Source organism: Dermacentor andersoni, chromosome 2 (genome assembly GCF_023375885.2).
Source record: "Dermacentor andersoni chromosome 2, qqDerAnde1_hic_scaffold, whole genome shotgun sequence".
Taxonomy (NCBI): Eukaryota; Metazoa; Arthropoda; class Arachnida; order Ixodida; family Ixodidae; genus Dermacentor; species Dermacentor andersoni.
This window is the reverse complement of record NC_092815.1, coordinates 21593956-21882313: the sequence shown is the minus strand read 5'-3', so window position 1 is coordinate 21882313 and position 288358 is coordinate 21593956. Positions and strand designations below refer to the sequence as shown.

Here is a 288358-nt window from a genome sequence, read left to right as displayed (position 1 = left end):
ACCGCCGAATTAGTGGAGCCGCATGATGTTCCATATAAAGTCGAAATGCGACAAGATCCTATCGCGCCCCGAGGCTTTAGGTGCGAGTGAAAGTGTGCGAGGGTAAGAAAAGAAAGACGGTGGCTTAACGAGTGCCACTAGCTTTCCTGCGCGAGCAAAGAGAGAGGGGAGTGAACTCGCTGTAACGCGATCAAGCGCGCGCGAAGGGGCGGGCGGCTGTTGGCACGCGCCTCGGCTGTGGTTGCACATAGCTGTAAGCGCGGCTGAGCACATACACAGCCGCGCACCCTGTTTTAGAGGTAATTTGCCGCGTATGCAAAGAGTGAGTGTGCCGAGACGGCATGACGCCATGTAAGTTGTCTTATCGCACGTTTAATTTGCATAAATGCATAATGTGCAGTTTCGGTAACCCGCTGGAGCGAGAGGCAGACGAAGCATGCGCTCCCCGCTATCGGTGCTTTTCCTGATAGCGTCGTAGTACGGGCGACGTACGCTATCAACCGCGGGGGTGGAGTGCACGTGAAAGCGTGGCTGGCTTTGCTTAGTTCGTACCGCCGAGACGATATCGTCCACTTACGTGGCATGAAACCATATTATTCGTCGCCAACTCCTAAATTTATTAAGCTATTTTCTCATTCAAATTTGCTTTTTTCGAGTGACCGATAACGCGGAAAATACTGCGGCCCCTTCCCGTGTGAGAAAAATCGATCGGTGACTGTACTTATCTACATAAAATGTCGAATTTCAATACAATGAAATTTCGATGTAACAAAGCAAATTGCCAATTTTACCGCTTCTTTATATCGAGGTTTAACTGCATTTGCTTAATTTTAGGCTGTCTTAATTAAGGGATCAGGATCTTATTCAGGAACTGTGAACTCAGATTTCATCGCCCGCCACCACTGTGGAACACAGAAAACTTTATGCGATTTGAAGGATTGCTTTTTTAAATAATATAATAATATATTGCACAGTAGCACACATTTGGCCTTCCTGAGGCATAAATCTCACATGTCATATTTTTTTATCTTAATATCATCATCATCATCATCAGCCTGGTTAAGCCCACTGCAGGGCAAAGGCCTCTCCCATACTTCTCCAACTACCCCGGCCATGTACAAATTGTGACCATGTCGTCCCTGCAAACTTCTTAATCTCATCCGCCCACCTAACTTTCTGTCGCCCCCTGCTACGCTTCCCTTCCCTTGGAATCCAGTCCGTAACCCTTAATGACCATCAGTTATCTTCCCTCCTCATTACATGTCCTTCCCATGCCCATTTCTTTTTCTTGATTTCAACTAAGATGTCATTTCTCCGCGTTTGTTCCCTCACCCAATCTGCTCTTTTCTTATCCCTTAACGTTACACCCATCATTCATCTTTCCATAGTTCGTTGCGTCGTCCTCAATTTAAGTAGAACCCTTTTCGTAAGCCTCCAGGTTTCTGCCCCGTACGTGTGTACCGGTAGGACACAGCTGTTATACACTTTTCTCTTGAGGGATAATGGCAACCTGCTGTTCATGATCTGAGAATGCCTGCCAAACACACCCCAGCCCATTTTTATTCTTCTGATTATTTCAATCTCATGATCCGGATCCGCAGTCACTACCTGTCCTAAGTAGATGTATTCCCTTACCACTTCCAGTGCCTCGCTACCTATCGTAAACTGCTGTTCTCTTCTGAGACTGTTAAACATTACTTTAGTTTTCTGCAGATTAATCTTTTGACCCACCCTTCTGCTTTGCCTCTCCAGGTCAGTGAGCATGTATTGCAATTGGTCCCCTTAGTTGTTAAGCAAGGCAGTATCATCAGCGAATCGCAAGTTACTAAGGTATTCTCCATTAACTCTTATCCCCAATTCTTCCCAATCCAGGTCTCTGAATACCTGCTGTAAACATGCTGTGAATAGCATTGGAGAGATCGTATCTCCCTGCCTGACGCCTTTCTTTATTGGGATTTCGTTGCTTTCGTTATGGAGGACTACGGTCGCTGTGGAGCCGCTATAGATATCTTTCAGTATTTTTACATACGGCTCATGTACACCCCGATTCCGTAATGTCTCCATGACTGCTGAGGTTTTGATTGAATCAAACGCTTTCTTGTAATCAATGAAAGCTATATTGGTTATATTCTGCACATTTCTCTATCACCTGATTGATAGTGTGAATATGGTCTATTGTTGAGTAGCCTTTACGGAATCCTGCCTGGTCCTGTGGTTAACAGAAGTCTACCGTGTTCCTGATTCTATTTGCGATTACCTTAGTAAATACTTTGTAGGCAACGGACAGTAAGCTGATCGGTCTATAATTTTTCATGTCTTTAGCATCTCCTTTCTTATGGATTAGGATTATGTTAGCGTTCTTTCAAGATTCCGGTACGCTCGAGGTCATGAGGCATTGTGTATACAGGGTGACCAGTTTTTCTAGAACAATCTGCCCACCATCCTTCAACAAATCTGCTGTTACCTGATCCTCCCCAGCTGCCTTCCCCCTTTGCATAGCTCCCAAAGCTTTCTTTACTTCCGGCGTTACTTGTGGGATTTCAAATTCCTCTAGACTATTCTCTCTGCCATTATCGTCGTGGGTGCCACTGGTACCGTGTAAATCTCTATAGAAGTTCTCAGCCACTTGAACTATCTCATCCATATTAGTAATGATATTGCCGGCTTTGTTTCTTAACGCATACATCCGATTCTTGCCAATTCCAAGTGTCTTCTTCACTGCTTTTAGGCTTCCTCCGTTCCTGAGAGCATGTTTAATTCTATCCATATTATAGTTGCTTATGTCAGCTGTCTTACGCTTGATTAACTTCGAAAGTTCTGCCAGTTCTATTCTAGCTGTAGGGTCAGAGGCTTTCAAACATTGGCGTTTCTTGATCAGATCTTTTGTCTCCTGCGATAGCTAACTGGTGTCCGGTCTAACGGAGCTACCACAGACTTCTATAGCACACTCCTTAATGATTCCCATAAGATTGTGGTTCATTGTTTTAACGCTAAGGTCCTCTTCCTGAGTTAAAGCTGAATACCTGTTCTGTAGCTTGAGCCGGAATTCCTCTATTTTCCCTCTTACCGCTAACTCATTCATCGGCTTCTTATGCACCAGTTTCTTCCGTTCCCTCCTCATGTCTAGGCTAATTCGAGTTCTTACCATCCTATGGTCACTGCAGCGCACCTTGCCGAGCACGTCCACATCTTGTAGATGCCAGGGTTAACGCAGAGTATAAAGTCTATTTAATTTCTAGTTTCGTCATTCGGGCTCCTCCACGTCCACTTTCGGCTATCCCGCTTGCGGAAGAAGGTATTCATTATCCGCATATTATTCTGTTCTGCAAACTCTACTAATAGCTCTCCCCTGCTATTCCTAGAGCCTATGCCATAATCCCCCACTGACTTGTCTCCTGCCTGCTTCTTGCCTACCCTGGCATTGAAGTCGCCCTCAGTATAGTGTATTTTGTTTTGACTTTACCCATCGTCGATTCCAGTGCGTCTTCATAGAAGCTTTCGACTTCCTGGTCATCATGACTGTACGACCTTCAAATTGTACCTCTTATTAAGTTTCACAACAAGACCTGCCACCCTCTCGTCAATGCTATAGAATTCCTGTATGTTACCAGCTATATTCTTATTAATCAGGAGTCCTACTCCTAGTTCTCGTCCCTCCGCTAAGCCCCGTTAGCACAGGACGTGCTCGCTCTTTAGCACTGTATATGCTTCATTTGTCCTCCTAACTTCACTGAGCCCTATTATATCCCATTTACTGCCCTCTAATTCCTCCAATAGCACTGCTAGACTCGCCTCACTAGATAACGTTCTAGCGTTAAACGTTGCCAGGTTCAGATTCCAATGGTGGCCTGTCCGGATCCAGGGATTCTTAGCACCCTCTGCTGTGTCACAGGTCTGGCCTCCGCCGTGGTCAGTTGCTTCGCAGCTGCTGGGGACTGAGGGCCGGGATTTGATTGTTGTATTCATATGGGAGGTTGTGTTTAAGTACTGCACCAGGGTGGCCAATCCTGCTCTGGTGAGAGAGTGCGTTACCGGTTCTGGTCACCAGGATCAGGCCGCACTCCAGGCCTGTTTGTGCAATTTTATCAACACGCGGATTTCTTTTTTTTTTTTTAATCCGGTGGAAAATTGCGTGGCACCGGGATTCGAACCACGGTCCTCTTGCATGCGAGGTGGATGCTCTACTTCTACGTCACCACTGTACCCCTTATTTTAACATAGCATAGTTAAAATAGCATAGTGAGCAAGCGTAGTTCCTAAATGCTTGTAACTTCATAAATTGGTCCTCGTGCCTAAATCATCAATTAAAAAAATTGACCCAACACAAAACAAAACAAATTGACTGACAGGCTTATGTAGTGGTATAAACATACGCTTAAAATTTCATTGAACTGTAACTAGCACTTATCTCGCACCATGTCATTTATAGAGGAGGGTTCAGTGTGGCCTAATTTCCGACAAACCCCCTCACCGTCCCCTTTTGTAAAGTTACATGATGCCGACAAGACGTATATGTGCTACTGAAGGCACCAGAAGGTTATTTTTTCCATTTCCCTGTATTAGGTCGAAGATCCATCCCTAGATAATCAATAAATCAAGCTTCAATCATTAAAAAGTTATAAGCTAAGTGTTTCATTATGCAAAAAATAGGTGAGGCATGCAGACAGTACACAAGAGTAGAGAAGTGGACGACATGAATGCTGACTATCAACTGAAGGGAGCACTAAGGTGAAAAAAGATAGAAGGCACAAAACTCATCTGCACAGGCTCTGGAATGGTATCACCACGTGTCAGTCGGGTGCATGTGCCAGTCTACTTCAGAGAAAACTGTTAAGGCACTTCATCTCTTCCTTATGTAAAGTAATCGAAGGCTGACTCACGCACGCACTTCCACTAATTGATATGCCATGCCTCTACCATAAGATGCATATCTTCATTCTTATGCCTGTACAATATCGCGCATTCATCAAACTCTGGCATGCAGTTACAATCTTGGCACTGTAGGGAAAGATTAGAAGGCGATCCACTGGTTAACGACCATTAGCCCCTGATTAATACACCGCCCGTTTGCCCTACGTAGAACTGGCCACAGCTAAGGAGAATTTTATAAACCACATCCGTACGACAGTCAGTAAAACTGTTGTTCTTATTGTGCTTCACTGGACAAATATCTGTTCTTTTTTTGCCTTTTACCTGCTCCTTTTTCCTCTGCACGGCAGTGCATATCTTACCTAGCTTATTGGGAGCAGTGAAGGCAACATTAACATCATATCTACTTGCAACTTTTTTAAGCCTGTGTGACACTGAATGAATATACGGAATAGCCACTACTCTTTTTTTGCTATTACTGCTTTCTGTAATCACGTCCATCCTCCTCGAAGCCGACTTCTTTAGGCGTTCAGCCACAGCGGCCACTGCTACACTAGGATAACCTGCTTCTAATAGGCGCCGTACCTGCGCATTAAAACTGGCGCTCATTTTGTGCATGCAGGATTTGGTGAGAGCAGACTTGAGGCATGACATGGCAATTCCGTTTTTTACTACATTGGAATGCTTGGACTGAAAGTTTAACAATGGCTTCGAAGATCTTGGGGAGTACTGCCAACAAACGTGATTTTCTTCGAAGACCAAGGAAATGTCTAGAAACTGAATTACGTGTCGCTGAGGAAATTCCTTGGTAAACTTTAATCCTCCTCCATAAAGTTTAAGTTGCTCACTTACTGAGGTAGCAGCAGAATCGAATTCTTCCCTATTGCTGAAGGCAGTAATAGCAAAAGAAGAGTAGTGGCTATTCCTAACATTCATTCAGTGTCGCACAGGCCTAAAAAAGTTGCAAGTAGATATGATGTTAATGTTGCTTTCACTACTCCCAATAAGCTAGGTAAGATATGCACTGCCATCCAGAGGAAAAAGGAGCAGGTGAAAGCCAAAAAAAGAACAGATATTTGTCCAGTGAAGCACAATAAGAACAACAGTTTTACTGACTGTCGTATGGGTGTGGTTTACAAAATTCCCCTTAGCTGTGGCCAGTTCTACGTGGGGCAAACGGGGTGGTGTAATAATCAGAGGCTAATGGAACATAAAAGGTCGTTAACCGGTGGATCGCCTTCTAATCTTTCCCTACATTGCCAAGATTGTAACTGCACACCAGAGTTAGATGAATGCGTGATATTGTACAGGCATAAGAATAAAGATATGCGTCTTATGGTAGAGGCATGGCATATCTATAATAGTGGAAGTGCGTGCGTGAGTCAGCCTTCGATTACTTTACATAAGGAAGAGATTAAGTGCCTTAACAGTTATCTCTCAAGTGGACCGGCACACGTACCCGACTGACACGTGGTGATACAATTCCAGAGCTTGTGCAGGTGAGTTTTGCGTCCTTTCTTTTTTCGCCTCAGTGCTCCCTTCAGTTGATAGTCGGCGTTCATGTTGTCCACTTCTTTACTCTTGTGTCCTGTCTGCACGCCTCACCTCTTTTTTGCATAATGAATCCTTACCAACTAGCTCAGCTGTCTGTCATTCTAAGCGTTTCCTCACTGCCAACACGTATAACAACTCGCTGCATCTAAAGAAGACCCCAGCTATGAGTATTGCAAACTTTATCTAGTTGGTAATTTAAAAAATTTCACTTACTAGGCAAAGCATGAGAAAAAGATAGGGATGGGAGGACAGACACCAGATGAGCACTAACTTCCAATATTAAGTAAAGATAGTTTGATTATAAAAGTTGCAGTTTCGCCCAAAAGGCGGAGTGATTGCGATAGCTAATTAGTAGACAGCTATACTAAGTAAGGGTAGTAGTTTTATTGGTTGTATAGACTTGTAAACATTCGCTTACTAACTAAATTAACAAGCATGGTGTCACACACACACAAGCAAACATGAACACATCTCAGTTGATGACCGCGTACACTCACTGTCAAAACGCTGGAGTGAGTAAGCGTGGCAGCAGCAATGAGCGAACTGACCTTCAAGCTGCCCCTTGCTTCAACGTGAACTAAGCTGTGAGAACACAGTGCACACGAAGCTATCGGCTCTCAGTGCACTCTGCTCCCATTGCAGATCACCTTCAAGATAGGGCCCGTGTGGCCGTGCCATATGCAGCCTGCGGCAAAGTATAACCCCCCTTGGCCCCACCAGGAGCCTTGCATGCAATGGAAGAAGATGGTGCACCACCTCCCTCTTTCCTCCCTTGCGCGTGCAAGGTTGAGCCACCACCGTTGGCTCACCTTTGCACGCTTTCACTCGCACATACAGCAATGGTGTGCAGCGACAATGTTATCGCATTTGGACTTTGCAAGGAACATCACGGCAACAGTGCAAATGCGCCTGGAGTGTCCATATAGTTGCTGTCGCAATAATATACAGAAAATAGAACAACAAACAAGATAGCAGCCACCACAGTGCACATAACTGAGCTACATCTGTAGCATTCAGACCTAGAAGTCAGCGCTCGTATGTGTCTGTCCTCCTTTCCATCTTGCTCTAGCGCTTCAAGCAAATTATGGAATTACGTATTATGGAATGTCAAATAGGCCACACCCAAGCCCCCTTAAAAAGTGCATGCCCGTTTTATTTACTTCAAAACTTAACTTTGTGTGTGTGTAACTCTTAAATGAATATCTTCAAAGGAAACTATGTGTTCATTATTTGCAAGCACAGTTGTGCAAATGAATGAGAACGACATGGCCTCATTTCAAAAGTGACCATTTGACACCCTCCCTACCCCCCCCCCCCCCCCCACCACCCCTCTTTTCACAGTCACTGTTAATACGTTTTTCAAAGATAACTTGCCTGGCATTCATAACATGTCAAATGTCCTGGTTCGCTGCAGTCTCTATAGTGTTACATCAGTGCTATACCACCTCCCATTATAGTGCTCCAATGGTGATTTATTGCTGCTTGTAACAGGTGATTTGCTGATTTGAAACAATTGTTTGCTGTACTTCTAGTATATATGGGTATTATTCATTGTTAAAGATGTAGTCTGAATTTTTTTCTTGTTGTTTCTGTTAAACACTTGAAGGACCTTAAACCTCTACAGTGCCTTTTAGAAGACTGACATAAAACATTTATTTTCAGACCAATATGCGATAACATCGTGGATGACAACTTTTAACTTTACAATTATGGATCAATGACCACTTCATGGATTTCCACAGAACTCACTTGATCAAAGAATTTGTAAATTTATGTAATTCTTACTGCACATGTGCTATTTCAGCTTCGAGTTATGGAGTCTGCAAAAAGCTAAGTGGAAATGACAGGAAACCATGTACATTGCAAAAAAACAAAAAGCAGCAAATGGTCAGTGTGTACCTTCAACAACACATGGAGTCTGTCAGCTAATAGCACAGTAAGGAAAGGGAAGGCATTAATGGCATGTTTGGAGAAAGAAAGCATTTGACTGTATATCAGCTGGCCACTTGACAGGCTACATGTACAGCAGATTCAATGTTTTGGAGCACACAAGCATCTACATATTCCATACTTTGTTCTGTGTTGCCTTATCAATGGCTTGTTCACAGCTCTCAAAAAGGAATAGCAGCCAAGCATCAAATGGCTTGCTCTACATTTCTGTGGTGGCTGTCAGTGACGAATGTGTTGGTGACCTTGTCAAGTGGTGAAAGACAAGGTGGAGTCTTGGACAGAGATTGGCTGTTGAAGATATAATGATGTAGAAAAGATGGACTCCACAAATGAGTGGTATAAATTGGCATTATTAATAGACACAGAAAAGACATGCACAATGGCTTAAAAATCACTTTATTGGGGCAGCACATCAATGCACGCTGTAGTCACTGTGCATTACTAGGATTTTAAATAATAGTGCTTGAAACTTGCAAGTCAGAAAACTGTACAGTCAGTTCAAGCATACACTGGACATAAACGCACAAGTGCAAGTTCATCTGACCTTGTAAAAGTTAGGAAAGGAGATGGGGGGGGGGGGGGGGGGGAGTGGACTATAAAGCAATGGCTTTCACCAAAAAATGAGGTTGTTGTAGAGCCTAAAAATCTATTTTCATGCCAGATGTATACAGTCACAGACTTGAAACAGCACCGGTGAAGTGTCGATGATTCATTGCAGTTGCAAGTTAATAAACCAGCGCTTTCTAGAAAGTAGATGCAAATTCACAGAAAGGAAGTTCAAGATATGAAATCTGCTGTCTTGAATGTAATCGTAAACACTTTCTTGAAATCATAAGAGATAGACAGCCCTCAAGAAACAGAAATTATGCTGAGAGAAATGAAGAGAGGTGCACGCATTATAGCCAGGAACCAGTTGAAAGATGGCTTCCTTGGTGTGTGTATAAACACACTGTCAAGCACCTCACTGTGATACAGTGCAAAAGCAGTGCTACTTTTCTTTGCAACACTGACAAAAATAATGTGCATTATTTCCGGAAAAAGCGTTAAAAGTAACAGCCGATAACTGTATTTCAGAGTGCCACTACACAACTTTTATGCAGCGGAATCGTGCAAAAATACATGAAGTACAAAGCTGTAAGCATTGTCAGTGTAACAAGCTTCTTTTTGTATAAGCAGTTTGGCTCACCCAAATCCTAACATCAGTTTCATCAAATTTAAGAAATTGATGGTGAATTAAGGAATGTTGGTCCAAATTGAAACATACAGTGACTGTCAATGGATTTGAAAATTGAAACACATATTGAACTGAGAATTAAAATAAAGGAGTGCTATAACAAAATTGTAAACTGCTCAGCTGAGTTACTGACAAGGAAATATGACACATAAGAAAAAGCCACTGAAAAACAACCTGTCATACCTTTTCAGTAGGCCATAGCACAGTATTTCACAGTATATATACACAGACTTCTGTTGATGATGATGATTTATTGGCATCCCCTTTGAAACAGGGTGGTGAAAAATAGTCACCTAACCTGCTTGAGTTCCTCAGGTATGCTATACATGCTTTTCATTCTAGCATATTTGTATACATCTCTTTAATGTTTTTCTCTTTTTTAAAACTTGTACCGCTACCTATGCTTCTAACGGATCCGGTCGTATCAATCTCTTCCATGCTTTTTTTCCCACCAATACTCTAAATGTCTTGCTTATCTCGACTGCTAGTCGGTTGATGCTTCCATCTGCTCTACATACAAGCGCTTTTGGAAGGTTTATGTTACCTATGAATCTTTCTTGGTGAATTCCTTCACATTTAATTAGGATTCACTGAGTGGTCTCTGCATTTTTGCTGCAGCATACATATACCTCATCTAGTTGTGAATATTTGCTCTGGTATGTTTTTTCCTTAGGCAACCAACTTGAGCCTCAACTAGCAAGGCACTTCTTTTCGTGTTATCGTACAGATTTTCCCTTCTAATTTCTTTCTTCTCATTCTTGTACTTGTAAATTCTTTGCATACAATTCACTGGTTCTGTCTCTCTCACTTTCTTTCTGACAATTCCTGGTTGTTCACTTACACTTTTCATTAACTTGGTTGCCAATTTTCTTGACCTCTTCCTCCATTCTGTGCCCATGCAGTTCAGGGGCAAATACTTGTGCGCTTTAGCCGCCCACTTATTTTGATCTATGTTCCTAAGTATTTCTTCAAAACTAATTTTGCTCTCTGCTTCTCTGACTTAAAACGAGCCCAACCCATGTCAACGTGCAATGCCTCATTTGTATTTTTGCTATGGGCTCCTTAAGCCAACAGGCCTACCGATCCAGCCCCAACAAGATATACGATTTTAAACCTTAGCGCTGGCACCATTACTCCTTTCCAGATACAACGCACCACCTCATATTTATTGTGACCCCAAACAAAGTGCTCTATATTTCATTATTGCTGCCATTTCGCTTCCCCTTTACTTTCAAATTTTCTTGATGGGTGTTTGAGTAAGTCTTTCCTTTGTATATGTATACACCGAGATATTTATATTGCTTGACTATTATGGGTATGACTTGCTGTTGAACTGACACCATGTAGTTACTCATCTCTTCCTTAAAGATCATAATTCCTGATTTCTCTGTGCTAAGGCCCAGATTTGTCGCTGCGTTACATATTCGCAAATGTCTGTAAATCTCTTGCATTGTCCACTAGCAGCCCTATGTTGTCCGCATACATCAGTCCAGGAACCTTCTGTTGCACCATTTGTCCTGCAGTGGTGTATGATAAACCAAACCCGGATTCACTGCATTCTATGCCCTTAACATAAAGTATGAACAATGAAGACAGTTAGGATGGATAGTTGGGCGTGCTGGTTAAGCATGATCTGAAGTGAAGGCGCTAAAACGACGGTGGACGAAGAAAGAACACACACAGGTGCCCTGTGTGTGTGTTCTTTCTTTGTCAACCGTTGTTTTAGCGCCTTCACTTCAGATCAATGAAGACAGAGTACATCCCTGCTTCAGTCCTTGGTGAATTTCCACCACTTCATTACATTTACGGCCTTCCCATACAATTTGTACTCGCTTGTCTCTAATCTTCCTCAACAGCTCCACAAAAGCATCATCTATGCCTGCATGCTTGAGAATATCCCATAACAATTCCCTGTCTACGCTGTCGCAGGCTCCCCTAATATCTAGAAATGCCATCCATAAAGGTCTATTCTGAGCTACTGAAATCTCTATGCAATGAGTTAATACAAACATATTATCCTCTAAGCGTCTGCCCAGTCTGAACCCATTCTGTAGTTCTCCCAGTACACAATTTTTTTCCTAGCCACTTCAACAGTTCTAATTTTATGGCTTGCATTGCCATTCTATATATCACCAACGTGACTGTAACTGTCCTGTACAAGCTTGTCCTATCCTTATCACCTTTGTCTTTTTGAATGAGGTTCCACCTTGCTTTCATGCCATCCAACCAGAATTTTCTTGGCTTTAATTGCTTGCTCAATGGCATTAGTCAGCAGTGCCTTGCTCTTTGGACAAAGCTTTTTAATTAGCTGTATTGGGATCAGGTCCTGCAGTGGTGTTATTATAGGGACATTTTCTTCTGCTTTTATCCAGTAAAAGTTTTCTATGCTAAATTCTGATCTCTCAGGCTTCTCTGTTGTTGCTGGATCTGTTTGGGTCTGAACCATGCTTCCTTTTGTGCCCAAGTTATCCCTAATAACGTCTCGGATGTACCGCAGTACATTGTCTCCTTCGAAGATGTTACTGTTAATAAATTATATTATGGGGTTTTACATGCAAAAACCACTTTCCGATTATGAGGCACGCCGTAGTGGAGGGACTCCGGGAATTCCGACCACCGGGGGTTCTTTAACGTGCACCTAAATCTAAGTACACGGGTGTTTTCGCATTCTCCCCCTCATCGAAATGCGGCCGCCTTGGCCGGGATTCAATCCTGCGACCTCGTGATCAGCAGCCCAACACCATAGCCACTGAGCAACCACAGCGGGTGAAGATGTTACCGTCTTCACCCCTTATAGCTGTTTGCGAATTTTGAGTTAGATGTTCCTAACCTGCCCCCTTGCGGCACTTTTTGGCCTGCAGATTTTCTGTGCAAGATGCAGTAAACAACCACTGGCACTGCCATTATAGAATGGCCAACACTAAGTTGGCATGCCATGAACATTCATGCGATGCTCACGAACATAGTCCTTTCTTGTAAACTCTTTGGAGCAGACACCACATGGAAATCGCTGGCGGTTATTTGCCAAGTGGCGCTGCATATGCCGTCTCAGGCTGCTGCTGTTGTAGAACGTTCGCTGACACAGCCTGCAGCGTGGAGTCTTCCTTTCAAGGTCAAATGTCGTACCACTTTCATCCAGGTTGTCTGAAAAGAATTTGCAAAGTTGTTGGCACAAAAGATGAGTGACATACCTGTGTATCTGTCTGCCAAGGATCAGCATTTCCTTTCACAGAATTCACCTCCCAAAATAGAAAGACCTAATGCATCTCAAGGAAAGCGAACACAATCTCTCACTTATATATTTTGCTAACACTGCTTTTTAAACTGTCCAACTCTCATACTTGCTTTGTACAATATGTGGCCACCAGTGCCCTAAAGCAGCCAACATATTGATAACCTAACATCCTAGAAATAAGGTACACCAAGTAGTGACAGCATGACTGAGTAAAGCAAAAGGACTCCTGCAGGTCTGTCACACTAGACAGCTGTATATGGATGGTGCACAAGCTTTTAGTAGAACAAACTTATTGCAAACAAAAGCTTTCTAGTGTTCCATTCCTGGCCCAACAGTAACAAATAGTGCCGAGGATTTAGGTAGCACTTCTCAATTTCTAGTATGTGAACATCGTTGAGAGTGCCCAGAGGTCCACTTGGGCCACTTAATGAGGAGCATCACTAACGAGTAGTGTTTAGCAAGAAAGCAAGCTAGACATCTGGTGAGGTATTTGTGAAAGTTTATCCAAGTGCACATTTCCCACAATCCAGTCTAAACAAAAAACAGGAAAGATCACTGATAATAAGTTGGACTTCGCACTTTGGTCAAGTCCGAAATTTGGCTGCAAGTCCTCCTGAGCAGCTAAAACTGAATGAAAGCAGATTCGAAGGTTACATCTTATTATCATAATGTATTACTAGTTATTGCTGTTATAAAACACATGTGGGCTATTCAGCAAGCTTTTCCCTAAAATACAAGAAACAATTAAGGTGCCTGTAAACAAACGAAGGGTATATGCGTTCACCCATGGCACTTCAAGTTTCAGTCCCAGTTGCACCTCATAATACAATGAATACTGGAAGTAACAGAAGCTGGCTAGCTGTGTATTTAAACAAAACGCTGCACATATGGCAAATGAACCATATTGTAACAAAAGGCAACATAACCGTTCCAAACTTACAACAGCAATAAGGTTACGCATTCAGCAGCATCAAAAATAGCTCACAAAAATTCTTACCAAGCTAAAAAAAAACAAGACTAAAGCCAAACAAACGTTGACAAGTTAAATAAGACTGAATGTTGGACAGCATCTTTGAAAAGCACTAGTCTAAAGTCTGCAGCTTGAAAAAATGATCTGTACCTGATCTGTTATGTATGCTGCTTGAATATGACATTACGCCAATGCAGAGCAGCAGATAAAAGGAAGATCAAAGATGTTCATTCACACCACACTTGGTCAGCATTGCACAGAGATTTCACTTTCACGCTCCATACTAACACGGTTCTTCTTTTTTGTCTATCATTAGGCAGGAATCAGAACTACTGGAAGTGCTTTCAATTGTCACGCTTGAGAACTAGCAACAGGTTGTCATTACACTTAACCCAAAAATAAATCTTGTCTCTTCAATGGCATGGAAGTGTCTTCAAATATGTTGCGAAGTCTAATCAAAGACATGAATGAAAGGTGTATTCAAATTATGAGTTTATATCTAGACCCTTGAAATTTTTGTCATTAACATATACCATAACATGAACAGCAGCCCTCAAGTTCACAGAGCCTTCCTTGTTCAAGTTTGCCAGTACTATCCATGACAGCGGTCTATGACCAAATGCAAGGTGTTGCTGCAACCTTGAGTTACATAACTGCTGATTCAAAAGCACGGAAGCAGAGTCCAAGCTAGAGCTACACAGTGCTGTCCTGATAGGAAGATATCACATTACTAAGTACTGAGCAGGCCATGTACATTGAGGCGGTGGATTTTGGCATAGTGCTTTCTTGAGAAACTCTTCTGGCAGATGTCGCAATGATACTTTGGTGCATCATGAGGAAAATGCAGAGTCATGTGCCTCTTCATGGTAGTTGGCCTGGCGAACACCATTAAACAAACAGGACAACGGCGTTGTGCTTCCAACAACTGTTCACCGTCTGCAATGAAATGGGACAGAGAGAAGGCTTGGTGCAGTACATAGTTATGCCGATGATAGCACTCCCTAATATGATGAAATGTTAAATTTTTTAGCCAAGGCGAACAAAGTGGATATCTTCCAGTCCCATGTGCTACAGTGCTCACTTTATGACGATGACATAATCTGAGAACACACGAGAAAAAAAAGAACACTACCAAAAACATGACGCAAAGGCTGCAGCCAACAAGCCACTTTCAAATGTGCAGTACTTGTTAAAAGATAGGTTCAGTGCTTGTAAAATATGCACAGTGTGGAAGCTAAAGATGCAGAGACCACCACAAATCAAATGCTGTCCTGTGATAAAAAGAAGGTTCCCATAATTGGCATGCCTGCATAAATGCCTAGAGCAGTTCATTCAAGTCACCACTTCCAAGTCTCTTTCGCTGCTAGTAAATCACAGAGCAAGAAGTACATGGTCATTTTGATTCACAAACCCTGAATTCTCATGCTGTACCTAGGTCACAAAGTGAGCACAACTGTTTAAGATATTAAAATAATTTAACTGCATATTCAAGCACTATATGTAAGCATAGTAAAACTGCCTAAAGTCAACAGAAAAAAATATATATTTCCTGGCTATGCCTGTAGATCACTATTTTGCTGATGCAGAGAAAGGCTCAATTTTTTTAAACTATTAATACTGCTTTGATATGAGGAATCACATAAGCATTCCATAATAGTCTCCCGATTATGGAACTGTGCATAATTTTATTATAAAATATACAATATAAAAAACCTACGAATAGCACAAAACAGTCTTTTGTGACAGCAAATGGCCAATGCACATAGATGTCATTAGGTGAAGTGCACCTATTACTCTAGTAATATACTGATGAAGGCTACTTTGTTCACCGTTAGAACTATGCTCAAAGCGCATGACTGAAGCAACGACAAACAGAGAAACAAATACCACAGAACAAGTGCTGACTGCCAAATGAATTTTTACTTGAAGAATGCCGGCCTTTATATATCAATCCCAGAATAGGCGTGCATACAGAGATACATTTGCATGATACAATTATAGTCCATTAGGCAAAAGGCTATTTCTTTTTCTGATAAGGCAACAGAGGACACACTTACACAGCTATCTCCAACCTTTCTAATATAAAATGCCTCTATTATTTCTCTTTCCTTCTTAGTGTTTCCTTTCCCTAGGAACTTCATCTTCTCAAACATGATTTGGAATGGTGTTCTTCAAATAAAAATTCAGTTGGCAGTCAGTGTTTGTTGTGCGATATTTGTTTCCCTGTATGACCTTGTTTCGGTCATGCTGTTTGAGCATAGTTCTACTGGTCTGCTCTAGGTAGGACAGCAAAGTACGCAATTCTGAACAGGTGCATTGCGTATGACAGCACATTGAGAATCCTAAGCGACACATGGCATATCATACCATGTGAATGGGTCAGGTTCTACTGCTAGTATCACCAGACTGCTTCTGCAGTCCTTTACTAAAGAAGTAAATTAGCACAGCTGAACCATGATTATGTTTTGATGCACTGCAACCACAGCGCACTGTTTCTTTGTCAATTATGCTTTTGTCCTCACATTCAAGATCCAGTGTAAATCATTGCTCTTTTCTTTTTGTCCATCATGCTTTTGTTTACACTTTGCTGCTGCCCAACATATCATGTTACAGTTTTTTTCCTAGTATTCAGCACCATAAAACATTTTTCTTCCTTTACTTTGTTCCTACAAGCTTTCTGAAATGAATCGATAATAATATATTTTGCTTACTGAAACTGTCTAGAAAACACTGTCAGAAAATGTTATCCACACAAAATCCATTGTCTTTAAAAAATTTATTTACATTGATTTGTGAGTTGAAGAAGGAACAACTCTCTAGTGACATGCAATACTTTCTGCCAGTGCCGAATAATATCCAAATCAGCAGCACATTCACTTAACCAATGTCCTTTGTGTGTGCCTCTGGGTCAAGATTACACAATGTCAATCTCCACATTATAAACATATTGAGAGCCGGTAGTGTGGAAGCACACACAATGAACCAGGTCATCGACACAAATGGCAAAGGCCAGAGGTCACTTCAACAAGGTCAATTTTGCAACACACATTTTATAACATAGTCCAATCTTCACTTTAAAAGGCTTTAAAGTGGCACAGAACATAATTATTCCAAGCCTTTTAGGATATAAAATCTCTCAGTATGCTCAAGCACATGCACTTCCGTTGACAGGTTTTTTCACCCTCTTGTTCTGCACTTACTCCCACCCACGTGTGGGCCTAGCAGAATAAACCTTGAGTAGAAAGAGAGCAATGGTGTCATCCCTGCTTTTTTCCTTGTCTCTTTCTTTTTTTGCTGTAAATCAGGATTCTTACAGCCACTGGCACAAGCTATGATGTTATGAGCCTATGACACAGGAGAAGACTGGGTGGACAGGACTGAAAACAAAAGGTTGTTCTGAAAGCACAAGCAGAAATTTAAATCTATCCAGCCAGTTCGGAATTCTTTCAGGTCCAGAACAATATGTTTTCTGACATACGACTTGCTTTAAATTCAGGATTAGCATCACAGTATTCTTGTCAGTTACACAGCAAAACACGACGCACAAACAGTAAGGGCACATCATGGCAATTAACTTGTTACTTAAACAACAAAGTCATTTTTTCCCCTCAGTTCTACCATGGTATTAGAAATGCTAAAGACCTGAAAAGTCCATCACAATGACAATGTTCTTATTTCAAAATTAGAAAAGGAAAAATGTGTCTTAAGAGAGTTATTTTTATCTCATCCTACTTGTGTTGTCTACTTAATGGATCCTGTTTATTTGTCTAAACAGATAAGTTTTGCGAAAGCCATTTCAAAAATGCTTAGTTTCAGCATTATCAGAACACCATGAGCACAGCACCCAAAGAGAGTCACTACCTACCCAAGTCGATAAAAACCAATGATGAATGCTCTGTCTTGATAAATTCTATAGAGGGGCCCTAAAACACCTTTTCCTGACACCTTACAAACACATGCAGACAAGTGTGATGTCTTTCAAGAAATATACACCTGAACAAATTTTTGAAAACCTAATATAAATGGTAAAACTAGGAGTGCAATGTTTGCTTGGTGGTGGTGCCAGTGGACGATGCCCTGCCTAGTGCATTTTTTTCTTCTCTTTCTTTACTTTCTGTAGCATGTTCTGTTGCCAACATCAGTGTGTAAAAAATATATGCCTTTAACAAAAATATTGAATGTAATGGAAGCTTCTTTATGTCAGATGCAACTTCAATATAGTGAGGTTTGACTGTAATAAAATAAAATGGACAAGCCACATTTTTATTGAGACTGTATGCTGAGCAGAGGTGCTGTTTTTCATTTGGGTGCTGATATGAGACGGTAATAAAAAGGTTGGTGTACTGTACTATACTTAAAGAAAGAAAGAAAGAAAGAAAGAAAGAAAGAAAGAAAGAAAGAAAGAACAATCAAAAAGCAAAGCAGAACCTGAATAAACTGCATACACCTGCAAAGAAATTTATATATGTTGTAATGGAACTGTCATGGAACGCTCCCTGCTGGCTTGCTAACAGCACTGCCCACATGCACATACTTCATCTCAGCATTGAGTCATCAAAAAGAGAAAAAAAAAAGGGGGGGGGGGGGGGTGTGCTAACAAGGCTGCACTTAATTGTCACTGGTGGAATGTGTAAGCGCGACTGAACGAGGACGTCGAAAGAAACACATACACAGAGACAGAGCTGTGTCTGTGTATCTGCTTTTTATGTGTCATCGGTCAGTCTCGTTGCTTACGCATTCTATCATGGATTCAAACCAACTAGCCTGCCAACGTTCCTTAACTACACTGGCGCATGACAGTCTGAACAAAGCACTTATCTTGTCATGTTAATGGTTATAACAAATATACAAGAACATTAGTGATAGGTAAAATGTTTGGGGGGGGGGGGGAGAGAGAGAGAGAGAATTACATCCTAAATAAATGGCATTCTATAAATTTGTACTTGGAGTTCCTTTATGGTGAGTAACACTAAACCATGTGTACCAGCTAGCCCAAGTCAAAACTTTACCATAGTACAGCTTCTTTTCTCGTTATTCTTTTTTTTCCACTAGAGTGGTACCAGATCAGCAAGAAGCAGTTCAGACTTTAAGATGTGTTTCAGTATGGTTTTCAGGCCAGTATAATGTAAGGATTCCTCTTGCTCAAGTATATTTCGTTATTATTTACCATTCATGGCAGGCTGATAAGTGCCATTTAGACAACCGACTGTGAAAACAAATAGCACTGGTATAGAATCGTCACATTAGCCCTGTTCTCGAGGGTGCGATGTGTTTCTGTCTTAAATCCTAACCACAAACCCACCATTCTAGAAGACAGGAATGACCATGAAGTTGGCACAATAAAGAACTATGGAAGAACTGCTCTCCTCAATATGCCACTGTCATCATTCACCCCACGGTGTGTTGCACACACTAGAAATGGTTGCTGCAACAGGCTTTTAGTTTGCCTCATCTTGACTCAACCTTCATCCCACAAAGCCAGGTATATCATTTTTTGTAGTTTGACAATTACAAATGCTGATCTAAGCATAGGAAACTTCAAACAAAACCCTCAGTAGCCTTTTTGATATGTTAGAGCGGAGTTTGAGTTGTGAATACTCTAGCAAACCAATTACTAATTAATATACTAATTATATTTTAGGTCAAATAACATTTAATTGTTTCTGGTATGAATGTCTCTACATGGTCAGAAATAAATGCCATCAAGTTGTTTTCATTTTCTTCAATGTGGAACGGTGTTTGGGTTCAGTGGGGTCAAGATTAAGTGAAAAAATGTAGCTGATTTTGAGACTGCAACTGGACTTCAACTGTTCCTAGGCTTAGTAGGAATATGGCACGATCAAAAGAAGTGCGGAGTAATATGTGAAATTCCATGATTAAAACCCACCATAAGAGAATCAGCTTATTGTGATAAGTTGCCTATCATTAATTACAGTACTTGCTTGCATTTAACGAATTGCTGTCAGTGGCAATGCAATCTTTCTTTTTACAAGTGCAGATGGGTACTACAAGAAGACACCAAACAGGAGAAAGTAGAGGATGAGACATAAATCAATGCAATGCAGTGCCCATTTGCATTACGTTTTCAATGCCAACAGCTGTGGCTTGCACAATGTAAAAACGAACTACCAAGATGGAGCATAAATGTGCTAAGTCAATCAGTAGAGGCACAGAGCAGCAGTTGCATTGAAGTGCTGCATTATGTTACAAAATCCTCTCATCAGTTTCACTCGTAAGTAATAAAAAAAATGATGCAGGCACCATTGAAGCTGATTATCAAAGTAAGCTAACATATTTTTGACCCTGCTAAATTATCCATGCAAGGTTGTGGATCACTGAAATGCATCAGACAAGCCAGCAAGGCTATGAAGATGGCATGCTAAGGAACTAATGGTGGCTTAATGATTAATGCATGATGTAGTGGTGTGTAATGCTTTTGGACGAGTAAAAGCAAATATTTCTAGTGTTCTAGTGGATCAATCAGATTTCTTATTTTTATCGAGAAACTTTTCTTTGAATGTGCTTTATATGTTACAACATGCACAAACTTCTATTGCACTGCTTGTGTTTGTTTCTTTCACTACTGTGGAAACCACACACTGCCTCTCTCTGTAACCAATGTAAGGCAAACATTCATAACATTGCAGACAGGACGCAAGAAGGAGCACTACCATTAATGTTAGCTAGCAATAAACCATCCGATAGGCATGCACCAATAGGAGAGGCCCCCATAAGCAAACAATGCCTACCCACAGCCCATCGTTCAGCTACGCCACCAGCCCACCACATACAAATGGCAATTACCATGCACTCACACATTTAGCCAGATACAGAGAAAGATGGCTGGCTTCTAAAGAAAGCTGTCCACTTTAAAATTTCCTCCTGCGGTACAGCACAGTGGCACAAAGCAATTAAGTTAGTACACCCTTTTCAAGTAAGACAGCTAGGCAGTGCCTTATTTTATAGAACCTTCAGAAGCCAGAATATATGAAACCGGAAAAAATGCCATATAAACTTTGGCTTTATTACAAGGACAAATTTGTTTTGATCACTGCCTGGCAATTACAATTACACCTTGAAGTTTCCTTACCACTTGCCTACTCCATAAATCCACATTATTTTGAGGAACTGGGTGCTCTCCTGTGAAAGCAGCTGATCAATTAAATTTAAAATCTGTCATTGCTAGGCTGAGTTCCTTGCTATTTGTATCAGGCACAGCTGGCAGTTTTTGGTTATTACAACATGAACTCTTTATAAAAACAAATGAAATGCTAGAACTCACAGTGCTGAACTCACTCACTTGCAAGATTATGAATGGAATGAGACAGGAAACTTACAACACAAGTATTTACTATTTTATAATGGCATTCTACATAAATGTGTTTTTAAACATAACACTCCTGTGTGATGCAAAACTAGGTATATGTAAAAAAAAATGCCAGTATTCTTGAATATGTAAATTTTACAACTAAGTGCATCCTAGCAATAATAATTTGCCAAATCTGCAACTGATGAAACTTATGATTGTGCATGCACATGCATGCACAAATATGATGAAAACAATAGGTGCACGCAGGACTGCCAAGCACTAAAAGACTTAAAGTTTGCAGTATTCATAACTACAAAAGTGATGGCTAAACAGTGAATTAAACTTTGCTTTCTTTTTTTCTGAATAAGAACAACAGTACAATACATGTGCCAGTTCAATTGACATTAAAGGTTACTATGAGGCTTCAAAGAAGAAAAACACACACAAATGGAGGAATTGCTCACAAACTCACAGCACCCCAATATATAGCACTGTTTTTAGCACCTTCACAACACCAAGCAGCAAAATGGACACTGTTTCGCACCAGAATCAGGTTACTGTGGATTATGTAGCACTTTTTAACATCTGTCACAGACAGGATAACTGTTTGCTAGTGTCAACAACTGTGCCCCTTAATCCAAGCACATAACTACGGTTCTTGAAAAATTGGGGAGCTCATCACAAGATGAAATAAGAACACACGAGGTCACATGACGTCACCAACGTGTCAACACTCCATGAGCCTGCTTCATGTGGCCCTTGAGGGTGTCCTTGCGGCCATACTTGCGTTGGCACAGAGTGCATGGAAAGTACTCCTGCACTGGGTCATGCAGCTTGACATGTCGCTTGAGATTGCTGTAGTTCTGGAAGGCCTTGTTGCACAGCTTGCACGTGTAGACACTCTTTCCCTGGCTGCTCATCACAGAGTCGTAAGCAGCATCGAGAGCAACCACTTCCAACATCCCGGATTCTGACAAAGAAACAAATAATGCAGCCAGGTCTGAGTAAGCACGACCAAAGTGCAATCACAAAGAACTTTTGTACAGCAGAATCTACCAAAACCTTTCTTGTAGAAATATAGAAACCTTCATGACTGATTAAAGAGAATGCCAACTGTGATTTGCACATAAAGTTGTGGTTAAGATTGGCATGACCAGCAAGGGTCAGGGCTGATCTGCAGCGAACCTATGAACATAAGACAAATTTTGTAAAGCTACAATTGCAAAACACACCAATTTATTCCACTGACTCTTAAAGGGGCCTTGAAATACTTTTATATTTAACCATAGAATGAAATCACTATTAGATTACGTCGCCTCACAAATCTCCTAGCGAAAAAATTTTTAGAATTCTTCAAGCACAAGCGAAGTTATACTTAGTTACCGGATCAATCAGCAGCTTTTTGTCTCCTCTAATTTTCACTAGCGCACTGGAAGCTGCATAGGGAAGACGGCAGGGGGCACAAGGGAATGATGCCCCGCTGACACTGGCGAAAGGTTGAACGTGAAATGGCTCATGGCGGCAGCCCATGGTGTCCATGGTATATAGACTACACTTTTTATATCAGAGGCCACACACAGCAGATGTAGTAATGCTCAACTGTTGTGTTGGGACCAGACTTGCAAAGATTAAATGCTTTTCTGTCTTTCTGAGATGGCAGGCATATACATTTTTCATTGATTGTATCCAATGTGCAATAATTGTGTTACTGAGAACGTTCTTGCGATCACGAAATCAGCCAATAGCTGTTGCGGGTCAGCTACTTGTCATGACACTGCATCATGACATTACAAAAGCAAGAGCAAGCAATTTTTTTCTGCTTTTGGCATGAGAGTGTATATTCCCGGCTGTATGCAGTGCAATAATAATTGCCTCACATGTTCACTAGAGCCTCGTTAACAGATTGGCAACATTTTCTTACTGTATTCAAAAAAAGTTTCAGGGCCTCTTCAAGAACACTGATGCTGAAAATTGCACCCACATTTTTAAATGCTGAGACAGGAAGCACCAAGCTTTATTAGTTGCCAGAAGCCTTAGCTACTAACAACCTTCAAATTATTGTGAAAGTGATTACTGCCTTCCCATACATTGTTTTGTTTTAAGTGTTCTTCATGGACATGTCATAAGGACATGCCAGTAAGGTATTAAAAGATGATTATTAAATGTTTTCATACCACTACACTAACAGCTGTAGAACACATCACTGATTTCATACACAAAATTTCAAGTCTGTAAGTCCAATCAAGTAAACCATAGCTAAAGGCTCCACAAGGCTGTGCCATGAGCATCAAGTCAAAGCTAGCACAGTGAAGCCCTTTCAAGTTTACAGTAATGTGTAAGCATTTATTCGTATCACACAATGTGGTTGTATACATACAGCACAACAGTTGAAATCTTGCTGAAGAAGTTGCACACTTGGCACTCACTACACACAAGCTTAGGCAAAGAAATCACCAAGAATCCTCGACACTAAGAACATAGTGAAGTAACTGACAGTGAAGTGCTCCTTACTAGACAATAATAAGATGATGCACAGAAAAGGCATGACATATCAATATGAGTGCACTATGTTTAAAAAAGACGAGAATGAGAAAACAAACAACAGGTAAAGTGACAATTCGACAAAAAATTGACAAAAAACAGCTTCCTTTCTTTTTTTTATAAAATGGTGAAGAATGTGATGTCGCAAACATGCAGTGACACTGTTATCATATTCCATGCAGGTAATACAATTTTTACAAATTCTATAGGTATGAATTTTCTCTGAGGGCAAGATTAACATATGTGGCCAAGCTTTCAATAGTTAGCTAATTTTTTCAATAGTTAGCAATAATTTTTGTTTGAAGAGGAATACAGACGAAGACCAAGAAAAGCAAGTTTAGTCATTTGTTTCTTGCCTGGATGCCTGATTTGTTTATAAAATGCAGCTTACCTATAGTTGCAGCCACAATTAGAACATAATAATTATATGAAAATAATCGGGCATAGTGTGAGACCGCTGAGCAGTCTATCATGTGCCAACAAAAACAATCTAGCAGAAAAATTACTTTGTCACACACTAAGAGCAAGGGCATGCTGACACAAGACTGATCTATTAATTTGTTAGCATATGTTAGCCTTCCCTCACTATTACTGCGTAATAGAGAAATCTCTTTTTTATGTCATTTCCATTTCTGCTTCATGCCTCAAGCAGCTACTTAATGCTACATATTATTCACACTTTTCTTGTTTTTACTGTAACTATAGAAAGTAATTTAAGGCTGCATGTTGTAAAGATCCATTATAGTTTTAATGATGGCAATAATAGAGGCACAACAGCACTGAGGCCAATGACAAGAGCAATAACGAATTGTCACAAAATACAATCCGTTTTCCACAATAAGCTTCGGTGATAGTTGACGCATGCCTCAGCATGTTTTCTTCATTTTTCCTGATCTTCTTGCACTGCAGCTCAATCACATCAATTTACAGAATCAATGAGCCAGAGCTATTCTAGCACCACAAACTTTAAAAAATAAAGACATTGCTTTGATTACTACAATACATTGAATCTTCAAGTCTTCAGTTTATGTAATCATAAAAAAAAAGAAACGGTTGGTTGGGCATTTGTGTTACAATAGCTTACACCTCATATTTTAAGTTTCAGAGAAGCAAAAGAGACACTACCAGTGCACATTGATGCGTAATATAACGTAAATTATGGAAATAAAAGATAAATATCTACATGCAGTTAGCTCCTTTAACAAAATATTAGCTTTGGACACTGCCATACCTGTGCAAAACACTGCAGTTTAGCCCTATTTGGTTTATATAGCACACAATAGTTGCCCTCTCTTAAAAATTGAGAATCTTTCACACGAACTAGTACAGTTGAACTTTGATACAAAGGACATAGATATAACGAAGCAATAAAATTTTTTAATGCAATCAGCATTCTTTGGGCACTTCACCCAGTTTTCAGTTTGTCTTGTCAGTTGGTTTGTCTGCATCGAACCCACAGAGCAAGAAACATTTAGGAGTGGAAACTCCACTGTTTACGGCGACCAGAAAAGGTCACAAGCCCGCGGAGCCATTATCATGCTGGCGGCGCCTGGCGGCCTGGAAAGAAATTACCGCCGTTGAGAGCGCGCCGGAGCCGCCTGCCTGGGCACTGCATTTTTTTTTTTCGCTGCGGCTTCTACGACGCGCCGCATGGCGCCGCCACTGTATACGGCCCCGTCGGCGCATACAACAATTGTGACCTTATCTGGTCGCCCGCGCTCGCTCGCGCTGACGGGAGTTTCACCTCCTAAATGTCTTACTCCATGATCGAACCTATTTCACTGCTACTTGTCTCACTGGTTAGTCCATGGTCTAACTCTAATGAGTACAGATGGCCTGCTGTGCTGAGGGGAACCAGGTTTGAAACCAACTGCTGGACCAAGATGAGTCGCTGGGTATGTGTGGCTCTTCAATGAACCTCTATGACGCCAACTTGGGTCACTGGCTCTGTGCCACTTTTCAATTAAAAAAATGATATCCTTTAAAATTTATTCTGTGCTGGGCAGAATCGAACCTGGTTCACAGATATCAGCTGAATAAATATTCAAACACATGCCATACGCAGACTTTGTGGTAGCAATGCTAGATAGCACAGCATATCCAGAGAGAAGCATGGTAGAGGAGCCTGGCTGGAGTACCTCCCTCAAACATGATGCATTTCAGAGGTGGCAATAAGGTGTGTAGCTGCATTGCTTAGCTGCTAATCGCACTAACGCTGACAGTCATTCTGAGATGGTTTCAGGTGGAATTTTTTCTCAACTACATTAGCACGTAACCACTATGTGCTTATAACAAGCATTGGATATAATGAAGATATTCTTGTGTCCGATGCAACTCGATTATGATGAGGTCCAAATGTATAGACAGAACATTGGCTTTGAGCTGCATGTTGTTCACAAACCACAACAGACATTTACAAAACGTGCCAGCACAAACATTTCCTTCTTAGAGGAGAAGATGAACAAATTTGACCAGCAAACAAATGTGAAATGGTTACAATAGCCATGATTGCAGAGCACACAGCTAAGTAATCAAGATTGCAAGATGAGATAGTTAGATCTGATTTATAATAGCAGAGATAGGACAGCGCAAAGCATATGGAACGCAGTTACAGAAGGAAAAATGCAAGTGCTTCTGTGTTCTGCCATTCTGCCACCATGAACACAGCCAGAGACATGCATACCACGTATAGATCAGACATGCACACATTTAAAAAGCCAGTAAGTTTTAGTGAAGTACCTATATTCTAAATCTAGCTCATTACTCTACATAGCTGGAAAAAGAAAGGAAGAGAAAAAAAAACCCTCATATTATGTTAAATGTACTGATATGGTGAGCAGTCACTAATTTCCTAGAAAGCTTTGCCATTGGCAAGAGAAAGAAACACTGAGCATGTTTGTGCAAACAGTGAGAAGTGGACAGTTTACATACAAAGTAACAACTACCTCTTCTGCTAGGTGGGAAAAGTCTTGTGTAAAAAACATCCACATCACAATCGCCATTGAGTAGTTCAGAAAATAGATTATTACAAACTGGAGCTGCATACACAGCAGCTCTGGCACAAAGAGTGGTGCATTTTGCATTTTTGCCGTTGCATCATTCAAAGCATGCAGTTGAGTGGACACAATGCTTCCATCCAAGGTCTGTAGCCTGTGAACCTGACAAGGCAGAAAAATTATGATCAGACAACAAAGAAAGCAAATGTGTTCTTGTGAAAGATAAGCAACCCGAGTGTGCAGAGCTATACTGCTAAAATTTCTCATAAGCATGGTTAGCTTCCAGTCAACAGTATATTTCTAGTAGCTATGAAGTACAAAGTGTGTTTTGCAGCTTTACATAAAACAAACGCTAAAAGTACAGGCAGTGTGGTATTCTGTATCTCTTGGCATAATCTTATGTTTTATAACTGAAAGCAGCACTGTAGAGGATATTAGATTAAGCTGTTGAAGTAAATTACACTTCTGCAACAGTAAAACGGCCACTCTTCCTCTCAGGGGAAAGGGGGGGGGGCTTGGTGAGCCAGAAAAGACCTAACACAAAGGCCAGTTGTGGGCACTGCCATAAATTTTCACCAACTCATCATTTTGTTATTGATTTTGACAGTGCCTAGTCAGGTCTAGTTAAGTGTTTATCAGTAAAGAAGGAACACATCGCATTATACAGAAACCTGTATTCAATCTCACAGCTCCCACTTTTCCTGTACCAAAACAGCTTGTTTGCAAGAATATATTTTGACATCTCATCAAGGTGCCAGCATACATTTGTTTTTTGGTTGTGCCACCAGATGAATGAAAATATAGGTTAAAAAACATAATTCTTCAATCTAATTTAATTCAATCTTGCTAACTAGTATCCCTTTTGCAGACTTCCAACACTCACTTTTGTTTTCCGCAAGGTCAGGCATGCAATTATGTGCAATGCTGTGTGTGCTGAAATAGTTGAATCTTGATATTAAAAAGTAAATCTAAAATGTTTCTCACCAATATTAGTAGGCAATGAATAAATGCGTATAATGAATACTGAATATCACGAAGGTATGTTTGTGTCAGATGTGAATTCGTTATAACGAGGCTTGGCTGTAAAAGTTAATATGACAGCTACTGCAAAGCTCCAAATTCGTTGGCCATGTGTTATTTGAATATGTATTCTACTGCTACAACGAAACTGAAAGTGCTGGTCCTCACAATCTCAGTTGTAGCAAAATATATTTTCGTGTGTATTTTCATGTTTGCATCGCTGAAAATACATCTCATGTGAAGACCAAAAGTCCAAACAATTGCAAAACCTATACTGCATTTTCCCACAAACTTGAGCCATCTGATATAGAAAAATGTGTATTGGAAGCGTGTGCTTTCAATGAACAAATTGAGCTCACTTATTTTAAAATGGTCCAATAGGATAAGGAGGCAATTGACAAATTCAGGCACCAACTAGCCCACACTTTATCAAACAGAACTCATCTTGAGCTTGCTAAGCATTGTTTTTAGAATGTTTTCAGCAGTGTTTTTTTAATTTCAAGTCGGAGAATAATATATGGATACACATTTCTATGCTAAGGCACAACTTTTGCAATTGCACATCTATACGCTTTAGCTTTGTTTATGCTTATTTCATGCAGGCCCAGCTATGTTTGTCTATAGTAATTTTACAGGTCCTTTTATAACAAATATCAAAGGAATAACACTTTGTTCCAAATGTGACTTCATTATATCAAGATTCAATTGCCTTCTCACACAAAGTAGATACCTGCATCTTTCTTCAAAAAAGAAGTGTGACAGCCATTGTCAAACACTACAAGACCAAGGTAATTAGTAGACTGCCTTCTGACACTAACGTAAAAAATTACTTTAAAAAAAGTAATTTGATGTTAGTTCCGAAAACAATGGTAGCACATGCCCACAACTGTCTCACAGTAATAGATGGTCCAATAGCATGTGACCAATTGCAAGCCTTTAAAAAAATTAAGCCTTTTGAAATTGTTCAATCAGGCTTGCCAATTGATTTCTTGCGAGGTAGAATGAGTGCCATGCATTGTAATAGACCACAGTGCCTATTTGTTCATTAGCACTGCTCTGTACTAGAAATCAGGTGTCCTGCAGAAAAACCAGTGAGGAAAAAAACCACAATCGTAAGTATGTGGACAGTACTACAAATCCCATTCAAGAAAGATACAAACAACAATGACTTCCTTCTCATTATTTATTGCAACCTCAAATCATTTTATATGTGCACTTCACCTCATGCCCACAAACTATGACAGATGCCCATGCAAAGGCTCAGCTTCCCTGTCCAGCGGTACCACTGGTGCAGTATTCACACGTACTTCTGCTAGACGTGTGTGCATGTACCATGACTAGCCATGTGCGATCATTGGTAAAGGCATATATCCAGCCCTATATATGTGCAAGCAGCTATGTGGGCTATAGAAGGCTTCTACGAAGTCTTATGGCAAAATCAACTTTTCCAAAGGAGGGCTCGGTAAGTAAGGATGGCCAAATTGGTGCCACCAGTGTCACCACTTTTTACTGGTGCTGCACTGCAAAAAAAGTGTTTAAGATACTCTTGAAAAATGGAACCAAGGTCCAGCTACAAACCAGATGTGACAAAGACCGTGTCAACTGCTGTGGTACTACCTGTGTCAAAATATTAACAACCATCCTGGGATGCATACAGTGACTGCTGTTTCAGGTCAGTCTAGTTGCATACTGCTGCTAGCCCTATTACAGTATAGAAATGGAGAGGGAAAAATGTTTTAAATTTTTGGAGCCCCAGTGGTGTTAAAAGGGACACTAAAGAGAAATGCTAGGTCAGTTTAAATGAATAAAGTATTGTTTCAAAACTTTATTTTAATTAATTTTGTGGTAAGAGTTTCATTACCAGAAGAAAATATGATCGCCACTCTATGTGACTCTGCTAAATACAAAGGCGTGGATTAAGCGGAGCGTATCCGCCTCTCCAAAGCCTTTGCGATGGTAAGTTAGTTGCTTTCTTTTGACACTAACACCCCTGTGCAGATACGTCAGTGCGATGTAATAAATGTTGGTCCTTTTTCGTATCTATGCTATTGTGGCAAATAAAAGTTGCAAAATATTGTGAAGTTCAGCCTTTGGCACCTTTAGCATAAACAAACTGTAGTTCATTTTTACTAATAAAAAAATTAACTTGGCCCAAGCAGATGCTGTCAAAATCTATGATGTCATGGCAAGCTGGTAGAGGGACCTCAAGGCAGCATCACCACCTATGCATTTTTGCATCTTTTCTGTCTTATCAAATGTCAGATTGTTTCATATTCTAGAAGAGAAATTTAAGGATAAAGCTCAAGTTATGTTTTTCTTTAAACATCCGCTAGATGGTTCACAAATTAGACCATTTCCGTGTAGAGTGGCCTTCAAACTTTTGACATGGACAGTGCATCACAATTCAGGAAATACTAATGAATAAAAATGAGAGGGAGTAGCAGGGTGTGTTCATTGTGCTACAGGACGAGTAACACAGGGGTGGTTAGTCTTTTTGGTGGCCATTCACGCTGATAAAACTGTTTGCTTTGTGGTCCTCACAAAAACATGATGGGGAAGAATGCCTTAAGAGCTTTAGAATGGAATTTAAACATGTCACAGTGACATCGGAGCACTAGATGCTTGCCGCTCCTGACATATTCAGGAATTTAAACCACAGAAAGTGAAAAACAAAATGTAAGCAAGCCCGACAGAGGACTTTTGGAAGTGCTTCTGACACGAAAGACACATAATAAGCATGTGTCTGTTTCATATGATCAGGTTTGGGCAAGTTCCTGGCATGTTCAACATTCAGCAGCAGTTCAACTAGACACCAAGTAGCCAGTTCTTTGTAAAGAGGTCTGATAACACGGTTAGGCCATTGAAAAAAGGGCTTGGGGATGACATGTCTACCTCAGTAGATCTCTACTACTTGGCACTGCATCAGGGGCATGGGGTCCAAGGTGAGGTGCAAATAGCAAATGATGGCGGTTGCAATTAATGACCAGTCCACAGTAAAAGCCAATGTGTGTGTATTTCTTCTGCATTGCTACCTTTATAGCAGTGCTCAGATGTTGGCTGGTTACAATCGTCAAGATTTTCCCCATTACTGACTGCTATAGAACAACAAGAACAGCAAAGAAAAGAACAGAGTGAAAGGTGCTTTACACAACAACACTGTAGCATGAACATATTTCCTTCACTCCCATCTTTAAGCTACTTCGCTGCTCCATATGTATAAATCAGACTCTAAACTAAAAATCTATGCAGTAAGACTTGATTGCTGCTCTGGCTCAAGTACAAATACATGCTTTGCATAATAAAATGGACACACACAGCAGTAAAATAACATTGCATAGAAAATGTAAGGTGCATGTATCCAAGGCACCTTCGACTGCTATCACAAAATTAAAAAAAAAAAAAAATTCTCATGTACACTTTGCTTGAACATTGTAAACTAAGAAAAAAAAATAAAGCAAGACAATGCTGGCTTTGTCAGGATGTGCTGAACACCTTGACATATTAGCAAGGATGATAATATCACAGAAAGATTTCTCGCAAACCACACATCTTGGCAAACGGCCTCCCCTCAAATTTTTTACACAGTGCCCTTGAATTGTTTCTAACCCCCAAGTTCTAAAAGCCATCACTAAACATGCAGCCATAATGGTAACATGTTCTCACACACCACTGCATAGAACCTATTGACTCTTGGGAGTACGAGTACAGAGAGTAATTCATGACACTAATAAGCCCGTTAATACCAGATTTACAAAGTTCATTACCTGGCCTGCTCATGTTTTTAATTACATCAAAGACCTGCCTAACTCACTTTTTCCAACGAATGCTTATTATAGCAGATGACAACACTGCAATTGCTTATGGACATCAATGTGCTGACAAATGGGCTTTGTGAAAAGTGCTAAACTTAGTTCATGTAAAAGAAATAGGGCAAAGGTAATGTCACTGAAGCAAAGTACATGTTTTCTTCAAGCAACAATAACAGAATTTTCCTCCAAAACATACCAAAGAGACAAAAGAGAAAATTGAGCTGTATTATTAGATTACCCTTTTACAATATCAAAAATGACATTCTTACCGTGACAAGGGGATTGGCAAATCAGAAAATATGGCAAAATGAAATACAAGTGGCAAAACCACCAAGAAGTTTCTGTACCAGCTTGCCATGTTGTCATGGATTTTGATGAAGCCTGCTTGAGCACAGTTAACTTTCTACTGGTAAAGATTAATTTAATTGTATTTTAAAGGAGCCAAAGACTGGAGTTAGCAAGCTTCCAGAACTTACTCTGTACCATGAAGGCCCAAATACGAGAATGTGCTTTGGAATGCACAATGTCATACTGACATACCAGTGCTTGGATTTCAGAGCAACATTAATAAGAAGGCAAGTTGGACCTTTATTTTCTATTTAATAGTCAACCTCCTAAGCGAAATTTAACGAAAATAGTTTAGTCAAAATACCTTAATAGCCTAACTTAATTTGGTGTTTCTCTTTAGTGTCCATTTAACTAATTTGCTATTATGCTTAATGACTACTGTATGCTTTCTTGGTGTCATGTTAGGCAGAAATTTCAAAGCTATATTCACGTTAAAGGGGACTGCTTATGTTGTTAGTATTGGAACAAAAGCACCTTGTTACTTCAATCCACTCACCATTACGCTTTACTAGGTTATCTCACATAGCCACATAAGTTACTACATGGACCCCATTCGCCGTTGTGTCATGGGGTCTTGCTTACTATTGTCATTTAGCTCCACTAGAACGTATAGAAAATCACTTCATATGATTACATTTTTGTGTTATAATGTGCACTAGTCCTAATTTTTCAGCTTAATACACCCATGAAGGATTGCATTGCATATAATCTTGCCAATATAGTTAGTCGTATACACCAATATATTTTTTGGAGATTTGGTGGACAGCTATTTTGAATGAAGCACTAGTTAGGATTTCTGCTAAGCACACCCGACTTCACTGCTGCTCAGCTTGTACTTGGGAATTGCAACATGTGCCTCAAAGGCAAATAAGAAAGTTAATTAGTGAATATTTTGGATTAGATATCTGGACATTGCAAGCAATATGCAACTCTTCAGGCAATTCACCTGAACAAGCTGAATTGTGCTATATGCTCTATAATTTTTGTAACAAATCCATTCTGACTAAACGGATATATTTAAAATAAACACCTTTTGCGCTCTATGCAAAATACACTTGTGCAATCTATATGGTTCATTCTGCATGTGGCTAAAACTGCTCCTGAATGTACTGAACGTCCCAAGACAGTGCAGTGAGCCAATCTCGAAGCTAGAAATATGGAGCAACAAGGAACAGACAGCTTTAGCAGGGATAGAGGTATTCACATGTATTCAACATGAAGGAACATGAAGGACACATGATGACTAACTCAATGTTTATGTTTATTGTAAGAACATTGACTATGCAGCACAAGAAACAGCCCTGTTGCCGATACTAAAACAGAAGGCTCCATTTTTGTTTCTTGAACAGAGTTCTTATTACCTTTTGCATGAACACATGCACTGTTTCTGGTGCCACATCTGTCAATGTTTTTATAATAAAACCAGCTGCTGTTAAGTCACCATTGTCCTGTGTTGTATGTGAATTTACCTTACACAGTATCAAGCACATTCCATAACTGAATGCAGAGGTCAATGTGAAAAAGAGGTTGCAAATGCTACATCGCACACTTGGCCTTTCTGCAAACAGCATGGGATGCCTGCTCAGGTTGCACCACTAAATGCATGATAAGGCCCTCTTTAACTCAACCAATTACACAGACTAGTCGGCAGATGATACCTAGCTGCTGTTACCATGCTGGCTAGGTAGCATAACTCAGCCAATTACATAGACTAGTTCGCATTTGATACATAGCTGCTGTTACCCCACTAACTTGGCAATATGACGCAATGGGCTCGATAGCTGCAGCAAGAGTGCTAGAGTTTTCCTTTTTTACTGAGTGCACTAAGTGCTTTGTGGGCAGCTGCCCAACTCTTTCTTCTCAATACACCCAAGTGGCGACCCATGTTCAGGTGTTCGCCTATGTTACACAGTTATAAAGTGGGACCAGCAGGCTTTACACTTACTTTCAACCGTTTCTCTCCTTCACAAATCAACAAATATAAACTAATATGTGAATGCAAGCTAGGCCAGTTTCTTTCAAACGTCATCAGTAAGAATGAGCTAATATAATATACATATGTTTAGCAGATGGCTGAATATTTAACGGGCAAAAGCGCAAACCTGTCTTCATCAAGTGATGTATTTGCCAACCTATTACCTAATTATGTTCATTAATTAACTCTTCCTGATGTTCTTTTTGTATTGTTTGTTTTCTTTTTGCCACACTAATGTATTTTTCAATTGATTGACATATGTAACTCGCTCCTGCAATATCTTGCTATGCAAGATGGCAGTATATGTAAATAAAAAAAATATAAAAAATGTTTCGCAAAACACAGAAAGCATTTAAAAGCCCACTTCATGAAGGGTTGAACAAGCGTAAAGTCTCAAAAGGTTAGTCGGCCACTCAAGTCCATATAAGTATGCTGCTTTAAAAAAATTTTACGATTCACTGTTTTGAGACATTTGTAAACTTGAAAAGGAGTCGGGCTCCAGTGCGGCGCTAACTATTCGCCCCTCAGAAAACGATAAGAAAGCGCATACTTAACTGTAGGGTTTGGCAGTCAGTTTTCTCGAAAGTACGAAAAAAAAAGCAAGAAGCATCTGTAGCTTGCAATTAATACTGAGCCAATCGAACAGCGACAAACACTACTACGAAAATCATTCGCGCAACGCCACTACACTGCGGCACACGCCCGATACTGCAAGTTCATTCACAACATTCGCTGTTCAAAGCGTAGTGCCAGCAGGATCCATAATTGCAGGTGATAGCAATCGTTCATGGCAACGCCAAAGTGTAAAAGGCCACAGTGATTTCCTTCGTATACATACACGCACACACAGACGGCGGTTTCGCGAACACCTGCGGATGTCGAACACACGAAAGGAACCAAGTCCGTGAAGCCGCGCTGTCGCAAGAGAGTACGCATGTACTGGAGACCACGTGAAGGCGGCAAAAAAGTAGCGTTTCAACAAGAGGTATTGATGAAGAAAGCGCGAGTAACGGAACAGCAGTCTTGAAGAAATCAAAAGCCGTCACACATAGCCACAAGGAACATAGCGCAACGGCCGCAGCCGCCATGCTATGCTGCTGAGCACTCTTGCGTAGTTTCGTAGAGCACGAACATGAAATCCGTCAGATTATAGCATAAATTTTGTTTGTAAAGCAAAAAGGCCAATTTTATAAAACTAACAGTAAGCTTTAGGTGAAGAAACTCTAGCTTTTATTTAATGCCGTCTCATCCCAGATTGTCAATAGTTGTCAAGGTGGTCAAGGTACCCGTGCAGAAGACGGTCATTTAAGGAATCGCCCAACGTTTGTGCGCAGGCGCGAGTAGGAGCGGGTGCAAGCGAGAAAATTTGGGCACTAGCGCCTCCTAGCGCTCCGCAAGATAGAGAGACCACAAGACAAAACAAGACACGCGCCAGACAACTAGACAACGCGCGGCGCGAAGTTTGCAAGATGGCGGACGCCGGCTTCGTTCAGCGCGTTCAAGATGTCAAAAAGGCGAACGTTTTAGTTGTTGGTGCTGGCGGTATTGGTTGCGAGTTACTCAAAGACTTAGTACTTTCTGGCTTTGCCAACATTGAGATCATTGACCTGGATACGATAGACGTGAGTAACCTGAACCGGCAATTTCTGTTCCGGAAGGAGCACGTCGGAAAGCCAAAAGCGTTCATTGCCAAGGAAAGCGCCGAGAGGCTTGACCCGCATGTGAAGATCGTAGCTCACCATGACAGTATTGTGAAGCCAGAGTATGGACTCGACTTTTTCAAACGTTTCGACATTGTCATGAACGCTCTCGACAACAGGAGTGCGCGGAGCCATGTGAATCGGATGTGTTTGGCCGCCAAAGTGCCGCTGATCGAGAGCGGCAGCGCCGGATACTTGGGACAAGTGACACCGATATTCAAAGGGCTCACTGAATGCTACGAGTGCCAGCCGCAGCCTGCTGAAAAGACTTATCCGGGATGCACCATACGCAACACGCCTTCGGAGCCGATACATTGTATTGTATGGGCGAAGCATCTTTTCAACCAGCTTTTTGGCGAGGCAGATCCCGACGAAGACGTATCGCCGGACTCTACGGACCCCGAGCTCAGAGGCGAAGTGAGCTTAGACCAAATGCTCAAACAACGCACAGACGCCACGGGCAACGTTTGCCGCGTCTCGACGCGGCTTTGGGCCACGCAGTGCGGTTACGACCCGGAGAAGCTCTTCAACAAGCTTTTCGGCGACGACATACGATACCTGCTCCATATGGAGAAGCTATGGTCGCGCAGAAAGCCCCCAATGCCTTTGCAGTGGGACAACTTGCCGGACACAACGGCTTGCAGCAGTGCTGACGCGACTGACTCTGGCACGCTCGATCACCGGCGCTGGAGTTTGGACCAGTGCCGCCGAGCTTTTTGCGACTCCGTGGCAAAGCTGAAGGCGCGAGCAGTGGAGATCAGTGAAAGCGACCATTTAGTGTGGGACAAGGACAACGATGAGTGCATGGATTTTGTGACTGCTTGCGCAAACCTCCGTGCTCACTGCTTTGGAATTCCTCAGACTAGCAGATTTAATGTAAAAGCAATGGCAGGCAACATTATTCCTGCCATAGCAACAACCAACGCCATCATTGCAGGTATTATAGTGCTTCAGGCTTTCAAGCTTCTGCAAGGGAAGTTGGAAGAGTGTAGAACAAGCTGCAAACAGGTCTTCTTAAATAAGCAGCCTTCGTCAACAAAAAAGCTTATTATTCCGGCTCAGCTTGTTGAGCCAAATCCAAAGTGTTACACATGCTCATCAAAGGCAGAGCTCTATGTTAGTCTTAACACAAAACAGATGACTGTTGGCACTTTTGAGGATAAGGTGCTCAAGGAGCAAATAAGAATGGCTGCACCTGACGTAGAGCTTGATGATGGCAAAGGCACAATCCTCATTTCAAGCGAGGAAGGTGAGACCGATTCCAATCGGGCCATGCATCTGGCAAGCTTAGGCGTTATTCATGGCTCGCGGCTTCGCTGTGATGATTTTCTTCAAAATTTTCAGGTTACAGTTAACATTGTTCATGATGAAAATACAGATGGCACAGGGTTTGAAATTGCAGGCGATGTCTCCCAGCTGAAGCCTGATAGTGACATAGCAGACAGTAATAACCATAATGAAGAGGATGAAAGCAAAGGGCAACATGGCTGCGATGATACTAGCGATGACGATCTATGTGTCATTGAAGATGATGTTGAGGAAGTTGGAAATGAGAGAAAAAGTCTGAAACGCAAGATGACAGACATTGAAAACGTGGAGGTCAAAAGGTCCTGTGTTGTGATTGACTGATGAAGTCTGTTGTCAAATTATTTTGAACTGAAAGAGGTTCAATGTGGCCAATATTTTTTGAAAACATGATGCAAGTTGCACATCATTGTGTTGCACAGCAAGTTCTAAATTATAAATCTATTTACCATGCATCATATTCTCTTGTACAGCAAAAAATCAGCAGTTTGAGCCATACTGAAGTGTAACATTTCTTGAATAAATGCGACTTGTTTTAAAATCGAGTACATGTTGCAATACATTTCGGAGAGAGGAGGCTTGCGGTGTGTGTACTGCTTATGTAAAGAAAACATTTCCACATTACTGCAGGCAGCCTTCCTTACATGTCTGAAATCCCATATATGTTTTCCTTGGGTGAAATTTTTCCATTGTTGAAGTTCTTGAAGGCCAATAATGTTCAGTCTGTTGCACTGCATCTGGTATAAGAGCTGTTAAGCATGGTGCTGGGATGCCTGCTGTTTGCTGCTTCAGCTTGACAGCCCCATCAGCTTAAAAACATTTTCTCTTGCTAGTAGAATATACATTTAACGCTGTTAACAGACACTGGCAGCTTCTGTTTTCATATGATGACCATTATTTAGCATTGTGTCACTTTCAGTGCAAGATGTAGAGGGTTTTAACTTGTTCATAAACTTCTTACCAGAGGCAGATGGCCACTTTCTGTCACAACTGAGCCCAATCCAGATCAATATCGCAAGTGCTATTGACTCCCTTTGGCAGCTTGTGCGAAGAAGCTAACCAAGAAATTCAATCCCGACAGAGCTCGATCACGATCAAATGTTTGTTGTGTGACACCCGTTCAAAACTCTTCTGTCATGCATTGAAGACTTACAATTTATCAGGCCACCAAAGGCATGGACAGCACCGCAAAGCTGGTAGCAATGTCTTGACATGCTTGTTCAACTGCAATGTGTTTGGCATGTGTTGTGTATTGGTGTTCTCATTGAAGGAAAATCATAAAATGACTGTATCTAAATTTTTATAATGTCACTACCAATACTTTCCACCAGCAGTTGAGCAGACTATGATAGCTCACTGCCATATTTGCTTCGTGTGCCCACAGGTTAAAATCTGGATCACAAGATATCACTACCAGTGTTGCTGCTACTGTAAATGGCAATATGTTTACTGACAAGCTAAAACTCTGATATTTTATCTTCAGACATTAAGAATATTTTTCTCTACAAGCAGTAACTGTTAACATACTGCATACTTTAATCATATACACATATTTTTCTCTACAATCAGTAACTGTTAACATACTGCATACTTTTACACATATACACATACTTAATATTTGGGAGCTTGAGTGCAATTGTAGCAGAGGTTGAATGCAGATGTTTCTATGGCACGCGGAGTTGATGCTCATTAGCGCTTTCGTGAAACCCCTTGAATGGTTCAATGTTTCAAGCAAAATGGCTTCTTTGCCTTCAGTTCCCTTCGAGTGCAATTCCAAAAGTTTCAAGTAGCTAGAAGAAAAAGACTAACCTTGAGCAACAGCAAAACAGGCTGCTTTGGTTGTACATATGTATGGCTTCTAAATCATGTCTGTCGAGGCTGCTGAAGGAAGCAAGAACGAAATGTATATTGAGAATAAAGCTTTATTTTAAAAAGATGACGAGAGTAACGTGATGAGAGAGGAAAGTGAGGAGCAGCTTGCCTGTCACTAAATACAGTACTCCTCATGATCTTTGGCTCACTGGTTATTTGTAGACATACAACTGCACTTTGATGACATAACTAACTTCATTCCTTTATTTTTCTATTCTAAACCTGCCCAGGGAACAATAAGGCACCTAGGTAAAAAAAAAGTGCGAAGTGTATACAGGGCAGTTTTTCATTTTTTCCAGACTAACCATACAAGCAAGAATGTCAACAATGTGGACCAAAACATGATCAAAACCAAAACAAACCAAAGAAAAAGCAGTAGTAAGTGCAATTTCTTATAAAAATGTTTGAAAATCAAACATGAATCACTATTCAATACTCACCCACACATTGCTTTGCAAGCTTAGCACACCAAGGAGCAGGAAAATAAAGAGAAGGCAGGGATGTTTACCAGAAATGCATCTGGTTGGCTAACCTACTCTGGAGGATGGGAAAGAGGGAATAGAAAGAGAGGGAGAGGAGCACACCAATAGGCCTCAAAGCAAGTTAGGCTTATGTCACACAAAGCCTGATGCAGGTTTTGTGGCAGGTAAAGGCACACCAAACCTATGCTGTTTTACAGTGTTTTTCATCAAATGTTCACCATTTCACATGCTTGCTACAAATCAAAAGAAATGCAGAAGAGGTAAAAAGTGAAACGCTTTTGTTATATCCAATATTTATTAAAAGCTATAGTCATTACATGCTGGTATCAGCAAAAAAAAAATTATATTTATTTGGCAAAGTGGCTGACTAGGCTAGTTGGTAATCATAATGAGTGCATAAAGTGCAAGAAGCAGATGGTTTTCTAATGTAACAATTTTCATCTATTCTTTTTGTATACATGTATAAATACTGCATACCTACATTTTCAGTTGGATATCAGCGCTTAACCAATCTTATTTTGTCCTCGAGTTGTCTCTTGCGCTGCACACACTCGTTCATATATACATTGTAGTATCTGTGTTCATCATATGCTATGAGCCAATATGGAGGTGTGACTGTGGCGCACGGCTTATCAAAGTTTGTTCCTTCATGAACCCCTCAACATCAGAAATGTACAGGATCCTTTTTAACCCCAAGCATGCAAATGTTTCAGTTCAGTAAAAAGAAATGGATCATTCTGTGACTTATGCCCTAACTAGCATCACATCTTTTATTCCTGGATAAATTTTTGCCTGCAGATGAAGGATAATATGAAATGGCATGATGCAACTGTGCACCTGATAACCAAGAAGAAAACTAATATATTAATGCTGTACAAGAAAGAATGAAGAACTGAATTTTTTTAGGGTTTGTTTTGGGTTAGAGCTTTGCAGATTCATTCAGGTTTGGCTCCAGAGTAATATAATGTTTTAGACTTTCAGACCAATTTAAACAGGAATCAAATAACAAAAATCATGTGCCACCAGCTTCCCTCAGCATTTGCAATGACATTAACGGGAACGCACAAGTGTTCGGTTCAGTTTAACCTCACGAGAGCTTCGTGTTGATTTATTTGTTTATTTATTTGGCTTCCTTTTTTATCGTTCCTTTTTTCCCTTTCGTTCCTTCTTTTTCTTTCTTTTTTTTGTACACACACCTGCATATTCATCGCAAATAAATTTGATGCAACATTCTGCTGTAATTACGTGCGTCTTTATCTGCCTTTCTAGCCCTTATATTATTGCAGTAGAGTCCCTATGTTTTGTGGCACACAGTGAAACAATGCAACCTATCCTTACCATCTTGCACAACCCCCAGCATCAAGTATCATGCCTTTTGCTCACAGTGACTAAAATGTCCTACTTGATGTCTATTTAATACACGTACAAGGTATTTACTTTTTGTAAACTGTAAAGAAGGAACCTGCACAAATATAATTTTTTGTTATTACTATATGGCTACAGACTCCATGACGATGGCATGAGGCTTCTATTCCTTAAATGCACAACAAATAACAAATGATTCTATCTTTTCAAGCAATAAATTTAACATGCACACTGCAATGGAGCGGGGTTGCAGGTTTGTTGAACAGGGCTTCTCACATGTCACGAAAGTCGGAGATGGTAGTGTCATGTGATATCAGTAATATGGATCATGACAGTAGTCAAGGTCACACTATGATCATCTTGCTGATAGCTTTACAGAACAACATAATAAGGGAGAGAAAGTGAGAAGGACACTGCATGTTCGGAGGAAAGCCACAGCAGAGGACCAAGCTTATTTCATGTCAAATATGGAGAGAAGTGCTGAGTGAAAGAGACGGAATGGTGGATGTTGCATGCCCAGCATTTCACGATACATTCTGTGGCTTGCAACCCCTGCACCAGGTTGACTGAGTTGTTCTTGAGTAGTTTGTGTTAGTGATACTATGTGACTATCACCTTCGATTTGAGTGACATATTGGGACACCCTTGTCAACACACCCTTGCATTGAGTGCCAATGGGTCCTAAAAGCAGTCATGCTGTTTTTAGCACACATTTTGAACAGGTCACATTAAAAGAGGTGATAGTTAATTATTTGTTGTGAATTCAAGGAGTTCAGTCAGCATACTGTTGTTAAGGAGTTGACAGCTACCTAATTAAAAAAAAGAAAGAAAAAGCTAGATAGAAAATTTTTGTGTCAGTACCCATTTAAGAAATTTTTTACAGGAGAAATACTCACTGTGCAGCACTGACTGGCAGAAAATAGATAAGTATTCAATATGAGCTCTATAGGCAGGTATTTGGAACACCTCCCATAAAATTTTTTACATTCAGAAGGCACAAAGATCTTCAATAGAATTTACTTTCTGACTTTTAGATAACATGCACACCTGGCTAGCTTTATTTGACGTACAAACATAAAAAGAAGCGAAAAAACAAAAAAAGAAGTTTTCAACCCTTGCGATTCCTGCAGAGAATTTCTGTGAAGCTCCAACTGCTCTACTAAAACAACAGCAGTCATTCACAGAAACAGCCACATGCACACAGCATGACTAGTGTACTACTGTGCCTTCTGCTGCTCGTTCTATAGTACTAGACATATTAAACATGAAAACGTCACAGTGTTGCATCTTGACTGATGTATGTATTGTCCAGGCTAGAATAAGGGGCATAGTGGTTCTTCCAGCGGAACAAGAGGCATAGTGGGGAGGGAGGATAGCACACTCCATTGGCAAGACAGAGGATTGAAAAGCTTGCACCAATCTTGCATTTTCAGCATTACAGGCATCATATAGGCTTGTGCTAGCGGTGAGGCCTAAAGAAAGCTTGAAAAAAAAAAAAAAGGAAAGGACCCCTCAGAAACATGCTACTGTATGTCAAATTTAAATTATAGGGTTTTATGTGCCAAAAACCACAGTTTGATTATGAAGCATTCCCGATTGGAGGGCTCTGGAATAATATGGGCACCCAGGGGTTCTTTAACATGCACCTAAATATAAGTATGTGCTGTCCTTCAAGCTCATGAGCTTCTGTGGACAGCAGATGCTGAAAGAACATGGGAATGATGAAGTGTGATGTGCATGTCTGGGGGCTAGATTACGAGGGTTGCAATGTGGGCTTGTTGCTAACGCATCTTGAATAGGTTTACGGTAGTGCAATTAAAAGACAGGACAAAAGAAGACACACAGGGACACACAGCGCTGTCCCTGTCCCTGTGTGTCTTCTTTTGTCCTGTCTTTTATTTGCACTACTGTAAACCTGTTCCAAGATGGGGGATAGAGGCATAACATGCATAGAGCAGTGATGACCTGACAGTGCCATAGCAATGTCATGCAATCAGGTCACCACCATTTCAGCCTTTATGAAAATGTGTTCAGATGGTGACTGTGGCTGCTATTGTCCCACTGTCGCAGCACAACACCCTGAATGGTTCACTTCCCACCAAAGTGCACCAGAGGCTACACTAAACTACTGAGGGGTGGATAAATCTGTCATGTTTATATGTCTTTGATGTGCTCATCTGACAGCTCACAAAAGCAACAAATGTTGGTCTGAACAGTCTTTAATCATTGGTAATGTGGTTTTGAACGATTCCTTCAAAAAGTTTTGGCCTGAATTTGACTTTGGCACGGAAAAACAAAGGAAAGAAGCAAAAACTCATCACCCTATTTCTCTTTTGGCTCAGTTCTCATTTAGTTCGATAACTTGATACAAAACCTTTGACATTTGCATAATGCGAATAAAATTTCCTGCAAGGGAACTTACAGGCCCCTGTGAGGTTCTCTAGGTTTCAACCCAAGCTATCTTGTGTTACCAACATTACAATGCTTTACAAACTAACTGAGCACTCATCTCTATCCATATAAGCTCATGTTCACCTGTCACAAAACTTGTGTGGCAGCTGCATTTTTGGCCCTAGTCACTTCCCTAGTATAACAACATTCTGAAACTTCCCAAGGGATTTGCAGGAAAAAATGTCAATATGCATTTTTGGCACTTAAATGCAAGATAAAAGGGCACAACAAGATACTATGCTGCAACTATGATGCCTTTTGCTCTGCAGGAACAAGTTGATGCTACATACACTTATCATTCATGCTGCACATTTCTCACATAATGTAGTGTATAATGCCCAATTCCCAGAACTGCAGCCAGAACTGCGGGCCAAGATGAATCATGCAATCCCGATGTACCTGTTATAGTTCACCTCAATTTCTTACCGAGGCTGAACTGTGACTAGTTTCATGATGCTAGCTATAATAATATGGTGCCACTTTCATGCTGCACTTTGCGAACATTATATATGTGTGGGTAAGGTTGAAAAATGAATAAACAGTTGGCACAGATTATTCTGCTCATTGTCAATTTACAAATATCCACAACTTTATAAAATCTCAACAAATATTGATGCACTTCTGGGCCCAGCTTGCTGGCTGAACATTATAATCTCGAGCTTTTTAATGGTTTAAGAATTGGCTGTATAATTTTTACCAGGTGCTTAGAGCAACACCGTCCAGGTCTGACCTGGGCTGTGTGAACATCGATGAGCATAGTGATGCTGCATACCATTAAGTAAAATGCAAAACGAAACCAGCAACGATGCTACCACACGACACAAGCCTTTTGAATCTGGAATAACGGCATCAAAGACGTTTTGTTATTTCTATGCTTTTTTAAAAGCTGCGCATAGCAACACTACTAAACATGCAAAATTAAAGCTATAGCTCAAGACAACCATGCTGGTAGAAGTCACTGTTAAAACAACTTAAAATGTGACTGGCACAAAATAAGGCATTGTCTATGCAAAATCAGTGACATCTGCATCACACTATATTTCTAGTATACTGTAATATATTAACATGAACCTATGATTTGTTCAACACTACAAAGAGGGAACAAAGCGAATAAAATGATCAAGGTGCAAAGGAATATTATGCTTTGGCTTCTATCATCTCATGTTCTCAATGCAAGGAGCTAAATACATCGAAAATTTGTCTATATAGAATATTTCACAATTAGAAAAACTTGTGTCAAGCTTGGCCATGTGGCATTGTCTTCAAGGAACAATACCACTTCATGAAGAGAGTCACCAGCAAATTTCATGAAGGCCAACAATTTTGCCTTGGAAACCTCTTGCACTTTTAGAATTCAGCACAAAAACCAAATCTAGCATACTGAAGTTAATTTTCTTCATCGACACACTAACAGAGGCAGAGAAACATGTTTTTGACAAGCAAGTGAAGTTTCACAGACATGAACTAACTACTCCGTGAAAGAAGTTCTGCTATTTCAGCACATATAACAATCAGATGGGCAGCACGAGGCTTCAGACATACATAAACATGCAAAACATTAGCAAAATAGAAAAATGACTAATGTTGGCCCAACATACATTACTTGTAACAGCATGGTAGTCTCCAATTGACATAAATTTGTGATACTAATCTAAGAAAATTCAGCTTTGAATTAGGCAAAACTTCAAGAGAAGGTAATTGTTTTTCGCCATACATGATAGCAATATAAAAATAAGGAACTTTGCTTCAGAGGCAAAACATAGTAACTGTGCTCACAGTTATACTGTGTTGCACACAGACTCGAAACCTTCGAACAGTTATAAAATTCAGCATTCACGCATGTTTAGCACACTGCACACACAGACAGTTTTTCCCTTGACAGAACTACAACTATGAGCAGGCTGTAGCAAAAAATGAAGATATCTCAATACAACTAGAATTTATTAGATATGTTGTCTGATGTGATATATCAGCATGTACATTTAAAAACAGCACAGCTTTTATAGATGACTTAATCAAAATCAGAATTAAAATAATTATTAAAAATATCTGAATTCACCACAAATGCTAAACCTTGATTATTTAATGTCTTCAAGGCTCATTAGTGGTCATAGGCACCCTGCACCAGCCAAACAGTGCTGCAACTCTTTTATTCATCATCACAGTATTGCCAATGCCAGGTTAAGCATTCTGAACGACAACAGAAGCTTTCTTTAGTTCTTGCCTAAGCATGATGTGCCAAGCCTTTTGCAGCTTATTGCAGGGTTAGGATATGGGAATGATTGTTGCTCTGTACTTAACTGTGGTTGTGCCCCATCATGCAGAGTGGGTGCGGTACTTCTACAGGTCATGGCCAGTCTTAACTTGAGACAAGTCATGGCAAGTGGTGTCACAAGTGCTTCTTGTCTCTTTGCACTGCATGTCTCTTTACCATTTTGCATTGTAAGAATGAACATACCGCAGCAACTCATGAGCTATAAGAAATGCTGCAGTGGAGGAGCGTGGAGTTCTTTAACATGCACCCAATGCATGGCACACAAGAAGTTTTGCATTATGCACCCCCGCCAGCATGCATAGTCGACCAATTCTTTAACAGTACTGCGTGAACATCGACTGACCGACCAGTGAATGCCTTCTAATGGCACAAAGCGACTAATTTAGCAAGGGCAAGAGAGACCAGCAAGAGATCAACAAGTGCTTGCTGATATTCATTGTTTCGCGCCATTAGGAGGCATTCACCGGCCGGCCAGTCGACACTCGTGCAGTCCTGTTAAAGAATCGGTAGGCTGCACCTGTTGTGACAAGGAATAAAACGTACGATGTAGTGCTCTGCAGCAAAACACTATAACCACCAAACCACTGCACTGATTATTTTGATTTATTTGATCACTAGGCTGTGTGTTCTGGCACAGCAGTCCTGATAAAGGGCTTTGATGCAAGGTGCCTTCACTAATGTTCACTCTTTCCCCAACCCCTTGTTTTTCGTTCCTCTGTCCTGCCAATCCTAGTGCCTTAGCTTTTCAGGTAATTGTGCTTAGTATACTAATTTGTAGCCACGAGAGTGCTTCCATGTGCAATGCAGTCCCCTAAACCTTTTGTGTCTGCAAAATATGTGCAAATGAGGAGCGACCCCCTATCTTCACATGCTTGCCCAGTGTCACAATGTCGGGAAGGCCACCAGTGGAAGACATTTATAATGGCAATATTGATTCGTCCATCACTTTTGTGTCCTGAAGACGTACTTGGAGTGGTATTCAGTGAAGCAGTCACGCTCTTTGTTTAAGCACAGAACTGCCTTGCACTGGTGACACTGGTGCATGGACCGCCGCTGGAGCTTCATCATGCTGCACATAACACAGCGCCGCTTGGTGCAAGGCTCGGGGAAGTGGTCCGAATCCCAAGGCCACCACTCTCTGCCACTAACTCGCTGGTCTCGAATCCCTGAAATAGAATGGTCACAATTTCATCTAAACCATCAACCTCATAATTTTAAAAAAGTATGCTGTAAGGAGCAGATTACGATATGAATGCTCTTATGGCAATAACAAGAAAACGAGAGGTTAGTTGTGCTGAGCAGCACATCTGCACGCCATCAGTACCCACCATACTGCTGAACAAGACAGGCATCAATAAAGAAGCTGGTTATCTTTGTTGGTTTTTGTTTTGTGTGTGCTTTAGTATATTATTAACATGTAGATATATGAATAAACATAACTGGAAGCCAGCACTTCGTGTGCGTTGCGACGACTAATTATGTTTTATGAATACAGGTGTCAGAATATGTATACAATAGTAGAGAAGTCAACTAATTACTTTCTGTGAGTGTAGTTTATATAAGAATTGCAATTAAGGATTGCAGAAAGCATCAAGACACTACAGCCAAGGGCATGCCATGAGTCAACCGACTCTTGAGAACATATGTAGTGGTCACGGGCTTATATCATGTCGGCAGTATGCAATCCTTTTGTAACTTAGCTTTCTCGTTTACATATTCCAATTTGCACTTGCAGATCCAAAAGATCTGCAAGTGCAAATAATGGGTAAATACATTAAATATATTTACCCAAGCTGAAGAATGCCAAAGATTTCTCTCAAACTACTATCAACAGTGTGAAACCCAGCACTACAATAAAAGAGAGAGGGAGAAGTTATAAAAAGGCCTGCAACAAAAAGGAATCCCAGTGGTTAGGAGCCATTGCAAATATACATCTACAACATACAGGCTAAGGGCTACTACAATGTTGAACAATGTGATAACAAAATATCGAAGAAATCGCAGCCTACTGGAGCATAAACGGAGCGAAAAAAGAAATAGAAAAACAATAAAAGAAAGAAGTTCTCGAGTTAATATTCTACATGGCGTGCGTGTTGAAAGCATTCAGTCAGATGTACCAGACATACAACTCAATCTTCTGTCAATTTGCATCTGATGATGGTTAACAGATTGGATGGAAGAAGCTTTCAAAAAATAAGGTTTGAGAGCTAGGGTGCTCCTATCTAAATACATGTAAAAGGAGAATCCATTCTTCTAGGCAACCCCTGCAAAAAACTTGATAAGGTATGTTGCATTTTAAAAAAAAGAAGACTTAAAACCTAGTGACTGTTGGTTTCAAATTTTTTATATAGGTCGTCATTTCTTTAAAAAATGGGCAAAAATTGAAAATGTTCAGAAAACGAAACTATCAAGTTAACAACTCCGTAACTCATAAATGAAAATGATATCACAATTCTGTGAATTGCATCTCATAGTACATCTAAAACGGACAAAATTGATATGGTACACATGAATCTCAAAAAATTTAGTAATGTGGAAATACAGCCTTTGCACAACCCTTCTACATGACGTAACAAATTCAAGTAAGATATAATTTGACCTAATTAATTTGTACGCTTTGAATCATCTAATGGATGCTGTTTACAGAACTGTGATATCTGTTCTTCACGGAGAGCTATTAATTTGTAAACTTCGTGCTTCTATATTTCTAAATCTTTCGAATTTTTGAAAATCTTTTTAACAACACTTAGGCCTTAAATCGAAATCTCGCTTCAAACAGTCACTAGAATTTAACTTTCTCTCTCAAATGCAACAAATTTCTTTAAAATCGGTCCAGGGGTTATCTCACAAAAGTGTTCTTGAATGTTACATGTTTTTGAATAGGCCTAAGAGCTAAAGCTTGATCTTAAGGTAAGATTTTAAAAAAAGGTGAATGTATTACACTTGACAGCAGGTAGTCAGGGCATTTCAAAGCAAATATGAAGTCAGTAAGTTCATCCTATTCACTCACCAACAGCTTAAAACCCCTGTGTAATGCTTTTTCATAATTTAATAAAACTAGCATAAAACTTGGCGCATCTCTTCAGAAAACAATGAATCTATCAATGACTGGAAGTGCTCTGCTAAATATGTTAGTTTTATTAGAACAATTTTATGTGAATTATATTTGTAAATATCAGACAAAGAAAGGCAACAAACGGCTAAATATTAAATGCTTACCATGACATATTTACACTGACTGAATTTTGGTGAAAAATTACTAAGATTATGTAATGTAATGAATTGGTGTTTTCGCATAGTACATTGTGACTGCTGAAGTAAAGTATTTTAATGTGCTTAACTGCTGGCACAACAGAGCAACATTACAGTGCACATCATAAATAAATTTAACAGATTTCTCCTTAAATTTGTTAATGATAGTGCTGCCCATATTTGCAGCTTAAGGAAGGCTCAGAAGTTGAGAATATGAAACAGTACATTTTCATCAACAATGTTTTATATATTCTTGACCACAATCAAAACTTATTTCACCACAGTCTATGTTGATGCACACAACAAATATGTATAAAGAATGCATGGAACAAAACTGATGCTTAAATGAAATTCATATAAGCGTCAGAAACAAACAGTGAGAAATGTGGCTTACTTGCATTTATTTCTTATGTAAATATATTAAATATCCATTTCACTCCACACTTACACAGATACATATAGCATTGCACGCAAAACGCAAACAAACCCTAAAAAGGCGATTTCATTGCAATCATGTTGCAAAAAGTACGGAAGACAATTGTTAGACACATCCTTGAAGTGTTATGCGATATGGCAGAGCGCTTTCAAATTCACAAGCATAAAGAAAAAGAACTACTTTATCTCATATTATTATTTATCTCATTCTCAATCATGAGAATGGACAGCCATAAGAATAGCAGTTTCATTACATAATAGCTGTCCATGAGGAGCAAGCTGTCCAAGCTGTCTGGCTTGTACAGAAAGGAAAGTAAGATAGAAACCCATGCTGAGTAATTCGCAATAAGGACCTTCCAATCAATAATGTGAACTTCAAACTACAAATATATTAAGCTAGTCAAAATACAGACACGGAAAAAAGAATGACTATGTAACAAAGAATTTGCTTCAAATTTCTGCAAGACAAGCACAGCCAATGATAAGCACAAAATATGTTTATATGCTCAAATTAAGTACAGAATGGGCAGGTCACACTTCAGCACAAGAAAAAATTTAGCAGATCACTTGCAACATGGAAGGTTTGTACAGGTGGGAAGAGGTTACAAAGCAAATACACATGATAAGTTTTTTATATTACTTTCAGGACCTTTGTGAAAGCCATGAAAGAAAGCAACTATGCACCACTTTAGCTAATGTAGCAGCAAAATTGTGCAAAGATCAGGTGCAGCTCCACCATTTCATTGTGTGTTCTATCCCAGACACATGGTAATCCAAAGCCTACTGAAGTGAAGGTTCACAAAAGCTCATGGGAAAGCACATAATCCCACTTGTACTGCTGTGCAACCACTTCATGGGTAAAGCTTTAAGCCAAAGACATCACACTTGGTTCTTTTAATTTAATGAAGAACTTCTGTTTCCAGTGAACGCCAAGTTCAAAATGAAATATTTCTTATATTTTAAGGCATTCAGCTTTTATACATTCTGCTTGCATGCCGTGGTAACCAGCTATTTCATCACTGCAGTAAGACATGTTGGTCACAGTTAATTTGCAAGAAAGAGGAACCTACTGAATCATTTTGTTTACAAATGTTCTTACAGGCTAAATCATGCCATGGAAGAAATGAATGAATGAATGTAGAATGCTACAAGCCATGTGTGAAGTTTTGAAATATTGTGGTTGATCATAACAACAGCTTCTGTTCTAATTTGCAATAAATATACCTGTGTATGGCACAGGTGATGAAATGACAGGGTTCTAAGTAGTGACTGATGATTCTGAAGATGGACTTCCTTTCAAAGAATCTATCAGTGTTAATAAAGTCGCTAAACAATACATTATATTTGCTGGCCTAAAGCCCACTTCTCAGATAGTACTCAAACTGAACATGAACATTGACTTTTAATAGTAACAATAGGACAAAAAACAAAATATGACTAGAAATAACAGACTAGCTTTACTTGACTATAAAAATAGCACTAACATATCAAACAGACTAGCATTTCTGGACTGCACCACTAAGAAACCAAAGACCAGGCATGTTGTCTTTTGGTCCTCCTTTCTTGCTTAATAATAATTCCTCATTTGCTCAATACTCAGCACTAATAGTTCAGTAACCAGAATGAAGTTTCCCATTCAAAGCCACTTCATAAACTCAACACAACATGTTATGTGGAAGAAAATAAAGAATACTTGAAAATGGTGGAAGGGTTCATATAACCATTCACATGAAGAAACTGAGAGTAACACAAAAGACAAAAATCCAGGTAAAAGTGCAAAACATAAACATGTGACTGTGCACTGAGCCACTGTCAAAGTTTCCAAGCTGGCACTGCGTGATTCCTGCATGTAACTGCACAGCAGGGCCACGGACATGAATCAAGTAAAATGTAACAGCTTAGTATACAGGCTAAAATTTATCAAATTTCTAATTAAAGTGCAATTATTAAATACAAGAAACCCATGTCTGATAAAATAGCCTGTTTTTCACTACAGATGAGCCACTAGTCAGGCCCAAAATAGCGATTTTCAAAGCAAACATGTTTTCTTCATGTCAAATGTACATTTATACAATGGTAAGCATTTGCCAATCACTTTGGGACTGAAATGAAGGCTCACTTTAGCACTGTGCACCAATGAACATGAATGAAAAACAAGAAGTTCACGAGAACCAGGGCACACGCTTACACCAAATTCTAAATCGAGTCGTGTAAGCCAACTGGCCCAATTCCTGTTTCAACCGCTGAGACTGCACTTAATGCATGCTCAACGGCTAGTAATATGTTAAGTGCTTTACCATGGACTCTTAGTACTGACACACCGTGTGCGACCATTTCAATGTGACACAACAGCACACTACGCATGCTGACCTATGCAAGCTGAACGAAGTAGTTGGATGAAGGAAAAAACGAAATAATAATTCCTGGGCATGAAATTAAGCCAGTATTATTGGCAGCTGTTTCACATAACTGCACTCATATTGTCTGTGCTTAATAAAGAGCATGAATTAAGATTAATACAACACCCCCTTCTTAATTACAAAAAGTGAAACTACAAAGGCATACAAGGCTACCTGAAATATCTAATGATGCCATTCTTCTAAAAGATAATATCAATAAATAATTATTCATTATGTACGAATTAAACAGATCCTTACATGCACGAGGCAGCCTCCAATGACACTGCACCTGTTTTAATTTTTGAAGAATGCACTATTATTTTAAGCATTGTGCACTTCTTCATCCAAATGCATGTTCTTTACAAAATACGGATACCACTTTGCTGAATATTTTGAACCTGCAGAAAGACTTGCAATAAAATTTATCTATTCTTTTACATAGAAACACATAAATATAACAGTGACATAAACATAGTAACAATGGCTGCCTGTAAGATGTGCTTTGGAGTACTATAATATGCTTCACTATTTCAAAATCAGGTAGTTTGACTGAGTTCAATAGTCCAAAAGGTTGCCCATTATTCTTGGACAGTACATTTAACTCAAACTTATGATGGTCCAAATTAACTTCACACCAACTGCTGGCAATGAATTAGCCACACTCACAACTGTTTAATGCATAATGATGCAAAAGGACTGAAGAATGAAACAATGTACACAGACAACGTACAATGTGGCTGGTTATGATGGATCACCAACTCGCTTCAGTATTCACTTTATTTAGCAGAGTTCAATATTATTTATATTCTGCATGCACTTGTCTCCACAAGACATTGTTCTGGGAAGTACACATTGATGACCTGATCACCAGAACCTATGATAACGTACTCATATATGATAAGTCAAACAACATGCAAGAAATATTACCCTAACCTGTATTTTTGCATCACTAGGGATTTGCCCTAAGTCATAAGACAGGCGACATGAAGTCACTGTGCTGTCCATTGTACAGCTGTTGATGTCAACATAGCCATAGCTCTCAGCAATTCAGCTTAATTATACTGTTTCTGGGAGATCATTTTTGCTAATAAAGACATCAGCTTATTGTTCAAGTCATCTACGATAAAGGGGCCTCTGCTTACATTTCTTCGATCAACACTGTTCCCATCAGCAAGAGTAGCAGTGGTGGTGCTGGTCAGAATTACAAACCTGATTGTTTAAATGGCCCTTCACCAGGTCTGGACATTTTGAGCTGACAAGCGCAGTGTACACAATGTGCACTAACAACTGTGTCTGCTAAGTATTATATCCCTATGCACTGCAGAAAGCACTTCAACTTCAAACCAAATGCCGTTTGCCCTTCTCCTCATGGGCGCTGCGCTCCCAGCTGGAGAGTCAACGTATATCGCACAAGTGCACCTACATACACGGCAGTGCTGTGACGTCGCTCATAGTGGCACATGACTTTGAGAGTTATTCAAGGCAACAGCAATAATCTTATGGATCTGTTGCTTCAATAGACAAATTAAAGTTTTAAGAAATAATAAAACCTCCAAACCAAGAGTCTGCGTGTCTTTTTTTTACTTCGTACCATAGCAAGGAAGATGTAATTCTGTTTCATCTGCTTGTTTCTATGTCGTGCAGTAGAGAACAAAACTATGCCATTTTCTACATGTTCCAGCACGTGATCTTGCTCTGTGATCCGTTTGCATCTGCCTCAGTGTTCGCATGGCATTGACATATACCGCTAGTCAGGTGTTTCTCATGCACAGCTCAAAACGAGACAAACACAACAGTTCACATGAGAGACCATCTATGGAAGTGCGCCACGCAGCAAAAAAGCGTGAGGAAGAAAAAAAGGATCCCCGCCCCTTCCAGTCCGTGAAGATGGTTGAACATCAAAGCTGTGTTAGTTACACCGAGTGTTACGCCATGCAAGCCAAACTTCGCAAGCACTTCATATTGTAAATCTTTTGTTTCACCATTCTTTCACCTCATTCTTGCTTTTGTGTGCTTTGCGTGGGGAGAATGCTTTCAGAGTGCATTTTTCTGAGGTTCTCCCATTGTGTGTGCACTATTATATTTTTTTTTGCACGTGAGATTGGATTGGTTTGACGATTGATGTCTTTGTGTTTCTTAATGAGCTTGTACACATGTTTGGCTGCGATGGAGAGAATGACGTCAATGACGGTATGCCCGCAGTCCACTGTTGTCGCTTGCATTTGATGTCTCTCAGTGGCGTGGCTAGCAGCATCTGCCCGGCATTGCCACTTGCCATTCTTCAAAATTAGATTGCTTCAAAATTAAATCTGTCCGTCAAGTTAAGACAATGAATGGCTCATGCCCCCTTAAGCAATGGCTCATACCCCCGTAAATGCGGCCTCCCCGTTACGACGACAGAAGTGAAATTCTACACTGGAATGATGAGCGGCAACGGAGCCAGCTGTGGAAGAAGACATCGATGACGAACATGGGAGCAGTGGCACGAGCGCGTTCGCGGGGTAGCGCCAAGGGGCGCCAACGAACCAGCTGTGGAAGATGACGATGACGCTCAAGCCATTGCTGATGATAGCTTTAGCCAAGTCCAACAAGGACGGCACAGAGTCCACATAAACAGCTTCGCTGTAAAAAGGGCAGGGCCCACGTATGCGTCAAGTGATCCTCCAGCTGTGGTATGGGTGAAATCAGGGAAGGAATTTCGCTTGTGGAGGCTAGATGGGGGCAAGTGGAGAGAGAGTTATGTTGACGGTGACGCTCACCTCCTGAAATCATGGGTTCACGGCACTGAAACATTTCTGTCTCGGCTATTATTGAACCAATTTGAAAAATTCTTGTGGTAGAATGCTCCCTAGAGGGCACGTGACAACTTCCAGTGCATAACCAAAATTTGCTATGTGGCCTGGTGAGGGGCTCTTTAAAGACGAACAATGAATGTTCAGCAATTTCACCATATCTTCATACCACCACTGGTCATCATCTACTAGCAGTGATTTGTGTACATGGCTGCCAATTCACGTGCAGTGGAAAGTGTGCGTTGCAACCATTCAGAAAGTAGAAATTCGTGCCCTATTTACCAAGCTTCAATGCACAAGGATTCATCTGGCAATGAGCAGTCATTCACACAGCAAGGCTGGTAACTAAATTCACAAAACAAGTCACTGTCAGATGTTTCAGACTTGTGCATCATTTGATGGCCACAGAGCCTATTCTGCTCAGTCATTCCCATTGGCATAAGGGTGGCATGAGTCAACATGCTGTTCCAAGTCAGCCATGTTGGGCATGGTCTTCAGGCAGAAGGGGCAGGTGAGTGCGAGTTGCAATGGGCTGGGCTGGCTCACACCATGCACACGTCGCATGTGACGCCACAGATGGTCCTTGCGACTGATGATCATGTTGCAGATCTGCAGTGCACCATGTGCAAGAAAGATATTGTGCATCACGCATCACACCACACTTGCTACTTGTAAAGAATGTCTCAACTTCATGACACTGAAACCAATAATTTAAGCCATTGTTTACAATGAACAGGTTTCCAACAGCCTGCCTGCATGTTATACGTATAGCCTAAAAAATAATTAATTTGTAATTAAAGAATTTATTATATTTAGCCACTTGCATCAACTTTCCACGCTTTTTCTTTTTTTCATGCAATTTACAAAGGCACACCAAAATACAATTGAATGAAAGCTCAAGAAACTGGGCACAACAGCACTGTTTACTAGAATCTGCATTTAGCTAAAGAGTGCCCCAACAGTTAACAAGATCAATATAAGAAGGTATGACAAAAAGTAAAACGCCATTTTTATATACTAACAATCTTTCCAGCTTTAGAATGAAATGGTACTTATGCAGCTGCTATAAGACGATTCTTTCTCTGCTTCGCCTCTGGCAGTTAGATGGTTGACTACATGTTTTTTTAGTGTTATTTTAGTGCAGCAGCCATTCTAAAAAATGCCAATGGCCTCACAGTTATTGTATCACTGATGGCTGTGCTGTGCCACAATAAAATAAGTTAATGAGCATAGCTAGACTACACTCAACTAAAACAAAGCTTGCTTACATCAGCCTGAAGTCAAACTATAAAAAAGAAAAGAAAAAACTGAAAAGAGAAATAGGAAACGGGAATGATAAGTGCAAACATCTGCATGAATTACAATGGTACTAATATCCTGTCCCTTTTCGCACACCATGTAGTAGTTAATCCATTGTTTAGAAATTTAGTTCAAATTAGTCAACATTTTTAAGCTCGAATGATACAGAAACCAACTACCTCCAAGCACGTTGTCTCATTTGAGCAGCAATTACATTTAAGCAATTTCTATCTAGTGAGAGCCAACTGTGCGTGTTAATAAGCTACTAACAAGAAACAAACTGCCAATTTAATGACAGATCAAATCAGCACTTTTATTTCTATGTGGTCAATACTAAATGGTAACCTAGAATCCTCTACCACTGTGCTTCACACTGCCCAAGTGTAGCTTCGAAAAACAACACCTCAAAAAGTACCATTACTATTACCATCAATATGAATTCAACGTTAATGTAATCAATCATTAGACACATGAGAGAAGTTGATGCTGCACCCACAGAGATTTCTAGTCCACACTAACAGATGCCATAAGGCTAACAGCTGCATAGTTGGCTTTCTACACAATACACTTGTTTTCATCAGATCAATTAGGCATAACTATGATTCGTACATGCCAATAATTAACCAGTCTTATGCAGTGCTCTGGCTTGCCTTTCTACTTAACTCAGCCATATGTATATTCTAGCTATTATTTTTGGTATCCAAGGCTTAGGATGAAAACTGATAAGTCTGTAATACAATAATGACATTTAGGTAAGCAATATGTATAATCTGTACGGGCTATCAGAATTTTGCACAGTATTTCTCTGCAGGTGGATCTTTGACCTTTTGTAGATTATGGACAGGTTGCTCGCTAAATCGGGCTAGTGCCAACACAAGTGATAAGCTGAGCCCATCATGCATTTAACTGCTGCTGAAAGATTGCTACTGGTAAGAATAACTGATCAGCTTGTGTCTAGTTGCATGGACACATAACAGATAACACCAGGCGCTTTAACGGAAGTGCTCTGCATGTTTGCTAATATGATCGTAGCATGCACGGAAGCTGCCACAAATCACAGCTAACCGCAGGAAGACAGAACATAACTGTTTAACTTCATCAGAAAAGGCATAATGTAGTTTCATCATGAAAAGTAGAGCAGTGTGTACTTAAAATTCCAGACTACTGCGATACTACCAATCAACAAGAACACATATGTAAAGGCTCACCTGAAGGTAATATTACTTTGTGATTTCTAGTTTTTCAAGAAAAACACTGCTTTACAAAGTGCAAGGGGAATAATTTATTGAGGGAAAACATTTCTTACCATATGATAAAAAGAAACAGCTGTTTTTATAAATTTGGCACAATTTTGAACATTTCTTTCAATGGACAAAAGGCCTGTATGAGTTCAGAATTCCAAGTGGGGAATGGGTTATCTTTAATAAGAATAAGATGCTGCTGCTGCAGCCATGCAAATATCCTGTCTACTAGTTTGAAACTCTACAAAACTCATCGTCCTGACAACTTGTTAGTCAAGAAAGACTGAAGCTCACTTGACAGGTGAAGCGCTCTCTAAAGGGCACGTGGATCAGCTCGTGGCGCCTTAGTGCGCTCCGTGACCGCAGCTCTAGCTTGCATAAAAGGCAAGACCAGTGATTGCCTTTCCTCAGTCCATACATCTTCCTCCGTGAGCGAACATCTTGAAACCAGAGGCAAGAAAGAAATGGAGGAGAATGATATGGCTCTTTGTGTAACATGAAACCAATGCAATGCACTCAAACTCAGCACTCCACTGATCCCATAGCAGGCTTTAGCTCACTCAGTGAAAAGCTTGCTGTTGAAATTGAAACTGCTTTTAAATGTTGAAAAAGAATCCTGTACACAGGCTGCATTCACTAGCCAGCAAGAAATCAATTTTCCCTGGAAGTAGGACTAAGTTTTGTAGCCCTGTTAAGTTTCCAGCAGATTAAAGCACACTACATTTGCTAATGTATCCCTGGCATACCTTGCAAATAATTTTAGTCAGCTTATCAGTTAACTAGTGAAAATTGTGCAATCAACAAACGAGCAATGAAGACTTTAATTGCCTCACATGATAAGTGCTAAAACAAATACCTTGTAATAAAGAAAGATCCTTGTACCCAAATAGTAGCATAAAGTAAGCATGCATGACACCTACATGAATAACGTGCAAATCAGCTGTGTGCAACTGCACATACTATGGCAACAATCAGCAGCACTGTACTTAAGAACATGCAATTTTCAAATGAAATGTTCACGACATGCACAGTTTGAAGATCACAACACATTTTCTATGGATCCCAAAACCTTTCCAGGATGTCTAAAGCCTTGCAAATTGTGTTATTTAGTTCTACTTCCGCTTCATGAAGCATCTCAAATTGAAATTTCCCATGAGTTACAACAAGCCAGCACACTGTTTTCTCACTTCTTTGACCAACAACGCTGCTTTCACTAACAACAGACAAGTAGAAAGAGACAAGTAAAACTACCACAATTGTATCAATAATAACTCGTAGCAACCTTTACAATTCCTAACAAAAAGTGTGAAAAAAATAGTTAACAAATAGCTCAATGAAGTACTCTGGAAAAAGCTTCGCAAACAATGCAATGAAGAAATGGATACATAAAATCACACTAAAGGAAAGCCTACTTCTGCTCTGATGATGCGGATGTTACATCATGTCTTTCATTATATTATATAAGCAAAATTAACACTACTACAACAACATATTCAGGACGAGTGAAAATATGCCTTGCCTAAATTCTCTTACCCATTTCTTGAGTTTTTATAGATCTATACCTTCAAAAGAGTTACCTTATCGACTGACGTAAATGGTAAAGACATAAATAAAGCATGTTCATTCCTCTTTTTTTGCTCACAGTAAACAATCTTCGAAATATGATGTTTTAGTGCTACATACCAAAAGGCACAAAGTAAGGGCATGAAAACAGTAAAAAAAATCTTGAGGGCTGCAGCAAAATGTCAGCAAAGTGGGAGGGTAGTGTAAAAAAACATTGCATGGTTTGTAGAGATACTAGTTGCCAGCAATATCTACTAGTCTATGAATACTGAACCTTGAAGCATATAAGAAAAGTTAAAGAGGCAACAGGCCACCTTCACTTGCTCCAAGCTTCGCTGCAGTCATGAGACAGCATTAAATATTGGAATAAGAGTTGGAACTTTTGCCAAGTGATTATTTATTAAACAGTTCATTACATACAGCTTTTCTTTTTGATTTTACTGATCATGTCAACCTTTTACAGAAATGTAAACATAAGCTTATTAACACTGGTCATAATTATAGTTTCATATAAATAAAGTGAATTCAAGAACATGTGTGCATAGCCAATGGCAAAACCACCCCATAAACAATCTAGCTTGGTGTGAAGTTACCAAATTATTAGAGGCACTTGAACTTCCATGATAACAAAGCTTTAGAGTAAGTACACAGTCTGGGAGAAATAAAACCTTGCAAAAGCACAGCACTTTCATGAAGGCTCCCAACAAGGCACGTCACATACAGAGTGAATCTTTCTAACTTCGTCTGAGAAGGTGGACAGTGTATGGAAAAGAAAACTCAGCATGGGTTTCAGAAGCACTTGTAGAAGGCACTACTATATACAAGTGAATATATGCCTGTTGAGTAAAATATTCGAGAACACATATATTCCGCGGAACAGTCATTCTTAACAAGACCTAATGTATTCACACAGATTTCATACATACTGGTGTATGTAAGTTCAGGTGTGAAAAGAAGAGAAGATGCACCCTTCACATGCAAACAGTATTACGCAAAATTGCGCCTGCATTTGCAAGCATTCATTATGGTGTAGCATCTGTGAATATGAAGTAACAACTGCAATTACACTCAAAAATAGACACTGACCACTTTTCACTTTATATTGATTCCTGAGGTAATCATTCAAAGATAACAGTGTACAAGATATGACAGGGCCTTCACTATGAACCAAGACTCACTGGGGAACTAGGAACCTCTCAAAGCTTGATCAATCAAGCCAACAAAAAATTTGATCCATCACTGTCACATTGAAATTTACCTGGCATATTAAACAGTGAAATGTGTCGGACCATGTTTAACTTGATGTTTGCCGGATAGAAAGTACCATGACCCCAACTTAAGGAGGTCTGTAACATTAACAAGGTAGTTAAGTTCCTTGCATGCTTTTTTCCAGCTGCACAGTATTTTTGCCATGAATCAAAACGTACAAGAAGCTAACATCATCAACAAACAATAACATGAACCCTCCCAGGCTATTGTCTCTACATCTAAATGGTGCAACTGGGTCAATAAGGATAGCCACAGCCACATAACTAGATGTCAGTATTTAACCTAATGGAAAATGGTCCCAAAGATAGGTGCACAAATCTGTGAAATGTAAACTGGAGGCAGAAACTTCTTGTCTTTCTGTCCTCAGCTTGCCTGCAGTAAGAGGAGAATTCACACCTGCTGCCTTGACCATCAGTGGTGCTGCTTAACACTCACAAGGCTGATCTCTTAAAGATACGCAAACACCAAATAAAGTGGGCAGAATGATGGTGCCCCAGTAGCTTAATTGGTAAAGCCCCACACACATGATGCAGAAGCTGTGGGTTCAATCCCCACCTGCGGCAAGTTATCTTTTCGTCCACTTTTATTTTACTGTATGCTGTTATTTCTACATTTTAATTAAACATTGCAATTAATTTCCTCGATGCTTTCTCCAGCTTCACTGTCTGTTACTTCGTGTGGTTATGGCTGACAAAAAAATTTGAGCCCCTCAATCCCATTCTTGCTCACGTACTGAACTTTGTAACAGAGGATGAACACCACTAGAACCATATTCTGAAAATTTGTTTTGTACACCTCACACAAACACACAATATAATTTTTTTATTCACAACAGCAACCATTGCCGACAGTGCACATTCCTGGACCAAAATATATGACTATTTAAAAGGACACTGAAGAGAAAAATGCACTCTAACTAAATTGTGCTACTACAATACCAAAGAAAGCCACTTTTCCAGAAAACATGCAAAAATGAAATACAGGTGGCACCACCCCTTTTAAGTTCCCACACCAGCTCGTTATGCACTTTGGCAGTGCCTAATTCGGCCTGGCTAATTTTTATTTATCAGTAAAGGCAGACTACATTGTATCCTAAAGGAGCCAGACACTGAACATAGCAAGTTTCAATACCATTTACTGTGCCACAATGGCCTAAATACGAGAACATACATTGAAATCCATCATGTCATGCCAGTGTACCCAGTGCTGGAATTTTGCCATGAAATTCAACCAATAAAAAGATTGGCATACAATTTTCTCTTCTAGTAATCAACTTCTTACAATGAAGTTTATGCAAATAAAGCATTTAAAAACTATTTTTCGATATGAACTGACAGTCGTTTTTTGTGTGTGTCCATTTACAAACTTAATACATGTATTAACCTTAAACCACAAACGCAAGAACAAACGGATTTGCACAATTACTAGAAGCCCAACCCCTTGAATAGTGGCAAGTGTCAATATGACATAGCTTCAGACCACTATTTGAGCACCAAAAATTTTACACAGTGACCCCCCTCCTTCCCAGCTCTTTATAATAGAATGCTTAAAATATTATTGCATATAAGATTTCATATGTCACAACCCACCTTCTCAACCTCTTAACATACACATAGATTTTGAAATACATGTTAAGCAGAAGTGAGTGTAGACTTGTCTAATTAGTAAACCTTCAGCGAAGGCTAAAATATTTACACAATGAAAGGAACACATGCATTTGTAAATTCATGAGAAAGAGTCATAAGAACTTATTTCTCAACGAAATAGCATTAACCTTGCAGCATGAACAATGTGGCTCAGTTTTTGCTCTTTGCATTCACTTTCAGCATGTGGCCCAACTAGAAAGCAAGACAATACAACAATAAATTACCATTACAACCTTAAACTGAACAACATCTGGGAGCCACAATCAGGTTTAAAAAGCATGTAATTCCAAAAACATGTAGAGAAGCAGGGCACACTTCTATCAACGAGTGCTTCAGTATTTCTCACATAAATGAGGCTAATCTAAAGGCTTGCCAATTGGTGCCAAGGGTGTTAAACATAAACACTGTATTAATTTACAAACCCTAAGCTTTTTTTATATATTTGTGATGGCTAGGTTGTGGGAGAAGGTGCAATTCTGTGGCTCTTTTCATGCCATGAAGTGCACCAACATATCTTTGCCTAGACTATCAGCCAATTACCCAGGCCCCCAAGGTGAGAGAGAGTATAAATTCTGGCTTCCTATGCACCAATGAAAATCTGGAGGGCAATAGACAAGGCAGCTAGACGCAAGAGCAGCAGCCACCAGAATTGGTGACCATTAGAAAAACGAACCAACACATCCATGATGTCAGGTAAGAGAAGCACGCACGAAAATTTTATACCCCAGGTCTATTCTTGCTTGCTTTCCTTTTTCCTACCTTTCCAACAACTAATTTCTTTTAATATTACCAATTACCAATTAAAATTATATCACTTTTTCAGAAGCCAGTTTGTATCTTGAGAAAATTGAATTAGTGGTCGTGTTCTGTCTTGCTACCACTTAGTTTTACGCACTTTATCATGTTAGTAAGCCTGTGGCTGACAAGGGCAGTAGGATTTGTCATGTGTGCATGCTTGGACACTCGTGCCTGCTGTTGGAGCAAAAGAGCTAATCCAAGCAGAATACCTACAAGCTTCACACCACAGGCTAAACTTGTCAAACCAGTTGAACTGTAATATACTTGAGCAGAGAGCCTTCTGTCTGTCAGGATTTACCAAAAGTGCATAAATTGGTATTACACAACTGTAATCTGACATAACCATAAGGCAATCTTTTGCCATAATTATATATTAGGCCGTACAATTGTTCTGCAACATGGATAAGTACGCATGGCAAAAAGAACTGTATACAGAAGTTTCAATATATGATAAAGCTTTGAACAAAAGTGTTCCCTCTGTGAAAATAACATACTTTCCTGCTGCATACAATTGTGCACTTTATAGCAGCCTAATAAAGGAATAAGGATGTAGAAATTCAGCTTTCTTGACAGTGAAAAGATATTTTAAAATAAAAGAAGGGATGTGAAGGGTTGAGCAGGGCATTCAAGGCCCATTCACACCCGTGACTCGCAGAGGTCAAGTGACCAAGTTGGTCACAAGGTGGCTGCATACATAGAAAAGTGACTGTTTTAGGTCAGTTGCTTGCTGCTTGATTTTTCAGTTATGTCACTGCAGACGCAAGGCTGCTGAACCAATCAGTGATGCAGGATGGCGGTATGTTGACGCTTATTTTACGTGGCAATGGCAATGTGAGCCGACATCAATGGCACCAATCACGAGACAGTTCAATCTGGTGACTGGCAGGTCGCATTAGCCTCACTGTGAACATGTCCCCCCAAGGTGCTCCCTGGTCGACAGTCATGGTCAGTCACGTGACCTCTTTCAATCGCCGGTGTGGATGCGCCCTTTGGATTAAGTAGGTAACAAGCCGCTACAATATTGCCCTTGAAGCATAGCATCTGACATGTACTAATAAAAAAAATTTTAACAGCTAAAGCCCCATTCATGCAAATAATGCAGATCACAAATATTTATTAATCAATTTTCTGACTCCATGGGCTGCACACCTCATTAACAATTTTTTTTTTTTTTTCATTCTACTCCCCAAACCTGCCAAAAGGAAGTTCAGCTATTTATATTTTTACTGATCGCCTTCACATCTCATTTACTCAGAATCCACAAGCATTACTGACTTGCACTCTCAGAAGCGTGCCTAGCGTAGAATCTAGTAGCTCAGCACTACTCAATAATGGACTAAACACCAAACATCAGAGCCACAATTATATCTATCATACAGGCATTTTCAAAGACCACTGATACCAGAGACCACTGAAATCTACAAGTCTCCCTGGGTATTCTGCATGATTATTATAATCTGCAAGTGCCACTGATTCTCTTCAACAAGCTTGTGCAAAGGATCCATTCAGGCTCACAAATTTCAATACTCTTTGGTTTGAATGGTCTTCAGGTGTAGGGATGTCACAGTGCTGTAGCTTATTCTCAATAAGACACATAAAGAAAGCATGGAGATCAACAGTTTAAACATTTCAGTACTGTAATAACACTTTATTAGTTGTGAAAAAATCATCCGCTATCAAACCTTGCACACCATTCCTCCTTGTCATGAATAATGAGTCCGGCAATGTACAAGCATATTGTCTCGACGGTTGTACCTACGACCACACACATCGCAAGCAAAAGACTTCGGCTGGGTCAAGTGCTGGCGTCGATGTCGCTGCATGCTGTAAGCATGTGTCATAGACTGGCCACAGAGTTCACAAGTGAACAGTGGGCATCCTCCTGCTTTGGTGGCAGTGGTGGTGCTGCTGCTGCTGCTGTTGCTGCTGCCACTGCTAGGAAGAGGTTCCTTGCCAGAGAGTTGCTGAAGCAGTACAGGGTGAGAGGAACCTAGAGGGGTGAATAAAAAGACATTATTTTGTTTGTGCTCTTGAAAACCCACTTGTGCCCTGCTTGGTTTTCCAATCTCTCAAATGCTGCAATATAGAAAGCATCCAGCAGATATCTATGCTGCATTGTTGCTGTACACACACACTGACAGTTCTTTCTCAATTCTTGAAACACAATATAACAATTAAGACAGAAGTCCACAGGGAGATGGAGGCTTTTGGCGAGTAACACTTGTCGAACAAGGAATGTCACTGCAGCCAATGTTTCGATAAGGGGACTTGTCGAAACGTGGGCTTCAGTGACATTTCTTGTTCTACAATTTTTATTTAGTTATAACAAACAATATCACAATCTTATTTTAGTGCAAAGAGGGTAAGTTGTTTAATGAAATGGCTCCACTACATCTTGAGTCAATTTTGTTGTTACTGCAAAAAAAAAAAAAGTCACTAAATTCTACACAAAATATATGACATGCAACATATGAGGCAGAACTTTAGAGGAGCTTATACCATTTTAATATCTTCAACATGAATACTACAAGAAACAGAAAATGACCTATTCTGATTACATAAATGGCCGTTAAAAGGTTCCAATTTATGAATAAAACATTATATGTGTGAAAATTAAGCAGCAGCAAAGCCACAACTGCTATGCATGTGATAATACTCTTTAATTTGCCTAAACACCGAGTTTTTCTCAGGTTAAAAAAATTTGCATTCACCTCAGTACAAATAAAAATAAAATAAAGAATAAAAATAAAAATATACATCAACAGGCATCTCTCAGCTTCTCGTGCAATCGCAAACAAATCCACATCATGACGCGTACTTTATGATCATGCGGAGACCTTAAGATGTTGATTTCTCAAAATTCATGCAATACAGAATTGCAAAAATACACACCTTTGTACAAGATACTTTGCCCCCCCCCCCATGCTGGAAAAGCTTTATCACAAAAGAAGAGCTTGTCTAAAACTTGCCCATGCACTGCCATTAAATGTTTTTGTGTCATGTGAATATTGTAGAACCACTGCAACACTCAGTAATTAACATAACCTACTACTGACAATTAAGATGCATGCATGCAATGCAACTATAATGTAAGAATCAGTGTGGTAAGCATACAGAGGCAAATATATTGAAAAAGGTCAATCAATATGACTTATTCACAATAAGACCGGGAAGCAAACATTGTTACGATCATGCAACTCGATAGTAACAATGCCTGTATTGTTAATTAGCAAACTAGTAAATGAGTCAATCCAACAAATTGTGTTTCAACATGCATGAAGGACAGGAATGCTGATATAGACATAATTTAAGTACCATCACATGGCAGGTACCTTAAAATAAAAAAGAAAGTGCGAAGTAGAATGAAAGCCCACCAGAACAATAAATCAAATCAAAGCATCAGTGGTAGGCTGAAGTATAAAGCAGATTGACAAGTGCACAGACTTGAAGATGGTGAAAAAAGCACAAAATGCACAGTGCATCAAAAGACTATAAAAAAGTTTGTTAACTGAAGATAACATGTACAAGAAACTAGAATGTGTAAAAACAAAAAGTTTTTGACTAACAAGAACAAGAAACAAAAGGTGCACTTGCATGGCAAATATTTTATTGACAAGCTATGGCAAAGTATTCTGAAAGGCTTGCGTAATAGTAATGTCGCCCGTATGTCCAGTGCCTCAGCAGAAACAGTAAACTGCAGAGGTAGGTACTTGGGGCTTTGAAGTCATACAGAGCATGCTATGTAAGGGAGACAGAAGCACTGGAAAGCTCTTGTTCTCACCATAGTAGTGTAAAATGTCATACAAGCATTCATTGCAGCCATCGTACTATAGAAAGAAACATCTGGCTTGTTTATAAAGCAAGCACACCACTTAACAAAATATAATAATTTAGAAAAAAGCAAGCAAAAGCTTTCCCATGACCACTGTTCTAAAAAAATTATAAATTTGGTTTTGATTTATGCTCATAAAGGCACACTAAAGGAAGTCATGCAAAGACTTTCCACGCATATGTTCACAATAACCATGTCACTACAAGCCATGAACTGTGTGCTAGCCATGAACCAAGGTTAGCACACACAATTATTTCTGTGCATCGTGTGATGTGATGTTGGCAATGCTGTACCGATTCCGCGCAAACCCTCACAAATGCGACTGTGAACTGTGTAATGTGCCTTCCTGAAGATCAAATGGTCATGCAAAAAGAAACATGGTCCTCACAGTCGCAAAATAAATCCTCCTAAGTAAAATGAGTCGAATGTATGCCATCTGACTTAGTTCAGGAGGCCTCAAAACAATTTGACCAAGGTATATGACATTAAATCTTTGCCCAATAAGTGACTCACAAGGACAAATGAGAACTACTACTTCTGCAATATTTATTGTTTTGTTTTTATTAGACAGCATACAAAAGTTACAGCATGTGGCAACATGAGACTCAGTTCTGATTTAACAAATCTAAGGCATTATGCATAAAGGTTCACAGAGCAAACTAGAAAAAAAAGAAAATTATTACATATTATATTATTGTACACAAACAAAAATGCAGGAATGGAGCCTTGTTCTCTTATCACAGACAGTCTACGCCTTCACAAGATGGCAATGAAAACATACTGACGATCAACGAATTCATGATGAAAGAAGTGCTGCTGTGCATTGATGTGCAATGGACAAGCAGAAATGTTTAATCACTAACAAATTTCACTTTCCACGGGGCTTTCGAATCCCTCAATTATAAAATAAAGAAGGCACAAGATCATGTTGCTAAGATAAATGACTGCTTTATCAATCTTTGCTTAACATAGAAATTTCACTTCTTTTAGGTAATGTCTGCTGAGAAAACTACTGCTGAATGTTGAGCTACCCACTTGTGACAAAGTTGCAAATAATGTAATAAATTCAATACTATTTACGTTCAGGTGCACACAAAAAATACATGTTAACCCTTTTCATGCAGTAGCAAATGACCAAAACATGTGCCCAATTTCCCAGACATTTGAAGAAATGTGGCCTCATGACTGACAACTATGCTCATCGCTGGCTATATCGGTACAAATTCCAGCAATGGCTATACATGTCAGTGGTAGAGAAAGGGTTAAGTTTCAAGAGAAATCGGAGGTGATGTGACTGCGATACCACAGTTGAGAATCCAGAGCATCATAACAGAGAATAACATTCTATCGGCTCACAGAAAGCAGAATGCCAGGACAGATTATGAATATTCAAAGTATTCAAGACAATGAGTTGGTGCCAACACATGGGGAAAAAAAATCCGAGGACATCTAAACACTTCTTGTGAGTTGTGAATGCGAAAGCATTAATTAATGTCCAATTAAATCCCACTGGGTGGTCCTTCGAGTTATGAACTCCTCGCAGGCAAGCGAGTGTGTTGAGACACTTGGCGTGTTTTGATTTGGCCTTACGGAGGCGCAGTTAGAACACAGGATCTTGAGTGACAGTGAGGATGGCATGCTACTATAGCAGCAGGTCTTCCCTTTTGCCCGCTTTGCTCAGTCGAGGTGCACTTGTGCCGTGGCGTTGTAGCCAATGGGAACTCCGTCAAGGCACGCTCGTGACGTGGCGTCGCAGCCAATGGGAATTTAGGTGCCATTTCGCTGCTACAGACGCTGGCTTTTTTGCTCAATGAGCCATTTGACACCTTCGCATCAATATAAATGAAGCAATACCTGCTTTGCATAATTACTAATTCTTTTTATCATGAGATGCTAACAGTATTACTTAACACTTAATATGGTTGTCAGTGTGAATATTTCCAAGATGTATGTCATAAAAACATAACACATTAATCACCAATGTTGCTACACAAGTTGAAGACATCCTTTGATGCCTCTGTTGGAGTACAATATTTATGCACTTTCTACCAATCATTAATTATACATGTCTGCCATGAACTTAAGTTTTGACATAAACTATAATGAACATAAGATGATTAAAAAGGGCAGCACCCTTTCCACACTGTAACAACTGCAGAAAGATGCATCAGAACTAATGGAATATTATTCAAGCTCAATTTGTAGTTATTTTTTGTGCCTATGTAATTTTCCATGTAAAGAAATCAATGCAACTTATTTGAATGAACTGAAATGTTTTCTAAAATTGTAATCATGGATAATAGTGAAAAATCTTTCCAAAAAATAAATGGCCGTGTTTCACCAACTTAAAGTTAATGAAATGTACTCACATTATAGCAATATGTAAATGCAGATCCATGTTCTTAAAAGTTGCATGCTGTCTCTCAGAACTTTGTAAGCTTATTGGTGAAATCAATGCAATTAGAAAAAATTATTTCATCTATGCATGTCTTTCCACAGTGAGTACATTCTCACTTCTCTTACTTGCAGACATCTCTGTGGCCTGTGTAACTGAAGATGAACGTGGCAAACAGAAAATAAAAAAATAAGAGCAAGTAACAAAGATGTGTGTTCAAAAATATAAATTATATGCAGATTAACTCTGTATTAATTATTAAATTCTTTATCAAACAAGCAATGAAACTTATTAAAGGCTCTGAACACAAAAAAAAAAATTGGTACAAATTGGCCACAATGGGCAAGTCCTGTACACCGTATGAAGACAGACATGCTGACCAGAAATACACTAGAATATGTCTCACAGCACAGATAAAACGAAAAGCTATGATGCTAATGTTGTAGCAGGAACTCTTTTGCCACAACATGATGCTAAAAGGAGGAGCTGATGGTTCCCCAAGCTCTAACATTTCGCAACAAGGGTAAACAAAAGTGCTTTGCATACTGAGAGGAGCATGGGTCAGTGTTTCAAGTGCAACGCAATGGCCAAAATTCAACATTCAAATATATATTGCCTGCATGGAACCTCAACAAGTTATGGAGCTTAATGCAGAAACCACACTTTGAAGAGTGCAATAACAAAAGAGCACAAGAAAATTTATATGTGGGTACCATAAATAAACATGGCCAGTGGTCAGGTGCATAGAGTTTCATACAATAATTACTAGAGAGAACTCTGGCACTAGTGTCTATGGGGATTGCAATGGGAGCGGTTGTACCAGCATGGGAATTATGGGTAGCATATAGATTTGCCTAAGCTTCGTCATTCTGGCTTCAAACGGCTTTGTGACTTTGTAAGCTTGTCATTTTCAACAATGTGCTGCATAATAAATAATTAATTAAGTAAATATTATTAAAATTGTTTGACTGCAGGATTCTAGCACAGGACCTGTAGCACAGAGGCCCGATATTGAAACCATTAAGCCCCGAACACATGCATCGACAAACGACATAACACGCCCTTATGAATTTATCGCGGGTAAGCCAGTGCCTTGAGATGCTTGGCGTGTTTCGATTTGGCCACCTCGACAAGCTGAATCGTTTGCAATTAGTAGCGATTGTGCGTGTTCGCAGCATCTTCTGCACTTCGAAAAACATAGATTGCTCTGAAATTTACGACGGTGAAGGCATATAAAGCGTAATAAACAAAGCCATAAGAACGTTTGAATCCACAAGCACGAAGATCAGACAAATCTATGTACTTCCCATCATTCCCACAGTGGGTAAACGACTGCAGCGCCAGAGCTCCCTCCAGTATATTGCAGGAAACTCCATGGTCAGGTGGACACGAATAAAGCATAAGTACCATCCTGATCGGAAGAAATGAAGTTGCTACTTGCACAATAACAGCCAACTCCATCCAGCATGTCTTATCAGTGTTCTGCTGCACCCACGGTGCTCCAAAGCTTTAAAGAAAGAAGTGAATATTCATCCTTACTTTCTAGAGATCTCAAGCATCAAGAGTTTCATGGCTGTGACATAATGCAATCTGAACTCGGCTCTTAGCGGCTTCATTTCTTTATAGCACAAAGAATGAAACAACTGCTGCAAACCTCAATACGCCATTCAGAAAGGAATATACAGCACTGGGACATAGCCAAAGTCAGTCTCTGGCTGGTTTTACAGAGAAGGTTGAAGAGAGAAACTTCTGTAGCTCTGCCCTTAACGTGAACTAGCAGAAAACACTTTCTGCAATACGTTCCCTGTTCCACATCCAGCACACCAATGAAAAACTGCTCCAAGGCCTCTTGACTGTGTTCTCAAGGGAGGAAAAGCCTTAGGATGTGTGTACATGCTTGCACAACAAAGCAGCGTGGACAATGAGACTTTTTGCAGATTTATCATACAGTGATAATTACACTCATACTAACTTTACATAACTTAATTCTCAGTGCACATCTACATTACAACTTTTACGGCAAAAGAATATGATAACCTGTCTCGGTATCGCCGGCAAAAGTAAGTACAGCACAGGCTGCACAAGTTTTCATTAGCTGTAGATCTGTGTTACTATGGGCACTATGGAAAAGTGTATGTTCCAAACATGCAACATATTAGCAGACAAAGTTACTAAATCGTTCAAGCAATCAATCTGCAACATTATCAGAAGTTCTTAGGAAAGGAACTGAAAAATAAAATATGTTTTCAAAAGAAGCAAGAACGGTGCCTGTAATATACTATTTGTCCTTCACAGGTCAGCACTTTGGCATCAATAGACATGTGCTAATCTCATAAACAAACTGACAAGCAGAAAAAAGCTCATGTGTATCCAGGTCTTAAAGCTACACTGGTATACGTCAACAAAGCTGACTGAAACATGAGGTGCAGGCTGTAAACAATTATGAAGTACTTCATAAAACGTTGGTCACTTCATTCCCAGCAGCCATGTGTTGAGATCTCTTCCTCCACCTGCATTATTCTGCAAGTGACTAATGGCAACAAATGTCCAATTCTCAACATCAGGCATTACACAAATTCAGAACATTATGTGCATCCTTAATGCGGACAAATGAAAATGTTTGTGCTACAAACACAACTGTAACGATGTCTCGCTCTCGCTCATGGCCTCTAACCCCAACGAAGTATAAAAACGAAAACAAAAGATACACATTCAGAACTTACCACTACATTGCTCACATAGCACCCGCACTGGAGACAAGCATAAAAAATCCAATCAAAGCCTTCTATTCAACTCGATGTGTGATGATCAGGGCTGCCACGGTTACGACATCTCGGCCGGCCCCTCTGGCCTTGCTGCAAGACAACACCATGCACACCTTGCATGTGAGAGCGCAGGTTGTCGATCCAGTTGAACCTTCGAGGACAGAAGTCACACTGGTGCTTTAGAAAATTTGGGTTGTGAATGACACGGTGCCGTCGCATAGTGTAAGCTGTCGAAAAGTCTTTGTGGCAGATGTCACAGGGAAACCGTACTTCTTCTTTCTCTCGTGATGGAACCGGCTGCCATAGCAATGACTTTGCAAGAAGCTGCACTGCACTGGTTCTTTCATGGGCATTGGTGTCGACAGACGTGACTGTAATACCTGGAACAAAAGAAAGTAGATGTGCTGTGGTGACATGCAAAACTCATACCTCGAAACATCAGTATGGGCATTACGTACACAATAAAAGGGATGCAGTTTTGTCCAGTGACTGCCTCACATTTAACATTATAGTGTCTTTTGGATACACATGTTTAGAAGAAGTTATGTTATGGCTGTTTGTCTGCACAAACAGCCATAACATAACCATAAAAACTTATGAGAAGAGCACACTACTCAAGTATTTACACCATTGCAGCACAAGAAAGAAAAGAAATAAAAACAGAAAAAGAACATCTGTGAAGCGGTACTCCTAAATTTAAGGTGCTCAAAAAGCTAAAGCAGGAATGAAATCCCTGTAATAAAATAAAAAATAAAGTCACACACAAACGCAACAGCACAGTTTATCAACCGAAGCAAGTTATTAGACATTTGATTTTGACACTTCAAAAGCACCATCTGAAAATGCAAGTGCCAAAGGAAGCCAACGACTCATGTACACAAATAACATGAATGCTCACTGCGCCCACAATTAAAAAAAAGATTTCTCAAATATTTTCAGTTTTCCAGTTTTACAAATATTTGTATCTCAATGGTATGTTATTATGAAGGCTTTTGAACAAAGTGGAGAGCTGCATTTCACAATGTAAGGAAGGAAAGGAGGAAGCACTTATATTTGTTACAGTTAAGCTTTACTTCACACTGAAAATACTCTGATCTGATTTTCTAGTCAGTTACACAAATGTAATCCTGTTTCAGCAGCAAACATTCAAGCCATTTAATTTGGTGTCAGAAAAGATGAAAAGCACAGACTCACTTTATGCTTTCAAACTTTAAATAAACCTTTATTCCTTCGCAACAAAATATACTCCAGCTTTCAATTGCCAACTCAGCTAGACTATTCGTAAAGCACATCTACAAATGTAAACAAATCAACTATGAAGAATAACAATTATGATAAAATGAAAATTCCAAATAGCAAATGTATTATCAGTACATGCAAACAGAAGTCAGAGGAAGAGAAGTGAGCATCACAGCAAGAAAGCAAGAAGCTAAGTGCTGCAAACTGTCAACCACAAAAAAAAAGAAGAAGAAAAAGAGAAGAAAGATGGCAGTTACTGCTGTTATGCACAAACAGCAATGCGACAGTTACAGTGCACAAATGGGAAAATGGAAAAACATTTCTCGTAAGCACCAGAAAATGGGGATATTTTGGAGTAGAGATACTGCTGTCATAAAAACCAAGAAGAGTGTATGTAGTTAAATATCGTCATCCTAAGAATAGCTACACCATAGTTTTCTGCCAATGCAAGTAGAGTATTTAAGCACTATGGAATGTGACAGCTAAATTTTCCTCATTTGATGCTAAAATTTGCTTCTCTCTCCCAGAGAAGCCGGCATCATATATTTGTGCCAGAACTAGTGGGGAGAGGAAGAGGAAACAAATTGACACATAGCTTGGCAAACACAAATGAACTTTACCACAACCATAAATGACTTCTGCTCAAAATGAACAGTACTAACAAAGAGCAATTTACAAGGGTAGCAAACCCAGACAAGGATGCTGTCACAACGAATGGGTTGAATGCTAAAGTTCCAAATAATATGGTGTTACATGACGAAATGATCATATGATACTGCAATGCCCCTAAAAGTGAAAACCTAAATGTTCTGGCTCTACATTGTGCATGCCTGAACTAGATAATCTTTAAAAATACAAGCTTCTGTCTTATTTATTGAAACTTGCAGAAAATTCTAGCAATGTACTAGTTCACTTGAAGGCAACTTGGGGATTACTGCTTTATAGATGCAACATATTAGGAGTGAAACAATTAAACTTGGCAGATGTAAATGGCACTTTAACCTGGCAGCATCAACATTTGAGACTTCCTGCTCCAACAACACATAATGTAACCAGGCAGCATTTTTAAATGAAATAATGAAAAAATGAGATAACATTTAAAAACAAAACAAAATAAAGCACTAAAATAAAGCCTTAATGCAAGCTCAAGCTTTTATAGCTCAAGATCAGGCAGTTTTAGGCATACATTACTTAATGGTGCATTCAATGAGTGCTGAAGACTGGTCGTTCTCCAAGTAACAGACGTCCCTATGCCATGTAGCCTAATGCATATAAATGGATACTTGAATGCCCCAAAGCTACATATAGACAATGAATGCCACCACAGTGGGTGCAGAAATGTTTTGACCACTTAGCCTTCATTTAATGTGAACGAAACTTGTAAACCTGGACTGACCAGTGCACTAAGTTTACATTTTCACTCCTTCACTTCTATATATAAACTTTGTTTATAAATGATCCATGATCCATGACCCTATAACCATCCCTAGTACAATGAAATAAACCAAAATATGGGAGTCATAGAGCAGACATTATAAACTTTCATTAGCAAAAGGGAATTCTGCAGAAGCCTGTGAGGTGTAGGTACTACCACATTCAGTGTAACTTGCGAAGTGCAAGCTGCAGTCAGAGTACTCTCCAAGTAGAGCTGTGCCACTAACATGTGGCGTACTGAAACAAAAAGTGGAGAGCATTTTGCCATTCAAGAAACGTGCATCCTCTTTATACTTGTCAATCGCTTTTCTCTGAATGCAGTGTGTATAAGTATATTATGAAGCGATGATACACTGGCCATGGGAGGATAGAAACTTGCAGTGTTTCGTCATGGCATCACTGTTTTTTCGCCGGCTAGTACATTATTGATTTGTGGCAGAGGCACCCCGCATTGAAGATTATGAACACTATAGCACAGTGTATGATGTGCATTGCAGGAATGGCAAAACGCTCTCTGGATTTTTCTGGAGTGTGAATCATGTTAGTATCACTAGCCCGACCAGGAGAGTACTACGACCACAACTTGCACATTGCAAATTATACTGAATATGTAGCACCTTCATGCTTCATTCAAAAGGGTTGCCCATTTTGTGCCACATGCTTGTGAAGCAGCGTGCTTTTGTGCCGGCTTTAAAAGACTGGTCAATGTTACAAAAGAACATAAACGTAAATGTTCCTGCACTTCACCAAGATTGTGAAATTTCTTATTAGGCTTTTAACCACAGAAAAAAAGTTCCTGCTCAAGCATGGCAGCCCTGAGATCGTTTTCAAAAATTGGGTCTAGATTTACACAATAACACATGGATGATGCTGGCTACCACAAAAAAAGGCTCAAGAGATTCTACGTCTTCCAGATCAGGCGCAGTAAATAATTGCTACAGCATGAGTGTCTAGGGATTTAAAAAAATTATTACAGAAAAAATGCAACAGGCAGCGCAAATAACATTGACTAACTATCACAAAAATGGCCTTGTCCAATTTCATAAAAAGATTGAGTCCCAATATTAAGCTATGCTAAACATAATTCAATCTGTCTTCTGAAAGGTAATGCACAGGACAAGGGGCAGAAGTATCCAAAATAGAACCAACCTACAACCCATTACTTGTGTCAAAAAGTGCAAAAAATTACACAAAGAAATAACAATTTTGAAAAGAACAGACTGGTGGGCTATATGGTACTGCTTAACATGAGGCAAAGTGGAAGAGAGCACATAGGACAACAGAATTCTACTGTATTCTTAGTCTTCGTCCTGTTCTGTTGTCCTACACGCTCTCTTGCGCTTAACCTCACGTTGCACAAATTTTGACTTCCAGAACTCAAAAGCATCAAGCATAGATTGCTAAGCCGGCATATAGCCCAAAGAAAGATAAAACAAGTACTTAAAGTGTCCACAGCTCACACTGATACCATAAAATACAACAAAGTGCAACAAAGCGCATATGCTCCAAGTAGTAGAGTCATCAGTCAACTTCAAATGGTGTTAGGTATAAGCACAAGACTAAAGTCTGCATCAATGAAAAAATTTAACCTAGAACACCTGAAGCACTTCTTTTTGGTGTCATCCACATTACCAAAGATTAAAAAAACAAACAATTTAAAAGACAATGAAATGATAAATAGAAACATTATCACACTGTTTCATGCACTGTGCCACATGTGTAGATTTTATTCTTAGTTTATGCAGAATATTTCATTATGCTAAGCAAAGTGATCCTTTAGAACATATTGTCTTCGAATTAAGACAACTGCCTGACATTTATTCCCAGTAGCTAGTATAAACACTATCTTTATTTTCAACAATTTTCTGTTTGAAGGCATTTGATGATTGCACATATAGTACAAAGTGCAACTTATTTAAAGCAGCAACAATGCTACCTCTGCACATTGGCCAATAAAATATCTGCATTTAGAACAAGTTATTTTGAATGCTGAAATGTAAATGTACGTGTCAATGTTTAGTCATGCTCTCCACAAGTGGTACATCACAGTATGCATGAATATTGGTAAGCGCCTCTTGTACACCAGATGCCTCAGCGGCAACTACTACCGCAAGAAAAACAAACGTGTACTGTTCGTTGACTGTAAACTGGAGAACTTAAACATACACATGTAGCTCAGGTGCATAAGAGCAGTTACAGAGTCTTGGGTAATAACATGGCAATGCCACACTTGTGTAGCAAGCACCAGAAGAGGTACACACCCAGGTACAAAAACTGCACACACTCTGCCGTCACACTGGGATCCAGCTGAAAGCAGCAAAATAAATGTTCACATGCCGAAGTATACCTCAAGCATGGATGCCAGCACAGCCATTTCATAACACTGTGTTGCCAATGCAATAAGCTCACACTGTGGTCGATCACTAACACAAACAGCCTCACAGGAATACATGTGGACAGCAGCCCAGACACACAACCCTCATAGCTTGCAGCAGGTGAAGCAGTACACATGTGCACACACGCCATTAGTGGCACGTCGCACTGGACGGCACAAGTGTTGCTCAGCTTTCCATTCAAACATGGTGTCACAATGCCATGCTCGGCGGAGGCTGTTTGCGTCCCTTTGGGTCCACATTGAGTTGATGCACACTTCGAATATGCCGCTTGACATCATCAGGCCAGTTGAACTGCTTGGGGCAGAGGAAGCAGGGGAACTTCCGTCTTACCGGCCAGTGCAGAAGCTGGTGGCGCTTGAAGTTCGCTTTGTTGGCAAAGGTATGCAAGCAAATAGGACAGACAATACGCTTGAGTGGTGAGCGCATGGATGATTCCAGATCGTAGCCAAACTCATGGGAAGGGTCAGCTGTTTCAAACGAAGCCTCTGGAGAAGGCCCCACATGTGGCTGTCGCTGTTGGTGGAGAGGCACAGACAATGCAGACAGTGTCTGACTGGGAGACAGATGGGAAAGGTACGGAGAGTCACCCCCAGTAGCTGTAGCAAAGCCAAATTCTTCAAGAGGTTCTTCAAGAGGCTCTTCTTCGTCGGTATTGTCCGTGTCGATTTCCTCTTCCTCCTCCTCTTCATACAGTCCAAGCTCTGAAATTTTTTTTTCCTTCTGTCAGTGTTTTATTGTACTTCATGACGCAACAAAAACATACAATTTTAAAAAATTAATACAACAGATTTAGATCAATTGCTCGACACACATGAAGGCCAGTCTCCCTACTAACAACCTTAATCAAAATCATGATTAAGGCTGACCTGATGCTTCAACTGAGGACTTTGTATAGGTAGCACACCTTAAAGGTACCTTAATTAAATCACAGCTCTTGTCTCCCTATCTTTAATTCAATAATGCACTTGTGAAGCATACCTCAAGAACAATGGTAGAAAAATAGAAAGGTACCAATAATGAACCATTTCTTTCAATGTACTAGTTTTAAGTAAGACTCAAGGCATAGGCTGATACTTCAGACAATTTCGTGCAAGAAATGTAAGCAGAGCCTGTCTTTCTCTCTCCTGAATCAAAATGCAGACAAAGAAAGTACTTTCCATTATCCTTAATATAATGATGCAAAATGTATAATCAACTTTAGGTCAAAATTTTATTTTTAACAGAATTGTTAAGGGCAAGAACACAAGACCAGCCACTGACACATTTTTATCATTTGCACTTACCACATTTTATTACTATGTTTCACAGTCCATTATTTAAACTAATATGAAAACTGCTCAAAGGCAAGCATATACCCAAAGCAAATAAATGCAAGCCTTTAGTGCAGTTGATGTGAATGCCAAGTCAGATATTTCAGTGAACCTACTAGTCAGAACACTACACCGAGAGAAGTTGACAATATATTTTTAAATGTTGCATGCAACCTTCTGCGTTATGTGGAAACAGATACATATGGTGGTATTTCTACTATACAAGTTTTCTGCCGTGGATGAATTTGAAGGCTATTTGATCTGTATGGTATTGCTATTCACACGTTGACAAACAAAGTGCTTAGTGAGGAGTGTTTTGTCAAAAATCTTAACACCCACCAAAAAGTGCAGCACAAGCACGGAAAATGGATTCACTGGGCACTCAATAAAATTCCATGATTAGAAGAATAATTACCTTTTGAAATATTTAGGTATACAGACACTTACATGAGACTACAATGATGTTATAAGCATGCTATATTCTTCTCTTTCTGCAAAATATGATGTATTATTCGTTGCAAAAAATTCCACACCAAAGAGGTTATGACCAAACCGGACATTAAACCAGTGCTATGGTTGCCAGCTCTTTGCTGATCTTAGCAGTATAGAGGTATCTTAACTACATTTCTACACCCATAGTGCAGTGCCAGCAGTCATCATGCATTCTCATTATGAAACATTCAATTTTTCTGTAGTACTTTGGATATTTTGCAGCAGATAGTACAGAGCAAACCAAGTCTTCATTGGGAAAATCCAATACATATGAAAGAGCTGCATCAACTTTCAACCATCGTAAAAACTCAGCTCCACACACTGAAACTTTAGAGGACGTCAAAAGGTACATGCTTGTAGCAGAGCAACTGCATGCAGAAGAGACAGCCCTCTTCAACAACGTTACTAACCACAATGAATACACAAATGTGTTTCTAATTGCAGACACACTTTATCAGCTTAAACTTCAAAGGCGTATTCACTGGGTGCTGCTGCCAATTGTGCTATCATTTGGACAAAGTGCAATTCCTTTGAAGATGGCTTCTCACAGAGGCATATCTGAAATGGAATGCAGACAAAATGTCATTATGCACAAAATGTCAACTCATGCAAACATTTCTTTCTCACCTTTTAATTGATGTTTCAAACTTCAGGCACTCAGTGGGATTTAAAATGGAAAACAAGTAGTCAAGAATAACTGCTGTACACCAAGCTAGAATTATGGCAAGCTCCAAGGACATCTAGTTGGGGCTTGTGTGTCTATCCACAAAAATATTAGGATCTCACACACAGAAAGAAAGAGTACAAACGATTTTATTTGTCAAAAAGTGACAGAAAAAATATATAATTAACATGAGCATGCTTTCCCTCACACAGCTGTTATAAACTTTGAGCTTGTAAGCTCATCAACTTCATAAACAGAAGACACTGTTAGAGGAGTACCGACATCAAAATTTTGACTGTACTTTTTTCCCTGTAATCACCGATTATGCACCGCAGTCCATAATTTGGCAATGGCAATCTGTAACCAACCAAAAGCATTTTTTCACAACATGCTTTTGTGCTTCTCAAGCTCATGACATTGCAAACTGGGTGTAGAAATGCCAAAAGGAGCACAAGGATGGCCACTGTGACATGCAAGGGATGCAAGCATGCATACACTGCACTACAATATATAGCAAGAAATATGCAGTGAAATGTTCACTAGAACTGCATAAACAACACCAGATCTCTCATAACTTTCACATACATGCTAATCACAGCTGGTGATGTGTTTCAGGCATGGTTTCAAGCTTGATAAAAGAAAAATAATAAGAAGAAGCTTGATAATAAGAAACTGTGACATCTGTCAATGAACAACAAGTCTTTCTTTGTAATACATGTTAACTGTGGCATCATGTCAAGCAGAAAAAAGAAAAGCAATAATTTTGATGTCAGTGCTCCTTTAGATGCCCAAAAGGTGCAGTGTGAAAAATCTTTTTCATAGCAACAATGATAAAGCACCATGACATAAAAATAAATGTAAGAACTCATAAGAAGGAATAATAAAGAGACCTGAGACAATTAAATGCCACAATGAACAAATCTGAGAGTGCCATTAAAGCCATATACTTTCAAAAAGAAACTCATTCGTTTCCTAGTTTACTAAATAAAACTGTCAGTTTCTTCAATTCTCAGAGGTATTTTAGAGCAAACAACAATGCTTTTGTATCTTGACTGCACTTTGGCATGAAAAAGGGCACTACAGCACTTTACAAGCAACCATCATTTGCTAAGAAAAAAAAAAAGAAAAAAAGAAAAAGAAATTAAATATGGCTACAGAACAGTTTGCAAGGCAAACAATGAAACATTAAATAATTTAATTGACATCCTTCAAGGATGATTAACTTCTCCTGTCTAACTTGAGTCACCAGATCAACGTAAGTTCGGATCCTACCAGTTAAATGTGTCAGATTTTAAAATAAATGTTTAATAAACAGAAATCTGAGCTGTTCAAAAAAATGAGCTTCAAAAATGCTAAGATAGCTGTAACTGTTCATACAACTGGCTAACAGGTTGCTTGTGTTGATCTGTGTTTGCAAAGCATCATGGGGATGGCAAAATAACCCTCCAAACAAGTGTGAAGCCAAAGACATGTCACTAGTACTTGAGCTCCCACCCCATTTCCTACCTTACACTGAAGTGAGGTCGGTAATTCTTTGAATTACGAAGTTCACCATGTCATAAACACATTCCTAGGCCCATTCCTGCCAAAATGCCTAGTTATGTCACTGTTTACATAGGTCAAAATGCACGTGTTTCACATTTTGGTTGTTACTTAAGAGATTATTTTTGCAGTCATGTTACAAACAATGACTTTATAGTATTAGCAAGTAATGCTTTAGAAATCTGTGTGCTGCTTTCTCCAAGCAGAAAAAATACTGGCTTGTTATCTTAAAGGTTTTGCTGAAGCAGCAGCAGTTTTACAATCACAGGAAGGCAGTTCTCGTAATAACACCACTGTTTCTTGTCAGTGAACCAGCAAAAACAGCAAAAAATTAAACCAATTGCTGAAGAAACTGCACTGTATTTATACACAACCATTTCTAAAGGAACAGTTTCTAAAATGCACAACATGAAGAATATCCACACCAATTGCTGACCAGCATTAAAATGTACTATATTGTGTTCCTTAGCCATGGTGACAAGATGTGGCTCAAAAATTTGTGCAACACTGATTACTGAATAAACATGTTTATGTCAGTTATAAATGTCATAAGCATATCCATAGAGAAAAATAAAAGACAAGGAAACAAACTGGTGCTGCCTACATCATTAGACACAGTGCAAACCAAGCAGTGAAAAAAGGTGCAAAGTCCCTAGTCAAGAGCATGTTTACAGAAAGCATGTGCCTCTCTAGACAGACTTCCCCTGGAAAGTTAGCATCAAATGTGACTGCAGTTCACTATCTGAACTGCCCATTCAGGTCCATGACAACAAAATTAGCAGGTACCATGAAAATACCAGTCCCCAATCTGGCATTTTATTGCATGCACAACATTGTAGTAAGCCAGAAACATCCATTAGCTGAGGATGGAAGACAAACAAATTATGTAGTACCTTTTCTTGTGCATACACTTTACAGCACAGCTTGGCCCACGTAGCAGAAAGGCCAACATCCTGTTAACAGGCTGCCGTGCAAAAATATAGCCCGTCTTGTCTTATAATTCCTAGCCCAATAGCACTGACGATGGGCAATACATAGACAACATCAATAGAAGATACTGGCACCATGCCAAATCAGCTTGCTCATCACAACGAAAGCTAGTTCTTCAGACATTTGTTTAAACATTCAAAACTGTGCTAAAATGCTCAATGTAATTTTATGTTTTACCCTTTAAAGCAGTACTGACAGAAATTGTTTGCCATTTTTATTACTTTATTCAATAGCCCTCAACCCAGTAATTACGTTATGGGGTCTCAATTCCCTGAGAGTGCAGCAAATAATTAATTACGTTAAAGTTTCTTACGACCATTTCAAAATGCCCGCCAAAAGCAGCGTGGCTTCGGATATGAAAAAGGTTACCTACTTCGTCACCGAAACCTACTGTGGTGGTCTTGTGGTACCAGATACTACTGATCGATGCAGCCACACACTGTGGCCATGGCTGGACACTAGGGGAGAGAGCGTGTCCTCCTGCATTTTCAAGAGATGTGACCAATCAGAGGGGCCAGTTTGACAGCTCTGGCAGTTTGGCAGCCACCACAGTTATTGTATGCCCTTCGACCACCACACCCCACCACCTACACTTTCGGCGACAGGAGAAGCAACCTTTTTCATGCCTGACGCAAATGCTGCGCTTGACGAGTGTCTTGGGCAGGCCGTACAAAAGGTGCTGTAATGATTCATTTGTGGTGCCCTAGAGGAATTAAGGCTTCGTACCGAAACTATGGAGTCGACAGCTACCTAAAAAAGCAAGAAAAGGAGGACACCAAATTTTTGTGTCAGCACTCCTTTAAAAATTGACATTAAAGGAACATTAACTTTAAGTTGCGTTAGTAAATTATGCTTCTGCAATAATATGACAGCTAAGCTTATCATGAGAAAATGCTTGCTATGTAAGTGCTCCTGCAACAGATCACCATGATGTCACATATTTGGCAGCTTCGGCTTGAGTCTAGTTGATATTTTATAGATTATGGAAGATCATATTGGCTTTCCAAAGGAGCCAAAACCTCAACATAGCAAGTTTTAATAACTATCCCTGCACTAAAACAATCTAAATTAAAGAAAATACTTTGTAGTTCATAACATCATAAACAATCTAAATTAAAGAAAATACTTTGCAGTTCATAACATCATAGTGACGCGCCAGCATTGAGGTTCCCACACAAAACTCAAGAAAGGAAAGCTTGACCTTCATTTTCTCCATTAGCAATCAACCACTTCTCCACCAAATTAATGAAAATATATTTTTTAAAGAATACATTAAATCTGAACTGGTTTTTGTTTGCTCTTTAGTGTCCCTTTATTATGTCTAAGGCAAAATGAGAAACGTCCGTAGAACTTTCTAAATGTGCTAAATAGATTGACTTAATCATAAGATTGTGTAATGAACAAGTAAACCAAATATTACACCTCAACACACAATAAAAAATTAGCACCTTTGTTCAAATGAATGTGCATTTTTTTTCTTGCAACTAAATAACATCTTGCCAGCTGCCATGTTTTATAAACAATGCCGTAAACCCACTCATGCACAGCTGTTAAAAGGATGTTTCTGAAAAATTAGGGCTTCTTAAAAAAACAAATAACCTCACGAAAATGCTTATTTTCTTGCATTCACAGGAAATAAATCAGCAATAGCCCTCGTTCTCACTTATGGCACATGTAGCACAGATAAAAAATTTATCCTATTTTAGTGATGATCTACAGACCCTCGTAATTATATATCCTCACTGTGCTTTGACTCAATCATACCTAATTGCAGTGAATATATATATAAAGCTCGATCTAATGAAACCCGATTTTAAGAAGTTCCCGATGTAACGAAGAAAGTTCCATTCCCCGGCAGGTACCCATATGGTTGAATGTTATCATCAACCCAAATTAACTAAACAATCTTGACTGAAATCGATTTAACAAAGTTTTTCCTGAAATAAATGAGTAAAAAAAGCGGTGATTTCTATATAATTTTGACACAGACAGGTTCTTCTTAGAGCATGCACTCCAAAGCTACCACGTTAGGCCCCATGGTCAGATCCTGAGCTTTATTTTGACAAGGCTGCACACCGTGCCCATGCACGGAACAGCCAACTGAACACCGCCTCGGTAGGGGCGGCGGTAGTTGCTTTCGTTATTCCATGGTTCACGAGACAGATGGCTGGATTAGCAGCAAATAGAATGCCATGGTAGCTTTTGTGTGCCGCTACGTTACAATTTTAGATTTCGAAGGACTGAAAAATTCCTTCCTCAATTATACAGACTTCCCGATTTACTGAAATAATTACAGTGTGATCACCACTTCATTAAATCGAGTTTCAACTGCACTACCTTATATGCATATACCTAAAGCCACTTCTCAATGTTTCTTCTTGGCATTAGTTTCTGCATTGTTGCCCTTTATGGTCCGAAATTCACTACCAATGTTAGCAGTGGGGTGTATGTTTGGCCTGTGGAACCTGATGGCAAACAAGTTGTTGCTAAACCCTATCCATTGTACACACAGCGCCTTTATGAAAGGGAATGCACGGCAGTGTAGCCTGGGATCTGTGGCGACCACTTATTGTGCCACCACTAAGCGATTGCTAACGCCAACTACAAGTGGTGCTGTGAGCTTTCTTAACTTGACTGTAGCCATAGGTTGACATTCGTCGTACTTTGGAGTCGCATGCTGGCTGTGCCATAAGCAGCCACCATGAAGCACAGGCCACATGCTAATGCATTCCTTTTCATGAAGGTGGATTGTATACATATAGAGCGGCATCCACATCTCCATTTCCCGCTATGTTGACTTATCTGCATCACTGAGTACACATACGTTGCTTCAGCACTTGCCAATTTCTTCTGCATGTTGCACGTCATGAAATGCTCGTCCCTTTCAATAATCACTTGATGAGGCACAGCATCATGAGAGCTAGGCGCAGTGTGTGTTGGTTATTGTAGATTTCATAGGCAATTAGCTCATGCTTCTGTGGCATTTTCGAAACTCATAATATAAACTACTTGATTAAATGAGGGTCACTATCTACCTATGCGCAATGCAAAACTACAAGATGCGCTAGTGTAATTATTGCACAATGCATGCATATGCTGAGACCAACACACCGGTTGCTCTAAATGCTGCCATGTGCGCCCTCTCGAGGTTGAATTGATTGGATACCTTTCTGAAAGCCTTCAGTTACAAGGTTTGATACACTAAGGAACTCAAGTGTGTGTGTTCAAAAGACGAAACAGTGGGGAAAACAGACAAAGCGAGTACAGCAAGTTGCACACTTGAAAATGGCTACAGCCAGCTGAGAATTTACAAGCAGGAAAGTGATTAAAGTCAGCAAACAGACCTCTAGTACTTCTGAAATGGGTGAGAATATGCTTATACAGCTTCGCTGTCTTTGATGTACCAATTGTCAGGTCGGCAAACACCAGTGAAGGATTCTTTTACTGCGCCTTGATGCTGTACAAAAAGTCAGGAAGCATTTAGTTTAGCTTGATGACATTATGTGCCTCTGCATGAAAGAATGTACCACTTCTAAAATGAAAAACAAAACAAAACAAAAAAGAAATAGCTTGAAAAGCTGTCTTTGTCAAAATGTGTGTATTCTTTAGAACAAGACTTGGCACACAGCTGTCCAAGAACAGAACAGCAGTACATGAAGTATGGTCCTCAGCAAGTTCCAGAGTGCATGTTCCAGAGTGGCATTCCTGTGAAGACATCTGTGTACACAACAGGCAATAAAGCCAGTTTTGAGGATGTTTCAGTCGATATAGTGATCAGATATGTATGGAGAAAAAATCGTCACGTAATAATAATAATAATAATAATAATAATAATAATAATAATAATAATAATAATACACTCTACCCTCATTACAATGAACCTGCATACAACAGATTTTCAGATATAATGGACCATATTTCAGCCTTAGTTTGTTTTATCTGTTTTATTAATGCAACGAAGTTCGCTTCTAACAGACTATGCTACAGTGGACAATCGGCTACAGCGGACAAAATTAGCAGCAATTTTTTCCGAAATTGGGCGTACAAACATACTTTTGCCAGGTCAAAATGAGCTGACAACTGACTTGCGAAGGTCAGCTGACGATAGCGGCTCAATATCACACACGCGAGGAAGGAAGGCAGGGCAGTAGCTCGCCCTCTTTTTTCGCACGGAAGGCATGGGGGGGGGAGGGGGCGAAGAAGGAGGGGTTTTACTTCGGCAGCGGGTGCTGCTTACAGCGTGGTCACCGTATCTCGAAAGCGAACTGCGATGTGGACAAAGTGTGCCCAGAACCGGTAGCTTCGTATGTGCTGTGCTTTCGAAGTTTAGTTCGTTTTGAAGGGAGAGACAGCATGAAGGTCAATTAGCTCACTGATGCTGCCGCACTTATCTTGCTTAATTTGCTATCACAATCGATGCTTCGCCTTTCAGGCGAAACTGCGACTCTCTCTCTCTCTCTCTCTTTTTTATATATATATATATACTTTGAAAGTTTGTCACTCAGTCTTTGCAAAAAAGTTGTTAGGCATCACAGCAAAAGTTTTGGGAGTGAGGCGTTTTGAATATTACTGACTTTGGATACAACGAACGTTTTATTGTCGGATTATCAAAGTCCGTAGTAACGAGTCTAGTTAATAATAATAATAATAATAATAATAATAATAATAATAATAATAATAATAATAATAATTGACTGGAAGTTGTTTCTCACTGATCCAGTTCTAATATGTTGCACTTACAAAGCCCTTGATTGCAGTTGATGTTTAAAAGAACACTGAAGGTAAACGCAAAGTGAAGCTGAACCTGAGACACCTCATGTCTGAGGCTTGGCAACACAGATTGATGTCATTCTGTGTTGTCACAAACATTCCAGCATTTTCACATATTGGGGTCATTGTGTATTAAAAAAGTCCACAATTATTGCCAAGTTATCCTTTGTATATTAATGCAATATTCCTTTCTTGATTAATTAATGTTTAGGTAGTGTTGGCCATATTCTGCCACAATTTATGACATCATGGGAAACTGGTGGACAACCTTAGAGGTTGCGTCACCACCCACATTTTGCTTTCATGCCAATTTTTGGAATAACAAGCCTTTGTTGAAGCATACTCATTTGGGCTGGTTTGTTAATGACTTAAGCAAAAACAGCACAACGGAACAGGATGGAAAAGCGGGACAGACAGTGGTGCTGTGTGTGTCCCTTTCTTCGATCCTGTTACTTTGCACTGTTTCTGCTCAAGCCTCCATCCTAAGGAAATGTCCCTTAGCTGCTATTTGCAAGTATAAGCTACCAATCTAGTTCAACATAACATTATTTCTTTCTTGATGCTCCTTTAATGGTATTCCATGACACAAAGAAATTTTCATAGTTGCATGCGGTGTCAACTGCATCACATGCAAGGTTCTGTTGCACTTCAAAGCATTCCCAAGCCTCTTTTCATAACAGATGTAGCCTCACAGCATAGACTTGTGCATGAATTAACAGAGAGCACTTCTCATTGCATGTCGCTTGCACACTAAAAGAAAACAACAATTAGAAGTAGCCATGGGCAGGGTATGAAAATGAATAGGAAATGATAAAGCAAATAAATTATCAACAACACTACAATTGTCAGCCACATTGCAGCTATTTCAGTCTGCAATTGGGTACAAGCAATTAATGTGCAACAGTGTATTGCTGAAAAGCCCTCACCTCAAGAAGTACACTGCATCTATACTCAAAACCTACTCAGCAAGTTGCTGTGTATGCAAAAGTACCGAACCTATATCGAAGCTTAAACAAGTGCCAGAATGAGGTAATTAGCGCCTTTGTAATTGCTTGGTTGTCTACCTGAGAACATAAAGACCACTCTCTTTTTCCAGTCTGCAAAAGCAGGTTAAAATAAATGCATAACACAAAACTAGGACATCACATCAGATTCTTCAATAATCCCTGCACCGGGGCCATCACATGTAAGCAGACCCTTTACATGAGAACAAATTCGGGTTAAAGCTACTTGGGCAAGTGCTCACCTGATATAAAACATCACCATTTGCCAGAGCAGAACAACGAATGCTCACTGTTATTAAACTGGGTGCAAGCACACCATATAAAAGTTATTTTTATAAACACAGATTCACATATTCTTGAAATCTCGTCCGACAGAAGTTGGTGGATTGTGGTGTACAAATAGCAAGAATATTGCACATGAACCCAGCATGTACTGCTACTTGAACCATATTCAAATGTTTAGTATCACATTGAGTATTTCTGAATAGTTGTTTTTTAGTGAACATACAGAAAAATAGTACTGAATACACTGTTCCAAGCTGCATGTTGGATTGGTGCAACAGATGGCCGTCTGTCTGGGTGCTTCAAGTAGCCATCAACACTGACAGGAAAACTAAGCCAAACTAAGGTAACCCAAGTTAAAACAAGCAAAGCAAATTTACTCAACCTAACATGACCCCAACCTATCCAAGCTTCCCAAATATTTTATGCCTCCAAAAAATTAATTTCTATGCAACATTTTTGTCCAGTAAGCTTTTCATCTGGGTTAAATTTGGTGAAACTTGGTCTGATGAATTTCTGTCTAATGTGCTTTTTGGTGGTGAGCTTTAGTATAGTCACCTACAAACGCACCCTCACCTCACCACAGAAAGAAAAAGACGATAACAGCTGAGAAATACAATTGCTCCTTTTGAACGGATATTCACACTCTATAGGAGCTCATCGCATAATTGAGAACCACCCATCTGGAACAATCACTCTCATGGGCACCGCTTTCCGATGACATGGAGTGCAAACCCCCATAACACGGCACTGTGGGTTTAGCATTGAGGAAATTATCCACAGCGATGACTGTTCACGACTACAGCTCCTGCACATTTCAAATGTCTCAAGATGAGTGTGTTCTGCTAACACTAATTCTATGATGATACATTGGACAAGCATGCTATAAATAGTGAAAAGGCTACGAAGAAGAAACAATAAAAAGACAGGTGCAGGTTCTGTAGTCAAGAGCATTCAGTGACTGTGACAGAAGAGGTAACATATTTTATTTATTTCTTATTTGTGGCATTCATTATCCTTTAAAGAATTTCTTTGAAGCTAGTACAGAAATTGCTTAAAGACCAACATTTACATGCTGTAATGTTTTTAGACAACAGAGCTCTATCTCCTCTGCATGACTGACATTTCCATACAATTAACATAAAACACATCTAAGGACAGCTTCTGATTGGAGTACCAGTCTTTTAAAAAATTATGCAGTGTGAAATTTGCCCAGCTAGCGCAACACAGTTTTCTTTTTCTAAATAATACACTGTGATCCCACAGAGTCCTACCAATATCTTGCCATCATGTGATGTTACATGTTACATTGCAATTCACAAACAAAAATTACAAAAGAAACCTTGCAGAGCTGTGCAGTGCACTACACCAGCACGTAATCTTTCTCATTTGTGTGGATAGGCTTTAGAATATAAAACGACATTGTACCACACTACTACACATTATCACTGGCGTAGCTGCCAATGTACTGATCTTGAAATAATGCAATGTCCAAGCATTGGAACATGGAACACTCTCATGTGGCTGTCTTCATTCTGGAATGATATTCTACTCGACTTGGTACACAGATGTGCACACCAGCAGAAGTCTCATGAATTCCCAGGCTACCATAGCATACCAATAAACAAATATTTTTGGGCTCACACTATTATGCACTGATTACACAGTTTGGTGTAATCAGTGGTGTAATGCAGAACTTTGCAAATTTATGACAGTGGAACCAGAACCTGGAAACAGCTACATGCTCATGCTAATCACTGGTCAACACATTAAAAATTACGCACCCTTGCTAAATTTTTGCCAAGTAGTTGCTGTCCTGCCACTAGTGGCAAAAACAACAGGGCGGGGAGGCAGCATGGTTTTAGCTCCCAGTCCCTTCCTCAATACCAAAATAAAATCCTGGCTAAGCCACTGCTTTGTACGCTAAATCTGGCGGGCGGCCACTGATAGAGAAAGCAAGTTTAATCCCAGGCATATTTACAAGAAGCACTCGGGCAGTCCCACTGACACTCTCTTGGTAACAGATGATGTATTTTCCCTAATGAGGCTTTTGGGCTTTTGACGGCATTGACCCTTTATCTATGTGAATCCTTGGGGACTGCACGAAAAAAATATAACAAGGTTAGAAAACATGAAAGCAGGCTAAAAACAGATTGGCAATAACCCAGAAAGTTGTTTACACTAGTGCTGTATAAGCTTGCCTCATTTTTCAACGCTGGCCTTAGGCATTCATGCTGGCCTTAGAAGCATTGGTGCAGACATGCACCAACAAGCTCAGTCAACAACAGAATAGAGTACTACTAATGCTATTTCAAGCATTGAAAACAAACTAATAAGAAATTCAAGCTCTAGCCAACATTAAGTATCTAAATGTACCTGAAGGGTTTGTTTTCTTAGCTAACACTTATTTTTTCCTGCAATATGGTAAATATATGAATAATGAGGTTATACTGTTACAAGCATAATTAACTAATGGAATAAATAGCTTTTCTTTCTTTTAATCTAATATGGCAGCTTTGATTATTAGCTTTTGCTGCAATGAAGTGTTTCATCGCTATGCCACTTGGGGACTTGTGTCTGTCTCCAAAATTAGTCGACCTTCAACACCCCCAATCAATAAAGCAGTGCTGCACAATATTTCTGAAAAGCATGAGGCTCTCTCACATTACCATAATGATGCCACATGAGAGTATGATGCGTGGCAGCACAATACATGTTGGCATCAACTAGCTAGATCTTTCTCCCACTGTTTAATGCTGCCCAAAAACCACCTCTCCAAAAATAGAGCTTCTTTACACGAGCCATCCACATTAAATACAATGTTTGCACTAGGAAGTGACACTGCTAAACAAAAAACTTCCTGCACATGCTTTGCCTGTGCTATTTTTGCATTGGGAGCATGTTACCTGGAATAACTCCCACTGTTGACTGACCCTGTAATGGTTCTTACAGTTATAAGCAGCAGTGCATGTTAGGAAAGGCTCCCTTTTTTAACATTGTTTATTTCACATTCAGTCCTTGCAGAGAACAAAGACAAAATGCCAGAACCAGGACAAAAAGCCGCTTTACCAGCTGCTTGACTGACAACACCCCAATTCACCGACTGACTAAATTTAGAGGTACAGCATTATTCTAGCATCTAAAACAACATCTTTAGTTCTGAACACTTGACTGCTGTGATGTAATGTCATCATCTTGCATTGGGTGCAAAGCGTGAGAGGGCTCCAATAAGCTACCATTACTAAGACTTTAGGAAATGTAAAATTAAACCTCAAGAACAAGTATTTGGTCATAATAATATAAAGTTGTGATTGCTGGGAGTTGAACCCAGAACGTCCTGCACTTGACAAACAGGGCCTGCCTTCAGACAAGAAACCAATAGAAGGTCAAAAAAGGTAGGGAACTGCCAAGTAAATCTCGAAGTCAGTGAGCACAAAAGGCAGGCAAGCAATGCCATCAAATGCACGCAGAGCAAACAAACTGGGGCCTCAGCTGGGAGGTAGCTTTGCTTTGGTGTAGCTGAGGCGTCCAACACGACGCGTGTGAGGTGACCCGTGGGAGATGCGCAGATGCGTGGTCAGATCACTAGGCCAAGCAAATTCCTTGAAGCAAAGGTGGCAGGCATGCTTGACACGAAATGGCTGGTGCATCTCCATGTGTCGGTTGAGGCTGCCACGTGTTGAAAAAGTCCTGTTACAGGTTCGGCAAAAAGGGCCCGCCTTCCTGCAAAGCAACACGGCAACTTCAGCAACCGACGTAGCTCTAGGTTGTACTAGTTTTACAGTCTGAGGTAGCACAATATGTAAAGTAAAGCATGGCAATGCAGATTTGCTTATTCACAGAAGGCAAATTTTAGGGTGTACTATAACAACATTAACCATCTGCATACCGGAGCAACTGACAAAACTGGTATCAAATTTCCCAGAAATTTTTCAGAAATGCGGCGTGCAGACGGCCATGTTCATAGTTCAAGTGCTCAAGCAGCCATTACTAAAGACAAAAACTGCACACGACACTAATGTTCACAAGTGCCGCCACCTAGTGTCAAAAACTGCAGTTTGAAGAAAGCCGACACATATACAGTGCAAGATATCCTTCCTCATGGTGACTATACTCATCAGCAGTATAGAAAGGGTTAAACAGTAACACTACCAGCTCAAGTGCATAAAAGAAAAATTTTCCACCTCCTTGCAATAGCTGCCGTATGAAAAGTGAGCTTTTAACTCTTAGAAATATGTCTGTACTACAAGGCCTGCCTGAAAAGTATATGACCTTATTTATTTTAGAGAGAATTGCAGGGTGCAGGTTATCCATACTGTGTGACGTGGGAGGAGGTACGTGGTGTCTTTAGCAAAGGTGAGACAGCTGAAACAGCTCTTGGAGCAATTTTTGGAGCAGAAAAATCTTGATTTTGGAGCAAGATATTCTGAATTTGGAGCAGGTTAACAGCGGAAAAAAATTTTTGGAGCCACAGATTTAAAAATTTAGAGAAGCTTATTATGACTAGAACATTCCAAACTTAGAACTGCTGAATGAAGTAAGTGATCTCCTCTTTTCATTAATTCCTTCTGTCATAGAGTCGACTCAAGAGGGCACAAAATGCTTCTCTGTTCCGTGTTCTAGTGTTTTACCTGACATACAGTGAAGTCTTGAAGACCCGTTAATCCTAGCTCCTATAGTTTGAATAGCATTTTGGGTCTCGCTTTGGAGCGAGACATTTAAACTGAGAGAAAAGCTTGGTATTTTCATAATTTCATAATTTATTTATTGGTAAAAATACAGAAAATTACATGTGTGTAGTATACATAAGGAGGTCCCATAGTCCTGTTTAAGACTCTTATGATGGTGTACAATGTTTAAAGCAACAGTAGTACAGATGAGAGCTAAGAGTAATATCAAAACATGTTTATAGCACACGAGTAATAAGAACACTTGTTAACAGCATGACAGTATAAAAAACAGAATAAAATTGGAAAAAGAAACAGACAATATCAGTAAGTATTTATTATGAATGATTTAAGTTCTCTTTTAAATTGGCATAAATTTTTTGCATTTTTGATTATAAGGTGGTAGAGTATTCCAAAGCGATATTGAGGAAAATTCCAGTCTGTTTACCATAGTTAGTACACACTTTAGGTAGATGGAAATTATTAGTGAGTGCAAATCTAGTGTGACTATGAGCTATCAGACCACAACATAAGAAGCAGGTCGATGGTAGTTCCTTAGTCATATATTTGTAGAATAAAATCCCTAGATTACATTTGGCGAGTTCTGAAATGGTTAGGATGTTGTTTTCATGTAGTAGTGATTTTCCATTTGCAAAGCATGAACTGTTTGTAATAATTCTTATGGATTGGTTCTGGATTACCTGGAGGGATGCCAAGTGAGTGTTATAAGTGTTACCCCAGCATATTATGCTGTAGTTAATATGAGAGTAAATGAATGAGTGGTATAGAGAGATTATTGTACCATGTGTAAAGCAGGGATGAGTTTTAATTATAATGCAAATATCGTATGCTATTTTCTTTTTTTATGTGAGAAATGTGATCTTTACATTTCAAGTTGCAGTCAAGAGAAATCCCAAGGAAACACGAGGATGGACTGGGAGAGAGAGAGAGTGTGAGCCAAAAGTTAAATAATGTATAAAGATGCCGAATGTTGTTGATGTGAGGAAAATGCAACAAATTTAGTCTTAGCGGCATTAATAGATAATAGGTAAGCATTACACCAACTTATAACATTTTCTAGATCAGTATTTAGCTTGTTAATAAGAAGTGCTATGTTTTTATCAGAGGCAAATATGGTAGTATCATCAGCGTACAGAATGCACTTAGTAGACAACAAACAGTTAGGTAGATCATTAATATAAATAAAAAACAGTAGTGGTCCTAAGATGGATCCTTGAGGGATGCCAATGTTAGTGGTTTGTTGTCTCGAATAGACATTAGACAAAGCCACAACTTGAACTCTGTTTGATAAGTAACTTTTAACAGTGAGAGCGCAGGATTACGAACACCGATAGCCTCAAGCTTAGCAAAAGGATACTATGGTTTAAGCAGTCGAATGCCTTTGTTAGATCGATGAAAACTGAACCTGCAAATAGACCTTCATCAATTACTTTCTTTAATTGGTCAGTTAAATGTATGAGCGCCAAATCTCTGGAGTATCCATTACGGAAGCCAAATTGGCATGAAGAGAGAATATTAAATTTAGTGAGGTATTTGGTTAGGCACAATTCGATTAATTTCATCAGAACTTTGACGAATAAAGGTAAAATACAAATGGGGCGGTAGTTATGTATTAGTGTGCTGTCATCTGTTTTTTTTTTAAAGCTGGAATGACTTTACCACGCTTAAGCTCGTTAGGAAATACACCAGTCTTGAGTATCAAATTAGTAATATAAGACAAGATCTCAGAAATTAGGCGCACAATCATTTTAATGGTAGCAGGTAGAACTTCATCAATTCCCGCACTGGTGGGTTTTAGGTGACATATAACCTTATATGTTTCTTCTAGTGTTGTGGGGAAGAGAAAAAATGAGTGAGGGAGACAATCGATTAAGTTGAGTGACTTGTAAAGGAGAGGATGTGTCATTATGAAAAAAATAGGAGCTGAAGTCATTGGCTACTAGGATAGGGGAGTTATACTCTGAGTTATTGTAAAGAATTTTTTACGCCTGTTCTGGTCGAGAATTGCTGTTTAGAAAGAAGTTAATGATGTTTTATTTCAATTTGGTATTATTGCCTGCTTGTAAGATTTCTTAAGATATAATCATTTTGCCACTTTTAACTGGCTTACATAAATAAATTTACATTACATTACATAAATAAATAAGTTATATTACATACATTTTATATTGGGCAATTAATTTGGTATTAAAAGGCTGGTTTTTAGTTTTTTTGTACAGGTTATCGTGTTCGCACAAAGCTAATAACTTTTTAGACATCCATGGATTGAGAGAGAATGCAATGGTTTTTTTACATTTCCTTTTACAAGTGAATTTATGAATATGTGATATCATTACAGTAAGAAATTTAGAAAATGCTTTCTGGGGATCATTAAAAGTTTTGATTTCAGACCAGTCTATATTAGCAATGGCAGTTATGAAGCTCTTTTTGTCAAGAACATATTTAGAGTGTGGAAGAGGGCAAGGACTCGAGTTATATTTAAAATGTAGAAGCAATAGGTAACGATCAATAATGTCAACATCAAGAACTTTCCCCTCTGGTGAAGTTAGTAAGTTAGAGAGGGCGTGATCAATAAGTGTCCCTGTGCCATTAGGAACCTGTCGTGTAGGAACATCGATTAAGCATTCATATATGTAGCTTTGTAGTAGACTGGTGTAAGAAATAACTAATGGCGATGTGTCATGAGTCATTCAAACATATATAAGCACAAGATGGTTATTTCAAGCAAAATTCATGTTTCCACCTGCCGGATATCACAGAATTATAATGACTGAACACATTGTTCTGGTCAAAAGCTACGGTGCATTCCTAGTTTTCTTACTATGCTGTTTTGGAACACATAAATGGATAGGCAAGAGTGCAATGTTCTGTTCCGTGTTTTGCATTCCAAATCAGCGCAGTAAGCACTTTTAGTTACGGAGAACACAGTTGCCTTTTTTTTCCCCTACGCCAGCAGGCTTTTTAGCGCAGCTCCATTGTATTAAAGAGCAATTTCTGTGTACCGCATATCAGCGGCAACCACAAGACGCTGGCCACGTTGGTATGACAGCATACCTGCATCTCCGTTCACATATTTGCTAGATGGTGGCTTTGCATGCATTCTTCCAATAATTCAAACCATGATTCTTTGAAAATTCTTGGTACACCAACGTGACTTTGACCATTAGTAATGATTGTGGCTAACGCAGAGTGCTTCGGCATTCACACCGTGAATCACTAGCTGCTCTGAATCTTTTTATCCGCATCGCCAATGCATGCATTATTAACCACAGCCAACATAGTCGATTGTGGTACATTATCGAATCAAAAAACTTTCTATTAAGAGTCCCTTCATGCGCTATCACTCTCGATTCACCACAAAAATGTTCATGCACTTCGATTTTTTTCATTCACAGCTTGGGAGCACCTATCTAAATACATGGGAACAGAGAAATCATTTTTTTCAGCAACTACTGCAGCCAATTTGATGCCGTCCATAAGATAAAAAAATAAAGTTAACATCTAGCGACTGTTGAAAAGAGACCTTTTATTTAGGCTGCCAATGTTCTTTTAAAATATTGTTGAAAATAGCAAAATTTGAAATACTGAAACAATCATGTTTATATTGTAATCAGCAATGCAAAATATCACATTTCTGTAAATTGTACCCAATAATATATCTAAAATCGAGAAAATTGACATATCATATACTGCTATGAAATATACTATTACTTGTGGGTAGACCTTCTGCAAAACACTCATAAATGTTGAAACAATTTTATGTGAGCTACAAAATTTACATAGCAAGCTTGTTTGCTTTAGATGCACTTAACAGATGCTCTTTACAGAGCTGCGACATGTTTCTGGTGCAGCATTATGATTTGTGAACATTGTGCTTATATTTTTTTAAACATGTCAATTTTTGTAAAAAATGCCATGCTTCAAATCAAAATTTTGTTTAATACAATCACTAAAATTAAACTTTTTCTCTCAAATTCAACAAATTTAATCTAAATTGGTGGAGGGGTCGTCTCATAAAGGCATTTCAGCGTGTTACATGTATATTTCAATTGGCAGCGTCAGAGCTCACCTCGAGCTAAAGCTTCCACTTCATGGTGCTGCGGCTTAATGACATTGACATTGCAGCCGCTGGCTGGGCCAATAACTTCACTATGAGGCCTCTACTACCATGCTTTAAAAGGAAGCTGAAGTGGTTTTTAAATTGGAATATTTGTGGTGTTTTGGGAAGCAATATTCAAAATTCGAAATTATTTTCTCGGAAGTGTGTCACTGCATGGCGAATGCCAATCAAATTTTCATCTTAGTTCCACCCCTCTTGCACGGCGAGGGCAGCAGACAAGGACAGGGGGAAAGGAGAAATAAGTACCACTGGAAGTGGTGTAATCATGGAGGTGACGCGAGCCTTCTGCCCAGCCAACTGGCTTGAGAGCAGCTCCTTGTGCATATTTTTCAGGCTTTCTGCCCTGATTTTTGGCGGAAAAGAAAAGTGTGCTTAATAAGCATGTGCATTCCTCGGTAGTTGAGCTCTTCCTGGCCCAGCACGGTTATGACGACAGTGTTTTGTGCAATGTTTTGCTTTCCAATTACTGATGGTTGCAACAGTATGCTTCTTAGCTTAACAACAATTTAGATAGTTATTTCGCTTCTGTATTGAAGCTCCCTTCAATGGCATGCCATGCTCTGGAACGAGAGCTAACAGTGAATTTCGAAAGAAAAAGTAAAACAAAAAACCACACACACACACAGGTCGGTAATTGAGCTCTTCCTGGCACAGCACGGTTATGATGACAGTGTTTTGTGCAATGTTTTGCTTTGCAATTACTGATGGTTGCAACAGTATGCTTCTTAGCTTAACAACAATTTAGATAGTTATTTCGCTTCTGTATTGAAGCTCCCTTCAATGGCATGCCATGCTCTGGAACGAGAGCTAACAGTGAATTTCGAAAGAAAAAGTAAAACAAAAAACCACACACACACACACACAGGTAGTGAAGGTGAAAAGCAGCCATTGAAGCCAGGCAAAGAGAGCCGGCGCTGAAGAGGAGCCATCCTGGCAACTCAAGGTGGCTCTAAATGGCTCATGTGGACTGTTTCACAACTGCGGCAGCGTCTTCGATGATGTAGTTCACTGGCAACATGCACTGATCGATGCGGGAGGGACCGTGATATTTCGGTACAAACTTGTGGGAGAGACCAGGGGTCTGGCATGGAACTGAAAGCCACACAAACGAGCCAACAGGGAAGGTAGGGGCAGGCTTAGCCAAGTCAAGGTGTTGTTTTTTTTTTGCCTTGTGTCGCGGATGTAAATGAGCGTGCTAGTTGGCGGCACTCTTCAGCACACTGAGCGAGTTCTGAGGCTGGGCGGTACTATTTGGATGCGTCTGGGCAGTATGGAAGTATATTATCCAGTGTGGAATAGGGCTCACATCTATATTGGGGGCGAGCTCCACCACTGGAAAAGCTGGCGCCACCGTCGGCATGACGCGGCATGAGGGATCACGTGGACACAGCAGCCGTGTCGGCTGCTTCGGAAGCACTGAAGCGAGCTGAAAACGAAAGTTTAAAGTCCCATCTGCGCTGCGGTTCTGATTAAATGGTGAGGTTTTCCCGCCTTGGGTGTCTGCTTGACAACATTTCAAAGCACTATAATAGGCCGTGGCTGCCTTTGGAGGTACGCAGCATGGTAGGCTACTGCTCGGTGCCGCAGTGCCAGACGCACGCAAGGGAGCCCGGTGTCAGCCTTATGCACACGTAGCTGCAGGACAAGAAGCTGCGTCAAGCTTGGCTCGCGAAACTTAGAACCGGCAGACAGCCATTGGCTACAACTCGAATGTGCAGCAAGCACAGACGCGAGAAAGATTTCTAATACGGCGTCACCGGGCTGTGATGTTCAGTGAGTAGCACAAAGATTGCACTGAGATGCTCGCCTGCACTCTGACTGGCTAATGTCATGAAGTTTGGCCTATGAACTTGTTGATTCTAGATACTGGCAAGTTCACAGCAATGGAAAGGGAACCATAAAAAGCATATAAAAAGAGGCATGACATATGCTCCCGCTTCTGTAGCACCAAACAATGAAATGTACTGGATTAAATAAACAAAGCAGCGGGTAATTGCTCGCTGAGAAGACCGATAAACATACAGTGCAAGGCAACTTGAGGAATAATGGTATCAAAACGTCCAAGACCTTGGAAAAAAAAAATTCAATCATCACGACGGGACATCCCGAGTCACCCTGGTAGGTGTCGGAAGTTCGTAGTTACAATGAAATTATTTTTGAACAGCTCTGATAGTTTCCATGCAATGCTGGTTGTTTGTGTGCTGTCAAATGCTCATATGCTGCAGCCTAAAGCTCATGGCACGATGTGAAAACGCGCTCACAGCAAAAGCAAAACATTGTGCGCGGACATGGATGCAGGCGTGGTCGGTCACCGTGAACTCGTGCGATCGCTGTGTTGAGGCCTTATTCTGTTATACTCCATTTAGTTATACAGACAGCCCACTATAAGAACATATTTCACATGGTTTGCTCACAGCATTTGCCTACCTTTCACGCAAGATGCCGGTTCGGGAGACTCCATCGCGGCGACTGCGCGCAGTGGAGTATTTACGTATTTGGCAAAGAGAAAGCGCCTGTAAACGATTCGCTGCTTTCAGTTCGCCCAAGATTATTATTTCGACAGTAAAAAACTTCCCTTGTTTTGTGAGTACTTGCAGAAATGTCCAGAAAGGCTGCCGCGTGGTGTTCTTATTGAGCGCCATAAGCGAAACCTGTGAGGAGCACGCCGCGTGATCCCTCATACTACACAAGGGAGACACTTCTGACAGATGACGATTCTGTAAGTCCTAGCCCCAATAGTAGAAAGAGGAAGATCCAGTGGCGGCTTGTGTGGCTGTGTTATAGGCATATGTCATGAAAGGAAGCACCAAGTACCAATTAGAATGGTCGGAGGCTATGCATATGGAGAGCATATCACCGAGTGTCCAGTTAAAGCACTCTGTCAAGTCATTAGTCTGTGGATGATAGCTTGTAGTGGCACGATGAATAGCATTGCACTCACTGAGAAGCTCTTGGACGACTTGCAAAAGAAACACATGGCCTTGGTCGCTAAGCAGCTCACGTGGCACACCGTAGCAAAGAACGAAGCTACACAAGATGAACAAGGCAAGATCAAGAGCAGGAGCTGCTGAAAGAGCAGCAGTTTCGGCATATCGAGTGAGATGGTCGACGGCCACAATAATCCACCGATTGTCCGCAGGGGTGGAAGGAAGGGGCCCATATAAGTCTACGCCGATTCTATCAAACTGGCGAGCTGGACACAGCAAAGGTGTAATGGGCCAGGTGTGTGACAAGTTATTTTCTGGCATTGACACTCGATGCAGGAACGAATATACTTGCGGATGTATGTGTACATCCCACGCCAGTAGAATCGCTGGCAAAGTCTATCATAAGTTTTCAAAACACCAGTGTGCACATGTTGTGGGTTTGTGTGGAAGTGCCTGCACAGGTCGGAACGCAAATGGCAAGGTATAACAAGAAGCCATTTGTGACCATCTGGATGATAGTTGCGGCAGTACAACATGGCGTCCGAGAGCACATAATGAGGCACATGACGATGAAGGGCACGAGAGAGCGATGGAGATGGTGTCGCCGAAGGCATAGAGAGAATGTTGATCAGTGAGGTTATCTAAGGATCCTTGCGCTGTTCTGAAGGCATGTCAAGGATATTGATGTTAGCGAAGGAAGTTGCAGAAAGGGAAACAGATGCAACGTCAGAAGGTGCGGGCGAGTGGCAAAGTACATCGGCATTGGCATGCTTGCGTCCTGAGCGGTAAATGATGCGAATATTGAATTCTTGTAAACGTAGCACCCAGTGTCTAAGTCCACCCTACGGATCCTTTAATGAAGCCGGCCAACAGAGTGAATGGTGATCGGTGATGACATGAAACGAATGGCTGTAGAAGTAAGAGTGGAATTTCTGCAATGCCCAAACAATCGCCAAACATTCCTTTTCCGTAATCGAGTGCTTGCACTCTGCCTTAGTGAGGGCATGACTCGCGTATGCAACTACGTACTTAGAGAAGCCTGGTTTTCATTGGGCAAGTCCAATCTCACTGGCATCCGTGTGTACCTCGGTTGGAGCGGAAGGGTCGAAGCGATGTGAATGGGCGGTGAAGTCAGGAGACAATGTAATGTTGCGAAAGCCTTATCACACGCTGGAGACCAACCAGACAGATAGCCATTGCCGGAGAGCAGCTTCGTCAGTGGTGCTATTACGGAAGCGAAGTTCTTCACAAAGCGGTGAAAGTATGAGCACAGACCAAGAAAGATGCAAAGCGCTTTCACGGTGGTAGGTTTTGGGAATTCAGCAACAGCACAAAGTTTCTGCAGATCGGGAAGGATGTCATCCTTCGAGACTACATGGCCCAGTATGGAGAGTTGGCAAGTTCCAAACTGGCACTTCTTGATGTTAAGTCCTGCGCGCATGAAACAGCTCAATACTTCATAAAGATGACGGAGGTGACTATTGAAATTAGGGAAGAAAACAACAATGTCATCCAGGTAGCACAGGCATGTTTTCCATTTGAACCCAAGCAAGACCCTGTCCATGATCCTTTCAAATGTTGTTGGAGCATTACATAGGCCGAAGAGCATAACATTGAATTCATACAGCCAATCAGGAGTTATGAAGGCAGTTTTCGGGCGATCGGATGGTGCCCATAGGGACCTCCGAAATTAAGTGGCATACCCTCCTCCCTGCCCACGTCACCACTCCTCAAACAAATTCCTAAAGCGCCGACAAATCAACCTATTCAGCGGTCAACATTTTGCTGCCTTTTTACAGCGAAAGCTGTGTATGACTAACCTTCTGTAGTTTTTTGGCATCTGTCAACAGAAAAAATCATCATGCGGGCTGATCCTGGCGATAGTGCAGAAAGGGTCCAAGCTCAATGCCACATACACCTGTGGGCTTGAGAACCCGTAACGCGTCCTTCGGCATCTTCAGGATGGGCCCACGTATGGGGAGTGCTTAACGCCTGCTTCAGCTCCGCCGTGGGTAGGCCCAGCATTGCACTACCTTCGGGCTGGACCCACGTATGGAGAGCGTTTAACGCCTGCTTCACCTGCGCCGCGGGTGTGCCCGGTATTGCACTATCGCCGGGACCGGCCCATGTATGGGGAGTGCTTAATGCCTGCTTAATGCCTGCTTCACCTCCGCCGCGGGTCGGCGCTGCATTGCACTATCGCCGGGATCAGCCCACGTATGGGGAGTGCTTAACGCTTGCTTCACCTCCACCGGGGGTCGGCCTGGTGTTGCACTATGTATGGGCCGACCCACGGCGGAGGTGAAGCAGGCATTAAGCACTCCCCATACATGGGCCGATCCCGAAGATGGTGCAATACCGGGCACACACGCACACTTTGCAATACCGGGCACTTCGCTTTTCGCTTGAGAGCTTTGACTGTCGTCAGTTTTCGATCATTCCGTCTTCACAGAGTGGAATGGTTGTCATTTTTTTTCACTCCTTTTGGATGGTGGTAGTTATCGGCATCTCCTGGGGTGCGAAGGCCAGTTTCCTCATCGATTTGGTGCCCGCGCAATAAACTCGAGATGAGTTCAGTTGTCACCATCTATTTAACCCTTTCAGGGTCGATCTTTTTCGCCATATGCGATCGCCCGGGTCGATATTTTTATTGCAGATTCCAATTCTTCTTAGGGACTTATTTCAGAAAAACTTTCCATAATTTTTCTAGGGTGACCGTAAAGTGAGATAAAAATATTTTGCATTGGTATATATGTACTCTTCATTCATGAATAAGAATAATAAAAAAGGAAATAAACTTATAAGAATTAAAATTTAGTGCATTGCTATACACATAGTTCAAGGCTTTGAAATACACATACGAGAATATTTCGCAAGTCTCGAATGTTTCTGCTCTTACATTAATATGTACGTCCCTAGCGTAATCTAACTGTGTAGGTGCGTGCACTCAAGAAAACTGTGTTGTTGTGTGTCCGTCAAAAAAGCAAAACATGTGACAAACTTCCGCTAATCTTCATCTTATCGCCAACCAGAGGCAATTAGTTTTCGTGAGTCTCAAAAAAAAAAAAGGAAAAAAGAAACTGAAACACATGCACGGCAGCATCCTTTCTATGTGCACCCCTGTGAGCACTAAACCTTGCGGGAAACAAGCGGTCGCCCTTTGAGCGATTAGTAACGAGATAGCAATCAGTTTTGCAAGCTCAAGAAGCCGAAACCGCCCCCTGAACAAAACCCGAATGGCCGCCCGACCGCGTGCGTGCCAATGTGCATGCGGTAGTACATATACGCACTGGAGCAAACTAGCTCTAAAACAAACCATGCAATGAAAACCAAGAGAGCGAGGCGCGCAAAAAAAAATTCCTGTATTCCCACGCAGTGGCAGCACGACAGAAAAGAAAAAGTTAGAAAATTGGCGCGCTTCGCGCTTTTTAAATGTACAGACGGCACCATAAATATACGGCATCGACTATTTTGGACTTGTTCGTGGCGCTGTATATTTACATCATTGACCCTGAAAGGGTTAATGATCCCGCGCATCGCTGTTGTTTCGTTAGTTCAAATTTCACCGTTTAGACTAATCCAGGGACCAGGAAAGGGATTCGGTTAGTAGTCAGCTGGTATGTATGCTCGTGGAACGAGTTGCGGCTGGAAAAAACGCCAGTTGCGTTTAGCTTTTCCTTTTGCTTCATTATTTCCTCGAGTGACAGTTAGCCGCGATGCTGGCAGCTCCTCGGAACCATATACCTGCAATATGGGTTAGATAAGGTGGAAAATAAAATAATGCGGAAACCGCGCCAATCATAAGACCCTGCAATAACCATCAAACCCATAAGCAATATGACTGTCACCCCTGTTACCTCATCTGGCTTTTCCCTAATTGTACGGCACAGTTCACACAAAATTGACAACTGGAAACAAGAGTCGCAAGGAGTTGAGAAATTAAGCAATCTACTACTAAGGGAGAGAGCCAAGGCAACAGCCAAACAGGAAGGAAAAGCGAAAGTTAAACTTAACCGTTGTTTGTGAAAATATTTATCAATCAACATCTTTTTATTTAAAAATGCCGCCGGAAGTGGAGCATAATTCCGTGCGTTTTGAATGACGCTTCTACAGTTATCAGGCGAGCCGTCTGATGTAGCCACTTCTCTGCTGTGCTAATATGGGCGTTTTTCTAACCTTCCGCAGCGGGTGCAGTATGTCTAGAACCGCAGCTTCCTGCGCTCTACGCGGTTGTACGGGACTGCTGACCAAGCATCATTACGCAACTTCCCAAATAATAACGCGGGTTGGTTTTGCCACTTGGTAGAGCAGTAAATGAGGGATCCAAAAGAACTATGATTGTTTCACAAATATATATTTCTCTATAATTCTTCCAGAGCTAATTAAAAAAGCGTTACTACAAATCTTTATTTTACACTTTCGCTTGTTTACTTGTTCTTGGCAGTGTTGTTCCTGCGCTTCTTTCATGCGGCAGTCAATTTCATGTGGTTCCTTGTTTGCCAAGTAAAGGAGAGGTGTATCTCACAGGCGTACCTGTGAGATACACCTCATTTAAATTCTCTTTTGCGGGTTTACGCATCTTTATGGTGAGTGGTGGGCATTATTCACATTTGTGCTAGTAAAAGTACCTGATCCCCACCTCATTTGCATAGAAAAGTTACCTTAGGTTGCTCCCGCCCCAAATCCTGAGTACGTGCCTGAACTGGACCTTAAGTCGAGTGACAGTGACAAGAACTTTATTAGAGTGTCCTGAGGAACTTGATTGGGGGGAACCGAAGGCTCCCCAATCAAGTTGGTGGCTCTGCCCACGACGGGACAGGTGACTCTCCGCGACGTTGCAAGCCCTCTGGACGGCCTGTAGTTGGTTCGTGAAATCCGAGCCCTTGAGCAAGGTGTCCCACTTGGACTTGCATTGAAGGTCGGAGCCCGCGTTGTACAGGCATAGCCAGACCATGTGGTCGCAGGAGCAGCGTGCATGACCGCATTTGGAGCACGACTATGGGAAGTTGGGGTCTATCCAATTAAGCGCTCTGGGGGTGAGGTAGGATCTGGTCTGTAAGAGCCTGAAAGTAATGGCCTGAGCCCAGTTCAGTTTCGGGCTGGGGTAGGGAATTTCCTCCTGCTGTGTCTGTAATGCGACATTTCGTGAAAGGTGGTAAGAGGATCTTTGAAGGGGCAATCCTGTGGGAGAGCCGAACCGTTAGCTCGGGCGAGTAATGAAAAACATTTGGCTCCTTGCATGCAGTCCAGGGCATCATCGATGTGTGGCAGAGGATATAAATCTTTGCGCGTAACTTTGTTTAATCGGCAGTAATTGACGCAGAAACGGGTCGAGCCCTCTTTTCTTTCTTTTTTTTTTGACAAGACAGGCGACGACCATGGACTGCAGGACGGCTGAATGATGCCACATTGAAGTATGTTGTCAACTTGTTCAAAGATCACACGTTGCGCAGCAGGAGATGCGTGGTAAGGGCGCCGTCGCAGAGGCGCTTGGGAGCCAGTGTCAATCGGATGGAGAACAGTGTGCAGCCGGCCTAATGACGTCTTCTGGCAATCAAACAAGCCATGACACTGGCGTAGAAGTGCAGGTTTCTCGCAGTGCAGCCCTGCAAGTTCTTCGTTGATGGGGGAGCCAAACATACTTAAAGATGGGAGATCAGGTGTACCAGTAGAAGGTGTCAGGGCACTAAGTTGCAAGTTGTCCGCGTCGTCAAGGCAGAAGATCGACGATACGTTGAATGCCTGAATTCTGCCCATACACTCTACATGGAGTAAGGTTGAGGGAACTGGCAACAAATTCGTAACAAACAAGCATGTAGCACTGTTGGGCATGTCGAAAACGGCAAATGGCAACACGAGATTCCTGCAGTGTTGAACGGTCTCAGAGGGTGTAATAGAACTATGGAATCACTAACACCGGCACTAGACATGGGGACAAAGGGCTGTACAACTGGGTGGTACGTTCGTATCGTCAACGACAAACAACTATGCCAATGAAAGTTTGGACGATGTGGAACACAATGCTGAGAACGCCACCTTGGCACAAGCCCAGTCAATAACAGCATGATGGCGAGAGAGAAAATCCCAATCAAGGATGACATCATGCAAACAGCCTGTAGCACAAGAAACTTAATGGGTTACACAACCTCTTGGATGACGGAACGGGCTGTGCAGGTAGCTGACAGCTGAATACGGTGTGCAGTGGCGGAAGGGACAATACCTTTGATGTTGTGGTAACCTTCCTAAGTAAGCGGCGAAATTTTGTATCTATTACTGAAACGGCAGCACCAATGTCCACAAACGCAAGGGTACAAAAGCCATCCACAAAAACTTCAATGAGTTTTGCTAGAGAAATTTGACGACGTTAATTTTTCAATGAAAGCACAGTTCATGCCTTGGGAACTGCGGCGTCTAGTTTTCCGCGTCAGAAGAGCGGAGTTGACGGCGCTTAGGTGGGAGAGAGCGACGTCAGGGTGATGAGGATCGGGAGCTAGCTGAGGGCAGGCGTTCGGGCGAAGAGGATTGTTGTTGTAGTGCTGTGCCGCTAAAGTGTGTAGGATTGTATGCAGACGGGCGCATGGCATCAGTTTAAAAAGGAGGGCAGCAGCAAAAGAAGCGTGCCACATGTCCCGCATAACCGCAAGAATAACATATAGGGCGATTGTCCACAGTGCGCCATGGATTCGAAAACATGGCGACTGGTCTGCTTAACAGAACTGGTGGTGGCCGAACGGGTGCTGATGCAGAAGAATAGGAATGACAAGGGTGCAGACTCCACAGGTGGTGGACGAGCGAAAGTCAAAGCGTCAGTGACCTCTTGCTGTATCACTTGTATGATTGGGGCCAGATGTTGCGCCTTTGCTGGGTCGGGCAAGTTCAATAAAATGGAGAGCCGTCAGGCTACCTCCTCATGCAAAAACTGCTTAATCTAAATCAACAGTGCATTCTGGTCGCCCAGAGCCAAGGCGGGGATTGAGTCGTTCTGTTTCAGAGGGCATAGAGTTTGGGTGCGTTGCTCGCACAATTTGTCGAAACTCTGGCACAAGCTGACAACATCAGTGACGGTTTGTGGGTCTTTGGCCAATAACATTTGAAATGTGTCCGGCTATTCCCTTAACATTGTGTTTGATCTTGTCCGACTTGTGCATCGATGGGTTTAGACGCTTACACAAGTCGATGATGTCTTCCATATAACTAGTGAAGTTCTCACCGGGTTGTTGAGCATGTTCACGAAGTCGCTGTTTTGTGCGGAGCTTGCGTATCACGGGGCGGCCAAATATTTCTGGAAAAGTTGTCTTGAACGACGCCTAATTATTAATCTTTGCTTTGTGATTTCGGAACCAGAGACTAGCGACGGCGGTCAAGTAAAATATTACATTGTTCAGCCTAGTCGCATTGTCCCATTTGTTGACTGCGCTTACCCTATGGTAAGTTGCCAACCAATCCTCGACGCTTTAATCCCCAGTACCGCTGAATATCGGTGGGTAACGCGAGGCAGCATGCTGGGACAGACGGTGGCTTGAGTCTGGGAGCCTTGTGTGGTGGTTTCTTCCAGCATCGCTGAGGCTGGAGGTAACGTACGGCTTCGTAGCTTCAGGTTGGGAGACTGGGAGATTACCCCGCACCTTTCACCAAACTGTAAGGACGTTTATGTACAAGCAGGGCTACGCAACAACAGCCTTGGCCCAACAGTGTCGGTCGCTATCTCATGTTCTTCGGGCTGCCAGACTTTGTCGCATTCTCTCAGTAGTTCCCGACTCTCTTCCCCCCAACACAGTAGAAAATATAGCTCTGTGTGTGGTATACTTGGAGAGATCGAAAGCAGTGAAAATGATGCCGTTTCATTTGCAGATGTGGAAAGATTTGAGTCCTTATTGAGCACTTAAAATTGTTCCATTGGCACAACTTTTGCAGGACAGTTGGCATGCCTCAACCCTCAGCATGAAGGGCAACAGCCAAGAAATACAGATGCAGTGGTTTCACTGCAACATGCTTCCTGATCCAAAGCTGCAATCATAACCTGCTTAATTTGAAAGAAAATACGATTCACTGAACTCCAATGTCATGTTTGCTTGATGTATAGTTTCTCAAAATAAAAACAATTATAACAGTACTTGACAACAAAAACAATTATGATTGTACTTGAAAGCACAAGTGCACTCGAGGAGTCCCATTGCAGGGTCTAAAACACAGTGAATTGTCGTGGAGTGCACAAAGAACCCAGCTACGTCTCCGTGTAGACAATTGCTGCCTGCTCTTGTCCCGCACAACGCACACAGGGCTGACTTGGGGCTAAATAAAACAGCAGCAATTGGCACTTCCGAACGGTGGAATTAGCCTAGTGCATTGCGCTTTCATGCACCATGTTCACTGCATTGCAGTTACCGAACTACAATCATGATGATAATTTAGTAATTCTGGACACAGCAGCGACAAGCTCCAGGCAGCACTCAATAATTCCGCTTTAATGACAAAATGTGTAGGACCCTTTATCGCGTAGGAATATAGCACAGTTAGTTCAGCACCACTTTCGAATTAGGTGTCTCGGCAATACACACTATGATGCCATGATGGTCTTCGGAAATTACAGCCCATCATCCACTCAATGAAAGCGACTTCCATATTAATGCAACAGTGTTAAGGGCCTTGTGTCGCGAAAATCCGACGTTGGCACCCAGCGTCAGATATCACTTTGGCAAAAAGAATTTCGAACCAAATTCCAAGCTACGCATACCCAACAATTCTTTACCACCAAAGTTGCTCATACCTTGTTTTTCATTCTTTACAAAGCTATTCCTTGGAATTTTGAGAACAGCAGCACACAAACAAATGTAATGAAAAAAAAAAACACCAACACCGCATATATTTTAGATTATCTCTTCTCAGACTGAATAATTAAATGTGCGAAACAATATTGACCCACGCAAGAGGTCGCGTTTCTACCATAAAGCTCACCTTTGTGCATAGCATTCGCCGCCAGCATTTCTCGTTAAACGTTACGGTTACATTAGCTGCAGGTGCCGAGAAGCATGAAAAGCAGTCGGGGGCCTTTTAATGCTACCGCATTCCACTCTTAAAGACGAGGCTTAGGCATCCTACAATTTTTTAATGGCCTGTGAAAAAGCAACTTTTGTATTCAGGTATAGGATAAATATAATAACTCGCTGCAAGCTCACTTTTCTTTAAAAGTGTTTGAGCTCCCGTTTAAACATGTTTAACGCAGTTGTGGTAACTCATGGAGTGCAGCGCAGCTTTTTATTAAAGGGAATCCTGCTATTTGAGCCATATTACGGTTGCCTTGGTGCTAGTACCCAGAGCGGCAGACAAGAAAACATGATTATTTGACAAAAACGGTAACATTCGTAAAACATGTTCGCATTAAGTGATTTTATACAGAATATTCTTAGACCTCTTGTGTGCTACTATGGTGTTTCTCGCAAGCAATACGTGCACCCTATTCGAAGGTTTTGCATTGACCTTTTACCTGCACTCATGCAACTGTAAATGAAACAACCACACACACAAATAAAATAAGCAAATAGAATGGGTAGAAACAGTTGCCCTGTGAAAAGTCATCTGAGAGAATTACATGTCCCATGACACTGGGTGACCAAGTCAGCTGAGCGTGTTTGGTCTACCGGCTCCGCTAGCAGGCATGATCATGAATGCGCGCTGACATCTTGCGGTATAAGTATGAAGATATGCAACGAGTTATATGATGTTAAAGTGTACCATTGCAAGTCCCTGACAAAAAATTAATACGGGTAAGTGGATGTGATAATACAGTCACACATTTATGGTATGTGAATGCAGCAGAATGCAGGCTGAAATGGTATGATACTCGACTGCAGCAAATCTCACTATCCGGAGGATGACATCAACAAAACTTGAGGTATTTACTGTTACATCAACGGTTTTGGTTTCGAAACCATTACTGACTCACCCTCAGGGGGCGTTGACGTAGTGATGCAGAGCCTATTTAAGGCGCCGTACTTGGCCAATAAAAACACTCTCTGCATCGGTCGCTGTCTACGTCTCCATGCCTCTTTCTTCAGGCCGCCGTCCCGGTGTGGCATTCATGGCGGTCATGCCGATGTAACATTTTGGTGACGAGGGTGGGATAAACCCTTCCGCATGTGCTACAATGCCTTCAAGATTCCTTAGAAACCGTTTTGTGGCCGTGGACGCCGGATTCTGCCAGGACTCTACTAGCATTGACACCTGCACTATGTCCTGCTGAGCAGCGCATTCCGTCGCCATTCTGACAATATTTTGGCGATGAGGATGATCCAAGTACATCGCGCCTATCTGTAAGTTGCGCTTACCAACTACATTTCTTACAACATCTTTCACTTTACCTGCCCCTTTTTCAAGCAGTATTTCTACACTTTCTACGACTGCCCGATCCCTGCTTGCTGCTTCTGCAACCCCAGTGTCCACTTCTGCCACCCTCCTTGCCAGCAGCATTTTTGCACTGTCTGCATTCTAACGCGCCTTTGACGTCCCGTGTCATCCCCGATACTACTGTGTCGTCGTCTTTGCATCTGTTCTCACCCTTCGGCCCTGCCTGTTACTGCTCTGCATGAATGTGGCAATCCCCCCCTCCTTCTTGTCATGCCCCGGCGTACTGGCCATCCCTTGGCTAAAATGCCAATGTGTGTTGCAGGCATACGTCACCACCACCACCAGGACCGTTATGGCGGATCACAAAAAAGCGCTCCTCCTCAAACGCGCTGGGGTCTTCTCACCGTCTACTACAACATCACCGAGACTAAGACAGAGGCCAACGAAGAGAGAGGGGAGGCGGGGCCAGTTGATGTTTATGAGGTGGCACTTCAAGTGCTTGACAAGCACTTTTCTAAAGAAGATGAATTCTGCAGCCGCGTCCAGTTCAAGCGCAGATTTTGTAAAAAGTTTGGCGGAGCCGACTGCAGAGTTCATCCAGGACATGCAATGGCTTGCCAAATCCTGCAAGTTTGGCACCACTACCGATCTCATGGTCCAAGATCAGATCCTTTGCAGCTTGCAGTCGCAACAACTTCGCCGCCGGTTCACTCAACTAGGCGAGTACTTTACCGTCAAAAAAGCATTGGAAATTGCGCAGGAAGAACGCACTGATAAAATAATGGAGAAGCTCAGCATTCTACAAGTAGACGCCGTTTCATAGCATCAACAGCCACAAGATGGTGGCTGTGACCAGTCTCGTTTTCCTCTGGACCTTCAAGATGGAGGTTACCCTCCCTGCCCGGGTTCACTTCAATATGGCAGCCAAAGGACCGACGCTCCCCCTCACTACGCCGAGACAGCGGACACCGAGAGCGAAGAGGTGGGCCTCCCCATCAGGAATGGAGGCAACCGGGCGCCTCCTCTGTATCCACGCTGTCGGCATAGCGCGGTGGCTGTTTCCGCTGCGGCTCGCCGCAGCACTGAGCGAATTTTCCGGATTGTCCTGCCCACCACAAATTCTGTCAGACATGTGGAAAGAAGGGACATTTCTTCCAAATGTGTCGTTCATCAGAAAGTACATTGAGACCAGTCAACGAGCTGGAAACACAAGAGAATACTGTCATAAAGACAGCGACCATTCTACACATAGAAGATGCTGTCGGAGCCCTATCGCTTAAGCACGTTTCCGTACAAGTTAACAACATAACTCTTCCCTTGATGATTGACACAGGGGCAGTCGTCTCACTCACGAGAGGCACTGTTCACATATCCGCCTCCTTCAATTGCATTTAATAATCCAGAACTACTCAGAGCAAGTGGTGAAGAATTTGGGATCTTTCTCCCCAACCGTCAAGTACCAAGATAAGTCTGCTGTGGCGAACTTCTATGTCACTGAATGCAGTTCATCACTTCTGGGACTTCCGACGCTATTAAGGCACTCAAGCTAGTGATTGGTGGAGCGACTTTGTCTTAGTCTCCAAGCCTCATCTTCACCCCCGGACTTCAACATTGGTTCCTGCTGGACCGAATATCACCAGACTTCACTGAACTTGTATGGTACAGCACACTTTGACAATGCATAATAAGCCAGTGCCTGTTCGACTTCACCACCAGCGAGAGTGAACTAGTGTAGAGTGTTGGAACAGTCTACCCCAGTTAAAGTGTCACAACGGCAAGCTCCAAAGAAAACCCAGGTGGACAGTACATCACTAGGCAGTTTGCGTGTTGAGCGCATACCTACAAGGTTCTTCTGTAGTCGCACGCGTGCTAAGGCATATAACCCTCTTACCTATTCTGTTCTAAAACAGCCAGATGCAATTACTTCTGATATGCCTTCAGTGAATTCCACATTACAGTGCAGTTCTTCTCATTGGTGAGTGCATTCTATTACAGCTTGTAAAGTAGCTTGAATGAGTGTTTCATGTTCAGCCGTAAAGACAGAGAGTCAGGCACAATTACTTAAGCTGACTGACGTGTCCAATCATACTTTTAACGCTCACAGCGTCGACTGCTGAGTGTTTCAGCTGTGGTGCCCAGCCAACATGTTCTTTCGCCTGATAGGCGTGTAACTGAACCTAGTGGTTCAATGCAGGCACGTTCTCAGCGAATGACTGATGTACCCAGTCTCCATGCTTTCTCTGAAACACCTAACGCTTATGTCTCAGAGCCTTCGTGCTCACATGCAGTCCTTCATAAGCCTTTGCTCCCAGCTGTGTCTGAGGATCGCGTCAGTGAATCTTCGGATTCTCTTGAATCTTGTTCTTCACCTTCAGAGTCCGACAGGAACTTCAGAGAGCTAAGGAGCTCAAATGTCAAGTCTTCATCTCTGCCCCGTTTCGCCTGGTGGATGCTTAGCTGAGCAGTAAAGCTCAAAACCAACTTCGGAGCCATTACTGGCACCTAGGGAGAACACGCAGCTTCTTGTACCGCAATAGCCATGGCGGTCAAAAACTGATTTTGTTCCATGATGTTTATTTCCATGATTTCCTTAGTTCCTTGATGTTCGTATTTCATGTCATTACTTGTATTATTATGTAACAAACTTGGACAAGGGTCCAGGTATTTGGCTGCTGTGCAGCCCATTGAGTTACATGTCCATCTTTTGTCATGTGTTTAAGTGTTGTTGTAATTTATATTTTCATTGGAAAAAAAAACCGAGTGCTTTATTTTCCTGATTTTTGTTCGTCAGGAAGGAGAGAGTCGAGAGCCAGAGTAATGTATGTCATTCAGAAATGTATAATGATGCTTCCGTACCTTTTGTGTAGTGCGTCTTCTGGAAATTGCTATTGTATAATGGCATGGCTTCAAAAAGAAGCGGGATGATGTTATATCGGCGGTTTCGGTTTCGAAACCCATAACTGACTCATCCTCAGGGGGCGCTGACGTAGTGACGCGGAGCCTATTAAAGGCGCCACGCTTGCCCAATAAAAACACTCTCTGCCTCTGTTCCCGTCTGCGTCTCCACGCCTCTTTCTTCAGGCCGCCGTCCCGACGTGCCCGGCGTGGCTTTCATGGTGGCCACGCCAATGTAACATTTATCTAACTGCCACTTCTCTCTACAACTGGCCTGAGAGCAAACGCTTCATGGTCGCACTTGGTGTTTTGGAGCTGCTTGGCACGGCAAGACACAAACGTAGCACTTTGGCACTATTGGCGCTGCTGTACCAGCCCTCCTTTAGCATGCAGGTGGCATGTCCTTTAGTTGCATGCGCCGCTATTCAGGAGCAGTTACTTTGAGAACTTTGAGAGCTGTCATCTTGTCCTGGCGTGATTACGAGTGAGTGAAAATTACTGAACAAATATAACAAAGGTACTGTACAAATTTATGTGCAATGCTTGGCGGTCAGAAGCAATTCAGAAGATCTGAACAGCATTCGTAGAAGACAATACGGTTGTGAATAAGATTAAAATGCCGTACAACCACCTCAAGAAAGGCCAAACATCTTTGGAGAGTGAGCAGCACTTTGGGAGGCCCTCAAGAAGCCATAATGATGCGTTTCTCTATGAAGAGCGATAAGGAGAGATCATTGGCTTACTGTCAGAGAAGTGGGTAAGCCGGGGGTAGCAACAAATCCATTCTTGGGCAGAGTACATGAAAACGAAACACGACAAAGAATACAGGACAAGTGCTGGTCTAACAGCTGAAAAATTTTATTGGAAGAGAAAGACTATATAGACAGTGATTACAAAAGTCATGTGGATGACACATAAAATCTCATCACATATTCCAGAGCAATCAATGAATGCGATCTTTTCATTTGCTAGGGAAACTGAAGGCTCATTTATACGCATGTTCTTGTTCTTGACTATATTGTTACCAAGCACTGCCAGAGATGAAGCTGAGGACAGTAAAGAAGACGACGATGCTTGCTGATGGCACATGGACTGTCTTCCATCTTGTATGCCTTGTATGCCAGTGAAATTATTGTGAATACCTTGTAAATATATTTTAAACCTCTACTCTCCCCGTAACATTTTCGTGGAGGTTGAGGCAAGGTAAATGTACATGGTAGCGAAGCTTCCATAGAAGCCCATATGTTCAAAACATGGCGGTTCTTCGGTGGTTCATGGGGCTAGCGTCATCTGTATGAGGAGGGAACATTTCCAGTGGAAGAAAAAGCAATGTGACGCCATATCCGTTAAAAAGAGAAGTGACGTAATTTCGTTTTCAAAGGCGCGAAATTTGTTTTGGTGGCCTGCCATTAGAGGTGTAGATTGAAATACCCCACCATTCGGCTTGATGGGTGTTTAGAGCTTTCAGCGCAAAGAGCGATGCAAGAAAAGGTCAGCCATATAGGCGTTGAAATCGCACCCCTGAACAGAACATACTTCCTTTGGAGGCCAACGAAAGCTTTAGGTGTAGAATGCTGGTTCTATCGTCAGACACCAAGCAGTCGCATGAAAACAACTAAAGTAAGCAATTACCTGGTGGTCGTAACTCACTACTTTTGACTGAACAGGTTGAGAAACGATGAAGCTACCCACGTCACCAAATTCAGACAAACATCGACAAGCAAAACAGCACAACGTGTGAGGGTGGCGTATTCTAACAGGTGAACATTACGAGCGTGCCTTTATGCACACTTCAAGAGCTGCATTGCTTTGCAAGCGATAACGGTCTCAACGCCCCGCCCCCTCTTACGATGGGTGCTGAAAAGAGGTACTTATTGATAATGATAAAATAAAATATAGTTGTTTCTTCTTTACTCGTCACGCATGTATAAAATTGATTAGAAATTTTATTTTAGTTGAATGAATCTAATTGTGTCTCGCTTTAATTAAAAATTGCTTTTTTTCTTTTTCATTGTTTGTTCTCTCCAAACATAGTCGCACTTCAATCGCTGCTCCCATAACCACCCTTGCTGATGTGTCAATTTGTTCTGAACCACGTTTTGCCTGAAGCTTCGTGACCTATTTGGATCGACCTTGATTGTGGGCTCTCCCAGACGCACGACGGATTTATGCAGCAGGTGCTCCTTGGCTCCACCAGCAATGCCAGCTCAAGGGGAGAATGCTTCGGGCACGTTGTCACCTGCACCCACCATCATCCTGGCACCACCGCCCTGGCCCCTTTTCCCATGTCAGGGTCCTCACCCACCGACACATATTGAAGAAGACACCGCTCCAACATCTCTGCCCGCACGACCAAACCGTTCCCCTTCGCCACGCCCATGTCTTTCCCACTTGCCTCTGCCTCATCGCTCTCCATCTCCTTTCTACTCCTGCTGCTCCTCGGAAAACTAACGGAAGCAGCTCCAAGAGGCCTTGACGACACAATCTGAAATCCCTCTGCTGACACTGCCTGGCCATCACAACCTCATCAACATGGATGGTATAGCTGTAACAGCCCTGAGTGACACTGGAGCCCACATATCGGTTATGAACTTGAACATCCATATGTGCTTAAAGAAAAGCCTAACTCCTGCCCCGCTAGCTGTCGTCCATGTTGCGAACGGTGAAACTCCAGTTGTCACTGGCATGTGTGGCCCCTGTGTCACTATAGCAGGACACCATACTTCTCTTTTGTTTTACGTCTTGAAGCAGTGCCCACACGAAATCATCTTAGGCCCTGATTTTCTGTCGGCATATTCAGCCATTATTGACTGCTCTGAAGGTATTATCGAACTTGCCCTATTGAACTTACCTATATGTCGTTGACCCTCCTAATTCTACACCGAGTCGATTATGTTCCACTGATTACGTACGCCTACCTCACCGAGCCATGACCTATATTGTCACCGACGATTACATCATGTCGTTCAAAGCCACCATCCTCCTGTCACAACTTTGCATTTCCCCACGTGGTCGTCTGTGTAAAAGACAATGCCACCTGTCTTCCTGTGGTGAATTTCAACCTCTGCCCTCAAGTGCTACGTCAGGGCATATCTCTTGCAACCATGGCCCTGGGTTCCGACTACCATTTTTCTGCCTTGACTGGTGATACGCGTCGATTTCATGATAATGATCACTCCTGACCTTCCGGCCCACCATGCACACGCACTTCATTGCCTTCTCAATTCCTACCGAGACATTTTTCTATCTTGATACTGGGTCAACCGTCCGTTGTGAAACATCGGATACACACCGGCAACACCAGCCTGATTCACCAATGGCCCTACCGCGTCTCCCCTACTGAGCGCCAAGCCATACAGACGGAAGTCGACAAGACGCTTGCCCGAGATATCATTGAGCCTTCTTGTAACCCTTGGGCTTCCCCGGTCGTGCTAGTGAGAAAGAAGGATGACAGCTGGTGCTTCTGTGTCGACTATCACCATCTCAACAAAGTAACAAAAAAAGACGTGTATCCACTGCCATGGATAGAGGACGCCCACAATTGTTTACATGGTGCAAAATATTTTTCTTCGATAGACCTTCGCTCCGGCTATTGGCAGATAGCAGTTCACGACAAGGACTGTGAAAAGACCTCTTTTATTACACCTGAGCTTTGTATCAGTTTAAAGTGATGCCGTTCGGGTTATGCAATACCAGACTACATTTGAACATATGGTGAGCACCCTTTTTCACGGCTTAAAGTGGTCAATCTGCCTGTGCTACCTTGATGACATTGTATTTTCACCAACTTTTTCTGTGCACCTTGAGTGCCTTTTGACAGTTCTTTTTGTTTTCCGCAAGGCTGGATTTCAGCTAAATTCATCAAAATGTCACTTCGGCTGCTGACAACTTACTGTGCTTGGACACCTGGTCGATTGTTCTGGTGTCCACCCCGACTGCGAGAAAGTTCGCGCTGTCAAGAATTTTCCCACGTTGACTTCTGCCAACGATGTTCGAAGCTTTGTGAGCCTCTGCTCATACTTCCGTCGGTTTTTATGCAATTTCATTAACACTGCACGTCCTTTCACAGAACTTCTCAAGAAAGATGCGGTTTTTGTCTGGGGTCTGGAACAAGCTACTATATTCACTGAGCTTACCGTGCGGCTCACTTCACCACCAGTTCTCATCAATTTCGACGTGATCACTCCAATGGAAGTGCGAACTGATGCCAGGGGTCATGGGATCGGCACTGTTTTGGCTCAGCGCCAGCAACATTGCGACCGCGTTATTGCGTAAGCAAGCCATCTTCTGTCCCAAGCGGAACGCAATCATTCCATTACTGAACGCGAGTGCCTTGCCCTTGTTTGGGCAGTGGGTAAATTTCATCCTTACTTGTACAGACAGCAATTCACAGTTATTACCGACCATCAAGCCTTGTGCTGGCTTTTCTCCCTAAAGGATCTCACTGGATGTCTTGGCAGATGGGCTCTATGACTTCAAGAGTACTCATACTGAGTTGTGCATAAGAATGGCCGATTGCATGAATATGCTGATTGCTTGTCGAACCATCCAGCAGATCCACTTCCCGACAGCTGCGAGTCCACCTGCGCATGCTGTCGCTTACTGCATTTCAGAACATCAGAGATGAGCAACACCGTGACCCCTACTTGCGAGACCTCATTCTCCGGCTGACTTCTGAAACACCTTCACCTTCTCGGTGTATGTTTGTGCTGCAGGATGGCATCTTGTACTGCTGCAACATGCACCCTGACGGTCCTGAATAGCTCTTGGTTATCCCTGCACATATGCGTCAAACTGTCTTTGCACAGCTACATGATGTTCCTACATCGGGTCACCTTGGAGTCACTAGGACGTGTGACCATGTTTGGCATTGCTTCTTTTGGCCTGGTATTTACCATTACGTCTGCCATTACATCGCTTCCTGTGAGCAATTCCAGCACCACAAGAAACCAGCAGTACTCCCAGCTGGCCGCCTTCAGCCCCTTGACGTACCACCAAAGCCATTCTTTAGAGTTGGTCTTAACCTTTCTGGCCCTTTCCAGCTATCTGCGTGCGAAAATAAGTGGATAGCAGTCCCTACCAGCTACGCGATCCGGTACATGATCACTAAGGCTCTCCCAACCAGCTGTGCAACCGACATTGCCGACTTCCCCCTCGAAGACATTACACTTCACCACAGCGCTCCTCGACAGCTACTCATAGACCGGGTTCGTTATTTCATATCAAAGGTTGTCTACGACCTCTTGCACTCCTGCGCTACAAAACACAAGTTGACAATGGCGTACCACCCTCAGACCAACGACCTGACAGAGCATCTTAACAGAACTATCAAAGACATGCTTGCTATGCATGTTTCTGCCGACCATCATGACTGGGACGCTGCTCTGCCCTTTGTAACATTCGCCTATAATTCCTCCCGACATGACTCTGCATGTTTTTCTCCATTTTATCTCTTGTACAGAAGAAATCCCACGCTGCCATTTGACAAACTCCTTCCCACTGTTCTTGACACGTCGTTAGAATACACCCATGACGCCATCTTCTGGGCTGTAGAGGCACGCCAGATTGCAAGCCTGCACCTTACTGCTTCGCAGGAAAAGCAACGATGCTTCTATGATGCTCGCTACCGTGATGCTCACTTTAACCCTGGTGATATAGTCCTTCTTTGGCCACCGTCATGGTGAGTTGGCCTTTGCAAAAAGTTGATTTCGCCTTACTCTGGCTTGTACTGTGTCTTGCGCCAAGTGACCGACATCACCATACAAAACCACGCCTCTCGATTCCACCATGTCTCGACCTTTCATCAGTGTCCTCGTCACCCACCTCAAGCGATACGACTCAGACAATCTAGAAAGCACCGGGCAACACCTTCGCCACCGGGGGTCATGTTACCAAGTACTGCCAGAGAGAAAGCTGAGGATAGTACAGAAGACAATGACACTCGATGATGGCACACGGACTGTCTTCCATCTTGTATGCCTTGTATGCCACTGGACGCATTGTAAATGTCCTGTAAGTATATTTTAAACCTCTCTACTCCCCGTAACAATATTATATGCCTCAGTAATTTAATGTGAGTGCTTTATCATGGTGTTTCACGATGATTGAGGTATCCTGAAAAGAAGGAATGCAGCCACAATCACAACAATGGCTGGCAAGATGCAACGACACCATGTTTGCATAGCCTGATATTTACACACCGGTTAGTCTATCCGATCTAGATGCTACCACACATGCAAAGAATCCTATACACCACTCCATAAGAACAGTTGGTGCACTTATCAACATGCTTAATAAAGCAAGTGTTATCACTTACTCCTTGCACACCTAGTAACCCTTTGAGGGTCAATGACGTAAATATATGGTGCCGCAAACAAGTCCAAAATGGTTGATGCTGTATATTTACGGCGCCGTGTGTACGTTTAAAAAGTGCGCAAATTTCCAAATTTTTTCTTTTCTGTCAGGTGCTGCCAATATGTAGGAATACAGGGAATTTTTTTTTGCGTGCCTCCCTTTCTCGGTTTTCATTGCATGGTTTGCTTTAGCACTAGTTTGCTCCCGCACGTCTATATACTACCGCTCGCGCATTGGCGCACGTGCGGGCGGGCGGCGATTTGGATTTTGTTCCGCAGGCGGTTTCAGCTTCTTGCGCTTGCAAAACTGATGGCTACCTCGTTACTAATCGCTCAAAGGGCGACCGCTTGTTTTTCGCTCATTTAGTGCTCACAGGGGTGCACATAGGAAGGATGCCGTCGTGCATGCATTTCCATTTCTTTTCTTTTTTTTGAGACTCGCAAAAACTAATTGTCCTAGCTGGTTGGCGATAAGATGAAGATTAGCGGAAGTTTGTCACCCGTATTGCTTTTTTTGACGGGCACACAACCAAACAGTTTTCTTCAGTGTGCACACCTACACAGTTCGATTATGCTATGGACGTACATATTAATGTAAGAGTAGGAACATTTGAGACTTTTGAAATATTCTCATGTGCGGATTTTCAAAGCCTTGAACTATGTGCATAAAAATGCATAAAAGTTTTAATTCTGATAAGTTTATTTTCTTTTTTATTGTTGTTATTCATGAATGAAGAGTACATATATACAAACGCTAAATATTTTTTTCTCACTTTACGGTCACCTTAGAAAAATTACGGTAAATTTTTTTCGAAATAAGTCCCTACGAAGAATTGGAATCTGCAGTAAAAAAATCGATTCTGGGCAGTCGCATATGGCGAAAAAAATCAACCCTCAAAGGGTTAATTGAAGTGCATAGACCAGCCACTAACTTTCTTGCCACTGGAAAAAAAAAAAAAAAAAAACATCAATGCCATAATGCCTGACAGGATTCTTTAACCTGTGCGAAATTGAATGCCCATAAGGAATTACAGCAACTCTTCTGCACTCACTATGTGGCACAACAGGCTGATTAGCTAAGGACGCGTTACTCTTCAGCTTCTCAAATCAGACGAAGAGATTAAACGATAGATTGCATTCACTGATTGCTCAGATTTTTATTAACCATATCAGCGACGTGGGGACGGGCATTATTGTGGAGCAAGATGACCTCATTCCTCAATTTCCCACGTCATTTGTTCTTGATTGCGACACGCAGCCGATCTGACATTTCACAATATCGGAAACGATCGATAGTTTCTCCAGGCTTAGCAAATTCTGTCAATAATGGCCCCTGACGATCGAAAAAGAAAGTCAACAACACCTTTCCGGCAGAAATGACGGCCTTTGCTTTCCTTGGGTGTGCTGAATTTAAATGTTTCCACTGTAAGCTTTGCCATCGTGTTTCAGGCTCGTAGTAGTGGCACCATGAATCGTCCCCGGTCAGAATTGCAGAAGACAAAAAGTCGTCACCCTTATCATGATACCGGACTAGATGAGTCAAGGAAGCGCCGAACCTCTCTGTCTTCTGGCGGTGGTTCAAAATCTTGGGCATCCATTGCGCGCACAAGAACCGATAACCGAGATGGTCATGAATTATGGTGTGAGCCGAACCGTGACTGATGATCACATGCCCTGCCAATTCATCGATGCTGATCAGCCTTTGCAATTGTGTTGGGGGTGATTGCACGGAGGCTTTGGCCCGGTCTTGGATCGGCTATGCAGCTTTCACGTCCTTTGAACCGTTTGCTCCAACGCTTCATCGTGGCCAGTGAAATGCAATGTTCAACGTACATGGCAGCCATACGGCGACTAATTTCTTTTTCGGAAACATCTTCATCTGTCAAAAACCTCCCGACACCACTCTGTTCAAATTTTGGAGTGTTCATTATGTCACACAACCATGTTTAACCCAGTGTATGAAAGCATTAAAAAACCTTGATCCTCACACCTGTGTGTCCCTTTTGTAAATGTGAGATACCTCTGTGCCACGTGCATGCCTCGCAGATAATGAACCAAACCATTATTGCGCAGGGTGGGTTGGCTCATTTTCATTTGACTCGCCTTCTAACATTTTAAATGCGAAGATACAATGGAATATACAAATGTGAAGATACAGCTTGATAAAAGGCAAAAAAGTGTCACTGGAAACAAAGTTCCCTGGACATATACACAAAACCTCACAACAAGATATTCAAATATACGTATAAGTCTCCGATAAATCTATGTATCTAAGAAAAAGTCACTATGTATGATGCGTCAAACAAGGCAAATAAACATGTTGCTCAACCACAGATTAACAGATCACCGCACCCCCCCTCCCTCCCCTCCATCCGATGTATCACGTGCGACAGAAGGCAGCACGCTTGCTCCCCGCTTTTCTTCTTTGCGCACACAAGACTGAGCCACCATCACCGGCTCACTAAACGGCTCACCCATGCCCGCCCCCCCCTTTCACTCGCACATACAACATGCAGCGTGCGGTCACAACGTTACCGCCCTTGGACTTTATATGGAACATGAAGGCACATATAAACATGAAGAAACATGAAGGAACATAATTGCTATCGCAATAATGTAATACGAATATCCAGCAACTGAAGCATCCCGTGGCCCATTACTTTCCGCAAAAGAAGAAGTGACAAAATCTAACTTTCACCATGCGACAATTCGCTGCGCCGCAACAAAGTTTTTTTTTTTTCTTTTGTGCTGTGGGGGGCACCGAAATAACGGAAAGGAAAGCATGTTGGCTGCAATCAAATGCCTACTTTGGGCACCTAGTGGGGCTACCGAAGGAATATCAAAGAAAACGTGAGACGCTTGGTCCACAGAGAACCGTACTCATACTGCTCGGTATCCAACACTGGCGAGACAAGGCTTTCTGGAGAGGTTGCGCTCAAGCGAACGCGTTGCAACACGTCGAGTCCCCACAGTGATGGCGTCGAGTGGCCGTTGTTTCTTTTTCTCGTCTGCTAGACAGAAGGAGTCCAAAACTCTGGCAGGCCAAAATCCACTCGGCCAGAGAAAAACGAATGCGCGCCGAAGTGTGCTGCGCATTTGTCGGGGGCAACACGAGAAAAACGCATGCGCTCTGGCTGGCTCTGGCAGCCCATGGGTAGGAGAACAATAAAACTGAAAAAGCTCAATGTGTGCTCGCCATTAAAAGCCAAAGTAAAAAAAATAAAGAACATAGTTGCCTTTGCTGGCATCAGTGCCTTGACATGGTTTCTTTGGCGCAGGTTAAAAAAAATATGATGGCACAAATGAACCACCACAATGCTTCGTCTCATCGAACCTCGCTGTGTGCTTTGTCAACTTGTCTGATAGTGTGTCGATTTGGCTTGTCTCGTTGTATGCTCCGATGTACGACTTTAGAAAGTCAATGCACCTTTGGGGTCAAATGTTTATAACAGCATTAAACCCACAAAATTCCGGAATTGAAAATATAAAGCATGACATTGGAAATGTCAATGCACCTTTCGCATCAAAAGTTTGCAAGAACTTTATGCCCATAAAGTTTCAGAATTGAAATCCAAGAGCTCCCTAGATACCACAGCCTTTGCGAGATGCCGCGACCAGCCCACTCACCATCAAAACACCTTTGAGACTTTGTGCTCGGATGGGGCTCCTTGCGTTACGATATGCGACTCCCGGTGCATGGGCGTTGCCACGAAATCCAGCGCGAGTTCGCAATGTTCGTGCTAAAATGTCTTTTCGAGCGTGAAAATGACATTCTAGACAAAATCTAGCATGATTTCCGGCGCCGAGGGTCGCTTTAGTTGGCGGCGCATGACAATACGGAAAAATTTGGGAGGGGAGGGGGGTGCTGAAGCCCCATAAGCCCCACCCCTGGCTACGCCCCTGCCGTCTATATACCAATATTTTTCTTCCAATAAAATATTTTTAGACCAGCGCTTGTTTCATATTCATGTGCGCTGCCCAAGAATTGATAGATTCCAACTCGCACGCTTTTCAATCCTTCTGTAGCAACAAGGTGCCATAAATGCCCGTTTAAAGATAATTTGTTTACACAGCGGGTGCGGCAAAATTTTGCCAAGCATTCTGAAAGAAATTCGAAGACCTGGCAACTGCACCAGGATAGCGCCCATTTGTGTGGCTCAAATTATTCCATCTCTTTTGGCACAGTACAGTATTTCAGTGGTTTGTCAAGCCCCCTAGTCGTGTGACTTTTGCCTGTCCATGAATATCGAAAGGTACCTGAAGGGAAGGAACGCACTTCCAAACCTGAGAGGACAGCGAGCGGAACACGACAGCTGCCCTAGTAGGACTTCCTGAGCAGGGGTTCTAGGACTGTTTAGAGAAGTGGAAAGAGCATGGGAGTCAGCGTGTGGAAGAAGGAGCAAACTACTTTGAAGGGGATTAGGACGACGAAAACACCAGGTGACGCTTATATTTTTCTAGGAGCATGGTTGGATACTTTTCAAAGAGGCCTTGTATAGGAATATATTCTTGCAATATTCCTTGCAACATGCCGGATAGCAGTGGTACAAGCAACTTTGACGAGCTATATACAATTTCGTTGGGCCAAATTGAACAGCTTAAAGATGGCAAAATAATAAACTGTGGCAGTCCAAATTTCATGTTGGCCACATAAAGTCTATTTTGAATTAAAAGTAAGAGAGGGGTACAATATCACAATGTTAGTTGTTCAATCACAACAGCCAAGTAAACAAAACATGGTGCAATTTAGTATCATAGCAGCACATCAACCCTTTCACCATCTTGTCATGGTTTCTTCTTAACATGTATGTGTTATATGCCTCACTCCAGTGAAAATTCGATCATGTATGCATGGCATTAATTAAACTTTATGGTAATGTGAGAAATTATACCACTGCAACCTGGGGTTGTACCACGAGTACCTTGTGAGGCGCTCACATGTGAGGAATTATAGCCACTGCTCTGCGGCCAAGCCTTGAAAATGCCTATATGCCTTGAAAACAAGAGTAAGAACACTGTACAGTTGAATCTCAATATTACAAAGCAATAAATGCAGCTAAAACTTCCAAAAAATTGCAAATTCAGCTTAGTCAAGAGTTTTATGTCGAGGTTTTTTTGAGGCTTCAAGAACAGTCCTGTTAGATATAGTATGTTCTCAGTAATTATTTATGTAGAAAATAGCAAGAAACTCAAGCAATGCAGTAAACTTCATTTTATGGCCTGAAGAAGACCATGAAAGTGTGAAATTTAGGAATAATCAACAAACTTGGGAAATATATATATATATATATATATATATATATATATATATATATATATATATATATATATGTATATATTGTGGGCATTTATAAGCTATACATTGTCATCTGTACATGATTATCATCATGTGGGGTTGATATGGGGTTCTTCTTCATCGCTTGTGGGGTTCGCTCTTGTGTGATCCGTGCTTTGGGCGTGGTCGGTTCGCCGCATCTCCGACGCGTAATAAACGTCGTGATAACTGCTGCATCACAAGTGGTGGAGGTGCTGGGTACACGAACTTAGCACTGCAAATTGCACATAATGCAGAAGTCCGTCAATGGAAATACGAGCAGTGCACATGGCGATAGGTCGAACGGCGGCCCCTTGAGCAGCGAGTAGCGTAGGTCCATCATAGGGGGTCGTAACATTCCGGAGTCGTGAGCACAATGCACGGTGAATAATTGAAACACTAGCACCAGTGTCTATCAAAGCTTCGACTTGTACACCTTCTACTATAACCAATATCATATTGTATGGACGCGATGGAGGAATTTCTGTCCTGTCGTTCGATGCAGCTTTTCCTCCAAAAGCTGCATAATTCAGTTTTCCGGACGACGCTCAGCGAATTGAGAAGCAGGTCGAAGTGGGGACGTAGAGCGGCGAAGGGGTGACAGTGAGCGGCGTCTCGCAGTACAATACGTCGGAACCGTCTCGGAGGCTACAGTGGGTGATGGAGAGCGGCCGCACGTAGAGCATAAGGATGGCGTTGGTCATGCAGGCTCCCTAGACGTTGGATGGTAGCTCTGGGCGAAAAGTCATCCCATTCGTATGCGTCATGTCCATGACGCTCATCTTGCTGCCGCTTGCGGCAAAAACGTGCTATATGGCCACGATAGCCGCAGTAGTAGCAGATGGGACGAGGAGGACGCCACTGCGGATAGGTGGTTTGGGTTGGTGCGCTGGTAGTCAGGGAAGCCATGTGGGCCGGCGTTGGTTTTTGAGGCATCGGAGGAACGATAACTGGAGTAACGGCGGCTACTTGTGCGTACGTTGGTGGGGCCCGAGGGTTTAGAGGGTCCGTGTACGCTGCGCCAGCCATGGACGCCAATTCCTCCTTGACAACGTCTCGCAGATTGGTATCCGATACATGAGAAGGCATAGGCCCTGCGGCGAAGCCAAGATACTGTAGCTCTTTGCGAATTATTGCGCGGATCATTGCTCGTAACGTGGGGTCGTCAGCAGTAGTGGTTGCAGTGGTGTCTGGCTGCAACCGTACAGATTCGAGTTCGTCGAGGCGCTGGCAGGTAGCGACGATATCAGTGACGATAGCAGGGTTCTTGATGGCTAAGGCATTGAAAGCGACCGCGCCGATGCCTTTGAGGATTTGGCGAACCCTGTCTGATTCGGTCATGGCCATGTTCACGTGTCGACAAAGAGCAAGCATATCCTCGATGTACGAGGTATAAGATTCCCCGAGTTGTTGCTTTCGAGTGTCGAGCGTCTTTTTTGTGAGGGCGGAACGAACAGCCGGTGTGCCGAAGCTTTGGCGGAGCTGCTGTTTGAAAGCACTCCAGTTCGTGAAATCAACCTCATGGTTGAAAAACCAAGTCTTCGCTACTTCTGTGAGATAAAAGGCGACGTGACGTAGCTTGGACGCATCGTCCGAACGGTTAGCCAAACTCACTCGGTCGTAGTCGTCCAAACAATCCTCGACATCTTCACCGCGAAGTCCAGCAAACAGATGGGGATCACGCTGGTGCCCACTGATAATCCAACACGGAGAGGCTGGGGTAGCCAAGGCCGAGATGGTTGAAGTAGAAGTGCCCGTTGGCTCGTCCTGCGACATACTGGCGGACAGCTGGCACAATCGGCGACCTGATCGAAGCTCCAGGAGGTTCAGCGGGGAGTCAGAGGATGGAGGACCGTAAAGCACACTCCACCACTTGCGTTCGCCGCCCCTTTGAATTGCAGCCAGGATGGCCGCTCTCGCGTGAGGGGGCATTAGTGTGGGCATTTATAAGCTATACATTGTCATCTGTACATGATCATCATCGTGTGGGGTTCATATGGGGTTCTTCTTCATCGCTGGTGGGGCTTGCTCTTGTGTGATCCGTGCTTTGGGCGCAGTCGGTTCGCTGCATCTCCGACGCGTAATAAACGTCGTGATAACTGCTGCATCACAATATATATATATATATATATATATATATATATATATATATATATATATATATATATATATATATTCTTTCTTTCTTTTTTCATTTTATGGTATCAGCAGCTGGAAAGTTCTATGTATTATTTCTCAATATTTGCTTTAACTTTATGTTAATCTTGTGTTACCTAACTTGCTAAATATACTTAAGATCTTGATACCACAGATGGTTGAAAGTTACCATGTTAAGTGCCGATTAAATCTAAATTACTTTGCGATTAGTCTTTGCACTTACACAGCAAACAGAAAGCTGACATTCCCCCTACCATGAAAGATGCAACTACGTAGTTCTGTTGCTTACAAAAGCAATATTTACAATGCTGTATATGTAGAGCTTGTCAGAAAAATAAGAAAAACCATTGCATAGTACCTGAATTTTAGTTGCTGTTATACAATGGACATCTGGGGCCTGCAGTGGTGTCACAACTAAGCCAAAATTATCAGTCAGCCAGTGTAACTAGCGTAACTACAACATCAAAAGCACTGGAATGTGCAGTTGAGGTCACAATGAAAGCAAACCTTCAGCACTGACTGTCCCTAATGCCAGCAGACACCATCAAATTGTACCATGTGTTGACATGTATCATTGTTATCACAGCTCATCAACACGAGGCTGTCATTTCGTTTTCTACAATTGTACAGTATTTTGCACGTCCAAGGTCACTGGCAACATTTTTCATTGTAACAAGAACTACACAGTGCGACAACACCGAAGCAATGCACATTCCTTTCCCAAATGAGCATTTCTGAGGCATTCTGGAGCACATCCATTAGAATAGAGCACACTCAGTGTGCTTTCTCTATATAACATACAGTGTGGTGACGCATTCTGTCCTCACACTGACAATAAATGTGTTTCAACACATGCCAGCAGCGTTTGCATGCAAAAGGTTCTGCATCAGCCGATGTTCTTGTTTTCTTCATTTACTTGTCACAAATGCTCCAAGAACATGCAATGTGTATAAATTTTGCTAAATGATAATTAGAGAACAAAATTACTTAGCTAAATCATGGAAAGAATACTTTCAATAAAGCTAACATGCAGAAACAAGAAAAGTTATTTACACTGTGAACTTCTTTACACTGGGCCTTCTTATATAGACGTTAAGCTGTGTTTGACCCGCCGCAGTAGCTTCATGGCTATGGAGTTGCGCTACTAAGCACGAGGTCATTGGTTCAATTCCGACCGTGGCAGCCGCTTGATGGGGGGCAAAATGCAAGAAATGTCTTTGTACTTAGATTTATGTGCACGTTAAAGAACCCCAGGTGGCCAAATTAATCTGTAATCTTCCACTACGGCATGCCTCATAATCAGATTGTGGTTCTGGCACATAAAAGCTCAGAATTTAATATATTTATTTAAATTAGTACTTAATTAGGCTGTAGTAACATGGCTGCTACACTTTCAGCACTTTCAGGAGAGATTCCATCTGAAGATGGGTGAGCAGGAGCTGATGTATATTCTATTGCCTATTTTCAGAGTGAACTGTTGAAAAGCCTAACATAATATGCCCTTAAAAGAGTAGTGACACACGTTTTTAGGGGCTCTGCTTTTTGCGCTTAATCTGTAGCTATTGATCCAGTAATACATAATGGCAGAAAGCTTGTTGGCTCTAACGTGCGACGATTGCTTAGTTATGTGCTTGTATGTAATGCCCGGTCGCAGTTTTGATTTCGAAGGGCAATTCGTGCCCCGTGATGTAAGAGGCATGCTTGTAAGCACCAATGATTACATGAGCACACAGACCTGTGCTCCTGTTTTGTCTACTAGTATGGTAAGAAACCTGTGCATGGATACATCAATGTAATGATTCATTGGGCAGAAGTCGACTATGCCATACATGATTCCGCCGTTAAAGAGCTTTAGCGTGTCTGTAAACTTCTTACCATTTGCGATTTGCTGGGTAAGCAGAGGGCTGTACCGCAGGAACAACACTGGTAGAAACATCTACCAAGACTGTGTCTCACCACAGAGCACGAAAAAACAATACTGCAACTTACATATTCTACCCAACTGCTGGCATAAAGTGCCGGTAGTGACACACTCTTTAACATACCATATTATTATGACGATTCCCTTTGACAATAACCCTGACACAACTAAAAAGAATTTTGAATACACTGTACTCAAACAAATCGTCCCAGGATGTTGCCACCTGTTTTGCTACTGCAGGTTATGGCACTGGTAACCTGGCAATCCGTAAACGGTAAGAAGTTTGCACATACACTTTGTATGCGCATGTACGTTTCATGTGTAGTCAGTGCAAGAAAACCAATGCAAACAGTGCTGAACATCTTCTGAATGGTGAGACAAGCCAATGACATCGCGTGTCACTGAAATCAATTGCCACAACTTATAACGTAACATTGTTTGCATTGCTGATGACTACATTGATAAGTACTGCACTTTTTGATTCGTTGCTTGCATGAACTTGAAAATTAAATTAAAATGCGTTCTAAGTTGTATTTGCTATTGATACTGTACAGATGATACCTATGAGCTAACAGAAATGAGATCTACCAGTTATTTCAAGTTGTAATTTTTGTTTCAGTACCCCTTAAGAGCAAATGAATGGATAAAAGGAAAAAGACAAAAGTGTGATAAGGAATAACTTGATGTCTTACCATCACTGCCTTACTTTCACAAAGATACTGCCAGCTTTCAAATATAGGCAAACAATGCCATAAGTTACTTCTTCGATTTTGACAGCAAGTTTAAGAGAGGCCTAATATCAAAACATTTCTGCATTAAAATGACTAAACCATAAGAGGAAAAAGTGAACAGTTGTGCAGACTGCAAGAAGAATAACTGCAAGATTACGATTATTGGCAGAATATATTTCAAAGCCTTTTGCTTTAATACCTGCATATTAATTAGGAGTGTACAAACAGTTAATTTTGAGACTGAACAGAATACAAATAGAATAGCGCCAGAAGTAAAATGAATCGAATAACAAATAATTTTCTAATAATTTTCAAATAATGAATAGTCATTATCAAATGCCATTAATATAGAACAATGTTCCCATCCTAGCATATTCACAGTGTTTTCAAAGTTCTACCACTGCATTGCAAATAGTGAAGCGTTGTTCATTAAAAGCACAAATAACACGTTATGAACAAATAAGCAGTTCGTTCGCACACTCCGGACTCTTCAGTGAGTGAGAATGATAGTGGGTTAAGCAGAAAAGTGTGGCGCCCTGAGCAACTTACAGCGTGCTCCACAACGTAATGTCTCATGTTTTATGTTTACTATACCTGCCAGGACAAAGCTTATTGCACTTCTGCTACAATCTCTTGTTCGACTGCCCTCAGTTGGCGGTTTAAAATGTTCAATAACTATTACAAATATGTTCATATTTACAAATAGTCCCTTGTTGATTCAAAGACCAAGTTGAATTTGTCAATACTCGATTCACTGATCAAAAGCTTCGAATGGTCACGCGCCCCTAATATAAACCCGTTTTAAAGAAATCAACCATAAAAAGATTATGAAACATCCATGCTATGGTGCAAATACTAATTATTTGTTCATTCAGGAATACAAGTGATGTGGAGGTGTCTTAAACTTTGCCAGACACCCACTTGCTAATGGTTTAACGTCATCAACCCTGTTGTAGGCAATGGAACCACCCAAGAAGGCCAACATGTAAAGCACTGCTGAAAAGTAATGATGGATTAATCTAAATGGATCTAAATTGGATTAATCTAAATGGATTAGCTGCATCCTGCCAATAAAAGAGACGTCTATATCAAGCCAAATTCATTGCCATACAGGCTTCCACTGTAAATACTACTCCTACTCTTTCAGAGTACTACTCTGTACATCCTACTCTTTCAGTTTCTAGCTTGCACAAAAGTATTGGTGTAATTCCTGCAGTGTATTGCTGACAGGTAAAAGTACATTTTCTTTCTGGTTAGAGCCACCTTGCCTACAAAATCTACAGCACGAAAGAGAAAAAATGTGTTGCCATGTGAAAAATCACACCTTGCAGGAGGACCAGGAGCAGTCCAGTCTGCAGAATTTCTGCACGAGGAGGATGATGCAGCTGCCATTGCCCGACTCTGGGGCGGTACAGTTCCCCAGACAAGACCCGTGGGGTATGAAGTATTAGCAGCACTCGAATTCTTAGGGTTACCTGCAGGCAACAAAACAAAATGGTTATCAAGTACATTCATCGCCACAGAGCTGTGGCCTCCAAACAACTTTGTTTAGAAAAAAATATCACTTCCCAAGTTCAGCCAGCTGTGGTCTTCTATGCAGGCTGCCTGCAAGCTAGCATAAGTTGAAGCTATGACGAAATATGCTATTCTATAACGGGAACCTTCCAGCGAGTTGAGCCCTTCCAGCTTCATCAAAGTTTGCGATAAAAAAAGTGAACAAAACTCACATAAACCATTTTGCTCACAAAGTTACTGAACAATTCAGCTTTGTAAAGATGTTGTTCAATATGGCTGTGCCTAAAAAATAAAAATGCTCGTAGGCCTTCTAATTTGCATTATTTTAAACTGTTCCTTGTAATATATTACACACGATCAGGCCACATGTAAAACTAAATATTTTAATGTTATGCCTCACCATCAAGGAGCCATGATCTATACTCATAGAATGTTTTTAGAAACAGGGTATACTTGTTCCTTCTATACAAGCCTACAAAGCAACATTCAGTGGTGTGGCTTGACAATGCTAAAGGTCATACAACCAAGAAAAATAAAAGGTAAGGTTTGTAGATGAAATGTGCAAGCACAGCTGCAAGACACGAAGTAAACAAAAGAGCTACACAAAAGGGATACAAGCTAACTTATTCATAATTACATGTATGATCACAAGCAAGCATAAACCTCCAGGCACATTACGAAGAGGATGGTCAAAAGTAAACGTAACGAACAGAAATGACATGAATTCTTCAGGGCCTTGCTGCTTGTCACAGACCACACTTGGCACACAACCTAAGTCTCAAAAGAGTTACATTTATTCACTATAAAAGCATTACATACCATTGGATTACTGAAAAGTACATAGGCTCAACTGAGCACAGGGCGCACCATAAACTAATTAGAAAATGAAGTACTAAGTAACATCGAGATGTAGAAGCTCTAAATGCCTTATCGAGTATTAATGCATCAAAAATGACAAATAGGTATACTCAACATACATGTACACTGGTACACATACATACACTGTGCACAGCTACAAGAGACTAACACACTAATATAAAAACTAAAGAGCAAGCCCTACAGGCAACAGATATGTGCAAAGTGAAGCATTAGAGAACAAGGAAATGCACACCCCTTAATATTAATAACACGTAGCATCACACATTGTAAAACACACCTCACAAACAATGCCACGTGATACACAAATGCCATTAAAAACAGTGATCACCATAGGGTAAACACAAATAAGGAATATAAGTATGGTCTAAAAAGACGTACTTTGGCCAAAGGTAAGCTTATCAGTTCCCTAAATGTATGCAACAGTAGACGTCTAACTGAAGCCTGAAATTTTTTAAGGTTTTGTTATGCCTGTCATACAATATAGGGATACTTAAAAGATTGCCACGCAATAAGAACATGCAGTACACCATGAGTATTGTTTTCAAAGGTTTTTAAACCCCAGTCTACAAACCCACATTTGTGTGAGCTCAAAATTGTGTTACGAATAAGAGTCAATTTTTCAGATCATTAGTACAGCACTAGTTAGCTGACACAATATACAACCTAGTCTGACAGCTGCTCATTCTGTATGTCATTCATAAAAGAGAGAAGAAAAAAGAGAAAGGCAAAACAAATTCTGTCATAGATGAACTTGGCAAGTGAGATTAGCGCTATGGTCATAATTATTTGATACTCGAGACTGGTGAGAAATCATTGGCGAGAAATCAAGAAATTTTAAGACTACAGGTGACATATCTAGACAATGATGTTTAGAGGACCGTAAATACATGAGCGGTTGCTAATACCATGACTTAACATGAACAAATGGCCTGCAAATAGCCTTGTTAATAAAAGTAAAAAAAAAGGCACGAGGCAGCTGACTTTCTGGTTTAGCTGAGAAGTTGAGATGCACTGCTAGTTACAGCGAAAATTTTATAATGAATGGCATTACGCTGAAAGTAGCGACAACCTGTATCCAGAAACATCAATTCTAAGGCAGGGCAGCGCAATGGCTCTAGTTTGACACCTAACTGCCAAGTTTCTTATACTACTTTGTTCAAACAAAATAATAAGACAGCAGGCACCTTAATTAAAATCAGCTGCAGCTTTACAACATTGGAGAGCTTTTACACTAAATTATTTACCTGCCTAAAGCAGAAAAAGTGAAAGGTCTTGCACTCCAATTTTTCCGTCTAGGCAATGTTACGCTATACTGCTTGCCTATAGTTCCTTTTGCATGGGCTATGTAGGCTGTAAAGCAATTATAAAATGTACCTACAGCAGCACTGCTCATTAGCACTGCCTCTGACATGTCTCATAGTGCATTCTCTATTTCTTTCAGCAGACCCTGAAGAACAAGCTGATGTACGTAAATGGTAACAAAACCATCATATTTACAAATCAATCTCACATAGCAATATGAGAAATAATCCAGTAATGAAGTAGGACCAATGTTTAGCAACTCTGCATGATGTGAGCCTGAAGTTATAGTAAATGTAAACATCAGCTGCCAAACAAACTTCTATGCTCTCACAGACAAAATACGAAAAAAGAAACAAAAGCTTTTGAATGCCAAACAATTAAGAGCAGGTGTCGACAACATCTACAGTGCCATGGCAACCCAGAAATGACCCCTGGGAGTAAACAATGGGTTGTTACCCAAGCTGTTCACATTTGCTGCAGATAAAATAGAATGCATAACGCCATTTTTCTGGCTATCATCAGATCGACTGTCACCAACTGCGTGCTAAAGTTTCTGGTTACATGCTTTTCCAGCTATTGAATGTGCCATTGCAATTAACAAAGTTACAAGTTGTCAACTGACTTAATTAGAGATGGAAGTTGGGCTAGTTGGTACATATTTTAGACTTGAGACATTGTTATTTATCACTAAATCTACAAGAGGCGAGACCGAGAAGCATAGAGGACACGACGCTAGAACTGGTGTCGTGTCCTGTCTGCTTCTCATTCTCGTTCCATGTCTCTTTAGCAGTAGTTAACAATGCCTCAAATGTCAGCTGACATAGCAACAAACCACCTACCCATTTATTGACAAGTTTATGTCTTATAGATGAAAAGTAAAAATTGCCATCCACCTGACAACAGCAAGAAGCTGCAAAGCAAACCAGTGCAGATTTTTCTTGCGTGAAGCGCTCTTTCTGGGAAACCCATATGGGTTTCCTTTGTGGCTTGATACTACTGTTCAGTGGATGGCAATTTTTCTCTTTATTGAAATGTACTCCACTTTGTGGATTTATACAGAACGGATTTGCCATATTCGATGTCTTGATGAGTACTCAAGAAGTCTTGTTGGGTGAATAAACATTTGATACAGAAAGTGTATAGTCATTCTTAAGTTGTTCACTATAATGTATTACAAGTGCCTGCAACTGCTAAAGACACCTGACGTGGCAATGAGTAAATGCACAACTTAGGGCTGCAATTTCAGGTTGCACAATTTTTCAGATGCACAATTACAAAGGTGCCTCAACTGGCTACATAGATGCCTACATGGCTGCTGTCATAAGCTATGTTAGCCTAGAAACATCACAGCTCTTAGGAACATTTTTTTTTTTTTTGTACAAAGGAACCTTTCCATTTCTTGCAACCACAACAACGAAGTACAAGTAGGAGGATAGCCTGCTAAAGAGGTTCTACGGTGGTTTAAAAGCAAAACTGGTACTACCTATTAACTCATTAAAGCTAGCCCCAAATATGTACTGCTTCCAGATAAATTAGCAAATAAAAATCTATACAAAATAAGCGAAAAAAAATGCATGTGGAAGTCCCTGCCTCATTAATTCAGATGTCAAAGGCAATAAACATGACTATCAACATAATGTGTCAGTGCAAACAAGATGAAGAGTACTGTACTTCTAAGCATAAATAAGGGAATATTGATATGAAAAATGGATGTAACAGAAATGCATGAAAGAGTATTCATCTGACGAAACTTGCCAAGGTTGAAGACTGGGCGTGTTGGTATAGCATATTAGAGGCTCGATTGTGCAACATTTGGACGACACACACAGAAGAGAAACACACCACCAGAGCGCTACTTGCAACTATCGTTTTATTCCCTTGTCACTGGAATAAATACCGGAAGATCCTCGGTGGAGGGGGGGGGGGGGGGTAGCGACAAAAACAAAAAGATTTTTACTAACATGGCCATCCACCAAAGCCAAGCCAGCTTTGTCATGTGATCATTTTTGACATCGCAAAAAAGGAACCACGATACAAAATCCCAGATTAGCACGTGAGGAAATCTATTTCCTTTGCACTAAGGGAGACTGATGGCATGCTCACGCACATACTTCCCAAACGTGCAATTTCAGAGGCTTCGACTATGCGGATGTCGGCCATTCTTTAAGAAATGCAAGATTGTGAGCAAAGATGGCAGCCAAATGACACAAGAAATAATCGAAGCCTCTGAAATTGCGCGTTTGGGAAGTATGTGCGTGAGCATGCCATCAGTCTCCCTTGGTGCAAAGGAAATAGATTTCCCCACACGCTAATCTAGAATTTTGTATTGTGGTTCCTTTTTTGCGATGTCAAAAATGATCACATGACAAAGCTGGCTTGGCTTTGGTAGATGGCCATGTTTGTAAAAATCTTTGTTTTCGTCGTTACCCCCCCCCCCCCCCCTCCCCCGAGGATCTTCCAGTATTTATTCCATTGTCAAGGGAATAAAACGATAGTTGCAAGTAGCGCTCTGGTGGTGTGTGTTTCTCTTCTGTGTGTGTCGTCCAAATGTTGCGCAATCGAGCCTCTAATTCATTTGACACAATTGGTCGCATCACAAGGTCATACAATCATTTCTGAAAAATGCAATATAAATAATTTAATTTAAATAAAGCCAACACTTGAGGAAGCATACGTTTGTAAAAAAACAGAAATAAGAAATATTCTTTGTCCTTGCTGACGGAACGTCAATTCTTCTTCAATGCATTTTATATCCTGCAAAAAGGATTTTTTATGCAAAAGCAATATGTTCAAATGTCTGTTCTTCATAAGGTGACAGGAAAATTATGAACAGATATGTGTAGTTGGAAGCACGTAGATATGGGGTTAATTGGCAATTTTATTTCCAAGCTTCAATCACTGCCACAAAAGAAGAAAGACATATAATACCGGTGTCACAGGTACACTTCTGGTTGCAATCGGGGCTGATACGGATGAGATTTCTTGATCACGATCAACAATGGTCTCTGCTACATAGTCCAATGATCGGGATCGAGCTATTATTGTCTGCTGATGGTCGGCAACTCTCAGTACCACACAATGCCTTGACTACAAATTCAGATTAGCAAAATATGGTTAAACTAGGACAATATTTCTATTTTTCAGCTTACTATTGGTGATAAAAAGGTCTTTTTTTAAATATTTTTCATTTAGTTACCTTCATTTTATGTTTTTAGCATTTTCTGAATACTGCACTAGAGGGCACAGACGTCAGCCTGCGATTGTGGTCAAGAGGCCTGATCACGATTCACGAATGGCAACTGTCTGGGTCTGGATCTTGCAAGATCGCGATTGCAAATGACTGTGTAGCAACACGGTCCTTGTAGCCCCAATCGCAATCAGCACGTGTGACACCGGTATAACATAACTGAGAATTCATGTTGCTTTAGTATTTCTGTCTTTCTTTTTCGTTATTTATTTTTGTTTATATGTACTTGACAGCTCTGCATCCCTATAAAGACTGCCATCTTGTTACTAACATTTCCACAGCAGAGCATAAATAGGGCAAAGTTCTTGAGTTAGGAACATATGCCCTGACAAAACCTTATGCACCATAACATCAACTGCTACAAAATAGGACAGCCAAAATTAGGATAGTACACTGCTGGTAATAACAGACTTAATACCCAGCCTTTATAATTATTTTTAATTCATTACCTTAGGGCACCTATTGCGATTGTGAAGCAAGAAGCATGTCAGTGCTTAAGGCCCATAAAAAATCTCAGACGCATCAGTTTCTTGTTATCCCTTCCCAAAGTTTTAGACAAATGCACCAGTTAACACTTTCCCAAAAAGCCTCCATCACATAATGCAGGACAAATGTTAAGTTGAACACCAGTGCATCTTTGTTATAGTATTTGGAGAAGAGTACCTTTGTTGACACTGGTACAACTAGTCTCAAAATTCCTACTAAGTTGAGATGCCTCAAGCACTGAACATCTTCAACTCTGCAATTTCACCTTGCGTATTTAAGGAAACAGTTAGGATGCACTAAATTAAAGTTCATAAGTTAAAATGTGATTACTGCACATTTCATGAGGCCTGCCACCACTAGTAATGTGTTGAAAAAAAGTCATTATGATATACACTGCTATTGTCTTTGAAACAAAAATTGGCTCTTCCCCTATGAAACAGGGAGGAAATGTATGCAGTCATATAAGAGTTAATACTGACCAATTATTGTTATGTGCCCGAGAAAAAATTGATTTAAGGCTTCACAAATTTCTGGTGAGAAGTAACATCATACCAAGTTTTTAAGCCATGCTTGCAAGAGAGAGAGGGAGAGAGATTGAAAACAGTAGTATGAACATGGATAAATACTTTACAGCAGCACATAGCATTGCAATCCATTCACTGTCTGGTGTGGCTCTACTTCTTACAAAGAAACACAGGCCTAAATCTGTGATATGCTGACAGCCAGGTTCGGATTCATAAAAAGTTTATAGGTCAGTTAAAGCCATTACAATAATGTGCACGCAAGGTTGGAATAGAAAATTTCCTCCTGATTATAGCATAAAGCAATGGTGCTGCTCAACCTTTCATCATGAGAGCAACCTAAAAGCAGAAAGACAGGAGCTGAAGAATAAAGTAGCTAAAATGCACAACATCATGACCATGAATCACATAGGAACAGAATACATGCAGAAGCACTGCTTGGCTTACTTCCATCGCACACACAGGCAACTGAACTAGGTCTGAAACTACAAGGACAAAAACAAGCTTACAGCTCCAGCTGAGCTATAGAAAACAAGGCAAGTGGCCAATCTCCAGAAAACACATCCAGATCATCATGCAGCATGTTGGGGAGCTGGCAACATTTTCGTTTAATCGTTATAGTTACCCTATCAAGAAACCATGACTGATTAGTGTGAAATGGTGGAACTACAGCAGCTTAAAAGCTTGTTCACATTACAGACACAATTTTGTGTGTCACTAATGCGGAATTCATGAGCATACAAAAGTTGCCAATATTGTCATTGCTCCTAGGATAGAAAAAATGAGTTATTTACATGAAGGTGCCTTTATCTATGGAAAAGCTCTTTATTATTCTCACAGACTGTAGTGGTTTTATTCAGCAATGAAACAATGAACCATAATATGCTATATAATAAATTAAACTCCAAATTTTTATACTAAGCATCCCAATTAACATTATATTCAAAGTTAAAAATATTGCTGCCTAAATTCAATGAATTAAAACACTATAGAAAATGTTTACACAAGTGCAGGTATCTGTGATACCAAGTTTAAAAAAAAGTTAACTATGAGGCATGGGGAGCATGTTACAGGCCTCATACACAAATCCATCATTTGCCTCTCACTTAACTGTCATGGGGACAAAGCATACTAGACACAAAAAGTGCTGCATCCAAATGACTGACGGCAACAGCAGTGCCAGTTACATATGTCTTTAACCTCTGACTGACAAAACGATAGCTATGCTTCTTGCCAAAAACAAAAACAAAAAAAATTTCTCCTGACTTTAGAAGCCACTTATAAATATCACAAATGGCCAATAGTGCAATAGCACTCAGGTGAACATTTAGTTTTCAAGTCTAGAAATTCATACACATTTCTTTAGTAATAACAGGCAACTTGCACATGCAGGAGCTTTGGAGCACCCAGGGGCACTCAATTCAACATTCGGCAGTTCTAGTGTTTAGAGCTTGGCCAATTCTCGATAAGGTGGAATCAACTCAATCAAAATGTAGAGCACTGGTTTACACTATGTGCAACCCATTTTCAACAAGAGGCCAGTCCTCTCCTCTCATGGGAACTAGTGTTGTGACAGCGGTGGGATGGTGCAGATGTGGGAATTAGGTCTTAAATGTTTCCTGGAGAAGGGGCAAGAGAGACAGGAACATTGATGCTTGCATGAAGAGTTGACTGCATTTAACATGAGGAAGACATGAGGTACAGTTATTTTCTAACCCCCTCACCCCCCTGTAATCATACCTCTACTTATGATGCAATATTTGTGCAAACTGTGTGCAACAAATCTGAGGTATTCCCCTTTATGCAATTGTTATAGTTGCTGCCTTTAACACTACTGCTGCTTATTCAATACCTGAGGAAATGCTTAGTAAATCATTAACATTCTACTGTTCATTTTCTAATGGTCACATTGGTCTCAGCATAGTATGCAAACCTTCTATAAGGGTTAACATATTCAAGTGCATAGCATGAGCAGCCACAGTGAGCTGTGGCAGACAGCATTGAGAAGTGCAGACTGCAGGTCACTCGCAAGCTGCAGCAACATCATCATGTGTAGCCTGCCCGCGTTTGTGCCCTGGAGTCTGTCCATTTTGTGCTTGCAATCGAGGCCCTCACTGTCCCTTGTTCTCAGAGCGGTGGACATTCTGGATGTGCTGGCCCTGGTACCATTTGGTCGTAAACGACTTGCCGCAGTACTCGCAAGGGAACCGCCTGTGCGACCGGTGCTGGTAGTATTGGTGTTGACGCCAGGAGCTGACATTCTTGAAGAACTTGGCACAAGGATCGCATCGGTAGTTGCCCTCAGCGCTCCCACGAAAGTGGTTGTACAGCCGAACGGACGAGAAGTGCCAGCGTCCCAGACCACCGCTGCCGTCCCCTTGCGCCCCTGCATCAGCACACAGCCAGGAAAAGAAACAAAATCGGGGAAGGGGAAGAGAAAAGAAAGGAGATGCTTTTCCGTGATGTTTAATATCACGGTGCCCCATTTGCAAACAATCAAGCAATTTATATAGCAGACATGTAAAGAAAGAAAGAAAGCACTCCGATCTCAAGCTCTACAAGCATAGCTGCAGAGTAAGCATACAAGTTGAGTAGCAATGTCAATTCTGTTACAAGAGCACTCTAACCGTCCATAAAGGGTGTGCGCCACATTGACTATAAAAGCAGTTATATGAACATTGCGGTCAAAGCAGGAATGAATTTTCCACACAGGTGCAGATTAACCACGGCTCACAAAGAGAGAGGCTTGCTGCTCCAGTCATAAAATGGACCGTTAAGCTGAAGATACTTTGCTTAAAAATGTCAATTAAATTCTGACAGTCTGGCTGAAAACATTTGCAGAAGTAACTTAGCCCATAAGCTAAAAAAATATAAAAATAACGAAAGCTGCTTGTAATTATAAAAGGGCAAGGACTTACTATGTGGTACAACAAAAAAATATGGCTCAAATTAGAAGTAACCATGAGAAGCTGTGCAAAGTTAAAGCAGTGTTCTTCTAAAGCAGACATTACATGTCATGTTTAGTGCTATATAATAAAAAGAGATACTATAAGGTCAGCAAGAACATTACAAAAAAGACAGTTATGGCATTACCAAGAAATAAAAGGTGGACATTCTCAGCTATGTTGCCAAGCATATGCAATTCCATGACACCACTGTCCTATGCTGTGTTAGCACACGCAACCTGGCAATACACAATGGAAACACTATTCCGCTCATTGTCTATCGTTAATGTTATATTTGTTTTATAGCCTTAATAGTTTAGCATTGCTTTTGAGATGCTATAAAGCTGAAGTTATGGCAATCATGGCTTTACACAAAACAACACAGAAAGATGGCCCAGGCACTGAAGCATCCATGTCCTTTAACAAAGCTACAAAGAAAGAAAAATGTTTAATGAGCAAACCATAAGTAACACAACGCAAATGAGTACACTTCACTTTTCATATGCTTGTACAGACTCTCCAGACAAGTCCAGAACGAAGTTTACAAATTAACACCTCTAAATAACCAAGAGAATTTAGGTATAATTGTGCGTGACCCTCTCTTCAGAAAAGATGAAGTATTTGCATATATAAAAATATATGTAATCAAGTATGTTGTTTCAAGATCTGTGATGAAAAATAATACATGTTATATTATTTGGCTTCATAAATTCGCTAAGTTAACAAGTCCCAAAGCATAATACAGGCAAGTAACTGAGAAAGCACAGAACTGCAAGAGAATCAATGGTAGCCATTTTCACAGACACTTATGTAGAACGGCAACTGTACAGTCACAAATGGCTTTATATCATATGCACCCCACCGGCATGATGGTGATAAGACACAGTTGCCGTGTAAACCATGGCTTTTACGTTTGAAACTACAAGTGCTGCCAGATATTCAGTGATTAGGGAAAGCACTCATTTATCCTCTAAACAATTTTCTAAAATTATTCGTAATGATGTGTATCGTCCTGATTCTTCACATGAAGAAAGCAGTTTTTTCAGACTATAAATGTGTAAGGAATAGTATTTATTATGATGAAATAAGTTAACGTGATCTACAGGATGATTAGAGTAAAACACACACTACTGCTAATTTCTACAAGTTTTAATAAGCGAATACATCAGTAAGACCAAATGAGTGACCTTTAAATTCCCTTGTGCATGCAGAAGCTATCATATAAAGCTGTACAAATTATTTACAGCAAAATCAGCAAGATCACAACAGAGGCTAACTGCCAGTTAGCCTGCTTAATAAATATCCTCAATGATACCAACTCGCTTGAGTAACACAAGTACCAGTGGTCAACATTTCACATAACTTGAGTACACAATGCTATATGTCCCTTTCCAGACAATCTGATAGAAAGACAGCCAGTATGAAAAAGCCTACAGAATAGAAATATCCAAGTGCACAAACATTTCCTTTGCAAAAAATATTTCCTTTGTGAATTGTGCACAAACTAAACATTAAGCACCTGCGTTCACTTGCGCCATAATGCCTGTACACTGCGAGGGCAGCCCAACATGACAATTGCAAGCTATAGCAATCCTGCAGAGATGTTTTCTGGGTCTCTATACATATAAAAGTAAAATACTCGTTTGTGCACAAACATGCAATATGATTTAAAAAAGAACTTTCCTAGGTGCACATTCCACAATCTTTTCGTGGTGATGTTCCACTTCAAGACACAGTGCATCAAGGTAGCCAACTAGTGATCTGTTCTCTTTTATTGCTTGGTCCCATTAAAATAAAATACTAGTACAACACTACCAGCAATCAAGTCATGTCACACTGTATACCTCATATGTGCAAAACACACATCACAAATAATTGAACATTTGGTTACAAACACTTTGGAAGCAGCCACAAATGCACGTATTTATGATGATGTGATCTCCTCAGTAATAAAATCTTCTGATTACATTTAAGAGAATCTTTACAGATGTAATTAACGGTAAATGTGGGAACCAAGCACACAAATTGTGACAGTGTTAGGCACAGACGTAAGCAGCTGTACATGATTTGCTGTTAAATTAAATGTAGCAACAAAGACGCACGTTTACTATGGCCAAGTATTAAATTTCTCATTAATATATTTCCAAGATCACAATAGCCACCTGCAATCAACGAACCCAGTTATGTTTGCCTAAGAAATGCAAGGTGCCTGCTCAACATACCAATCACAAAATAACCATATGTTATGTAGTACATCTCGCCTGTAATGGAGAAACTACAGATGTGGAACACGAAAGTACCTTGTACACTGTCTGCACATATGTGTGTGAATGTGTAAGAAATGCATTAACATCACAGAAAGAGGAAAAAAAATATACGTACCCAAACACACATGTTGGATTCTATGTAAAGCAATGGTTTAATGAATCAGTTAAATGCAATGCATATAATTGCATTTATTTTCATTCTATGCAACACGTAATCTCAAAGAAATGAAACTTGCAACATTGGGCTTAGATGTAGTGTGCCTGCTGGTGGTTGTGCTTAGCCGCAGAGTAGCCTGTAAGTGACATTTAAAAGATATACTTTGGTTTTCTATATTAGTAAGCAATATACTTAAATATACACACACTAGGTGTCTCAGGGAAGACTTTAGCAATATAAGCAAAACATTTTAACTGTAACAGCAGTGCATTTCACCATACACTACGAGGATGTATTTCACAGGGTAGAGTAAATTTTAACGATTTCTAGTAAATGAATACACTCTGTGTACTGATTGGAAACAATTCTGCAGCTTAAAAATTTACTTAATACACTTTAGCTTATTTAATCACTTAGTGATTATTATACAGATCCTGACATTGGCCACCATGAATTAGGTGCTGAAAAAATTTTCTTTATCCCTGCTGTGCTGCGCTTATTAATCACTTGAGAACTTCTCCGAAACGCATGGCATGTTATCTATCAAGTTCAATGCCTTTTCTAGCAATGCTAAATGAAGCAGAAAGCAGTGGAGGAAAGCTGCAATTTAAGTTCAATGTTTTTTTAGCATGATAAAGCCTATATAGGGCAGAAACGTGGAGACTTACAAAGAAGCTCAAAAACAATTTAAGGACTGCGCAACGAGCAATGGAGTAAAGAATGTTAGCTGTGACATTAAGAGACAGGAAGAGAGTGGTGTGGATCAGAGAGCAAACGGCGATAACCGATATTCTAATTGACATTAAGAGAAAAAAATGGACCTGGAGAGGTCATGTAATGCATAGGTTATATAACTGGTGGACCATTAGGGTTACAGAACGGGTGCCAAGAGAAGGGAAGCACAGTCGAGGACAGCAGAAGACTAGGTGGTGTGACGAAACTAAGAAATTTGCAGGCACTAGTTGGAATCGGTTGGCACAGGACAGGGGTAATTGGAGATTGCAGGGAGAGGCCTTCGTCCTGCAGTGGACATAAAATAGGCTGATGATGAAAGCCTATGCAAGGCAAGACCAGAAGTAAAACACATTTCAAAGTATCCAAAACATCTACATATAACATGCATTTCTGCAACAGCTGTCTGACATTATTGACAATAGAGAGTATGAGGGTAAATGTTAATATTGGCTGAGTAAGCTTTATAGCAGCAGCATATCGGAATTTGCATGATAATCATCATTCTTAAAGTTCTGCTGATTAACTTCTTAATTAACGGCCTAAGAGGGCATGTTCTAATTGCATAATCGAGGCATGCCACTGCTGAAGGCATAACCTTTTGATAGAAACTGTACTCTGCACTAGTTTCAAGAAATCAATATCTGCAGCACTATATGTCTGAGCTATAAAAAAAAAAAAAGAGAACAGTACACAAGCAATATGTACTGGAATAAAAATGCATTTTTTTATAAATTTTGGGTCTGTATTCCTTGGGAACTTGTGCTAGGCACAAAGTTTCTAGCAAGATATTATGCTTTGTGTACTGGTCAACCTTTAATTAAGTGATTACATGCCCCGTTAATTAATGAGGCATTATCAAATGCACATTAATAATGGTAATTGGCCATCATTATGGAAATTCTGATGTCTGGTTCTGCTATGAGAAGAGAAGAGAAAGAGCCGGAAAGATGGAGTCTAGCCAGCATGTAAACCGGCTGGCTACCCCGTCTGCTATGAAACCCTTTGGGCACTGGGTGTTTTTCAGAAGTATAATAAATTTAACTTCTGTCTAGGCGGCACATTAGTAGGTTCCAAATTCAAATGCCATTTATTGGCGATATGTTGCAGGACATTTCAAAAATTATCTGAGAATTCACACAAAAAAATAAAGACATGCTAATTCATCATGTTTAATTAGGGTAATTAGTTTCCTTGGGTAAATGCCCTTCATTGCTGTTGCTGTCCCTTGAAGACAGCTCGTAATCAACACTGAACTCCTCTGAATCGTAGTTCATAAGAAGTCCTTGAATTTCTGCATCGTTCAAGAAACTTTAACTTCCTGTGTTGGTTTGCCATGTTGGAAAACAAAAGACTCGATAAAAAAGAATGTATAAAAAGGAGACCCAACGTAATATTTTAGGTTAATCAACTTTGGAGTAGATGAAACAAACAGTCTATGGCTGTTTGACATTTATGTTTATCTTGGGCGTGGTCAGATGTGTTCACTGGCAACCAGACGAGTATACTTGGTAAAAAGGTGAAAATTATCATTCTGTCTCTAATGTATTAATTTTCATTATCTGAAACAGTTTCCACTGAAATGTGTCAGAGGCAGTCAGAATACACACTTAAAAGCACTGCCTCCTGCAAACCTTTATGGTTACTATGTCATATAACACCAGCATCCTAAACAACCTCTGTTCCAAAGCCAAAGGAATAAAGCAATGTCGAATTGAATGTCACCTCCTGCAAGAAGCATGAACTGGAAAACTGTTCCAGGACCATTTTTGTGTCAAATTGTTGGAATTGAAATATACCATGAAAACAGTGCTCAAGCAATCCAAATCTTGCAACATAATACTTCCAATTCTGCATGAAAGAAGTAAGGCTTCCTGCCACTTATAATAACTAGAGCACTATGCAAGAAAAGCACTAATAGACAAAGAAAGGGGGAGCTGCCAACAAACTAAAAAGCATAATGCCTTTTGCCTGCGAGTGTTGTTTCTGCAATGCAGTCTAACTCGACTTACAAAAATACAATATGCCATAACCTACTTTTTTTTTAAATGCATCCACTCTACTTTGTTACTGCTTCAGCTGCAATGTTTAATTAGCAGAAGTACAAAAAAGCCAGAAATAGTTATTTTCCTTTCGTTCAAAGGGTTTTGGCAACATGATGTTATTAATTCAGCCAACATTACTGCACTGTCTGCACATTCCTTTCAAAGAAATGATTGCTAATGGGACTTTTCAGCTGTATTCACAGTTACACCAGTTACTGCAGTTATGCCACCAAAAATTACTTGCCATTTCTTAGTCAGCTTCAACATGCTGTCTTGCTCAACCAGTGTTGTTTGCTCAAGCTGCCGTGGTATCTTCAGTCCAAATATTTCTTGAGCAAATGCAAGCTTGAGCATTTGCAGCAGTGACAAAATATTTCATCTTCCCCGTATACTTTTTAACCTACTGTTGTTTACGAAGAAAACAGAAAAACACACATTAAATTACATGCCAGACATTTCTGTGTTCCATTTGTCTGTGTTGCAGTGCGCAGTTTTACTTGAATCGTTTCATTGCTGTAAGTTTCCACAATGCTGACATAATTGCCAGCATGGACAAAACTGTCCCAAAAAATATCCACAGAAGTCAGCCGCTCATTGACCCCACATTAGTGTAGCACCGAGACATCTGCTAACTATTCTGGGAAACTGAGCTATGCTTGCACTTCTGTAGTAAGAATATTGAGTCGACATAAGTTTTTCTTATCTTTTCTGGGCCTACATTCCCATTCTTACAGTCAGTGTCTTTATTCATAATGATTGAGCATTCATAATGACTGGGGTGGTTACAAATGTGCTCAATTGTACTTGAGAAAAACTATGGAAGTCCTAGCTAGCGCTATACTATTTTGTGGTAATGCTCCCAATATTGCCTACAGCACAAGTTTAAGTTAACACTCGCAGTGACAAATAAACAACACATGCTTTACTCTTCGTCTGAGGCTGGGCATTGCACATAGCCTGCCTGTCAGCCTCATCTAGTAATTCTTGTTCTTTCCTTTTCATTGCCATGCGTAAGCAAAAGCAGATCAAGACACATGCAGATGACTAAATCCTGTGTCACTGGCACAATTCCTTTGTTCCTTCTTGCATATGCTGAAGAAATATTTGGACAAAGACAGTACATACTTCAGCAACAATGCTGCTTTTGCAAGACAGAATACAGAAAGCAGGCACGACTTTGCATCCATAGTTGACACATACAAAGCCCAATGTTAAATGAAGTCAAGTGAAAATTATTTGGTGTGCCACAAGTGTTTAGTGTAATGATACCATGCAAAACACTCGGGTCTTACTGCTAAACATCAGGATAGCTATTGTGTCACTGCTTTGTATCTAAGGCAGAACTATGATAATCTTTGATCTGCCCTTCCTCACAAGCAGTCTTTGTTATCCACAAGTAAACCAGCTGCATTAAAGCACTATTGACGCAACAATAAATAAAAATAAAGTAAGAAAGAGAAAAAGAACAAGCAGAACATTCTGTGTGCTTTTCAACATTTTCTCACAGCTACCGACAAAATGTCACCTCATGCCTCAAGACATTCCATATTGGGCCAAACTGACAACACACGGGAGATTCACCAGCAAACCAAATCATCCCAGGCTTGATGCAACAGCCATATTGAGTTCATCACAAAGGGGGCTCCGTTCCCAGTGCTTTCTCAAGTCATAGCGCTTCTTGTAGCAGCGTCCACAGCGCTGACATACGTGCATCTTGATGGCACGGTGCATGTAATAGAGGTGCACTCGCAGGGACTCTGTTGAGCAAAAACGCTTTGAGCAGGTGCTGCACTTGAACGGTTTGTTGGGTGTGGCCACACGCCAGGGACCTAGGAAGAAATAGAAAAGAAAGAAGACAAGAAGAAAAGGTAAAGGCAGCATTCGCATCTTGGGCATATAACTTTTCATTCAAGTCTTACGCATGGCTTCCAACTTAAGTCACTCGTACAGAACGCAGCAAGCAATCAGCTCTATGGTGACCAGTTTCACCTACAAATGAATTCAGGCTTATTGCTCTTGCCAAGCAACTTGCATCTTCAGTCAGTTATAAATTACTATGATCTGTTTGCTGCATGTTTTTAGTTTGAAAAAGAAAAGGAAATTCAATTTCTCACATTTATGAGTCCTTCTGCATGTTCGAGAAATTTAGTATAAAAACAGGAACACTGCAACACAGGACGACCAAGTAAACAGGACAGAGCACTCGCTTTACTCGCTCGTCCTGTGTTGCGCTGTTCCTGTTTTTATTCTAAAGATGAACCAACCAGCCCCATTGAACACACTGCTATAGAGAAATTTCTGGGTTGCCTAAACCATATCATTTTTATATCTGCAACTCTCATGAGAAATGAGTATTAACTTCAGTTTAGAAGGCATTACAATTTCTTAGCACAATGTACAAGAGGCAAACAACGCTGTACACCTCTTGTTTTGGGCTATACTGAATCAAGAAGTCAGTTACATGGACTTGTTCTGAGACAGCTATCTTCTTGCTGGCCTGAATTAATCTAGTCACTGTGGTCAGTCCACAAACTGTACAACTAAATAAATCACTAAGCAACTTTGTCTTTCAACATTTAGATAAGCTCCATTTATGCATCAAGCTTTGCACTATTGGTCACAAAGAAATGGATGTTTTTGAAGTTAGAGCCAGAACATAAAGAGCCACAGGGTCATGTGCACCCCCTACACACATCTTCTGTGTTTTGCATTGTCATAAGCTGGAACGACAGCCAAGAAACGGTAAAATAGAGAAACATAATAGCCAGCACAAATAACAAACCATAACAAAGCATCAAGCTACAGCATAATAGCCTACCATGAAACACTCATCATGCTGCTGCATTATCTGCCAACAACTAGACAATCCTAACTCATAGCTGCTGTCTATGACTGCCCAGTGTAGAATGCTCAATATAGGTAACATTATATGATCAGCAGGGCTTTTATCAACAGTTTGATTGCAACAAGTTTGCACTGTCAAAAGAGCTAAAGTGTACAAAAAAAAGACATTGACAAAATAAACACGTCAGTCATTTAGCATATTGCTAAAAAAAATTAGAAAGAGCAACACGTTTCCAATATGTGCATACGTAATGTCTTCGACAGCAGAAGCACAACACAGACCTCAAGCTTGTTTCTTACAACTTAGAAAAACCAGGTAGCACTTTACCAGAACCCATAAAGAGATTTCAAAAAATGTCTACTAAATCACAAGGCTGTGGTGCCACGATATTTAAAAAGATATGTCATAGGAAAATTTTCTGTCATCTTTAAAATGTTTATTGTATAAGAACTTAGAATATTTTACTGGACCTGTATATTTAACACTGCCTGGAATAGGCAGAATAACTGACCGCGTCTGCCCGCGAGCAGCAGTTAGTTTTGACGCGAGATTCCATCAGCAACCACTACAGCACTGCATCTCACTTACACATTAAAAAAGCAGTAAACACTGGAGACTCCCACTTATCACTTTATTCTGAAAATCACATAATGAATGAATGTAATAGCACAACATCGTAGCAGCATATGACATTTCATGCATCCATCTTCGCAGGGCCAAAATGGGGTAGGTTCTATGCAAGACTATAAACCGCATAAAAGCTTAGGCTAACACAATTTGTTTAGCCCAATGCACAACATTGACCTGGCTCTAAGGGATTACTTTCATGGTCAAAGCTCTTAAATGGTCCCCATCCCAGCTTTCTCTGCTGGTTACACTAACCCTGAACATCACCCCAAGACACGCCTTTCCTACACCAGTGAGAGACATCGGTCATCCTTGGACATTGCAACATCACTGCCACAAGACTTCCTAGGCACCCCAAAGTGCAGCACCTGACAAAAGAGAAGAAAAGAGAACACTCCTATACAGCACCAAACAGAATGCACCATTAATTAAGAGTAAACTCATCGATGGGATGCCTAACCAGAATCAGTAGCAATCATTACTATCACAAAACATTGGCCAGTTTCACTTCCAGCTCTTCAAGTCACAAGTGAAATCCTTCTCAAAAGTGTGGCCCATGCTACACGACACATATTCCAAAGCCAAAGAGGTTCAACCAAACCAAACATGAGAATCACACTCGGAAGCCTGATTCAAACCAAACATTATTGCACTGAAGTTCCTAGTTCTAAGGAACAAGGGCCGACAGAGTTTGAAATTCTGAGTGATGATTCTCACTGACTCATTATCTATACTCCACCTCACCAATGTCATGCAGAACAGCGAAAAACTGGATTGCATCAGTTAACCAGAAACAAGGAATGGCTGCATGTTCCGAGGTAAGAAGGATGGCTTGCCCATTGTGTGCCCTTAATTTTTCTATGATCTTACCGTATACCTCGCATTTCACACAAATGAATTAGCATTGTGCAACGGGCAAGTTCTTTTTCTCCTTGTTCCTAGATGGCTGACAGGTACTACAACGTTTGCTGCATGATGCAGCATTTATGAAATAGCATACATCAAGCTACTGAGTTGCTTTCCCTACAAAGTTTGCTTCGCATTTCTGTTAATCCCTACAAATGCTATAAGAAAAAAAAAACAAGATGCAATAGCAAGGTACAGCTACATATTAGGCATGATACAAAGACAGGCACTAATTTTCCCCATCATGGCTTGTACAATGGTCTTTTTCATTTTGCATGATTACTGCAAAGATATTTCAGTTTTCAGGCAGTCCATGACAGGTTTGTTCCTGCATAAAATTTGAATTTCAAGATACTTACTACAAAGAGTTTGAACAAGGTGTATAAATAGCTTGGGACAAGCTTTAACCCTTTAAAAGATGCAGCAAATGAATAGTATCAAAACACCAAAAGTGCGTTTCTGATCTGTTATTATGCACGAAAAACCACTTCCTAAACCCGAGAAATATTTTATGCGGAATAAGTGGGACACTCCTGTCCTGCTAACCACCCAGATCATTCTCAGCTAGTGTGACATGTTCCCTCATTTTTCACTTCTGCCTTATCATGGCTTCGAGACTTTGTGCACTGGTACGACGTATAAGCCACATACATGCATGCATACATGCATACATACATACATACATACATACATACATACATACATACATACATACATACATACATACATACATACATACATACATACATACACACATAGTCTACTCCCATTGCGCTTCCTGGTCATTTTGAACACTACCATACCCATTCTGTCATGAAAACAGATCTTGCTGTATTTTCAATGAATGTAATAAGATTTTTCAAGGAATTTATATGAAGCAGAAATGAGTTCAGCTTTCGTTACACCATTACTATAGTGCAAGAAAGAAAATGTTTAATTAAAAGTAGCAGTAACATTCTGGCCATTTACAAATGAGGCGAGTCAAATAACAGGACTCAACCAGAAAGGAAGAAAAATATACAGTCAATGTAAGTGCTTCATATTGCGAAAGGACACGAAATGAAGGCTCAAATGAAGTGCAGTAGAAACCAAGTTGCATCAGTGTTCAAATGGAGTTTTGTGTCCCGGATACAGCAATTTGAACTTGATCTGAAAAGTGGAATGAATTTGTCTTGGGAGCCATAAAATGGTTTTAAACATGACACACTGTCAATTTTAACACCAGTAGATGCCTGGTAGTCATCTTGGAAAAGTCTGATGTTGTAACAATAGGCCTAACATGTTAATTAGTTTAAACAGCACTAAGTATCTTCTGGGTAATGTCTTTCAGTACACAAATGTCCGACAAGTTGCAGACAGCATTTGGAAACATCCAATAAAGTTGTTTTCAATATGCTGTATTTCATGTTTCATCATCTCCAAGCTCTGAACAAAGCTCAATAATTATCTAAAAAATGACAGCCCTATATGCTTCACAACTGCATTTAAGCAGTCTCGAGAATGCAAACAATGAAAAAGACCCAAAGTTTGTGCAAAGAAACGATAAGTTAAAGCACTTACCATCAGCCAGGTGCATCCGCAACTTCGTTTCTAAGGTCAAAAGCATCCAAAAGATAATTTATAAACTCGCAACGAAAGTCAGCCACTGCAATTCATTTCTTGCAGCCAACATGTGGGCTCCATTAGCTGAAAACAGATCTGATTTATTGCTGGCGTGCAAGTATGTAGCAACATTGCCTTTTAGGAAGCTTGACATAGGCACAATTCTTTTCCATTCAAATGCCTTAACCCTGCTGCATCTTATATTTATGTGCTAGACTGCATTGAAGCTATTAGTAATCAGTGAACCAACCAGGCAGGAACTACCATGCCAATATAGCTTTTAATTAAGCCTTTGCCGCAGTGCTAAAAACGTGTACTGAACTTTCATTGACATGCATCACTCATTAATAGGAGGTTCTTGAGGACTAGTTGGTTTATACTTGAAGGAAGGTTAAAACTGCGCGAAAAAATGCAGACAAGCGGAAGGAACACACAAGACACCATTGAACGTAGACTGCCAACTGTTTATTCTTGAAAATCAAAGCATAGACTATTTCAAGCAAGATCCCAGGCACGTGACCACATCACTCACATTTGTGCAGATAACACAAGAGAATTCTGCAGAGTAACTGTAACGCAGTTACTCTGCAGAATGTGAGTGACAACGTGGTCACGTGCCTGGGACCTTGCTTGAAATAGCCTATGCTTTGATTTTCAAGAATAAACCGTTGGCAGTCTGTGCTCAATGGTGTGTTGTGTATTCCTTCCGCTTGTCCACATTTTTTCGCGCAGTTTTAATCTTCCTTAAACCACTCATTAAATGAGTAAGATAAATCTCCCAAGCAACTCAACTTAGCAGTTACTCGTGGCACAAAAATTAACTCAATGTAATGACTGCGGTATAGTGTAACACACACACACACACACACACACACACACACGCACACACACACACACACACACACACACACACACACACACACACACACACACACACACACACACTGCCAAACAAGCCAATTTTCATGCCTTGTACAAGAGGGCTTACACCAGCCCAGTAATGAAAACAGTCCCAGTGCTCTTGGAGTGGGCAAATAAATTAAATTGTAGGGCTTAACATCCCAAAGCTGCACAGTGGGTTATGAGGGATGCTGTAGTGAACAGCTCTGAATTTTAACCACCTGGAGTAACTTGACATGTACCCAAAGCACCACACACAAGCGCTTTTGCATTCCACCTCCATGGGAACGTGACCGTCATGGCCAGGAATTAAGCTTTGTGACCTCGTGTTCAGCAGCGCAACATTAAACCCAGTGAGCCACCACAGTGGGTTCCCGCAGTCATTAGTATGTATAAACAGACTATGACTTTGTTATAAAATTAATCAGCTAAGAAAATATGATAAGCCTTCTTTTATAAAACAATTGATCGTGACAATTAATTTACATTTCAGGTAATCAAAAGCAAGGTTTTATATCTACCATTCATTCATTCATTCACAAAACTTTATTAGTGTCCTGAAGCCCGGTCTTTTCAGACCGAGGCGGGCCGCGTCCACGTCGGCACCGCCAGGCCGAGCCTTATGGCGTCATCGTGGACCCTCTGGACAGCCCGTAGCTGATCTTTATATGAAGAGCTTGTTAACAACTTGTACCAGTAAAGCCATTTTTCTTCGGGGCCGGCGAGAGTCGCGGGACAGCCCGCCAGCATGTGTCTGATGTCAATGATGCCATCGCACACGTTACATTCTTTCCTAATTTCTCTTTCAGGGTGAATTTTATTTATGAAATACGGAGTGGGGTGCGTCCCGGTTTGCAGTAAACGTAGCGTGACTGCCTGAGCCCTGTTTAATTTTACGTGTGGCAGAAGGAATTGCCTACGGCCCAAGTAGTAATATTTAGTGATGTCATTGTAAGTTAGTAACTGATCTTTATGCTCCCCGGAATGGTAGTGGGCGTCGGTTCGGCTCTGACCGGCACGGCAAGCAAGTCCTCGTGCCAGGTCGTTCGTAACCTCGTTGAGGTTGGGCCGAGTCACCAAGCACTCTGGAAATAATATATTTCAGTTTTCACTACACTAAAAGGAAAAAAAATGTCCCGTTAAGTGTAGAAACCTACTTTAACAATATTTTTCCAGAATCTACTTCAAGTTGTTTAGAATGTCGACATAAAAAATTATTCCGTTTGTAACTTCATAAACGCATGAGAGTGCATTCAGTTTTAAACATTGTCAAGACTTTTAACCAAAAACATAGAGAAGAGGTGAAATGATGAATGGCCATTTGCAAGCTTCACTTTAAAGCCAGATGCAGCCTTCCAAATGAATTGAATGGAATGCAATCATTTTAATGCAGCACTTTGAACTGACACAATGGCATTCTATGCTAGCAGCGACAAGACAGTGCTTGGCCTCATCATCCTTAGCAGCAATTGATAATAGCATGCATAATGCATACTTGGCAATGAGATAAAGATGTGGCACTCTTAAGTGTTGTGTGTGTCCTTCAACTGAGAAAGCTCCATCACAAAGATCCTGTTTCGTTCTGTTTCGTTGTGCAAGTCTGGATGCTGATAATTGCACTTCAGGGAATGTTCCATTTCAAAGGAAAAAAAGGGATTCAGATTAACTTAACCTGCTTTGTATCAAACAAAACTGGAGTATGAAAATTGAAAAAAAAAGAAGAGAAAAATGTTTTGCCAAAATACTAGGTTCCCCAATAATAAATAGTGACGGCTACTTGCTTTTTACACAGTGAACTGTGCTAAAGTAATGTGTTCTTCTTTCTTTTTTTTTTTTGCTCATGGTAAAAAGAAAAAGCGAGAAGCATCAGTGAAATGTCAAAACATACCAAAGGATCACCATCACCTTCCACCCCACTAAAAAAAATAGTGTATGGAGGCTATCTGCTCGTTTGAGCACACAGTGTAAAATTCTTTTCTTCATCAGCTCATTGAAGCAACTCTCAGTTGACACAAATAACGTAAAAATTGATCTGCTGATTACTTCCTACATACAGAAACACACACTAAAATCATAAAGCACATGTATATAACCTGGACATGACATGAGATAATGGACAAGTGTTTTTGTTGCAAATATGATACTAAATAACAAATAGTCTCTTAGCCTCAACTGCCTCCATGCACACCAAACTCAGAAGCAAATCTTCATGCAGCAGAGCATGAAAGTGCATCATCACTGTTTAGTTGCAAGAAGCAGTAAGCCAAGGCATGAGCTGGCATATCTGATGCCATGATGGCATGTGGAATAGCAGGTTTCAAATACCAACAATAAACACTTGCCCAAAAATTTAAAAAAAATTAATGTTTGCTAATGTAAATCTAGGTAGAAAATTATGCATAGAGCATAAATATCTGTAGATGCTACAACAACTGAAATAATACAACACTTTGATGCTACCGAAGTTCCTATAAAGTAGTAGGCCTCTTCTGAACATGTGCAGAATGATGAGTAGCTTAAAATTTTGCGTTCACACCTGTCCCATACCCAAAAGTTAAGAAATAATGTAGAGTCTGTAAGAAGTTTCAAAGCTATTGCACATGTGACCAGGCCTGTTTTGTCGTTGCACTACACACTAAGGCCCCCACAGAACTTTCTGATTGTAAAACTTTGAAGACAAAATGAACAGGGCTCCTTGCGTTGCAGAGCTTCAGAGCAACCAGTCTGCTGTAGGAGCACTGCTAGAAGGCCTGAAGGCAGATTGTATCTCTTGAAAAGTGGCCTTACGGCTTTTTACAGGCTGTGCAAATGTGATGTTATTCATGTGTTACAAAACATTGCTATTATCATTAAAGTCAGTATCACTTCTCTTGAAAAGTGGCCTTACAGCTTTTTACAGGCTGTGCAAATGCGATGTTATTCATGTGTTACAAAACACTGCTATTGTCAGCACAGCCAGTATTACTCCTTATGGCTATCCCATCCCATTTTCCCTGTGCCTTATGCTTGCACTAAGTGAGCAGTGCGGCAGGCTTTTTCTTTGCACGTCTCGCCTTTTAAGCCACAGAACATGCCTATTATAATTGCATATAATAATTATGAGCATGCCTTTGCCTAGATGCAGGTGCCAGCAGAAGTGTGCTGCCAAGTCAATGTGAGCTCTAAAAGAAGTGACAATAAATGTGTTAAATTCTTCAGCACAATACATTTGGAGTAAAAGAAAGTGGAACAAAACCACATCTTGCTATTTATTGCTCTCTCTAGTTTTTGCAAGCATAAGAGCACAATTAAGATTTTGCTAACGAAACTGTTATTCAACTATTGTGGCACTGCAGGCCCTTAATGCAAAGCCAGACATTAGTGCGTTCCCTAAAACTTCCATCATGCCAGCAGACACTATGCACGCTGACCCAGACTGCTTACTATATGCTAAGTTTTAAGTTCCCATTCAAGACTGACTATTTGTAAATACCATGAATGATTTTGCAACCAAGATTAATAGTAATCAGTTGCCGGTTCCAAGAAATTTCAAGCACTAAGTTAGCAAAATTAAAGTGAGCCATTTCACTAAGAGACAAGAGAACACAAAAGTGCTTATCTAAAGCTCTTTTATTTTCCTTTTGTTCATTTTTTTTTTGCATTTGATTCACTTGTAAAACAGCTTTCACAAAACACTTACGCTGACAAAAATCTACCAATGCAGAAGTAAAAAGAAAGCAGTACACCAGCACAACCCATAACCCAAGAGACCTATCAGAAATACACATTCGTTTGTTCTGGTATTGACTTCCCCAATGAGACACACAATGTTCAACACCAAGACATTTCTACACAACGCACTTCACAAGTCTGTAAAACTGCATATGACAAAGATGAATGCATTTCAGAACACCTCAGGCTTGTTGTTAACAGTCATACTTGACGACCCTTTATGCCTGACAAGGTCAGCTTGGCTTCTATGACTCCATTACAATGTCAAGCCATTTGATCATTTTTTCTTTTTTCCACCAACTGAAATGGGCTACAAAAACAAAGATAACAAAGGATAATCAAGAAAAGGTACACTGTGCTTTCACTACAGGAAACGATCACAATATCTCAGCAAAATGAAAAGAAATGCCGTCATGTAGTTAATAAAAAAAAAAACAGCCAATAGCACACATGTTTGAAAAGAAATGATGGTATCCACATGAATATGGCATGAAGTTAAAAAGATAACTCACAAGAGTTGTTCAAAACAGAAGCCTTACTCATTTTCTGAGGAACAAGCATGGCCTTCCTTTATAGCTCCGTGTTATTTTCAAACGGATGCCAAATTCTTATCGCTTTCTCAGGAATGCACTTGGGTTTCCTCTGTACCTTTCTGGGATTTACCAGTACATGTCAACTTTCCCTTTCTTGAATCCTGCTCACAAAGTTCCAAGAAAGTAATTTGATAAATAAATGCTTTACGACTTTACTGCACATGCAATGTTACACTGACGAATGTCAATCTTGCAACATCGTGCATACTATTGTCCTTACCTTAGGATAAGCTTAAAACTAAGGGCCAGAATATACATAACGAGAAATTCACTTGCACTACACGCAGTAGAGGTGACAATGATAACAAATGCCAGTGCATAGTTAAGAGTACTGCAGTTCTCCTGAAAGTGTTGCAAAGTAGGCCATATGAGAGCCCTGTGAGAACGGCACGGTACCAGCATGGATCTTGTTAAATATACAAGGAAGACATCACAGACCAACAAGTGGCTGTTTTCAAAGTTTGCAAACTTGTTGTCCCACACAGCTAGAATATCGTCACATTGACAAGAAGCCCACGCTTGAAGCAAAAGCCAAAGTGTAAACAATGCAGATGTGTAAATGTATGTTTGCTCCAAGAACAAAAGCACTACTCATTCCACTCAGCTGTCACATACATTCCTTCCAAGTTTGCACTGGCTATGTCATTGTATTTGCTGGGTAAACAGTTTGTATGCAACCTTACACAGGTGCCGTTGTTTGTGCAATTACAATGCATGAAACTGTCAGAGCCCTACTAACCAATTTCAACAGGTGCCATCAAGCTAATCTTTCCAGATAGTAGTACTGCCCTGGCAAACTATGCTCTCAAAGAAAGACTGGCCTATACACCAAAGAACTGGAAAGTTTGCCTTGCCAGTCAAGCAAACAAAAAGGCAAAAGAAACTTCAGCTTAGAGCACACTAGAGAATGTTGGAAATATGTGCCGAGCTTACTGGTTTTCATTTCTTCATGAAGAGTTGCAATGCTACCATTAGGCACATGCGGCTCGTTTGGAATACGACTTGTTTCCTTTGGTGCAAACTTATTTTAGATGTGCATGTGTGCTGGCCCTGCTGAAGTATGATGCCAGTAGTCCTCCCCACTTTCCTACAATACTTTAGTTCAAGGCAAGCTTGAAGGAAATGCAGAGGAAAATGCCACTGTGCATTCTTGAAGGGAATTATTTGGGTATATCGAAGGGTGCGTCTCTTCAAGTTGTTGCTATAGAATTTTTTTAGTCTCCCTTGTCAGACTTTTTCATCTTAAGGGCTAAGCCAATTTGTATGGCTAAAAAAGAAAAAAGGAAGAAGAGAGAGAGAGAGAACTGCTTCTTGTCACAGTTGCACTTCAGTCTACTAGGGGTACTATATCCAATATCCTTTGCAACAGTGATAGCGTTATGAACCTTGTGGTAAAATCAGTTTATTGGTTGCAATTTTATGCAACATCATCAAATTCATCTTTACTGATCGCCTAAATAACAGGAGTCGTAGTTCTGAAATTATTAGATAAAAAAAAATAAATGAAACAGAACTTTTCACCTTTAACTCCTGATATATCAAACCAGTTTGAAAGGGACACATGCATGTCACAGCTATGTAACAATTTGCATGAAGATACATAAATGCAATAAAGAGAGCAATGAGAAACATACATGTAGTTCTCATCTACATAGACATTTTGAATGTCCCCTTAGACAAGAGAAAGTATGAGTAATTACAATTACGCAAATAACTTCAAGAATACTTGAACACACCAAAGGTAAACAACCTTAAAAACAATGTGACACTCTTATTGTGCCTGACTGGACAGTTCTGTGTGGCAAACACATGCTTCCCTTTAAGTGGGGGAAAGAATGCTGCAAACTCATGGTGACCATTTGGTCCCAGTCGGACCTTTGTCTTGAGAATTTCCACTGGTAGCAGTCAGTAGAAACTACAAATCACAAGCACCAACCAGGCACTGCAGGCCTTACTTGGTTGGTTTCAATACTATACATGAACAGGGAACTAATTTCAAATTAGGCAACAGATCTTTGCTATTTGGCCAAAAGAAGCCAGTAAATGCACACTTTAGCTCGTTAATAAAAAATAAACTGTGATACTCCACACAAGACAGTACTGCTTAAATCGTAAAAGCAGTGAGCATCACACAGGGTTAATTTCCTTCCTCCACTTCATTTTCCTACTTAGAGGGTGGAAAATACGGGCAATAAAGTTAGTCAACTGTTTTGCTTCAAGAAGGGAATAGAAGGCAATCCATTAGCATGAAATAGAGTATTTTTTACTAAAAGCTACTATGTCAACTTTTTACAGTGACAAGACGCAGACACTTACTGGAAGGCTACACAAAGAGTGACATGACAGGTCTAAATAGCTGCTGCTTGCAGATGAAAATGCACACTATTTGTTGAACTGTTGTAGTCATTCTCAATTCTCATTGATTTGTAATATGGGAACCACAATTCTAGCTTGTGATGCTGGTGGTCAATCAGCCCGATGAAATTCTGCAGAATCTCAATGACGGGCATTGAACCAGAATTCACTGCATCAGTAGTGCTTGCACAACATAAAATATACTGGCCCTTGACTAAGCCAAGTTCTAAGGCAATGCATTATCCTAATGCACATGCCATCTGCATTGAACCAGTTCTAAGTGCAGCAATTGTGGTACATACAAAATAATTGTTTCCAGTTGCATAGAACAGGTGCATTATTGTCTGAAAAACATGACAAAACACTACATTTGTGTGAACCCGCCAGTGAAAGCCATTACAGGAAGCACAAAGTGTCTCACAGGCACCTATTTGGGAGCTTTTGGCACAGAATGTGCTTTACCAGCTTTAGAGGAAACTATACAACATGCAAACTATGGCAAAGTCTCCATTGTAATGCACTTAATTGGCTTTCTAAAGATTTGTTCTGATAACATAATTTATTTTGGTTTGTTGCTTCTCTGCTGATGCTTTGTTAGGCTGACCTCTCAGAGGGAGAAAAGAGTATTTTTCTTTCTAGCATAACATGGCCAGCAAGATCATATGACATTCTGGACAATCTCTATCGAGCTCAACTTGTACGCACCACATCATCATAAAAATTAAAGAATGACAAGTGCAAGAAAAATAATACAAGAAGAGCATTAAAGGATACCAGTAAGATTAAAATCTGGAGCTCTAAAGAGATACAAAACGAGGCCTTTCAACAAAAAAGAGATACCTTTCCAATGCAACCTGTGCCCAGGATGTAATCATCGGAAAGGCAGTATTTAGTCCAATGTGAGATAACATTGAAGGGAGAATACCTAAAGCACCCAACTTAATGAAGCACTATATGACAATTAAATACAGAAAACAGCACTTTGTTAGGAGCTCTGACACATTGAGCCTTGCCATTTTTGTAGATGCAGTAAAATCTGCCAAAGTGTTCAGGCATAGAGGCAGTGCCTCTTTGCCATGTCTTCAAGAGGAAGTTCCCTGTGAAATGAACTAACTCACGTGTAGTGACCTTTAAAGCAAAGCAACAGAAACATGCAGGAGGCTCCCTCCGATCAAGTGATTAAATAGTGGGCTAAGGAAAGACAAAGTCACAGCTGACAAGCACATGAGCAAGGACCACATGGAAGCACCAACTCCAAAAGAAGAGAAGCTAAAACATCCCCTTCAGCTGCCAGTTGTCTGCTGGAAATTTAGTTCTAATGCATTTCTTGTATTTCCAACACCATGAAGAGAATGCATCATCAGAACAAGTTACTTAAATGGTTTTATTGTGCCCGCAAATGTGGACTCCACGCTTAAATTCTGAAAACATTTTCATGCATGGCAGCAATATAGCCTAGCTCATGGTCAGCTTTCTTGGAAAACACTCATTAACCCATATATGCCTAGTGTCCTATATGTAGGACACTGAAATTTTTCAAATAACTCGAAAATTTTTTTTTGTCAAAAAGCTAGCGCCCCCTAGGGGGTGTTTCTGAGGCTATGGCCTTCTCGCGTGCAAGTCTTGGTTAGCGTGGGAGCACAGCTCGCCACGTGCTTGCAGTTTCAAAATCGGCGTTCCGCGTGAGCTTCGACGAACGCCATGCCGAGAAAGAAAATGTAAGTAATATAAATTGAAATTATTTTTGATGTTTTAGAGATTTTTGTCAGTTATTCCCGAGTAATTGAATATGCTGTGAAAACAATGTCAATGTGGTATAGGCAACATTTTTTTGTTTACGATCTGTCAAACAGCGGTGTCCTATATGTAGGACGCTAGGCAGATCGGGGGTCACTGTTGTGTCACTCTGGAACGCGCGATGCGTCGCGCGCGTAGCGTTGAAGTAGCATAGTAAAATACATATGGACGTATGGCAGAAACTTTTTTTTTTCCAATTGCAGTCAGAAGATTCCCTGCAGTTCATTTTACCGCAGAAGAGATCCGCAAACGCTCAACGACATTCTAAACCAGATTGACGCTGGGGAAGATGTACAGTCTACGGTGGCCATTCTTCCGCCCGAAAATCCCGCGGCGGCAGTGACAGATGAAGAAAGCGGTGATGAAGAATGCACCAGCATGGACCATCTGCCGGGGAGCACTCTTCATGCTGAAGTTCTGGACACTTGTTCAGAGTCAAGTGAGGACGAGAACGACCAGGAGCCACCAGCTAAGCAACAGAAACGACGTGTCAAGTGGGATAAACGCGATTTGAACGCGAGTTTCCCAACTCGCCACTCGTGTGATTCAGACTCCGCTGAAGGAGCACCGCTAACTCCAGTAGAGGCATTTGAAAAATTTTTCGATGATGAAGTCATCAACCTGCTTGTTGCAAACACCAACACCTATGCACAACAGAAGAATCGGTTGTTGAACGTGAACGCAGGTGAGATGAGATGTTTTCTCGGCATTCTGCTTCTCAGTGGCTATGTGCCGGTTCCAAGGCGTCGCATGTTGTGGGAAAACTCACGTGATTCTCATAATGAACTCGTCGCGAACTCTATGAGGCGGGACCGATTTGAAGCCATTTTCACCAACCTACATGTGGCTGACAACAACAACCTAGTACAAGAAGACAAATTCACAAAACTGCGACCACTGTTTAGGCTCTTGAATTAACGGTTTCTGTTGTATGCTCCATTACTAGACTGCTTCAGCATTGATGAAAGCATGTGCGAGTACTTCGGAAAGCATGGATGCAAGCAGTTTATGAAAGGGAAACCAATCCGATTTGGCTATAAATTGTGGTGCATTTGCACCCCATTGGGCTATTTGCTTTCTGTTGAGCCCTACCAAGGGAGGTATGGCGTCAATGTGGATGATAAAAACAAGCTTGGTCTAGGAGGATCTGTTGTTACAGAAATGGTGTCCAGGTTGAAAGAAAGGCTTGATTACTGTTTTCATGTGTTCTTTGACAACTTCTTTTCAAGTCTCAAACTTGTTAGAATGCTTTCGTCAATGGGTGTCAAGTGCACAGGCACCGTGCGGGATAACCGAATAGAAAACTGTCCCATCCTGACACAGAAAGAAATGAAAAGCAAGAATCGAGGCTTCTACGATTACAAAGTCGACGCTGAATCTGAAATTATTGTATGTCGCTGGAAGGACAACAGCACAGTGACCGTCGTCTCAAATGCTCACGGGGTCGAGCCAACACAAATGGTGAAAAGATATTCGAGAGAAAACAAGTCCAAAGTTACGGTGGAGCAGCCGTTCTTGATTTCGAGCTATAATGGCAACATGGGATGAGTTGACAGACTAGACCAAAATATTTCAAAGTACCGCACAGCCATTCGAGGAAAGAAGTGGTATTCTTCACTCCTGACATATCTGGTTGATGCATGTGTGAATAATGCATTCCAGTTGTACAGAATTGGAACGACCAAAACAGAGCTCCTCACATTTCGAAGGACGATAGCGGTGTCGTATATGAAGAGTTATGGCACCAAGCCATTGCGTGGAAAAAGCCGGCAATCTTTACTGGAAGCCCAAAGCCGATTTGACCGCATTGACCACACAGTGATTCCTCAAGAGAAGCAAACAAGGTGTGCTCATTGCCATGAGAAGACCACAACACGTTGTGAAAAATGCGACATCGGAGTCCATGTGAAATGTTTCAAATTGTACCACTCAAAGGAGTAGTATATGTGCCTAGTGTCCTATATGTAGGACGGCTACAAAAACGCAGTTCGAAAAATTTTTTTTTTGAATAAAAGGTTGATTCTACTTTCTGAGGTACCAGAAGCAATTATTACGGGAAAATAAATCACTTTTCTTAATTTCCCCAAGTTCAGGCATATATGGGTTAATTTAAGAAATTTGCCTTATATAATCTGTTACTTTAAAATATGACAGACAAGAACCCAAGACATGACCAGACACAGAAGCTTGAGGTGAAGCAAAAGGCCACTTGGCTTGACACAGCTTCACCATGAGCATGTTAAGTGCATGTTAACTGATTTTGTGGCATAGGTTGGACAAGAAGTGCCCCAAGATGTATGCAGCTTGTCCTAAATGCTGTTATTTTCATTAGTGCTTGTGATTCCCAGGCATTATTTTGGTGTCTACAGTTGTAGACTTAGCAACTGAAGGGGATATATAGTGACACAACTAGAATAATAATATTAATAATAATGATAATATAATATAATAATAATAATAATAATTAATAAAACACCCTGTGTCCCTGAAATAAGTTAAAGCTACAACTTCAATGTAAAATACGAAAATAATTATATTGTTTTCCTACACTAGACCTCTCCTACCTTGCCCAGAAGCAAAGGTGAACACATACATAGGAACGCAGGCATGTGAACATTACATCAGCACTGAACAAAAAAAGTTCAAGAGAACACAAATTTCATAAAGTATACAAATGTACCCTGATACCGCATAACAGAAAGTGCACCACACTACATGTAAGTGCAGGCAGAAAATCATGGAAACCTTGAAGAGAGATACCACAGTGTGCAATAAAAATTAAAGATAGGCATAACTAAACAAATGTAGCCATAAAAAATGCAACTATTCATAAAACTTGCTAAACTTGCACGCTACTGTGAAGTACACTACATTTGTTTGAATGCTTAATATGCAACAAAACACAGCTAAGCGAAGGCAAAAAAGCCACATAAGGATCAACAGAAAAAAGGCTAGGAAGACACCCTGTATCCATTGTCCATGCAAAGGAATAAAAAAAACAATTGTTGTGTACACATTATACTATTTGAAAAAACAAAAATATACAGCCCGATGCATCATGCACAACTCAAGAAAAAGCATTTTTTGTCAACCTTTCCAAGCACATAACTAGCTCTATCTGTACTAATTCATTAGAACACAGTGATATAAGCTCTCTCCAGAACATGACTTGGGGCTAAATGAAAATTACAACCAAGCATTCTGTTATGCTCCTTCAGGACATCACAGACTCAAGTCCATTTCAAAGAGTGAGCTGTCTTCTGCTTTATTTTAGACTATGTCTAAGACACAGCTGTGGAAACACACGTCTAGAACCTCCTCTTCTATGCCATCCTCCAGGCCTCATCAAGCAAGCTGCCAATCAATCAAAAGCAAGTAACCACAAATTGTGAAGTCCTGCTTAGTTTTCGCTAGGACATAAATTTAAACTTTCCTAAATGGTCTACATTCTGCAGTGCCAGTGGGACTAAACTGGCTGCAGCTGGGAGGCCGTGTCTAGTGAAGCTTTCTTTGTGGTGTGCAAAAGTATAGAGGCTGTGGTCTGAGGTGGCCAAGGAAACAAAATTGTCTGCGGTTGGGGAATAGTCCTTACACTTAGGCCATGCCACCTAAGAGGGCGTTATGAGCTACAGAGCATGAAGAATGGGCCCCTCATATGTGAAATTTTTTTGCTGGACTGCTTGTTTTCCTCATGTAAAGAAATAAGTGCCAATCTCAACACCAGGTAATTTTAAATATTACCTGTGACACTTTGAAACTATAAAACTGCTCTCTGTATACCACAATGTAGAAAAAAAAGAGAATTTGACAGAGAGTTCAACACCTGCGTGCACATCACTTAAAAGTAAAAAACCGAGAGAAAGTGTGCCTGACAATAAGGAGCAAACAGACAATTTCACTAATGGCCACAAGCCAAGCTTGGCACACAAATGACACTTCCACACTTCCTCCATTCGCCTAAAGCCGAAGTCATACCTATGGAGAGGTACCAACTCATCAACGTGTAGCACTGTTGCACCGTCAATACCGCATGCACTTTTCCAACTTCGAATTTTACACTTACGTCTACAAGGCTACGATCTTCTTCTACAGCCCACGCCCTCTTCATAACGCTACAAGCAATACATGCCACATGCGTGAACTCCCGACATGCCTGCAGCACGGTCGTGTGTTCAGCCACTTTACGACTTGCTGTTCATGTCAGAAGGAAGAGGGAAGCGATACTTGCGGTACTTGAAGTCCACCACGCGCATGTTGTGAATGGTCTGCAAGTGTGTTTTCAAGTTGCCGGGCCAGTTGAAAAGCTTGCCACAAACATCACACTGAAATCGGCGATTGAAGGGCTTGTGCATCAGCATGTGGCGCCGCATGCTGTGTTTGGTTGAGTACGTCTTGAGGCAGATTGGGCACGTGTTGTCAGCCCGAGCTGCCGCCAGTAGTGCTGAGCCCTCAGCCGAAGATGGTGACTGCAGCTGCTGGAGGTACGAGTTGTACTTGCTGAGGAAGTCATCCACACTTGACATCTGATCATTGGCTCCGACTGTGCCGCCACCTGGGGTTTGTTGGTGGGGAGCAGGAAAAGAAGGAAGAAAGAAAACATGGAGGAAGCAATTTATTTGCACCACTTTCAGAAGAGACGAGAAAGAAGCATTTTCACAGGGCCCAGTGTGTGTGCATAGCGTTAGTGCAGTGTAGTTGCGGAGACTTCTAGAACAAAAGCAAGACTCTTTGAAGAACTTTTCACAAACATTGAGCTGAGTACAGAAAACTCTGTCTACCTGCTGTCAATATCCATCCTATGCGCTTATAAGCAATGAAAAGTGTTAAGAATCTTTAGAGAATAACTGAAGTGAGTTCATAAAATTTTGGCACATTCTTGTTTTCAGCTGTTTCACAGTGCAGCATCCCTGTGGCCATCCTGTGCTCACTGAAATATGCAGAGATATAAGTGACAAACCCTTCCTCCTCTTTGAGACAATTACAAGAGCTACCTTGGTCCCTGTTATAGGCAACACTCACACACAGAAAATGCAGCAAGTACAGCTTTTTCAACTTAGCGTGCACAGCAAATATGTGGTTAAATTACTCAAATAAAGCTGACCTTGCACCGAAACCTTTATGCCAACAGACAACAACAACAAAGCAATGCTGCAGCTAGTAAGTTTCAAAACTATTTCAGCTTTCTTTTAAGAGGCCCCTTCTAAGTGGGCACACAAAAGGAATTAACCCTGGTTCTTCTTGCAAGGCATGATGAGTAGGTACCCTACCGAGCAACACTGAGGGAAAAATAGCAAGACTGGCTCAAAATCAACATTAATTCAGACCATTCAGCAATGAATGCACCTAAAAGCACAAGAAAAATTGAAATCATGTTGCTATCTTCCACAACATTACAGGGCACATTACACACACACTCCACTACCCCCCCCCGCCCCCCATACTGGGCGAGCTCTTCCAGGAAAAAGAAAGTCACATGGCTGTAGAAAAATGTCCAAAGGTCTTGAATCTGCTTTAAGTTTACCGATTATGAGTGAACAAGAAATAAACATAAAAGTGGTGACAGGCTGAATGAAAAATTCTTATGAAAGCACTGTGTGCAAATCAACAAAAGGCTGCCATGTGTCATGCAGTAAGCGATCTATAAAAAGGGTTTAGCAAAAAACAGCACACTTCCTGCCTGCATAAAACATTTCACTTTGGAGACCCCAAAAATAGGACTTTTGTCAATAAAAAACATCACAAAGCTAAAGCATCATAAATTGAAACCTCAATTTTCCCTAAACATTGTGGTTTTTCTAAACACAGATGCAATAATATACAGATAACACAGTACCTCATGAAAACATTATCAGATATATCCACAATGTATGGAATGACTCAACCATGACTACATTGATCTACTGCAGCTAACAAAAGAGAATTCGGGCAGATAAAAGCTAGAAAATTCATTTAAAAGTGTGTAAAGAAATGACGTTTGCACCATATCTGCGCACATTACAACACATACTGTCAAGACAAAAGGGTCATCAGAGACAGGGAAGTCCGGATGGAAATAGCAGCCACACAGTATAATGGCACATATCTTCTGTCCTTGACTTTCATGGCATGCTAATTGAGCAGATGGTGGAGCTGGAGCTTATGTGCTGCAAAATAATGATACAATGCTATCAGTTCCACAAGAGAGCAGATTTGCAGTAAGTACATGCTAAATATGCAAAAATGGACTTACCTCAGCATTAAAAGAAGCAAGGCATGAAATACAGAACATAAACAAAAAAGAAACAAAGCAGTTTCATATGTCAAGACCAGAAGAAAAACACTTCTTGATTCATTATGTTCATTTATTCTATTTAAAGCTATTCTAAATTTAAATGTGAATAAAAAGATAAATAAATAAATAAGAACATCTGCCATACTGCCCACATAAACAAAAGCAGCAATATGTCCAGCAAAAAAGGTAAAATTAGGACATTACTATATAACAGAATCATGTATGACATTTCCACAAAAATTCTGTACAAACGTGTAGTCATAGATGGATACGTTATAAGACTAAAACCTAGAGGTATGAAACTTGTGATGGTGCCTAAGGCCACATTTGTAATGATATCTACCTCAGTTTATTCAACTTTGATGGCAGAAACAAAATTGGCTCAAATTACTGAATCTTCAAATAAAAATATATATGCAGAACTTGCATCATAATTGACACTGATCACGCTCATGAGTAAGCACTGTGCAGTCCTTTCTGGCACATGATGAAAAGTTACATTTTCATTTCAGCCATGATTTGTTCTAGCTTGTGGAGCTCGTCATCATTACAATTTCTGTCATGCAGTAACATAACAAGTGGCTTTTGGAACAATGCATCAAATGTCGTTTGGCGTGGCAACACTTTCACAGCCTTAGTCGTTGGCTAGCATGACCTTACTGATAGACAGGTGCCAGTATTTGCACATACTTTCATATCATCACTTATAGTACCAGCCATGTTTCAATAAGTGACAATGAACTTTTTTCCACATGTGCCAACATATTCGCTTAGTGCTGTGCAACGAAACTTACCACTGTTTGTGGTGGTTCGTGGCTTGAAGGTGTTTCTAGGGCTATTTCACTGAAGTTGGCACTTTCAACACCAGCATAAGCACATTTGATGTAAAAGCTAGTCATTTATTGCGGTTTGCATTTAACCAATGCATTTAAATAATTCACATTCAAGATAACAGGCTTCCTTTTTCATAAGGAAACATGGGCATGTTTTCAACACCAATTAAATTACCCACATTAAGTTAACACAATTTTTCAGTGTATTATGGTATAGCATCAAAGCTAATGCACAAGTGTCAACCAATCTGGTAACTGCATTGTTGCACAATGCTTTCAGCATGATGAATAAGACATTGTTAATGCTTTCCCCTTTGTATACTGTTTCACAGTAGAACTGATGGTTGCAGCAAGTTACTGAAAAGGAAGGAGAGAGGGAATAATCTTTATCACAGACACGCTGAAAGTAGCTCCCAATGGCACAGTTATTAAATCAGTCAACAATGCCGCCTCTTCATACCATGCCAGACCGTACAAAGATTGCAATAGGTTTTAGTGTGTCTTTGTTCAGGTAAATTGCCCAGGTAATTAAAGCTGGGAAAGTGCCACATACTTGTGTGAGCAATGCAGAATGCAAACAAGAGGTCAGCAAGCTGCATGTAGTCCATGGTCTGCAAGTTTCAGACCCATTGTAAGAAACAATGTTTGACAACCCATAGTGATGAGCTTTGTTTGAGTACACAGTAGTGGTTCCTTTTTCACATATCCATTGCATTGAAGAAAAATGAACACAGAAAGCTAAAAAAGGGCGCATTATGCCAGCACAAAGTGACATGAAATATGTCCATATAAGAGCTACCATAAATTATGAGTCAAAACATCAGTACAGGCACTCATTGTTTATTGCGTAAAGCAGAAGTGCAAACTACATTGTGCAAATAAGCACAGGAATAAATGCATTAGCAAAAGATGTTGATGCATGCAGTTCTGCTGCAAGGATGATGTCATGGGGCTACGAAGAAACACAGCAAAGGATTATTAAATACTTGACAGAGAGAGAGAGAAAAACATCACTGATCACTGATATTTTTTTTTACAGATGGCTACTAGCAGCAAAGACATGCAAAAGCATGAATAAAAGATAAATAGTTCTCATGAACACTGCATTAAACAGTATGGCAAACCACAGCCACAGTATGCATTTATTCAAAGTGCAGCCTCGTTTTACTCAATTTTCATATGCAGGGCCCAGGCGAGTGGAAGGTCATGTTTGTCTATACAGCCCAAACCTTGCACAAGTTGTAAAGCTAACAGCAGGCACAGTAGTAAAATCAAATGAATAGGATAAGAATGTTACCTGTGCACACAACGTGCACGGAATTTCTTTTTCAATATATCAGACTTGACGTTGAACTGGACTCATAACTTAAGTAATGCCTCTGCACAGCACATATATTTCTTTTTCTTCATCACCTCTCATCACTTTTTCTTTCCTGCCGCATCCTTTACTAGTATAGAATAGCAGGCTAGAGCAGGCTAGCACAGGCAGTCCTATCTGCCCTTCTACTTCTGTAAGTAGATTCTCTTCATCTGTATCATTGTGTTTTGACAAATTGAACTATGCAATAAAACTATATTCACTGCAATTAACATGCACTGCATGACTTAAGCACTTAGCAGAACACACATGTCACATGTAACTCTTTAAGGTAAAAACAGTCCACGAGTTGCTAATTTACTGTGTTTATTACAGTGCGCCAATAGCAAAAGATATTCTGCATCAGGAATAACACATTTAACATTAACATACCAGTATTAGCTGCACTTATATGATCAGGACAGCACTATAGCTTCCACAAGCAATTACAATAGTGTTCATAAGGCTCGCAAGCTGGCACTTGGTAATGCAGCCATGACAGGTGTATGCCAGCATTGAGTGACACACTGTTTTGTTACACATGCATAATGCTGGGATCCCAACAGCTTCAAAAAGAAAAAGCTGATCTAGCACATATAAGAAAAAACAATACATCAGGCAGCTGAAATGTCCATTATAATCAGCCAATAGCTCTAACGAAAGTTGACTGCTGCTTAAAAAAAGTGATGCTTATGAAGCAGAGTTATACTACACTGCGACTGACATTTACAGATTTGGTGGGCTGTGGCATTGTGCACACAGCAAACCTTTTAAGAATATATTTTAACTTTCCAGTGTGTTTGAATCACTGCCAAGTGTGCATAAAGCTATAGGACTGCACTTTAAAGAAGATAATCACTACGTACAAACAGGCTCAACATTATGATACGAGCAAAGCATATCCACCTGAACAAGCGAGACTGCACTATGAAGATTTACAATGTGCATCAGATGCTCAGTGTCAAACTGCACATGCTTGTATGACCTTTAGTTAGCAGATTCACTGCTACCTTCACACATCACGGTACAAAAGGCAACAAAAACAGCATGTGCTTAAAACAATATTAGAGTCCCCATGTCAATCAAGCTTGCATAGAAATGCAGTTACGAAATAGAGCAAGCATTGTGCAAGCCAAGCTGCTTGAAGTTCTCTCTGGCTATGTTGGATGACTTCTGAGAGTTCTGAACTTTGACAGCAGGTCAAAAAGGCATATGGCTTTATTAAAAATAGTGTGGCTCTAAAGCAACTGTGTAAGGTGTGCATATTTTTTCCTTTAACACGCTTCAGAAACGTATCCACTAGCCTACTGCTTTCTGCTTAAGTTCCTAAATCTATTCTTTTTTCTCCAGTTGCCACACTATACTTTTCCAGCTCAATATTTTTTTCCTTTTTTACGTGTCCTGTGCAAGCTACCTCTAGGCAGAGAAAACTTCTGCTTTTAGCTCATTTCTCCATCAAAGGCTTGGTGCCTGTGATATCACCGCTTTGAGAATTTAAGTTGAAACCTAAGAAAACAAAACATACAAAACAGCTAGATATTCAACAACCATAATAACAGAACAGTTACTGGGCAACATAAATAATAAATAAACCTTGCAAGCTAAGCTAACTGTTTACACAATTTTTTAACGGAACTGTGCTCACACAGTAAGTTTCAATGCAGTATCGCTTATACCAATGTCATTCTAATGTATTGCAAGCTCGTAAATTTAAAAGTAACAATTATAGGGTGAGGTGCATCAAACGTTCGAAGACATACAAGTTACAAAAATGTCAGAGAAAACAACTGTACATAGAGAATTTGAATTCATGAATTTTCTTCACTAACTGCAATACAAGCCTTTAGAAGCATGACATTGATGAAGTCAAAGATGTAGAATTATGGATTTTGGTCAATGTTTCAAAGCATGATCAGCCTTGACACTAATGTTTTGTTTCATAAGTAAGTCTTCAAGTCTCACTGCACAAGTACCTGTAAACAGCAGGGTCTGAAATTATGATGCTGTGTAGACATGGTGGAAAAATTTTGCCACTCCAATGACCAAAAGCACATTCCACGAGTCTTTCATGCATGACAGCAGTGAAGACATATATATCCACAATTTTAAAGCAATGACTTTCTTTACAGTAAGGTTATTTGAATCCAGGGATGTCATTTTCTGTTTTGTTTTAAGCAGTTCTTGCATAAATTTATGTACAGATTCTAGCATATTCATGAAAACAACTTCTTACCATGTAGGTCTTCACAATATAAACCTTCACATCACAAGATGAGTAAGCTATTCTTTGTCCCTGGTTTATACTTGAGGATATTGATGCAAATGTTTTACGTTTTAAGTGTTGCAGCTTGTCTCATATGTGTCAAATGGCCAATCAGAAAAAATTTTGAAATGTGGATTGCTGCGCTGGATCACAGAATAGACGTGACAGATTTTTAAGCTTGTTATCTCTACCAATACTCTTCTCAATTGAATGAAGGGTTCACAATGTGCAACATTCAGCCAGGAAACACCTCACAAATTTGTCTAATGATTTTTGTACATCATAAATAATTTTTTCTTATGTGCTAAAGCCTGCCCTGCTTATTTGTCTGTGTGCCTTCAAATGTTTAACGCCATTCACCATGCATGCACATCATAGATGTGCAGTTCTTATTATGCGTATAATGTGCGTATCATGTGTATATGTGTATTGTGTATAAGGCTATGGAAAATAACTGATAGGCCTCAGTACAACTGTTTTCATAAGAGGGTTTATAAAGCTACTTCTACCATAATAACATGCCTAGACAAACCAGTAATGGTGAAAGGACATTGTTTACTCAGTTTTTAGTGAAAAAATAGTTTTTGACTGATCACACACGAAACAGCAACAGCTGGAAAATAAAACTGTCATTTTTACCACAGCTATCTGCAAACATTTGATGCACCGAGCCTAATTACTTGTTTTATGTAAACAAAATGAGCCTTGACAATAGGCATGGACCTTAAATGAACATACCCACAAAGCTAAGGAGAATTAAAAAAAAGGTATAAAAAGTTTCTAACATATGTTGACAAAGTACACCAGCATCCATAACCGTCTTAACCCAATCATAACACCCATGCTTGTGCCCATACACAGTTCAGAACACATTTCTTGCTACAGAATGCCCTTGAAACACTCAACTCTAGGTCTATACAATGCACTAACACACCAATACATGACTATCATGGCGGCCTGCAAGCTATAGCTCACCCATCGGGACAAGAAACACGGAATAGCCACTCCAAGCACGTAAATCACATCAAGGTGTCACTAGGTGACAAAAACTTTTTAGGAGGCTAAGCCTCGGCACAGCATACATCAAACAACGAACAGCAAAAGCCTTGTTCTCCAAGAGGAGTAAAGGAAGCAGACCTTCTAGGAAGGTTCCACACTTGGTACATGCAACTTCTACATGCGCTCAATGCAGACACAGATGCAAAACTATAAACTGTTTATCTACTGTGCTGAACAACCTCTTTCTGATATTTGGCTAACACTTCTGAATGGCAATGTGAATGATCACAACAGCAGCACGTGCGTACTGTTTGAAAATGTTGCACTGAGCCGCCTTATTTCAGAAGGACAAGGTACACAGAGTCCCCATTTATTATTATGCAAAGATTTAGAACACAAAGGTAAAAATGGCAGATGCTTTTGCAGCTGTCTCTGCATTAAGAGCCTTACAGACAAATTACAAGCTCCAAGCAGGAGATGGAGCTTGGAGTTGGACAGCTGGATCATAGACATAGATAATGTCCCTCAAACCTGCCTCCCTTAACACAGTGGTGCAGAATGCGACTTGTGCATGGTACGCAGGATGTTCCTGTGATGACAAACGCTGCAATTAATGAAGCCAGACAGACCAATCAATATATATTGATCAGGTAATGCCCCTTTAAAAGTGTGCTTGGGAGATCTTGGTCAATGTCTACAAATCTGGTCAGACAAAAGCTACAAGCATTATTATGCTTTTTGTTAAAATTATGTGCTCTCTCTGGTGCATATACACCTCTGCAAACAAAACATGTGACCTAAGCAGCAGAAGTCAACACCAGTTAACAAGAGCACTACTCTTCCAAGCAACGCATGTGATAACTGCAAATGTAGGCAGTTTTCTTTATGAGCAATAAACACAGGTTACAAGTTAAGACATTGAAAGCACATGGACAACAGTGTTCTCTAAGCAACCTCACAACTGTCATCATAGCGCATTGCAAGATCAAGAACAAGGTTAAGCAATCCACACTTTATTCATCATCATTCTGGACTGTAATAGTGTCAAGAACAGCAGCACATCTACAGACCTGTGCAACAAGCTACAGCTGAATTAATTACGGCTGTAGGAGAATGCTACCTGCACAGTTAACCACGAAATTGTGCATTATATTTCACTAGAGGTTCTGTATGGTCTGACTAAGTGAACGAGCTGGCAGTATAGAAAGCAGCAGACAAAACTGGGACCTAGTTTTGACCTTAAGAAAATTCAGCGCACAAGCAAGCTTCAAAATGTTTTTTCAAATTATTTTAGTCAAATTATTTTAGCCTACCATGAAAGCACCTGCGTAGGATGCCTTTCAAGGCATCTTAGAAAGGTAGATTTCAATAGATTTTAACAAAGAAAGTAAACCAGTACTGCCAAGAGACAATGCTGTCAAGAACACCCGAGCCAGATGTAATTTCCTTCAATATACCATGTACACCTGTATTGAAGTTCTTGAAATCCCTACCACTTTTTGTTTTTCGTGTTTATTGTGATGATCTGAGAAATACAATGGCCACTGGATCATACCATACCAGATGCCCCAGTCATGGGGCTCGACTATCTCCCATTTATATTTAATCAAGGACCATCATTCAGCCACACTTAGTTATGTTTGATGAAAAATGTTTACTTTGCTTGAATTCTATTCAGATATTGCACAGGTGGCATATAAATAGGTTGAGAAAAAGAAATCAGCCAAAATGTCCTATTTTGCTATGTTTTCTTGAGATTTCCTGGTTGATAAAAATACATTGTGCTTTCTTATGCCTGCAGTCATTCTTCGTTCGAACTGCTCAAGACTAGAATGGCCTTCCCAGACAAACTGCACTCATCCGCGATACACCGCGCTTTAGATCTTCCCATCGAGTGCTCCGACTCATCTTTCTAATTTCGTCATCATCAATCCTGCCTTTTACATGTCCACCCCTCATGTAATGTCCTATTTGGACCCTTGAGGTATTAATAAATAAATAAATGATGTAAGAGGCCACTGGTGTGAATTATTGTGCCATTAGAGGAATGCAATACAGTGAATTTGGTGCATCTCTGAAACTTTAACACATCTATAGCATTGACATAACCACTAGTGTGCTTGAAAAGTCAGTGAACTAAAAGAACAAGAAATTCTAAGCTGAGAAAGTGAGCTTTAACACCAGAAAATTGCAAAGTTAATCATATTCAGGCACAAATCTCTTGGGGAGGTGAATCAAGTACAAATGCAGAAAAAAAAGTGAATTTGATATGGCATATATTTCTGAATGCTGAGCCTGAGGTGTATTTTGTTTTAAGCGAGAAAATATTATTGGGCTTCTATTGGTTCTCCGGCATAAGTGCAGTTCACCACTGTGCTTCTTTCTCTTATGTAACAGAAAGGGCTATGTGCTACCACAGGAAGCTAGCATGCTGCATTTAGGCTCTCACAATCTTTGCAGCCTCAAACAGTACGGCAGACTACTGATGTTTGGAACTGCATCTAACAGACTTCAAGATGTGTTCTGTAATGCTTATTAATATTCTTCAACACTGACCTTGCAGAAGAAAAATCATAATTGCCAATTATTTGAAACCAAAATACCGTTAAGCTTTACATTTCCAATGCTGAAGCAAACAACGCCATAACCACTATCACTTCATAATGCTTTCCTCTTGGTCTACTCCATGTGTACACGTGCTCCAATGTCTCCTATTCGTAGCTACTGTCCAATCACTGTGAAGCAGTATGCATATAGGCTGAGTTGCTTTCATCCCCAATGCTGGTGATCTTACATTTGTAGGAAGTTCTATGTACCATTCATCGGCCAATGTTTTTGTGAGTGGCTGAGTGAAACACAGATAAATGTTTGGAATGCAGAGCGCGAACTACCACAATTTTTAGTGATTTTGTGCATCGCCTGAATACACGAAACTATGTTAGTAGTTTCAGATGGGCCTGACACAAAACAGAGGTCTCATCACTGACAAGACAGTGGCACCATCTGGTGGAAAGGTGCCTGTTGGACGCCCCTTCACCAGTATGGAAACAATGTGGTGGCTTACATATTTGGGCAAATCATTGCAGGCTTCCTGTATTGGCACACTGAAGTAGAACAGAAAGGACGGAAATGCTGCAAAGAGGTGGCAATGTTTCGTTAACTCCACTCCCACGTGATGATATAAAAATATTTTTGTTGAAATACATTCATGAAATGGTTATATAGAAAATGCTGCAGGGCCGTTTTAATACAGCTCTTTGAGAGGAACAAGAAATGTCCCTGTGCAAACACAAACGGGTAACATGAATCTGTGGCCTTGTACATTTGAAAATTTTGCATTGCAATCCTTTAAAACCAAATAAAATGAAAAGTACTAAAAGGCAGAATATTCCTTCCCGGCAATTGCATAGTCAGTGTGATGCTTGGAAATAAGCCTTTTTTAACCCTTCAACTACCAAATGCTTTAAAATAAGTCCACAAGATTTGCTTTTTTATTATTCCGCCAAATTACTGCACATTATGTCCATGCACCAAAATATTCTACATGTGTGGTATATCTCTCATGTTAACCTGAAGTATTAATAAAATGTGTACTCTAAAAGAGGGACTTTCCCTCTGTACACGTGTAAAGTCGAACCGTAATATCTGAATAGATGGTAATGAAAGAAACTGAGCGCATCAAAAGATAAGTTCAGATGCCGAAACTATGACACATAATATGAACTGAGCTGCCGAGCGAAACTCGTCTCCAGCAAGTAAAGCAGAAAAAGCTGTGGCCTGGACAAGTATGGCCCATCTTTTGCAATACTGGCACAAATAGCCAAGATGCGTACAGCTCGGACTACCTTAATAGTTAAAGAACTAAGTAACTAAATTACCACTGTACGATATCAAACAACAAACCACCTGACCATAAAGTACTGCACTGAGCCGGCCCATTAAAATGCAATTCCGAATAATGCTTATGCATCACAAAATGCATATTTTTATTATGACAGTCAATTCACAATTTTTTATGGACTGAACATTCATAAAAATGATAGCATTATATTGTAAGAGCAGTAAAAGTGTACCACATTCAGTATGCTGCAGAATGTACTGCCTAAACATTTTTAGACAGTACAATAAAGCATTTAAGCATTAAAATGCCCACTATGAGTCATAAAATATAATTTGCATAATGAGCTAACCAAGAATGACTTCATGAGCATAATAACAAATCTACGAAAGGTGATGTGCTTGTCATGCCCGCCAAAGTACTATCTAAAACTCCATGCTAAATTCATTTAAACTGCGAAACATAAAACAAGGTACCTGTAGCGCATAGATGTAAAGATATTTTTTCATTTATTTCCACATAGTACAGTGAAAAAAGTGCTATGGTACAGTTATCTGCATAGTGTTTTTAGTATTAAATAACCTATAATAGTTGCCACCTTAAAGTTGCATCCATAACAAAACTACGGGTGACTTAAAACAAACTAATAGGCTGTTATTCCAGTTGTTCCATTCCTACTGCTAATTGGCAGATGGGCTAGAACCAAACACTTTGGACATGCAAGGGTAATTTGCATTATAGTGTTACTGCTCATTTATAAGGTTTTCTTCATTCCTGATAATTATATTTACTAGAAATTATTATGCCACAGTTGGTACGGTGAGCATTATTTATGAGACTGACGTTGCCTTACAAGCAATGAGTGTGGACATTAACAACAAATGCATACCTAGATACACGTTAAAGCACAAAAATAAATAGAACAGCAAATTTCCATCACATTTTCATTAACATGGAGCATGGCTCCATGAAGACTACTGAAACTGTTCAAAAATCTGTGCTGCAATTCACCAATGTGTTCAGAAAGGCTGCAAGTGTAAGATAAAAATGAGCAACAAAAATTGAAGCATGGTACAAGCATTTCAGAGGTAACCGGGACTCTTCAGGAAATGATGTCAATTACTAGGGTGTTTTAAGAGGCACACATGATTGAAGGAATGCAAGTCCCAAAATGCCATTTTGAGAGATAACTGAGCTGTGTTCCTTGCATCTTTTAATTTTTTGGTAAACATATCCAGATTTACTATCCTATGGCTGGGTACTGTAACAAGCTCAGATTGACCTTCATATGTATGGTGAGTTAGTTCAGAATTAACTTCCATTTTTCAGCAGAACTACCTGTGAATGTTTGTACAAGTGGGAGTTTTTTTTTTTTTTTCTTTTGTGTGGCACATGTGTAGGTGCAGCCAGCAGACAACCCTTGTATCTGCAGAGGTGTGCGGTCGCAACCTCCTGTTAAAAACGAGCCATTGCACCCCTACCGTTTCATGACTGCTGGCAATATAGTCTTACATCACTGCAATCTTGACCACTTGGGCCAGACACTTGGCCCAAACATCTTATCAGACAAAAGAATGCAGAAAGAGTTTGATCACTTTCAGCATGACAATTAACTATATTGGAAATAACCATTGTTGTAGATGCCCGACTGAATGGTGATGCTTTACTGCAAATGGTCAATTAAACCTGCATTTGATCACATCGACTACGTTTCTCACATGCTCCACTTCCCAATTTATCAACCATCCTGGGGCAGGTGTGGGCCTTTGAGCAGGTTTCACTTTGGTGGGCGGGAATTGTAATAGCATACACAGCTGACACCGCGTGGCTGGGCTGTTACGCATCATCGCACACACGTCGACCGTAGGCAAAAATGAAAGCGTACAAATGCGACAAGGTTCTGGAACGGCTATTTTCACTCTGAAAGGATCAGAAAAGCTAAATTGTGTCAGACGCACGGCAATTAATCGTCGGAGCACGATGAATGCGAGAAACTATGTTCACACGACTACGGCAGCCAAACGCGTGTACGACGCGAGAGCAACACAGCTACCATCGAGCAGAATGTGGCGCCCAGCCAGATCTGTCACTTTGGCGTCTTTTCCATAAGCTTCCATCAAGCTTTCATCGCGCGCCGCTCGCTCCGCCAGATACACCACGCGAAACTTGCGATTACAATGTACCTTGGACAGTTGAATGCCCAAAATTAAAACGGCACAGTGCTTCCGCTTTGGCAGAATAGAAAATAGCGCTTTATGCAGACGCTGCCTGCGTTTGTGGACACAGCTTTCTTTATTTCCTTTGTTTTTTTTCGGTCTTGGACCACACGAAGATAAATAAGGCACGGACGACGCTTGCCGGCAGACGATGCAACTTTCTATGAACGCAACGCTGCAGCGTCGGACGCCCGAAACCCTCGTATGTACAGCATAGTACGGCTGTCGGAAGTCCTGCGGTGAAGGAGGGCATTGCACCCACGTCAGCTCTTCGACACACAACAAACTAAAAATCAATCAACCGAAATGCAGAGTCCATCAAGACCTGATTATTGCTCGCTCTCTGTTCGTTCAATTTCCGACAGATATGCAAATAATTTCCGCCACAAACGGCGCGAGCTTTTGGCAAAAATCGCACACAAACGAGGTCAAGCGAGCGTCCATTCGGACAAGACAGGGCGCCTTATCCCCTCCCCAAGACTCGACAAGTGCGTCATGCATACGACTGTAACACGTACGGCGGTGACAGGGGATGCAGTATTCGGACGTATGATCACGGATGCGAGCTTTAATACGCCGTCATTTCCAGCTAGCCTAGGCCTACTGGGCCTTACGGGTGCTGCAGGTGTGACGTGCAGGCGCTCATCAAGGCTTTCCATAACTGTACGGACCTGCCACACAAGCTGCTGCCACAGCCGCAAGCTGCAGCTGTTCGAAACATATCCAGAGGTTTCGGTTACACCGTCTTAGTAATGCGTGCACACGCAGTTTTCACGCCACCGCGTTGCGACCGCGAGCATTTGCCCCAAAGAGAACACTAGCAAGCACCAAAATGAACGTTCTCACATAGCCGACGCTGCAGTTTTCAGCCGGTCTGGCCTCGCTGAACGACGAAAAATTCAGCACAGTACTCCGGATGCAAAGAGTACGTGCGGCGCGATTGGCCGAAGCTGCTTTGCGTTTCTTATTATTTTCAGGCAACCGCACACTGAAATGACTCCTTCAGACACGTTCAAATCGGAGATGGCCTCATTGTCATTAATTCTTTTCTTAACAAAAATACATAAAGCCGGATCGCCCCTCGCCTCTACGTATTTTCTGTTCTCTCCCCTCTCCATTTCGTTTTGCCAGTTTATTTTTCTTCTAAAGAATAAGAGAAACCCGGGGAGAGAAAACCAAAATAACAGCAAAATTCAAAAAAATAAACTACTTCTCTTGAGCTTCTCTAGAGTCGTTCCAGGCGGCGCTGGCTGCCTGAAGGAGCAATAGCGATGGTGATGCAGAAAACCCGGCTGGAGGCAGCATCGTCGGTCGCATCATGGTACTCCAATTCTGTGCGTCAGAAGTTGGAGGGAGCAATGCCGGTTTTAAGCCGGCGTTTTTAGCTCCACGGCTTGATGGGACGTTGTGTATCTTTCTCTTGTGAGCGTAAACGTTGTTGCGCCACAGGAACGATTTGTTGCATATGTCGCAGCGGTAGCGCTTTCGCTGCGGGGTGTGCATGGTCAGGTGGCCGTCGTAGTTACTTTTGTTCGAAAAAGTCTTGTGACAAATAGGACATTCCAGGTCAACGGGTTGTCCACGCTTCCCCAATAGCGGCGGCCGGCCGCGCCTTCTTGGCACGGCGACACCTACAAGAAAAAAGAGAATGAAGGGATGAAATCGCTAGCAGCTTAATTCCTCCACATATTCTACACACTACCGTTCTGTACTTTGAGACGGCCGCCCACCACGAGGCATAATATACGCGTGACGTCAGACGAAGCATACAACACGTGCTTCCTGGTTGCTCCCACGTACTAAACAAACACTGGACTGCAGTGCGACCTTTGAACGTTCAGGTCCATTTGAGTCGCCTGGACTTTTCTCGCCTAGTTCTAAAGGTGCTGCACTTGAGTGTTTCACCCCTGCCAATATGGCACAATCCACAGTAACCACATATTTCACTTGGTGCAGACTTTGTGCATGGATTAAATATTCCATGCATTACAAATGAGGTCGTACAGACATGGGAGACTTGCAGACCAGGCTAAGACAAGCATGGAACAGGCGAGCAAGGCAAACATGGTGCACGGGTGAAATCTACAGCTTGTGCTGGTAAAAAAATCTTGAACCTGTATTCACAAGAAATCTTTTATGTGAGAGAATTTCCTCATTGGCTGCCACTAGTCAGCTGCCCACCAATTATAGTGGCCGAATAATCAGACCACCACAGGGGTGTTACAATTTCAAGTTGCAGTTAATAAGTGTTAAAGTATTCTTACAATACAGAACTCTCATGCCGCAAGACACACCAAGAGCAAGATAACTTGACTAGCAAAATAACCAAAAGCAACACTTCAGATGTAAACCAGTACAGGTGGCAGACTGAAATGTGCTGGAAACAGCACACAAGGAAACAATAGATAGTTGTCTCACAGTGAGCCAACATTAGCACACAGCATTTGATCCAATACTTTTATTGTTCTCATACAGTTCAAGAGTCAACTGTAACATGATATATAAGGTTCACTCAAGACTAACATATGCTTTTACAACAATGAGGTCACATTTCTTGCAATTTTGCTCCGTGAATGGTTTAGCATCATCACTGCCATTGCTCTAACAGCTTTCCAATTCATGTGGTGCTGAAGGAAATGGGCTGCTATTGCACTCAGCACAGGTCTGGTTCTTGCAGTAAGGTGACTGTATCTATGGTGTTCATTCACCACTGACTTCCACCTTTCACCAACTACACAGACCATGCACGCACACCTTTCTGTGAAGCTGTTTGTTCAGGACATGCCTAGAGTGTCGGCTGAATTTATGTTTGCTTTCTTTATTTTATCGTTTAGCACCATTCTACAAACATTAACGCTTTCTTTATTTTATCGTTTAGCACCATTCTACAAACATTAACATGTGGATAATTGCCATAACAGCTGTAACCATTGTGCATCTGTCTACTGCTCTATGTCACAACTGGAATAGTGAACAACGATACTGTTCCATTGTTTTAAAATTCTGCTATGTTTCTCCAATTTATACCTCTTTTACAAGAAGAAATCTCAGTATACCTTGAATGACCCTTACATATTTTTTAATTTGCAAGTACTGCACATTAACTTTTTAGAAGCTCTACCAAAGTTTGCTATATGCAAACAATCGTAAGGTAAATGCGTGGAACCTTTTAGAAGCACCATCACAGATGGACTCTGCATGCACGTCACAAACCAAAACAGTAATAACTGCGGGGACTTTGGCAAGACTTGCTAAGTCACTTGTTTGATAAGTTCAAACTCTCTCGTTTTATTCATATTTAAAACAGTGCCATTTACAAACAGTTGGCAATACTAGAGGCTGCCGTGGCAGCTTATTTAGTTACCAAGCCATTTATGGTGACACATTTATCATCAAGTAAACACAACCTAGCACACTAGTAGGATGGTGCTGCTACTATGGAAAATAACACACATAAACATGACAAATGCAACTATTGAACAGAGAGAAAATGAAAGACCAACTTGAATGTGCCAACATTGTAACACGCAGTACACAGATTGATATGGATAGTCACTGCTGTAACTAAGCAAATCCTTATAGCCACATTAGCTGATCTAAATCACCTACACCCCTTATATAAATCATGAATGTAGTTTGCTGCATTCATAGGAGTTCCCGAGTTGGATTTTCACATGGATGTTCTGTGGGCAATTAATGACAACAATTTCCTTACTCTGACATGTCTACCACACATATGTCATCGCTTACACTTTTCAGATGAGCTGTATAACGTGCCCGATTGACCCCAAAAGCATGCACTTTTTGCCTGTCTTTTTTGTGGTACAGTGCAAGATGATGCAAAGGTCCACTCCTGAATATGATGAAATCTCGGTGCAAGAAGTAAGTGAATTAGCATTAAAATTTTTTCTGGGGTACTTGTGCTGTCTCATAGGGGTGAATTTCTGCATCAATGTAGGTCGTAAGGCATCACTTAAGTGCTTGTCAGTGAATGGGCGTAAATATGATGAGCAGTTTATGTCCCAGATGCCTAAAAAATGCTGTAACAATTTTTAAAAATTTATAGTGATACTGAAAGTAGTCAGTTGCAAGGGTATTTATAAATACGAAGAAGTTACAAATTAGCTTAATATATTTAAGGAAAGGTCTCCACTGCTCAATACAGGGTATACTTTTAAATATATGTACACTGTACAACCAAGCCTATTTGTAATGGCAGAGCTTGGCATTTTCAAGCTGCATTGCACAATTCTACAGTCGTATGCTGCACAGCTTTTATGCGATCCTTGATGTTGATGATATTGAATTACAAGTGCAAGACAAGAGTTAAACTGACGGTGAGGTAACTAACAATGCTACATCAACACCTAAACAAAGAACTTTCACCAAAAGACATGACTTTAACCAAGAAGTAAAAACAATGGCAAATTAAATACTAACTACATCTGTATTGAGAAGTGTCTACATGTCATACACTAGAAAGTATCACAATTTTGTCACATTTCTAACGCAGGGTGCCTTTACTTTCAAGTCATGGACACAATGAAAGCACAGCCTTATAGTAGTGGGCACACAGTACAAAAAAAAGGAAGTCATATCACAAGTCAAGGACAGTATGAAAGCACAGCCTCATACTAGTGGGTACAAAGCATAAACAAAAGGAAATCAACACACAAGAATGGTGGCACCTATCTTTGCCCGAAATAACTGCACCTCAAAGCTGTGAAATATTTTGGAATGTAATTGTATCAATCTTTCGTGCTGACAAGCACTTGCTGGGAAACATATGAATACTACAGTCACAGTGGACTGCTGTGATACCATATGAAGTTAAAAGTCAGACAAAACCCATCCTTTGGGAATGTATATTGTTGATAATGCGAATAGCAATTCAAGTGGTGGTGCACGTGTAGTTTAAGTGGTGGTGGAAGATTCATTATTGAGAGGATTAGTAAAGATCTGGTTTAAAGGTCAATAGAAAGATCTGAAAGAGCCACTGCCAAAATTCATCCTGTACAAGTCTGGTACAGCAGCCAGGCTCCTCTCTTGTGCTTCCCTCTGGACATGCGCCATTTAGTGGTGCACGCAGGAAGTTCCCCTCCTTTTTCACGACATTCGAGATTGAAGCAGTAACATGCCGGTGCATGCTAACAAGAACTTATCCCTCATTGCCCAGTTCTTATCTTGGTCCATACCGCATCAGGCTGCTGTGCTTGGGGACCCAGGTTCAAATACCGATCAGTATAGGAGTTTTCCAAGTCTTTATTTTTATTGGAAAGACCACCAGAGTAGGAAGAATAAAAACACGGTGCAAACCACTATGTGGGGGAAGTAGGTTAAGCATGCTAATGACATTAAAAAGAACCGTATGAATACATGGACCCCATGCAGAATGCACTGATGCACAACAACTGAAAAGGTGACATTATTTTTATTTTTTTTACCATACATACAAAGCCGCATAGCCCCTGCCCCCATTAATGAAGAAATTCTAGTAATATGGTATGAAGTAGCTTTTGTGTAAATGGCTCCACCATATTCAGCAGCATCAAAAATAAAGTTGCAATTAGTGAAATTATGTCCCAGAAATTATATGGCAGACGTACTTCAGAAGCCTGGTTTTCTTCCTGTAAAAACAGGAAACTGCTGCGTATGATGGGTATGTTGACTGAAAATAAGCTGCATTAGTTTAATATTTGTCCATAGCTGCAGATATATGTGTTGTGTGCAAAGAAATTAATGCATTTCAATAAAGTGATTAAAATTTTCTACTTCTTCAGTGCAAATGGTCACTTGTGCTATATTCAGTTTCAGCTTCAGTTTATATTACAAAACTTATCATCCAGAGATATATCTATACCAATGGTGATTTGTTTGAAAAGCACATGAAAAATCTTGAAACAGAATTTAGTTACCTATGAAATTTCACATCACATATGTAGATTCTGGCAACAATGATGATTGAAAGCAATAGTGTGAATGTGATAGCAGCAGCTGCCACTATAAATTCGAGGCAGAGAAGCCATAGCACCTGGCATTCCTCCTTCCTGCGGAACCTTATCACAGTTTATGCACACTGCTCACTACCTCCATGTGCCTGCTGCAGCAAGTCACAAATATTGCGCCAGGACTGGCAGTATAGAATTCACAGCCGATTACAATCAACACTTTCAAATTATCATTTCTGAACAAAGATTATGAATAGGGCAGGCTGGAACTTATCCATGACAGCAGCATGCAGCAAACAAACAGATGTCCAATCTTTCACTGTCTGTGTTGTTTACTATGCACTGCTTCGAACTTTGAAATTTTATAACTTCAAAAGATTCCTTCAATAACTGATTCCAAGCAGATGGTCTCCTGTGTATGTACGCAAAGTTTGAAGTAGCAATACTAAGGCTTTTGCCTACAACAACAATTCTCTTAAGTTTTACTCTATGCCCAAAGAAGCGTTTTAGAGGCTCTAGAGTGCCCCGAATATACCTACAATTTTGAAAATTCATCTTTCCTCAAATGCATGCTTTATTCCTACGAAGTTTGACCTTGCTCTGCTTAGTAGTTCACTTTTTCGTCTACCATCTCCATCCTGACAAGTATAGAGAAGAATACAAATTAGCACAAATTCAATAATTTTCTGCGGTGTTTCCACAACACCTACAACATTAAAATTTCTCCAGCATGCTCTTTTCAAGACACCCTTTATTCATACTAAGCTTCGTCCCAAATACAACCTACAGTTCTGAAACAACACGCTGTTGGATGCTTCACAGAGCCCCAAGAATTTATGGTTTGTGTCTCTTCTGTTGTATTGTGTTATAGCACAACATTTTCACCAAGCCCTAAGGCACACTAACAGAACTTGCTTAATTTCCCACAATGCTTTTAATTAGCCTACTCAACAACCTTGAGATGCCCAACAAACCCTTCAAATTTCATTATGCTAACTCCATGAAAACAGACAACAGCAGGAAAACACAATGCTCAAGAAAGCTATTTTAAGAAAAAAAAAGCAATGGAAGCATGCAAGGAACATGCAAGCTAAATTACCAAGTGGACAACATGAAAAGTAAGTGGTACATATATATTAAAATGAATGGGCTGGAGGCAAAATTATCTTTAGTTCATGTGGTTACACGTGGTCCTACCGGCGTTATACTGCAAAGCAAAATGTATTACTTGATGCCCTGCAGAAAAGAGGACTTCCACATGACTCTATGTGTGGTCTAACACCACCACATCTATGGGAAAATTATTATGCTCTGTTATATAATATGTCACTGTCTGTGTTGTGAATTTTCCTGCTCCAAACCCTCCTGTATGAGCATGCAAATAATGCAGCAGTCAAAAAAGTTTTTCTCAGCCATTCTTTCACATCTCTTAACAGCATACAGCACAGCTCATTCTCAAGTGAAAAAAACAATAATAAATAAATAAACAAAGAAAAGAGAGGGGTGGGGGCCTCTGCAACTAAGAATGCCAAAGAACTCTATGCAACACTACGTACAGATATAAAAATAATTAAAATAATTGATGAGGTTTCATGTGCCGAAGCCAGTTTGGTTATGAGGCAGGCTAAGGCAGGCTGCTCTAGATGCAATGAGTCTTGATGGAGTTCTTCAACATGCACCGAAATCTCAGTACAGAAGTATTTTACAGCAAAGCTGTTAGTGCAACTAGAAGTGCTTGGAAACATTATATGCATGGTTTCAAGGTATCCTGGGGGAAGTAGACCACACAAGTTTATATTTTAAGGGAATGGGGGCAAATTAAGCATAAAGAACAGGCAAATTTGAAGTGTTTGGCTTAATTGTGGGCTAAATAAGAATTGCTAATCATTAGTTTTTTGCTTGTTTAGAGGTGTCTTATGAAACGCTTAGGCAGTTTCCGCACTTCCCCGTGAAAATCAAAGGTGGCAGCAATGTTATATTTGGAAAGAATTGGGACCAATCAATGTATGGGTGAATTCACCGATAGCCTGAAGTATGTAGCTCAATTGTGAGCCTTGAAAATGATTACCGAATGCTATTTTCTCCGTATTTTCATGCATGATACAAGGCACAAAAATATGTTTCCCTGGTCTTTTCGATGAACTAAACAAGTTAATTTGTTTGTAATGGTGCTCTTTGGTGATCATTGGCCCTTGTGCCTTAAAACCTTACATATTATCATCATCATGCCTTGTTTATATTCAACAGAAACAGGGGGATGGTGTGGGTGATGTATGATAAATGTTCAAGATGTGTAGGTTAATTACACCTTTGAAGAAAATTACTCATGCAAACGTTCCAAAATGTTAGAAGCATATATTATGAACCACATAGAAAGTTCGACCAATGTCCTGAAAGAAATAAACCTTTCACAACGCTCATGTTTTTAGGAAATTGGGGACATATAAGTGATGTGCAGGCAAAATTTCAAGAGCGTCACTTGATCACAAACTTAGCAAAAATTTTTTAAACAAGTGCCCAAATGTATGAAACGGCCGTTATCCGCATTGTTTCCAAGTATCCTAGCTGAACAGTATGTGACACGGGGTTTGCACTCAATGGAAATGGAGGCCCTGCTAAGGAAAATGTGGAGAAAAATTTTAACATTTGTGGCTTGACTATAAGCTTTGTGAATAATACATTACTCGGGGCATGCAAATATTTGAAATATTGAATAGATACCGAATAGTCCTTGCTACTTTATTCAAGAATTCAGAATTTGAAAATGCCGCCTATTTGTTTCTTTCTAATGAATACAGGATAACAACACTCATTTGAATCTCAAAGGGGAGAGAATGATAGAAGTGGGGACTCTTCCAAATAATTCTGTTTCAGGTGAGCTGCAGCTACTATTTACAGACACAAGGTTCCTCAGTGAACACATCGGACAGATAACTCCAGCTCAATAATATTACAGCGAACCTGTTTACTTGGCGGACCTGTATGATTGAGCCGTATGTGTGGCCTCGTACAGGGGTTATCTGGGCTGGCTAACATCCGTAACATGAACGAAAAAGATAGCGGCACTGCGTGGTTTCACAGGAGGGGTATCTTGGCTGGCTAATATCAATAAAGTGAACAAAAAAGGATAACGAACAATAATACAGCGCAGAAGAAGGAAAGGACATGTGATTTTACCTCAGGCCGCTCCTGCACAGTGGGGAGTGCACCCGCACTGGCCCCCATTGCTGTCGGCTGCATCTGCTGTCTGCCCTCAATACAACGGCACGGCAGTTGTCGCAGGAAAACACAGGGATGTGCGGCGCGGTAGCCGCCGCAGTTTATAAGAACCGGATTGTGTGTTGCAGAGGTAGACCATTGCAACAGTTGCAACTCCAACAAAAATGGGAAGACTACACATTGCCAAAGAACAACCCAAGTACGAGGAGAGGTGTTGACAGCAGAGAGACGCGACTATAGCCAACAACAATGTGCTCGTGCAAAATCGGAGAATGCAGCCAGTGACTTTGCCTCCAAAGAATGTCAGCGACAGCAGATGCGACAGTCTAATTATCGGTGTCGAGCGCAAGCTACCGATGAAGAGCGCACACTGGAGGCTGCTCATACGTGTCAAGCTAAGTCGTTCGAGTCTGCATTCAAGCGGCAGAAGGAGCTTTGCTGGCTAATCTGTCACCATATGAATGGTTCTGCCCAAATGTTTAGTCATTCATTATGTATGTCCCACTTTTAGGCAACCTATAATTGAATTCGTTGTCTCAATTTTGACAAAACAATTTATTACTTGGCCATTCGCACAATGTTCACATCCCCTTCCATTCAACAAATTGCGGTGCTGTAGTATCACACTTCTCTCCTGGAATGAACTCAAGATTCCACATGCTTCTGGTCACATGCTGTTCCACTTCTGATTTTTTTTTTACATTACTGTCATTGTTATGATGCACCAGATAACTGAAAGCAGTCATTTCTCATTTACAAGCTCCTCAGTTGACTCAACATTTGTTTGTAAATGGCATTACAAGAGTTTAAACATGCCTGCACATAATGTCAATAAACCTCTCTTTTATAGCAAGAGGACTCCACCCACTTTATATTTCACTGTTTATAATTAAAATATTCTACATTTGATTTATATTCAGAGGTTGTCTTTTTCAAATATCAGTATTTGGTTCAATTAAAAAATTCGGGTATTCAAACAACCCAACCTAATACTCGTTACCCCTCTATTTTCACCCATTCTACAAGGTTAGTGGTAGGTTTCTCATGTCCTCAGCGAACTAAACAAGGCACATTCGTTATATATACTGTATAAACTGGAATTGGGTCAATATTTTTTTCTGAAAAAAAAAAGAAATACAGCTAAGTCGCCCCTCATCTCGTACAGTGGACTTCAGCACATTGCGAGTTGTCTGGCCAAGTCAAGGTTAGGGGTCAACCTATATTATAATTTGTATTATGGTATGTGTTTGATGGAAACAGAGGCTAGGTTATGGGTGATGTCGAGACAAAGTTCAGTGTGTTGGTTAATTTTAGCCTTTGCAGTAGGCTTATATGCTAGTGCTGCAGAGTGCTATAGGTGTGTTTGAAGAACATTGCGGAATTCAGTGTGCTGTCCTGGGAAAACTACAACACTGAGGTGAAATTTGGTGGAAATGCAGGGAACGTCATGGCTAAGGGGCATGTGAACGTAAATGTGGGTGGATAAATCACAACCTTTGCAAAAATATAAAAGAAATACCTTAGGCAAGAGCTCAAAAGCATTATACAGCCATTATTTGCAGTGTTTCAAGTGTCCTGAGAGGACTGTACACCACATTGAGCTCACATTTGGTGAAGATGGGGAGCTCGTTAATTGCACATGCTTCACAATTCTGGCTTAATTATGAGCTTTACAAATAACTACTGAACACTTTTTTTCTCCCTATTTTTGTCATTGTACAAAGTATAGAAGTGTGTTCGCCTGCTGAGAGAATTAAGAGTGGCATCAATTTTATATATAGTGGAAATATAGGGGGCACGCTATGTCTCATGTTGATGCAAAATTTAATGTGTACAAATGCATTAATTACATTACACAGGCATTATATGCCTGTTTTCCCAATGTCATGAGAGAATGAAATGTGACACCCAAGTCTAAATTTGCACTAAGTGGAATCCATGTCATGAGTCACGAGGGCAGACTTAAGGTGTGCAATTTATTCACAGGCTATTGAAGTTCTTAATACAACTGCTTGGAAAAAAAAACAGCCTCAGTGGAAATTAGGCTGCAATTCTGCCAGGTTGCATGAGTTTACTGTGCTTTTTCCATTCTGTTCCCATTAGAATTTGCCCATTGTGACAAAGTTTCAAACCCGTGACATTGTACTCAGCAGCAGAACAACACAAACACTGAGGCAAGTACTTTGCTCAGATCTAAAGCTCAGTGAAATAAATGCTAAACTATTTTACCCTCGCCGTTTTTGGCTTTGGTTGCTTTGTTACAGAGCTGCTTTCTGACTTAGGCAAGTTTCTAGACGACAGTCCTACAGATATTTCACATTTCCGACGCACCAGCCTGGGCAAAGGTCAAAGGAAGCTTAAGTTACCGTTCATGGCATTATTCTCTTTGATTTTTACATATCATCCAGAGAAACTTCTGAATGTCACATGTAAACATACTATCACATAAGAGGCAAATAGCAAAGCTGAGAAAGTATACTGAATGGGTAAGAGGTTGAGAACTGCCAACATCTACTCTGGTGATATTTGCTCACAGTCACTTTACATGCATCGTGCATAAGACATTAAGTGTCTGGAATGATGGTTTATTAAAAGAAAAGGAGGCTTATGGTGTAGGAGGGGAAAAAAAGGACAAGTGACAGTTAACCAAGCCCTAACACATAAAAAACCAAGAAACCAGCAGCTCACATACAATATAGATAAATGGACCAGTTCAGACAACACAGCACAACATTCACATTTTGGCCTTCTGAGATCAGCAAGAGAACACTGTTATAATCAACCCATATCACATTCAGCAATTTTCACAATGCAAGGCAATAAAGTTGTGTCACTGCCTATATCCAAAAATGCTGTTTTTCAACACTGAAGCTTAGTGTACGGAGCAGTCAGAATGTGAAGGAATGTGCCAAACAAACTGTCATAGTCTCTCAAGCTTACAGTCTTCAAATGCCAGTACCACCTTCTATTAAAGCTTTTACTTATTTATTGCACTTTTTTCTTTACCACCAAGTACTAAGATTTGCACATACTCCACCGGTAGAAGCATTCTGGAGCAGGTGGTCCCAATAAACATCAGGCATATACTCCATAGACACATACATTGAGAACTGTCCACACACAAAAAAATCACCAGTTTCAAGGTTACAGTTGACCAGCTCTGCCAACTCTTTGAAGTAAGGACTCGTTATTCTGAGCTTGATAAGTGTAGATTTTTTTCATCTTCTGCCATAGTACTGCATCCAGCTGAAGCCAAGACATAGTTTGTCTTATGTGAACCAAAGCACACTTTATATTTTTTTGTGCCACTGCAACAATATCACTAAAATGTGAATTTGTTGGCAAGTGAATTCTTCTAATCAAGACAGGTAAAATTTTTCAATTAGATATCTTTAAAGCATATGTTCAACAATTAAAAATAAAAAGAGGCTTTGCAAAAATAATCACATGCTCCCACTTTAAAAAGTATGCAGGTGAAAGAAAATATATGATCAGTTTAAGAACTCTGTATCTAAGCAGCCTTAGCGATGTTTTAAATTTAACAGCAAGCAGTGAGCTAAACAAATGATAGACCAAGACAAATTTTTAAAGCTTGACTTGGTGCCTGTACACATGCTTTATTTGTAATAAAGGCAAAATAGTGAGCTCTGTGCCTCAAGTATGAAGGGAAAACAAAGAAAAGAAAAAGCATGACAACCTAGTCTTTGTCATCTTTTCAGTTCTTTTTTTACACTTCAGTTCAACAAAGTTTAGCTTGATTGTGAACATTAAATTAAAATTAAATTCTGGCATTTTGATTATCTGGGGTTTTTCATGTGCAACCTACGCACAACACACGGACATATTTGCATTGCGCTCCCATCGTAATGCCACTGTCATGGCCAGGATCGAACTCGTAAACTCAAGCTTAGCAGTGCCATGCCATAGCCAGTGGGCTACCTTATTCTTTGATGTTCAATGTGAACATTAAACACATACAAGTCCTCAAATAACAATTTACAATGCTGCTCATTTTGCTTTGGCATGTGCTTGATTTCAAACCTGACAATGTTAGCTCTGTGCCAGGCAGCTTTAATTTGCACTCAACAGACATATACTTGGCAGCCTGTGCATTGTGTGAAGGGCATGCAGCTAGCACTAGTACTAAGAAAATTAAAATTGTAGGGGGGTGAACATCCCAATATTGTACAGTGTGCAATAAGCAATGCCATAGTGGGGAGCGAGGTTCTTTAACATATGCACAACACAGAGTACATGAGTGTGTTCTTTGCATTCTACTGATAGAAATGTGGCAGCTGCAACCGGGAATCTAACCTGCAACCTCATTTTCAGCTGCCTTGCACCATGGCCACTGAGTCACCACAGCGGGTACTAACACAAAAGCAGACAGTGTCGATTAGAGGCTTCAATGATGCTTCACACATTCATCACAGGATGTGGGATGATATGCCACCGTTACAGGATTATTCTGGAGGTTGCATTATTAACCACCTGACTTCACATACTAGCTCCCAGCCAAGTATTCTCACATTTATTGAGCTCATATGCACATAACTTATCTTTGTTATTTCTCTAGTTATGAAAGGCACAGAATAATGTCCATAATTAGTCATTACAGATGAGCAGTACCCGGTTAAAAATGTCACACAATTAATTGTTCTTGGCAATAAATTGTTCCTAGGTTCGAATTATGCAAGGTATGCTGCATTTTCATTACAAAGAATGGCAGCAAATGTCACTCTTGTGACAGGACAATCATAGAGCAAGCTCGATTTTGCATTCCTTGGGGGCTGCCAGGACACTGATCTGAGAAAAGGCACAATATTTACGAACACCAGATTCAGGAACATTACAGGTTATTCATAATAGAATGAAATGGATTAAATATTGCAATGTTAAAGCCTGATTATGAAAACATTGGAACCGATACGAAGTCTAGCACAGATAGTTAGCACAAATCAACATCTGCTGTGTGTGCAGTCCGGCAATGTCGAATGAGCCCATGCTTCCATTTGAAAGCCTTGTTGCACAAAGTACACTCATAGGCCAGTCGGTTCCGGTCATGCAGCACCATGTGTCGTTTCATGATGAAATAGTTGCAGAGAACTTTGTGGCAGATTGGGCATTCGGCAGGACCAAGTTTTTCTTCTGTTTGCGCCATTTCTACAGTTTCATCATTTGATGTGTCACCAGCAACGAGCGATGCCAGTGATGATGTGAACATGTCCCAGTCTGCAAGAAATGAGAAACAGTGCTGAGCGGGGCCACAAGCTATGTTCAGCTATGTTCACATGAGAGAACAATTGCACTTTGTGGCTCATGCATTCAGCTACTGAGCACAAAACTGCAAGTTCATTCTTTTGATGCATTAGCTACGTTTCGAGCCTGTAACAATGAAATATTCAAATGCTGGGCACTAGCATTTAGCATACATTTAGCCCTGTAAGTGCCAAATGAGCATAAGTAAGTTATGGCTTTTGGTATGTAACCAAGGTAACAGTAGTACATCATTTACTGTACACGGTTCTTGTATTCTGCTATTTTTACAGAAATATTAGGAATTTACTGCAAACATCAAATGTGTTTGGAATCTGTGACCAATATTCTACTGGGGAATCCAAAAAAAAATTTTCTGAATTTTTTTTTAAATTTCTCGCCAATACTTAAAGGGTATTTTTCTAACAGATTGACATGATTTACTGTTTTGCAGTTCACATACTAACAGCATTAACATACTAAGCTTTCATGCTGCAATATTTTATATAAAAACACTCATACATGGCAATCTGCCTGAATATAGAATAGCTGTTTCAGTAGACATAGTTGTCCTAACTCAAGATGTGATCTGATGGCTAATATAGTTCCCCTTTCCCATCTCTTTTATCACTTTCACTAGAGACATACATGAACAGACATGCTTGAAGAACAAGTACACATTCCATTTGGGTCCTTCTTATGTATGTCTATTCATGCTTGTAAATGTCAATGCTAATTATGAGAAAAAAAGAAACGTTCAAACATTCATTCTACTGGTTTTATCATTTCTAAATTCAGACCGATCAGCTATAACTTGAAAAGAACAAGTCTAGTATAAAAAGCAGACGCCTGCAATTGTGACAAATGTAGGCACAACCGTCATCAACTGCTTCACACAGAAGCTTATATTTGCATTCACATGAGCCCATAACAAACACTTATTTCAGATGAAGCATATATTAGCAATATGCTGCCAGCTGCCTTCATTAAAAGAAAGCATCTGCAGTATTTCTTATGCAATCCTATGACACTAGTGACACAGAGAAGTCATCCACTGCATTCATTTTGCAACTTGGTGAACAGAGCATATGCATTACATATTTACTATTTTGTTCCTTTTTAATGAATAAATTCCATGTAATTTGAGGTCAATGGTGCAATGCAGTTTACAATTCAATACCTATCACATCAACAGTGGCGAAGCATTGCATAAGCTACCATTCTGGCAGTTTGATATGAGTACTCAATCAACTTGATAGAAAGATATATTATAAATTAAACAGCATTTCTGATTTCATATAAAAATTATATTTATCCTATTATCATGCAATTAACATAGTCATTTGCACTTACATCTCCGTATGACATGAGGATCATATAAACTATTAAAGCAAGTGCTTTCATGCAACAGTGAATAAATAAATAAATAAATAGATAAATACGCAGCCATCTATCTGATCTTTCTTTACTGCCAAAAGTGCCTGCGCTTTCTTACTTTGATTTAACATTAATCGCTAAGCGTGGCATCTGTTCCTTACTAAAATATGAGCCAAAAAAGGGCGACTGAAAGCCTGCAAACATTTAGCATTTCCTAGCATGTTTAAACCATTATTGAGCTCTACTAAAAGGATTGACATGAAAAATGATGGCTCCTGCAGCGCCTCATAACAATCTTAAATGGCTATTCAGAGTTTGAAAAACACTATTAAAACATTTCAAGCTTTTAAGCAGGCACACAATGTAAAAATTTATATGGCGAAGCATTAGACCCATTATTCCAGCAATGCTGAGCAGTGTTATCAGAGTATGCAAGTACATGCTCAATGTTAAAAATAAAGTTTCAGGAACTATGTTTGCAGACAACATTGCTTCCAAAACATTCAGAAGAAACAGCAGCTGCTTAAGTGCAATTTATAACACTGCAATCACACAATCATGATTGTCTCTTTAAAGGGAACAAACACCGAAACTGGGTGTCGACACTTGGACCACAGCACATGGCCAAGAAAGTGGAAGAAGCCACTGCCATGACGCCTGGTGGACTTAACACATTTCCTGCTGTCATTTACACTCAGGCATGAATGAGTGACCAGCTTTTGCCCAAGCTAAACATACATGCACTGCAAAAGTGGGCACAGATATGCTTAGATGTGGAAACACATTGCTAATGATGTTCAAGTGCTACGATGGGCTCTGCAACAAGTAAGGATATGGGCCAATGTGCCACAGCAATTAGAATGCCATCTCCTTTAGAGCTTAAGCAAATGTCATCAGCAACATTTAGCAGTAGACTGATACAATCACTGTCCTCTGACCACAGTAGATACCAAACTAGGCTGAAATGCTAGCACTGCCTGTATCTGGAATGATGATGTAAAAGCTGTGTGCAACAGCCAGAAAAGTTGATCAGCTAAAAGTAAAGCATAAAATCTGCATAAAACCCACAGACTCACTTACAAAGAGTGAGCATGTAGTATCTGTGAAAGTTAGCAATAAGAAAGCAGCCATATTTGTTTGCCATTTTTACATCTTATCAAGTACAAAGCATAACACAAACTTCTGATATGCAGCAACCCTGAGGTATGTGTGCCAGTAACAGCCCACCTACAAAATAATAATTAAAGGAAGCTGGCATTCATTAAAAATATTAATAAAACTATGCTGTACAGTGACAGAACCACATAGTCTTATTTATGACAATCTTTTTTATGTAATAGCCTGAACTGAAGACCTTTAAGGGTACTGTCAGTAAACAAATAATACTAATATGAACATTAAATTAAACATCAATAAGCAAACTGAACTACTTAGTTCCAGAATATCAGTTTTTTTTCTCCATTAAACAAAAGGGCAGTAGCTGCTAGAAGCTACAGTAATAATGTGTGCAAATAAAAAGAGAATTTAGCTTCCACGTTTGCATGTTAAAATAAAATAAATGCAAGTATTAAATATTACAGCATATTTAGTCACTCAGACAATAACCAGAGATAAGCGTTCTGTTAAAATCCCAAGTATTGTTTGTAACAATGTGCATGCTGGATCGAGGTTACCACATTAAAAAATTAACAAGGCCATTTCATGCCATAAGGCAAAATGAAACTTTATTTGTAGTAGAAACGAGAAGTGTGAAACAAAAAAGAACACTACCCATAATTAATTTCAAGTATCTGTCTTCTGCTATGCAATAATGTAAGAACAAAAAAATGTAAAGAAAGATTAGCATGCAAGAGGACTACAGCAGGGAGTCCATATCGCACTGTTCACAAAACATCACAAAATTAAAGGCAGCACCAACATCCTAAGGAAAAAAAACTGAAGAAAGTCTGCCTATTAAAAAAAAAAAAATGAAACATACGGCTTCCAAGGGAAAAAAAAGAAAGAAAAGTAATACTTGGTGTGAGAAGTACAGTGACACAACCTGTTATGTCTGTTTCCTTTGCTCAGTATATCCAGAACTTAAATGGAAACCACATTTTACCTCTATGAGCCTGTTAAAACTCTTGTTACTTCACAGACAACATGCATTTATGCTTATATGTATCAGACAAATTTTACAAACAGGTCAAACCACGCTCATAACAGTGTCTGACAGTGGCACAAGCAATAGAATAGTGACTAGAGCCAGAACAAGCTAAAGTTTGCTGAAAAAATTCAGGATTGTGCCAAAAGAAAGCAATGCCTCGCACACAGGTAGAACAGACAACTTGTCAGTCACAGTCATCCAGGCTGAAATGGCATGCCTTCTACACTCAAAAAATTGATAAATTTTGCAGCCGATAAGCTTAGTAGCAAGCGCATAGAAGCACTGCTCTCTAGATACCCAATGCATAAACAAAAACAAGGTTTTTCCGCACCTATATGCACAAAGTGTACTGTAATGGTCGTCTTTCACTAGTTTCTCACATGTGGCACAGAAATATTTCGAATACAGGGATGTAAGGGGCTGCTATGAAAATAATTACAAGGGCAGACGACCAGTTCACTTGCAGTGTCAATTCTTCTCAGACCTTTCTTGATGACACAATGTATAACTGATAAATAGTCAAGCCTGCAATGCCAGGTTCAAGCACACAATTCCAAAAGACAGATACTTTAGGTATTACAGTTGAGGCCAAAAGACCGTAACAAAGCAGCATGCAGGTATGCGGCAACCACATGCCTTAGAGGCAACTCTGCACCAAAACCTAGTTCTCATACACATTTCAGGCAGCTCAGTGGTGTGGCTGTGAGATTAAAGCTACCTGGAACTTTTAGAAATGTGTGTTGTTCATTTTAGGTAACATCATATAGACATTACCTGGACCTCTAAAATTATTACTAAAAATATTGCGAAGCTGCCACATGAGCATGCAGTTATATTTCTATGTAAGTAATATTCCTGGTACACTGGCGGGCAGGTGAAAGATTGCGGCTATATTTTGTACCATGTAATTTGTGCCACCATTTCTTACATTTTACCTAACATTTAATGAAATTACCACAATACACTGTTACAAAAGGCAAACTGGAAAAATAGATTCTGGAGGTTAGCCAGATCAGCACACATGAATATGTGTGCACCAATGAGCCACCAGTGCATCTGATAATTCATCATTCAGTTGCTACTATTTTTGCACATGCCAACCATGTTACCACTTGTGTCAGGGAGCACGAAAAGATAGACCAATGTTTTAGCATTTACGTTCATTTTTCTTCCACCTTTTCTGAAGAAGCCTTGATTCTCATTTTGTTTCTTACTGTCAGTGTCTGCACTTCAATGCTCATAATAGAATTATTGTCCAATAAACGTCGGTTGCAAGTGTGTTTTTCCTGTCAACTTCTCCAGCTGCCTTTTCATACAATTTTAGTGTGCCTTTTGCCCCAAAATACGGGCTTAGAATGGTATCAGCAAGGAGACACACTCTATATGTTATCATTCAATGCATGCTTGCAAGAGGTATTCTAGACGCTAGTTTAAAAATCAGGTGTAAGGATTAACAGGGAATATTCCCACAATCTGCAGTTTGCAGATGACACTGTTCTATTTAGCGGTAGAGATGAAATGCAATAAATGATTGCAAACCTGAGTTTCCAAAGTTTCAGGGCAGGTTTGGATATTACGCAGGAAACTGCATAACAGCCTGGCAAGGGCACAAAAGAGTTTAAGATTGGTTGCCAGCCCCTTCAAGCAGTGTGGGAGCACTTTATGTACACCTATTATTTATAGGGGACCAGGCTAACAAGGAGGAAATATTCTGATGAATAAAAACCGCTTCGAGTGCTTGTGAGGGCACTCCAAAGTCATTAATAGCTCACCAATAGCTTACCAATATTCTTCAATAGAAAGTATGTAATAAACGTACATTCTACCAATAAGGATAACAAAGAGAAGAAGCTAAGAGCCACAGAACGAGCAATAGAACAGAAAATCATAGGCTTAATGGTAAGATATATGAATGGACAGCCAACACGTGTGTAGCTGATATTCCAGTTGACAGATGAAAGAAGTGGAATTCAATGGGTCATGTAATGCATACAGCCGGTAACCACTGGTCTATTAGAGAAGCACAATGGACGCAAAGGGAACAAAAAACACAGCTGAGGACAGCAGAGAGTTTTGTCGTGCAATTAGAAAATTTGCAGGCCTAGAATGGAGTTGGCACATGTAAGACAGGTGTAACTGGAGATTGCTATGAGAGGCCTTCATCCTGCAGTCAACAGGAACAGGAGGAGAAGGAAGGCAGAAATAATTTCTAATGATACAATAATGTTAAAAGAAGATAGTCAAACAGGAGACAATGGCAAGCTTGACACAGGACTAACAATATAAATTTAAGAGTAGTTAAGGGCATTCAAAGTCATTACTTTTGTACTTGTAGGAGGGCATTACCTAAGCATTTGTTGCTGCTGTTTATTTTTCTAAACTTGGGGCAAGTAACAAACCTCAACCAGTGAACTTTTAATCTTCCCTGCTAAAGAAATGCAACTCTCCTTACACTGGTGATGCATTAATGCAAGCAACAGGGCATCTTCTTTTTAGAAGGCAAGCAGTCATAAGCTTACTAAAGACAACTCTAAGCAGAATCTAAATTGCTTGTCATCATTAAGAACATCAGAACTGCCTCCTTTTACTATGTTCTAATTTAAGAAACATGGAAATGATACACTGAAAAAAAATAAAATATAGAAACTCCTTTGAAAAATAAATTAAAATGAAGGCATAAATATGGTTTGACATGATTTAAAAATAAATGCTTCTTCTCACATTCGACAGCAATTAGGAAAATGTTTACACATGCACTGTACAAGAAAAGGTCCATCTGCATGTGACTTCCTGGCATTGCTGCAAGACGTGAAAAAGGCATTAGCAGCATGCAAAACTAAATATCGCAGCAGATTACATGAAATACCCAAAAGAAAAGGCAACTTGAGACCACTAGAAATAGTTTTGACTACCAGTCAGACTATCCTTTTTGGATAGCAGAGCTACTGACACAACTCAAGAGAGTATTATACAGCTAAAAAGGCATAAAAGTTTGTAAATGAGGCTTCCTTAACCAATTAGAGAAAAATAGACATGTTCCAGCATTAAGAGATCAACCAAAAAATAGGTGTTCCATGCAGTCTCCAAGAATAGGTGTAGACATGAAATGCCCATAGCCATAGCACCAGACACACACGTACATACATGCTTTACTTGTATGACATACATAATGTAAAGCAATTATCTGCATTTACCTGACTGCTACATTTCAACATTCTTTTTATAAAAGCATTTATATACTCATTTTGTATAACATTTACTAAATTTCTTTAGGAGGCACCTAACTTATCCAGTGTTCATTACCAAGACTCGGTTCACATGCAACGTGCAAGCCATTATGGCCGAAGCAATGTACAGCGTGCCACCAGCTGCAGTATGCTGTGTAACTGCCACATCCATTGGCTCTTACACATTTCCTAATCATACTGCAACTTATAAGTGCAACAAAGAAATTGTAAGCTTCAAAGGAATAAATACAGTGTATGGGTTACTTATGCTAGGTATTAAGTTTGTAGTTTACAGCATAATTTTTGTTTAAAAGGTAGCTCACACAGAAAATAAAACTGAAAGGATCTGTCTCATATATGTATAACTCTAGATGCTTTAACTGTTAGGAGGCTCAATATATATTTCAAACTTTATACAATCATTTGTTCAGTAGCAGCTGTAATAACAAACACCCAAACAAAATTTTCCAGACAAGAGAGACCCTACAGATCACCTACAATGTTGAATGCCCTATTCCTGCACTCCCTAAACTGCTTGCCTCTCACTGCCACTAGGAGCATCACAGCATGAAAGGCATCACAGCTGGGATAACTTAAAACTATTAAAATCAGTTTTTATTCCAAATCCACCATTAGCCTTCCATGATTCATCAAAATGTCTCGGGCCCCACCTATACGAGTGTGCAGCACGAGCCATGCTGACTATCACGGAAGGCTAATGGCAGGATTGGAATAAAAACTGATTGTAATAGTTTTACGTTATTACGGCTCTTGACAGCAAAGTTAGTGCTTTAGATTACTATTAGTGTTTGTAGTGCCACAAAAAATTAAATACTCTTGTGAACGTTTGTCTTTTGTGGCACTAAAAACATTAAGTTTATTCCAAGTATAACATGGTTGCTATTCACCAAATCAGCACAGAACGGCAGACACTACACTGACAAAGCAGCAGAGAGCGCAAACTAAAGTGTAGGAACAAATGTACAGAAAGCCAACTGAATAAGCATGACGAATCGTGCACTAAAATATGGGTATAGCTAGCTTAGGTGAGCTAGAAGAAAAAAAGAAAAACCACAGCATGAAACATCACTGGGTGGAGCACTACTCACATAAGTGAGTCTCACAGCATCCAGAGTACCATAAGGGACAAAGATGAAACCCTCAATTTTGACAAGAGGCAACTTTGAGTTGCTGATAACTCTAATCATACAAAATGCTTCTGTAAACTTCTTGCATCATGCAGTGCTTCTTCAGGAGCAAGACAGTGCTGTAAGGCCTATTTAACTAACTGTGAACTTCAGCTAAAGTTAGTGTGGATGAGGTGTACTCGGGCTTAATTTCTAGGGAGGGGGTGGAATACAATATCTTTATAAGCATGGTTTATAACTTTGTAGAGCTTACGAGTGTCAGAATGGCTGTTAAAGCAAGGCTGGCAGCAGAGTCTCTCTGCAAAGCAACAACATGTCAATGTGAACTGGAAATTTCTAATTGGTTCTCACAGATAACATTCTGTATAGACCACCAAAAAAGATACCTATAAGCATTTAATGTGCAAAAGAAGATGAATAAAAGCAGGTTACCAGCCGAGACCCACAAATGTTTCCACAAACTGAAAAATTTCGATATAGTTATGTTACTGGTGTATGCATGTGGTGTGATTTGTTACAAGTTCAATAACATAAAATTTTATGTTTAGTCTGGCATGTGGCACGAGCGAGCAAATAGCTGCTTACAGGTGAGATGCACATTTCTGTAAGTTCACTCAAAGCTTCCAGAAATTCTGATGTAGTGCTGCCCTAGTATTGAAAAAGTTCCAAGGATGTAGTCATGGCAACATGCAACAAGAACAGAAGCATGACAAAAGGCATCATATTTCCCTTAATGGCAGCAAAGCTTGCCCTTTAGAGAGTCACCTGACAGTAGTCTTGCGGTATATTGAATGCAAATTAAAAGCAGGGCTATCTACTGCAAACCACATATCACATAACAGCACCTTGTTCAGCCCAGCTCTGCTTCACGATGGCTGGCTGCAGCGCTAACAGTACTGGCCCACATGCAGCAGTTCTGTTCTTCCTCATCATTTATGCTAAGAGAGCTTAGCGGTGCTGTGACATTGTGACACTCTTTTTTTCCTTTTGTCTTTGTCTAATATATCTTTCCTCTCCCCTATCTTTTCTTTTTAACTTTCTCTCTCATCGCTGTGGAACAGTTAAGATGTCTATCGAGAGAGACTTTTCTACTCCTGAGCCACTTCAGCAGATACTGTTAGCCCTGGCTTTCAGATATGACCATGCAAAAGCTACCTCCATATTTCATGGTGTTTAAGGCAATAGTGATATGGCTTTAACCTTTTGAATGGGCAGTCAACAGTGTACTACACAAGGCAATATTGATCTAGACTAATGCAAAAATAAAAACATGAAAGTGTGCGTGAATTTCTTCAAATATATTTTTTTAAGTGAGAAAACACGAACAAAAAAAATAATATATGCACTGTTTGGCATTAACACGGATTGCCCCACACTGCAGTACTTTCTTCATGACATGTGGCCTTCTGACTCAAATAAAGCTTGTGAACATAGCCCTTTCTGACATACAATACCAATATGTATTTTACAGGACCACCCAGTGCACGGCTCCTAGCATGTGCTTCCACATCTTATGTTTGCTGGTTTTTATAATCAGATTGCCAGCATCACAGTTTTCAAGGAATTCAATATAAACATCTATTTTAAATGGAAGTGTTTTAAAAGGGCATAAGAACCAAAATATTAATTAAGGGTGTTCAAGGTGTCTATATGCTGAATACAAAATATTTATATTTAAAGGTGTTCATGTTATAGCAAAAGAATAGCATGAACATAACAGACATTAAAAAATAATGACACAAGTGACAGAAGCTCTCATTTAAGTGCTCATGCCAGTGTCATTTCTTTATGTTCTCCATCCTGTACATGCTCTTTTTCACTCTGACACCTTACCAACTTGCCAAGCTGAACATCCCTATTGTGCTGATGTCATAAGACTGACCAGCATAACTGTCATTGTTATTGTGTTCCACTATACAACAGAATACTAATGAGCAAACTTTTTAGGTAAGCATGCCACAAAATAGCACTTATCGCAGCTGTGTCAGACAATGCACCCACAACAATCATTTACCAAAGCTCAACATGTAATGGAATGCTTTTGTACAGGCCGAAAAGCTGTATGGTGCAAATTCACGATACACTGACATCCTGCACGCAAAAAGATATGCAGCCACTTGCAGCTGCACTCCTTGCCCAAGATTGTGCATCTAAAGATTACTGTCCTGCTTCCAAGTGCCTCAAGTAGGATGTAAATTTCTCTGTAACATCACTTAGTCTTGTTTCACTAAGTTTATCTAAATCGTACTTAGTGCTTGCAAAATAAACAAGTCTGCTTTGCACGAGTGTTTTAGAAGATCACAGTAGAGGCGAATAAATCTTATCTTTGGCTCCACAAACATTGTCAAGCAGGTACCATATGACAGCTAGTGTAACAATCAGGTAAGTTTTGGTCCGTATATCATATTGACCGCAAATAAAGACAGGGACAGAGGGAGAGAACACGTAAACAGCACAGGCGGTTTATGTGTTGCATACCGCCCGTGCTGTTTATGTGTTCGCTCCCTCTGTCCCCGTCTTTATTTGCGGTCAATATGATATGCAGTAAATACCAACTAGGCCAAAGTGAAGTTCTGAAGTTTTGGTCCATCCTAGAAGCTGACATTTGAAAAAGAGCTTGTTCATCGGACTTGTGTTTTAACAGAAATTGCATACAATTGTCACATTCTATAGGCTGCTAATGTAACTTCTAACCGAGATCTGTGGAATGACAAGCTCAATAGTTCTCTCATAATGCAAAATATTATCACTGAAATGTCCTGAGCAAGACACCACTTTCATTAGCGCTTCTTTTGATCAGAAGCATGAACATTTGATAAACACTTCTCAACAACAGCTTCACATATCTGCCTAATCATCACATGTGGTAGTTCACACATTGAAGAGCACCAGAAGACACCAAGCAGGTTCTCCCATGTGGATAGTTCTGCAGCCGAAGTGTGCTTCACTTTGATGCCACCACACTGCCTCCACCATGAACATTCTTGATGTGCATGTGCATGTTGTCACTGCGATTAAATGTCCTTGTGCAGATGTGGCAGACAAACACACTTGGCACCGCTGCATGCATTGTGCGGCGATGGCGTGACAGGTTGGCGTTTTCTGTGAACTCTGCTCGACACTGGTTGCACTTAAAGAGGCCCTTGAGGACATTTCGTGCACGAGAGGCGTTGCGAAGTGCCGGACGTGTAGCGATGAGTGGAACTGAAAGGAGAGCAGCACGTGGTTTAGTTTTACACTGACCAACATGTCAGCTCTAGCCTGGCTGGTACTGGACCATTATAGCACCTAATGTCACAGGACAGATTATGGGCACAAAAGAGGAATGAAAAAATGCATTCAGAATGCACCTCTTGTGCTTGTGTGATCCTCTCCCATGGCCATTGTTTGCCTACTGGTATTAAACATAGCAATGCTTTGTGCTCAGCTGTGCAAAGGGTTCAGAAGGGCAGCCAGTTCACTAAGTGCTCAGCCATAACACACAAAATTAGCCACATACATGTTGTTCTGGCCATAAAGTCCTGGCAATGCAGTTGCAAACGTAAAAGAGGAAAAAATGGAAAGTCCAAGAAAACATGAGTGTTACAATAAGGCAAATGAAAACACAACGCCATTTTAACTATTCTTGCCAAATGTAAATTTAAGCCTGTAACTAGAACCACTGGCAAACAAATAGCTTACCTCAAATGTATCTTTGAATTTGACTGAACTAGTAAAATTCACCCTGCATGCAGTATTATCAAGGCTAAGTGTGTGTTTGGATACTCATTATTTAATTTTTTCGTATGCCCCAATATTTGCTAGAAATTATCCAACAGAACACTGCTACCTTCATAAAAAGGAATCTACAAAGTCTTGCACAATTTTTCACTGGCTCAACATCTATTTTTTTCTTTACCTATGCATCTTATTTGTCCGATATGTTAAGAGGTTGGAATTGCATCACGTACACAAATGCTTTTGTTATGTCCATATACGCCAAACCAGTGTAGTCAACTCTTTCCTAAATTACCTGCACAGCCATTATTCAAAATAACCAACACTTCAAGGAAACCTCATACAAATTTATGTAGTAGCAGCTATTCTTGTGTACTGCCCATGAGCACATCTGTTTTTATTTGCACATTAACTTAGAACGCCTTCTGTGCCTCTGACGTTTGAGACAGGTATAAATCTAAACAAGAAAAAGTGGCATAAGCCAATAAAAAAAATGAGCTGCACAGCGAAGTTATTGGGTGAGAATTTCTACAATAAAAACTTTTGTACTTCAATATGAATATCTCGAAACATTTTAAAATCCAAACAAATAAAACTTTTACTTTATTACGATATTTTGTCAAGTTGGTGTGAATCACCAAGTTCAACTGAAGGTGTACAAGTGACATAATATCAACAGCTGGCGCTATAAAATGCAGTCGTAAAAATATTTAAAGAAATTTTCTTGGTGTAGGTTTTTCACATCGTAGGTAGTGTATACATAAAATGGTAAAATGCACTTCTTGAATCAATTTCAGCGTTTATACAACAGAGTTTCGATGGGCAGATTACTTAGGATGCACATCATGAACCTGCCAACACACACAGCACTATAGAATAACATACTGCAATGCTAAACATTGCTGCTATTGCACCGAATAAAGCAGACTGCCGTATATTCAATCAATTTTCCCCTGAATAAGCGTGAGATATGTCAGCCACACACTACTCAGAAATGCTTTAACAAACCAGGGGAAAAAGAAAAGCATGAAATGTAGCTTGCACCAAAACACCATGCAGCAATCGGAATACTTGGTGTTCAAGGAAGCATTTCAACATTTAAGTTTGATTTAAGATTTTAAGCTAGTCAACTGAAAACTTAACACAAGTAAATTCTTTCACAATAATTTCCATCAGCAAATGGGATGACAAATACACTGCCATTCCTGCTATCTTGCATCATATGAAAATCTTTTTGTGAAAGAAATTTTATTTTACTTTCTTTGAAATACAACAGTTATTAGATTTGTTTCTGAATATATATGAAAGTTGGCACTGCATGGGAGTTTTAAAATGTGCAAAGCTGTGACATTAGGCAGCACAAAAAAAAAATGCAACAAGACATTCTCACAACAGAAAACCCACACACACATAAAAAGAAAAACAACCTTGTGGCACTCTTACCAGCCTGTCCCAAACATGACAAGCTGGACTTTATTGCATTCAAAATAAACTGCAAGAAAGCACTCAACATCAATCAAATTCTAGCAAGAAAACCATCATAAATTCATTACAACAAGCCACTTCAGTTTATTCATACACAAAGAACCAGCAGAGTTCCTATAAAATCTTGAATTTACTATAAAAAATCACAGTACTATTTGGCACAAGCCTTAAGAAGAACTCTCTCAGTAACCACCATAAAACGAGACAATGACAATACACTGCAAGTAATACTCCACTTAATAAAGGACAGTTCTTATAGTGCAAACTCAAATAATAGATAGTGTAAAGTGATTAAAGGAACACGTGCACTACTCACATGCCAACAAATAACAGAATGGCACTCCCAAATTCACACCATTATATAGTAAAACCTTGAGATACTTGTTTATTCAAAATCAGAGATAATTAAACTGCATCTTTTTGCTGCAAATTTTACCAGACAATTTGGGAAACCAGCATGCTCCTACATATTTTGTTGGCTCAAGCTCTGGTTTATGAGAACCCTAGCGCTGCTCATGTCTTCTTTAGCAGTTATGAAGGCACGAGACATACTATGGTTGCCTTGATAAACAAGCAATAAATTTCATATAGCTTCACTCGCACTTGTTATTGGTATTTTTCTTATGCAGGCAGTATGTTGCACAAATATACTGCAAGAATTGTGCTGCTTGCAAGGAAAAGATGTAGCACCCAGTTTTCTTGGGTGCAACAGTGCCAATTCTGAAATTCCAATCAAACTCACAGGTGTTTTCAGTATAGCATTGCATTAACATGAGCAGCATGACTGCAGATTGAAATATTTCTTATAAAATATTTCACATCATATTCTATGTAACTGCTGCGAGACTGGGCACTGTGGACATTAAGTTTTCTGTTGTATTAGAAGAATGCTGCTATACTAATGGTCAGCTAGTGGTCCATTTAAGTTGCATGATGTCCACACCAAAATGACTGCCAAAGAACAAATATACTGCAAGAATTGTGCTACTTGCATGGAAAAGATGTAGCACCCAGTTTCCTTGGGTGCAACAGTGCCAATTCTGAAATTCCGTGTAAAGTTGTACAGCTGAGCATCGGATCCTAGGTGCCACAAACCATCAGACCAAACACTCCTGCAGAGATGAATGAGTGCTTAAAATAGCCATGTAACAGGTAGATAAAGGTAATATGTGTCTCTGCATCAAAGTTTCAAGTTTCAGTTCCCAAGCTTTTTTTCTTTTATTGTGTAACTTTTATTCCGCAGAACTATTACGCCATTGTGCTACATAATTTACATTTTTTCCATGGTTCTATATATTTCAAGTTAAGAGGAAGCTTTAGCTCGGGGGCTCCTATCTAAATACATGTAAAAGGAGAATTCATTTTTCTCGGCAACCACTGCACCAAATTGGACGAGGTTTGTTGCATTTAAAAGAAAAATTTTAAATCTGGTGACTGATGGTTTCGAATTTTTGAGTGAGGCCGTCAATTTTTTATTAAAAATTGGCAAAAATCTAAAATTTTCCAAAAGGAAGTTATCAAGTTTACAACTCTGTAAATCAACAAAAAAAATTGATAATACGATTCGGTGAATTGGATCTCACAGTACATCTAAAGCAGACAAAATTGATATGTTACACATGAATATAAAAAAAATTTAATAATAGGAAAATACAACTTTTTCAAAACCCTTGTAACCAACGTAACAAATTCACGTAAGATGTAAAATGACATCTTGAATTTGTCTGCTTTGAATTATCTAATGGATGCCGTTTACATAACCACGATATTAGTTCTTGATGCAGAGCTATGAATTTGTAAACTTCGTGCTTCTATTTTTTTCAAACTGTCTAATATTTGAAAATCGTTTTAAGAAAATTCAAGCACTAAATCGAAATTCCGCTTCCAACAGTCACTAGAATTTAACTTTCTCTTTCAAATATAACAAATTTCATTAAAATCACTCCAGGGGTTATCTCATAAAAACGTTTTTGCGTTTTACATGTATTTGAATAGGCCGCGTCGGAGTTGGGCCCGAGCTAAAGCTTCTTCTTAATGAGGTCAAGTATCTGTGTTGTATCACAAGACACATGCTAAAAATTATGCCACATTTTCCAGTATATGGTTTATGGACTACAAAAGCAAAAGCAGACTTTTCATGTAATGTGGAATATCCAAAGGTGAGGAGCACACATAATTTAACATTTAACATTTGTTTTTACAGTCAGAAAGACCTTCACCAGCTGTAAAAGATGCTATTTTACATAAACAAAGCCTGAATGCACCTGTGGCTTTTCATGGCAGCAAAAGAAAACCAGCAATGATCTTTCTAATGTTGGCACCTGTAAGTGCTGTAAAGCTTCAGCATACTCCACACACTCGGTGCAAACTATTAAAAAAAAAAACTACTATACTTCTAATTTCACCTTTACGTGCTGGTCAACCTGTGAACTTCAGAATTCATAAAAATACCACTGACACAACATCTAGAGGGGAGGGGGTTATAATGCACACTTCTTTTTTAAAGCCTGGCTTCAACAAGTGCCAAAACCACTTTCTGATTATGAGGCACGCCATAGCGGGGGGACTCCGGAAATTTAGACCACCTGGGGTTCTTTAACGTGCACCCAAATCTAGGTACTCGGGTGTTCGCGCATTTCGCCCCCATCGAAATATGGCCACCATGGCCGGGATTCGATCCCATGACCTCGTGCTTAGCAGCCCAACACTATAGCCACTAAGCAACCCTGGCGGGTGCGCTGTAGCTTATTTAGCTTTTTGTAGACCACTAAGGGCCAATATTGTTCCAAACAGCACCTACAATTACTGGAACTATGAGAAATATCTTAGGGCACTTCAACTAACTTTTGCCACAATCACATGAAAATAACCTTGTACATTAAAAATTGTTTTATACAAACGAAATTTGGCATACTCTTGAAGATTTGTACAGTGCTGATACCTACTTGAAACTGCAATATATCCAAGTAATAGTTGCAATAGTACAAGGTTATATTTCAGGGAATCAAGAAAAAAGGTTAGTTGAAATGCTCTAATCTTTTTGCATAGTTTCAGTATCTGTACATGGTGTTTGGCTAGATATTTGCACTTTGTGATCTACAAAGAGCTAAACAGGCTACAGCATGATGCTTTTTGTGAAAATTTAGTAAATAAAGAAGTGTCCACAAAGATTACTATATTCTGCCATTAATCACAGAACTCAGAAACTATGACAGCTACACAAAAAGTAACGACTTATTTAAAATGTGCATCGAAAACTCTATAATTGGCTGAATTTTGAAACCTCTAGTACAAGTAAAAAAGAAAAAGTTGTTTCGAGGAGTGTCTCCCTTCAAGAAATTTGTCTGCATAAACTTGCTCGAATAAAGTACATCATGGCTTCCTTCACCATCAGAATACTTCCAACAGAAGGTTCGGAAACCGACAGGCAAAGCTTTTTCGCTAAAAGAAATTAATTTTCATAAAACTTCATGCATCATTCGTAAAATCCCAAAATGAGCCCCAATTTGTAAAGTTGATGGAAAATTTGAAAGCGTTGGCAGGTGTGCCTCTATGAACTAAATACTAGGCACAGGCTATAGACCAGAAAATGCGAAACTTCTAAATAGAAAAAGCGAGAGAACAGCATCTTGCGACTGCTCGAGAAGCTAGCATGGTTCATGACAGCATAAAGAAGTCAAACACTTACAGATTGGTTATGGTCTTATAAACAGTCGTCTTCTATTTTGTTTTATATCACTGCCAGATAAATTTCTGGTATTGCGCAGTATGTTATGACAACTACTGCTGGGCGGAGTGCAGTTTGTCTGCAGTAAAGCTCGATTTTTACTGATATGCACATTCTTCTTTCTTTTTTCTTAGAGAAAATTATTAACACCAAAGTAGTTCTCGTGACACGTTGCTGCAGATTGAAATGGATAAAAGATATGTTTACAGCATGCAAATGACTCACAACCTGCTTAGCTGTAATCACGTTTGCCCAATTCTAAAACTTGTGTATCCAGAGTTCACATTTCATAACAATCCATTTTGTTTTCCATCATTTTTCGCCCTTTGTCATTGGCTCAAATGTCCCAGAGTTTGAATTATTATCAGGATTGGCCACTCAGCATGATGAATTACAATACAAAGAATGGAAAATAAAGGAGTGGTTAAAGATATGGCCCAAGGGCTCGAAGTTGTACAGCTCATGTACAAAAAAAAAAAAAAGAAGAAGAAACCAAGCCTTAACAAATGTGAAAAAAAAAAAAGCTTTAAAAAAGTGTTCTGCACTAATCAGCATGACGATAAATGGGAGATCATACCATAAAAGTAAAGCAAGGCACTTAATGCAACACAGTAGGAGATTGATGACTTCATCAGCTGAACACTTGCATTTAGGTAAGTTAAACAACAAATGTAGTCAGACAACTTTTAGTAAAATCATGTATTGTCTAACATTTTTAAATCTAGCAAACATTAATTTGAGTTTCTGAGGACTGCCTACAACAATTCAGTGTGCCATATTTATGTAAAGGCATAGGCAGATGTATTTTCATATAAGCACTGAGCACAATATAACTGACTAACAGTTGTGCTGTGTACAACAAAGAAATCAGGACTTACCAAGACAAGAGCTCTATAGTGCCCATAAAAAAATATTTGAAAACAACGAAAGAAATGTAACAAGTTTTGCAGATCCCAGCATAATCTGATTGAATCATGCACAAAAACTGTCTGGCCTGAAACCTAATCTACATGTAGAGTATGTTACACATTGAGCACATCACGGTCCATAGCCATGTATCTTGTACACATTTCTCAACTTTGACAAGTACATGATGAAAACCTCACAAAATCTTGCATAGCCACACAGATTACCAGTTTCTAATGTTTAACACAGTTCCTGTTTGCATAGGCTACTTTAGCTTTAAGGCAGCTTCACTTTTTCAGAAACAGAACAGGCAATGTAATTTCTATGCAATACACAAAATTGTGCTTGAGTGCAAGTAAATTCAAGCACTGCATTATTCCTATAAACTAAACTGAGGAGTTTAGTCAAGACATCTGAAAACATAAACAAAAACATATAACAAGAGCCTTATTTTCTGCTAACCAGCTAACCACTAGTATAACAGCCATATCAAGTAAAAATATATTGTAGGGTCAAAGAGAGAAACAAGGATGGGCATTGCTGTGAACTTGGCCATGATGTACACATAAGGGCCGAAAGTTAAAAACTAAGTTTGAACTATGTAGGAAAATAAGAATTACTGATTCAGGTCCTCAAGGTACATGTATACTGAAGTTACTGAAGGAAAAGCGAAGGCCCATACACACAGATGAGCTGGAGTAAAAGTATGATTCTATCTTCTTTTTCATGTCATTTCCTCCAAAAACCAACCATGCAGTTTTAATGAATGTGTAGACAATCACAATGAATTCCTATGCATTGCCTGAGAGCTATTTCCAACATGAGAATTGATGCTTTGAAAGCTCTGGGAGAATGCAAAAAAAAGTGTGCCTTCGGAAAACTGAACGACACGAGGCACACAACATGCAGCAAGGGCCATTCACAAATATGCTATGTCATAATGTCTTTAAATAGCACATACTTAATGATGGGATAACCTATGAAGATTGGCACTATTAAAGGAAGTTGCAACAGTTCATCGTATCACAATTTTATTGCCTAATCGATCAAAGATGCCACCACCCCAGGTATTTCTAGTATTTGACTAGCATGTATACTGTGCAGTATACTATAAAAATTGTAGTAACGTCTTTCCACAATAAAAGCAATGCATTATTAAATTCTAATGTGACTCCTAAACAGTGTTTTGAGTATGCGATTTCCTTATATAACTAAAAGGGGGAGAACTTCGAGAAATTTGAAAATACAAAACTTATTTACAATTACCATCATAACCTGCAACAATCACATTCGAAGCTTAAAAAACAAAAAGATGTGGACAAATACAGGTAAACGTGCAGTTGAAAGCTGTCTCATCTATTCAGCATCCTTAGCTTGTACCAGCAACTTTTGGCTGGTGGAATTTCATCGTTTTATTTTATGTGACGCCCAACATGCTCCAGAAACAGCTGTTTCAAATGCAATTTAATCATTATATCCAATATGTGGCATAAATTTCATTGTTACATGTAATCTATGTCTGCATAGCGATTTAGTATTGGAAAATGTGGCTGGCTATTACAATCTAATTATATGTGATATTATTATATGAGGACTTCACAGCATGTTTTCACAGTACTGCTTGGCCACACGAACCCAAGACAACTACACAGAAGAAATTAATTTGGAAGTCTGTTACTCGGCTCGGTTGCTTTGCTGCCTGTCACTTCTAAAGAAGCTAGGATATCAAATAATAACAACTAAATGCTGCTTTTGTCAATGTTACAGAGGAAATAGAAAAAGAACCATCTTAGCGAACACAAAAAATCAGGTTAAATATTTTGGAGGAATAAATGCACAGACACAAAAGGTGTGTCTGCATTCATTCTTCCAAAATATTTAACTTGATTTGCTTGTGTATATATTGCCATAATAGCCATATGTGAAAAATGAGCTGGAATCTAAATAAAACATTCAAATGGGCATTTGTGATGTGACAGCAAAATTTTTTTTTATAACAACACTAATGTTTTTTTTCGTACAACCAAATCTAGAAATATTAATATCAGACACCCATTCCGTACCAATAAAAAGTGGTGAGCATTACTTGGCACTATGAAGGTCATACACCTTGTTTGAACCTGGAGCTTGGCCAGTAGGTACGCCAAAGTGTGCCAAAGTTTCAAGATATAGGCCTCTTAAATACGGCAAACTTGCCTCTGGTTTTTCTTTACATTGCCTACATTGCTTGATGCCTCAAAAAAAATGCGGGAAAGAATGATCTCTGGACTGAAAAGCAGGACTACTGCCAGAGTGTTCTTGCATGTGCACTCCTACAGATCACTTGTGATATCTAGGCAATTTACAATACTCATTATGCACCTAGTTAATTAACCCTATAACGCCTGTTGTCAAGAATTTGCAACATACCGAATAAACACAGCCTTTGCCCTGGGAGTATGTTTTCTTGGTCAACTGCCTGCTGTCACACATTCACAACAATGTTTTTCAGCACTGACATGCGATGCCATTTAGGAGCAATTGCAGGAGGCAGGCAACCACTGTTTGGAGCCTTGATCAATGATGTGCTCACACGTGCAACATCAAATATATTGAACAGGCTTTGTGAACATAAAGAAAGTCAGTTCTTGCGTACAAAATTTTCTTCATACATGTATTGTTTACATCCTAGAGATTCGATGGGTATGTAATGAGCTTGAAAATGCAGTTCATTTATGCATTACCACTTTGCCTAAGGTATGTCACGAATTCACAACATTCAGCATTTGCAGCACTCAATGGCTGTAGCAACATGTTGTCCAAAGACCAAGAAAGTGCCTTGTTTTTCGGCAGGTAATGGACATTAGGCCCTTTTAAAGAAGGAAGGGGTTTCGCTCACGCCTTCTGCCAGAGAGGAGGAGAAGTCGTGCGAAGTCGGTGCCTGCAGCCAGCGGCAAAGCTAGAAATAATTTTTCAGAACATGCACCTGACAAGGGTAGGGGTGCAGGGCAGGCAGGTGGTGACGCATTGTTGCATGTCGTTTTGTGCAAAATATCTCTGGAAAAACAAAATTTTAAGGAGGGGGGATGTTCAGTCCTAACCCCCCCCACCTCCGTCCTTTACCTTTAGCCGGCTTTAGCACTGACAGCATCGGACACAAGTTAGCCATAAACAGCACATGCCAGCCATGCAAGCACCTAGGATGAAAGGGACAGACAGTTTTTGATGTGCACCAAGTGCCATGTACACCTCTGTCTGCACAGAAGTGTCAACTGTTTTCAGTATTTTCAACTGTCATAGGTTACCATCCATCCATAGGTTACCAGAAAATGTTGTATCACTAATTCATCAAATATGTGGTTACGCTTAGTGAAAAATAAAATTTTTTGTGCAATTGAAGCTAAGAACTGCTTCAGACTTTTTTTTTTTCTTACAATAGGGAGTTTTAGAATAGGGGCCCCAATATTTTGGGGCCCCAAAGAGCTTTGCGGGTGTTAGCATTGGGGCACGCAGGAGTGAAGAGTTTTAGAATAGGGCTTTGCGTTTGCAGATAGCGTCTTGCGCTGACAGCGCCACTACGGCGTCTAAAAAAAACGATTAAAAATAATTAAATAAAATATACCATCTTATGATATGAATAGTGATTTTGACTTGCGTGTATTCGCGTTTAATTACAATTTAGAGGTTATTCTTCAAGCAGCAAACAATTAGTTGTGCTTAGTTTGCAGCAACAAAACCACCTTTACGTGCCTTCACCAGCCAAGCTTAGCCGTGTTAGGCCTACGAGCCATAAAATCCACACTCGAATTCGGAATCAGCGGCGTCTAATGAATCAATCTTGATAACACACGCTAGTTGAGAGAAAGCGATAACTGCAGTCACTTCTCCTAGCTTGCGAACTTCACGCATTACCGCGAATCGAACCCAGTTTGGTGCTAGGTTAGAGCCGTCGCTTCGATGGGTGCCGCCATGTTTGTTGACGCAAAGCTTTTGGGAACGCTATTTGAGCTCCCGCTAAATCGGTGAAATAGCGTTCCCAACGCAAAACCCAAACGCAGTTTGCGTCTCGCGCATGCGCAGTGGCTTCGACGCTATTTCTTTGGGGCCCCAAAACGTTTGGGGCCCCTATTCTAAAACTCTCTAATGTGTGCAACATTTCTTGGCCTAAGTACCAGATGTCGTGAAATTGTGACATACCCCAAACTTCACAAAAATTCAGTCCTCACACAAAATATATGTGGCATTCAGTTACGAGGGCTAAATGAAGTTAAAAGCTCCTTCAACAGTGTTTTCTTCCATGCCTATAATACTTCCGGTGTCAAAGGGTTAATTGCAGGCAAGGAGAGTTAAAACCCGAATTGCCTTCTTATGCTTCCCATTTAACTGGACAAAAGCAGGCGAGTTATACTTGTCCATGGCACTCTTGACTGTGAGTAGCAAGATATATCAACATTAAAGTTCACTTTAACACAATTTTTCCACTTCAAAAGTAGTATGGAATAACAGATTATACGTTAATTAAAACAGAAGGGCAGAAAGGCTAGACAAACACATTTCTTGTGAGAGCTGTTTCACAATGTCTCAATTTCTGTGCATTGTGGCCAGACAATGGGCTACATGCCATGTAACATTGATGCATGTGATGCACGTTATTAACACTAATGGGCCACATACATTCACTCCTTTTTCAGGCTACAAATACAAAATTCCACCACCCCACAATTGGTGTCTTGCAGACGTTATCAAAGCATTGAGCTATTTCACGCCACCCTTATAAGGTGACCTGCCAATGACCCACAGTGCAATGGGTCACTACCATATAGAGACAATAACTGATTTTGCAGTAAATACCTCAGATATGATGCATGAAAGTTTCTCTGCTATTCCCACTAAGATTTTCGAACAATAGTCATCACTTAATTCCTTTCACTCACACCTGGGCAGAACTTTCTTTGCTTTAGCCTTACCTCCTTTCAATTTTAGCACCCAGTGTGCGTTGCTCAAATCTTGTATGCAGATTCATATGCTTTTTCCAGCATTTGGACTTGCTTATTGTTATGTGTCTCATTCCCATGTGGAGGGAAACTCAGTAGAGAACTAAAGGGGTAGCACCATCTCGCACTTTTTTTTTTTTAATCATTTGACTCTGGTGTGTCACCTCACACACCACCAGAGCATATGTGGGTGACAAGAGGGCCATAGCATTTCTGGTCAGCTACAGGCTCTTCATGCTTTTTGCAGCTGGACTTGACAATTTTTTACCTGCACTGACTTTTGCACTGACTTTTCCAAAAAGGTACTGCTTTCTCACCACAGGAATGAATTAGATGTTTGCTGCCACAGAGTACAACACACACAAAATATGACCCACCAGTAATATGCAATGCAAAGAGAACATTAAAATTCCCCATTCACTCTAAAACTGTTATAAAATTGATACCTAACTTACAGCAGAGAAATTCCACAACATTCCATAAAGCAACTTCATGACCAAACTTGCTTCTGTGTAACCTTGAGCCTTCTGGCCAGACTGTATTATTAATGTTTGGATGTGAAAGTATGAACAGTATTGTTTAGAAGTAATAAATATAAACATTGCATAGTGGTTTCTGTATTATATGTAAATTGCAGCTGTCCTGTTCACTTGGCTTTCGTGATAATAGAAAGCATTTGCAAAACACTTAAACAATCACCTGCTGAAGCAAATGAAGCACAAGATTAGCTAAAGAACAAAAACAGAAATGCTCTAACACACTAAACAATAATGGTGCTGTCACTGCCTAAGGTTACTATCACAATGCAGTCTGCTTTTAGCTATAATCAATAAATAATATAAAGTTAGGTCTTCTTATAAGTATTCCACTAGAAAGAACAAGCTTTGTTGATTGCAAAACTGTGCTGATTAGGCGAAAAGTAGGCATCAAAATACTACTGTCTTCAGAGCTATGCCTTTCACTTTAACAATCTAGAAAAAGGCAGTGCTTTATTATAACACTAATATCAGTTTTAAAATGTGCATGTTGACTAAGTTGTGACTAGAAATGAAAGAAATGACTTTTGTATGTTTGCGGGCTGCCAGGATAGAATACCAAGCCAGCAGAAAAGAATATGACTAGTTTGTGCTGTCACATAACAGGAACAACTAGATTAGATTTACTTTTGGAGATTTGTGACTTGTAGCCGGAGGTGTGACAGAAAGGATCAACATGTAGGTAACAACAAATAAACAGACAAAAAAGTATGTAAAGATAATTGAGTGTTTCTGTGTGATAAAACCCAAAATTCATTCCAATAATATCAGACTAGATCACTTCTCAAAAAGAGAGAGTGCACACGATGACTTACTCACAAAACTCAGCTATGATGTATATATAAAAAGCCAACCATGATCCATAAAAACACAAGCGCAGTTCACATTTCAACTAAAGCTACCAAGCACAGAACTCTGGTAGTGTAGTGCTGTCAATTTAGTGCATGTTAGTTCAACACTAGATCATTCTTGCTCAAACATAAGGACACACCAAGATTTGAATATGCATTACCAATGTCAGCAAACTAGTATTAAGAAACAGTGACAGACATTCTGAGGCTACCCAACAGTGCTTCACCACAGCAACAGTGCAGCAGTGAGAACTCAAAACATTCAACAGTCACAGAAAATGGTTAAACTCTCAGAATGCTTCAATAAAGCACAGCAATGCTTAAATATATCTTTTAAATAAACAACAAAAAAGTATTCATGCAGTGACGTGGGCTCTCACGGTGATGAAAACATCTCGGGCTCATGAAACTTTCTGATATGGTTGCGACGTGTGGATCGCCAGCGAAATTTTGCTCCACAGTGAGGACAGGATAGTGAATTCTCCATGTGGACACTGAGATGCTGTTTCAGTAAAGGACGTGCCTTGAATACTTTTGAGCAGAAAGAGCAGGAGAAAGAGTCAGCCGAATCGTCACTTGGTGGTGGTGGTGAAAATGATGACCGAGGTGGCCGTGAGGTTAACCTTTGCCTTGATCCGGGTATAATGCTCCATACCGCACGATGATAAGATGGAGACTGTGGCCTTACATCATCTGAAAAGGAAAGAAGGGCAGAGTGAGCAATGTGGTTATGAACTTGGTGTAATTATCATATTTAATTATTAGTTAGCATGGCAAAAAACTTTTTAGTACACAACCAGACAAGGACGGTGAAAGAAGACAGGAGACGCATGAGCGCTAACTTGCAAAATTTTTTTACTGAGACTCACAAAGAGGTGAATAAAGGCTTTTTTGGCCAGACATGATGCAAGCGCATCTAGCAAAACTATCAGTGACGATGCAAGTATTGTAATTCCTTTGAAGATAAAGCAATGGACAGCTTGGACATGCAGTTATCTCCTAATCTATCGATCATCTCTGCCTGGATAATTTCATGCGTCAGTTGGCAGCTGCTTCTTGTGACGAGGGCGCATTAGTGATAGATTGGCACGCAGCTTGATTTTTCACCGGAGACTGTGCTTTGGCCAGAACTGGAAACAGCTCTAAGATTATCACTGTACTCACACCACATCAAGAAACCCTCCGCACTTTCCTCTCACATTCCTATGGTGTTTACGGAGGCAGTCATTTTAACACCGCCCCCTCTGACCTATAAAGTCTTACCACAGGCGATTGGTATACTACATACGATCGATTCCACACATTTCACAAACTTGTCCTTGTGCTTCTTATTGCATCCAAGCCTGTGAGAAGCGCAAGGACTGGTCATTCTGCACATTTTTTAAAACTTGTCAGGAGCAGAAAAAAACAACTTGGACACTTGCGTTTTGCCCAACCTCTTTTAGTCAATGTGACAAGCCGTGAATGTGCAGAATCACCACAAGTTTCTACTTCTCAGTGGAAGCCTGCATGGCATCCGGCAGCTTTGGCTTACATTTTAGGATGCCTTCAGCGACACTGACTAGAACATGAGTAGGGTACTTAGAAGCAGTCAATGGAGGGTTTGTTCATTGATGCTCGCAGCTTCAATGACAAGACTTACGCAATGTATTAGAAAGGCATGATTTTGTGATGCCCCTCTTAACCAGTATTGACTGGGCAGAGTCGTCAGTGTCGCTGAAGCCATTCTAAAATGGAAGTCGTCAAAACTGCCATATGCAATGCGGGCTTCTGCTGGGAAGCAGAAGTTTGCGGTGATTCTGTATGTTCACGGTTTGTCGCATCGACTAAAAAATGTTGGGCAAAAGGTGAATGTTCAAGCTGTTTTTTCTACTCGTGACAAGCTATAAGAAATGTGCAGAATGACCAGCCCCTACGCCTCTCACAAGCTTGGCTGCAATAAGAAGCACAAGGACAAGTTCAAGAACTGTGTAGAATCGATCATATATAGTATACTAATTGCCTTTGGTAAGACTCATATACGAAGGTTGATCCAGAAATACGGTTTCCAAAGAGCTCCAGCCCCATGGGAAGGTGCGAGGTGAAATCCGGCAACACTGCTGCGCATGGCTGTTACACCACTCTCAATTACTCCTGACCCCGCTTCGCTGCACCGCTCATTTTTGGCTCGGCAGCCGTCCGATATGGAGGTTCCCATTGTTGATCTCGCCAAGTGCAAGACTCGTTCTGTAATTCGCTTTTTTGCATGCCAAAGGACTCCACCCGTGGATATTCATCGTCAGTTGACAGAGGTCTATGGCGGCAAGTGTATGTCCGTTCAACACGTCCTAAAGTAATGCAGGGAGTTTAGTGCCAGTCGAAAGGAAGTCCACGATGAAGAATGGAGTGGAAGACTGTCAGTTTCAGAGGCAGTTATCGAGACGGCCCAATGCGAAGTGCTTCAAAACAGGAGGATCACCGTCCGTTCGTGAACTTGTTGCTCAGTTTCCTGGGAGTTCTTACGGTACAGTGGAAAGAGCTTTGACTGAAAAATTGGGGTATCACATGTGTTGTGCTCAATGGGTACCGCGGCTATTGACATCAGACCACAAGGAGAAATGCCTTGACTGTGCTCGCCAGTTTCTTCAAAAGTGTCAAGAAGATAAGGAAGGATTGTTGGACTCCATTGTTATGGGAGACAAAATGTGTTTTCATTTCACTCCCAAAACAAACAAAAATCCAAACAGTGGCATCACCCAGAGTCACCAGTCGCAAAGAAGTTCAAACAAACTCCTGCTGCTGGCAAAGTTATGGCCAGTGTTTTTTGGGATCATAGGGGATACTGCTGATCATTTCATGGAGCTTGGGACAGCAATCAACTCGGACAGTTATTGTGCAACACTAAGAAAACTCAGGCGAGCTATCCAGAACTGCTGGTGAGGATGACTGGCAGCCGGTGTGATGCTGCTTTCACGACAATGCCCGACCTCACGTCTCACATGAAACTTTTGACACACTTTGGGTAGACTGTCATGCCCCATCCACCGTACAGTCCAGACCTCACGCCTAGTGATTATCACTTGTTCCCCAAGTTAAAGGAACATTTGAGTGGCCAATGCTTCCGGAGCGACGATGAAGTCAAAGAAGAGGTGAAACGATTCCTCAATGGGTTGGCGGCATAGTTCTACAACATTGGGATATTAGGATACAGAAATTAGAGCACCATCTACAAAAATGCATAGAAAAAGATGGCGATTATGCAAAAAAATAGAGCAAAGTTTCATCTTTCCAATGATGCAAGTTTCTGTGAGAATAAACAATGTTTTCTACTTCTAAAATTGATGGGAACCTTATTTCTGGATCAACCCTTAGAGGTCAGAGTAGGAGGTGTGAAAATGACTGCCTTCATGAACACTGTACAAATGCGAGAGAAAAGTGCAGAGGGTTTCTTGATGTGCACTGTAGAAAGTGTGAATATAGTGATAATCTTAGTGCTGTTTCCAGTTCCGGCCAAAGCGCAGGCCCCGGTGAAAAATCGAGATGTGTGCCAATCTATCACGATTGCATGCGCCATCATCACAATAAGCAGCTGCCAACTGATGTGTGAAATTATCGAGGCAAAGATGATCAATAGTTTCAGAGAGAACTGTGTGTCTAAGCCGTCCATTGCTTTATCTTCAAAGGAATTACAATACTTGCGTCGTCACTGATAGTTTTGCAAGCTGCGCTTGTGTGACGTTCGGCCAAAAAAGCCTTTATTTACCGCTTCGCGTGTCTCCATAAAAACTGTTTCAAGTTAGCGCTCGTGTGTCTCCTGTTCTTTCACCGTCCTCGTTTCGTTGTGCGCTTAAAAGTTTTTTTTTTCATGTCTCACCAACACGCCCAAAAAGCCACATTATTGACTTGGCAGTACACCAGGTAGTTCATGGCATTTTACCTGACCTCAAAAATGCATTTGTGAAATACAACTGTGAGATCAGCTGCCTGAAGGCTTTATCCCACTATCATATGTGTAACAAGAGGCTGCTACTAAGACAGCATCATCACTTGTCGTTTTAATGATGAAGGAGCTGACACTGATGTAGTGTCTTGTTCAAGAAACAGCAAGAATGCTACTGCACCAAAGCGAAATGAAAGCAGTTGCAACAGTGGTTTTAGCTGTTCACAGATTAGGTCCGATGAGTCATTTTAAGCTGCACTCATCCAAAAGATGCGGCAAACACCTTGGAGAAATGCACTGTAAATGGGCCTGCCGCACCTACATAACCAGCTGGTAGATACAGGGGCAAATATAAATATAAATACGTCAATCATGTCAAAATTGCCAGATAGTACATAAAGTTTTACAAATACAATGTCTTTTGCCTGGAGTGCAAACATAGAATACAGACATCTCACACGCTGCAAGCTTCAGCTCACCAAATGTATTTGTTATTTGTATACAACCATTTGCAACGATACTTAAAGATGAAATAATACATTCCATTCTAATTTTGACTTCATATAAAAAATATGTACAGGAAAACGTTTGTATAAAAACGTAATGGGCACTTTCAACAGGAATATGCAGATGTGGGTACATCATTTAAAGGCCTTATTAAAGAAGTAAGAACTGCTGTCCGGTAGGGAAGATAAGGCTTAAAAAGATTGGCTAAGGTAGTCAAACACAATTTTAGTTTCGTGCGAAGACTCAACTCTGTAATCTTATTTATTTTTAAAAATTAAAGTAAGGTTCAGCATAGACTGGACGGATGAGAATAGTGTTTACATTTCTTGTAAAATGAATAGAGTTTACAAGTGCAATTATTTTTATAGCATACTAATTGAATTAGCTGAACTCAAGATAGACTTGAGTGACGCAGGACAAAGGCAAGCAGAAATTTATTCGGAAGGCCTTCAGCTAACTGGTAGAAAGATTAAAGCACACAAAAAAACTAGGATGAAGAACACACTTAGACAGAACAGATGCCACTTTCCACCCATTCCAGTCCTGTGTTGGCCTTGTTTTCATGCCTTACTCCGTCTACCAGTATGTCTGACCAACTAGCTCAACCAAAACTTCTGGTTTATCTTACAGTAGACTTAAAAAGGCTCTTACCGATAATTATTCCCATCTTGCGCATAGTGTGGACATGTACAAACGTAAGCTACACAATTTGCTGAAGCTATGACAGACGCTATCATTGTAATCAGTATTTCTTTTGTTACATTTTTTCTTCCTTCCAAATGAGGCACAAAAACTACTATATTTCTGACACTGTACCTACGAAAAACTAGGTATGGCAGACAAAATTTTTCAATAATGCAATAATAGCAGAAAATGAACAAGAGCTGTACTTGTTACACCTTCATTGAATTATAGCTGCACAGAACCATGTCTGTCAAAGACTTTTCAAAAGAAACGAAAAAACAAAGTCCATCAGTGTTGTGCGCTACAGTAAAAACTGAAAAAGACAAAGCTTAATTCAGTTCCACAGATACAGTACTTGAAATTAAGAAGGCATGCAGTGGTCTAATAGGCGAATGCGCATACATCCTGAATCACATAAGTACCATGAGCATAACTTTAAGCATGAACAGGAGACAACAGACCAGAATATTTCTTAACATTGTGCAGTTAAAAAACTTTGTGCCAGAGATTGAATTCAGCCGACATCACGAACCCTAGTAAATGTGTAAATGGAGAAATATTCTAGCTCCTTTTAACTTCATGTTACAATGTATGCTGATGGTACAGTGGCTTTATCAAGAACCTCAGTGTTTGTTATAACAGTACTAGCTTCAGCAAAACCTATCAAAATAAGAATTTATGTGAGTCAGTATTGGTGTGTACGCACGTAAGCTTTCTTTCTCTCTTTTTTTTTTTTTCTTTCTTGTGTAATGTTGATGAAGACCTGGCTTCAAAAGCTGTTATGCTGGGCAGGTCATAGTGGCCACAAGCAGAAAGACATTACAGAAGGTGTGCAAATTAAGTGAAAAAAAAAAGGAGGAAAAAGAAAAATAATAACATTAAGAGTATGTAAACAGGCGTTCACAGCCGCAATTGAGAGAAATAACAAATAATGTATTGCACATAGGATGTACTATGTGAAAGCTTGCCACATAGGAACACACACACGCATACACACACACAAAAAAAAAAATAACGGCTGCATAACGGCTGCATTCAGAAGAACACAATAACTCCACATAATTAGGAGTGGGCAAAACAATATATTCCACATGCAATAATTCAATGAAAGAAGTGTCACAATAACAAGTAGAGTGGTCTTAAAGGTACAGACAACTTATACATGCTTTAAGCTATATTAGAGTAAGCAAACATTGGTGACAATCGACTAAGAATCTTGCCAAATTATACAGAAAAACAAGACTTAATACAGTTGAAATAAATTTTTACTCGGCACAACCTCTTGTTTTTCATCGATTTCAATAGCTGTTGTCACCATTTTTAAAACCCCATTCTGTTAAGAGGTTAATATAGCTGTTTAGCATCTCTATGGGTAATACATGCAGTATCTCTTAATTATGAACAGTGCAAACTGCTGCACCAACAATTACTATTTTCGCCAGTCCCACTTTACTTGCCTTACGATGATTGAAACAAAGGCAAAGTAAGGTCACTATAGGCAGGCTCTAACAAGGCCGGCACCCCAGATGTACACCTTGCAAATTAAAAAAAAAGGGTGGGGGGGGGGGGTACATAGGCCATAAATCATCCACTCCTCTGTGATGGCCTTATGGCTAGGCTTGCAAGCTTTTCTAAGCTCCATTTTCATGTAAGTTAGAGCAAGAAACCAATGCACTTGGAATAATTCAGACTGAAGCATACCTGCTGTGGTGATAAGTGTACTAACCTAACAATTAAGCACCAATTCTCATTACATAAATTTTCTCTAAAATGGACTAGTATGCAGCTATATTCTTTGGGCATGTTAAAGCTTTTCCATCATGCACACAAAGAAATTACCATAACCACCAAGGGACAGTAGTTTGCTGCATTATTCCAATTTCAAATTAAGTGAAATATTAGCAAAAAAGGAAAAAGTAGATTGTAACTTCTTAAAGGGACACTAAAGAGAAAAATTATCTCAGCTTAGTAAATTATCCTGCTACAATATTGAAAAAAAAAAGATAGAAAACACTCTTGCCGCAAAAAGATGCTTGGTAAGCCAGAAAAGACAAAAATGAAAGACAGGTGGTGGTGCCGCATTGAAGTTCTTGCACAAGGTCACCATGATGTCATGGATTTGACTGCACCTGCCATAGAGCAAGTAGACAGGAGCGCCAACTCTATCTTCCACTGCATTTGCCATGGTCAAATAATGTGTCAGCAAAAAAAGGCACCCAGCATTCCCACTGTGCTTCTCTGCCTCAGCTCGCCTACTCTCTTCTTTATTGCTTTCAAAGCCACTCTCCTCCCTTTCTTCCTTCGCCAGCTGCTGGCACCAAATGTGCGCACCGCACGACAATCAAGTTCAGAAATGAACGTGTCATGAACCCTTAAGCTACTATATAGAATCATGTAAGGATTATGCCCGTGTAATGGCCACACCCATGAAAGGGCCCCACCTCCAACTAACTTGGTAGCCCAACATTTGGGGGGGGAAGGGGGGAATTCCCAGCAGAGAAGCAATCACCTTCAGTGCCCAGATGCCACACGTTCTGCGCACTTCCATGTCCCACTACTAGATGGCAAGGGGCATCTAGTAGCAGCCCTTAAATGGAACCAAATGGTTCGGTCCCATGTAAGGGTCGCACCTTGTCAAAATTGTGAGAAAAAAAAAGTGCGGCCCTTAGACGAGTCTATATAGTATCAAAATATTAAATCACTGTAGGCCTTGCTTTTGCTGTTGTTTCCGCTTGAAATGGAATATTGTTGCGATATGTTATTCGAATGTGACTGCAACTGGTAAATATGCGGTTAGCCCATTCTAAGAGTTTTGTGTCACCAAAGTTGGCCATCACAGTTCTACTAGTAGAGATAAAGGCAATAACAGCATGTTGTCTAAGCGCGAAGCTTTAGAGATATATTGACTTGTGGTATTACTAATGGGAAGTAAGGTGGTCTAGCAGGAAACAAAATGAAATGCTTTGTGCGTGGGTGCCAGCCTGGGCACTACATTTATGACTATCACTTGAGGGAAACATCAGCTGCCTTAGGGAGAGTTCCAGCATAAAACAAATGTGCTGATGTTCCTGAGGGCCTGCGCTGGGCCCTTATTGATTTTAGGGTTCTGATGTTAGCAGTTGCCGAATACAGCACTGTAGTGCATGGTAAACACGCCTAAAAAGTTTCAATTGTAGCTGGAGATGTTAGCCTGGTCGCAGATATGACATGATGCAGCATGCTGGCTGAAGAGCATGCTGCAACACAGGTTGAAGTACACCATAACTCTCAGTTCATGAACACAGACATGAAAACATGCACCGATAAAAAAGCTTTGCATAAGATTTTCTCTGCCACATGCAGAATGCCCACCAATGTAAGGCGAATGTCTTCAGCTTTTCATTTCAGTTTATTATTAAAGATGTACCTTGAGTAAAAAACATGCCTACATACAAAATCAGCTTGTTTAACAGCCACTCTACACCCTTGGTACTGGAACTTATTGTAGTAAACTTTCATGCATTTAAAAGCAACGAAATATCCCATGAACTTCAGCAGGTGACAAGTGGAACTTGGTGGCACTTGCTGGTGTCCCTGCCATAAACAGGGATACTAGTGTACACACGGCTTGAGCACTATGAGGTCAACAGCAGAAACAGATGTACAGTTTCACAATGAGCGAACTGGTCAATGAAGGAAGAGCCCACTTTGCCCTGCTGCATGCCTCGCCGTGCATAGGCTACTGCTGGCAAAACCACCCTGGGTGCTAGTAGCAAGTTTAAATGCCATCTTTGTTTTACCCCACCAAGCATCTGGCCCACCAAGACATAAGTTGATATGCCTTAACATGTGCCAGCGCTCATGTCTATCTTACTTCCGAGCACATGGTCGAGCCTAGTTAAGGTTTTATCAGTAAAAATGGACTACATTATATTTAAAAGAGCCAATCACAGATGCTAGAAAGTTTTAAGAACTTTTACCGAACCACAATAGCCAAAATGCGGGAAAAAAAAGACTTAAATTTGTGACATCACACTGATGGACTTTCGATGTGAAATTTCAGAAATGTAACTTTGGCTTTCAATCTCTCTTCTAATAATCAACCTATTACCACGAGATCAATGAAAATATAGTTTTTTAAGAATACCTTATTAATTTAAATTGATTTAGTGTTTCTCTTTAGTGCCCCTTTAAGTGACACCCAAACGGTTTGCATAGTCTGAAGCAGCCAAATAATCATACAAATATGATGAGTGTACAATCAAGTAAATTGCTTCACACATAAAAATGGCGCAATATTTAGCCCTGCATGCTTCGCTACTGGAGTAAGCATTACAGTGTTTGTATTTTCTTCAGAGGAGCATCGGAAATAAATACATAGGAATGTTCCTAAAAGCCTGATGGAGAACAAGAAATCTAGAAATTTTGAGAATTAAATCTTGTGTCCAGCATATTGTACCATTACTTTGCTAGTGTGTGACTGCCTCCATGCTATTCATAGCAGTATAAAGAATTACATCAAAGCACATAACCATATGTGAACATTTCTTACACACATTCAGAAAACAGACCATGTGCTAAAATTGTAAAAACTCGTGTCACACATATGATAATGCCTTTCATAAAAGCTCAGGCCAGCTAAAAAAAATAAAACTAGCATCCACCAGCCACTATGACCAAAAATTCCAAAGTTTGTCATGCATAAAAACATGCACTAGATTATAAAAAAAAATTGACTACAAAGTGCAGATTTGCACAATCAATAAAATGAGAAAGGTAAGTGAACACATTAGCATTGGTAGAGGTAATAGGTGTGTCTGTCAGTAGTGAAAACAATAGAGCCTTCTGTCATTTCAAATGTCATCAATTCTGGTCGTTTGGTAATTTACAAGGATAAACAATCTAAAACATAGGCAACTCCAACTGAGCAGAAAGCTTCTAGTCATTACTAACACCAAGACGATGTTTGAGAACTGGGTCCTTGTTACATTACGAGTTATACAACAACCACTTCAACTTTCACTGCCATGTATTATACTAAAGACATAAACAAAGAAAACTTGACAACAGCATACAAAACACTGTCAAGACATAAACAAAATATATACCTTTTGACAGTCCTAAAACAGTAGTACTGTTCATAGCATAAGCTGGAAGCACACATTTGGTATAAAGAATAATTGTAATTTCAATTAGACAAATTATGTTGGTTTGTGCACAACCAGAAACAATTTTTTTGCATCCTATTTTCTTTTGTAACTTACAACAATATAAAGAAATGCCCCTTAGGATACTATATTCAGTACCCATGTTGTGCTGTACGAGTGATGTACCAGTAGAATAAAAACCTCCAAGAAAACAGCGATCGCTAAAAAGTGAAAAAAAAAAATACATTTGGGCTGGATTGCATCCAACGTATGTTCATCTCCTCAATTTCATTGCAAAAAAGGGACCCTCAGTAAATGTCAGTGTTTTTCAAGATACAACACTTGATTTTGCTACATAATTTTTTTTTTAAAGGGGACCTGAACCACCTTTGAGCCCGATTAGTAAACAGTCTTTAGAGCACAAAGCTGTGAATATCTTGCCCAAATTTTCTAGTTGAAGACAGTGCATGTAGCTAATGAGCAGCACGTAAAGACCCCTCTTTTCAAAAAGAACACAGCTACTCAGCATTTTCGAAATGCTAGCTAGCCACCAGCTGACATCTGGATGGATGGATGGCACCCTACAGGTGCCATCCATTAAGTGATCTTTGACTGTGAGCTAATCGCAGCAAACGCTCGCACACACATGCACATTGAGTAATGCAAATGCCGGAAAAAAAAAAAATACGGATAGGCAGTTGTCAACACATCCCATCCACCCTGTCAACACTACCTTGACTCCCCATGAAAATAATAAGGGGGAGTGATAGAAAAATCATTTGCTACAGGCACCCTGCTAGCTGAAGGGAACCAATGTGTTGCTATAGAAAGTTAAAAAAAGAAACAGCTTTCTTTCTTTCTCTATTCATATTCTGTACTTTTCAAAAATACCTCTCAAAGCATATTACTTGAAAGGCCCTGCACTAATTCTACAGTGTTCCTCAGATCTGAAGAAAAGGAGTTTCAGGGCCCCTTTAAATGTGCAACGCATTAAATTACATAATGAGGAACTACAAATAAAGAAAGCAGAACATACAATACACTACACATCCAACCACCGACACATGCAAGGTAACAAACATGTCTATGCCTTAAAGGAGTCCTGCAACACCTTTTGAATGTGATAGATAAACTGGCCCGATAATTAGATCATACTGTCGTAACATCAGAGCAAATATAATTACACCTTCCCACAACATTTCATCTTTCCTTTCCTGTAGCCATTCCAAATACCTGCCATCCTTAATGTGTTGACAGATGGTAAGGTTCAACATGCTATAGCCACACCTTAGCTAAGAGAAATACGACAGTTTACAAGTTAATCTTGACCACTTGAACCTTTTTAGCATGCAGTAAGTATTGCTCCACAAGTACTTTTGTCATCCACTTCCAATAAAGTGGGGCTGCGGCAGCCATGAACAAGCCCACAATATTGTGCTCAGTAGCAGACCACCATGGCTGCAAGTGCATTGTTCACACCCTCTACTAATAAAAATTCCATACAAACAGCCCTGGCCAATTTCTTCAAACATCATGAACAAGCAACGCCATAAGAAAAGTGAATGACCACATAAAAGTTGGACATAGCAAGCAGGAAAAATTATCTGGTTCTAACTGTTTCAGGCATAGGACATGTAAAGGAAGCAACAGTTCAGTGATTGGGCAGAGCATTACTCTTACTGGCAGAGAACTGCAGCTGCCAGTTTGGTAGGAATGACTGAACATGAGAAAAAGCCTCAAATGTGTCAAAGCCCATAACTTTGACTCCGCATATCTACCCTAATAAAATCGCCTCATAAAAACATTTTACGGTAACAGATTTGTGATCAAGTTGACCAGCTCTTAACATGTTGTCCTTCTTGTCCTGTTATTTACGCTGCACTATATGTCAAGCATAAACCTGTGCGTTAAATTTAGACACTCATGCAAGCTACATATGAGGCACTGCTTTCTTGTACCAAAGAAGTTCTGAACATTTACTTTGAAGTCTTGCAGGGTCCATTTAAAGCAACATTATTGAGAAGCAATAAATGTGGTACATTGATGTAAGAAGCCTTCCAGACAGCACAACATAGTGGTGCTGAGAAGAATTACACATTAGTTACAGCCATTTAATGAAGCAATAAAACAAAAATAAGAACCATGGAACTTGCTGCCAATTCAGCTGCACATACTAAGCAGTCATTGTGGTACTCTCAAAGTACAGTTTTATTATCAGAAATAAGCCCATAAATATGCCCAGCTGCAACATCTGTAGGCCAGTAAACTAACAGTAAAATAAAAAGCGTGACTGTTGCACCCAAAAAGGAATGCAAATTCACGGTGTCCCGGTCAGCTACTCTATATAAATAAACTAATACAGTAGAGCTCAGCAGTCAACAGTCACAAGCCATTAGTGCTCCACAAGCATGATGCAAACAGGGTTTAGCAACTGTACAGCAGATGTCATGACCACAAAGAAAAAGGTGTGTGCTGTTCAAAGCTGCACTTGTAATCACTAAGAAGAGTTTCCAGTTACAATTCAAGACAAAGCATGAAACAATCCACATGCATCCATCCCACAAAAGTACAATCACAGAAGGCTAAATTTAATATTCTAGAAGAGATTAGACGCACTGGAGAGCATAAAATTCAAGCTGCAGCTCCACAGAGCTCTAAAGATACACCAAGGTAAGTAAAATTTTCTCTGCTCACCACTTCATTTGCACAGTATTACAGCAAGTTTCAAAGAAGTGCTGCTCTTTAAGTACAGAGCAATATGTGAGCTAGTTCTAGATCTATTAAATTGGCAGTGTTGGTAAACATTCAATGTACAGACTTTGCTTGCAAGACTAACAAAGCTGCTAACAAGACTAACAAGACTAACAAAGCAACAGTACACTGCGCCCAAATGCCAGGGAATTAATTGTGCATAGTAATCAGTTTTGTGTGCATGTGGGTTTCAATCCACAGAGCTCCAAGATGCACCCCGGTAAGATGTTCCGTTTAGAACTTCATTTGCACTATATTAGTGCAAGCTTCAAAAAGGTGCTGCCCTCTAAATACACAGAAAAATGTGTGCTAACTCTAAATAATGATGTAAGAGTTTCAGCCACTATATTAAATTGGCAGTGTCGTAAGCATTCTATGTAAAGACTTTGCTTGCAAGCCAAACAAATCTGTAGCAACAGTACACTGCTCTCAAATGCTGAGGCATTACTCAATTGTGCATAGCAATCAGTTTTGTGTGTATGTGGGCTTCACACAGAAAGAATGTGCCATGTATAGTAAAAGTTCCTAAACCAATGCTCTTGTGGCGAGAGCAGGTAGATCTGTAACCATTAAAGATAGATGCTCCACATGTGGATACTTCCAGATAGCTAGAGTTCTCCATATTTGCAGCAAGCTTGCTCCAGCAAACACAGCAATGCAGAACTGCCATATATCCACTCTAGGCACGAGTGAATTTGCCTGGGAAGCCTTGAAGCAGATGGTATATACCATAACATGCATAAAAGCCTAACAAAAATAAATAGACAGAACTGTGGGTCTAGTACAAAATCCAGAACACTTTATATTAAAAGTGTGCAAACACGATTTTCAAATTTAATCTGAACACAATCTAGCCTGATAATGCTATTTAACTACTAAATACCAAATTTTTGAGTTATGAAAAATTCAGACATCCAAATAGTTAAACCTGCAAGTACTACCTCCCAAACGTCCACGTCTGGCCATGTCATAAACCTTGGAAATTGCGGCACTACAGCAAAGTTTGCATTAATCATGCCAAAATTATCACTTTTCTGCTCATCATGAAAATTCATGGAGTGCATTGCACAATTGGCACCACTGCTGCGAACAGCACACAGAATCACAAGTGAAAAAAGTGTTTTGAAGAAAATAAGGCCCCATGGGCAAGGCAGTGACATGATTAAACCAACCAGTTGTGATTTGGGACTTGAAACAAAAATCGAGTTCACCAACTGGCAGAACTGCTTCCCCTAAAATGCACATAGGTGGCTTTATCACCGATTATGTTTGTGTGATCAAAAAGTACTGAATGAGTATGCAGCACAGCAGACTTGTTGGCCTCTCAATCTTGACTAAGGCTTGTGTTGGGGCTAGTTGGAATAGCATTATTGGGATACAGTGCTGCAGAGGTATACTGGATGCACCACTAGATCCACTTCCTCATTCATGTTCATGTTCCAGTTGTGTCTAGTATACCTTGACAGTGCTGTATCCCAGTAAAGCTCTCAATCTTGATGGTGTAGACACACCCTTTCAACACTGTGTTCCCATGCAGATATCAGTTGTGATATCAAGATGTGTCTGCTTGGGTGAAGTAAAAATGAGTAAAAGATTGCCGCAGAAAGCAATATTTTGTATTTTGTTTCAGTATTTTCATTTCTGCATGTTTTACTTTCCATTTGCTATGTATGCGGCTTCATGGGAATAACATCATAGAGAAACATCCATTTTCATGTGACCATTTGCAGCTTTCAATACTGTAGCTTTAAAGTTGCTAGTTTACGAAAATTGCTGCTTTTCTAAAATGATACGTAATTGCGTATTATTTAGTCCTGTATGGTTCTCTTCTTTTTGTGCACTGTCATTTTCATGCTACCAGTACGACAATAAGCACCGTCCATTCTTGAACTTAGTGTTCTCTAAGCAATACCTTACTGCACCTTTTTCCTTTTATTTTTTTTAATCAATATTATTTTTATTCATTCCTGCGAATGAATACTAGCTCTGCAAGACGCAGTTCAAGGTTTCTTGTCCTCTTCTTATGCACACGTTTCAACTATCCTAGCTTTAAATGTACAATAAATGAATATATACGACCTTTATGCTTATACCTCTCTCTTCTTTTTTTTTTACATTGTTCACAACACTATTAAATTTGACAAATCAGTTCTGGAGAAATCTGCAAGGTGAAGGAAAGTTCATGAAAAAGAAAACTGTCATCCGCCCAACTGTAGCATAAAGCTACAAACAAAACCCATATGAGAGTCTCAAAAAGCGTTGCGGTCGAAGAAAAAATTTGCCCAGCTCAGGGATTTGAACCCAGAACTAACGCCTGTTTGAAGCAGTTGCTCTACCATTCAAACTAAGCAAAAGGCTAGCAGATTGCAGGGCAGGGCTGAATTAATTGACAACTCTAAGCACGGAGACACTGAATCTTAGAAAGGTAGGAGGCAGTCCACAACACAAAGAAGAAAGTGAATGACACTAATGCTTTCTTTTCTGTGTTGTGCTTTTGTGTGCTGCCCCCATACTTTTCAAGACGATGGGATACCAACTAGCCCAATTATTGGCATTAAGTAACAAATCAGTTGTGCAAAAATAAGCGAAGTGGTGAAAGTACAGTGCATGATAAAGCAGCATAAGGCTCCTTTGTAGCTTCGTGCCATTCTTGAATAGATGACAATTTTTCCCTTTCACTACTAAATTCAATTCTTAGCTGAGCCAAGATTTCACTATTTGCACGACCAAACCTTACACTCGTTCCTTATTGCAAAGAAATGTGATAATTTTCAGTGCTTCTAAATTTTGTTTTTCAAGGAATGTTAGCCACAGCATATACACTACGGTAAGCTGCAGCTGAGCCGTTGCTTATAAAATGTAGATGACACAAAAGTAAATGGTAAAGAGTTTTCCAATGTTTACCTTAAACATTTTGAAAGATTGAATAAGCACAAACTGAAGCAACCACCTTTGATTTTACTGAAGTGTAATGTGAATAAAGAACATCCAAAAATATCCAATGTGCTCATGGTTTCAATATCTACAGGGCAGCCACCAATAGAACTGTGCTATGTGGTGGAAATGTTGCCCTATAGAAATAAAACGGATGCTTGATGATACAGTAGAATCTCGTTAATTTCAACTCCAAGGGGACCAGAAATTTATTAAACTAAAACAAACTTAGAATTAAAGACCCCTTTAAATATAGCACCCAATCAATTTTGCGATACAGCATGAAAAACCAAAACCGTCACTGGGCCTGCATTGAAAGAGTTTGATCTTTCCTCCATCAGCATGTGACATCTACCGGAAGAAGCCTAGATTTTTGTATAAAGTCCAAGCACCATAAGATTGTGCCTCGCGCTGTTTGCTGTGGGTGCTAACAAAAACTTGCAAAGGTAAGCCCAGAATGATGGCAGCTTGACACACGACTGTGGCGTTCTCAATGTTGGAGATGATGTGATCGAGGGCATGCTAGGAGGGGTGCCTAGGTGAGCATGCGGTAATGTGACCAAGCAAACCTTAGGAGGGAGGAGGAGAGGGGCAGTTGAGCGCATGATCAGGCGTGCTGGGGGCTCATTCCTGTTACTTTAAGCCAGATACGAAAGGAGGGTGCATGCGACCGGTTTAGTCTCAGCTTTCCATAAGACTTTTCTCGTCATTTTTACATCCCACGACATTTGAGTTCTAGGGACGCATCGAGCCTTCACCTTTGGCTCAGGTTTGTTCAAAAAGCTGTGCATGCGAGTGAGAGATACTGTTCGAAATAATCACTGCACAGTTGTTGGAGCTAAAATTTGTGGGAGTTTTTCTCTATTGAAATATGTCAGCAAAGCAGTTTGAATTATTCGTCAATTCGAATTAAGAGATTTCAAATAATTGGGAATTCACTGAACCACAGCTCTGTCAAGGAACACGTATCATATAATTCATAAAATTATCTAGGCTATTCACACTAAAGAAATAGAGGATGCACACATTAACCAGGCATGCATTGCACAGTTGGATAAGGATTCCATAATTTTCTTAGCACATGCACTCCATCTACACAAAATATTTTTCTTTCCACTTTCTGCATTAATCTTTAGCATAAGCATCTTAGACAACATTTTCTTTTGAGTCTTGCACTGTTATTCGTTGCTGCTGCTTTAAATTTCTTCAGTTGAAAGCCAGTGCTCGTGTTGTAAAAAGAGAGAAAATCAGGCAAGCTGGTACTGCTTCATGATTAAAATTAACAGCATGATGGCAAAGGCGAACTTTAATCATGAACTCATGCCATATAATTGCCTTTCTCTTCAGTTCACTTTTTCACAATGCAATAACTGAACCCCTTCACCTCCACCCGTGCAGCGCTCCCCCGCCCCTGGTGTTCAAAGTGCATTATTTTCCTGCTCCGTTCAGCATGTGCCACACTGCAAGAAAATCCTCTATATTCTACTACAAACACCGCTTTTACAAAAGGTCTGGTTTATATTGCTTACAAGAGACTTCCACATCAGATGCAGTAAAAACAAATATAAAGCCAGTAGAAAAAGTTTAAAACATGCAGGAATGGTGGAGTAAAGGTTTGTGTTTTTCACGCTAAGAAAGTCTCTTGGACTTTTTGACCTGGCAATTGAAAACTAAGCACAGCCTTAAAGATTCTGCTACAAAGCGTTTGATAGTATGTGCTATAAAACATGAGCCCACACTCGGAAGCCTGTATACTTTTTTTGAGCCTGTTTCTCTGGTTGCAATGGCTACAGAAACAAAGAGAAGTATGGCGAGTGGGAAGCTTTGTTGTTTTACTGTCAACTTCTGCTTAAAGTGAGGACAAGTGTGCCCGTCTAGCGCACGAAAGCCAAGAAATCTAGAAAATAGGCTGCAGTTTGCTGCTATCTATGAAAAACTGCCTGCCTGCATGCCTGCCTTAAAGGCGGCCAGTGCAGCGCTGGACAGCTGCACTTTGGCCTCTTCTGGCCTGGCCAGCCGCAGAAGCAAATGGGTTAACAGATAATTATTACTAGCCTTGTGGAAAACATTTATTAACAACTTTACTGTCGTCTTGCACAACTGCAGCCTCAATGTCTCCTTGTTCCACATTTATCTCAGCTTTTGAAGAAGCGACTGTCGAGGTGGTAAATGCCCAAACAGTTCTTGTGACAAGGTCAACTGGATCAGCTTCTATCTTAAAGCAAGCCGTTCAATTGCAAACTTTGATCTAACTAAAGGGCTACCAAATTATGTGTTTGGCTGGCCTAGTAAAGAATAAGACTGTTCACAGCCTACGTTAGTGCATTCGAAGATTAAACTAATGAGCAAGTCACAGTAAAGGGTCAAGAGTGAAAAGTTTGCCAGACTATCGGAATTATAACTTGTGCACATGTTTAGGATCCTAACAAACAAAAGCAAACCAAAGAACACAAAAGATGTGCACACTCGACACCAAAGAAACAAAGTTCAAACAATGCTTAGCCTTGAGCACATTATAGAGCCCAAGGTGGCCTGTGCTAGAATAAACTTAATCGTATTGGTGTTCTAAAGAACCAAAAATGTGTGCTTATTCATATTTTTTGTGCCACTTTCAAATAGCAACCATCATTGAAAGGGTTGTCGTTGTCTTTACGGACATGCCACTATACTATCAAGCAGAGTTAATAAGAAGCTTATGGAAATTGACAGAACATGCTTTTAGAGACAAAACCAGGCTTAATACAAGGCAAGATTGCTTAATAAAGGCACCAATGAACAATAATTTGTACACTAGGCCCCCCTTTGTTCATGTGGTTCAAGCCTGCCATAAGTGATAAACATATCTCCTGATCTTCTAACACAGACTTGCAAGCTACAGTGCCTCAAACAAACTACATGCGAATGGAAGGCCGCCTGCTGGAGCTGTGAAGAAGCATTAAAAAGAGTGAAGACGAAAAAGCAATAATAGTGTAACTGAATCAAGCCAGCAGGTGACGTATTCTGCGACAATCACTTTCGGCGTTACTATCACTTTCGCGTGACATAGTGCTCCACCAGCCAATCGGCTCATCTGGTTCTGCTCAACCAGCCAATCAGCACGCACCTGATGACCAAGGCGATAGTATCACCAAAAGTGATCGTCACGGCATACGTTCACAAGCATGACTGTGAGCTTTGTTCTTGCGAACACGAACACTGGCATATATTTCACAAATTGCAAAGCTACTGCTCAGGAAGTGCAGCATTTAAACGTGCCAACACATCTGGTGTCTGTCAGTAAGCATACACTAAAAATTAAATTGGGTAGCGGAAACTGCATTCATTTTTCCAGCAAAGAGAAAAACTATTTGTTTCTATATTGTGTAACATGTAGTGGACTTTCCAGAGTGAAACTTGGTGAGAAATGCAGCTGTAAAAGCATAACTTTTATTAGTCCACAATTGCACATCTTAGGCCCTCTTTAGACAATGTGACAAATGGGACAGCCATAATTTAAATTTAAAAAGGCCATTATGCTAAGCTAGTATACTTTCTTGCAACTTGCAAGAGGCATGAATCCTCTAAATATTATTTTATGTGAATCATTATTGTCATGGAGGCCTATGTTATCAATGCAACACAAATCCTTCAATTCTGCAATGGTTAAAGAGCTGATTGTATTTCCATCTAAAGGAGACATTTATGAAACTGCAAGGAAAACCACAGAAGGTTCTGTACCAGGGCTTGCAACAAAAGGAGACAGCAGTCTTTTCTTGCACAGTGATGTTATCATGAATAGCAACCCCATGCTACTGGTATAAGTCTACAATGGCTGTATGATTGCTAAAGAAGCACGCACCTGTGTACAACTTGCAGTTCCTATAAGGTTGCTAAATCACAGCTGCAAGCAGGTTCCAGTCCAGCAGCAATGAGAAGTTGAAAAATATTTACTGAGTGGCTGCACTGGACACAGTTGCATGCAACTGACTGACATGCTTATACAGGGAACGGCTGTACATAAAGTGCTCGCCACAAAAGTTGCACTTGAAGCGTGCAATGGAGCCATGCGTCTTGCGGTGGTGGTACAGTCCCGTCACAAAGGCATATGTCTTATGGCATACTTCGCACTCATAAGACTGGCGTACCGGTCGATGCCTGTCCATGTGACGCTCCAGAGTCTGTTTGTTGAAGAAACTGCGACCACAGATGTCACATGTCGGCCTGGCTTCGACTGTGCCTGCAGCAGGAGCAGCAGCATCTTGCTCCATGGATGTGGCCAGTAGTTCAAGGCCGGTGTGACCTGAAAGTTGATATGCCATATTATGTATCCCCTGTGCCAATGTGCCGCCAGAGATGGAAGCAAGCTACGCAGTCTGTGTGGCTCAATTTGTACCACTCGGAATGCAATACTTTCATCTTGCATAAGGGTCACCACTTATAGGCATTTTAAGAAGAAAGCAATTTTTTAACTTGACATTTTTACTATCTAACACCTACAAAATAAACTGTACTACATCGTATGGAAGTAATTTTTTATAGCCAGCAATATCAGCTGTGATTTTTTTTTTGCATATGTTCTCATTTATATGTTTAAAGCTTCTGACAACCAAAACATCTGACCTTTGACTTTGCTAACATTGATGCTTTTGCCTTGGCAAAGCAAGTTCCACACTGAAAATAGCGTTGTATAGCTCTACACAATAAACCATGTCGATTTCACAGTGGCCTTCACAATGTGCTGAGCCAGCAACTTCTAAAGTTTTGTCTATTGCCTATCACATTAAGATAACCTGACTTGTGCTTCTGGCATAATATGGCCAGTCTGTGAAAACTCCAATCACAAATCAATAATGGTGCCAAAGGCCCATTATTGCACGCAGGTCCTCTTTCTCTTAGTTAGTGACTCATAATATAGTTTTTTTTATCCATTTAATAACTGAAACGTGGGTGTGACACACTAGATTGCTTAACACCAGACTACCAACCAAGGACTTACATTAGTGGAAAAAAGTTTTGAGAATATTCCTAGTGGCACTAACTGAACAAGTCCTGTAATTATCCTGAAAGTGGTCAAACCTAGACTCTAACCATAAATATTCATTTTTTTATGTTATATACTACATCTGCCAATTAAAGTTCTCACAATGTGAAAAATACAAAATTGAGTCTTTGGCTGGCCGTGCCATAGAGCATGAAATTGAGGGGTCTTTTGCTAAGGCTGCACATATAAATGTGAAGTTGAGCCTCTGATTATTGGCATTAAGCTTAAGCTTTGATAATATGTGGCCTTTCTATGGCTTTCCTGGTCTGACTACTCAGGAGGGCAGATGTGCATAATCATGGTAACCCACAGACCGGCGTAAAATGAAGCACACTGTTTTAATGCCAAGACATAGGTCCAGCAGTGAGTCTGCAAGATCCTTCATGCAGGGATTTACATTAATTGTGATATTCAACACTGAAAGTGTTCCTAGCATGCAAATTTTCTCTTTCTTAAAGTGTGAATTATCAAAACCAAAGACACTTGAGAACCTCATGCACTTTCAAGAAAAACAGTAATGCCAGTACGCAGTGCTAAAATAATACCAACAAGTGGTTTCCTTGAAAACTTATAGCTGGACAGCCACACTCTTGGATGAAAGTTCTGAGACCAATATTGACAAAGGACAAAAGAGAAAGAAAAAAAATTGTAATGAAAAGGGTACTGATATTTAGCATCAGGCAGCTTACTACCGAGATATAACAGTAATGAGAGCAGCATTTAGTAACGCCCCTTGGAATTTTTCAGCTTTAGTTTTTGAATGCTATAGAACACTTCATCATCATGAGCAGCAGCAGCAGCAGCAGCCTATTTTACGTTCACTGCAGGATGAAGGCCTCTCCCTGTGATCTTCAATTACCCCGACCTCCAAGACACTTAGTCGCTGTTAACAATTGCTGTTAACGCTTAAGCAGGCTATGAATAGCATGAACACAAGCTGTAAGAATAAAGGGTGGCACAAGTCCTTATTTAATATAATCAGCCCCAACAGAAGATTTGTACATGTAGCCTATCACACGTAAGGTGAAAAATAAAAGTTAACATTAGTACAAGCACAGGCCACTGCATGTAAATTGTGTGTTTTTTTTTTTAAGTTTTTCTTTGTCACCACCTTAGAAAGCATGTCTTAAGCTGCCAGAGTATATCCAGCAAGACAATTGCTGATATCAGCTACCAGTAAAGCATTTGCAACAATGCGCACTTCAACAGTTAAAATATACTGTTACCTTCCACACACAATAACAGAATATAAATTGAAATGACTAGAACAGAGAACACAGCATGTGGTTAGCTTCCACACACAGACAAGAAACCAGCAGATTATATTTGCAGCTTTCAAGATTATCAATGCAAGACGCATGCAGGGATAACAAAGCAACTAATGCTAAAGACCTAAAGATACCATTCCCTCATAGTAGCAATTAAAGCATACAATGCAGTGATGCTCTCATCCACACACTGCTATCATATTTTTTTCATTTATGGAAAGCATAAGTAGTGAAGCTCTGACTAAACAAATTAGTTTAAAATGCAACATAAAACAAGGAATCTCTATAAAAATTCTTACAGGAGTCTCTTTCTTTCTTTCTTTTTTTTTTTTTGCAAGAATTAGGTGACCTTAAGATGCATTGCAGAAAATCAACAGAGGCAACTATTTTTCGACATCGAACACTTTGTCCTTTTTACTTCCTATTGCCAAGCCAGAACATGTGCTCTTTGGACAGTTGCAAGCTGGTGCAGAACACACACACACAGCTGCTCTCACATTGCTTCACTAGTGTGCATATTACATATGATCGCATTCTGGATCCTTTGTTGGAAACTTTAACTCCTTGCCATAGTGCTTTTTACTGTAGCAAGTACAACTTGAGCAGCTGCATTCAGTACTATACATCAGCAATAAAGAAATGTTCACTGTACATTCTGATCAGAAGCCAAATAGTTGTGCATCAATGTAAGTAATGGTAAGATGTAAAAGCACAATACAAACGACACCTAAGCCATTCAGGAAGAAAAAAATGTCAGTAACACATCATGCATTTTGTGTGGATCCACAATGCGTACACCACTGTATAGACATGGTGCTTTTAAAAATGTCTGTTTATGCTGCAACCTTGAGAAAGCCTTTCAAGCCCTCAGGGTATATTCAGCAAGACAATTTATGTTACCAGTGCAGTCAAAACATTGTCTGATAAAAGTAGTTATATAGATACAAGGGCTACTACTTTCATAAATCAAAAAGAGTGCTTTATTCAGTTTCTTCATATCCACAGATGTATGACCACACACTTCCCATACTGGTAGCCAAACAATGCTTGCGTGCATATGCAGTAAAGCCACAATGTTATCACTACAGTTAGACAACAACAAAAGGGCTGTTCTACTTATTGTCAAAGCCCCATGGTCAGTATGATGAAAGTTGTAGCAATGTGACGACAGGGCACAATGCATCATATACAACTTAATTTCAGCCACAGAATGAACCAGAGTGGTTAAGCTACACACCAATGCTTAGACATCAATCAATTCTCTTGTAGTCTTAACGCAAACTTTTATGAACAAAACATCCAGTCAGGCACAACATACAAGACATAAGCTAACAAGCAGAAAACAGGCAAGAAATGGCGTTTCATGTTAGATGGGAAATAATCAAAAGAGATGCATGCAAGATGCATTCCTCATTCGCAGCACAGGGCAGAAAAAAAAGATGAAGCATGACCATACAAAGCCTCACCTTTACTTTCAGGCCTAAAAATAGTCTGTTAATTTACACAGGCCACTAAATGTATACATACTACATAAAGTAAATAAGAGTATTTGCTTGCATCCTCTAATAGAAAACATAAGAAAACCGGTTTCAAGTAAAATTATGAAGCCAGGAACAGAAAAACTGAAGTGTGGCATCGACACTATTCCACAAATGTGCAGACATCATTTAGGTAATGAAAATTACTTAGCCCAACTATCACAGCCTTTCAGAGGCAATCATGTATGAAAGTTTCTACAAGTGCCCCATAACACAAAAAAGCTAGAGAATTCCAAAATGAAAACAAGAACGAGCCACATTATATAATAATAAAATAAATATAGTAGGTTCAATAAATGACAATTTAAATTACAGAGGAATGTTTTTTGATGTCAAGCAAAAAACAATATGCATTTCTACAACATTGCAGACCTCACGAGTATTTTACCTCTTACAGATCAGCACTGACTGCTCAAAACTTGTGGATAGCACTTCATTATAGCCTAAATTTTATAGATCAGTTAAACGACTTTTATAATGAGATCCATTCTACAATTTTAAATAAAAATAAACCCAAACTTCCCTAATGTAACATCTAGTATAGCTGTTCTATGGCATCAATAGTCCCTATAATTAGGGCGAGCTCTTCAGAACTTTGCCATTTAAGACATAAATGCAGACCTGTGGCTACGACATGGAAACAAGGCAGCACACTACGGGCCTGACAACATGGCAACTGCACACTAAATTATTCTCATTCAAAGAACTTGACACAACAAAAACATGCAATAATTATACTGGTGGACTACACTTATACAAAGCAGCTAACATTATTAAAACAAAGAAACAAACAAATGATTTTTTTTAGTTCTCTGCACACCATGCAGAGCCACATTTCTCTGCCGTCTCCTTTTATGCTTTCCACATCCACACTGAATATGCCACAGAAACCAAAGCTCCTTAATAAGCACAATGACCCTGAACAATGCAAACTATTGGAGACAGAAGTTCACATTTCTACATGGCTTACATGATCAATTTAAATGAGTCCATGGCAGGTCCTACACCTTAGAAGTGCAGGTACCACTTACCAATTTCAAAGCTTGATGCCTAGACAGTGAAGAAGCTGTGATTTCTTGTGACATGTGGTCCGAAAACTGTTGTTCCAATATGTAGTACATCTCATATTGCACATTCATTTGCACACATCCAAGCACACACCATCCAAAGACTTGAGAACTTGGGCATTGAAAACACTAAGAGTCTTAGCCATGGTGCATTACTAAAGATGCGATGGTTAAATGCATTTGCCCAATTTACAAGGTGTACTTGCCCGAAAAGCTTTCTGCTGTTCTCAACGATCAACTATCACAACACAGAAGTGTCCAACCTCGACTTCATGCCTCTGCCAAATGCCAACAGTGCAGAGCAAAGGCAAGGACAGACTCGCATGTTCCTTCTAACAATGGACCCTGGTATGTGTCCACTGCAACAAACAAAGGAGCACTGCAGAACATTATTCATTTGATGCTGAAGGTTATGCTAAACAAAGTCAAATAGAGGCGAAAAGCTATTTGAAACAGTTTTATGTTGTAGAAATTTAAGAAATTAGGAGGATTTAGGAAGGAGGAATTACGATGCTGTGCTCTTTGTGGATGTAAATGGCCAATGAACTTTACTGCTGATACTGTTTGTACATTTAAAGCTATTGCCTCACTTAAAATTGCAATATGCAGCACTGGATAAACATGTTGTTCAAGGCTGCTTATTTGAGAAAAATCAATGGTCATCATGTGTGGCCATTCTAGTAATATAAGCCACAGACCACTTCAGTTTAATAGAAGAAATTTTAGAATGCATCCGCAAACTTGTTCAGAGAGCACTTAAGTGCTCTGCCACAATCAAATGCATCAAATACTTTGAGAACAAACTTCAATGTCAGCTGCTGAAGACTAGCAAGAACAGGAAAAAACCACAGCCGAACTTTGGATAAACACTCTGTTTTTGCTCCGAAGTGCAAACTCAATGGCATTTCCACCGATTGAAGCATTCTTATACATTATAACACTAACCACTAACAATAATATGCAATCTCTCAAACAAAAAGGCCTTCTGGTAATACAGTTCCAGGAGACAGTTGGGTCAGTAGTGCTACTTCATATATATCTGGCAAATGGTAGCATTTATACAACCAACTTATCCTGAAAACTACTCATTATAAATAAACTCTTATACTGTTAAAGCTGCCTAGGAGCACTGCTAGAACATACAACACAGGCTTAGGAAAGTCAAAGGATAGTGAACAAAGCAAAACCTCAGAGCATTCTGCATAATAACTATGAAATATATATTGTCTTGTATAAAGGTTAGAAAACCTTCAGCAGTTCTCTCTCAGTACCATATATCATTTACAAGGAGGTGGTGTTGTACTGCACTGTTGCATTGAACAAGTTAAACAAGTGTTGTAAGTTAAAATTTCACAAAATATAAGTAAATCTTCTCTTGAGAGTCTGCTGATTAAAGTGTACAACTCAGAGTATGTTTGCAGAAGCACATAAAATTTAGCATGAAGGAAAAGATAAAACAATGACACGGAAAAACTGGGGAACTAGCAAATAGTTCTCAGTTTGCACTTGTCCTTCCTTCTAAACTTCATGTAATGCAACAGTACACAAACTACCTGAGCTGCTATTGTCCACATCTTGGTAAGAATCTCCTATGTTGCACCCTTCCGATAAATGGAAGCAAGGGTACACTTGGGGGATCTCGTACAAATATACAAGTGAGGTATACATGTTGCATCATTACTAAAACATCACCACACTTGACCCACTTCTGTTGTAAGCCGTGCATCAATTTGCATATTGGAGAGCTCTACTGGGAAGCACAGCTTCTTGTGAAAACGGCATAGGAACTTACAAGCAGGAAGGCACAGTGATTCAACATGCACAGCCTTAGCAAGTTAATAAAGACCGATGCTTAAAGTTTCATAACACCGGAGTAGCATACAGCAAAGCTTGGAACCAAGTACATATTTTTACAAAGTAAAGAAATTAAGAAATCATACCAGCTAGAAAACACTGCTATAAACAAACAAATTCATCCACTACACTGTTTTAAATGATAATTCATTCTCTCACACTGCCACTATGCAAGCAAGGATGCTTCCTGGTTTCACCGCAAGCACCCAGCCTTTCTTTAAATATTTGCGATGTATCATTACACATGGACATAAAAACATGCACAGGAGCTTAAAGTCAAATGAAATCAGGGAAATAATTCAGCTGTTACAGCTATGCAGTATACTGCTTGTGGCAGCCTCACAGGTAATTTAAAGAGGAAGGCCCACGAGAATATGCATGGCAACGAATGGCATTTTCTGAAACCAATTTTTACAGCTTACACACACATAGACACTATTGAAAACTAATATGAACATTCCGCAGCTGCATTCTCAGTTACCTCAACCATCAGCTTCCTTTAGTTTTGCCCGTACACATTCTAACCATAAATATGAGGAATGCACAAGCCAGCCCAAGTACAGTTCTACAACGCATAGCAAAGCGAATTATTATACTACAAGTGATTATAGGCATTCCCCAATATGCGACTACGCTATTAAATGTCCTTTATTTTTAATGCCATGAACAAACAACACCTCCCGCAAAACTAACAATAGGTTATGCATGGCCTATTTGTTTTCCCTTCATCTCTTAAGAACAGCTGTAGTAGGAAAGTGCAGCAATAGAGCATGGAATTTAGAACTAATTAACTTTAGAACAGTTAATTTACTCTGTAAGCCCATCACAATCCGCTTCTCTTATGGTTACTTAAAAGGCAGAAAAATATAATATAAAGATGATTCAGAAGAACTTGTTCTTGGCCTAGTTGAGGTTTAATAAAGGACATGATTATAGCTAAACATATTAGAGGAATAAGTATGGCAGGAGGTAACAAGGACATATAACGAAAACGACTACACCACCCACTTCATCATTTCAGTTTCTCTCCCTATTTTGTCTTCTCAGCAGTAAACATGTCCTGCAAATGTGTTTTTTTTTTTTTTTTCACTCTTAATTAATGGGAGGCAAGTTTCACGTGCATAAAACAAATAAGTCTAAATGCAGCCTTACAGCCCTTTTATCCACATTGGCTGATGATGTTACGGTTTGTTACTCATACACTCGTACCATTAAATGATTTGCGAGAATGAAGCATGCAGATTATATCCAGGACATTTTTGTTTATGAATTAATGGTTACATGAGTAAAAAAAATTAAGCAAGGAAAAGGTTTGCAAAGAGCAGTCCAAATCATGCCAGTGATAAGTCTCAATCTTCAGTAGACAAAGCTAAAGAGATAGTGGAACATTTACATCTGCACCTACGTTCAAAGAGCCTGCAACAGACAGTGAAGCACGAGTCAAGTATTCAGGTTATGAGCAATTAATGAAAGAAAATGAATGCTGGCAGTGTATAAGGTTGCCAACTATCTCTGAGGCATTAAAATAAATTTTATAATAAATGCTTGTGTTTTACTTAAGCTGCAAGGAACGTGCAGGGGCATAACATAAAGCGCACATGCTCCTGCTTGCATAACTTCTTAATTTTACCTGGCTGTATTCTTGGTAAATAGCCCATAAAAAAAAATTGCCTTTTGCAAGTCAAAATGAAGAAGAACCTCTACGAATAGCCACCTATGTTCATAATATAAGCTCTTTCAGTTACATGCCAGCATTTCTACATTTGCTTCCATTGGTAACAAAAATAAAGTGGGAACAATCAATAGTGTCCTATCTCAATACTGCAAAAAATGCTATCACTGGAATTGAAACGATGTAAAAATACTACAAATGCATTTTTGTAGTCAATGCTTGCTTACTGTTCCATAACAGTAAATATAGTAATGCAGATCAGCAAGCTTTCACAGCTCTCGTATCAACAATGCAAAGCTTGATCGGAGTTTGTTGTCTTGTTTGCTGTTCCACAGCGAGGTTGAACAGTTTGCAGTTCGGCTTGCACTTCAGTTTACTACTTCATTATTTTTATTTTTGATGTCAACCTACATCCACGCTACAATCAGCAAGATATTACTTTATCTCATTCCTCATGCACAGGGCTTCACGTATTATACAATATGGCTAACTTGCACTTCGGCATGTATGTAAATATGGATCCTCCGCCCACCATAAAGGTTCCAGGAATCATCAAATGTTTTTAACTCTCAAAATGTGAAACTGAAGCATTGGGACTGAGCAATCTTACCTCCGTATTCAGAAATGCAACTTAACCTGAAGCTCATGCATGACTTGATATAAATGACGCCTGGTGCGAACGCACCGAAGACACTCACTGCATTTCTTTTGGTGCGTTGACGACAGGCATCATTTAAATCAAGACAAGCATGGGCTTGAAATTAAGATGCATTTCTGAATACGGGGGTTAGCCCTAGGATACAAATTGCCAGTATGCATGGACTTGGAAGCAATTCTATGCTACCCATAGGGTGGCAAAGATGTGCCTAGCAGCCCACTCATCACATTGGGTGTGTTTAGTAAAATGGCTACAAAAGTAACATGATGTGTACAATCTTACAGCAGTTACGTTTATATTAAGCAAGAAAAAACAAACTGCAAGAAACACAAACCACAAGCAAAAAACCAGTATTGAGAGGAGGTGATATGTTCAAATTATACAAGAGGTCTCGGGAGAGTAGGGTTAAAGTGAGAGACAACCCACAATCATGCTACGACAAATGGGTTAAAAAGCACCTGGGAGGCTTTATGCTCCAGATACCACAGGATACACTGAAAGCTATATAGACTGTGAAGAGGAGTCGAGAGGACCAGTGAGCACTACCAGTTGCGCATATTATTCTTCACAGAAAATGTTATAAGCACAGACGCCATATATAAATGGAAAATTTGGTTGAGCTTCAGAAATTAACAGGTTTCCCTATCAGTGCACCTAGTATTGACTTGCAATTATCACAATGCTGTTTGCTGCTTCTCAAATAACTTCTAAACTGTTGTACTATCCAAGAGAGCCAATTGTGAAAAGTGTGATCCTGAATTTTCTATAACAGGCTGAAGAACTTCATTCCTAAGCCAATCATTAACAATCTAATACTAAGCTTTTTTTAACAGGATCAAGTGCCTCAATTTTAATTCTTGCATTCTAGCCTTTCCTTAAAAAGCCATTTGTCAACACTGAATCTTGACACTGAATTAGGACCTCCCAGATGTGCATGACAGATAGAAAGTGAGAAATCCAAAGAGCTATTCAACTCTAGGGGTACTTTATCAGTTTTCATGACAGCAGGAATGACAGCAGGGCAAGAGCTAATGCGTCAACTTAACAATTAAGGCATGACACCTACCATGGAGTACTTGTAAGTCTGAAACAGCTTTCAACTAACCACAGCTCTGTATCAGAGAACCAAATAGGTACCTGATCACTTTCAACACAATATACATCTGTGACAAACAGATGTAAAAATTTCTCCAAGTCTGTAACACAAGTACAGAGTGAATAAAGACAAAAAGTCAGTGGGGACAGGAATGTTAGCTGCAATGAATAACCTACAGAATATTCACGAAAATTGTCAATATTTACACTGATCCACTTTGTGCTTGCTTTATAATTGAAAACTTCCTCCATGGTTTCAACTATATTATGTCTACTCAGAGTAAACTTAAAAGTGATGGTACACTAAAGTAGAAACCCTTATGATGGCACAATACAATGTGAAGCTTGTTTTTACCAAGTGGAAAAAATAATAACAATAATAAATGCAAGTTGTATGAGCATAAAAACAGCTGGTGTCAGATGAAAGTGAGAGCCAAAAAAAACTTGCACAATGGCTTGAATTGTCAAATTGCTAACATTTACATGCAACTAATCTTTACATGGCCTCGAGATGTGCACCACATATTTGCTAGAATGGCAAAAATATTAATGTGAAGCATCATTACAATTGCATAAATTAATGTATCCATGCGGTACAACCCCTAATATAGTTTAAGAGTCTCAAGAGTTTTTTGCTGTCTTTAGATGGATGGTGCAGAAGAAAGCATGCATTACATCTACCACTCTCCTGTGCTCTTAGATACACGAAATTTGTTGGTTAAAGAGAATATAAATGCCTCTCGTTTAAGTGATTTAACACAGTGTTACTGCCCATCCATTGCTGTTGCCATGCCTGTTTTTTGCACACGTGCAACATGACTAGCCAGTACACACACCAAAATGGAACCTGGCAGAGGTGGTAACAAAAAGCAGCAATGTTTTGCTAAAACATCATATCCAAAAAAAAAAAGAAAAGCATGGGGTGAATGTAGGAATGAATGTAGGGATGAACAAATTGAGAATGGACGTATCAACTCAGTTCAGCACAGACCCATTCGATAGGTCAGGTGCTACAGTCTATGCCATTTAGAGAACAATAGCAAATAAATTTTGCAGTCATAGAACTGCTGCTATCAGAACTCACAATTAGATGTAGGTGCAAGAAAAAGATTAAACCTGGCACAGTACCAAATGCTTATTAGCATGCATTTTTTCTCTATAGCAATGTTTTTACCTGCATTGGTAAATCAGGCTAGCAGAACCTTTCACGTGAGCTGCTGATATGTAATTGCTACATTATTCCAGTGGTTTACTAAAGCTATCCAGCCACTTGCAGAGTGTTTGTGTGTTATGCAAGCTCAGAGCAAGTAAACTCATTTCCAAAACCCAACACAACTGAACAATCCTACTAACACTTAGGACATACAACACAGCTCCATTGACAACAAGGATATCCAGTGTTTTCCTACTTGTAATGTGCTATTATCTTGCTGACACCTGTGTGTAGCACACAAAAGCTGCGTAAATGGCATTCTAGATGCCGCACCTACAATTGTGGAAACAGTGAATGGAATCTTCCAGAAGAATTGGCAGTAATAGCTATGTGCAGCAGCATGTCAGGTTTTACTTTCTTAATTTCAACGAATATTTAATGCATAGGTTGAAATAAAAGATGTCTGCGCACATGTACTCACTAATATATGACAAATAATAAAATGTCACTTTGACCGGCACCGGCAAGGTAGTGCCATAGTCACGAGTGCTAGATGCCAAGCACACGGATTCTCGAGTTTTCCTCTCTGGCAACAGTATATTTGTTGCCAAAAACTTTGCTGCCAAAGAACACATTAGCAATAAGCTGCATAGCATAAATGCATTCATAACTTTTACGAACACCTACAATGCATGCATGCTATGTGGTGGATGTCAGGCAAGTGCTCACGTTTTCATAATTATTGTGATGCAAGCTACATGGTAGCAGTCAACAAGTGAAAGCAGCAGGAAATAAAATCTCTCAATACCTAGCCTGTCTTGCTGAATTACTGTCCATGTAACTTTATAATAGACAGATATACGTCCAATTGGGTACGGATGCCTCATTAGCCTTTCTTGAGGAATAAGGAGCTTTCTTTCTTCCCAGTGAAAAAGAGAATACATAAGGCCTCCAAGGTCAAGAGAGTTCAACAAACCAAAACAACCTTGCAACTGTTGGCATGCGAGAACCTCAAATTATAAAAACAAAAGTGAACCACGCTCAGCTTGTTAAGAAGGAGACTTTCTTTGTTGCTGATGGCAAATGAGTGCTTTCTTTTCTTCCTCTGCAGTACTCAACACAATATACTGCACGAATAGACCATACCACATCTTTTTCTGATGGCAAATAGTTTCTCTTTTTTGCGTGTGGAAGCACTTCCAGCATTGTCTGTATGTACAAACACTGAAAATCAAGGTGCCTGAGAGCAGCTGCACCAGTACCACTCAGCAGCGCACAAGAGACTCACAAAACCGGTTAGTGCCACCAAGATGTCACCTCACATTGGGGAAAGTGCCATGCACACGAGATGATTCATTGCGCTGTGCTCCAGAGCCACTCGCCAGTGCAGCATGCATGTCACGCTTGTGTCTCTCGAGGCTACTCTTCCAAGAAAAGGGCCGTGAGCAGACGTCACAAAAGTAGACATCCCGCACTGTTGCATGGAGCACCTTGTGGCGCTGCATATTAGCCTTGTTGCTGAAGGGCTTGCCACACACGTCACAACGAAATGTGCCTGTCTTCTTCCGTGGCCGCCAGTAGAACTGTGACACTGCTGCGCAAACAGAACAAAAGGAAAGGAACAGATGGGCAAGCAGTGGTGCAGCTAAAGTCATAACTACGCAACATATAAATCACAGCAAGGCCAAGTTGAGGTTCTGCAACAATGCAGAAAAAGGTGAACATCCCTGTTCACCTTCTTCATGCACTTTTAATTTCTTGATGAAATCATGCACACCACAGCACACACTGAAGCACAGCTGAAGGTGAAAGCCACTAATGTAGTGCCCAATACACACACACAATTTCGTCACCAATGCTTTCACTACTGCCCACAGTCTAATAATGCTGCCTTGGTAAGCAGACACCTACAGTTGCTTTGAAGTAGTTCTATGACTATCCATCCATCCATGTCTCGACACACTGAATTCAATTCAGTAGAATAAACACTGCTTTTTCTCACATTTAGACTCATAACAGTATGTTTCACCAGGCCAAGGATGAGCAGCAGCATTACAGTAGATCAAACACCCAGCATTCAAGATTATGGCAAAACACATTGTTCTGACAGCAAAACACCGAGATCTCGGGGGCTGCACAAAACCTGTTGCACACTTACAACTTTGTTGCAGTGTTATTAGTTGGACCAAGATTAATAAAAATATAATGCTTACATATCTGTTAATGTCCTGTTTAATTATACAAGAAAGCCCTGGCACCAATGCACAGTTGCTACTACATTCACTTTTCCTTCCTTTCGGTGCTACATCCAATTGGTTTCCATTACAGTTTCCTACGATAATTACTCAAGGGAACTCTGACACTGCAATTGTTCAGCCGCCATGGGAATGATGGGTAGTACATAAATTTGTGTGATCTTCGTGCCCGTGGATTCAGACGCTCTTGTGGCTTTGTTTATTATGCTTTATCTGCCTTCATTGTCCTAAATTTAAGTGCAGTCTATACTTTCTAAGAGCAGAAGACTCTGCAAACAGACACAATTGCTAATAAATGCAGTGGTTGTGCCTGTTGAGGTGGCCAAATCGAAATGCAGCAAGCATTTCAATGTGTTCGCTTGTTTGCGAGAAATTGACAAAGCCATTCTATGCCGCTTGTCGATGCATGCATCCCTGGCATAACTGCGTTTCAATAAATGCGTCCCTGGCGTTTCAATATCGGGCTTCCATGCTAAAGGACCTGTGTTCCGAGTCCTGCCATCAGACAACTTTAATAATGCTTATTTAGTTAATTATTACACAAGTGCATTGTTTAAGATGATGAGTTGACGATGCCATTTGAAGCCAAAAGGACAAAGTTCTGGCAAATCCATGTATTACACATCATTCCCATGCTGGCTGAACCACCCTCCTTGCAGCTCCCACAGACAATAGTGCCATAGTTCCCTCGAGTAATTATTGTATGAAACGCTATGGTTTCCATTACTCTTATGGAACCATCACTGGAGGGGGTGTAATGTGGACACCACCTACTGGCAGTTTTGCTCAAGTTGGCAAATAATGCCCATTCATAGCTGTACGAAGAAAAAAAAAAGAAAAAAGGGGAGTGAGGGAGTAGATGGAATGTCGGACTGCTTAAACTTTTTTACTGCACTATCTTCAGGATTGGCCCACATTTTTAGACTGCCCATACTAACGGGAATGGCTTTAGACCATACTACCTTTGGGATTGGCCCACTTTTTCTGGCAACGGCCCATGAAAGAGGCTAGAAGCACACACACCCGATACGGAAAAGTGGGGTAACTTACAAAGGAAGATATTGTTTTAAAGAAGAAAAAAAGACGAAGAAGAAAAAGTAGAGGACAGGCTGAATACATTAGATGCTACACTGTTCACTTTGTATACTTAAACTTGGCTTACATCCCTACTTCTAAAATGTCAAAATTGCCAGCAATGAGTACAGCACGCCAAATATGCAGGTGACATCATATCTGACTAAATCTGTCTAGGTTGCATGGCATGCCATGACAAGGCTTGATTATGTTTGTCCAGTTATTAAATGCTATTCTCCAGTTGACAGAGTGCAGCCACTAGCAAATGCAGCAGAGCAACCGCTGTAAGCTATTTCAATAAAAGCATCAACACTTGTAGGCTATAAAGTTGTAAAATAGTTGTGATGCCACATGAGTCATTAGGCCCTTTTTCTATAAAATAGTTACTACTGTTTTGAGGCATTTATCTAGAAATCTGATCTTAAGAAAAATGAACACAAGAGGCATGTTCCTGGATCTTTAAAGCAACTATTACCGTCAAAGCGACCAGGAGGAACATGAATGATGAATCACACTACTTAGAATAACCATCACAGAAAATATATTTTTAAGCAAAGGTGCCAAACATGCAGCTCACACGACTGTCATGTAGGGGCTTGCATGGTCTTTTTGAGTACTTACACCCCCCTTTGCCCAACACAACTGAGGTTGTCCAAGGAAACTTCCCCACCGCACACTGCCACACTGCAGCTTACAAGACATTTATGCATTCTATGGCCTTATCCTAAAATGAACACCTAAGTAGCATCAAGGGAACAACCTTAAGCAGCTAAGACTATCGCTTTAACAATTCATCTAGCTAAATGAAAAGCAGCAGTTCATGCAAAACATAATGTAGACATCTAGTGAAAAAAAAAAGAATGTCTCCAAGACTATGTTCAAAATCTTAGCTGTAATGACTGGTCGAATATGAATTTGGTGTTCCTTGCAACAGTAGACCATAATGTAGTGTACTTTATAATTTACCTGATTTTTAAGTTTGAGAGCCCCAGTCCAAAAGGTTTTGGGAGAGACAAACTATATAGCAAAGATTTAATGCCAGAAAGGGGCCAGTCATTTAGATGAGCACATTTCTATCTGATCAGCCGTTTTACAGCATGTGAAAGATATTATTCACTCACATCAAATGCTAATGGCAACTCAAGAAGGAATCGCATAGCAATCACTCTGTCTTACAATACTCAGTTATTCTATACAACAATCTCACACACTGATGCCGCACAGGACCTGCAGTACCAAATACCACGGTACAAAGCATGCAAGCAAGTCACAATCTTTGTTCTTTCAGAAATATAGAAAGTGGTAAATTCTACACCTGTGCAGCAAGGGCCAATGACGGCCAAAGAGTTCCATGAAATGTACACCTGTGCAATTAATTTCTGGAGAGTAATGCCAAATTTCATTATGACCTCACAAAGCAACAGGCCTAACAGAGTCAAAAGTGCTACATAATTAAGAAAATCTACTATAGACATGTCATTTTCTGTAAAAACATCATTGCTTAGAAGCTGTAATATTCAAATAAAACACATTTTAATGCCATCAAATGTGATTAACACAAGGTTCACAAATCTGCAAAGAGCACATGCAGGCATTAAAGAGCAATTCAATATCTTATCAATGAATAAATTCTAAAAAAAGAAATTGTTGCAAGTAATAAAGCTCCATCCCTATTTTTTTTCGTAACAGACAAAGAACTAACCATATGAAGTAGCAAATTTGTTTTAAAAGAAACAAAGCCACTTGCAAAATCCCATGTTCTGATGTGTGGTCTGTTCACAAGCTGTTTCACAAACCAAAAATAGTAGAAAGAACAAAAATTAAGACCAAGAGCCCAATGTTAAACATGAAGCTTCAACTGAATGCAACAGACAAAACACAATACATAAATTTACACAAAAAAATGTCTCAATATGTTGCCAGACATGCCACAGCATAAGCAGAAAATATGCATAAACACCAATGCTTACATTTCTCTGCACTTCAGGATGACTTGCACAAGATTATAACAAGCAAACTAAACTAAAATGCTGCTTTACTGTTGCATATAGCATTATTTTGTTTAAATGGCATTTATGAGAAGGAAAAAAAAAAGTCAACACAACAGCACTCTCTTGAAGATTAACCCAAATTTCACTTTGGCTAAACTGATTATTAATGAGCAGAAAACAAAATCAAAGTAATTTTGACAAAGCCATGGCGCTGTCCCTGCCCATTCCTTCCATTAACAGTGCCCGAACAGCATTTTAGCAGAATACATGGGCACCTCATAGTAAGCAGACATTCTGCAGATCCCGGAATGACAAAAGTGTGCTAACCTTTCTGTCACATCTAGACATGTGTTCCTGGACACGCACTCATCCTCAAAGTTCGAGGTTCTGGGTCTTTTCTGGTGAGAAGTACCAACATTTCTTTGAGTGTTGATAAAAAAAATATATATATATATTTTCTTCTTATATTTGCTTGCGATACATTTCCTGATGTTTTTAACATAACATTTTGCAAGAAGAATACTTTGTATCTGGAACTATCAGAAAGAGTGCTTTTTACGGGTCTCCAAATTTCATTGCAGCTGCCCTTCAAGAATTCTGTAATAAGCCACACAGCTTGTGAACCTTCGTTCAGTTCCTGCTGATTCAATGATTTGGAAAACATGATTTTAGAGCACTAAAGACACACACACAAAGGAGAAACAGACTATAGAGCAACAACTACCATAGATTTATTGAAATAGAAGATGGGGCATGGTGCAATTACTGCGCATGCGCAACACATTATTTCATATCTGCGCTCGCGTCCACATTCCATTTAAATAAATCATTTGGTAGTTGGCGCTCTGTGTGTCAGTGTGTATGCAAGCATGCACACCCTCCCAGATCAGGAAAGGGGCTAGCGGCGGTTAACACTTTCCACCTGTCCTTTCACTACTTCTTTGTTGGTCTTGGTAAGCTTTGATACAGGCCCACCTCAAATGGTTACCATTAAAGCACCATGTAAAAAAAAAAGGGGGGGGGGAACAATAGACAGGATTGCTGCATAGACACTGCCCCCATCTAGGGCAAACAAGTTAAGGGGGAATGGGGAAGTTGAACATTATGCTCATATCTCCATTCATATCTTTTCTAAATATTGTTTCGGGAGCATAATCCTTCAAAGGCAGTGCATTCATTGTCGCTCAGGTGTTCAGACCACCTCTAGATGAAGTTAATCATATTTAGACACGAGACCATGAACAAGAACTTTGTATGCCAACACTTCCATTACATCCGTGCAATATGATGAAAAAATTTAACAGCATGGGTCATATCTTGATATCCAAGCACACACTTTGTGCCTTTTAGGTTTGCTAGCACATAAGAGCTTAAGAATACTTTAAAAAAAAAGAAAGGAAAACTTGAACTCCTGCGCACCACTTGTGCTTCTGAAGTGGACTGGCACAGCACAAGTAATGAGCACCCCGTCAACATTTAAGTCCCTTAGCAGTGAAAAAGCATTTCAAGGAATAAAGAGGGATGGAATGTGCACAGTTTCTGTTCATTGTCACCCACAGTATTAACCTACACATCACAAACTTTGAATTAGAATACTTATGAACAAAACAATATAAATGTTTTACTGCAGCTTGAAAAAGTGCCACCGAGTAATGTTTAATTTTGTGTCAAATTACTGTTTTTAACCATTCTTTTTTTCAATGTAATATGGTCGAAGCTATTAGTTTTGGCAGAGTAACAGCCTTTGCTTTAGTGCTAAAATGGCATAAAAGGTCATAGTTAAAAGATGGCAACAGTCACTGGTTTTTCGTGTCTGTCAGCACTGATTAGGGTCAGGATAATATAAAAATGATATTTTTTTTCCTTTTTAGAGTTTGTCAATGGTAGAAAAGGCGCTCTGCCTACTTTATCACCAGGATCAGCTGATCATGAGTGGTGGATGATAAGGAATAGAATAAAGCAAAAAATGGTGCTACATTATACCACAGTGAGTAGGTTTGGCCATCATGACATGCCATCAAACTTCCTCTATGTTTCTATGATGAGCTCTTTTCAATGAGCAAAATTCAATAATGAAAATCACCAAAGTCTGAGTTGGAAGTAGCTTTTCATTTACTTTTATTCTGAAATTTCTTCATATTAGTAAGCACTTTTGCAAGCACGCCCTTTAGTCAATCTTTTTTGCACTGATCTCTCCAACATGTAGAGAATACACTTCGGACAAGTGTCACATCGAGAAGATACTGCATGGTACCAATGAAAGCTAATGCCAGTACAACATGACAGTTACTACAATTATACAGCCTGACTACCATTTTGAGGGCAATAATACTCTTGGGGTAATATGATAACTGACTGCTGCTTCATGAAACAACACCTCTAGCACATAAGTGCGCACTTCATTATGCTGACCGCAGCAAAGTACCACAAAGCTGTTGCATATCAACTAGTCAACATGAAAAAGTCAGTCTCTGAAGAAAGTTAAGTCATGGTGCACGATTCTGAACAAATGTACACAAAAATAGATTGCCCACAACAGGCAGCACAGTACGAGTGCTCTCGTAAAGTTTAATGCACCATCGGGGAAACTGCTCCAACAAACCTACAGCCAAGTATTTTGTACATAATGGACAATCACAACGTTCACGAGAAAGGGGCAATTGAAAATCGTTGGGAGAGGCTTTTATCCTGCAGCAAGGTTGCAAACTCGTTAAGTGGACGAAGCCAGATTGGGGGGGGGGGCACTGCCTAATTTCCAGGAGCTGCCAGTCTGTATGTGCAACAAAGTTTCACCATTTTTTTAAGTCCTACCATGTGGCAATTACAGCAAGAAAAGCGCAGTAGTTGCCTGGCTACCCTGACTACCAATACAGATAAAGGTAATGTGAGCAGTCAGGGCCTACAACAGAGCTAAAGCCACGACAAAAATGGAAGGTGGCATGTTCAGCGCTACCAGAGGCACTCATGGCCAAGGTTGGCCCCTTTTAATTAAGGAGCACAGGTCAGGGTCAGAGCTCCAAAGAAAGTGTTTTCCCATGTTCCTGCATCTGAACTGAGCATCAGGCATTATAAAAAAGAAATTTTGTTTACCAGCTGTTATTCAGCTGAAATAAACAAAAGTTGGGACATTTGGCCATCCCAACTGGCTCACATCAGGACTCGGGACATTTGCTCAAAAGACGGGACTATCCCACTAAATTCAGAGACAGTTGGCAGCCCTACCCTGCAGTGGGCATCACTAGTCAGATGACAAATTCACGTCATATTATTACACCTAAACAAAGGCACATTAATGTACCCAACAGATTTATCAGCAAAATAGAGAAGCTGGCACACAAACCACTGTAGGACAGGTTCATATGCTAAACATCAGCCAAGCTCTGAAAGCTGTGTAATTCCTATAGCAATCACTGTTTCTTTCAAACATAAAATACAGCGGAAACATACGTTTCAGTATCTAAATGCATCACCCATTTATGTGGTGTACACTACAACTTATCTTTAGCTAAAAGGGTATGAACGCGAGCTAGTTGGCACGAATCCATCGGTGAAAAAACAATGTGAAAGAAACATGGACAAGGAAGGAAGACAGGACAAGTCCTGTCCTATGTTCCGGATAAGCAATGACCTGTGTTTCTTCCTTGTCTTGGTTTACTTTGCACTGCTTTTAGCGCTTCTCAGCAGCACCATTTGTACACCAGCTTCAGAGGGTCAAGCAGTATAAGTTCCTAATTAAAGTTGTTCACAATTTCAATGCCCAAAAAGAGGGGAGGACATCCTTGCTTTTCTTACCAAGGATGCAACCCTTACTTCTCCAATGTTCTCAACAATAACTATCAACTACTTTAGGAGGACGTCAGCTCAAATGGTACTTGGGATCATGCTTAAACACCCCCAAAATTCACTGTTGAACAGGAGCCACAACTAGAAACCTTGCAAATGGCTCTAATTTTCTCTCAAACTGCACCCAAGTATTAATCATCATTCGCCATGTTCTCGAGGGCCTTGGGTAGTCATAGCTCCTTTTTAGTTGCCATTATACACTTTCAGATAAATACAGTAATGCGTGTCTAAGAAAGGTAAGACAGTGCATTCAAGTAGAGATTAATACGAAGAAATTGATTTGGGTGAGTGGTGTAATGCGCATAACAAATAACTGGTGTGTTATAACAGTATTAGAATTGGTGCCAAGGGAAGAGAAATGCAGTCAAGGAGGGCAAAGGTTTAATTGGTCTGATGACACTCTGAAATGCAGAGATATAACTTGGAATCGGCTAACATAAGACAGGGGTAATTGGAGACCACACAGAGATGCCTCGGTCCTGCACTACACATAAAATAGCCCGATTATTATGGCATTTCAGAAATTTTGAGTATCTGTTTCTTTCTTTTTTTTCCTTTTTCTTTGTGTATGTGTGTGTGTGGGGGGGGGGGGGGAGGTAATTATTTGAGGCACCTACCCACCCAAAGGTTTTTAAGTATGTTTTTTCATTGACGGTAGTTGCGCAAAATGCCATATGCTCGTTTGCCCATCTTCTGATTGTACTCCTTGTTATTAACCCTGCTCTAAAAGCAGATCTGACCAGCTTCAGGGCTGATGCACAGCATTCCCTTGTGTTTGCCGAGCAAGTCACCCGATCCTCTACTGAACCCTCAAGGCTATGTCGCTGATCATTGTCACACATTCTCTCATCTCTGTCCAATACCGCCATGATACAAGAGCCCTTGTTGTTTTCATTAGCCAGGACTGCAACACAATTTAGTCCCCACCTCCCCTGCCCTCCCTCCCGTCTAGAACTGATTCTAACATGTGCTCAAGCATACATGAAAAAATTTGTGGGGCATCAATGGCTGGCACAATGTAGTAGCAGCTAACAGAGTCAAACCGGCATATGTAGCTGCTGTACAGGCCATTGTACAGCTATATGCTTATTCATCTATGCTGGCCTTAGCAGCACTGTCATTACCATTACCCAAGCATGTCCCATGGACTTCCACAAGCTACCCATGGGCAAGAGCCCCAATGCAACCAGTGTTTCGAAAACCACCACCTCGGCCCTCCTATTGAGGACAGTGCGAAGTCTCATGCACTCTAAAATATACAGTTCAAATTCAGAGCTGTCAGGACTCAGAGCCTCTGTTCAGGTCTCGACAATATGTTGCAGACACTTCTAACACATATTTTTGGGCTCTGGCATAAAATAGGCAAATCCCACTTGTCCAGCTCGACATCATTCAAAGAACCCCATTTTACACATGAAAAGCAGTATTTACACTGATATTGATGTATATAGATTCAGATATTTTGGAGTTTATTGGTTGCTGTTAAGTTGATAATTTCTCATCAGATATTTCAAGCAATGGTTGTAGACAATTATGGAACTCAAAATTTACACGTACAACTATAGCCACAGAGATGCTAAATGAAAATATCAAGCCATGATTGAAGGTTACACTTGCAAAACAGCAGCTAGGTTACCTTCACTAAGAGTTATGCTAAAACTGCAACAGTTACAAAATTTGGCAATGGGTGACTGAGGCTTCTTGTAGTTGATCACAAAAATAGAAGTATATACACTGCATTCAAAAACAAGTCTTAAACCTGCAGCTCACCTTTTCAAGCAGGAAAAGGCAAAAGAATGTGCAGAAGACACCTACCGTGAAAACAAGAGGGGATATCATTGACAGCATCTAGCCTAGAGCAATCCCTTATTTTTTTTAACTTTCTCTCCGACATTGCACGACAACATAGACAGTGCCATGGTTTGAAGAACATGAACCGAGAATGAATCTTTGAGCTTTCAAACGTGAATTATTTTAAATTAAACCAAACAAATCCTGATAAGGTTCCAAACACATTTGCTCTTACAGGTTTGCTCTTGACTTGACGCTATCAGTGACAACTCTCCGGCACCTTGTTTTCATGGTGGTTGCCTTTGCAAATGTACTCGACAAGAATGATTTTGTCTTTTGCCTTTACTGCCTTCTTGACAACCACATACTATTACGATAATTCTTAAGAACACTGGCCTCAAGAAAAGCACGCATTACTGCTGCCAGGCTGACATGTTCTGACCGTGGATGCGTTTCATGTGAACATGCAGCGTCTCCATCCAAGAGTAGCGTCGTGGACAGTACGAGCATTTGTAAAACTTTCGCTGCAGGTAGTGCATTGTCTGATGCCGCCTCAGCTTTGCAGCGCTGCTGTAGCACTTATTGCACACACTGCACCAGTGTGGACGACAAACCAAGCTAGCTGAAGCTGATGGGGGGCCTCGGTACTGTCGTGCAGCTACTCCAAGAGTTTGCCAGCCATGGGTTGCTGAAAGACAACAAGAAAGGGTGCACCAGTGTGTGCCAACCATTCTGCCCCCAAATATATTGCTCTGGTTTCAACACCTCAGCATGTGAGGATTTTAAGAGGACATCCTGCTTAATCTTCAAAAGAGAACTAGCTTGTGCTTGTTGGGACAAGAAGCTAAATTCACTAACAGCACATGAAGCAGGAGATACGGAAGGAAGCAGACGACATGCTGACTGTCAACCAATTTCACCGTGCAGTAAGCAGTGCCACAAGGAGAAAACGAGGGGGAGCAAAAAAAGAGTATTTGAAGCCTAATGCATGAAAAGGATAGGTGACGTGTGCAAGTGTGCAAATGGCATTACTGCAATCCAAATAAATTTCTTTTTTTTTACACGTATGATTGGTATTCCATTTTATCCTTTGATTTTACACAATTGTCTCAATCTCTTTTCTTTTGGTGCCTTTCTATAGTGTCCTGTTAGAAATACAATTTAGTCAATCGTCAGCAGCTCGTCAGTTTCCTTTTCCTATGTGATGCACTGTTACTCATTTTAGTTACAACCCATAATCCTCTTGAACCATCAACTTATGTGAATGATGCCACATGCGTCCAGCGACAAGTAGGCTTACATGTTCTGTTAAGCCACATAAAAAAAAATTTAATTGCTTTTACAAATGTTACACAACTAAGCACAGGATGATCAAACCTTACAATATCTACAGAAATGATTAAGTGCTGAAGGAAACTTGATCACATACATAAACTGCAAAGGTTCTCATCAGCAGCAATCTTTCTTTCTTTTTCCTAAGTGATCAAGTAGCACAGTCAGGTTAAAGACGTCATTAAAACTTCAGTTCAGCTAGTTGTCAAATCATACAAGGAAAAATAAACGAACAGTTCTGACAATAGTGCATATACATTCAGCGAGAGATATGCTAGCAATAAGGAATCATACAAATGGTCAAAGAGCTGACAGTGCTTCCTGCATTAAACATAGCAATTCAGTAGGTGGAATAATCTGAGCAACATTTTTGAAAATATTACAGAAGTTATAGCAGCTATGCAAACTTCATTTGTGCAACTGTGCTATTTGGTCAAGTAGACATAATGTCCAGGTGTAAACATTACAAATGTGCAATTCATTAAAAAATGTTCATGAACAGTTTACTTGCGTACTGGTCGCTCCATAGTATAGGTATTTTAAAGTTCAAGTGGTACAGGTCAATCGCTAACAGAGGCATAGCTATTTTTTTGTGTTGCCACTCGTCACAGTGTGTTTTGCACCCTTATGTTGAAATCATTGCAAGCAGGTGAAGACAATGAAGAATAGCTAGACTTCAAGTGTGCCATCGTGCTGCTCCTGGCCTTTGGCCAACCAAGTCTGTGCCTTGTTGTGCTAAATGAACCCACATAATTATTCTGCACCGTAATGAATTTGCTTTACTTTTTCGAGGAGGCTTATGGCCACCATGGTGGAGGCATGATATTGCCGATTACAGAGCAAGCGATTCCATTACTGCAAGGCACAAGAACTATTATTCACTGATTAGAAGCCAGTAGAGATTCAATCACACACACAATGTAAAGTAGCAAACTATGAGCCAAAGCGCATATTCACACACACATGCTCATTAGAGCTTTATAAATTTTCTTTGTCTTGGAAAGCATGTAAAGCAACTGCCTTCAGCTTGATGGTGTGAACCTATTTAGGGTTGAAATATTGGCTCTGGTCCTGCATTGGTCTCCATCAACTTGGTGAATCAGAAACTTCACAGATCATTATCTAAAAGCTGGAACATTCTTTTCATATTTATATTTGTGAAATTAATATGCTGCCTTCATCTGACCAAATAACAGCTGCTTAAGTGCACCGGACTTAGCCAGCATAGCACATCATGTAAAACTTCTGAAGAATTAACTTTGGGAGTCTTTTATAAATGCTTCCTCACATCCGAATGTATTCCTTCACATCCTAATGTCCTCTGCAGAATTGCGGCTAAGCTGTGTCACACTTAACACAAACCATCGATTTAGGTGTCCATAATTTACATTCGCCTTACAATATAATAATAAAGTTCAGAAACATATTGGTTGCTCTTTCAATCACCCCAACTCAATTTTCACACTGCTGTCACGCTTTATATGTAGCGCACATTTGGAAAATACTGGTTTATCATAATTGCTTTTTATTATTATTCATGCATTAGATTATTTTGCTTACGTACCATAGATTGCAAATAAATATCCTTGACTTCTGCATAATTTCTACAGTATTCGAAAGGTTTAAATGCAGCCAACATTCGTTTTTGAGACACCACCTATAGAAAAGGAAATTTTTGCAGCCTACAAACTCAAATAGATAACTGAAGTAACCACGCACTTCAGAGCAGAGATGCCAGCATTCATAATTGTTAGGCAATTTCCAGTAGACAATCTAAGCACTAAACTCATATCAAAAAGGAGAAACACACTTGAGTGTTGTGCAGCGACAAGGCCATTAGAAAAATGCTATATTGTACAGTTTTCCGTCAGAAAGCAAAACTGACAAAAAAACGTGGTATAGCCGTGTGTAACGAGTTCACTATGGTCATGTGCAGAGGTAAGGTGCATGCCTGTTACTTGGCAAAAATAAAGTACAGTTTTCTTAAGTTGAAGTCCTTTCTGTAAAAGCTAGTCTTTGCTTTACAAATATCACTATGAATAGAATAGACAACTAACTCTACTCACAAAAGTAAAGTTCAGATTTCTCAGTTTTTAAAAATATTTAACTCAAGATGATATCTTCCTATTCCAAAGATTTTTTTGAATTGCTGACAAATTTATACCAGCTTCATTAAACAAATTCTATGGTATCGAATTGTAAAGGCCAGTATTGTGCTGGCAGCCACTGCAATCATATTGATATACCGTGGCTTTATTTTATGTTTGTCAGTTCGAAATTGCTGCAGAGGTAAACAACACAAAGATATTGCAGTTCAGGTGACACCATCGTGAATCTTATGCAAATGTCCTAGTTATCCCAGCGCACCTTGCTGAATATTCTTAAACTGTGACAAGTGTTTTTAGCAATGTGATCACTAAGTAAGAACAATGCCAAAATGTTAGATTAGATATTTAACTCAATACAAACTTAAGGTAGACATTTTAAGTTTCATTAAGTCCCACTTAAATACAACTCCAAGAAACAAAATCTAGCGCTTTATACACAATTAATTCATATTTTTAAGAGACAAGCTTTTATGTACTAGTCCCAAGAATGAATATGAATTCTGTGACTTGTTGATGCCACACCCATGCAGTAAAATTTTCCATATTCAAGCATCACCCTTTCTTCCCCCCATTTTTCTCTGCAAAATTAGCCTGGTCTTCTTTTTGGTCAAAACTAAATTTAATAAATTTGATACACTTCCTTCAGAATTATTCAGTTTAAACCAAAAATAGTTGGCTGATTTGGCTGCACTTTCCGCACTAGCTTAAAGAGTGCAACACTTTTGTGTGTCTTTCCGATGTAGCGCATACCATTTGCACTCTATTTCTTTTGTGAGAGTGCACACGTGTTCTCAGCCACTTCACAGCCAGTGAGCAATCGCTCCCTAGGAGATGCAGCCAAAGTGCAACAATACCTCCATGCACTTGGCGAGTTTCAAGTAGACTACCGCTGCCAGCTTGAAGTTTTGCGCCAACAGAGTTCAGCAAAACATTTTTGCTGTCCGCAACACCAAGAATTGGTTTCTAAGACAAGGTAATAGCTATATTCACAAAGAAGCAAGAAACTAAAATTATTTAGGTGTCACAATATGCATTTGACCGGCTTCTACAAAAGCTCTTTTGACCTGCCTCATGGTGTTTGCCCATGCTCTCATGGCTCATTACCTGAAAAAAATTGTCTTGTCCCAAAACTTATTGCTACTTTTTCTCTCTGGCACCACTGCAGATGATTAGCATTTCATGTTTCTGCTCAAGGAGCTGCAACTAGCCACAGATCAACAAGCAGACATGGCAGCGTCGAAGTAGATGGTAGCTGGCGCATGGCTCGACCTTGTATGTGTGTGCACAGCACACTCAAAATGACGCAATTCTTGGGTCACAATAAGCAGCATCGAGGTATAAAATTCCCGTAGAACACTGTGGTGACAAGAAAAGCTGCTATGACCATAATGATGCCAACTATGCACGAAAGCACACAACAAGGCTTGCACATTTCTATTCATTTTGGAAATAAGCATGCAGCACTACTCTTCAAGTTTCCGAACTAGCACTGTTCTCTTGCAGCACTGCAGCTGAACTAGTTCAGCAAATGCAACAAACCAAAGAGACCTACTGAATGGCACAGAGTTGTATAGCATCAAGTATAACATGAACCAGTAACAAGTACAACATGAATTAGCATAACTATGCCTCAACATGGCTATTCTAGTTTGTTGCCTCCTTTGTTTCTCTTCACGTCATGTTAGGGATGCCGCTTATATGGCATGCACAAAAGCAAAATTTCAATCTTTCCATTAAAATCTCATTCGAAGTTAAGGATGCTTCCTTTACACAAGCATGACTATTACATTAGTCTATGCAGTACGTGCAACGTAGACAGGCTTCTCTGCTTTACAGCGACAGCTGGTGCCTGCGTGTCAAATGACAGCACTGTAGCATGGGGAAATCTCCAACTGCTAGAACTACTCCGAGTGCATTACACGCACTTCATTTCAAACAATGCTCATTGCTTTTTCACACAAGTAGAATGTGTGACAATAGCATTCATGTTGAAATGTGAACCACGCAACACAGGACAAAAGGACACACACAGCACTGTGCATCATGTGCGTCTTCTTTTTCTGTAATTGTCCTGTGCTGCACTTTGAAAATTCAGGATTATGAATCCTGACAAGCCCAAATTATGACGTTATCAAGGTAATATACAAGTGAAGATATTGGACAACATTTTTCATGAAAACCATGACTACCCAACCAGCACTTCCCCTGTAGTTCAAGAAGGACCAAGGGATCATATGAATTAAGCAAGAGTTAGAATTTATGGTAAGCCACAATGTTTAACCTAACCTAGCGCAACCACAAGGCTAAAGTAAAAGGATCTGCAAGCACAATATCAGTCAACCTTTGAGACAATACAAAATTTGAGCACACCAGAAAATCAATACAATTGTCACAAATAGGCTTTTCAAGAGTTGTGCAGCAAAAAGCAGGTCTTGACAAAGTTGTGCACGAAGGACTAAAATGACACACATGGCACTGATAGTCTCTTCTCGACTAGAAATCACAAAGCATGTCCTCCCTTTTACAGCACCGTAGCAGACTCAAATTGAGTGAGCTGTACCTCTAAAATACTTGGCATGTTCTAAAAGTGCGACATGTATAAAAAAACACAGAACATTCACTTTTCTAGGCTATCAGTCGGTAATCTTCTGAAAGTTGGGATGTTTCCTTCTAAGAATTCCCAAAACCATTGTAGATGCATATACTGATGCAGCAAGCAAGATTGCACCGATATCTACAGTCGAGGGCAGCGCTATTTAGAGCGTAGCTTTTAGGCAGCCATTCCTGCGGCAAGCGTCAGCATCACTTGTAAAGGTTCATTCACACTAGGCCAACACGACGCCGATTTCAGTCTGCCGACTGTCAGTGACAGTGTCTTTTCTTTTGTGTGGCGCCTCTGTCGCACTCTACCGACAACCTGCCAACGGTCTGCGGAAAGGTCGGTGTTGATAGTGTGACAGAGGCGCCAACACGAAGGAAAAAACACTGTCGCCGACAGTCGTCAGACCGAAATCGGTGTCGTGTTGGCCTAGTGTAAATGAGCCTTAGCCAAGCAAACAAGCACAGCCAAAGACGAGGGCAACGCAGTGCGCAGCAGGAGACGAAAAAAGCAGCGAGCGCGAGAAGGCGCAAGGATAAAGGCAGAGAGGAGGGTGCAGCGAGAACCATGAGGTGGAAAGCGGAGTGTCAGCAGCAACCAGCTTGGAAACAAAGCGGTGGCGTAGGCTTCAGAACTAATGTGCATGAGCTACTTCGCCTAGGGCACCACCACCGCCAGAGAATGCACTCCATGCGAGATGAGCCATGCATTGTCGTGTTCACACCTTTCTTTCTGAACAATGAGCCATGTAACCGGTGGAATTGCCTCATCTGCTGCTGCTGCTAAACGAGCTGCCTGAGCAGAGGCTCAGTGCCCCCACCGTGAGCACCCAGACGTTCAGAATCAAATATTTGCCACAATATATCGCGAATTCAAAATGCCTAAACAGCTGCACTCAACATTCACATTTGAGAGTACTGTAACCATCAATGAAATTTCTTTTCTTCTTTATGCTTGAAGGGATTTCCATACAATTTGTGGTGCATAATGCAAACATGATGATGACATTTCATGTGCATGCGTTTTATGGATGAAATTCACATGAGTTCAGTGAATCGGATGACAATTTTAGTGCTTTGGATGAATATACTTCACTTTCAGATGGCAAGCAAACGTTTTCGGATGAGCGCACATTGAAAGACGGCGACTGTGGAAACTCGTAGACTTGCAGTGCAAATCCTGACCTCCATGTATGAGAATGCTTCAAGCGCTTCTAAAATAAAACACCCAACACGTATTCGTTTACCAGAGTCCTTTTTCTGCATGGCATATAAACGCTCAAAATGGCTTTCGACTGGAACAATCACAAATTGGGCAATCATGTGCGACTGCAAAAAGGGTAATTTTCTCTTTCTTTCTTTTTTTTCCTTTCAAGAGAAAGAAAGCTTTTGTTTCTGACATGTTTACCAGAGCAAACATTCAATGATAGAGACAAAGAATGCAGTACTAATACCCAAGTCACACAGGCACTTTTAAAGTCCTTTCAACCAAAGACCGCCTGGGGTTCTTGAACGTGAACCTGACGCACGGTACACAGGCGTTTTTGCATTTCCCCTCCATCGATATGCAGCTGCCGCGGCCAGGATTCATTCCCGCACCCTCAGGCTTAGTAGCGCAACGCCTTAGCCACTACACCACCACAGCGGCTCTTTTCAACCAAAGATACCTTACTTCGAGAGAAGATGCACATAGTTACGCGGACAAATCAAAGGAGGCCTGGTCAAAAAGAGCTTCGAGTCAATTGAGTTCACGTTTGTCCTTTGAAATGTCAAGAGAATACTCTTGAGCCTAGAGAGGGCCCAAAAGTTGAAAAAATGTTCTGTATAAATACAGAAGTTCAATTTTTACCTAAAAACAAGTTTCACTGTACTATAGAAGTTTCTAAGCACTAAATACTGTCACAACAACCGAGATCTCACTCGCAAACGTGCCAGTACAGCAGCGCCGGCACGGCCTGTCACCATCACCAACATTGATGCGGTACGAGTGCCGTGTGCTATTTGGTTATCAGCTGCTAAGCATCTAGGTGTGCTCAGCTGTTTTCTGCATGTCACCTTTCCTTTAGTTCATCACCTTTGTGTTTTAGAACAGGCTGCAGTTTCTGTTAAAAGCTTCAGGCGGAGACCACCTCAAGACCGTGTAGCACTGACACACATTCCTTGAACTAATGTTTTTTCGGGAGCTCTATGCTCCTTAACTTCAAAGGAGCTTTGGTATGCCTGTGTGACTGGGGTACAAGTTTAAATTAAGGAAGTGGACCAAGGTCTCTCGTAAAGCACTCAGCACAGACAAAGCAAATATTGCTGGTTAAACCCTACATGATGACAAGTGCCAAAACGCTACAAGGTCTTGGAAACAGAGAAGTTGGTGCTTTCTTCCAGGGTTGCCGCAGAAATACATTGAGTCCGGTGAACTTCTGCCAGAAATATCAGCTGATGATCTTGTAGAGCACCTTAAGGCCCATATTGGAGGGTGAACCTGCAGTTGACATACACAAATGCTGTGAAAAATTACCACTTTGATTTCTTTTACTATGCATGACAGTCCTGAAAGGCTCACAGGCAGCAAAATGTAAATGTTTGGACATTATCTGCTGTGCAATATGATAAAACTTTTTGAAAGCCTCGCACTTTTATGCCAAATCAGTGCAGCTCTGCCAGGGCTATTGATGCTCGGCTACGATTTCTACCACTTTACTGAGTACACACTGTAGACCCCCTCCTCTCTATCCCAGCCATTAACTGGGGATGCTGAGTACTCGAGCAGCCCAATGGCATGGAATCATTAGTGCTTGTTGCAGAAGCTAAGCTCCCAGGCCCAGCGACTTCTGCATATATTTGTATCCCTAAGAGCCGTGTTGTTGACGAATATCTCCACAGACCCTCCGTTTCCTGCACTCTTGTACCATATAGCGGTAACAATGAGTGAACAGAGTGTCATACATGCATTGTATATGTGTCCATTACAGCCATTGAAGTGATAACTTCTACGCACTGCTCGGTACTCAGCACGTATGTTGCATGTACAAGAGCAAGCTGCAGTTTGAATCTCACTTACAAATTTATGAGAATGCTTACTCACAATAGAGCACAAGCAGATGTGCTCATAGCCCTTTTGCAAATATATATATACACAGTAAACTCTCAGTTGTACGAACGTCGGTTTATCGAATATTTCAGAATAACAAACTTTTTAAAAATCCCCGGCAGTTTTCTTATAGATTCTATGCAAAAATGTTTCACTTAAACGAATTTCGGAACAGTCAATATTTCAGTTTAACGAACTTGCTCAGAGAACCAAGGCTTATTTTTGTCATCAGGTAGAGGTCGATAGCAACACTTCGTTTGAACACTATGCACAGTGTGACAGTGCACTGATTACCTGTGCTGGACACACGGATCTGGAGATTGTTTCCAGTGTTTGTCCTGAAGAAGAAGAAGAGTGCGACGAAGAAGAGGCAACTGCCGAGCCAGTTTCAAGCCCTATAACTCTAGCTGAGGTTGTAGGGTAAATTGGAAAGTTGAGAGACTTTGTGTCTCAACAGCAAGCTGTGCCAGAAGTGTACAAAAACATTGACTCTTTGGACAGTTTTGTTACTTCCTGTGCTTTAAGAGTACAAGTGCAGAATAAGAACAGATGTTTTTTCTAAGTGAGAAAGGCAGCATTATAACTGTTATGAACCTTGTACTTGTTGATATGCACAAATTCCATTTCACACATTTCTAACACTATGGATGCCATGTCTTTTGCTCCATGAATTGCACTTCAAACATCTGACTCTGTATGCCATGCCTTATGTTGGTCTAGTGAATATTCAGTTTAGTGAACTTTCAGTTAAGTGAACTATTTCCTTTGGTCCCTTGAAGTTCACTCAAGTGAGAGTTCATTGTATATATATATATATATATATATATATATATATATATATATATATATATAGGGCTTTCAAGGACCTTCAAAAGCCCTAAGGGTGAAACAAGAAATGAAATTGATTTCATGTTAGTGCGGGCTAGGATTCAGCTCAATCTTAACAGAGAAAGAGTAAAATTGGTCAAAAAATAAAAACAGGTCAACTTAGAAGCAGTAAGGGTAACAGCAGACAAATTTAGGCTGGTACTTGCAAACAAATATGCAGCCTTAGAACAGAGAGATGATGATGATATAGAGGTAATGTATGAAACCGTAACGAGGCTGGCTTCAGAGGCACCAAGCCAACCAGAAGGCAAGCTCTCCCAAGTAACAAAGGACCTAATAAAGAAATGACAAAGAATGAAAATGTCGAACTCAAAAGATGGAATTCGCGGAAAGGTCAAAACTGATCAACAAAGCGAAAATAGGTGTTATTCAAAATTATAACATCAGGAAGACTGAAGAAGCCGTAAAAAATGGACACAGCCTAAAATCAGTGAGAAAGAAACTTGGCATAGGACAAACCAAGATGTATGCACTGAGATAAGCAGGGTAATATCATCAGCAATCTCGAAGGTATAATAAGAGCAGTGGAATAATTCTATACTGACCCGTACAGTACCCAGAGGACTCAGGAGAACTCTATTCAGAACAATAATAAACAGTATACAGAAATTCCTCCTATAACTAGAGATGAGGACAGAAGGGCCTTGCAAGGCATGAAATGCACAGGAGAGGATGGAACAACAGACGATTTAATCAAAGATGGAGGAGACATAATGCTAGGAAAACTGGCGGCTCTCTATACAAAGTGTCTATTGACTGCAAGGGTCCCAGAAAACTGGAAAAACGCAAACATTACACTAATCCACAAAAAGGGAGACGTTAAAGAACTGAAAAATTATAGGCCCATTAGCTTACTCCCAGTATTATATAAAAAAATTTACCAAAATAATCTCCAATAGAATAAGGGCAACACTGAACTTTAGTCAACCAAAGAAACAGGCTGGCTTTAGGAAGGGATACTCTACAATGGATCGCATCCATGTCATTAATCAGGTTATCGAGAAATCCGCAGAGTACAATAAGCCTCTCTATATGGCTTATATAGATTATGAAAAAGCATTTAATTCAGTAGAGATACCAGCAGTCAAGAGGCACTGTGTAATCAAGGAGTACAGACTGCTTACGTAAATACCCTGGAAAATATCTACAGAGATTCCACAGCCACCTTAATTCTACAGAAGTAGAAAGATACCTATAAAGAAAGGGGTCAGACAAGGAGACACGATCTCTCCAATGCTATTCACTGTGTGCTTGGAAGAAGTATTCAAGCTATTAAACTGGGAAGGTTTAGGAGTAAGGATCGACGGCAAATACCTCAACAACCTTCAGTTTGCCGATGACATTGTTCTATTCAGCAACACTGCAGACGAGTTACAACAAATGATTGAGGACCTTAACAAGGAGAGCGTAAGAGTGGGGTTGAAAATTAATATGCAGAAGACAAAGATAATGATAAACAACCGGGCAAAAGAACAAGAGTTGAAGATCGCAACTCAGCCTCTAGAGTCTGTGAACGAGTATGTTTACCTTGGTCAACTAAACACAGGGAACCCTGACCATGAGAAGGAAATTCACAGAATAAAAATGGGTTGGATCGCATATGGCAGACATCGTGAGCTCCTGACTGGGAGCTTACTGTTATCATTGAAAAGGAAGGTATACAGTCAGTACATTTTACCGGTGCTGACATATGGGGCAGAGACTTGGAGACTGACAAAGAAGCTTGAGAACAAGTTAAGTACCACACAAAGAGCGATGGAACGAAGAATGCGAGGCATAACGTTAAGAGACAGAAAGAGAGCGGTTTGGATCAGACAGCAAACGGGTATAGCCGATATTCTAATTGACATTAAGAGAAAAAAATGGTGCTGGGCAGGTCATGTAATGCGCAGATTATATAACCGTTGGATCTTTAGGGTGACAGAATGGGTACCAAGAGAAGGGAAGCACAGTAGAGGATGGCAGAAGACTAGGTGGTGCGACGAAATTAGGAAATTTGTGGGTGCTAGTTGGAATCGGTTGGCGCAGGACAGGGGTAATTGGAGATCGCAGGGAGAGGCCTTTGTCCTGCAGTGGGCATAAAATAGGATGATGATGGTGATACATATATATTTATTGGCGTGCTTCCATATTTTGTTCATGTAGCAAATGGGTGTTCAGATCTAAGCCCTTCAGTAAAGGTCCTTACCAACCCAAATTGAGGTGCTAACAATGCAATCTCACACAATACTGCTTGGTAAATTATACATTAAGGTTTGATACAGTAGCTTAAGCACCAGCAATGGCAAAACTAATTTAATTCAAGCTGTAACGCACAGGTCTTCCTCACGTACGAAAATACCTAGTTAACGAAAGTCCAACAAATATTTCACATCACCAAAATTATATTTTTACTAAATTCAATGCTAATAATTGCTATCTTCACAACCCTAGCATCATCATCCTTACCTGTCTAACACAGTCTGTAATTTTTTTTTTTTACACTTAGCCAAGGTCCACACTTAAGTGAAAATTACCCACAAGTAAAAAATTATCCATGTGTAACAAGACTGCTGAAAAGGGTCATTTATTTTTATGGCAACAGTAATAAAAGAAAATCTATTGTAACTTTCCCCTACCTTTTCACCTGCATCTTTTGCAGTGCTGCAGGGCAGTTCAGGTGTCCACTGAGAATGCCCACAGCTCTTCATCTGCTCCTTTTCTCCATTTATTACACAAAGCTACTACTACTAATCTGAATCCGAACAATCATGAAATGCCAAAGACAGAATTTTACAATGATCAAGCAAAGGAGCACCACATTGGTCTAGTTGATTCATCTTGCATAAGGAACAAACAGCACAAAAAGCAGACATGACAAAACCCCCTTGTCTTGTCCCGTCTTCATCTTGCATCAAATGTGTTGCATCCTTCATTTTGTCAGTGCTCATGTTATGTCCTTCTTTGCTGCAAGTATGTTGTGTCCTCCCTTGTCCTGCACTTTCTTGCACTGTTTGTCCCCTCTATGAGGCCTTTGTACCTACATTGAGAAGAAAGCAGAGCATTAATGTCTTCGAATAACAAAAGAATGTATGCTCATGCCCTGAACTAACGTAAGAACACAAGTATTTTCTAAAAAAAGAAAAATTTTACTTGTACAGTGTCTTAGGTCTTACCAGTTTTACATAGCATAGTGCACAATACTTAGGTAAAAGGTACCCTGGAACGCTTGTTGAACAAAGTAAATAAACATTGTCAATCCGTCATAGAGGCTGTTGTGAACATGTGAGTGAAATATTACTGCGATGCATGCAGCAGGGAATTTACAATCTACCGTCAAACAGAACGAAAGATTGCTTGCTCTTGCCTCCTCAATGCCGTCATGCAGCATCATCAAAAGCAGCTGGCCCACCAACGCTACTGACCAATTTTTACTGTGAGAGCATTCTCAGCACTACAAAACTGCTACTTTTTAGTTAAATGAGAAATGTATACGTCTGCGATCTTAAACATACAGAAAAATCATTTCGCCTTTGCACTGCATGTAGCTGCACATGGCCTTCGAGGTGGTAGAGGTGTTACTGTGTGGCGTAGTTTACCACAACCGCCACGGGGTACCACAAGCCCTTTCGCTGCCGCAACGCTGAACTTTTGGCCAAGGGTTTGCCCTCTTGGCTTCTCAGCTGTGCAGCTTCCAGCACACTAGCAGAGATGAAAAGAGAGATAAAGTCAAGTATTGGTGTGATGACTCTACGTGTAGTTGAAGGATTTGAAAATTTTTTTTGCAGCATGAAATTCGTAAGATGACGTCCTTTAATAGTGAGACAATGCTATGAACTCTTTCAAGGGCCCTATTGTGAAGATTGCAACATTTTGCATTATCTGCTCGTGTCTTTTTTAGCATTCAATGACTGCCCTCACAGAGTAAACATGTATGAAGAATATACACGGCGTTCAGAAAATATGTTCAAAATTCCTTATTAGGGGAAATGCAATACCTAAGTAATTTCCTTGGGACTGCTTTTGCCACAGAAGCATACATATTAAAATGACAAGGTATTATACAATTATACAATACAATGACAATTAGACAATTATAAAAATCAGACAAATTTGAACCCTTTCAGGCACCAATTCTATTGGTTTAAAACTTAATTTCACTGTACTCCTTACATCTTCAGAATTATAAAAATCATTGAGCTGCATAACAAAATAAAAAAATTGCAACTCTTTAGTGAGGTTTGTCAAGTTTACAGAATGTGGACTCCATGCAAAAATTCGCCACGGGAAGATCATATATGGGAACATGAACTATTTCACGTCTAGTAGGCGTGAAAAGCATCTATCCAGCCACTTAAAAATTACACCTGGTGCAACACACTGCAAAAAGCAATGGAAGAAGCGAACCCACTGCATATAACATTCTCACACACACGAGTAAAAATACCTAACCGTCTACATCCCCATTCAATTTATTAAAATATTTTACACATTTTATTCAAGCTTGCAGCACGATTCCAGTCACAAGCGTTTCAAGGTGTATGCGACACATTTCAATGCCTTTGCTTGAACTCGGTTCATTAACAAATTCAAATGATTAATCCTAATGAAAGGCTCGAAACCCATCATCCAAGAAATTCATAACTGGTTTCAGAATGCAAAAAGCTAGTGCTACTTATTTCTGCAGTGTAATAAAAACCAAAACTAAACTGCCAAAGAGTGCTACTGTTGCACCTTAACAGACACCCTTGAGCAACAACGTTTCCGCCTCATTGTTTGGCAAACATGCAGTGAGTCTCCCTATCAGATGCTTCATGTTCGCTCAACAGTGAGGCACTGCTGAAATTAGCAGTCAGCTTTTTGCATGTCTCGAACAGGTTATGGACTCTTTGGATGATGGTCTTTGTCTTTCATTAGAATTAATAACTTGAATGCTTGAAATAAAAAGCGAGTATAATATTCAGTTACATTTTAATTACTAGCTTGTAATTTTATAATGTATGCCCTGTGGTAAAAGCAACCCAGAGGAAGCCATCTAATTATTGCATCTTCCCTATCCAAAAAACTGCCTAACACTTTTTCTAAAAAATCCTGCATATAGATAGATGCTGTGTTTTCAAGGCAGCAATATTTAGTGGCCAAATAGGAATTGATGATGGGACCACGGTAATGTGAAACACCCGCCTGCAGCACAATTGTTTTACAGCAGAATCAGTCGCTATGTGCAATGTTTTCAAGAAAGTATAAAATGTGTGCGAAAGTAGATGTCATCAAGTAACTCAAATAGCAAAAAAATATATATATATATATATATATATATATATATATATGTCTGTGAAGTGTGGGCTCAGGAACCACCAAAGGTTTGCTGTGGCAAAGTCACAGAGGAAAACGACACCAGCTTTTCATAGTTCTTAAGAAGCAGAAACTTTCTCCTAATGGCATCTACACAGCTAGTCTGCTGCTGCCAAATGGCTCTATTGAAGCAGACACCTGTCCTTAACACGTACAGACAGATACTTGTACTTTTCTATAAATAGTGAGCTGTGGTGCATATACTCTACATACAAGTTCAAACAACAGAGCATTTAAAGTTGAACAGAAAATAATGTGAAATAGCTAGCAGACAGACAAGCTTCTAAAGGCAAGATAAAAGTAATTGTACTAAAGTCTAAAGATGCTGCATTCCATTCACTTTGCCAACAAACAAAGTCCCTTCTATAAATGAAGCAGAAACTGTGGAATGTGAATTGCGCGCTAATGTTCATGCCGCATGCCACAAAGCTACATAGGTAACAGGACTTATTTCTGCCAGTGCTATTATGGTGTACAAATTACACCATAATTTTGTAAAAATGTTTGCACTGGATGTGCCATAACATTACAGGCATTACGTCAACAAAATTGTTTGTAGTATTATACTATACATCCTGACTAGGGCAGTACAGTTTCAAATGTCATAATCAGCTCTCGTTATTGCATGATCATGGACAGGGACATGAAAATGAAACAGGCCAATTTATGTGCTTAAAACGCATGGAACTACCCTGCTTCATGAACTAACCACAACTGAAATTTCAGCTTCAAGCTGTTTTAGCAGCGTGTGAAACTAGGAAGTTATGGCTTCCATATGATCCTGATTTATAACACTTATGTTACAAAAGTGCAACAATTGTAAATCAGCGTGGTGCGCTATTTTAAACCTACGCTGGCTTGTTAATGGGGTGCATATATGAAGTTCTTGCAAAAAATTTAACGCATACGAAACCTGAAGCCTCAATGTTGAAATTATACGCAATATACCTGCGAAAAGGAAAAACTAACGTCCACCCGAATGGTAGCACGAAGCTACAAATAGATATACCTGCACCTCACACAATCGAGTCCGGCGGTTTTAATCTGGAAAGGTGTGCATGCTCAAGGGTGGGAATAACAGTGAATACAAAGTTCCTTATTTACAATTACTCCACATTCCAGTGGACAGTCGAAACTACGTCTGTTCACGAAAGCGCAATATACAAATGCACACAGGGCAGTCTCCATGCACTGTTCTCTTCGAGCAAAGCCTATATCGCAGGGGCAAACATGTTTGCTTTGACAAGTCTACGGCGAGAACTCAAATTTAACATTTCAGTATTTATATGGTCTCTAGGACAGCCTAACAGCTCAATTGTGCTAGATAAAAGTAAAGCAAAATGTATGCCCAGCCTGATGCATGCTAGCCACACCACACTTAAACCAACATTCTGAACCATCCGACATGGCCGCGGTTTAAAACATGCAGTACAGCAGTTCCGTCTAGTAAAAAATTTGACGCACATACCCAATTCGCCAGTTCAGCACCTGGCCATAATCCAATGACAATGTTTGGCGAAAACTTGCACCTACCAAATTTCGCATGGGTGGCTGCGATTATGACACTATATAACGAGTTCAAGGTATCGATTGGTAGAGGTGGACCTCTTAAGCTATTTCCGAATAGGGTTCATTCGACGACTCGAATCATACGCGAGGCTCCAGTGCGGACGTTCAGGCTACCAACGCTACGCCATTCGGAAATAGCAGCTCCCCTACGGTCTTCAAACCTCGGCGTATAGCTTCAGCGCACCAAACCTTTGTTGCCTGCTTCACATTCGACGAAGCCGTACACAACGATGAAAAACTGAAGCACGACCAGGAATTTTTGGAAAAGCAATATGGTTACAACGCCCACTCACACTAGCCTCAGCGCGCTCGACGAGTATCTGAATAGCCAACCTAGATCGCTATTGCGATACTGAGCCGCGGCTGCACTGTCGACGAACGGAATCACTCCAATCCGCAGTTTCGTGGACTTTTGCTACTTACGAAATTTCAGTTTTTTTTTGTAAGGACACCCATTCCATGCAGTACATACCTGCCATGTTTCGTGTGTACTCCAGTATTGCTCCTTTGCATTCCTTGCTGTACATGCCTACTCGCATTCCGAGAGCATACGCTAACATGCAATCGCAAAAGCTTTGGCTTCTGACGAGGCCGATGGCTGACATGCTTTACCGAAAGGAACACAAAGCCACAAAAATTTGAACAAGTGCTTTTATTGTCGAATGTCACTACCACGCTTACTGCAGCTGAATCGGTGGACACCAAAAACCAAAGCTTTACACTAGTCTTCGTTTGAAGCAGCACAGCAGGACTGCTTCCCACCTGCAGAAAAAGGAGCGGTGAACACACTTCCAACACGTCCCCATTGGCTTACCTATTACCGACAGCTGGCCAGGTTCCTCCGGTAGCACAGCACCTAGAATACCATTCCCACCAAAGGGCACCCCACCCACCGGAATGTGTGTTGCATGCAAGCTCAAGTACGCGTTAACCGAGGGACACTCGGTCCAGTTACAAGAGCTTACAAGAGTTATGAAGCGATAGCTCCAGTGATCACGGCAATTGAATTAACACAGCAGCGACCACAGGAGCTCGCGAAAAATGTGTCCCGGAGAGTAGTGTTGGGTATCGGACCGAGCAACAAGTGTTGGTGTGGGGGACAGTTCTCACAACCAGTAATGCAAACACACATCCATTCACAACATTCGCGTTTGCTCGCCCGTGTTTCTAAACTAAAAAAAAGTGACACGTAACAACCCTCCCAGTCAATTTAATGAGCGACTTCTTACAATGCAATACAAATACTCACACATTAAAAAATTAAACTCCCTAAGGCCCTAAGCGAGGATTGATTTTACAATATGAATGCTAAAGGTATGGGGTACGGGGAGTCAGGAAGGGGGCTCTAAAATGCAACTTACCAAGTCTCGCTGCCGACCACCACTTGCAGAGAACGGCGATGGCATAAACCGAAACGCACGCGACGCGAAAAGATGTAGTTGCAGTCAGCAGGCCCCGACGTGGCCAGCAGGGTCCCGAGATCAGCGCGAACTGTCCACCCAAACGGCCAGGTCCGAAGGTCCAACATGGTAACGCGAGTCGCAAATGCGCAGACGATAAATTGACACAGGACACAAAACAAATGACCAGGCGTCTTCGGAGAAGCCTCCATGGATGTTGCAGAAGGAAACTTTACTCCTGTTTTGTTACAGAATTTCGGTACAGCAAGTATTGAAACAAGACTGAGTACAAAACCCTAACCAATAAGCAAGAAACGTCGCTATCGTAAAGCGTTCATTAAGGTACAACCAAACAGGTCAATAAATAAAGAACGAGAGCGACGTTTCGGGACGCCCGATACAATCGTAGCCGCCGCACAACGTCCGACGTTGCAGGTGAACCCCAAACGCGACGGGGCTAGGATCGTCGTGGGACGACGTTTGAGTGTGAAAGGAGAAGGGGGAGGAGGGGTATGGGGTCAGAGGGTAACGTACCATGAGATGGAGTTGACTGCTGCTTGTCCGGATGATAATTGGACGGGCCGGCGATTGCAGGGACGCCCGAAGAGTCCATGAACATCATAGCCATGGATGCGCCCTCCGCCGAGGAGGCCGCCGCGGCAGGAGGAGCTGCGACTACAGGCGATATCGCCTGGTCGTCGTAGGGTATTAAACTAGAAGGCGACGGTTTGATGTCCACTGCACGTAAGGGAGGCGAACATGAGCAAGGCAAAATGAAACGAACAAGAGCAGCGTACCTTGACTGGAAATGGAGATGTCTGAAGGCAATGAGGCTTGAACAGGAACAAGAGCTGTACTGTCTGATGTGGACCCTGTGTGATGAGACTGCTGTGACTCGTTCCCTAGTGCTTGTGATGATGAGGCAACGTCCGTGAACACAGGAACCTACAAAAAAAGGTAGGGAAGCAAAAAAAAAAAAAAGGACGGCTAAGCACTTGGTCACACAACGTAGAAAAAGAAACGAGTCCACCGCACAGACTCTTAGTAACGTAACCTACGTTCTCTGTCGTCATGGACTGTTCCATTAGGTTAGAGGGCTCGACCTCAAAGTCCGCATCGTCGCCCTCCCCCACGTCGTCACCAATGGAGTCCTGAGTATGCTGCGAGGTGGCCAAAGAGTTGGTGGCCTTGGCGGTGGAACCAAGGTGCGCGCTAGGAGGCACAGCCGTAGAAGACACCGCCACAGTGGAAGAAGTCCGACTCGAAGGAGAAGCGGCCGGAAGGGCCGTAACACGGTCGCTTGACAAACTGCCATCCTCGATGATTTCGGGGCTTTCGGGTCCCTTGATGCGCGTCGCCGGAGGACCACCCTGGTCTTCGGAATCGCTCTTGTTAGAATCGCTAGGCGAGCGTCTCCGAGGCCGCCCTCTTTTCCGTTTACTAAGCGGCGGAGATTCGGCACGGGGGGTGCCCACTGGCTTAGGATCCGCACCGTCCACACTCACAAGCGCACCATGCTTGTTCTCGCCGGTGACTTCCGCCAGTCCCTTGACTTTGAGCGTCTCCGCCGTCTTGAGAAGAGCGGAGAGTTGGTCTTGAGATACATTAACCTCGCCGCGGTACATGAACTCGACGATGGCTTTTAAGTCCATATATCTCATATCTTTCATGATCACAATGGGGTGCTTGCAGGGATTTTCGACAAAAAGAGCTTGAAAGAAGGGACTGCAAGCGGACAGAACCATCTTGTGGGCCTTCAGCGATAGACCTTCGCACGCAAGCGTCACGTCCACCAGCGCTTCGTTGGAGAGAAGCTGCTCGAACACGGCCAGCATGTTCGATTGGTGGTTGTTCCACTTGAGGCAGAATTGCTGGGACCCCATGTTGCTTGAGGTCGTTGCCGCGCTGAAAGAGAAAAAGAAAAAGCGTTAAGGCACAAACGGATGTGCCAATATGGCGGACGCGAACAAAGGCCACTTGACTAACATGGCGGCCCGCAGATTAAGAATGGATGCCCGCCTATGAGAGGCCGTTGGTGCGAGCTGAAATGCAATTAACGCTAAGCAAAACTTTCAGATTCCACTCAAGTAACACACGAAATGAAGTCCGTACGCAAGTCGAGCAACGCAGACCTTAAAATGTTCGGTCAGCGAAAATGATATTCTCAGATGTAGCTGTACATAAAAAAATACAAGATAGGCGTTTGTACGCTTTCCTGCTGCAGACAGTTCAGTCGCGACATAGCCGAACAGTTTGAGTGTGACCAACGCATTCACAGTGAACTACAGCCCCGAAAAGTAGAACTTTATATTCCCCGGATACTTCAACAAAATTTTACAAAATCAGATGACACGGTAAATAAAGCAAACAAATTCGAAAAACGTACCTATACTGGACTAGGAGATTTAGCGTTCATTCGTGTGGTAGCGCGGCTCACCGCGTGTGCGGCCGTCCACTCTCGCGTCCTCGTCTCTACTGACGCAGTACCATCACACCTAGGCAAGTTTCAACGGCACTGAAGAATCCGCGGTACGGGGCTCGAATATGTACTCGCACGGTCCAATAGAACGCCACGATTTATATCCCGCGCTTTTTTCCACCTATCGTAGCTCACGACGTCAACGTTGGTGCCGGGTGCAGAAAGGAGAACGAAGGAGACGAGGAAGCCGGGCCGGCCGGGCATCGAAAATTTCAAACATGGCGAATGCGAAGATAGAAAAAAAAAAGTGCAATGGCGATAGATTGCGTTTGGACGGCGCTATGTGTGGGTGTAGTAGTGACGAGCTTTCAGAATTAAGTGAATAAATTTTGAGGCCATTGTAATGCGCTAAAACATATGTGCGCCTTGCATCAGATTTACGAACGATAAGCTATGCCCGCTCGTCTCTCTCCGTAGCAGGGAGACAGGCTGCCGCCATGTTGAAAATTCTGGGCGGCGACCCGTACCAGTATGAATATTTCTTCGCCGTATTACGATAATCGGCGGTTTTCGCATGAAATAAAGAAATGTTGCAGCCACGACAAACTGGCGATGTATTTGCAGTATTTGAAATACACTAGGCACAGTTAACCATTTCATAAGGTACGCTAATAATGTGACAGCTATGCGTATGTCTGTTCAACGGTGGAGTTCAAGCTAAAAAGACTGCTGTGTGTCACTGCAGCGACATACTATTTCTGCTATGCGAAAACTACTACGCAAACATTTATTCTTCTCGCGAGATAAAAAGAAATGCTGTAGTGCAAGGCAGCAATAGGCACCCGAACGCACGGTGCGTTATCCATGGTTACATTTTGACAACTTCGCCGTTGTTGTTTTTTTCGTATGACTGTTCAACGGTGGAGTTCAAGCTAAAAAGACTGCTGTGTGTCACTGCAGCGACATACTATTTCTGCTATGCGAAAACTACTACGTAAGCATTTATTCTTCTCGCGAGAAAAAAAGAAATGCTGTAGGGCAAGGCAGCAATAGGCACACGAACGCACGGTGCGTTTTCCATGGTTATATTCTGACAACTTCGCCGTTGTTTTTCTCTCGTATTTATCATAGCAGGCACGAAACCGATACAGCTATATAGTATTTGCTGTGCTCTCATTAGCATGCTGACGTAATCGGTATGACAATATACATACATATATATTTTATCTTGAATATGTGTCCTTAATACGAATGCTACACATTACGGCTTAGTGAACAACGCTTCTCCAAACCGTTCGTTTCCGAGAGCTGCACACATATAACACAACGGGGGGCAACAACGGAATATCTTGCACGAGACGGACGACTTGTCTGGCGCTCGCTTCACACGATATCGACCATCTAATGTTCGATTTTATACCTTTTTGATGGCACCTGCTGTGTCTGTGAACCTGCCGAGGCCTTGTTTTTCTCGCCAACTCTACTCCCAAGTTTAATTTTATCTGTATGTGCTTGCAAGACTATGCTGCATCTGCATTCAAATTACTGATTTCATTCAATTACCACTGGGTCTAATGACTGCAGTAGCCGGTATGCAACATGTCAAAGCGTTTGTTTTCGAGAGCTACGTATAACACGATGGGGGTCAACCATGCAGAAATATTTTGGACGATGTCGACCATCTAATGTTAGATTTTAGAGCTTTCTGATGACAGCGGTAGCTTGCACAGCGAAAACACGATTCAATTACCTATGTTCAAATTTTTAGGTCTCTATGCTTGCAAAATTACGTCTGCGTTCAAATTACTGATTTCGTTTTATAACCACTGCGTCCGATGACTGCGGTAGCCGGTATGCAAGGCTAATTTTGTCTCTGACTTGCGTATTTTGTCTGCTCAAGAGGCTGCCGACATTCTCAAACGGCGTAACCAGCTCACGTCTGTAACGCGGTGCTCGAGGCATATGCGTAGGAAAGTCTCGTTCTCGCACATTTTTATGGACTCATTTGTTATGCAAACAAGGGCAACCTTGAGTAATGGCAATACAAAGAAAAACGTTGCAGCGCATAGAACAAGAGCACAGAAATCGAGACACCCCTTGGGGTGTCAGTGCTTTCCTTGATATTTTTTTTTTTTATGTATTCACTCCCACCTTTGGCTGACCAGACAATTACATGATTAGTAGAAATGCACGAGTTCGGTAATTTAATATGCCGAAATGCAAAATACAAATGCAGGCTAAAATTTGTATAAGTAAGAAAGTTCATGAGCTATCTGTTAATATAATACCAAACACTGCTGCGTGCATGTGCATAAAAAACATGAATGCACATTTATTTCATATACCCAGGTTAGCTATGCAACATATTTTGTTAAATGTTGGGCTTCTTTCGCATTATCATTGGACTATCTCTTCTTTAAGCATATTGGATTTGCCATGAAGCTTCCTGAACAGTGTCCAACTTATAATTATTGAATACACCTCAACAGGGTTGTGCTACAGAACTGCAGGTGGTATAAATTAGCATTTTTTATATTAACAGTGTGCACATGAGATTATAATTGTATCTTTTCATTAATAGCTAATACCGGTGTCACATATGGATACATCAGATCATGATTGAGCTTGATTCAAATTGAAATTCACGACCGCGATTGGCTCCCTCCTGCTACTTGCACAATGTAGTCAATCGTGACCAAGAAATTTGATCTTAATCAATCGAGATCGAAAGGCTAACTATAGTATATGCAGCAAGCACTGCATACAGCAGGACTGATATTGATCAGCTTCCATTAGACTTTTTTTTTTCTATCTAGAGATCCGGACACAATTAAAGATCTCTCTCTCTCTCTCTCTCTATATATATATATATATATATATATATATATATAATGCATGAGCACTCAATGGCAATTCAACTTCAAAATGGTATGCTGCCATTTCACTAAATGTAATCTCACATCACATGCCAGCAAAATTTTAACCATCAAACAGTACCAGACTTCCCCAAAAAGATGGGTAAAATTATTTTATGACAGATCTTGTAGAAGAAGTCAAATCTCAAAGAAAATCTCAGAGAAGATCTCAAAATAAGTAAGCTATGCTCAGCTGGTTGTACAAAACTATACTTCTAGATCTGTTGTTTGGGGGTAGACAATCATTTATATATTTGTTTTATGGTATATCCATGTGACTTCCAGTTGAGGCCAATTGCCTATATATATTGCACCACTTGGTCAAATTAAGAACAGTTGTTGTTTATTGATTCCAACTGACATGATTCTGGAAAACCCTGAATAAGTGTGACCAACATGGATTTAAGTATAGTGATGAACAGTTATACATGGTGTCCCAGCTATCTTTAGGCAGAGTTTAAAAATATGTGAATGCCACATAGCTGGACAGAACCAAGGCAATGGTGATACTCAGATGATTTTTTTCATTCTATAATGAATAGTTAGTCCTAATTAATTAATCAACATTTAAAATATATAATTGGATGAAAAGTGTCAATGAGACAATTGCAGAGTAAGATAAAAACTCCCGATACAGGTTTCTGTTGCTCAATACATGCTACATAAATCTGTTTTTCAAAGTGTGAAAGAAGCCTGCAAATACACACAAAGTGCCTCGAGTGGCCAGTCATGCAGCAATTTTGCTTGCATCTGCAGGCTTCTTTCATGCTTGGAAAAACACTTGTAGCACATATTGAGCAACAGAAAGCTATATCAGAAGTTTTTCATGTCGCACTACAACTTTCTCATTGACACTTTTCCTCTAATTATAATATTTGAGAAGTTGATTAATTAATTAAGACAAATTATCGAATTAGGCAGAATGAAAAAAAATAATTTGAGCATCTCCAAGCAACGGCAAAACAACATTACCTTGCTTCTGTCCAGCTACGTGGCATTTGCATATTTTTAAACTCTGGTTAAAGTTAGCTGGGACACCCTGTATAGGGCACCCAGTGAAGCCCAATTGAAACTTTCTTAATTAGCAGCAAATGCCCACAATGATGTCTAATTGGACACAACAACATTTTGCCATCATATTGAAGTACAATTCAGTCCTATTAAAAACAAAATTTGGCTGAATGTTTTTTTTTTTGTGCTGCTTTATAGGCTGGGGAGTTCCACAATAGCTTTCGTGTAGTGGTGCAATCAGTACCGAGGAGGCACAGACACATTATAGATATTGCAGCTAGTGCAGCAGAGCCAGTGCACCATGCATACAGGAACATGCATCAGGTATCGCAGAGGGAATAGAAGTATTAAGATCAGATATAGTGGAGCGTTTACAAATTCTTGGGTCAATTTCAGGCTGTGGGAAACCAGACCCTTAGGACTTGCAAAGACTGCGAAAAGTCCTTTATGCAGCTTTTGTTGTCTTTGATGAATGAGTTTCTCAGATGTACATACACCTGTGAAGGTTCTTCTTCTCCTTTCTTTTTTTGACTAAAACAGTCTTTTTGTGCAGGGAAAACAGAGGTGGTGTGCCCCTGCAACAGGCAAGCTTCAGAACTCAGATGTATGTTGAATACGCTGTCGATAACTGTAGCGCTTATACTGATATGTCCACACAGATAGAGGCTGCCCACTTGAGAACTCAGATGTATGTTGAATATGCTGTTCATAACTGTAGCGCTTATATTGATCTGTACACACAGATGGAGGCTGCCCTAACTCCACATATGCTGCTGTTTTCTCGATTCTTCTTTTCCATTCCCTGATCAACATGCTCACAGCATTTGTAGCAAAATTGTAGCGCCATGCAGCATAGGAGCACAAGAACAAGCACAACTGAACTGTACCTCCAACCAAGTCAAAACCCAGTTAGTCAACAGTTTACATCTCATCTGCATGCAGGAGGAATGTACATTTACCTTACTAATCACCAAGAATCATCAGCCATATGCCAATTCCTGAACAGGGCTTTTAAGATTTTTTTATCTACTCTTGCACTAAACTTTATAGATTACAATATGCAAGTGCAAATAAAAACAGTTATTAAAGTGAAACTTTCTTTGTCTCTTCCTTTGACTTTCCCACTGCTGCTGCTGCTGTGACTGCTGTGGCTGCTGCTGTCAAGCGTGTACATGACAGGGGCGAGTTAGAGAGGAAAGGCAATGCTAGAAACTCATTTTCACCCCAAAGCATCGAATGTGCACAACGCCCTATGTAGCTCCCTGGCCGTCGCCACATTAGCCTCTTGACAGCTGTAATTGTCCGTGACTCCCCTCAGAAGCATTGCAGAAACTGCAGTGCTTCCCTTTCTAGTAACGTGCGAGTCCAGAGGGGATGTAGATAGAACTGTAGAGAGGAGGGAGGAGAAGAGGCAGTTCTCATGCATACAAGGAACAAGGGGTGGGTGACATGAGAAGGCAAGAAAACCCTACTACTATATGACGGGGGTTGCGGGGAAACTGGATAAGCTTAAGTTCAAGGTATGGTACAGTATGTATCTGCTATTTCTGAAAAATAAACACCATGCAAATATGTCAAGTCGACAAACTACACAGGGCGTGCAGAAGCACAGCCGCATTAATTAAAGCACACCGCAGGGTTCAGGCAACACTACGGAAGCGGTCTACCGTCAAATCAGCACTTCTGTGCCTACCGCACTCAATAAATAAATAAATAAATAAATAAATAAATAAACTTTATTTCCTTTGGATAGGAGTATGGGACTAAAAGCTTGAGCAGCTTAACGAGGTCCCGACCCCGTTACAGTTGGCAAAACAGCAGGATGACGGTCAGTCATGCGCAAAGAGTTCAAATAAATCGACGTATAGTACATAACATAGAGTAACACAAAATTTTGTAATAAAAAGCGAAACAATAGAAGCCATTTGCATAGGCTTGAAATGGCATGAACATGAAAAGCAGCGATCAACAAGAAGAGGGACAAAAAAAATTCAAATGAATGTACTATTCCTGAAAATAAATGGACTGGGTGAAGCGTTTAATAAGACAACTTTGATTACACGAAGGATCAAAATCTTCGTGGTTTAATAAGTTTAGAAGGGAAGGTAGCTTGTAGGACAAAGATTGTTCATCATAAGTAGTTCTAGGGGTAGGTACAGTCCACATTTCTTTGTGCCTGGTTGGACGAACACTTGCGTTTGCTTTTAACTTAGCAAGATTAATTATGGTATCGGTACCATACTTAAAAGCTTTATAACACAACATCAGCCTATAATTATATAAACAGAAACTGGAAGAATTTCGTACTTTGTAAAAAGAAGTTTTGTCGAAGAAGCATAATGTACAGTAGCAACATGTCGTATGGCTTTTTTCTGCAGCAAATGCAGCTTGCGCAAATTTGTTACACCAGTAGTACACCCCACTATGCTGCAGTACTGCAACAGAAAGGACAATAGTCGTAATAGCTTTGCGACTATGGGGGGCATTGCTAGAAGCCGTGGATTTGTCCCAACCGCGGCAGCTGCATTTCGACGGAGGTAAAATAGAAAACGCACATGCACTTAGATTTTAGGACACGTTAAAGAACATCAAGGTGTCAAAATTAATCTGGAGTCCGCCACTATGGCGTGTCTCAGATTCCGATTGTGGTTTTGGCATGTACAGCCCGATAATACAATTCAAGTTTAATACTTCTGCCACAATGCGATGTGCCATGTGAGGCAATGACCATGCTCAACCCTCTCAGAGGTTATGAAATATGGCGCACAACAACGCCTCAAGCAAACACTTCTCCCTGCGTGTTCTGTGTACTATGCAGACAAACAGCGCTGGTGCCCGTAAGGTAACATCAACTCCCCACTCTCGTGTTAGACTAAACGTTGAAGAAATTTAGCTTAACCGCGAGCATCACCACTAATTATCGTCAATCAAACCATCCAGCATGGAAAGCTTAGATTACATCGATTCCCACAGTGCATGGGATCTGCACAATTTTTTTTCTTATTTTCATCAAAGATATGAAAATGCTGTAATATACAAAACCACACCTCAAACCAAGTTAGCAATTGCATTTTCTGAAAAGGGCACACATTTTTAGGAGAAGGATATTAGTTACTAAACCTGTACAATTACTATGCAACTATGGTTTTTACAACCCCACACCCCTATCTGACAAGAGATGAAGTGTTGTCCATGAAATATTCTGTAAAAGAAATGCGTGTTGTTCCTATCTTTATTTTTATTTACACATATAATACTGCACTAAACAAGTGCTTGTAGATTAGTGGATAGCACAGTCACATATGTGACACCCACTATAGTTAAAGCACATGTGACTACTTGAATGAAATTAAGATGAATTAAGAAGAAATAAACAGATAATCTAATTTATGTAAAGACATAAATGATGCCCAGTGCATATTAGGCAGAAAATGATTCATGTGCACAATTTTATTTAATGATGAAACATAATTGTAAAAATAAACAAAAACAATTTCGTATTTTCGTATTCAGATTGATTTTTTTTAAATAGTTATTTGGTACCATTTGGTACCATCACACTCTGTCAAGACCATCCAATTGGAAAAAAGATAAGCAACTGATCATTGGCTTGCACTATTGACTGGGCTGTAGGACATGAACACTTAGCACTCAGTGGCTATTCACTTCGGAGCATATATACGCCACCACTTCACTAGATGCATGTGACTTCACTCACACATGCTACATATGCATGCCAGCAAAATTTTTTTTCATCATGTAATATGCTTGTGTTTCAAACAAACAGGTTGAGTTCTATGGCAGATTTTGTAACCGAGAAAGAAATGACACTCTCCATATATTCATATCAAAATAAATATATTGTTTGAGGACTTGAATTTAAATTATGCCGTTATATTTATTATTTTTCATCCATTCACATATATACCAATGTGACTTCCAAGTGAGACCAATTGGCACACCTTTTTCTGCTAAACAACAACTATAATTTAAGGGTTGTCCGATTATGACCTGCTGATAAATATAGATTCCAATTTTTTTTTTTGATGATGGAAACCTGTGAGCAGTCAATTAACCAACATGGATCTAAGTCGTGCACATTTTTGCTCGAAACCTCCAAGTATGAAGCCCGATTGGAACTGCTCGGCATCAATTGGGCATGCAGTGAGGCTCTAATTTTATGACTGACTGCACCCCAAATGATATTCAATAGACAGACAGTCTTGATAACAGAATATATAGTTCATTTATGTTTCATTGAATAATATAATTGGAATCAATAAAACTTGCAGGTCACAAGACTTGAGGAAAAGGGCCAGCTCAATTGTTTTAATTAGGCATACAGCATAATGCTGAGAGGATGGACTTTGTGTTGGTGATACTTGAAACTGCAGATTGCACCCTATATATAGCTATGTAAAAACATGTACTGGTGCAACAAGGCTATACTATAATAATACTTTTATTGTGTCCATGCAATATCTTAATCATGTCCCAACATTTATGATTCACAGTGAATGCATCAAAGGATGTGTCTGAGTTCTCAACCGAAATATCTTTTACAAAACTGCAAATATCTGGTCTTTTATCACTAGGCATTCTATAGGTACTTTTAATTGTCTATATTTGACGTGGATATAAACAAGGTTTGCACATATGTACCAATGTGTTAGAGGTCTAAATTCTTAAACAAGTTTGTTTGGATAGCAACTGATCTTACCTTGGTTGTTATATTATATTTGGCATGGAAATAAACAAGGTTTACATATGCATATATATCAATGTCCTTGAGGCTTGAATTTTTGAAAAATTTTGTTTGCATATCAACTGTTCTCAAAATCTTGGCATTTATCTACTCAAGACTTAGAAGCTTAGTGTGCCATCACTAGTAGAGACACTATTGCTGCTGCTTGCTAAAGTTACAAATTAAATACCCATGATACAGTTTGCCTGTGGTATAGCTGAATCATCTCGCAACATTGCTGCTTCATTTTTGCAGGTGAAGAACATACATAGCTAGAAAAAGATTTTTTTTCAGTAAATATTTGTTAAGAAACCTATAAAGAGTTATAATGCTAATATTTTAATCTTTCAGTGGACATATAACTTGGGTAGTAAATTAATGAAAATGTCATCTGAATATTTTACCTTGGTCTGTACTTTTGGTTTAAAAGCCATCTTTACAGATATGTGATGCTGACTACTATGCATGGCACATATTTCCATTTTGTGAAGGGTACAGACATGGATGT

At 40.4% G+C, this 288358-nt stretch overlaps 3 protein-coding genes and 1 long non-coding RNA gene across 16 annotated transcripts; 1 reads left to right on the top strand and 3 right to left on the bottom strand.

Moving 5' to 3' along the window:
* Positions 1-12527: 12527 nt before the first annotated feature.
* Positions 12528-14677, bottom strand: LOC129387851 (zinc finger protein sdz-12-like). The gene is made up of 2 exons (XM_072286115.1): positions 14551-14677; positions 12528-12751 (listed from the first exon to the last, which is right to left on the bottom strand). Exons 1-2 carry the CDS (start codon positions 14675-14677, stop codon positions 12528-12530), a joined length of 351 nt encoding a protein of 116 aa, XP_072142216.1.
* A 20545-nt stretch (positions 14678-35222) lies between these two features.
* Positions 35223-39048, top strand: Uba2 (Ubiquitin-like activating enzyme 2). The gene has a single exon (XM_050189940.3). It carries the CDS (start codon positions 35280-35282, stop codon positions 37137-37139), a length of 1860 nt encoding a protein of 619 aa, XP_050045897.2. The 5' UTR covers positions 35223-35279; the 3' UTR covers positions 37140-39048.
* Positions 39049-48896: 9848 nt separating this feature from the next.
* LOC126542781 (uncharacterized) lies at positions 48897-279287 on the bottom strand. Of its 13 annotated transcripts, XM_055077429.2 has the most exons (8): positions 279148-279287; positions 277820-278666; positions 277559-277706; positions 277296-277499; positions 258887-259132; positions 248813-249084; positions 236290-236444; positions 216919-216937 (listed from the first exon to the last, which is right to left on the bottom strand). In XM_055077429.2, the coding sequence occupies exons 2-8, from the start codon at positions 278642-278644 to the stop codon at positions 216934-216936; spliced, it is 1854 nt and encodes a 617-aa protein (XP_054933404.1). In that variant the 5' UTR covers positions 278645-278666; positions 279148-279287; the 3' UTR covers positions 216919-216933. The 13 variants fall into 13 exon arrangements, with proteins under 13 accessions (XP_054933415.1, XP_054933413.1, XP_050045797.2 ...); XM_055077435.2 differs by lacking the exon at positions 248813-249084 and having other exon boundaries at positions 216914-216937; positions 279148-279285; XM_055077428.2 differs by lacking the exon at positions 216919-216937 and having other exon boundaries at positions 236074-236444.
* LOC140216078 (uncharacterized) lies at positions 146348-151044 on the bottom strand. Its single transcript, XR_011892719.1, has 2 exons — positions 148343-151044; positions 146348-146444 (listed from the first exon to the last, which is right to left on the bottom strand). It is a non-coding gene; the product is annotated as an uncharacterized lncRNA (long non-coding RNA).
* Positions 279288-288358: the final 9071 nt, after the last annotated feature.

Coding starts and splice junctions, on each gene's coding strand:
- Uba2 (XM_050189940.3), top strand. CDS start 35,280: ATGGCGGACGCCGGCTTCGTTCAGCGCGTTCAAGATGTCAAAAAGGCG.
- LOC126542781 (XM_055077428.2), bottom strand. CDS start 278,644: ATGGGGTCCCAGCAATTCTGCCTCAAGTGGAACAACCACCAATCGAAC. Junction 277,707..277,819: donor AGTCCATGACGACAGAGAAC/GTAGGTTACGTT, acceptor CTTTTTTTGTAG/GTTCCTGTGTTCACGGACGT. Junction 259,133..277,295: donor GCAGTCAACTCCATCTCATG/GTACGTTACCCT, acceptor GTTGTCTTTCAG/CAACCCATGGCTGGCAAACT.
- LOC129387851 (XM_072286115.1), bottom strand. CDS start 14,677: ATGAAGAGGCACATGACTCTGCATTTTCCTCATGATGCACCAAAGTAT. Junction 12,752..14,550: donor CAATGTACATGGCCTGCTCA/GTACTTAGTAAT, acceptor AATTCTTTTCAG/ACAACCTGGATGAAAGTGGT.